At 45.5% G+C, this 287,539-nt stretch overlaps 4 protein-coding genes, 1 long non-coding RNA gene and 1 other non-coding gene across 11 annotated transcripts; 4 read left to right on the top strand and 2 right to left on the bottom strand.

Moving 5' to 3' along the window:
• The first annotated feature begins 49,228 nt into the window (after positions 1-49,228).
• ATP8B1 (ATPase phospholipid transporting 8B1) lies at positions 49,229-202,310 on the top strand. Of its 4 annotated transcripts, XM_060405297.1 has the most exons (29): positions 91,592-125,948; positions 126,823-126,921; positions 147,612-147,814; positions 156,762-156,859; positions 158,866-158,979; positions 160,382-160,480; positions 160,595-160,656; positions 161,900-161,972; positions 162,087-162,157; positions 163,985-164,067; positions 164,410-164,568; positions 164,732-164,820; positions 167,221-167,411; positions 170,617-170,825; positions 172,003-172,046; positions 173,091-173,247; positions 180,252-180,440; positions 182,713-182,825; positions 185,064-185,228; positions 185,973-186,084; positions 187,099-187,174; positions 189,293-189,425; positions 189,919-190,207; positions 194,612-194,835; positions 195,993-196,076; positions 196,497-196,742; positions 197,062-197,200; positions 199,291-199,421; positions 200,585-202,310. In XM_060405297.1, the coding sequence occupies exons 3-29, from the start codon at positions 147,634-147,636 to the stop codon at positions 200,807-200,809; spliced, it is 3,756 nt and encodes a 1,251-aa protein (XP_060261280.1). In that variant the 5' UTR covers positions 91,592-125,948; positions 126,823-126,921; positions 147,612-147,633; the 3' UTR covers positions 200,810-202,310. The 4 variants fall into 4 exon arrangements, with proteins under 4 accessions (XP_042095271.1, XP_027816778.2, XP_060261280.1 ...); XM_042239337.2 differs by lacking the exons at positions 91,592-125,948; positions 126,823-126,921 and adding an exon at positions 49,229-49,342; XM_027960977.3 differs by lacking the exons at positions 91,592-125,948; positions 126,823-126,921 and adding an exon at positions 91,048-91,388.
• Positions 90,704-92,360, bottom strand: LOC121817746 (collagen alpha-1(I) chain-like). Its single transcript, XM_042239363.1, has 3 exons — positions 92,226-92,360; positions 91,710-91,860; positions 90,704-91,530 (listed from the first exon to the last, which is right to left on the bottom strand). Exons 1-3 carry the CDS (start codon positions 92,358-92,360, stop codon positions 90,704-90,706), a joined length of 1,113 nt encoding a protein of 370 aa, XP_042095297.1.
• Positions 198,819-219,462, bottom strand: LOC105604550 (uncharacterized). 2 transcript variants are annotated; one of them, XR_006057781.2, is made up of 5 exons: positions 218,915-219,462; positions 214,213-217,392; positions 209,829-209,906; positions 207,599-207,952; positions 198,819-200,829 (listed from the first exon to the last, which is right to left on the bottom strand). It is a non-coding gene; the product is annotated as an uncharacterized LOC105604550 (long non-coding RNA). The 2 variants fall into 2 exon arrangements; XR_009598173.1 differs by lacking the exon at positions 218,915-219,462 and adding an exon at positions 218,486-218,784.
• LOC114110513 (U6 spliceosomal RNA) lies at positions 217,365-217,467 on the top strand. The gene has a single exon (XR_003586765.1). It is a non-coding gene; the product is annotated as a U6 spliceosomal RNA (small nuclear RNA).
• NARS1 (asparaginyl-tRNA synthetase 1) lies at positions 218,935-234,631 on the top strand. Of its 2 annotated transcripts, none has more exons than XM_027960715.3 (15): positions 218,935-219,055; positions 220,152-220,231; positions 221,833-221,898; positions 221,999-222,091; positions 222,175-222,264; positions 223,165-223,243; positions 224,251-224,321; positions 225,773-225,859; positions 227,354-227,575; positions 227,683-227,882; positions 228,274-228,409; positions 230,069-230,182; positions 232,172-232,303; positions 232,590-232,721; positions 233,483-234,631. In XM_027960715.3, the coding sequence occupies exons 1-15, from the start codon at positions 219,013-219,015 to the stop codon at positions 233,612-233,614; spliced, it is 1,677 nt and encodes a 558-aa protein (XP_027816516.1). In that variant the 5' UTR covers positions 218,935-219,012; the 3' UTR covers positions 233,615-234,631. The 2 variants fall into 2 exon arrangements, with proteins under 2 accessions (XP_027816516.1, XP_011959173.2); XM_012103783.5 differs by having other exon boundaries at positions 220,149-220,231.
• Positions 234,632-249,605: 14,974 nt separating this feature from the next.
• Positions 249,606-286,009, top strand: FECH (ferrochelatase). Its single transcript, XM_015103787.3, has 11 exons — positions 249,606-249,732; positions 255,673-255,799; positions 261,880-261,999; positions 263,645-263,793; positions 270,677-270,811; positions 273,479-273,585; positions 276,860-276,958; positions 281,240-281,347; positions 281,794-281,958; positions 284,006-284,065; positions 284,538-286,009. Exons 1-11 carry the CDS (start codon positions 249,687-249,689, stop codon positions 284,670-284,672), a joined length of 1,251 nt encoding a protein of 416 aa, XP_014959273.2. The 5' UTR covers positions 249,606-249,686; the 3' UTR covers positions 284,673-286,009.
• The last annotated feature ends 1,530 nt before the right edge of the window (positions 286,010-287,539 follow it).

The raw sequence follows: 287,539 nt of genomic DNA, 5'->3' as shown, positions 1-287,539 counted from the left end.
ATTGAGATTAGATTTCAGGTGAAAACAGAGTTTGCTTTCTCAACACATTTTAAGGACTGTGGCAAAGTGGAGGAGAAAGTACTAAGTGTGCTAAGAAGGAGGGAAGCTCTTGAGAATGGCGTTGACTCAAGGGTGTGGGACTTAACAGGGGCACAGTGACATCTGATCACGCATGGCTCACGTGTGAGGGCCCCACATAAATTCAGCAGACAAAACGGATTCTCATCTATTTCAAAACGCAAGTGAATAAAATATAGCAGTATATTTTCTGTAACTCAAAAGACCCCAAATATCATTCCAGTATAGAAACTGAAAGTGAAGTCACTCAGTCGTGTCCGACTCTTTGCGACCCCATGGACTGTAGCCTACCAGGCTCCTCCGTCTGTGGGATTTTCCAGGCAAGAATACTGGAGTGGGTTGCCATTTCCTTCTCCAGGGGATCTTCCCAACCCAAGGATCGAACCCGGGTCTCCCACATTGCAGGCAGACGCTTTACCATCTGAGCCACTATAACCAGTATGAAATTTACTACTGAGGCATTTTATGTCCTTTTTTTTTTTTTTGAATACTGATCTTTTGCAATCAGATGTGTATTTTACACATAGGGCACTTCTCCGTTTGGACTGCATCTCAAATGCCCAAGAGCCACCCACAGCTCATGTGTGTAGGAGCTCATGGCCGCTGCCGTCCTGGACGGAACGGATGTTGGGTCTCACTGCTCAAGCTTGGTCTGGCACTGCTTTTGCACACGCGTATTTTCTTCTCAAGAATGCAGCTCCTCAGGGACTAGCCTAGTGGTCCAGTGGCGAAGACTCCACACTCTCAATGCAGGGGGTCCAGGTTCCATCCCTGGTCAGGGAACTAGATCCCACAGGCTGCAACTAAGAGTCTGCATGCTGCAACTTAAGATCACGCACGCGGCAACTAAGACCTGGCACAGTCGAATTAATAAACAGGTACTTTTTCAGGAAAGACTGCAGTTCCTCAGAGGCAAGATGGACATCTGCTTAACCTTGTAACTTCCACAGTGCCCTGCCTAAAAGGGCTGTTTGTCAAATACTGGTGAGCTAAACTTAATTGAATAAAAACATCAGTTGTCTAATTTAGCCTCCTGAATTTTTACTCAAAATGTTACTATTCTTTAAATTGTCATTTTGTGACTTAGAAATGTATGTTGCTCTCTGCTTAATTATCTTGGGTACATGCCGATCTGGTTTCCTGCAGTGTATCTATCTGCTTTCTTTAGAGGCATCTTCTGTCTTTCCTGTAAATCAGGAATGAGGGTGCCACTCTACTCCACCTCCCTGTTCCTCCACGCTCTGCCTCCCAGGAATGATGCCAGAGTGGGAGGGGACAGTGGGACACAACCATGACAGATACCACTTGCGTTTCCCACACCTGTTGGACGGAACCCCTGAAGTGCTTGTTAGGGACAGATTATCTGTAAAGGCAAAACAAAAAAACCCACCACCTACAAAAAAACCTTAATAATACTTTATCATTTTACTTGGAAAAATTTCAGAGGTGAAATAATACATACCATTTACAAAATATCTTTGAGCTTGACTTATTTTTGATCCTTAACACAACTTAAGAAATCCAGAGGGTAAATGTTAGGTATGCCTCTTGATGTGTAAAGAAACCTGACTCGCTGGCTTGGGTGGATTGCCTCAAGTTACACAGCTAGTAAGTGGTGGATATATTTTTGAACACAGGCGTTCTGACTCCAAACGTCTTTCAAAAGTTTAAGCCCAACAGCGTTACATCGTGCACGTGTGCTAAGTCAATTCAGTAGTGTCTGACTGTGTTTGATCCTATGGACTATAGCCTGGCAGTCTCCTCTGTCTGTGGGATTCTCCAGGCAAGAACACTGGAGTGGATTGCCATGCCCTCCTTCAGGGGATCTTTCTGACCCAAGGATCAAACCCACGTCTCTTATTTCTTCTGCATTGGCAGATGGGTTCTTTACCACTAGTGCCACCTGGGAAACCCAATTAGACGTCATTTCCACCAAATAAATTATACTGGCTCCACTCCTGTCTTGCTAATTATTAGGAGTGAGCCCCCTTCAATGTGCCCTCCAGAGAGTTCTCTGAGCATCCCAATGCTACTTCTCATTTGCCTGGGAGCATGTCCCCCCAGCTTCTGCTTTGCCTGCCTTGGAATGTGACTCCACCCTGCGCTTCTAACCACCGTGGAGAGCTCAACGCTCCCTCAGGCGCCTCTGCCCTCTGCTGGTGGTCGTTGCTCAGAGCACCTCTCTGGCCACCTTTAGGGCATTTTTCCAATGTGGAATCTGCCCTCCCTATTTTACCCAAAGCATCGCAGGGGCCAAATGGCCACTCTCAACCAAACTCTACGAAGTGCTGCTCCTGGGACAGAAGAAAAGGATTAAACAAAGAACAACTGAGAACTTCAAAAGTATATGTGGTTATGTGCTGAGCTTCCAGCCTGGACCCATCCTCAGTTTTAAACACATTTGGTAGGTTCTCAACCTACCTCCAAACGTACGTGTCAGCTCCCCGACTGCTATATATGGAGGCCTAGAAAAAAATAACATGAACGTGCAGAGAAAAAAGGGGCTTCCCCCTTCCCTTTGTCTTGGACTTCACCTTTCAGGTTCTCATTTCCTGACCTAATGTGGACTAACGGAATTGACGAGGGGAATGACGACTCATCTCAGAAATTCCTCCTCTTAGGTGTGGAGAAAAGGGAGCCCTCCTCCACTGCTGGTGGGAATGCAAATTGGTGCAGCCACTATGGAGAGAGAACTGTATGGAGGTTCCTTTAAAATCTAAAAACAGAGCTACCATATGATCCAGCTGGAGAAGGAAATGGCAACCCTCTCCAGTATTCTTGCCTGGATAAGTCCATGGACAGAGGAGCCTGGCAGGCTACGGTCCATGGGGCGCAAAGGGTCGGTCACGACTGATCATATCAGCATTAGCACGTGACCTGGCAATCCCACTCCTGAACATATATCCAGAAAAGTCATGCCTCAAAAGGACACCCGCAGCCCAGTGTTCACTGCAGCATGTCAGTAACGGCCAAGACGTGGAGGCAGCCTAACAGTCCACCGGCAGATGGATGAGAGTGTGATACACAGATACAGGGGAATGCTACTCAGCCACTGGAAGACAATGAAATAATGCCATTCACGGCAACATGGATGGACCTAGGGATGATCACACTGAGTAAGTCAGACAAAGACAAATATCATACGATATCGCCGTATATGGGGAATCTCGAAAAAACGACACAAATGAGCTTATTTACAAACAGAGTCACAGAATTATGGTTACCAAAGGGTAAAGGTGGAGGGGAGGGATAAGTTGGGAGCTTGGGATTGACATACACACACTGCTGTATTTAAAATAGACAACCAAAGAGACCTACTGTATCGCACAGAGAACTCTGCTCAGTATCTGTAATAACCTAAAGGGGAAAAGAATTTGAAAAAGGATAGATACACGCATATGTATAACTGAGTCACTTTAATGTACACCAAACACGGGCACGGCATTGCTAATAAACTATACTCCAATATAAAATTAACATTTAAAAAGAGTAAGGACCTTCTCCTTCATGAGGACGTGCAAGGCCTTGGGCAGGACAAATACTACACTGGAGAGTGGTAACCCAACATCCCTTCATTCTGGGGTCACATCACATCATCTAGTCACTCCGTTGTGTCTGACTCTTTGCGACCCCATGGACTGTAGCCCACCAGGCTCCTCTGGCCATGGGATTCTCCAGGCAAGAACACTGGAGTGGGCTGCCAGTTCCATTCTGGGGTACCCAGATTCAAATGAGTCTACTCCCCCCACCCGCTTCCTGCAGGGTCAAGCTTAAGTCTTCGAAGCCCTCCTGTTGCCACAGATGCTCAGACCTAGATCCCCTCCTTGTTCCAGAATATACACAACTCTCAAGAACAGGCAAGATCTTACACAGAGCTTATCTAACTCCCTGCTGAGAAAAAGGAAATCTTCCCTAAGCAAATAACAAATCTCTGCTTAAAAAAGACACTTGGTTTGTAAAATCAAGAAAAAGCTGACCTTTCTCAGTCTGAGAAATCTGTATCTGGACCACTAATCCAAGTCCAGATTTTCTCTCCAAAGAAGTCTCTGCACTACTGGCCTGACCTTTGGTTTACCCGCAGCAAAGGGGCTTTCTCTGACCAAGGGACAGCCTGCCCCACTGAGACACTTAATATCCACCTCTTAGGAAGCAGCACCTCCTTCTAGCTTTAAAGTGATGCTTTTCCCAGTTACTAAACTCATCAAGATTTCCAAAAACAGATTATGCTTCTGCTCAGGGGATGACATAAGCCCAGCACTTTGCCTTGTATCCCTCTGGCCCCTGAAATTGTGTAGACGGAACAGAACTTCACCTTTGCAGAATGACTCAGCCAGCATTGTGAACATCAGTTACTGCGCTGTTCTAATACCACCATGTCTTCAGGGAAACTCCACTGAGCGGGTCAGTTTGCCCTGGTACTAAATGGCCCCAGAGAGCTCTCCTTGGAGTTCTGTCTCCTATACTTTGCTTTCAAGCTGTCATATTTCTTATTCTTGCTGCTGTCGTTGAATCTGTTTCTGAGGCATGATCTTCCCTTCTCAGCCTCATTGTGTGCTGACAATCCTGACATCTGAGCTCAGTGGGAACTGTTTCTAAATCAAGAGTGTTTATCTTCTAAGTGAGGATCTCAGGTCCTTCCATCTAAGTTAAAAGCATGTTTAGCTCCTTAATGTGTTTCTTCTTTTTTTCATTCCAGTTCTGCTGCTGATACTTATTCACCCACCTATTCATTCAATACACATTTATGAAGTGGTTATGTGCTCGGCACTGGTGCAGTGGCACTCAACCTTGGCAGCACATTGGATTCACTGGAGAGATTAAAAACTCTCACAGTTGGGCTTCCATCTCCAGAAGATTCTGATCTACTGATCCTGGGGTTGGCTTGGACACTAGAACTTTGAGAAACTTCCCAGGTGACTGCAATATTCAGACTGACATAAGAGCCCCAAAGAAAAACTCTGAAAACCAAGTGACCTCTCCAGAGGTCTGATGCGCCAGGCCCTGGGCAAAACCATCAGCTTCCTCTCCTCCAGCACCTGACAGCCATTTATTTCCACCTCCAGGAGGAGTTTCCAAAGCTTTACTTTAACCTATGTTTTTGGCTACTTGGAATGTTGGAGCCTTTAAGTATACTCTCTGGATATCTCTCTTTTGAATAATGTATCAAATATATGTTTAGAAAGAGTAAACCCTTGGACCCGAGTCTGTTGTTATTGCAGAAAAAAAAATTTTCAGTGATCACAGACTTGCAATCAGATGTTGGTATCGAAGAAATTTGAGCCTCTTCCTGGAGCAGAATTTCATCTTGAGCTGGAGGACACAACCTGTTCCACACACCGCTTCTAGACTTGGAACTTGAGGTTCCTCTTCAGCATGGGCATCTGATCTAGAAGCCTTCAAAGACTTGCAGTTCTAGTGCTTACTATTCCTTACTGCATGGCCTTGGGTGAGTCAGTTAACCACGCTGAGCTCATTTTAAGTTTTCAGCAATATGTGTCATGAACTTAATTTTATACTCAAAGGGATTTTGTGCTCATTAGCTGAGGATTGTTAGTGCATGTTTTTATAGAATTATCAAAGGTAGCATACCTATTGTAAATTGGTGTTGGACTTTTGCTTCTTCTCTTTTGCACAAGTTGAACTTACTTTAAAACCAGATACATAGATTGATAAAACTTATTCTGAGTCTCTTAGAAGGAATAAACAGTATAATATTTAATATTGGTATAGAATTTCTTTTGTATTAAATATTTGGCGTAGGACAGGGAAAGTGTGAAAAGGCACAGTGTTTTAGGGAAGTAAGTCCAGCCTTCTGAAGGGGAGATAAAGATTTTCGGGAGCTGTGAGGGTCTAGACAGTCCTCTTTCTCTACCTGCTACACACAAGAGAAGAATCCCCGGCAGAAGGTATGGTACTTCCCAAAGTTAAATGGCCAGAACAGAGTTTGTAATGCAACTCAGGTTGGTGATGCTACAGCCTATTAGGAAATATGTGGTCCCAAAGTTCTATCTGTAAGAAAGACATAGCTCTTACAGGCCTGGGGAGGGCAAGGGGCAGAGACTAACCCTTGCGGTGCCAGAGGAGCCATTCATTTCTGTGTACCCAGGGCTGACAAAGGAAAATAAGGAAGAGAAAAGTGAACTGCCACTTGGAGGCAGGACCATGCCGTTGGCCGTCCTCTCCTTCTGAACTCTCAGCCTCAAGGCAACCCTCTCTCCCTCCGCACAGCATCTGTGCCTCCCGGACACCTGGGTGGGGCCCGAAGATTCCCAGGCACAAGTGGGGGATGGGGCAGTGGGAGAGGGGGATGGCCTGGGAGAGGGCCCCTGGGACCTGCAGGAGAAGAGAGTCTAAGGGACCCACACAGCGTGAGGAGGGGGAGATGGAAGTGGTGGGACCTAAGACATGTACCTGGGAGGAGACACTGGCAGCTGCACGTGCGCCTTGCTCTGAGCTCCCTTCACGGGCATCTTCTGATACCCCGCGCCCTCACACTGGGCCCCCTCCCTCCCACCCACCCAGCCAACGACCACACCTGGGGGGAGCGCCTGGCCATTCGGTGCCTGGCATCGGGCTCCCTGCGTGCCTGGCCGCACCCCCTCAGCCCAGGAGCCCTCCCTCTTTCCTCTCACACAGGTCGGACCAGATCCTCACCCACTCCTGGTCCCACCCCCTTGCTCTGTCATAGATGTGTCCCCAGTAAATCTCTTGCCTGGTTCATTCCATTCTGGGGTCTGCTTCTCAAAGGACCCAGACTGACACAGCGCCTCTGGGAGGTCAAGGTTCCCAGGTGCCAAGACAAAAGGATCATTTGAAATATCAGCATTTGATTCATTTAATCAAGACACTCCTTTCGGCGGGGGGAGGCGGGGGAGAAAAGGGTCTCTCGTGGGTCTGATATTTAAATGGACCATGACAGATTAACAGGAAAAAAGCATAAGAAATTTAATATATGCTTTATGTGAGATGGGAACCTTCCTAAGGGAAAGAGGGCCCAAAGAAATGGTTAAACCTGAGTGTCTTTATGGTGTATTTGATGAAGAGCAGACAGCTGTGGAAGGACAGGCTAGGATGGAGAATGAGATAAGGGGCAGAAACTGCAGGAAACTTAGCAAGACCTGTCCAGATTCTTCTCAGCAACCCTCTGTCTTAGAGAGAAGGATGCTTCTTCAGCCACACTAACGAGGGTGCCTCACACAGAGGGCCTTAAGACCTACTTCAGAGGAGACAAGAATAATCAGAGTCCTGTCTGTACCTGTTTTCCTCAAATTCCTTCTGTTTAAAACATTCAATATGCCAAGGTGTCATATGCTGGGGTGGTGCATCCTGAACCCCATCGCTGCAAACCGGCTCATCCTTTCTCTTTGTGTTTCGCCACATGGTGCAGCTTGAGGGATCTCAGTTCTCTGACCAGGGAGCAAACCCTTGCCCTCTTGCAGTGGAAACGCAGGGACCTAATCCCCGGACCAACAGAGAAGTCCCTGGTCCATTCTTCAGTATATTTCTGTTAAGGCTCAGAAATTTCTAATGCCATTTCTCATGGCATTAGAAATGGAGTGTTCTGGCTCGGGTCCTCATGCTCCTGTTTCACATCTATTGAAGATGGGGACAGCAGAGGTGCTGACAATTTCCATTTTAGTATTTCAGGGGGTGGTCACGTGAATGCCCCTCCCAGACCTCCAAGGACGGGGAGCTCATCTGACTGATGCCTCGCTTACTGCTCTCAAGCCCATCGCCACACTCCCACCACTGTCCTCAGCCAACCACCGACGAGGCCAAGGTATCACGTCAGGCCTGAGAAACTTGGGGCTCCCCTGGTGGCCAGCGCTCTCTGATGGCCTTGCTCTGATGGCCTACGAGGACTACTTGCACGGTCCTTCCTCAGTGCCCCTGGCAGCCTTGGACACTTTCACCCTCCCACTCCACACGGTCTCAGACTCGTGTTGCGGCCCAAGAAGTCTCCCTGCGCTCCGCCAGCCTCTATTTCCTCCCACCCTTGTTTCCTCTAATAAAGTCTTAGCATTTTAAGCCCATCTTGACATCTGTTTCTTAGAGAACCCAGACGGGCACAGCTCACTACTTCCACCATAACTCATCCCTAACTGGATGGTCAAAGGCTCTCCTCCTGGATGGAGCCCTGTGATGACCTTGCTCACCCTCTGAGCCTTGTTCACTCAGGCTCCACATTCATGGCGGGCTCTGTGCCTTAGGTCTCCATCCTTCCTACACTGAAGAGTTAGAAATACCATGGAGGGCACACGTTAACAGGATGATCTGAATTAAAAAATAAAGTTGGCCTTTTTCTAACGTAAAGTAAGTCGATTTGGCTGGTAGACTTGATGCTGAGCACATTTAGATTCCATGGCAGACATTTTCTGTATACCGAATGAGCTAAATTCACAGGTCCAAGATCTTGAAGAAAACTCGCGTGTTTAAGCGTGCAGTTTAAAAATTCCGTACTTGTAATCACATTGATAAGCAAGAATCGAGATTAATGATATTTCAGTTTTCCCAACCGTTCCTGAGTGTATCAGGAATAAAAATAAGCTTCCAAAGAGCAACTGGTAGCAGCATTATTTGAAATAACCAGCATACAAAAGCCTCCTAAGCTCCATCAGCAGATGAATGCATAAAGATGCGTGCATACACAGTGGAACACTGCTCAGCCACAAGAAAAGTATGAAATCTTTAACTTCATGACTATGCGAGTCAAATCATTAAGCTTTATGTTTACACAGTGCTATAAGTCAACTGTATCTCAAATGAATAAAAAACAACAGAACCGAGGAACAGTAACTCGTCTAAATAAGAGTCACTGGGTAAGTGACTTTTGGTGTACTCTTTGGTGTACTTCCTAGAGAGTAAGAAAGTGAGCAGCTCTAAAAAAAAAAAGAAAGAAAAGAAAAGAAAGTGAGCAGCTCTGATATTGGATAACAAACCCTCTTGCATGTCAAATAGTCTCCAAGTCTTTGTCTTGAGCAACACTGAAGGAGTTCTTAATTGAGCCGTCCTCTGATAGGTGAAAAATATGGTTTTTGGCACATGCCTTAGAAGGAGCTCAAAGAACTGAGTGCTGCTCTAAGAGAATGCCTCTCTTTCTACCTACTTTCAATATAAGCCAAGGTTTGCCAGCACTTGAATCTATAAAACAAAGAATGAGAATACAATTGTCGCCAAACTTGTCTCATGCATCCCCAGATATGTGAGTTCATTGGAAAAAACACAAAAGCACACACCTTCATCTACCTCACTGACATATTCATTTCAAATGTAGTTTTACTTTGCCTTTTCATTCCATCTCCGGTTTCCATCTTGATATTGCCTTCTCCTTGGTGGGTGTGTCAAATCTCCTTCTCTCTCCCTCCTTAAGGATAAAAGTGATTGCCTTTAGGGCACAGATAATGCAGGATAATATCCCTATCTCAAGATCCTTAGCATAATCACGCCTGCAAAGACCCTTTTTCCAAACTATGTGATACTGAAGGTTTCCGGGGTTAGGACCCGATATCCTCCGGAGCCATTATTTGGCTAAATCCGATGACGTGATGTAGCCTGGTTGTAGCAAGCAGCTCCTCAGCAACTGGGATGTATCCACCGTGTGGGCGCTGGTCAGAACATTGTTTAGGGTTCCTTCCTAGTTGTGTGGGGTTACCTCCAGCTGCCAACAACCCTCACCGCCCAGCAAACTCCAGGTGTCTGCCTGAGATAGAAGGCTGGAGGAAAATACTTCAGAGCCTTGTTATGGGTGGGCGTATGGATGGAAATAGGTCAATGGGCTCCAGAACCTCGTTTGAGAGGGAATGGTGTGAGTCCACAGAGGGAGAAAGGGAAGCCTGCTCATCAAATACTGCTCTAAGCCAGGAATGTCACTTATAATGGCCAGGGATAATTATAATTATATATAATTATAATGGCCAGGGATTCCTGGACACCTAGGTGGCCTCAGGGAGCTTCTGGCTGGAGGAAGGACAATTTTCTAGGCCAGTTGAAGTGGTCAGTCTGTAACCCTGTCTCCTAAACACACCCCCTGAATGGTGGTGAGAAAAGAGAGGAGAGGGGAACCCACCAGCAGAAGAGCAGAAGGGTCATGCCTGGCCTTGGATGCTGTTGCAGAAGAAAGCTGGACACTGAGAGGGACAGGAGGCGAAATCTCAGTGGACACCCTCCATCTCTGTGGCACTTCCAGTGGACAAATGAACTGGAGGTGCTACTATCCGATGTCTTCCAGGACAGCCACACAAATGGGCTCTATTTTTGGAAACCTCTGTGAGGACCCAGCATGCAGTAAGTCCCCATTAAACATTTGTTGATGCCTTGGTGCTTCCATTCTGGAAAGAAGGGCCTCAGCCATGCAAAGCACTTTTTTTTCACTTTGGGTAGATGATGAATCCTTTTTATTCTGTCCTGACATTTACCACGCTAAGAGCTCTGGGATTCTAATTCAGGCAGCCTCGCATTGTGTTTGGATCAGCGCAGAACTCTTCCTTTGAGCCAACACAGATGGTGGATAAAGGGTTTTCTTGGGGGTTTAAAAGCATCATCTCTATCCATTTGTGGTGTTTAGTCCATTCTGAGTCGATGGGTTCAAATAAGTGACTCAACACTTTCCTCCTTTACTAATCTTTTTAGTTATTTATCTTCTCAATGCTTCTAAACTATTTTGCTTTTCTAAATTATCAGCTCTTTCACACACACACACACACACACACACAGCATGTGGTGTCCCTCATAACTTGGTCCCAGCTGCAATGTGACTAGTAGGCAATTACAGTTTCCTCTTGAGAATCAAGGGAATATTAAATATTAACAGTCTTCTGATTAGGTGTGAGTGTTGGGTAATGATTTTTTTTGTTGGCCAAGTCATAGGGCATGTGGTATCCTAGTCCCCTTTCCCCCACCAGGGACCAGATCCACACTCCCTGAAATGGAAGCACAGTCTTAACTACTGGACCACCAGGGAATTCCCTGGGTAATGGTTTTAATCACTTTGAGGCTGAAAAGACAGCAACCTACTATAATCCTTCCAGAACAGAACCAAACCTGGGGCTCTCATGACTATCCCAGGAGGCGCAGAGTCGAATTCCAGGTCTGGCTCTGTTGTTAATTTGCTACCTGGCTCCTCTGCCCTTGGGAGTTCTCTGCCTGAAGCTTCGTGCCCTGCCTTCCACCTGACTCTTCACCCCAGAGCCTGAGATTCCTGCCTCCAAGCCCTCCTTCAGGGCTGTCTTTCCTGCCCCAGAGTCCAGTGTAGATTCCCCTGCTCCCCCCGCCCCGCAGACCCTTAGCACCTAGCACCCATTCACTTATCCACTCATTTGAATGCCTAACACGTCCCACTCAACTGTGCCAGATGTCGGGCTCGAAGCATGACAAGGAGAAAGTGGCCCCTATGGAGTGAGGGGCCCTGGAGAAGGAAAGGGCAGCCCACTCCAGGATCCTTGCCTGGAGGATCCCATGGACAGAGGAGTCTGGCTGCTATAGTCCATGGGGTCCCAAAGAGTCAGATGCAACTTAGCGACTGAACAACAGCATATAATTAAGATTAGGTTTTCATCATTGGGGAAATGATGTTTTAACAGTCAGTTATCCACTGTCCCAGAGAAGGCGATGGCACCCCACTCCAGTACACGTTCCTGGAAAATCCCACGGATAGAGGAGCCTGGTGGGCTGCCCTCTATGGGGTCGCACAGAGTCGGACACAACTGAAGTGACTTAGCAGTAGCAGCAGCATCCTCTGTCCAAAGAAAAAGCATACCTAAACCTTACAAAGAAATATGAGACAATTGTACTTAGAAGCTCTATGGAATAAATGGCAACCCACGCCAGTATTCTTGCCTGGAGAATCCCATGGACACAGGAGCCTGGAAGGCTACAGTCCATGGGGTCGCAAGGGTCTGACACAACTTAGCAACTAAACCACCACCACCATGGGCACTGAATGGGGGAGAGGGGGCGGGCATCAGACACACAACTCTGCCCTTAATGGAGCCCAACCCCGGCAGGAGCACCAAAGGCAAAGAGCAGGGTAGGTGGAAGAAATTCACTGAGGACGTAGAGGCGCGGCCCTCAGACCCCGGGTCCACTGGAAGCGGTGGCAGCCCTGTGGCCCTTCCTCCCAGGGGCCTGCCTCACCCACGGCTCTCGCTCTGACCCTCCATGAAACGCAAGGCACAAGGCCTACTGAGCATTAGCACCTGACGTGACTTTGCTCCCAGCCCCGAGCATCGCCAATCCCAGGTGCCGTCCAGCCTGCAGTGGGTGCAGGCTGCCCACCGTATTAAGGTCGGGGGCTTCTAGGCGCTTTGATTACTTGACGGGGATCAACAGAAGGCTCAATGGCGTTCATCACTGAGGAGGCAGTGGTGGGGAATCCGGGAATCCACCATGAAGCAGGAAGTCGCAGGGAGAGTGGACCAGGTCTGTCTGCGGAGGTCAACTCAGGCGGGTCGCTGGTTGCTCTTTGAATGAATGCTAGACAGACAGTGGCCAGTGGCGGTGGCTGTGCCATGCCACGCGGTCCACAGATGATGGAACTCCAGCGGAAGGGGACAAACACCCGATGGAGCTGGGCTACAGTCTCGGTCTTGCAGCCGCAGCTGATAAGGCCAGAAGCGCGCCCATCCCACGGCGGAGCGATTGGAAGGTTTCTCTCCAAAGTGGAGCCAGGGGGAGAGGCCAACAGTCAGGTGCCCGGAAGGGAGCTCCTCCAGAGGCAGTCAGTCTGCAGGAGCAGAAAGTAGGAGAAAAGGGAGGTTGTGAAGAACAAGAAACGCAGGAAAGGGAGAGAGAGAAAGGATGGGAGTTCGCGGGGGTGGGAACGGAAGGAGAGAGGCAGGGAGAGAGACAGAGAGGCCCTCGGGGGACCCTGAAACACAGAGGCCAGGTGGTCTGCCCACGGTCAGTACAGTGTGAGTGACAGAGACAAGTCTGGCTCCAGAGCCTACGGTTTAAGCCCCCCACCCCACCATACTGTTGCTGAACGTGGAGCAAACCACCATGGTGCAGGTCCTGTACAGTCAGGGAGGACGACGATCCTGGGTGCCCTGTTATGCCTCCATTCCTCCCCCAATTTTCTCCCCAGGAACTGCCGAGAAACAATCGTTTCTCCATCAAAGCTTTAAGTCATTTGACCTCCACTGGCCTAGCATACACAAGGGAAGACTCTACACATGGACGTCACCAGATGGTCAACACTGAAATCAGACTGATTATATTCTTTGCAGCCAAAGATGGAGAAGCTCTATACAGTCAACAAAAACAAGACCAGGAGCTGACTGTGGCTCAGATCATGAACTCCTTATTACCAAATTCAGACTCAAATTGAAGAAAGAAGGGAAAACCACTAGACCATTTAGGTATGACCTAAATCAAATCCCTTATGATTATACAGTGGAAGTGAGAAATAGATTTAAGGGCCTAGATCTGATAGAGTGCCTGATGAACTATGGAATGGGGTTCATGACATTGTACAGGAGACAGGGATCAAGACCATCCCCATGGAAAAGAAATGCAAAAAAGCAAAATGGCTGTCTGGGGAGGCCTTACAAATAGCTGTGAAAAGAAGAGAAGTGAAAAGCAAAGGAGAAAAGGAAAGATATAAGCATCTGAATGCAGAGTTCCAAAGAATAGCAAGAAGAGATAAGAAAGCCTTCTTTAGCGATCAATGTAAAGAAATAGAGGAAAAGAACAGAATGGGAAAGACTAGAGATCTCTTCAAGAAAATTAGAGATACCAAGGGAACATTTCATGCAAAGATGGGCTCGATAAAGGACAGAAATGGTCTGGACCTAACAGAAGCAGAAGATATTAAGAAGAGGTGGCAAGAATACACAGAAGAACTGTACAAAAAGATCTTCATGACCCAGATAATCACGATGGTGTGATCACTCACCTAGAGCCAGACATCCTGGAATGTGAAGTCAAGTGGGCCTTAGAAAGCATCACTATGAGCAAAGCTAGTGGAGGTGAGGGAATTCCAGTAGAGCTATTTCAAATCCTGAAAGATGATGCTTGAAAGTGCTGTGCTCAATATGCCAGCAAGTTTGGAAAACTCAGCAGTGGCCACAGGACTGGAAAAGGTCAGTGTTCATTCCAATCCCAAAGAAAGGCAATGCCAAAGAATGCTCAAACTACTGCACAATTGCACTCCTCTCACACGCTAGCAAAGTCATGCTCAAAATTCTCCAGGCCAGGCTTCAGCAGTACATGAACCGTGAACTTCCAAATGTTCAAGCTGGTTTTAGAAAAGGCAGAGGAATCAGAGATCAAATTGCCAACATCCGCTGGATCATGGAAAAAGCAACAGAGTTCCAGAAAAACATCTATTTCTGCTTTCTTGACTATGCCAAAGCCTTTGACAGTGTGGATCACAATCAACTGTGGAAAATTCTGACAGAGATTGGAATACCAGACCACCTGACCTGCCTCTTGAGAAATCTGTATGCAGGTCAGGAAGCAACAGTTGCAACAGTTAGAACTGGACATGGAACAACAGGCTGGTTCCAAATAGGAAAAGGAGTACGTCAAGGCTGTATATTATCACCCTGCTTATTTAACTTCTATGCAGAGTACATCATGAGAAACCCTGGGCTGGAAGAAACACAAGCTGGAATCAAGACTGCCGGGAGAAATATCAATCACCTCAGATATGCAGATGACACCACCCTTATGGCAGAAAGTGAAGAGGAACTAAAAAGCTCTTGATAAAAGTGGAAGAGGAGAGTGAAAAGTTGGCTTAAAGCTCCGCATTCAGAAAACAAAGATCATGGCATCCGGTCCCATCACTTCATGGGAAATAGATGGGGAAACAGTGGAAACAGTGTCAGACTTTATTTTTTTGGGCTCCAAAATCACTGCAGATGGTGACTGCAGCCATGAAATTAAAAGACGCTTACTCCTTGGAAGAAAAGTTATGACCAACCTAGATAGCATATTCAAAAGCAGAGACATTACTTTGCCAACTAGGTAAGGTCCGTCTAGTCAAGGCTATGGTTTTTCCTGTGGTCATGTATGGATGTGAGAGTTGGACTGTGAAGAAGGCTGAGCCCCGGAGAATTGATGCTTTTGAACTGTGGTGTTGGACTCTTGAGAGTCTTCTTGGACTGCAAGGAGATCCAACCAATCCATTCTGAAGGCGATCAGCCCTGGGATTTCTTTGGAAGGAATGATGCTAAAGCTGAAGCTCCAGTACTTTGGCCACCTCATGCGAAGAGTTGACTCATTGGAAAAGACTCTGATGCTGGGAGGGATTGGGAGCAGGAGGAGAAGGGGACGACAGAGGATGAGATGGCTGGATGGCATCACGGACTTGATGGACATGAGTCTGAGTGAACTCCGGGAGTTGGTGATGGACAGGGAGGCCTGGAGTGCTGTGATTCATGGGGTCTCATGACTGAGAGACTGAACTGAACTGGCCTAGCATAGATGAAAAATGCAGTTGCACACGCTGGCACCAAAATTACATAAATCAGGGATCAACAAACCATGACTCATGGGCCGAAGCCCTCCTGCTGCCCGACTTTGTAACCAAAGTGGGATTGTGCGCACAGCCCTGCTGGTCCTTGTGTCATCAGTGTGTCTGCGTCTGCTTTTGCACTCCAGTGCCGAGTTGGGCAGCAGCAATAGAAACCACACGGCCCCCAAAGCCTCAGATGTTTACTGTCTGGCCCTTTATGCAAAGCGTTAGATGACGCTCTATCTAGAAGAAATACATCGTATTCATATTATCTTTATAGACTGTCATCAAAATGAGAAGATATAATTTCTCAGAAGACTCAGGGGATGTGGATGTCAGCTAGAGAAACAGTTTAGAAGTTAGTTGCGGGAAATTGCAGGCTCTGAGTATTTTAGAGACATCAAAAGGAGAGGAAAGCAAAGCATTCCTCCTTTCTTTCTTTTTTGAGGAATTTGTAAACTGAATGTGTTCATTACCCGCTCTGAGGGTCGTCAGTTCAGTCAGTTCAGTCGCTCAGTCATATCTGACTCTTTGCGACCCCATGGACCGCAACATGCCAGGCTTCCCTGTCCGTCACCAACTCCTGGAGCTTATGTAAATTCATGTCCATTGAGTCAGTGATGCCATCCAGCGGTCTCATCCTCTATCATCCCCTTCTCCTCCCGCCTTCAATCTTTCCCAGCATCAGGGTCTCTTCAAATGAGTCACTTCTTCGAATCAGGTGGTCAAAGTATTGGAGTTTCAGCTTCAGCATCAGTCCTTCCAAAGAACACCCAGGACTGATCTCCTTTAGGATGAACTGGTTGGATCTCCTTGCAGTCCAAGGGACTCTCAAGAGTCTTCTCCAACACCACAGCTCAAAAGCATCAATTCTTTGGCGCTCAGCTTTCTTCACAGTCCAACTCTCACATCCATACATGACTACTGGAAAAACCATAGCTTTGACTAGCCGGACCTTTGTTGGCAAAGGTCCCTGCTGGTCCTGCTTTTGAATATGCTGTCTAGGTTGGTCATAGCTTTTCTTCCAAGGAGCAAGTGTCATTTAATTTCATGACTGCAGTCACCATCTGCAGTGATTTTGGAGCCCAAAATACGGAGGGTCCTCAGTAGGGCTCTTATGGGAGGCACACTTCTGCCTTTGAACTAGAACCTGTAATGCCACATCCCCAGCACACCCGGGCCTGTACTTCTTAGCTCCCTTTGTTGGTTGCATGGGGCCACGCGAGTCTTCCAGTCAAGGAGTCCTGAGCAGAAGTGATGTGTGCCTTTTTGAGCAGGTACGTTTAACGATCAGTGCCAGACCCTCCTGAACTCTTGCTTTCCAACCCAACAATTGGAGACATTCAAGATTTTGGCTGCCCTATGAGCCAGGGTTCCTAAGTGACCGTCCTTAGCACAGCCTTCTTACCCCTGGGCACTTAACGTAGCAGGCTATGAACCTTTGGGTGAGTTTGCTAGGGCTGACATAACAAAGCAGCAGTTGGCTGGCTTCAACCACAGGTGCTTGCTCATGGCGCTGCAGGTTAGGAGCGCCAGCACACAGCACCGGCGCGTTGGTTCCTTCTGAGGCCGTGAGGGAGGAAGCTGTCCCGAGCCACCCTCCTTGGCTTCTAGACGATCATCTTCCCTTTTTACCTTCGTATCCTCTTCTCCCTGTGTGTTTCTGTGTCCAAATGTTCTCTTCTTATAAGAAGCCCCATCCTGCTGGATTAGAACCCCCTCGAATGACCTCACTTTAATTTAATTACTCTTGAAGACCGTCTCTCTGAGAGACTGAGACCTGGGACTTCAACATAGAAATTTCGGTGGGGGAGGGGAGGGATACGACTCACCCCATTACATCCTTTATTGTTTTACGTTACTGAGATTTGGGGGCTGTCAGCCACCACAGCACAACCCAGACTGTCCTGACTAACTAAGGAACAACCACCCAGAGACTCAGAATGACAGCTGCTTTGAGCTGTCTGTGCATATTGAAGGCCCTGACTTCCCGGCGGCTCAGTGGTAAAGAACGCACCTGCCAATGCAGGAGACTCGGGTTCGATCCCTGGGTTGGGAAGATTCCTGGAGAAAGAACGGCTACCCACTCCAGTCTCCCTGCCTGGGAAATCCCACGCACAGGGGACCCTGGTGAGCTACGGTCCATGGGGTCGCAAAGAGTCGCACACGACTGAACGGCCAACAACAACAATTTATGGCCCTATTCAAAACGGGCCTTTACTTGGGGGAGTTCACTTTTTTAAAAAAACTCACAGGTGCCACAGGCAGGAACATAGCCTTCAGCAGTAACTGAGCTGCAGCTTTCTTTTTTTCCCATTTCAGGAATGGAAGCGAACTCTCTGGCAGACAGGGAAGTCCCTGCCCCAGGATGACTCCCAGTCACGTGCAGGGGCCTGCAGCGCGGCCTCCTTCCCGCCTGCCAGGAGCCTGATGACCCCGCCAGTCACCGGGCAGCATTCCCTCCCCTCAGGCCAGACCTGTCAGCGACTGCTCAGAGCCTGTCAGGCCTCCGTGGTGGTTCTGAACTCAGGATGCCGCTTGCTCACCGAGATGTTATCATCTGACTTCTGACAGAGTAATTCCTTAATCGCCTGTTTGAGTTTTTCCAATTAACATTAAGCCTCACGTGCTACTTCCTCGTGGTTTTGAGATGTTGAGAGCTTAGACGTGGTTCACTCCTTCCCCAGGAAGTGAGGTGGTCCTCCAGGCTCTGAGAGGGACTCCTCAGGGAAGGAAAATACCCTCTGTGTTGGTTCCCCGTAGCTGCTGTAGCAGTTACCACAAGCTTGGTGACTAGAAGCAAAGCAAACAGAAATGCGTTCTCTCACAGTTCTGGAGGCCGCAAGTCCGAACGCAGGGTGTCCTCTGCAAGCTCAGGAGGGTGTCCCTCCGGGCCTCTTCCAGCTGTGCTGGCTCTGGCGCGCCTCGGCCGTGTCGCTCCCAGCTTCGCTGTGTCTCCACGTGACCTTCTCCTCCCATGTCTCAAATCTCTCTCTGCTCGTCTCTTCTAAGGATGCGTGTCACTGGATTCAGGGCCCACCTGGATAATCCAGGAGGAGCTCCTCTCAGGACCCTTGACTTATGTACATCTGCGAAGAACTTTTTTCCCAAATAAGGTCACAACTACAACTTAATCAGGAAACGACAATATCCTTTGCAGGGGCCACTGTTTGACCCACCATACTCTGTGTGTAAGATTTATGGAAAGGTCTTTCCAGGACAAATGTGGGATGTGAACGAAGTCTGTGGTCTACTTAGCTGTCCCTTTCTTCACTGGTTTGTCTCCTCTTGGCCCCCTGCTTCTGCCTTTTCTGCACAGGCCAGGATACTCCTGTTCCCTGGGTTTTAAGGGATTCATATGTGGTTCCTCCACAGATATTTGCAGTTTAAATTTATATAATAGACAGGGTAATGCTAATGCCAGTGGGAAAATGTTCTTTAAAATTTTGGACGTTGAAGAGAAATATTTTTCTGGAATAGAAGAGGAAAGTTAGTGAGCGAACACTCTGTGTACCAGGGTCTATCAGATTCTGTCACTATGTTAATTTCTGGGATAGACTCAGAAAGCACACTGGTTAAAAATGTGTCTAGGACTTCCCTTGTGGTTAAGTCTTTGCACTTTCAATGCAGGGGACATGGATTCTATCGTTGGTCAGGGAAAATCCCACATGCTACCCGTGTCCAGCTTGAGGCTGGAAAGCTCTGTGTGTGTGTAGCAGATGTGATAGTTCAACCTCGACAGGCTAAATTGCTGAAATCTGGAAAATTAAACCTAACAAGGCTAATACGATATTATTGGTAATATTTATTAACAATATTAATTAGTAATATTGTCTTATACTAATATTACTAAAAAATAGTATCGTTTATTTAATGCTTACAACTGGCTAGGCACTATTCTAGTTTCTTACAAATTTCCCCATTTGATCTTCAAAATCAGTAATTCATGCTCAGGACAAGGAAAACTTGCTTAAAAGTGGTTCTTTTGAAAAAAATTTAAGTTGTCAGTTGGCCACAAGCTTACTCACTGAGTAGAGTAGCATCCTCAGCATGTATGGATGCAAAAGGGGGGCACAAATTTAAACCATTTTCATGACCCTGTGGTGCCCAAATTGAGGGTGATAAATAGAATATAGCAAGAGGATCCTTCTTGCACCTTATTTTTGGTCTTTTTTTAAAAAATATAGTTGATTTACAATATTGTGTTAGTTTCAGGGGTACAGCAAAGTGATTCAGTTAAATCCATTTTTTTCCAGATTATTTTCCATTACAGGCTGTTATAAGCCACCAAACATAGTTCCCTGTGCTATGCAGTAATCCTTGTGGGTGTCTATGTTAGGTATAGTCGTTCGTATGTGTTAATCCCATCCTCCCAGTTTATCTGCCCCCACTTTTGGTAACCATCAGTTGGCTTTCTGTGTCTGTTTTGTATATAGATTTATTTGTATTACTGTTCAGATTCCGCAGATAAGTGATCTTGATATCTGTCTCTGTCTGACTTACTTCACTCAGTATGATAATCGCCAGGTCCGCCCATGTTGCTGCAAATGGTGGTATTTCATTCTTTTTTATGGCTGAGTAATCAGAATATCTCCACTGAATCCCAGCTGGCTTCCTTTTCCTTGGAGAAGGCTTGAAAGCTCTGGGAGAAAAGCTTGAATCTCCCCCTTTAGCTCTGTCTCCCTCCATATACTACAGGCCTGGAGTAGCCACCTCTGAGCTCCAGGTCTTGACCCTGAGTTTCTCCAGGGTCCTTCCACCCCAAAGACCTCCTCCCACCAAGAATGGCCCAGCTCCCCCAAGTTATAAATAACCCTTGGAGGAGTCCAGGAGCGCACTGCAGCTCTTCTTCCTTGAGTCTCTCTGCATTGCAGGTCTCTCCAGGATGAAGACCAATGCGGGAAGGAGACATGAATCCTGATGGTAAGCCTTGAAAGAGAGGCAAACAGAATGGCATGGGAGCTGACCCCCAGGTCAGGTGGGAGCTGACCCCCAGGTCAGGTGGGAGCTGCTGGAGGAAATGGAGATTATTCAACTTAGAGAAGACGTTGGGGTCCCAAGAGCTGAACCCACATAATGATCATTCTAATTGCCATCTCTTGGATGAATACTTGGGTCCAGGCTCTATCTTCCATATTTTATGGACATCATGCTTAGTTCCTTTACCTTGCGCAAGAACCTTCTGAAAATTCAAGGCCCCTCTTTAAAGATAAATAAGTCAAGACAACGAGAGCTTAATCAACTGATCTGAGATCCAACAGCTAAGTTAATGTCAAAGCCAGCATTCTTCCCCGGAAAGGTCTAATTCCACTCCATCACCATCAAGAGGGAGAGAGCAAAGACGTGTATTATGTTTCAGCAGAAGACGAATGCCGAAACAATGGACCAGCATTCCGGGAAGCAGATTGCTGGCTTTGCTCAGGGGAGAATTCTGTAACAGTTAAAACTGCCTGGTAACCAGTGGGCGGCCCGTGGCTCCCTGAGGCCCCCATCACAGAGCGTCCAAGCAGAAGTCGGCAACCATCTGCTGCGGATATATTAAGGAATTCCTCCCTGGCATGAAGGTTGGGCCAGGAAAACTTGATGAGAGGCTGTGTGTGCTTTGTTCAATGAAACACTCACTGATTCGAGGCAATTCTGTAAACACCTGGCATTCTATGATTTCCAGAGCCCGATAAACTCCTTTGCAACGTACAACCCATAACAGTCAATGTCTCCTGAATTTAACCGTTCAAACTAGAGAAAAGCAGCGTTTGCCCATGTTCACTTCCTGGCTGCTTCTCTTTCTCCTTTAGGATTAACTCTACATTTGCTCTATTTTCTTTTCTTTCACGCACCAGGGAACACTAATGTACTTACACTCTCATTAGAGCATTCCTGAGACGTGAGTAAGGCCTGAATGCTCCATCCCTCCTGAATGACTCCACGTGTATGCACCAAGCATCAGTTCATACACTTGATTCTACAATGAGGTTTTGGTTTCTCGGGCTGTGTGTTCTGAGCATCTGGTCTAAGAACTTCCTGGCATCCTCTGCTTCTTTATGATTCCCCATTTTCCATGGTGTCGAATGTCTTCATCCTGAAGGCTGAAGAATGCCGACACAGGAAAAGGGCTCTACATCAGTATACTGAAATCTGCTTCAGTAGATAAACTCATTTCATCTTTGTAACAACCCCATTGTAGGTACTGTTCTAATTATTCCCATTGTAAAGATGAGGAAACAGAAGCATAAGAACCTTGAGTAATTTGCATGGATTCAAACCCAGGTTGTTGTTGTTTAGTTGCTAAGTGGTGTCCAAATCCTTACGACCCCAAGGACTATAGCCCACCAGGCTCCTCTGTCCATGGGATTTCCCAAGCAAGAATACTGGAGTGGGTTGCCATTTCCTTCCCCGGGGGATCTTCTTGACCCAGAGGATCTTCTTGATCAAACCTATGTCTCCTGTATTGGCAGGCAGATTCTTTACCACCTAGCTGTCTGGGAGGCCCTGAATCCAGGTAACTGGTTCTCTTATTCCCACTCTGAATCCACACTTTCCTGCCTTGAGCTGTGGGTCTGCTGATGACGAAGGGGTCCTGGGTGAGTTACCCACTTCCCTGGGCTGCGGCTTCCTCATCTGTGGAGACCTGTCTAGGTTCTCAGCCACCTCCAGCTCTGAGGTTCCTGGAAGCAGCAAGTTCCAGACTGTGACGCCGTGTCTGTACAAGGCTCTGCAGTATACCTGAGAGCCAGCCCAGAAGCCTCCAGTCACCCTATTAGGAAGGGCTCCTTAGTCTGTTTTTGATGCTCTCCAGGCATGAAGCTGATCTCATTTGACTCAGAAATCCACTCCATGGTACGGCTCCCTTTTCCTGGGTCAACTACAATTCATTTCCTGCTTGTACTTCCTCGTGCAGCTGGAGATCCAGGGCTCAACAGGTGTGTTAGAACACCTCTGCCTGCTGTGTGCTTAGTCGCTCAGTCATGTCTGACTCTTCGCGACCACATGGACTGTAGCCCACCAGGCTCCTCTGTCCATGGGGATTCTCCAGGCAAGAATACTGGAGTGGGTTGCCGTGCCCTTCTCCAAAAGATCTTCCCAACCTAGGGATCGAACCCAGGTCTCCCGCATTGCAGGCAAATTCTTTATCATCTGAGCCACCAGGAAAGTCCATGAATACTGGAGTGGGTAGTCTGAGGCGATCTTCCCGAGGCAGGAATTGAACCAGGGTCTCCTGAATAGCAGGTAGATTCTTTACCAGCTGAGTTACCAGGGAATTAAAACACCTTTAACATCCAGAGCTATTTGTGAGCATTTCCTAACCTCCTTTTGACAAAGTACATCATGAAATTTCATATTTTATATTCATTTCTGCCTTCGCCCAGTGCACATTTCTTGAGAGCCTCTCCTGTGCCAGGTACTGCGATAAATTCTGTGTTTATATATTTACATTTCAGTGCAATCCAATTTGGGCAGCTCAATGAGGGTTTGCTAGTTGTAATAACCAAAAAAGAAAAAATCTCCACATTTTAATGACTTAACAGAAAAAAGTTTATTTCTCATTCAGGTAAGCGTAAAACTGGTTCTGCCCAGGTTCTTTCCCTCTTGTGACTCCACCCTCCCCTGGGACGTGGGAATAATTTACAATCAGCTGCCTGATGGGAAGTAAGCCAGAGCAGAGAAGCCACAGCTTTTCCATAATCACCTTTTCCCACATCCCCTCCACTCATGTTGGTGATGATCTGGGGTCTGGGGTGAGTGGATGGAGGTGGGGTGCTGAGGAGTGTCACCCCAGCTTGGCAGCCTCTTCTCAGAGGGCAGCTTCCCTCTTGGGTGGCAGCTAGTGTGGCTGACTTGTGGCCCATGTACCAGAAGGCACCTATCAAGGACTGCTGGACTCTCCTGTGGAGTTTCCCCAGGCAGGTATGCCCTAACTCATTGATGCTGACATTGCTCAGCAGAGCTTTGGCAACCCTTGTTTGGAAATTTTAAAGCAATTGGGGAACAAAAGATCTTTCCAAATCCTGCAAAGGTGGCAATATGCATTCTTTGTGCGCTGATTTAATTCTTGCAAATTAAGTGTGAGTCATTCAGAGTTGAGTCTGGAGTATCAAGCAGAGACTCAGTCGTGCAGTTTTGAATCAAAGTCAAAACTATCAATAAAGTGAAAAGACTGATTCACTTGTGTGCCCTCTGAATCAGCTCTCAAAGCGGTTCTGTGAAACGTGCGGAGCTCCCAGTGTTTCGAGCCAGGGCAGGACCGTTTGATGAAGGCAGAGGGAAGGAAAAAGCTGTTCTTCTTGCTGTCAGGGCATCCGAATATAAATATATAAGCAAGACACACCCGGGACCCTCCCTGGGTCTCAGTTTCCTTATCTGTAAATTGAGTAGGGAGGGGGTGGATTACATCACTGCTTGCCTTCCTGGAAGTTCTGACATTTGTGATGCTAAGGACAGTTTCAAATACCACCTCTCGCCTGCACAGGTCAGTGCCAGAGTGTTTATTTTCAATATAGTGAGTGAAGTCGCTCAGTCGTGTCCAACTCTTTGTGACCCCATGGACTGTAGCCTACCAGGCTCCTCTGTCCATGGGATTTTCCAGGCAATAGTCCTAGAGTGGATTGCCATTTCCTTCTCCAGGGGATCTTCCCAACCCAGGGATCAAACCCAAGTCTCCCGCATTGTAGACAGACGCTTTACCGTCTGAGCCAATGGCCTCATAATAGCTAAACTCAGCCTTGTATTCCAGGCTACTTACACACTGGATGTTCTAGTTGAGAAGCTCAGGTTGGAAGATCATCCATCAGGGTGCTTGTGGGTCATATGCAACACTGGCCCAGACTTGGAGCCTCCACTTTTCAAATATAAACTGGACAAGTAATATTTCCTCCCTTTGGGCATAGTGTAATAAGGGAAGGCAGTGTCTTAGCCCAGCGAGTGGAACCAGAAAGCACCAACAGATCCTCAGTGCAGAGGCTGGGTTCTTTGGACTCTTGCCATCACCCAACTTCCGCCAGATCTCCCCTGTAACATCCCTGCTAGCGGTCTGCAGCTGGGACCCCACGGCATGTCCCTTGAAAGAGAACTCACTGCTTCACTCTTTGGATAGTGCTGTTTTTAAGACGTATTTTATAAATGATGATGAAAGTATGAAAGTGAAAGTGCTAGTCACTCAGGCATGTCCGACTCTTTGCAACTGCGTGAACTATAGCTGCCAGACTCCTCTGTCCATAGAATTCTCCAGGCAAGAATACTGGAGTGGGCTCCATCTCCTTCTCCAGGGGATCTTCCTGACCCAGGAATCGAACCCAGGTCTCCCACATTGCAGGCAAATTCTTTACTGTCTGAGCCACCAAGGAAGCCCTTATCATAAAAGATGCTGCTGCTGCTGCTGCTGCTGCTGCTGCTGCTAAGTTGCTTCAGTCATGTCTGACTCTGTGTGAACCCACAGATGGCAGCCCACCAGGCTCCCCCATCCCTGGGATTCTCCAGGCAAGGACACTGGAGTGGGTTGCCATTTCCTTCTCCAATGCATGAAAGTGAAAAGTGAAAAGTGAAAGTGAAGTCGCTCAGTGGTGTCCAACTCTTAGCAACCCCATGGACTGCAGCCCACCAGGCTCCTCCATCCATGGGATTTTCCAGGCAAGAGTACTGGAGTGGGGTGCCATTGCCTTCTCCGATAAAAGATGAAAATGATAGCTAATAACTGCTGTTCCCTGTTTCAAGCACCTCTTCTTGGGACCTACCATAAATAGAAGTCTCTCCCAAAAGACGACCTTACACCCTGATCTCCAGGTACAGACTCCATACTGTTTCTCCAAAGTCTTCACATTTGTACTTTCTCAATTATTTCTCTTAATAAAAATAAGTTCTTGTTTTTTCACAATTCTGACTCCTCTGTGAACAGTAACCAGCTCATCTTTACTTCCCTTAAACTGGACACATGGAATGAAGCCATAGGTGTCATTGGGCCAGAAAGTGAAAGTGAAACTCGCTCAGTTGTGTCCAACTCTTTGCGACCCCATGGACTAATTCTCCAGACCAGAACTGGAGTGGGTAGCCTTTCCCTTCTCCAGGGGATCTTCCCAACCAAGGGATCAAACCCAGGTCTCCCACATTGCAGGCAGATTCTTTACCAGCTGAGCCACAAGGGAAGCCCAAGAATACTGGAGTGGATAGCCTATCCCTTCTCCTGGGGACCTTCCCAACCCAGGAATCAAACCGGGGTCTCCTGGATTGCAGGTGGATTCTTTACCAACTGATCTATCAGGGAAGTCTCACTGGGCCTGAACCCAACAGAATAGCAACAGCTCAGGGTCTCAAATTGGGCTGCATTGGAATCACTTGAGATTTTAAAAATCCTGATGCTCAAGCTGCATCCCAGACCATTTTCACTGACTTTCTCGAGGACTTGACATCCGTGTTTTTATATCTTTCAGGTGGTTCTGGCATGCTCCAAGACAAGGAAGCGCTGTGTTAGGTGCCTGCTCCCTGTTAACATGGTCTGACATGAAATCAACATTTGCTGCTTCATTCATCAGAAGGTCGTATTTAGAAAGATCACTACTTTTTAAATTTTTTTTACTAAGCTGTGGATCTCTAGTTCTTTACGGTGTACTTGATTTTCTGCACATTTAAATCATGGATAAAACTGTGAACAAAATCAGTCTAAATCAGAGCCTGTCAAGACCACAGTGAGAGACCACCTCACACCCATTAGGATGGCTGTCATCAAAAAACAGAAAGCAAGTGTTGGCAAGCGTGTGGAGGAAGCCGGCATCCTTACGCACTGTTGGGGGGAATGTAAAATGATGCACCAGCTGTGGAAAACATTATGGCAGGTCCTCAAAAATTTAAACACAGAATGACTATGTGATCCAGCAACTTCGCTCCTCAAAGAAATCTAAAGCAAGCACTCAAACAGGTATTTGTACACCCATGTTCACAGCAGCATTCTTCACAATTGCTATATGGAAACAACTCGTGTCCATCAGTGGATGAATGGCTGAGCAAAACGCGGTACATGCATACAATGGTATTATTCAGCCTCAAAAAGGAATGAAATTCTGACATACGCTACATGGACAAACCTTGAGGATGTTATGGTAAGTTACATAAGCCAGACATAAGAGTGGAAATGATTCCACTTATACGGGGAAACTAGAGTAGGCAAATTCAAACACACAAACATTCAGTTCAGTTCAGTCACTCAGTCGTGTCTGACTCTTTGCGACCCCATGAATCGCAGCATGCCAGGCCTCCCTGTCCATCACCAACTCCCAGAGTTCACTCAAACTCATGTCCATCCAGTCGGTGATGCCATCCAGCCATCGTCCTCCCCTTCTCCTCCTGCCCCTAATCCTTCCCAGCATCAGGGTCTTTTCCAATGAGTCAACTCTTTGCATGAGGTGGCCAGATTACAGGAGTTTCAGCTTTAGCATCAGTCCTTCCAAAGAATATTCAGAGTTGATTTCCTTTAGGATGAATTGGTTGGATCTCCTTGCAGTCCAAGGGACTCTCAAGAATCTTCTCCAACACCACAGTTCAAAAGCATCAATTCTTCGGCGCTCAGCTTTCCTCACATTCCAACTCTCACATCCATACATGACCACAGGAAAAACCATAGCCTTGACTAGACAGACCTTTGTGGGCAAAGTAATGTCTCTGCTTTTGAATATGCTATCTAGGTTGGTCATAACTTTTCTTCCAAGGAGTAAGCGTCTTTTAATTTCATGGCTGCAGTCACCATCTGCAGTGATTTTGGAGCCCAAAAAAATAAAGTCTGACACTGTTTCCACTGTTTCCCATCTATTTCCCATGAAGTGATGGGACCAGATGCCATGATCTTCGTTTTCTGAATGTGAAGCTTTAAGCCAACTTTTTCACTCTCCACTTTCACTTTCATCAAGAGGCTCTTTAGTTCCTCTTCACTTTCTGCCATAAGGGTGGTGTCATCTGCATATCTGAGGTTATTGATATTTCTCCCAGCAATCTTGATTCCAGCTTGTGCTTCTTCCAGTCCAGCGTTTCTCATGATGTACTCTGCACAGAAGTTAAATAAGCAGGGTGACAATATACAGCCTTGATGTACTCCTTTTCCTATTTGGAACCAGTCTGTTGTTCCATTTCTAGTTCTAACTGTTGCTTCCTCACCTGCATACAGGTTTCTCAAGAGGCAAGTCAGGTGGTCTGGTATTCCCATCTCTTTCAGAATTTTCCACAGTTTATTGTGATCCACACAGTCAAAGGCTTTGGCATAGTCAATAAGCAGAAATAGATGTTTTTCTGGAACTCTGTTGCTTTTTCCATGATCCAGCAGATGTTGGCAATTTAATCTCTGGTTCCTCTGCCTTTTCTAAAACCAGCTTGAACATCTGGAAGTTCACAGTTCATGTATTGCTGAAGCCTGGCCTGGAGAATTTTGAGCATGACTTTACTAGCGTGTGAGATGAGTGCAATTGTGCAGTAGTTTGAGCATTCTTTGGCATTGCGTTTCTTAGGGATTGGAATGAAAACTGACCTTTTCCAGTCCTGTGGCCACTGCTGAGTTTTCCAAATTTGCTGTCATATTGAGCACAGCACTTTCACAGCATCATCCTTCAGGATTTGAAACAGCTCAACCGGAATGCCATCACCTCCACTAGCTTTGTTCATAGTGATGTTTTCTAAGGCCCACTTGACTTCACATTTCAGGATGTCTGGCTCTAGATGAGTGATCACACCATCGTAATTATCTTGGTCATGAATATCTATTTTGTACAGTTCTTCTGTGTATTTTTGCCACCTCTTCTTAACATCTTCTGCTTCTGTTAGGTCCAGACCATTTCTGTCCTTTATTGAGCCCATCTTTGCATGAAATGTTCCCTTGGTATCTCTAATTTTCTTGAAGAGATCTCTAGTCTTTCCCATTCTGTTCTTTTCCTCTACTTCTTTGCACTGATCGCTAAAGAAGGCTTTCTTATCTCTTCTTGCTATTCTTTGGAACTCTGCATTCAGATGCTTATATCTTTCCTTTTCTCCTTTGCTTTTCACTTCTCTTCTTTTCACAGCTATTTGTAAGGCCTCCCCAGACAGCCATTTTGCTTTTTTGCATTTCTTTTCCATGGGGATGGTCTTGATCCCTGTCTCCTGTACAATGTCACAAACCTCCTTCCATAGCTCATCAGGCACTCTATCTATCAGATCTAGGCCCTTAAATCTATTTCTCACTTCCACTGTATAATCATAAGGGATTTGATTTAGGTCATACCTGAATGGTCTAGTAGTTTTCCCTACTTTCTTCAATTTAAGTCTGAATTTGGCAATAAGGAGTTCATGATCTGAGCCACAGTCAGCTCCTGGTCTTGTTTTTGCTGACTGTATAGAGCTTCTCCATCTTTGGCTGCAAAGAATATAATCAATCTGATTTCGGTGTTGACCACCTGGTGATGTCCATATGTAGAGTCTTCTCTTGTGTTGTTGGAAGAGGGTGTTTGCTATGACCAGTGTGTTCTCTTGGCAACGATTAGCCTTTGCCCTGCTTCATTCCATATTCCAAGGCCAAATGTGCCTGTTACTCCAGGTGTTTCTTGACTTCCTACTTTTGCATTCCATTCCCCTATAATGAAAAGGACATCTTTTTTGGGTGTTAGTTCTAAAAGGTCTTGTAGGTCTTCATAGAACCGTTCAACTTCAACTTCCTCAGCATTACTATTTGGGGCATAGACTTGGATCACTGTGATATTGAATGGTTTGCCTTGGAAATGGACAAAGGTCATTCTGTCATTTTTGAGATTGCATCCAAGTACTGCATTTCAGACTCTTTTGTTGACCATGATGGCTACTCCATTTCTTCTGAGGGATTCCGGCCTGCAGTAGTAGATATAATGGTCATCTGAGTTAAATTCACCCATTCCAGCCCATTTTAGTTCGCTGATTACTAGAATGTCGATGTTCACTCTTGCCATCTCCTGTTTGACCACCTCTAGTTTGCCTTGATTCATGGACCTGACATTCCAGGTTCCTACGCAATATTGCTCTTTACAGCTTCTGGCCTTGCTTCTATCTCCAGTCACATCCACAGCTGGGTATTGTTTTTGCTTTGGCTCCATCCCTTCATTCTTTCTGGAGTTATTTCTCCACTGATCTCCAGTAGCATACATTAGAGGTTATCAAAGCCTGAGGGGAAAGGAAGAATGCAGATATGGAATTTCAGTTTGGGAAAATGCAACAGCTCTAGAGGTGGATGGAGGCAACAGTTGCGCAACAACAAACACGTGCTTACAGCCCCGGGAGTGCCGGAAGCATCTTCTGCCAAAGCAGGAGAAGCGGGAGACGAGGGTTCAACCCCTGGGTGGGGAAGAGCTGCTGGAGGAGGAAATGGGAGACGAGGGTTCAACCCCTGGGTGGGGAAGAGCTGCTGGAGGAGGAAATGGCAACCCACTCCAATACTGGCTGAAAAATCCTGTGGACAGAGGAGGGTCCTGGGGTCAACAGTCCATGGGGTCACAAAGACTTGGACATGGCTGAACATCTGAGCAGATACATTAAAAATGGTTAAAATGCAGGGAATTCTCTGGTTGCCTAGTGGTTAGAGTTCTGAGCTTTGGCCTTGGCCCACGTTCAGTCCCTGGATGGGGAACTGAGATCCTGTAACCTGGACGGTGCGGCCAAAAATAAGGTTTAACTGGCAAATTTTAAGTTGTTTATCGTTTGCTGCAATTAACAAAACAACAACAAAAATGGTCTGACGGCCACCTCTAAAGACCTCCCTTCCAGGTATCAATGCCTGAGTCCGTACACTTGGAATGTAACCGTTGTAGCACAGAGCGATAGATAACTGTGAATAAAAGTAAGTAAATGAACCTGATGTCAATTTCCCGTCTACATCACCGTTTTCTTCTCACCGTAAACATGTCAGCGTGTTCACTAACCTATGTCTATTAATTTACCAGCTTAGTCACCTGGCAAGGACAGGAAGTGAGGTTGGCTTTTCATTCTGAAAAAGAACAGTTGGTGGAGGACTTCGACATCAGGAACTGCTCAGACCTGAGACGCTCCCTCTGGGGTCCGCGACCGCCTCCCAACCGGAACAGACACCTGGAGCGGTCTGCCAGGCCCCTCCTGACAAGTATACAAACAGGAGGAGGTACTCCTTCTCCGTTTTTTTGCCGATCTCTTGTATATAACTCAACGCATCCACAGTTGAGCCGCTGCTGCCAACAGCGGATTCCATGAAGTGCCGAGAACCGCAGCGTCCCTGTGGTGTGCTGCGCCCTCTAGTGTTTGTTGGCAAGAACAGACCAGAAAAACAGGCTTTGCAGACTTTCCTCCTGAATTTGGCCTTCTTTGTCACACAATTAGGCTTGTCCTGCGATTTCCAACAGCTGTCTGTTGTACCTATAACGTTCTGATGAAAAATTTCACGTATTATTATGAAAGCACCTAAGACTATTTAAGTGTCCACAAAGAAAGAAAGAAAGGAAAGAGAAACTATGATGCTTTTTTAATTTTTCGTTTTCAATTTCCCAGGACAGTGTTCCAGAGGTAAAAGTCCTCTTATGACACAGGATTTTTTAAGGAGCAAAATTAATTCCTATTTATTGCACAAATCATCCCCCTTTCATTATTTTCCCGCAAAGTTCCAGCATATCTCTTGTACCCACAAAGCTAAAGTGACTTTTAACCTAAAGCTGGAGAACTATCAGTACTACAACAAATCTGCTTTAAGGGCAGAGCTTTCACACCCTTACCTTCTAAGGTCTTGTCTCAAAAAGAAGTGGCTTACTGCTAATGTTTCTAAGGTCACGAACTCTTGAGAAATAATGAAAGCTGTGGACCCAACCCCTTTCTATGCTCCTCCAATGCATAAACACACACACACAAGACAAATGCACACACGACTCCAGGAGATTCAGTCTCTGAAATCCAGTTCTGGGTTAAAAATCCAAAGGGGGAAAGAGAGGTGGGACTAACTGAGAGAGCAGCGTTGAAACGTATACATCACCATATGGGAATTTGCTGTATGATGCAGGGATCCCAAAGCTGGTGCTCTGTGACAACCTAGAGGGGTGGGGAGGGGAAGGGAGGCTCAAGAGGCAGGAGACACATGTGCGCCTACGGCCGATTCATGTTGATGTATGGCAGAAACCATCACAATATTGTAAAGCAATTATCCTTCAATTAAAAATAAATAATTTTTTTAAAAATCCAAAGGGGATGATGGCCTTTCAGCATGGAGGTTGAAGCCTGCTTAGAGTGGAGCTCCGTCCTTTCCTTGGGTGTGAGGCCAAAGTGGGTCCAGCTGTAACAGCACATGCGGGATAGAGAAGCTCACTGATTTCAGGGTGGCTCATGGCGTTGTCTCAAGACCCCATGACCACCTAGTGGGATGAGCAGGTGCAATGCAGGTGGCACCCACTGAGGGAACTATCTGAGAAATGCAGACAGAAAGCAGGGGTTGTCATTATAACCAGCTTGTTAGAAAACATTTGCCTCTCTTCTCCATTTCCGTGAAGCCACAGGAATGGGAATTGCCTTATGATGCCTTGGGGAGGTGACGTCCGAGGAGGCTGTGCTCATTCAAAGGAGCAACTGAGATATCCTTAGCCAGGTGTTTGTGGGGATGCCCAAGAGACTAACAACTGAACACCAAGCCTGGCACTAAACTAATGTGTTTTTCTTGGCAGCACTTTTTCTTGCAGGGTCTGAGCTCCCCCTCCAGGGATTGAAGTCGTGCCCTCTGCCATGGAAGTGCCGAATCCTAATCACTGGACTCCCAGGGAATTTCCTAATGGGTCTGTTTTCAGCAGGTGGGATATCCACCTCCCCAAAGTTTCACCATCTTCCTTACCCCCTGTGGATGCCCACATAACACCCAGGGCTGCTGGGCAGTCCCTATTACAGCTCTTCCTATGCCATCCTGCAATCAGAGGTTACTTTTCTCTTTTACTGGTTCTCCTGCAGGGTAGGGACCACGTTACTTATTTCTTAGGCTCCACACACAACACAGTGCCTGACCCATAATCTCGGTTTCTCACTCTATTCAAGAACCATCACCTTCCGTGTTAGTCTAGGTCCTCCGAGAAGCAGCTGCCAAGATGGACTTACCCGTGGCAAGGATTTTAACAGGGACAGTGCCATGGTGAGAAATGATAAGGAGAGAGTTGGGTGAGGCTGAATGCAGAAGGATGGGCGAGAAGGCTGGGGAGATGCTTGGGTTGTCCTGCCGTCTAAGGAAGATTCATCAAAATCATGAGCTAAAGTCACGACCACCAGCTAAAACCAGCCATGTCAGGACCATGTGCCCCTGAGCCTGCAGGCCTTAGTAACTTTGCGGCCCCTGCCTGCTGGCTGGAAGCAGCCTGTGGTCAGCGCGATCTTGCCATCATTCCTTTGAATCTTCATTTCCCTTCCCTGCTTAGGCTTCAGAGCCCATCCCTGGACCCGCTCCCTGGTAAGCACCCTTAACTCTGCCGACTGCCTCTCACTCTGAGATGCTCACCTGGCCTGTTACCCACACTCTCCTTCCTAACAGAATCCTCATGTCATCCGTGGTGTTTGCCACGCTATCCTAAGCCAGGGGTTCTCAAACTTTGCTGTGAGTCAGTATCAACCTGAAGGGCTTCTAAAGCTTGCTGGACCCCATACCCAGAATTTCCGATTTAATAGGTCTCCATGGAGACCCAGGAATTTACTTTTTCGACAAATGATCAGGAGATGCTAATACTGCTGATCCCAAAATCCCACCTTGAGAACCACTGTTCTCAATCCATCCTGGTGACCCCATGGTCCTCCTGAAGGAGGCCTGACTGAAGCCAGCAAGCCCGTGGCATTCACACGGTCATTGCTGGCGTCTGGAGGAAAAGCCCAGTGTTCCCTGGCTAAAGAAGCTTTTCTTGGGGTTTCCCTGGTGGCTCAGAGGTAAAGAAATCTGCCTGCCAATGCAGGAGACGCGGGTTCGATCCCTGGTCCAGGGAGATCCCAAAACAAAGGAGCAACTCAGCCCACGTGCCGCAGCTATTGGGACTGCTCTACAACAAGAGAAGCCACCGCGACGAGAAGCCTGCTCACTGCAGCTCCGGAGCAGCCCCCGCTCACCGCAGCTAGAGCAAAGCCCCCGCTGCCACGAAGACCCAGCGTGGCCAAAAGTAAATAAATAAGCTTTTCTTTCTCTCCTGCTTTACATGAATGAGGAAGCAAGCAGGCCTAATTGCCACCCTTAGATGTGTCATGAGCAAGACATAAGTATAAGAAACCCATCTGTGGGCAACAAAGAGGATAAGAAAGCTGACGGAAAAAAAAGAACCTGGGTCCTTGATGAAATCCTTGTGCAATAGAATCAACCAACCTTGGAGCCTGACCCACCTCTGAACTTTCCTTTAAGTTAAATAATTCATTTTCTTATTGTTTAAGCTAGCTCCAGAGAGGGTTTCTGTTACTTGCAATCAAAAGGCACCTTAGCTGAGGTACCTAGGAAAAACCAAACTCTGGCTACAGCTACCGCTCCTCAACTGTGCACCTACGCCGAAACAGCTGAATGCTTCTTTATTTAATTGCACAAACCCAGTTGACTTCATTTACTTCAAAATCATGACCACCATTAGGATCTCATCCACACCAAGGAATGCCTGTCAGGCCTCCTCCGATTCCCTTTGCTATCCCCTTCCTTGCTGTCTGCGAAGGTGGCGGTTTGTTGCTCATTCCCCAGAGGCTAAAACTTGATGCTCCGTCAGCTAGAAGAGTCCAGGTGGGCAAGTGGAGGTTTGTGTCTGTGACAACGGTGGTCAGACCTCAGCGAGGGCGCGTCCCTCTGGACTCCCATCCAGCCCGCAGTGGTCCTGTGAGCACCCTGTGGAAGCCCCAGGAGAAGAACTGGGAGTGAGGGCTGGGCTTCCTTGTGTCTGGGTTTCCTCCCGGGCACTGTACTGTCGTACCTGCCAATACTTAGCCTCTAGCCAGCGGTTACAATTTTAGCTGATTTTTTTTACTTGTTTTGAGCTGATTTCTTCTTACCTGCTTGTATGCTGGCTGGTGTCTCCTCCTCCTGTGTTGGGCCACAGGTAGAGCTGTCCACATAGCCCACTTCAGGGTGGGTCCTTTCCCTCCTTGGAATTCCAACCGCTTAGTTGTCTTGCCACATCTGTGTGAAATGCCCAAGGAAAGGTATGATTTTACCCAGTTTTCCCTTATTTTAAAAGTGAAAGTCGCTAAGTCATGTCCAACCCTGCGACCCCATGGACTGTAGCCTGTCAGGCTCCTCTGTCCGTGGGATTCTCCAGGCCAGAATACTGGAGTGGGAAGCCATTCCCTTCTCCAGGGGATCTTTGCAACCCAGGTAATGAACCCAGGTCTCCTGCATTGCAGGCAAATTCTTTACTGTCTGAGCCACCAGGGAAGCCCTCCCTTATTTTAGGGTAGGAGCAAATTCTTTCCAGCTTTCAGTAGAAGAATCATCACAGAGGTATTCTGAAATCCAAATGAAGAAATATAAGTGCAGTCATTGGAAAGATTCTATAGTCTTCATAGAAATGAAAGTGATTCCATTTACATGAAGGCAGCAGGTAAGATCTGTAGGAACACATTCTAATTTGTTGGGGCTTTATTTATTTATTTATTTTTGCCATTCTGCAAGGCTTGCAGGATTCTAGTTCCCCGACCAGGGATTGAACCCAGGCTCCAGTAGTAAAAGCATCCTGACCACTGGACCACCAGAGAGTTCCCTAGAATGCACCATGATTTGCAAAAGCAATCAGACAAACAAACAACAGAGACAATCAAAATAAATAGTGACATAGGCATGGAATGGAATAGACACCTCACTGCACTCAACCATGCTAATGAATCTGAGAACAATGTCAAGCTAAAGAAGCCAGGCATGGAAGAGCACATGCTGTATGATTCCACTTATGGAAAGTTTGAAAACATGCAGGAAACTAAACGATCTGTTTTAGGGGGTAGCATATAAAATCAAGCTATAGGAAAAGCAAGAGAATGATTAGCACAAAATCCAGAATAGTGGTCACTATTTTTTAAAGTAATAATTTGATAAAAAGCCAGTGAAATTTAGGATTTCTATTTCCCTGGGACAGCTGTCCTCATTGTTTTATAGCACTTCGGGGAAGATCAGGTGTCATAACCGATGATGCGTTGGTCTCATTAGACATTAATTTTCCAGCCCCAGGGGTGGAGCTTGGATCAGATGCTTTCTTCCATGGATACGAAGACTTCACTCAGGGACACTGACTCAGAAACTATGTGGGCTTCATCGCCACCTCTTGTTATCCTGGGACCCCAGGGCTCTCTGGTAAAGCAGGGTGTGAAGGAGTCAGGTTCTCACAAGTCTAGCAGGGTTTGCTACATACTCGCTGCAGAAAAGAATGAGTTCGATCTAATAATGTAACAGCCTGCATGCGTGCTCAGTCCCATCCGACCCTTTGCAACTCTACGGACCTTAGCCCGCCAGGCTCCTGTGTCCATGGGATTCTCCAGGCAAGAATACTGCAGTGGGTGGCCACTTTCTTCTCCAGGGGATCTTTCCATCCCAGGGATCAAACCCACATGTCTTGCATCTTCTGCACTGGCAAATGTATTCTTTACCACTAGTGCCTCCTGGAAAGTTCAGTGCAACAACCTGCTGCTGCTGCTAAGTCACTTCAGTCAGTCGTGTCCGACTGTGTGACCCCATAGACGGCAGCCCACCAGGCTCCCCCGCCCCTGGGATTCTCCAGGCAAGAACATTGGAGTGGGTTGCCATTCCCTTCTGCAATGCACGAAAGTGAAAAGTGAAAGTGAAGTCGCTCAGTCTTGTCCAACTCTGCGACCCCATGGACTGCAGCCCACCAGGCTCCTCTGTCCATGGGATTTTCCAGGCAAGAGTACTGGAGTGGGGTGCCATTGCCTTCTCCAATACAACAGCCTACATGTCTTCAAAGAAAATTGGATTCCAGCTGGTCTCACTGGAGGAAGACCAACCGTTTGGTCAGGAGGTCTCAGTAGATGGGAGAGCAGTAGAGAGTCCAGTAACCCAGTGAAGAAAGTTACATTTCAAAGCACATATATATACATAGGCTGCGTCATGCCACTTGCAGGATCTCAGTTCCCCAAACAGGGACTGAGTGCAGACCTTTGGCAGTGAAAGCTCACAGTCCTAACCACTGGACACCAGAGAATTCCCTGCAGCAAGTATTTTGGCATGGTCGAATCCCCCATCCCTTGAAGAGGCACCAGAGACCTCTGATCCAGACAGATGGAAAGTGCTTTGAGAAACATTTAACAGAGCACCGAGCAGCATTTACCTAGGACTTACGAAATGCCAGCCCCAGTTCTGGGCTCATTATAAATATTAGCCCACTTAATCCTCATAATAACCCTAAAAGGCAGGTAATATTATTATCCCCGGTTTATGGCAGAGGGAACTAGCCCACGGTGCAGAGACAGTAAGTGCGGGCTGGAACGTGGGCCGCGCCACCTGGCCCCGGAGCCCAGGGCTGCTTCCGTGTTGACAGCAGCTCTCCCATGCGCCTGATCCATGGCGCCAGAGTGTTAAGGTCACCTGTTTGAATAGGCAGAGGGAGGGGCCTTGACCAGCTTCCTCTGCCAAGGTGTAGATGTGAGCTCGTTTTCATAGAATTTACCTACTGGCCTGGAGCCAGTCGCTGGATTTGCATAGCCCAGAGTCCAGCCCTGCAGAATACCACCCAAGCCTGTCCCTGGTCCAGACTCTCAACAGCCCTGGGGCCCAAATCACAAGAATGTACAACAGACAGGGTGAAAATGGGCACTGAAATGAGAAATTGCCTGAGTGATCTAGTGAGGGTAGAAGACCAGAATCAACAGGAAAGCACCTTGACCGTCTGCGGACAACTCCTTCCCGGTCTCCACCTGTGACATAAGAAGCTGGATCAGGAGTTTCCAGACATCCTCTAAATCCCCTGGAAAGCTATGGAAAAAATAGAGGCTTCTCCTCCTGACCCCCAAGTTCTGACTCAACATAGAAAGCTAGGCACCATTGTGTACCAACTCATTCATCCATGAGTCAAGACGATCAAGTTTTTAGCATATAAGAGGCTTAATAAGGGGCTTCCCCAGTGGCTCAGTGGTAGAGAATCCTCCTCTTGCCCAGGAGATGCAGGTTTGATCCCTGGGTTGGGAAGATCCCCTGGAGGAGGGCATGGTAACCCACTCCAGTATTCTTGCCTGGAGAATCCCTTGGACAGAGGAGCCTGGGGGGCTACAGTCCATGGGGCTGCAAAGAGTCGGACACGACTGAAGTGACTCAGCACACACAGAGGCTAGCAAGGGAGAGTTCTGCTTTACTGTGAGTTTGCACTGATCACAGAATTAAAAGGAATTCCTAGCAAAATGTCAGCAACTCTGATGTTTTTAGAAGTTGATAATCCCTCCTCTCTCATAAAAATAGTTTTAAATGTTGAATGGGAAGGAGAGAGCTCTCTTTTAGCCTTTAGAGTCAGAGCTCACATGTCACAGTCTATCAGGCCTGTTAGTCTTTTTTTTTTTTTTTTTTAATGTGCACCATTTTAAAACTCTTTCTTGGATTTGTTACAATGCTTCTTCTGTTGTTTACGTTCTGATTTGGGGGCCATGAGGCATGTGAGATCTTAGCTCCCCAACCAGGGATCGAACCCTCACCCTCTACCTTGGAAAGCAAAGTCTTAACCACTGGACTGCCGGCAGAGTCCCAGGCACTGCATGGTCTTATTGAACAACCATCTGCGTTGTGTTCTATCATCTCCATTTTACAAATGAAAAGTGGGATTACGGAAAAATGAGTATTTTTGCCACAAAACTCATTAAGGTCTGTCAGACACTGGATAAACACATTCCATAAACACTTGCCATGTATTTCCATAGATTCCTTCATGTCTATTCACAGACACATTCCATATATCCATTCATTCATTCAACAAATATTTCCTGAGACATTTGCTCTCCTTAATACCAAGAACACAAAAATGCACCAATTCCTGCTTGATTACAAGTCCATTTCAAAACACCTCCAGTGTTTTCAAAACTAGGATGTCCTGAAGAGAACAGAAAAGATCTAAACCCTTTCTAAACGAACCAGGATAAATCCTTGACTCTCAAACACAAAAATCTTAATTTTGTGTTTTAAGAGCATCTGTCTTCATCCTACAGTCCATACAAAATTGACAGGTTTTTAAGAGTATTAATAGGAATGTTAATGTCAAAAGAAATCTTGGAAAAGGAACTCCAATAAAAGAAAAATTCAGGTCTAAAAAAAATGAGAGAAAATTATAAAAGACATTCATGTCTCAGAAAACCATTTTTCTCAAACCACACTGACAATAGTGGGCTCCAGTCATAGTTAATGAGTACCAGAGATGTACACAGCTCCTTCTCTGCCCTCAAACACGGCACATCCGGGAAAGGACCCCTGGCTCAGTGTGGGCCATTTTAACTAACTTGTTTAAATATTTATCATTAAGACCACTTTCAGAACAAGTTGAGTGATTTATTCTTACCCTCACTCTTTAACACTTTCTTTCTTTATTTTGCCTGGGCTGGGTCTTTGTTGCTGCATGCAGGCTCTCTCCAGCTGCGGAGAGTGGGGTCTCCCCTCTAGGTGCGGAGTACAGACTCTAGGCTTCAGTAGTTAAAGCTCTTGGGCTCAGCAGTTGCGGCTCATGGGCCCTAGGGTACAAGTGTTTTGGTTTTGATAACAGCATGATGCTACCAGACACCATCATTAAAAGCTAAAGTGAAAACCTGACCCATGCAGTTAGGCTCTAGAAGTTTTCTTAGAGAGCCTTTGGGCCAAATGTCCTCTTACATGCTCAAGGAGGCTGAAGATCAGAGCTTGCTCACTCCTGACCTGGGGCTCCTTCTCTTAGGCCTTTGAAGCTCCTTGAGAGAACAGCACTACTCTGACATCCTTAACTGGAGACTGAAACCAGGGAAAGAGAGGTGGGGCTTGGATAATGAGCTCTGAGCAGGCTGGGGCCATACATGGTGAGCCACTGTGCGATGGTGGGCATCTCGTAGACGGGGGGGGCGGGGGGAAGAAGCCACCAGCACACACATAAATAGGCATTCGCACATGCTCACTGCTGCAAGATCCCAGTTTATTTAGTCAAGAGAATAAGGGATTGGGAGAGGTGAGATGTTTACACAACGGCAGACTCCACAACAGCGGCAGCATATAATTTTCCTGAGTTCCTTCAGGGCATGTAGCATTTCTTGCTGTTTACTCATCGCTGTCGTGCCTGACTCTTTGTGACCCCATGGACGCCAGCACACCAGGCTTCCCCGTCTTTCACTATCTCCTGGAGTTTGCCCAAGCTCATGTCCATTGGGTCGGTGATGCCATCCAACCATCTCATCCTCTGTCGTCCCCTTCTCTTCCTGCCTTCAATCTTCCCCAGCATCAGGGTCTTTTCCAGTGAGTCAGCTCTTCTTGGATGAGAGGAAAAGTCATGAACTTTATTCTCTAATACCGTCACCTACATCTGATAGACCCGTCATGTCATGGAATGACAGTTGGGAGCAAGCAATGTTAGAATCATGGTTGGAAGGGCATATAGCTCCATGGTTTGCAAGAGTTATATGCAGGATCTGTGTAGTCAGAGTTTAGAGTCTGAACTTTTTAAAATTTATTTTTTCATTTTTTGGTCTTGCTGTGCAGCATATAGCATCTTAGTCCTGAAGCAGGGATCAAACCCTCGCCTCCTGCATTCGAAGGGTGGAGTCTTAACCGTCGGGCCACCAGGGAAGTCCCCTAGAGTCTAAATTTTAAAAGCCCTTTAGATGGTTCTGGTGGACAAGTTGGTTTGGGAAACACTGCTGTGGATCAAATTCTACCTAGGATCAGAGCCATTTCTCATGCAATCAGGAGCAGTCAAAGAAGGCTTGAATATTTCCAATGATGGGGAGCTTGAGAGCATCTGAAAATGATCCCCCATTGAAAACAATATTTCTCTTTCATTCTGGTTTAGCCTTTGCCAATGATTGTTTGGAATCCTTCTACACCTTTTCAAATAAGTCACTGACAGTCATCTTATAAATACTGAAATTCAGTCCTTCTCCTTCAACTAAATAGTTAGGCCGGGGGGGGTGGGGGGTGAAAAAAAGAAAACAAAATAAAATAAAATAAAATAAATAGTTAGGCCAAATGCCTTAGAAACGTCTGTTCACATTGACACATTAATTCCATTTGTGGGATCCTGTCCTAAGGAAGTAATCTGAAATATTTTAGACACAGCCCAGAAGCTTATCACATCCTGGTTGGCCTTGCACGTAAAGCATCTATACTCTTTTGTGTAGCACAGTGATGGGAATAGCAATGGCTACAATTTCCTTTTCCTGATTAAGGAGTCTCATGATGACAATCAAGCCTCTACCGGCTCATCAGCAGTTTTCTCAGAATTGCTTCCTATGTGTCAGCTCTACTGGGCATCTTAAAGGAAGTAGAATAAACTACTGAAAAGAATATTATGCAACTTTTTTGAATGTCAGATATTGGTTAAAATGTTGAGGGAACTCTATCCTCTTACCCTCCTATACACATTCATTCACTCAACTAATATGCATTAAAACCTCCCATGGGGCAGAATTTGTGTTAGAAATGAGAATCTGATGAACAGACAAGGCGTCTGCCCTTTCTGATTCTTAGACTATGTGGCAAGTTCTATGACAAAGAAGAGACTGGAAGTGGGGATAGGTTTGGGGGCAGCAGGAGAGGAGAGAGTATAAATTCTCCTTGAAAGTCCTATTTCCAAATACCGTCCCATTGGGGGTTAGAGAGTCAACATATGAATTTGACAGGTGGGGGACACAATTCAATCCATAACAGGAGGGAAAACTGAAGTCCTGATGGGAAGAAAATTAAACCCAAAACAAGCATGTGGAAGGGGATTGAGTGCAGAAATAATGTTCCAGGCAGAGGGAACAGTAAGCGCAAAGTCTCCCAAGCAAATGACACGCCTGTGAAGCGGAGCTCAGGACAAAGCCAAGGTGGAAGAGCGGGAAGAAGGGGCAGGTGGTGAGCTGGTCAGTGCACAGCTCGAGTTTGGCAAGGGCCAGAACTTGCAGAGCCTTAGAGACCATAACAGAGCATTCTAGACTTTATTTTATATGTGATAAAAAATGAATCGGAAGGGTTTCCCCCCCCCCCCACGGGAAATAAACATGACCCAATTTACAATTTCAGATCACCATGGCTGTTATCAGAGGAAGAAAAGATTGAGGGAAATATAAGCAGGGAGATAGATAGGAGGCTCTTACAGAAGCTGAGGAGAATCATCACGACTGTCAACTTCAAGAAGAAGGCAGTGATCAGCTGGTAGAAACACTCCTAATTTGTTATTCAGGCGGGATAATCATTGCCTCATGGGTCTGATGAGAGGAACTGGAGGGAGTACTGGGATCAAATACCAGGTTGGCGTGAATGCAAGGAAGCATGGACATAGGTAGTCAAGCCAGAAGCCAGGACAAGTCTTTGGAGAGATTTTGATGTCAAGGAGAACAGAAAAGTGAAACATAACTGGGGTGGAATGTGGGTAAAAGGGAAATGTTTGAAGATAGGATCCAAAGAATCCAGCAAAAAGGAGGACTCCGGGCGGAGAAAAGTGGGAAATTGCAGAGCAAAGCCTGGGTCAGGAATATCCCCTGGAGGAAGAAATGGCAGCTCATTCCAGCGTTCTTGCCCAGAGAATACCTTGGACAGAAGAGCCTGGAGAGCCACAATCCATGGGCTCACACAGAGTCAGACCCGACTGAGCTCCTGAGCACCCACACACGCCTAGGTTTCGGCCCCTTTGTCCAGAGAGGATCTCATAGTTGTTTCTAGCTCAATAATATTCCCATGATACTTTGATTTCCCCTTTCCAGTCATCCCTTTTTTAAGAATTCCTTTTGATAGAGGGTTTAATCAATTCATGTCATTACATTAGTTTTGGCTATTTACTATCATGAGTCAGAAGTACCCATAAGACCCAAGTGCAAAAAGGGTGATTTTTAATGTATCTTCCCTGGAATATCCGTGGATTTTGTTAAACTTACCCAAGATTTTTGGCTGTGGTTGGTATATCTGATTCTGCTCTCAATATGCCATTTAAGCAACAAGCAACCAGAAAGCTCCTTCCCAGGCTAATGCAGAGACAGCTAGACAATTTTCTGATCCTATTTTCACAGCTCCCATCTTGCCTCCGATCCAAGGATTTAATTTTCCCAGCTTCCAGCCAGCTCTTTGTGAAAGCCATCATACTTTGTCACCTTCCCCGGTCTCTCAGTAGGAAAATCCCCACTTGTCCAATATGCTGGCCATTAGCAATGTGAAATCTTACCTCTGAGAGTGCTGCTTATGGAGAAAGGAGCAATTTGCAGTCCATTTACTGCACCCTTTGTTGTTTTAAAAATTTTAGGTCATTTGCTTTGATCCTTATTGCCGAAAGCGAATTGACCATTAGCAGGAGAATATGAGCTGCTAAGTGGAATCTATTGTAGATGAATCTAGAAGACCATCAGCTTTTCATTGAGGGGAACAATTAGTGTTTACTGTTTATTGTATAGTGCAATCACATGCATTTTCCCCCTAGAGGTTGTAAACCTTTAAAAGCACTGAGAATAGGTTTTTAAAACCACTTGAAAATGTACAAGCAAGATGGAGATAGAGTTAGCGAGCAGGAGGAAGAGTTGATAGCCAGGGCTTTATTTTACTCATAACCAGGCTGATTTACCCGCCTTCTAACTCAGTATATTATCCCCCTTCCCCTTGAGCTTCTGAGTTAATCATAAATAATGTCCATCAATTCATTTCACCCTAAATGCAAATATCAGTCCTGGAACAAATATTTAAATAGTGCCAATCAGAGCCTTTTATGTTCTTTTATCAACCCCCAGTGTAAACAGCAGCTTCTGAAAAGGCTTTCTTTTCGATGAATGCTATTCTGAAACCTGGCTTACAGGCTACAGGATTTGAATTTACGCTTTGGCTTCACCAGGGAGGAGAATGAGGGAAAGTGATACAGCTGAGACCTGCTCTAGGACCCGAGCGCTAGGGAGTAAAACCCAGGTTTGGGATGGACTTGTACACACGGCTGTAATTCAAATGGATAACCAACAAGGTCCTCCTGTAGAGCACAGGGAACTCTGCCCAACGTCATGTGGCAGCCTGGATGGGAGGGGAGTTTGGGGGAGAGTGGATGGATACATGTGTATGTATGGCTGAGCCTCTTTACTGTCCACCTAAAAGTATCATAACATTGTTAATTGGCTATACTCCAATACAAAATAAATTTAAAAAAAAAAAACAAAAACCTGGGTCTTTCAGCTGCCAGCCTGGGGCACCCCCATCCCTCCTTCCCACAGGCACTCATCTCTTTCAGGAGTAGGGGAAGCCTCTTCTGGCTTGATGGTCTTCCTGGGAAAGGGGGTGTTACAGGAGAAAAGGAGTCTTCTCTCGTTGCCAGAACAAGGGAGATAGGCGTCTGTCTGTCCCTGGCTCAGGAGGAAGGCACAAAGCCTTGCTTCTCAGGAGTAGGGCAGAGTGGGAGCCTCTTTTCACTTAAATGGATGAGGGAGGAGGAGGAAGAATCCCTTCTTAGACCAGAGTGGGATGGGGGGTTCTAGAGCCTGAGCATCTGCCCTGTCCCTCCCCCTCCCCGCAGCACGTCCACCAGTCTAGTCCCGACCACCACCCCTTCTCACTGGCTTGGGGCAAGTCTTCCAACTGGACTCAGCCCCTCTACTCCTCCAATCCAGCACCCACGCAGCCCAGGTGGACTTTCTGAAATGGAGATCTGACTACTCCGTGCAGGGGACCTGCCGTTTGGCAGGATAAAACCAATGCCATGATATGACTTACCAGGTGCTTGGTAATCTGGATCCTACTGCTTCTTCAGCCCCATCTCTCCGCATCCAAAGAGTCTTCAGAACAAACAGACAAAAGAGCCTTCCAGAAAGGGAACCCACCTACACTGTTGCTGCGAATGTAAGTTGGTGCAGCCACTATGGAGAACAATCTGAGTTTCCTTAAAAAACTAAAAATAGAGTTACCATGTGATCCAGCAAGGGTTTCCCAAGTGGCACTAGAGGTGAAGAACCCGGCTGCCAATGCCGGAGACATAAGAGACATGGTTCAATCCCTGGGTTGCGAAGAACCCCTAAAGGAGGGAGGGCATGGCAACCCACTCCAGTGTTCTTGCCTGGAGAATTCCATGGACAGAGGAGCCTGGTGGGCTACAGCCCATGGGGTCGCAAAGAGTCAGACACGACTGAAGTGACTTTGCATGCACGCTCATGATCCAGCAATCCCATTCCTGGCCACGTACCTGGAGAAAGCTGTAATCCAAAAAGACTCACGCACCCCTGTGTTCAAGCAGCACTATTTACAACAGACAAAACACTAAATGTCCGTCGACAGATGAGTGGGTAAAGAAGACGCGGTGTGTGCATGTGTATCTGTGTATGTGATTATATACACATACGATGAAATGCTACTCAGCCATAAAAAAAGAAGGACAGAATGCCATTTGCAGCAACATGGACGGACCTAGAGGTCATCCTCAGCGAAGAAGTCCAGTTCAGTCACTCAGTCGTGTCCAACTCCTTGTGACCCCATGGTCTGCAGCACGCCAGGCCTCCCTGTCCATCACCACCTCCTGGAGTTCACTCAAACTCATGCCCATCGAGTCAGTGATGCCATCCAACCACCTCATCCTCTGTCGTGCCCTTCTCCTCCCCCCTTCAACCTTTCCCAGCATCAGGGTCTTTTCAAATGAGTCAGCTCTTCACATCAGGTGCCAAAGTATTGGAGTTTCAGCTTCAACATCAGTCCTTCCAATGAACACCCAGGACTGATCTTCTTTAGGATAGACTGGTTGGATCTCCTTGCAGTCCCAGGGACTCTCAAGAGTCTTCTCCAACACCAACATTCAAAAGCATGAATTCTTTGGCACTCAGCTTTCTTTATAGCCCAACTCTCACATCCATACATGACTACTGGAAAAACCATAGCTTTGACCAGATGGACCTTTGTTGGCAAAGTAATCTCTGCTTTTTAATATGCTGTCTGCTGCTGCTGCTGCTAAGTCGCGTCAGTCATGTCCGACTCTGTGCGACCCCACAGACAGAAGTCCACCAGATTCCCCCGTCCCTGGGATTCTCCAGGCAAGAACACTGGAGTGGGCTGCCACTTCCTTCTCCAATGCATGAAAGTGAAAAGTGAAAGGGAAGTCCCTCAGTCGTGTCCGACTCTTTGCAACCCCATGGACTGCAGCCTACCAGGCTCTTCCGTCCATGGAATTTTCCAGGCAAGAGTACTGGAGTGGGGTGCCATTGCCTTCTCCGAATATGCTGTCTCGGTTTGTCACAGCTTTTCTTCCAAGGAGCAAGCATCTTTTCATTTCATGGCTGCAGTCCCCATCTGCAGTGATTTGGGAGCCCCTAAAAATGTCTGTCATTGTTTCCATTGTTTCCCCATCTATTTGCGGAACTGAAGTAAGCCAAAGACAAATATCATATGATGTCACTTATATGTGGAATCTAAAAAAGTAATACAAATGAACTTATTAACAAAATAGAAACAGATTCACAGACACAGCAAACAAACTTAGGATGACCCAGGGGAAAAGGTGTGGGAGAGGGATCAGTTAGGAGCTTGGGGTTAGTAGATATAAACCAGTTTATATAAAACAGATAGTCAACAAGGTCCTACTGTATAGCACTGGGAACTATATTCAATATCTTATGCTATAATGGAAGAGAATATGAAAAATAATATATATGTGTATAGCATTCACAGTGGCTTTGTTTTGGTTTGTTACATATGTATAACTGGGTCTTTCCAGGGGGCACAGTGTAAAGAATCTGTCTGCAATGCAGGAGATGCTAGAGCCCTGTGTTTGATCCCTGGGTTAGGAAGATCCCCCTGGAGAAGGGAACAGCAGCCCACTCCAGTATCCTTACCTGGAGAATTCCATGGCCAGAGGAGCCTGGTGGGCTACAGTCCACGGGGTCATGAAGAGTTGGACACGACTGAACACTCACACAGATTATATGTAACTGAATCACTTTGCTGTACACCAGATGTGAACCTGGCCCTGTAAATCAACTATACTTACATTAAAACAACAAAAAGAAAGAGCCCTCCTGCAGATTGTGTCCCTCAGCCTGGGCCTGGCTGTGCTGCTGACTGGAGTGTCTGCCTCTCCCACCCACTCTTGCTGTAGTTATTCATTTAATGTTTGCCTCCTCTAATACATCGCATGTGAAGTCAAGTGGGCCTTAGAAAGCATCACTAGGAACAAAGCTAGTGGAGGTGATGGAATTCCAGTTGAGCTGTTTCAAATCCTGAAAGATGATGCTGTGAAAGTGCTGCACTCAACATGCCAGCAAATTTGGAAAACTCAGCAGTGGCCACAGGACTGGAAAAGGTCAGTTTTCATTCCAATTCTGAAGAAAGGCAATGCCAAAGAATGTTTAAACTACCGCACAATTGCACTCATCTCACATGCTAGTAAAGTCATGCTCAAAATTCTCCAAGCCAGGCTTCAGCAATACATGAACTGTGAACTCCCTGATGTTCAAGCTGGTTTTAGAAAAGGCAGAGGAACCAGAGATCAAATTGCCAACATCTGCTGAATCATGGAAAAAGCAACAGAGTTCCAGAAAAACATCTATTTCTGCTTATTGACTATGCCAAAGCCTTTGACTATGTGGATCACAAGAAACTGTGGAAAATTCTGAAAGAGATGGGACTACCAGACCACCTGACCTGCCTCTTGAGAAATCTGTATGCAGGTCAGGAAGCAACAGTTAGAACTGGACATGGAACAACAGACTGGTTCCAAACAGGAAAAGGAGTACGTCAAGGCTGTATATTATCACCCTGCTTATTTAACTTCTATGCAGAGTATATCATGAGAAACACTGGACTGGAAGAAACACAAGCTGGAATCAAGATTGCTGGGAGAAATATCAATCACCTCAGATATGCAGATGACACCACCCTTATGGCAGAAAGTGAAGAGGAGCTAAAAAGCCTCTTGATGAAAGTGAAAAGGAGAGTGAAAAAGTTGGCCTAAAGCTCAACATTCAGAAAACAAAGATCATGGCATCCGGTCCCATCACTTCATGGGAAATAGATGGGGAAATAGTGTCAGACTTTATATTTTTTGGGCTCCAAAATCACTGCAGATGGTGACTGCAGCCATGAAATTAACAGACGCTTACTCCTTGGAAGAAAAGTTATGACCAATCTAGATAGCATATTCAAAAGCAGAGACATTACTTTGCCGACTAAGGTCCGTCTAGTCAAGGCTATGGTTTTTCCTGTGGTCATGTATGGATGTGAGAGTTGGACTGTGAAGAAGGCTGAGCGCCGAAGAATTGATGCTTTTGAACTGTGGTGTTGGAGAAGACTCTTGAGAGTCCCTTGGACTGCAAGGAGATCCAACCAGTCCATTCTGAAGGAGATCAGCCCTGGGATTTCTTTGGAAGGAATGAATCTAAAGCTGAAGCTCCAGTACTTTGGCCACCTCATGCGAAGAGTTGACTCATTGGAAAAAACTCTGACGCTGGGAGGGATTGGGGGCAGGAGGAGAGGGGGATGACCGAGGATGAGATGGCTGGATGGCATCATGGACTCGATGGACGTGAGTCTGAGTAAACTCCGGGAGTTGGTGATGAACAGGGAGGCCTGGTGTGTTGCAGTTCATGGGGTAGCAAAGAGTCGGACACAACTGAGCGACTGAACTGAACTGAACTGAACTGAGTACATCGCAAGTCCTGTGGGGACAGAGTTATGTCTTTCTCGGTTGTTGTTGTATTCCTGTGCATGCTGAGTCGTGTCCGACTCTGAGACTCCATAGACTATAGCCCACCAGGCTCCTCAGTCCATGGGATTTCTCAGGCCAGAATACTGCAATGGCTTGCCATTTCCTTTCTCCAGGGGATCTTCCCAACCCAGGGAGCAAACCTGTGTCTCCTACCCTGCACTGCAGGCAGGTTCTTTATCACTGAGCCACGGAGAAAGTCCCAATGTCTATCTAGCTATTGCTTTCTTTTCTCTGTTTGCCTGAATTCTTGCCTTTCCTGGTTTGTGAATCTTTCTCTTTCTCCAGTGTGTGGAACTTCTCCATCAATTAACCAGTCTCTCTCTCTCTTCCGCTCATATTTTTCTCTGCTTCTTTTTGTAAAGTTGACATTCGAGTTGGATGACTTTGGGTAAATTATTCAACTTCTCTGTGTTTCCCTTACATAACTATAAATAGGAGATACTAATAATATTTCGTAGGGCTTAGTGTTAAAATCAAAGAAAACCATACATATAAAAAACGGAACGGTTCTTACCACGTATGAACTTATGCAGCCGCTGCTGCTGTTGAGATGTAAACCTCCAACCTTGCCTGCCCCAACCCAGGTCTGCAGCCCTCCCAGAGAAGCAATCAGCAGAGTGAGCGAACACCTCTGCGCAATTCCAAAGCTCTCTGGAGACCCGTGTGGGTCAGAGGTTTAATCAGCTCTAGTGGGGGCCCGAGGCGTAGAGGTAAAGTGCAGGACTGTATTACCTGCTATAGGCTGGATTGTGTCTCCACCCAAATTCTCACGTGGAAGCCCTAACCCCCAGATTCTGCTGCATTTGGAGGTGGGATCTTTGAGGTAATTAAGGTTAAACGAGGTCCCGGGACGTTCTGGGTGAAGTTCAACTCCAGCAGCATTGCTGCTTTTATAGGAAGAGGCGGGCGCCGGTGGGGGAAAGGCCAGGTGAGGACACCTGAAGTGGGTGCTGCCTGCAAGCCCCAAAGCTAGAGGCCTCAGGGGAGACAAACCTGTGGACCCCTCCTTGTCAGATGTGCACCCTTCAGAACGGTGAGAGAGAAATCTGTGTTGTTTAAGCCCTCTAGTAGATGGTATCTTATATGGTGTGTGGGTGCTAGTCACTCGGTCGCATCTAACTCTCTGCGACCCCATGGACCATACAGTCCCTGGAATTCTCCAGGCCAGAATACTGGAGTGGGTAGCCTTTCCCTTCTCCAGAGGATCTTCCCGACCCAGGGATCGAACCCCAGTCTTCCGCACTGCAGGTGGATTCTTTATAGTCTGAGCAACCAGGGAAGCCCATTTTGTGTGGTAACCGTAGCAAAGTAACTCATTACCCAGAGACAGTTGGTGGCCTTTGTTTTTGCTTTGAGAGAGTGATTCTTATGACTTAGGCAGAAAAAGAAGCACTTTTTCTTTTAAATTTAGTGCCTGGAACAGAGTAAGTGAGCTCTAAGTGGTCATAATTGTTTCTTTTTTTTTTAATGTGGATCATTTTTAAAGTTTTTATTGAATTTGTTACAATACTGCCCCTGTTGTTTATGCTCTGGTTTTTTGGTTGGTGAGATCTTGGCTCAGCAGTAACGAATCCGCCTGCCAATGCGGGAGATGCAGGTTTAATCCTTGGGTCGGGAAGATCCCCTGGAGGTATGGCCACCACTCCAGTATTCTTGTCTGGAGAGTCCCATGGACAGAGGAGCCTGGAGGGCTACAGTCCATGGGGTCACGGAGAGTCCGAGCGGACTGAACAGCTGAGCACAAGCATGTGTGGGATCTTCGGGCCATGGTCGGGGGTTGAGCCCACACGCTTGGCCCTGGAAGGTGAAGCCTCACCCACCAGGCCGCCTGGGAGGGCCGCACAGCTGCTTCTCATACCGTTGGCACTGTTCCTGCTGTTTTTGTTGCTGGTGTTCATGTTTCCGAAACACTCATTGTTGAGAAGGGGAACTCAGACCACATTACAGCCCCCCAGAGGGTACAGATACTGACCCCCACCCACAAGGGGCAAAAATAACTTTTGTGTTTTCTATACACAAGATTTTTTTAGGCACGGTTGAGAAACGACATTATTAGTTCTGCGTGTAAAACCATGACTTGACATTCGTATATTTTGTGAAATGATGACCACAATCAGTGCAGCACTCAGGTCGCTTCAGCGCCTGACTCTCTGCGACCCCGTGGACTGCAGCCCGCCAGGCTCCTCTGTCCATGGGATTTCCCAGGCAAGAATATGGAGTAGGGTGCCATGCCCGCTTCCAGGGGATCTTCCTGACTCAGGGATCAAACCCATGTCTCCTGTGTCTCCTACATTGCAGGGGGATTCTTTACTGCTGAGCCACTGAGGCTCAGACCACGATAAGTCTTAGTACCACTCATCACACAGAGCTAGAATTGTTTTCCTGGGATGCGAATTGTCAAATATGCAATATAGTCTTATTAACTGTAGTCACCAGGCTATACATTATATTCTCATGACTTATCAGTATCTGAAAGTTTGTGCCTTTTGACCTCTTGACAAGTTTCGCCCATTTCCCCAGGTCCCTGACTCTGGCATCCACCAATCTGTTCTCTGCCTCTATGAGCTTTTTGTTGCTATTGTTGCCATTTTTCTAAAGATTTCACACATAAGTGAGCTCATACGGTATTTATCTTTTCTTTGCCTTATTTCAGTTGGCATAATGCTCTTGAGGTCCATCCATGACGCTACAAACGGCACTCAGTCCAGTTCAGTCGCTCAGTCATGTCCGACTCTCTGTGACCCCATGAATCGCAGCACGCCAGGCCTCCCTGTCCATCACCAACTCCCAGAGTTCACTCAGACTCACGTCCATTGGGTTGGTGATGCCATCCAGCCACCTCATCCTTTTGTTCTTTTTCATGGCTGGAAAATTTCCATTGTAGATATATTCACATTTTCTTTATCTAGTCACCTGTTGGTGGACACTTAGCTTCCATATCTTGGCTATTGTAAGTAATGCTGCAGTAATATGAAGGTGCCTATATCTTCTCATATTAATCTTTTTGCTTTCTTTGGGAAAATATCCAGATGTGGAATTGCCAGATCATATGGTAGTTTAGTCTTTAGTATCACATCTTATGTGAAAAAATTATCTTATCCCAACAGAATTGAAATTCATTCCCTGCCTTGTAAATGTGTTCCTGTTATAAAAGGTTAACTTCAGCCCTGTAAAATTCTGACTTAGTGAACTTTCCTCTTTAATGTTTATGAATTTCCTAAGTTTCTACAACAATGCATTTCATTGTCTTTTTGCCATTAGAAAAAGAGTAAAACAAAAGGTTTTTTAAAGGAAAAAGACTGCAATTTTCTTTCCTGTGATTTTTGAAAAATCCGAGTTGAAAAAATTCCATTTGGCACTGAGAAGAGTTCATACGATGCTGCTTCTCTTGAACAAAGCCACAGACTTCGTTTTCAATGTATTATGATTACCTTTGGACAGAAGATTGCCAAAGAACAGTGGGGAAGGCAGATGTACTTTACATGCAGTTAGCCTCATAAAAGTCAACTTATTCTTTGCCATCTGTTACCGACAACACCTGCTTGATGGATGTAAGAAAAGAAGTAGTCAGGGGCAGAGAACTACGGTTACACAGTTGAAAGTCAAGGTTGTTTCTTGGAGCTCATCAGATAGCAGTGGATTTTTTTCTTCTCAATAATAAATATACATGGTTCATGAATTTGAAATACTTTACAGCAAAAACTTTTTCAGAAAAAAAATTTAGAAATAAAATTAAAGCCATTTGAGAAAAGGAACCAACCTTTGTGGAGTCCAGTTTTCATCTCCAAGCCCTTGGAGGTCACTGATTTGTTTGATCAGTTCCAAGTGTATTCTCGCAGAATTTCTTCAGGCAAATATAAGTGCATACGACCTCATGCATATTTTAAGCTGTGGATCCCCTAAAGAACATGATATCTAGTGGGAATGATTTTCTTTCAGAGTTTTTTTCCTTTTGGGAATAGGGGAAAAAAACCATTGTGGTTAATGTTTATGACTCTAACCTAGATAGCATATTCAAAAGCAAAGACATTACTTTGCCGACTAAGGTCCTTCTAGTCAAGGCTATGGTTTTTCCAGTGGTCATGTATGGATGTGAGAGTTGGACTGTGAAGAAGGCTTCCTGCAAATGATAAAGAAGTTTGGGTTGATGAATTCATTGTCAAGATTATATCTGGGGCTTCCCTGGTGGCTCAGTGGCAAAGAATCCTCCTGCCAATGCAGGAGACGCAGGTTTGAATTGATGCTTTTGAACTGTGGTATTGGAGAAGACTCTTGAGAGTCCCTTGGACTGCAAGGAGATCCAACCAGTCCATTCTGAAGGAGATCAGCCCTGGGATTTCTTTTGGAAGGAATGATGCTAAAGCTGAAACTCCAGTACTTTGGCCACCTCATGCGAAGAGTTGACTCACTGGAAAAAACTCTGATGCTGGGAGGGGTTGGGGGCAGGAGGAGAAGGGGACGACAGAGGATGAGATGGCTGGATGGCATCACAGACTCGATGAACGTGAGTCTGAGTGAACTCTGGGAGTTGGTGATGGACAGGGAGGCCTGGCGTGCTGCGATTCATGGGGTCACAAAGAGTCGGACACGACTGAGCGACTGAACTGAACTGACTGTTCTAACAATAGAAGAAATTGCCCAGCCTAGTAAAGAGAGCTGGGCTAGGCATCAGGAAATGCGTTACCAGTTTAAACTATAACTCTGACTACAGTTCTCTCCTTCAGCTGAGAAGGAGACTGAATCTGCATGCAGGGGAAAATGAAAACATGGGTAACATGGATGTATCATTGCCTTGAAATGTACAAGCTCCTGGGCAAAAAGAAGGTATTAATGATTGCCTTCATAAGGACCATGACATCTTCTAACTTTCCTTTGATGGATGAAGAGCCTTACATTGTACCTCAAAACTATAAACTAGATTTGCAAAGCAGAACACTGCTAGCAAGACACTGCTATCAAATATAATCTTTTTTAAAATTATTTTTGGCTGTGCTAGGTCTTTACAGCCATGAGGGCTTTTCTCTAGCTGCGGTGAGTAGGGGCTACTCCTCCACCGCATGTAGGATCCCCCTGGATCAAGGATCAAACCTGTGTCTCCTGCATTGGCAGGAGGATTCTTTGCCACTGAGCCACCAGGGAAGCCCCAGATATAATCTTGACAATGAATTCATCAACCCAAACTTCTTTATCATTTGCAAATATCACTACCATTCAGTTCAGTTCAGTCACTCAGTCGTGTCCGACTCTTTTCGACACCTGGACTGCAGCATGCCAGGCTTCCCTGTCCATCAACATCTCCCGGAGCTTACTCAAAATCATGTCCATCGAGTTGGTGATGCTATCCAACCATCTCATCCTCTGTCATCCCCTTCTCCTCCCACCTTCAATCTTGCCCAGCATCAGGGTCTTTTCAAATGAGTCAGTTCTTTGCATCAGGTGGCCAAAATATTGGAGCTACAGTATCAGTCCTTCCAATGAACATTCAGGACTGATTTCCTTTAGGATGGAAAGGCTAATCACTATCATTAGCCAAAGTGGATTGAACTTCAGTGCTTTCTACCACACACAGCTGGACATCTTACTGGGAGAACTCTCTGGACATCTAGAATGTCTGAAAAGGCAGCCAGTAGCCAGCCATAGAAGAGCTCTGTGGGCAACTGCTAAGGAAATGATGAAGATGTCTTCTTTCTTTCAATACAGCTAAGGAGTACGTCAAGGCTGTATACTGTCACCCTGCTTCTTTAACTTCTATGCAGAGTACATCATGAGAAACGCTGGACTGGAAGAAGCACAAGCTGGAATCAAGATTGCCGGGAGAAATATCAATAACCTCAGATATGCAGATGACACCACCCTTATGGCAGAAAGTGAAGAGGAACTAAAGAGCCTCTTGATGAAAGTGAAAGAGGAGAGTGAAAAAGTTGGCTTAAAGCTCCACATTCAGAAAACTAAGATCATGGCATCTGGTCCCATCACTTCATGGGAAATAGATGGGAAACGGTGGAAACAGTGTCAGACTTTATTTTTTTGGGCTCCAAAATCACTGCAGATGGTGACTGCAGCCATGAAATTAAAAGACGCTTACTCCTTGGAAGGAAAGTTATGACCAACCTAGATAGCATATTCAAAAGCAGAGACATTACTTTTCCAACAAAGGTCTGTCTAGTCAAGGCTATGGTTTTTCAAGTAGTCATGTATGAATGTGAGATTTGAACTGTGAAGAAAGCTGAGTGCCGAAGAATTGATGCTTTTAAACTGTGGTATTGGAGAAGACTCTTGAGAGTCCCTTGGACTGCAAGGAGATCCAACCAGTCCATTCTGAAGGAGATCAGCCCTGGGATTTCTTTGGAAGGAATGATGCTAAAGCTGAAACTCCAGTACTTTGGCCACCTCATGCGAAGAGTTGACTCATTGGAAAAAACTCTGATGCTGGGAGGGATTGGGGGCAGGAGGAGAAGGGGACGACAGAGAATGAGATTGCTGGATGGCATCACCGACTCAATGGACATAAGTTTGAGTGAACTCTGGGAGTTGGTGATGGACAGGGAGGCCTGGAGTGCTGCAATTCATGGGGTCGCAAAGAGTCGGACAGGACTGAGTGACTGAACTGAACTGAAGGATGCTAGTTTAACTGAGCAGGATTTCACAGCATGGTTCTACATAAATCAGTATTTTATAGGCTGCATTTTAAAAACCTTGTCCAGTATCTTTAGTCAGACTAATCTATGGAAGGAGATCCAACCAGTCCATCCTGAGGGAGATCAACTCTGAGATTTCTTTGGAAGGAATGATGCTAAAGCTGAAGCTCCAGCACTTTGGCCACCTCATGCAAAGAGCTGACTGATTGGAAAAGACTCTGATGCTGGGAGGGATTGGGGGCAGGAGGAGAGGGGGACGACTGAGGATGAGATGCCTGGATGGCATCACGGACTCGATGGACGTGACTCTGAGTGAGCTCCGGCAGATGGTGATGGACAGGGAGGCCTGGCGTGCTGCGATTCATGGGGTCGCAAAGAGTCGGACACAACCGAGTGACTGAACTGAACAGGATCTATGGAAAGCATTTGCGTTGTTTGTTTTATTTATATTATACATAACATATATGCTACATGTTATACATATTTTTTCTGAACACTTAAAACAAAGCTGTAGACATCACAGCCCTTAATCCTGAAAGATTAAATATGTTTACTTCCTAAGAATATACATTATCATAGTACAATTACCAAAATCAGAATTTTAACATTGGCACAATACAGTTGTCGTTTGTGAATCTCATCCTAATCGTACCAATTGTATTGGAAATGTGCTCGACAGCAGTTTTAGCCTCTTTTTTTAGCATGGAGTCCAGTGCAGGGTCATTAATGCATTTGGTTTCCTTCAGAATGCAATAGTTCCTCTGCTTTCGTCTTTCCCAGTACTGGCATCTTTGAAGAATACAGTCGTTTTGTATGAAAAGGGCAGGATGACTAAGAAGGATGAAATCACTGGTAGCAAGGGGGTGGAGGAAGAGAAAGAAAGGCAAACAATACCAAAGGCGTAGAAGAAAAGCCTTTGAATGAGATTGATTTGCAAATGAGCATGTGATAATATGCATATCTAAATAATTGTTTATATCAAAATAGTAGTCCTGGAAGGCCTGCATTTATGATACACGTGCTCAAAATCTGATTGTATTGAACTCTTACTGCAGGATGTGTGCTGGGCCCTTTACACATGCAAAATAGAAGTCAGCTAAAATACCTTCACTTTGAGATGCAAATAAATTAGCTGGAACTCTATAACACTTGCTGCAGGGAAGGGGTGGCGCTACTTCCCCAACCACCTCTAGCTACACCTCGGCAGCAGGGCTCAGTTTCTTCCTGTGATCACCCCACCGTGAGTCCCTTGGTGAGAAGATGCCTTAACACTGTAGGGAGTTCACTGGTGGCCTCGAGGTTAGGCTTCTCTGCCCTTACCTCCGGGCTTCCCTGGTGGCTTGAAGTAAAGAATCTGCATGTCAGTGCAGGAGATGGGGGTTCATTCCCTGGTTGGGAAAATCCCCTAAAGGAGAAAATGGCAAACCACTCTCTAGGTTTTCTTGCTTGGGAAATCCCGTGCACAGAGGAGCTTGGCAAGCTGCAGTCGAGACACCTGAGCACGAAGCATGCTCTCACCCTCTAGGGCTCAGGTTTGACCTTTGGTTGGGGAGCTGGGATTCTGCAAGCCATGCAGTGTGGTCCAAAAAAAAAGAGCACCATTCTAGTAAATTGGGGGTTGGAACATGTTCTGTCGGCAATGGACTGGGTTTTTACTTCCCTCTATTCCATATTAACTGCAGTGAACATCACTTTGGATAAACTGTAAAATATATCATGTGCATGCGTGCTAAGTTGTTCAGTCCTGTCTGACTCTTTGTGACCTTGTGAACTGTACCCTTCCAGGCTCCTCTGTCCATGGGATTCTCCAGACAAGAATACTGGAGTGAGTCGCTATGTCCTCCTCCAGGGGATCTTCCCGACCCAGGGATGGAATCTGTGTCTCTTACGTCTCCTGTATTGTCTAACCTGTTTTTATCACTACCTCCACCTGGGAAGCATACATGCCCGGAAGTGAAATCCCTCATGAAAAGGAGTGAACCTTTTTGAAAGCTTTGGACATATATACTGCCAAACTGATTTCCAAAATATTGTATCAAAACACACCCCAGCAAGCAGAGATTTCCTTTTCCTCAGCTTCCTTACTGGTACCAGAGATAAATTTTTCTAACCTGGTAAATGAAAAAATAACATCTCAATGTTTTGCTTTGTGTTGAATTGCTTTTGATGAAAGATAAATATGGATGGATAGGTAGGTAGATGACTAAATTTTAAACTAAAAAGATGAACAATCTCCACAATTGAGATCAATTAAAAAAAGAATATGCCACAGAGTCAACATATAAATAAAAATAAAGCCCCAAAGGAGAGTTTCAACAGTGCTGTGAGCTGTAACAGCATTACTGGAATGCTATTCAAGAACGATTTAAGATAAACAGCTTCTCATGTCCACATCTTAAGGAAAAATAGAAAACATGTGTTTTCTCTGGATTAGTGTGAGTTGTAAATAATACATGCAATACAGCTGGCACCTAACAGGAGATCAGCATGGGATTACGTACTTTTAAAAAGTCACATTATTTTAAAAAGACACACTTCAAGGGTATCAGATGTATTAGCAAACATGGAGAGTACAATAAAGGAATTCAGGAAGCGAGAATCTTGAAAAATACTCATAACCCTCTGACACCCACAAGGCTGAGCAAGCTTGCTCCTCCTATGTGGAATCACAGAATCTATTTATGCTGCAACAAGATTTCCCATGAGATGTTTGCAAAAGTAACCACAGTGTTCAACCCAGTTGATGCAGTTGACTGCCCACATATCACATCTAGATCCATCTAGCAAAAATCTAGAAAATCATACAACAGTCCACTAGGATCATACCAACTGTCTGAGGCTACATTTGGCAGAACAGACCACAGGGAAAGAAAAGGCAGGACAGATTTACAAGGAGACACACTTAGCGAAAATGCTTCCCAGGTGGCTCAGAGATAGAGAACACACCTGCCAGTACAGGAGACGGGGGTTCGATCCCTGGATTGGGAAGACCCCCTGGAGAAGGAGATGGCAATCCACTCCAGTATTCTTGCCTGGAGAATCCCTTGGACAGAGGAGCCTGGTGGACTGCACTCCATGAGGCCCACAGAAGAATCAGACACCTCTTAGTGGCTAAATAACAACAACAATACTTACTGAAGCAAATTAGTACGTATGTAAAATGTTAGTTCTGTAAATGTGTCTGTCCTGAGGCAATTTTTAATTTAAAAAATTGTTTGACACCCAATTGCAGTTTTGACTGTTCATTTTGAAATAATGATAGGATCATAAGAAGTGGCAAGTGGAAAAAAATGCAGGGAAAGCCAGCTGTACCCCATGCCCAGCCTTCTCTGGTGGTGAAATCTATGGTACGGCATCCAGTCTTCCCTGATGGCCCAGTGATTCAGACTCTGAGCTTCCACTGTGGGTGACATGGATTTGATCCTGGTGGGAAACTAAGATTACCGATGGCTCACAGAGCAGCTTAGCAAAAAAAAAAAAAAAAAGGAGGAGGAGGAATGTTGTAGGATAGTATCAAAGCCAGGAAACTGATGCTGAGAGGATCCAGGGAGCTTATTCAGATTTCACTAATTTTACAAGCACTCATGTGTCTGGGTTAGTGGTGCAGAACCCGCCTGCCAATGCAGGAGACATAAGAGACGCGGGTTCGATCCCTGGGTCAGGAATATCCCTGGAGAAGGAAATGGCAACCTACTCCAGTTTTCTTGCCTGGAGAATCCCTATGGACAGAGGAGCCTGGCGGGCTACAGTCCATGGGTTCGCAAACAGTGGGGCACGACTGAAGTGACTGAGCGTGCACGCTCACATGTGTATGTTGTATATGTGTTTGTGTATGTGTGCGAGGCATCCAATGCAATTGTATCACGTGTGCCATCACGGAACCAGCAGCATAATTAAGATACTGAGCTGTTCCATCACCCCCGGTGGCCTTGTGTTATCTTTTCCTGTCTCCCCAACTCCCACCCTCGGCCCTGGCAATCACTAATCGGTTTTCCCTACCTGTAAGTCTGTTATTTCAGGAATGTTACATAACTGAAATCATACAATATAGAAGCTTTGTGATTGGCTTTTTTCTGCTTGAGATCCATCCAGGTTGTGGTGAGTCAGGAGTCCGTTCCCTGGTATTGCTGAGTAGTGTTCCATGACACGGATGTACTACAGGTTGTTTAACCAGTCACCTATTGAACATCTGAGTTGTTTCCAGTTTGAGGTTATCCTGAATAAAGCTGCTGTGAACGTTTGTGTGCAGGTTTTGCATGAACATAAAGTTTTGTTTCTCGGAGTAAATACCAAAGAGTGCAGTTGCTGAATCATATGGTAAACGCTTGTTTTGTTTTTTAAGAAACTGAAAAACTATTTTCTAGACAGGCTGCACCATTTTATATTCCCACTAGCAATGTATGAGAGACCCAATAATTCCACATCTTGCCAGCATTTTGTGTTATCACAAATTTTTTACTCATTCTGTGCCGGGGTCCAGCCCCGGTGGGTACAGGGTGATCCGAAGGTGGGGGGACGGAGTCGGCGTCTTTGGAAAAATACATATTTAATTACAGATATAGAGAGAGATTAGAAACGGATAGTGTAGTAGGAAGATTAGTGGAGAAAAAGAGGCTGAATAACTTGGATTACGTGGAATAGCATCCATGCTCCAGATGGGAATTCAGTCAGAAAAACGGGAGCAAGAAAGAAGCGACATGGGGGAATTAGTCTTTCTGGAAACTGATCCGATTTCTTTATTTTGGGGTTTGCTTATATACCTTTTGTTACACATAGGGATGAATACAGAGTCACGCGGGGGTCAGCAGTCCTGACCTTTATCAAAATCAGGTGCTTCACATAAATGTATAAAAAAGGTCTTAGGAATATTACATCATCTCCTGGCCATGAGTGAGACTTGCTGACATTTTATGATCCTTTCTTTCTGATAACCAAAAAACGTATTTCTTCCAAGGGTGTTTTTTCTTAAACCAGGCACCACCCTCCAAATAAAGTTACATTCCTACAGGGTGAGGGTGTAGTGAGTTACAATCTAGAAAGGAATCTATTTAACCCAAGGTTAACATGATTAATCTTAAAAGTTAATACTTATTTCTCCTATATGCTTAAAGGTTAATACTTATTTCTCCTATATGTTAGTTATATTCATTATAAGGGTAGGGAACATGGAGATTTAGCAGCAAACATCAGCCCAACAAATGAAAATCCTTTCACCAACGCTCCCCTTAAGATCTATTTAGTCTTAAGATATGATAAAGTTACATTCTTACACAGCAAGGACACAGTGATATATAAGTACAGTGATCTATTACAAAAGAGAAAATCCATTAACTCAAAAAGTCTAGTATTGCTAACATCAAAAACTACTATATTTCCTTTTCTATATTCCAAATACATTGATTAATATATTCCCAGGTGCCTAAGGATATGGAGGCCTGGCGGCAATCATTGACTCAACAAGAAGAAAAAGCCCTATGCTAATTAAGACTCTCAAAATACTCCAAAACTCTCTGTGCTGTTTATGGTTAAGAGGTAGTAAACAATCATGTGCATAGTGGTAGGAGTATGGATAATCCTGTCACACAAGCTAGTCTGTCAGCAGAGAGGTTTGACCTGAGACATCCTTGTCCCACCCAGGGGAGGGAATTAGCAGCAATTATTGACACATCAAATGAAAAACCCTTCACCAATATAATTCCTAACCAACCCACTATACTAATAATTTCTAACTCCCCAAAAGAATTTGCCTTTAGTAAGTCTAAAACATCTCATGCCTCTCAGGTTGGGAGGCTGTAAACAATCACATGTGGCCGGACAAATCTATACAGGTGGGCTAGATAACCTTCAGAGGAGTCCCTAAACTGAAACACTCTTGTCACGCCCAGGAATTTTTATTGCCTTGGAGCTGCACGTTTACTCCTTCTCCGAGAGAAACGGTTATGGGGGAGAGCCCCCCGTAAAGTCAGAGGTGTAGGTGAGAGCATAAAACAGACTCTGGTTTTGGGGTAGATGCTCGGGAACAGGGGGTTTCCTGAGGCTTGATCACGCCTTTGCATATGCCAAGCCTCCTTCCTCCTGACCCTTGCCATGGGCGGAGCTCCTCATGCTGGCCCCCGGCAATTCTGATAGGTGTGTCCCGGTATCTCGTGATGGTTTCATTTGCATTTCCATCATGGCTAATGATGCTGAACATTTCTTTGCATGCTTTGTCATTTGTATGTGCTTGGCAGTGAAATGTCTGTTAATCTTTATTTTTCTAAATTGAAGTATAGTTGATTTACAGTATCGGTTTCAGGTAGGCAACAGTGATTCAGTATTTTTATAGTGTGTACTCCCTTTAAAGTTGTTAGAAAATATTGGCGATGTCCCCTGCTCTGTACACTATATCCTCGTACCTTATTTTATAGAGAGTAATTTATACCTCTCTGTCTCTCTTTTTTAATCTGCAGACTAGCCAGTTGCTTGGTTTGATTTTATATACACTTATGTATTTGGCCATGCGGTGTGCTGAAGTCTTCGTTCCTCACCGGGAACTAAGACGCCCTTCGGCGGAAGCAGGGACTGCTAGCCCTGGACTGCCGGGGGGACCCCGGAGTGAGCCTGCTGATCTCCTGTGCCTGCTCTGCCCCTCTTCTCTCCCCTCCGCCCACTAGATTGTTCTTTATACCTGTGAGTCTCTTTCTGTTTTGTTTGTTGGCTCTGTTTTTCAGTTCCGCTTACATCATAACTTACAGTATTTATCTTTCTCTGTCTGACGTTTCTCCAAGCATAATATCCTGAAGGTCCATTGCTGTTGTTACCAACGGCAAGATTTCATTCTTTTTATGGCTGGAATATTCCACTGGCTCTGTGTACTACATCTTCCTTATCTATGTATTTGCTGATGGACACCTATGTTGATTACATATAGTGGCTATTAGTAGTAATGGATTAAAGAAAAGCAGCAACAAGGCTGCTGCGAACATTGCGGGGCATGCATTTTTTGAATTAGTGTCTTTGGCTTCTTTGGCTACACGCCCGGGAGTGGGACTGCGGGATCCCATGGTCGTTGTAGTTTTATTTTTTTGAGGACCCTTCATTTTGTATTCCATAGTGGCTGCACCAACTTACATTCCCACCAACAGCGTGCTGGGGTCCCCTTTTTCCAACATTTGTTATTTCTAGACTTTTTAATGACAGCCGTTCTGACAGGTGTGAGGCGGTATCTCATGGTGGTTTGGGTTTGTGTTTCTCTGATTAACAATGATGGCCGTCTTTGCATGCGCTCTCAGCCATCTGCACACCTCCTTTAGAAAAATGTCGAATTCAGGTCTCCTGTCCATTTTTTTTACTCAAGTTGTTTGCCTTTATTAAAACCGAGTTGTATAAGCTGCTTGTGTAGTTTGGATATCGACCCTTTATCAGTCGTATGATTTGCAGGTATTTTCTCCCATTCAACAGGCTTCCCTTTTGTTTTGTCAAAGAAGATCCTGAGCTTATTTCACGCAAAATGGAATTTTTGTGGCATCTCAGTGACTATAGGTGGCTTCCTAGATCATAGTGTTTGACTAGGATTCAGAGGTTAGCTCTGGGCTCAGAACGGAGTGCTGTTTGCCCCCGCTCAGGAGGGGGACTGGTGACATTAGACAAGCAACTGCCTGTCCCTCAGCTGGGGTGATCCTCTCATTACACCAACAAGGAACCGAGGGCCCCTGGAGTGTGGCAGAGTGAACGGCTGGGTTTGGTGGGGGGCGATGCACACTGCTGGCTTGCAGGATCTCGGGTCCCCAACCAGGGACTGAACCCAGGCCCCAGGCAATAAAAGTGCCGAGTCCTAAGCAGTGGACTGCCAGGGAGTTGCCTGAATTTTTTAAATGATCGTCAACATGAAACATTTTATGCCTTCACTATTTTCATGATTGAGTTCACCGATGTAAAAGAAATGGAGTAATACGCTGTCAGTCGCCCTAAGAAGTGTCCCAGCCTTTGAACTTGTGATTTTTTTTTCTCAGGGAGACCTTTTTTCCCTAGATTTGGGCCAGACCTCCGATACTGTGGTTCCCTCTTCTTCCTTGTGGTCAGGGAGGAGAGAAAGGTTTATCTGCTTCCTTTCCTACCTCACACCCACAAAGATGCTCCTTGGACTTAGATAAAAGAACACAAGTCAACCTTTTTCTTAATCACTTACCCTGGTAGAAGAAGTTGGCCACACCACTCACCCTGGGCCAAACAGGGACAGAGCCTCCACCCCAATCCAATGCAGTCAGAGGCCCCTGAAGAAATCAAAGCAACTTCTAAAGTAGTGCAATTGTGTTTAAAATGCCCAAGGAACATGCACTCTTTAAACAGTGCAGAGAGTCATATATAACTTTTTTTTTAAATTTCTTCATTTGTTTGGTAACTTTTGGTTTTTCATCTGCTGGGTTTCTCTGAAGAACACAACAGTGTTTAGGCACAAGCCACTTTCAGGGTTATCTTGAAATACATTACTCTCCATGTTTCCACCATGGCTCAGGAATCCCCCTGAAACACTGGATCGGGGCGATGCACTGGAATTATGCAAGGGCAGCAGAAAGAACTGATCTTCTTGCCAATAGTTGAGCCAAGTAAAGAATATGAATTGAGGGTAGGTGACAGGAAGATTATTATTTTTGACTGAAATGTTGTCAAGAACAAAAATGAGGATGTCAGACTCCAGGGGATGGATGGTCCTCTCTGGTTTACACACACACACACACACACACACACACACACACACACACACACACACACACACTCACTCACAGCTGGGCTCAGTGACACCATGTAGCAGTAATAGACTTGAGCACAAACGCAGCTGCACTAGGCTGCATGGCTGGCGGGCCTTCCCCAGGAACAACAGTCAACCCCCACTCACCTGAGTGTGAGGAAGGTCCTGTGTCCACCTGTGGTCAACCTAGGCGTTGACGGACAAAATGAGGTTCAGGTGTGATTCCTAACAATTCCATTTGCAAACTTCTTGAGGGTGAAGCGTTGACCTAAGTGGAACTATGGGAGCAATTGTCTCCATTTAATTGTCTTCAGTAATCGTCTCCTGTGGTCATTCACCAATTCATTCACCTATTCAGTAGCTGTATCCCCTGCACGTCTCTGTACCATTGCTGTTGTGAGCACTGGCTTTATAAGGATGAATGGGACAAACTGGGCCCCAGGCCACCGAAAGCTTACAGTCTAGACAGTGGCTGACCGATAGAAATACCATGAAATCCACATGCAAGGCAAATAGGTAATTTTGAATTTTCTAGTAAGCACAATTTTAAAAAGCAAAAAGAAACATGAAAAATGGATAATAATATTAAGAGATTAATGAGGAGATACTTTCTTTTCCTTCTCTTACACTATGTCTTAGGTGTCTGCGGCATATATTCCAGCTATGGCATGTCTCAGTTTGGACCTGGCAGGTTTCTAGTTTTCAGTAGCTACACACAGCTCATGGCTACTATCTGAGATGGTACGGCTCTAGGAAACACAGTTCTAGGTGCCGCAGTTTACACAGTGTTCAGAGACTCATTTATTTTTTAAAAGATGTTTTATATACACATCTGCAGGAGAATGGATAAACAAATTATATCTGTCATATATGTTACATAGATATGTACAATGTAGACAATATTCATATATTATATGGTGGTTTAGTTGCTAAGTCGTGTCCAGCTCTTAGTGACCCCATGGACTATATCCTGTCAATCTTCTCTGTTCATGGGATTTTCCAGGCAAGAATATTGGAGTGGGTTGCCTTTTCCTTCTCAAGGCAGTGAAAATGAATGAAACAGAGCTACACATATCAAGCCAATGGATGACTCAGTGTTGAATAGGAAGTCGCAGTAGAATGCAAGTAGTATCACTCTATTTATAAAATGCTTCAAATGTACAATATTAAGTAACATATTGTTTAGAAGTATATGTATATGTATTAAAATATAATATAAAGAAATGCCTGGGAATGGTTAGTTCCAAATTAAGGATAAGCCAAATTCAAAAAGAAAGAAAGGAATATATAGAAGGCTCCTATAGTGGTTCAGTCACTCAGTCAAGTCCAGCTCTTTGCGACCCCATGGACTGCAGCACACCAGGCCTCCCTGTCCATCGCCAGCTCCCAGAGTTTACTCAAACTCATGTCCATTGAGTCGGTGATGCCATCCAACCATCTCATCCTCTGTCGTCCCCTTCTCCTCCTGCCCTCAATCTTTCCCAGCATGAGGGTCTTTTCCAATGAGTCAACTCTTCACAACAGGTGGCCAAAGTATTGAAGTTTCAGCTTCAGCATCAGTCCTTCCAATAAACATTCAGGACTGATTTCCTTTAGGATGGACTGGTTGGATCTCCTTACAGTCCAAGGGACTCTCAAGAGTCTTCTCCAGCATCACAGTTCAAAAGCATCAATTCTCCGGCACTCAGCTTTCTTTATAGTCCAACTCTCACATCCATACATGACTACTGGAAAAATCATAGCCTAATTAGATGGACCTTTGTTAGTAACATTTTACTCCTTCCATGGGGTAGTGAATGGAAGGATATTTGTTACGGTGCCTCTCATCCTTCGCAATTGTCCTAACTATTTCATAGCTAAAATGTCCAAGGAATTAAAAATGACAACACCATGGGAATTCCTTGGTGGTCCAGCGGTTAAGACTTTGCCTTCCAACACAGGGAGTGTGGGTTCGATCCCCAGTTGGAAAGCGAAGATCCCACGTACGTTGCAGCCAAATAACCAAAACATAAAACAGGAGCAATACTGTAACAAATTTAATAAAGACTATAAATATCAGTTCAGTCCAGTCACTCAGTCGTGTCTGACTCTGCGACCCCATGAATCGCAGCACGCCAGGCCTCCCTGTCCATCACCAACTCCCGGAGTTCACTCAGACTCACATCCATCGAGTCAGTGATGCCATCCAGCCATCTCATCCTCTGTCGTAGTCTACATCAAAAAACCTTAAAAAAAAAAAAAAAAAAAGCCAGACTTGAGCCTGCAGCTCTTTCTACCCATCAGCTAAGAAAGGAATGACGCTTTCAAGAATCCTTCACTTGAGAGAGCTGGAGTAGACAGTGTTGGCGATGGATAGCTGGCATCTTCTCCAACCCTGGCCACAGGCAGCAAAGAGAGGGAGGCTACATGGTGCTCTGAGATACAAGACAGGTCATCAAACCACCTTGTGAAGAGCCAGGTCTGATTACTCAGCCTCTGTTGCTCCCTTTTTGCCACATGGAACATAAACTCCAACCTGATGAGGTCTTGGGCATGACACTGACCTTCAACTTAGCCCTGATGCGAACATTGAGGGATCCCTTATGGAAAAGTCTACTGTAACTGCAAGGCTCACCTGCTTTAGAAGATGGTCAAACGACACAGACTTAGACCATTCATTCTGAGATGAGAATTCAGCACCTGTGGCCATCAGCTGTGAAGCATCCTGGCCGAGTCTATCCTCAGATAGAGACGATAGGATTGGATCGCAATGGTCCACCCTGATGGTTAAGGTCACTGACATGAGCTGGGTATGTTTTGTAGATCTGCATTTTCTTCTATCAATTCACATGAGAGGAAATGAAGGCAAAAGCAGTCGTCACTTAAGAAATTTTTTTATTTCTTTATTACAGTTATTTATTTCATTTTTCCAAAACATTCGCCATTACTTTCAAGCTGAACTATGAAGTGAGTAAAGTTTGACTTGTTTCTCCGTTCATGGTTCCCTCCCCTTGCTTTATTACCTTCTTTTGATGGTGAAATTAGTTAGGATACCAGGCCATCTGCCATAAAAGAGAGGATCCAAAATAATCCTGCCCTAGGTAAGACACTCTTAGGTAAGAGGTTTATTTCTCTGACACAGAAAAGTCTAAGCTAGTAGGGCCTCAAATGCTTACCTAGTTCCTTTGCAGTCTTCAACATGTGTGTTTTTTGTATTTGGCTACACCCCCTGGACCAAACCCACACACCCTGCACTGGAAGGCAGAGTCTTAACCACTGGACCACCAGGGAAATCCCCAACTTGCAGTTTTTTTAATCTCATGATCCAACCTAGATACTCCTGGTCCTGCTAACTCACTCAGTCAAAAGCATGACTTGAAAATTACACACATCACTTCTGCTCAAGCCCCATTGGCCAGAATTTAGTCCTATGCACACACTAAGAGGCGAAGGGTAAGAGGAGGGTTAGTTTAAAGCACAGGACAGTCATTTGGGTTCAAAATGAAGACCCAAGTCACTTAGAAAAGGTTACGTTTGTTCACTGTGTGATAAGTTGGTGATTAATTTGAGACTGTGCTATGGAGGAGAGCTGGGAGACCTGAGTGCGCTAAGAAGATTCTGACAGATTCAGTGGTGACAGGAGCGATCCTCTGGCTGGGAAGGAGAAGCCATAAGTAAAGGGGGGAAATTGGGGAGCTTTCAAAAAGGGGGCTTGTGGCATTCCCTTCCTCCTTTCAACCCAGATCTTCCTGACCACTGGTAAGATTGACTACCATGTGCAGGGGGATCCTGGGAGTCTCTGCGAAACTTACATCAGGAGTGAATTCATTATGTTGTTTAGTCAAAATGTGATACTCCTCAGCTCAAATTCTACACTCTAAGCAAAGTTGAAAGTTCTTACCTTGGCCGCAAAGCCCATTATTCATCTGGCCCCGCCTGGATCCTCCACCTCATTTCCCGTCACCTCATCCCATCTCTACTGTGGCTCTCTTGGGTGTTTCTACAGGCATGTCTCTGCCTCAGGGACTTTGCACTTGCTGTTCTGCAGTCTAGATGGCTCTTCCCCCAATTATGTACTAGGCTGGCTCTCCCCGACTCCTTTCAAGTCTCTGCTCAAAGGTCACCTCTTTCAAAAGGCAATCTCTGACCACTCTCTTTAAAATGATGCTACTCAAAGTGGGGCTGTTTGGAGCTGTTTCGTTTTGTTTTTACTGGTTTGTTATGAGTTAAGCACAGAAGTTTTCGGGGTCTTCCTCCAGAATGTTGACACTCTTACAACATCCAAGACTGCGATCAGAGGATTTGTCTCACTATTCAGGGTTTAGAGGAGGAGTTCAGGTGTGGCTGAATTCAGGTGCTGAGCCACTTACGATTGTACCAAATGCTAGCAGAACTTCGTGATATTTTAAGGTTAGCTTGTCAAGTGTAGGACTTCCCTGCTGGCTCAGATGGTGAAGAATACACCCGCAATGAGGGAGACCTGGGTTCGATCTCTAGGTCGGGAAGATCCCCTGGAGGAGGACATGGAAACCCGCTGCAGTATTCTTGCCTGGAGAATCCCATGGATGGAGGAGCCTGGTGGGCTACAGTCCACGAGGTCACACAGAGTCGGACACCACTGACTGACTAACAATTTCATTTTCACTGTCAACTGTAACTCAAAATATTTTAAAAAAAATTGTAGAAAATGTAAGCATGCACTTATCTTTTGTATTACATAATCACTTTAAATTCTTCATCAAGCCTCTTTTAGAGTTTAATATTATTGGTTATACTAGGGAAGAAATCTTTGTATTAATTAATTTTTTCATGCTTGGACATTTTCACTTCATTCTAAAAATAATCTCAGTGATTTGTTACTAAATGACAAATTAAAAGGAACCTTGACAGGATACTCTGTAAATAGTTCTCTTCTAACTGGAGGTGTGATTAATTCTTGTTCTAAATAGATGAAAAATCAAGTTTGGTATATTTTTACATTTTTAATAGCACTCTAAAAATTATTAAAACATCTTGATATACTACATTCTATTTTCTTAATTATTTTTAATTGACCTTGGCATGTGACATGTGGGATCCCACTTCACCAGGGACTGACCCCAAGACCCCTAATGTGAGCATGGAGTCTTAACCACTGGATCACCAGGGAAGTTTTGATGTACTGCAGAAAAGAAAGTTTTCATAAGCTATAAGCAAATCTGGTAAAGATCATTTTGAGTTAGATTTGCAAATCTTGCATCTTTTCCTGACTTGGGAACATGTTACGTATCAACATCAACATGTGATAAAGAAGCATTTGGAAGAAAAATCCTCATTGTTGGAGGTCTCTGGTACCCTAAACTCAGTCATTCTAACTGCTTCAACTCTAGGTCAGAAGTGAGGGGAAATTTTGTTGATGTGTGTTGATGGTTGTATGTAGAAATGATAATGTGGAGACTGGCTAGCAATCATAGTTGTCCTGTAGTAGAGAGAATCATCGTCTCCCAGAGATGTCCATGTGCCCTAACCCTAGAGCCTGTGAAATGGACTTTGCAAACATGATGAAGTCAAGGATATTGGTGTGGGTGTTACTCCAGTCTATTTCCATATTGGTAGAATATGGCTACCAATTTCTACCAGTCTATTTCTGGTAGTCTACTGGCCAGTCTACTGGCTACCAGTCTATTTCCATCTTGGCTGCAAGTTAGAATTACCTGCTGAGTGGTTGCAACTCCTGATGTATGGCCACACCCAACAATTAAATCAGTATTTTTAAAGCTTGTCAGGTGATTCCAATGTGCAGTCAGGCTTGCATGACACTGGTCTGGAGCACGGCTTCTCAAACATTAGCTTTCACACCATCACCTGGGGGTCTTATTAGATGCAAATTCCAATTCAGTAGGTCTGGGGCAAGCCTGAGATTCTCTAGTTCTAACAAGTTCCCGGGTAAAGCTGATGCTGCTGGCCCAGGGACCACATTTTGAGTAGCAAGGTTCAAGATAATAAGTGTAAAGGTGCAACTCAGTTCAGTTCAGTCACTCAGTCGTGTCCGACTCTTCATGACCCTGTGAATTGCAGCACGCCAGGCCTCCCTGTCCATCTAGTGAACAATTATAAGGAAAATAGGCAAGACTCTAGAGAAAGCTCTTCAGACACGTTGTTATTACATTGTGATAAAATATATAGAAATTAAAATGTATCATTTTAACCATAGTTAATGTTCAGTGCAGGGCTTTCCTGGTGGCTGAATGGTAAAGAATCCACCTATCAATGCAGGAGATGTGGGTTCAATCCCTGGGTTGGGAAGCGCCCCTGGAGAAGGAAGTGGCAACCCACTCCAGTGTTCTTGGCCGGGAAATTCCAAAGATGGAGGAACCTGACGGGCTTCAGCCCCTGGGTTTGCAAAAGAGTGGATACAACTGAGCAACTAGGCAACGAAACAACCAGTGCCAGCAAGCACGTTTTGCAACTATCACTACCACCCATCTCCACATCATTTCATCTTCCGCAGCTGAAACTCTGTACCCATTCAACGCTAGTTTTCCATTCCTTCCCTCCCCTCAGCCCCTGGCAACCACCATGATGCTCTCTGTCTCTGTGGATTTGACTCTGGGAAACTCTGTAAGTGGAATCTTTCAATATTTGTCTCCTTGCCACTGGCTTATCTTACTTGATATATTGTCCTCTAGGCTAATCCATGTTGTGGGATGTGTCAGAATTTCAGTCCTGAAATTCCATTGTCTGCGTCAGTTTCAGTTCAGTCACTCAGTCGTGTCCGACTCTGCGACCGCAGCACGCCAGGCCTCCCTGTCCATCACCAACTCCCAGAGTTCACTCAAACTCATGTCCATCGAGTTGGTGATGCCATCCAAGCATCTCATCCTCTGTTGCCCCCTTCTCCTCCTGCCTTCAATCTTTCCCAGCATCAGGGTCTTTTCTAAGGAGTCAGTTCGCATCAGGTGGCCAAAGTATTGGAGTTTCAGCTTCAGCACACATCTTTTTTTTTTTTTTTTAGTAAATCTATTTCTGTAGGAATGAACGGGATCACCAGTTCTGACTACAGAAGAGCACACCCAGAGTGCTTCAGTAAAAACGAATCCATTAGATCAGGCAAAGGTCACTGTCCTAAATGGGCTTCCCTTTAAATATGAAAACCACCCATTGCCGGGGACCCTGACTGACCATTCTTTTCCCAGTTAATATTAATTGGGAAATTCCTAGTCTGAGAAGGAATTATTAATGACCTAGCTATGGTAGCGGGCTTGCATGGTGGCTCAGTGGTAAAGAATCTGCCTACCAGTGCAGTTCACTCCCTGATCTGGGAAGATCCCCTGGAGAAGGAAATGGCGAAGCACTCCAGTATTCCTGCTTGGGAAATACCTGGAGGAGGCTGGTGGGCTACAGTCCATGGATCTGAAAGAGTCGGACACGACCTAGTGACTAAACTAAAACAACAGCCAGCATGGCAGAAAGAAGGCAACCATCCGCCCATGATGACGAGACTTCCGGATCAGGAGCGGCTTCTGGACCAGATCCAGAAGGCTGATGTCACGCCCGAGCATCGGCTCCCGGGCTGAGGCTGTCTCAAAGTGACAGAGACGCTTTAGGGGAAAACGCCCAGTGACAACTGCACAGCAGCAGCTGACCTCTAGGGCTCTGGTTACCATTTTTTCCTGGTAGAAGCACTGCCTTTCTAAAAAAAGGATTAAAAAAAAAAAAAACCAAAGGAAATGAACAGTGACTACTTCTCTGGATTGAAATGGAAAGGATGACACCCAAGAAGAAAACAATGTAAAAAATATTCCAAAGGAAACACTCTGTCTCCGTGAGATTTTACTTCAAGAAAACCAATAAGAACTAAACTGAAGTGGGGAGGTTCTTTTCATGAGTCTCAAATATCAGGAAGCTTTCCGTGAAGGCCTGATCCTCACATAAATCTGACTGTGATCTCTGTTATCCTTGTTTTATGCCTTCCTTGGAGCATAAACTTTTGACCTGTTGCTCATTTTCTCTGTTTAATTCTCATTTGTAAACATGGACTTCTCTAATGTCTGGGGTGGAAGGGATTTGTGCTTTTGATTCCAGAAACAGCCTGGTATTAGTGGAAAGATCTTAGTGGCCTTAGAATTCAAGAATCCTCCCCTGCCACTTACCAGTTTGGGGCAAGTTATGTATTTATACTGTCTCAGCTTCACTGATCTCATTGGTAAAATGAAGCTATGTCTACCTGCCACATCAGATTATTATGAAGATTACATGAGATGGTGTTTGTAAAAGTGTCTGATTATAGGAGGTACTCAATGACTATTGGTACCCACATCCTCTCTGTATTTATATTCCAGCCACAGTTAAATAGGAGGGTCCAGGACTTCCCTGGGGGTCCAGTGGTTGAGAATCCACCTGCCAAAGCAGGGGGCATGGGTTCGATCCCTGGTCCAGGAAGATCCCACATGCTGCAAGGCAGCTAAGCTCCTGGACCACGCTCCTGAGCTTGCGCGCCTAGAGCCTGTGCTCCATGATAAGAGAAGTCCCTGCAATGAGAAGCCGCACACCCCAACCAGGGAGTAGCCACTGCTCTCCGCAGCTAGAGAAAGCCCACGAAGCAACGAAGAGCCAGCGCAGCCAGTATTAAATAAGCAATAAATTAAAAAAAAAAAAGGATCCAGCAGTGGCAAAACTAGATAACCACCTCCCCTTAAAGAGCTTGCAGTCTAGAGGGGCGGCAGATCTTAATCAAACCGTCACGAAGGTCCAGTTGATCCTGGGTCCAGCTCTGTGACCAGAAAAGGTACAGAATGCTATGAGGGTCATGAGAGGTGTGGATGGGACTCTCAGGAAGGACTTCTCTTGGAAGGGACGACTGGCCCGGAATCTGAAGAACAAACAGACGTTGGCCAGAGGAAGAGATGGAACAGGGTTCCAGGCAGAGGCTTCCGGATGGGGGAGAAGGGTGGACTGCAGCGAGTGAGAGGGCTTGAGAGAACCCTAGGACAGCCAGCCGCCAGGGACACCCTGGGGCAGGCGTGGGGGAGGCCCCGGGCCAGGGGGAGGGCTGTGGGCCACACCCAGGGTTTTGTCTTTATTCTGAGGCCAAAGGAAGTCGTGAGTGTGGGCAGGTCACTGTTGAAGGCTACCATTTCATTTTTAGAAAGCTCCCTCCCTGGTCCAGGAGGCAGATGACGGCAGACTGGGGTGGTGGTGGTGGAGACGCAAACACAGAGATGAGATGGAAAGTTGGGGGGGGGCGGTGTAAAGCCCCAGGCATCACGTTTTCTATGTGTTTATAGAATAAATCAGTGACTCGGAGGCCTTTTTAATGTGCAGGACTGATGGCTAGCCCAGATAACAATCTGAAACACGTGCAAAGTGATAGGTGTGTACAACTTGGCAGTAAAAAAGAACAGAGCTCACGCTCTAACACTGATGTACCTTGGAAACATTACGCTAAGTGGAGGGGCCAGTCACAAAGACCACACAGTATATGATCCCACTCTCATGAAACGTTAAGAATAGACAGAAGTCATAGAGAAAAAGTAAATTAGTCACTGCAGGGGCTGAAGGAAATGGGAAAATTAGGGGATGCAGCTAAAAGGTGTGGGGCTTACTGATTTTTAATATTGATTTGTCTGGCTGGCTGTGTCAGGTCTTAGCTGCGGCAGGCACGTGGGATCTTTAGCTGCGGCGTTTGAACTCCTGGTTTCGGCATGTGGGATCTAGTTCCCCGGCCAGAGACTGATGGGGGCCCCTGCATCGGGGGGGCTTCCCTGGTGGCTAAGCTGGTAAAGAATCCGTTCGATCTCTGGGTTGGGAAGATCCCCTGGAGAAGAGAAAGGCTACCCACTTCAGTGTTCTGGCCCAGAGAATTCCATGGACAGTGTAGTCCGTGGGGTCGCAAAGAGTCGGACAGGACTGAACGAGTTTCACTCACTTCACCTGCATTGGGAGCACAGAGTCTTAGCCACTGGACTGCCAGGGAAGCCCCAGGGGCTTATATTTGAAGCGATGAAAATGCTCCAGAACCAAATGTGGAGATGATTGAACAGCTCTATGAATGTGCTCAGAGGTTAAAGCGTCTGCCTGGAAAGCGGGAGACCCGGGTTCGATCCCTGGGTCGGGAAGATCCCCTGGAGAAGGAAATGGCAACCCACTCCAGTACTCTTGCCTGGAGAATCCCATGAAGGGAGAGGCCTGGTCGGCTGCAGTCCATGGGGTCTCAAAGAGTCGGACACGACTGAGTGACTTTACTCACTCACATGAATGCGCTAGAAACCATTAAGCTGCTCACTGTTTTATTGTTTATTTATGTGGCTGCGTTGGGTCTTAGCTGGGGCGTGTGGGATCTCTGCTGAGGCACGCGGACTCTCTAGCTGTGTCTCAAGGGCTCAGTAGTGGTGGCACGCGGGCTTAGACGCTCCATGCCAAGTGGGGGCCTCAGTTTCCTGACCAGGGCTGGAACCCATTGTTCCCACACTGCAAGGTGGATTCTTAACCACTGGAGCACCAGGAGAGTCCCAAGTTGTACACTTCAAATGAGTGAATTATATAAAATTACAGTTAATGATCTTTAAATTATATCTCAATAAATATGTTACGAAAACATACTTATATATACACGTGTATTTAACTTTTTATTTATGTACGTGTTTTGGCTGTGCTGGGTCTTTGCTGCTGCCCCCGTCTTTCTCTGTTGCAGCGAGCAGGGGCTACTCCAGCTGCGGTGTGGTGGGTCTCGCCTCCGTGGCTCCTCCTGTTGCAAAGCATGGACTCTAGGGCGCTCTGGCTTCAACAGATGCAGCGTGAGGGCTCAGGAGTTGTGGTTCCCGGGCTCCAGAGCACGGGCCCAGTAGCTGTGGGAGTAGTTGCTCTGTGGCACGTGGGATCTTCCCGGATCAGGGATCAAACCCTCGTCTCCTTCGTTGGCAGGTGGATTCTTCACCACTGAGCCCCCAGGGGAAGCCCCAAACACACTTATGTTTATGTTTATATATTTTATATCGATGGCTCCCCACGTGACACAGTGGTGAAGAACCTGCTTGCAATGCAGGAGACCCAGGTTCCAACCCTGGGTTGGGAAGATCCTCTGGAGAAGGAAATGGCAACTCACTCCAGGATGCTTGCTTGAAAAATCCCATGGACAGAGGAAACTGCTGGGCTACAGTCCATGGGGTCACCAACAGTCAGACATGACTGAGCACGTGTGCACGCATGCACACACACACGTTTTTATATTTACAGGCGTGAGAAGCGCACAGTCGTAAACACTGCCACCCATGGCCAGAAGAATCCAATGGGCATGACCTCCCGGGTGTCCACACTGGCATTTTTGGACCCTGCATCCTTGGCCCCACTCTTGACCCTGACTTCTGACTCCTTTCAGAGCAAATGAGATAGCACTGTCTGCAGACTTCAAGGGAAGAAAGAGAGAGGGCGTTTGTTTTTTTAGCTACGTCATTGCTATATATTTCACTCTGTGGATCTGGAGTGAAGAACCATCACATGACATCAGCTGCCACTGAACAGCAAGTGACTCAGGGAGGACAGAAACTCCTACTCATCCTCCAGGTCTCTATTTAGATGTCACCTCCTCTAAGAAGCCTTCTGTGATTTCTCAGTGTGAGTCAGAGGCCCTCCAGCCTTCCTATCTGCCTTTTTTTCTTACAGCCACTAAAACTCCTAGGCCAGGGTTGCTTGTTTCCTTACCTAAGTCCCCACTTCGTCACATCCTTCAGGGCAAGCATGGGGGCTGGGTCACTAGCTGCACTCCCCAGTTCTGCAGGCTTCTGCATACGACGAGTCTCTACTGAGTGAAGGAAACAAACACAGCCCTGGATCTGTTCACAAGGGAGACAAAATCCCTCCTTTCCAAAAACGGCTCGTGAAATCTTAGATCAGAAAAGATTTTGCAGCTGCCGTGGCCAAAACAGAGATTGGTCTCAGGGAGGTGCTGGGGAGCCAGACCCTTCACAGAGCAGAGAGAATAGGAATCAGCGCGTGCAGATGACATCATGCTTCCCCAAAGCAACAATCGCTTTTGAATTGCTCATGCTTTGGGAATCTCCCTTCCCAAACAACTCCAGGTGGTAACAGCCATGACACTTGACCTAGCTCCTTCAACCTGTGAGGGAGAAGCGATAACCCACCAATGCTGATACCAAGCTGGTTCCCTTTTTTTTTTCTTTCATACTTTTCCTACCTATACCTCCGGATTTCCGGGACTTTGGGTTTAAATGAATGTCTCCTCCTGTGTGTGTGTGTGTGCGCGCGTGAGTGTGTGTGCACTCATTGGCTCAGTTGTGTCTGACTCTTGGCAATCCCATGGACTGTAGCCCGCCAGGCTCCTCTGTCTATGAAATTTTCCTGGCAAGAATACTGGAGTGGGTTGCCGTTTCCTTCTCCAGGGGAGCTTCCTGACCCAGGGATTGAACACACATCACCTGCATTGCAGTCAGATTCTTTACCAATGAGCCACCAGGGAAGCTGTCTTCTTGTGTGGGTCCCCATAAAACCTTGCCTAGGAAAATGAACACATAAGAAACTATTTTGGTTTCTTTAAAGCTGCAAGAGTTCCAGGCTCCCACCATCTGCAACAGAGTGTCATTTGACATTATTTTTGTTTTGTTTTCTCCCTGCTTACAAGAATACATTTTATTTTAATTGAAGCATAATTGATGTCATCATTTGGCATTATTAATAGCTAAAAATGTATTTGCAAGTAATTGAAGCACCTTTTACTCACCTCCTCTTTAAAAGGGCAAAGTGACTGCACTGGGGCCTTTGAAACGGTTGTCTGGTTGTCTGGCTTGGCTCTGTTATACCCTCTCCTGGGGCTACTCTTTTCCTCTGTGTACAGTTGAGGGGGTGTTGTTTGAATGTTTTGAGGTGGCTTCTGTTTCTCCAAGGCTGCATTCTATTTTCGGAGAAGGCAATGGCACCCCACTCCAGTACTCTTGCCTGGAAAATCCCATGGACGGAGGAGCCTGGAAGGCTGCAGTCCATGGGGTCGCTGAGGGTCGGGCACGACTGAGTGACTTCACTTTAACTTTTCACTTTCATGCATTGGAGAAGGAAATGGCAGCCCACTCCAGTGTTCTTGCCTGGAGAATCCCAGGGACGGGGGAGCCTGGCGGGCTGCCCTCTGGGGTCGCACAGAGTCGGACACGACTGAAGTGACTTAGAGCAGAGCCTTCTATTTTTGCTTGCTGACTCCTTTCTTAAAAAGGTGAACATCTTAGTTGCACTGTTTAGTCTCCCTTTCCAGGGTGAGGACGGAATTGTACCCGAAGTGTCCACCACCCTAGTGTTTAACCCAAACAGCTGTTAGTGTGAGCGGCTTTCCAGGTGAGCTAGAGCTCCTCTTGTGCCCAGGTTGACAAGCCCTTCCGTCCAGGCTGGTCTCTCGCTTCTGGAACAAAGGGCAGTGGCACCAGGTGACGTGAGGGCCTCTGAGGAATGCTTGTTCCTAGAAGTTCTCCTCGGCTTGACTGTAGCTGCTCCCTGAAATTCCCATTCCACTGAGACAAAACATTGACTTCTATTCAGAATGAATTACCATTGAAAGGGCTACCACATGGGACTGCAACGGTCATTTCTCTCTTTCTGCTGACATCTAGGGGGAGAGGGTGCAGTGAATTGTGGGGCAGAGAGACCTATCGCGTCACTGTCACTGAGGTCCTTTCTTAAAGCTGGCAGGTCGTCAGAACAGGGCCTGAGGTTTCCCAGCACCTCAGGGAGGAAGAACAAGCCTCGGAGTGGGAGCTGCTGGGAGGGAGTAAAGAAGTAGCCCCTGTGGATTTCGGATCAAAGATTTTGAGGGTTTTTTTTTTAAGCTGCTTTTGCTTTTTGTTGTTATTGTTTGCTTTTTTTGGCTACAGTGTGTGACCTGTAGGATCTTAGTTCCCTGACCAGGCTTTGGGCCCGTGCCCCCTGCAGTGGAGACGTGAAGTCCTTACCACTGGACCGCCAGGGAAGTCCCAAGACTCTGAGTTTTGAAAGGGACCTCGGGGATCGTCTTGTCACACATACCCAGCTGACAGATGAGGAAACCGTCGAGGCGTCTGAGCGCGGGTTGGAAGATAATTTCCAGACACAGCCTTTCAGAAGGGAGTGAGTTTATAGGAGCAAAGAGCAGAGATAATGTGGGCCCTGCAAGCGCAGCTGGCTGGCCTCCTTACAGACCAGGGCAAGCTGATGCTTTTTGTGAGTTAGTAGCCAGTTTTGGGGAGAAGGAAATGGCAACCCACTCCAATATTCTTGCCTGGAGAATTCCATGGACAGAGGAGCCTGGTGGGCTGCTGTCTATGGGGTCGCACATGACTGGAGGGACTTAGCAGCAGCAGCAGCAGCCAATTTTTATAGCCTCAAGACAAAATTCCTGCTGGAAGGCTGGCATTAGGTGATTGGTTAGGGCGCTATAGGGTGACTACTGGGGTGGAGATTTTTGCCTAATTTGGATCAGGAAGCCTGCTGGCAATGATCAGAGGGGCTTTTGGCAATGGTTACAAAGGGGCTCATTCAACTTTGGAGGTGACCTTGGTTCTGGGCTCCGCTCGTGTGGTCTCAGTGCAAGGCCTCACACCTGCGGCCTTGGGGGTAGGACTCAACGGAAACCAAGTCCAAAAGAGGACCCGTGACCTGATGGAGGCTAGCAGCAGGCACAGGCCTCTTCAGCCCCTGTCTCCTGATTCCTAGTCTGAGGATGGTGCCACCTTACATACTGTTCACCTTGTTCCACAGTGGATTAGGATTTGCTGGAGAAGGACAAGGGAAGAGGGGAAGGGGTGAGGCTCTGAGGGTCTCTACCAGGGATAGAACCAGGTTTTATGGAGCCTGAAGTTTATACAACTGGGGTTAGCTCCTTAAAAAAAAAAAAAAAATTAAAAATACAAAATCAGGCAGAAGGCCTTGGAAGGACCCTGAAGTTTCACTACCATTAGCTTCTTGGTGAACCTGCCACTGGGGGTCCCACCATGGATTCAAACAGGTCAGTTCCTCCCACCTCTGTTTTACATGACACGGTGTGACAGTTAACAGCAGCAACAAAAACACCCATGTGAAAAAGTTTGACAGTCACTGTGCTGTCTCAGCATTGCTCAGGATGAGCCACAGTAGCAGGAACAGTCACCTGCCAGCATTTCATTGTCAACATTTTTGAGAAATTAAATTGAGTGAGTCGTGGGCATATGTTTGCATTGGATATGCATGCTGGGACTCACGGAAGCACAGCAACCTTTGACTCACAAGATGGAATTTGAGTAACTCTTGATCAGGGGCCCCATAATCAGAGGCCTTGCTTGTTTAGATTTTAAAACTTGTGGATTTAAAAATTACTTTCAAATGAAGTGTACCTTCAAAAACCACTGGTTTGTTTTTTGTTTTTTTTGTTTTTTTTTTTTTTTGGTGTGTTTTATGTATTTATTTAGCTGCGTTGGGTCATAGCTGCAGGAAGCATGACCTCCATTGTGTCGTGTGAGGTCTTTTGTTACGGCACACAGACTCTCTAGTTGTGGCACACGGGCCTCAGAGTACACGGGTAGTTGTGGCACTCAGGCTGAGTTGCTCAGCAGCAGGTGGGATCTTGGTTCCCTGACCAGGGACCGAACCCAAGTCCCCTGAATTGCAAGGCGGATTCCTAACCACTGGATCACCAGGGACGTCCCATGGTGGGTGTTTCAAATACTGGCATTTATTTCCACTAGTGGGTGAGTGAAGGTGTGTCAGCTAGAATTCTCAGTGCATTCTCCGCCAAGGTGAGGAGCATCTTGGGACTGTCCTCATCCTAACGAAAAGGAAGATTAGAGCAACGAGCTTTATGCACCTTCACATCCTTGATAATCTAGAGGAAAGAGCTGTCCCAAGAACAGTGTGGATCTTCTGGCTTAGTTCCATCCCTAGTCTGCAGACTGCTCTTGGATTCTAAAAGTGCTGTAGGATATCAGGGTCCACTCTGGACTTTACTGAGAGCTTACTGGATGCTAAGAGGGCGATAAGAAAAAGGCGGAAAAGGCATTGCCTCTGTGATGAGGGTTCTCCCCTCTCTCCCGCAGACCCAGGGACAGGTCTTCTTTGCTTGGAAGCTCCCGGGGACTGCAGATAGCAGTGGCTGTTGGAAGACGCTGGGTCTCGGTGAAAGTGAAAGAGAAGTGAAAGTGTCAGACGTCCAGTCATGTCCGACTCTGTGACCCCATGAACTGTAGCCCGCCAGGCTCCTCTGTCCATGGGATTCTCCAGGGAAGAATACGGCAGTGGGTTGCCATTCCCTTCTCCAGGGGATCTTCCCAACCCATGGATCAAACCCAGGTCTCCTGCAATGCAGGCAGTTCCTTACTGTCTGAGCCTCCAGGGAAGCCTTTATAGAGGCAGGAGCCACAGGAAGAGGGACTTGTTCCCAGGGCATAACCAGCTGTGTCAGTGTGTCCTTACAAGCTGATCTCCAGGGACTGCATAACTCATTTGAGGAATGTATGGAACTCTGTACTGGCAGGCGAGGGTCAGCCCTGGAAACATAGGAGAGGGGATTTTTCTGTCATTTCAGATTCAAATTCTACAGTCCTGGTCAAATTTTGCTCCAAAGGGAAATAGGTAACATAGCAAAGCAAACAAACAAACACATAAAACCAAGAATGCAAAGGGACAAAACTCCCAAAACACACTCTCCACGATTTGCCTTATTCTAATTGCACTCCCTGGGTGGCTCAGGTGTAAAGAATCTGCCTGCAGTGTAGGAGATGCCGGTTCGATCCCTGGCTCAGGAAGATCCCCTGGAGGAAGAAATGGCAACCCACTCCAGAATTCTTGCCTGGAAAATCCCATGGACAGAGGAGCCTGGCTGACTATAATCCATGAAGTTGCAAAAGAGTCAGACACGACTTAGTGACTGAAAAACAAGACAAATCCACCTTCCTGGGTGCAATAAAGCCAATCTACTGACACCCGATTACTGTGAAGGCAAGTGCAGCATTTACCGCGGGGCTCCAGGCAAGGAGTCCAGGGCAGCTGGTCCCGAAGGCACCTCAACTCCATGATGAATTTCAGGAAAGCATTTTTAAAGGCCCGGTGAAAAGGGTTGCAGCGTGTGTGACCAGCTCACGCACACTTCTCTGACTGGCTGATGGTGGGGTAACAGCGGAGTCACAGGGTTTACCATCATCAGTCCTTAGGCTTCGGTAGGCCTGGGGGCTACCAGTTCATGGTCATTAAGTAGTTAACAGCCTTCCATCTGGTGGAGGTTTTAGCCTCTATATAACATCTCAGGAAATGTACATCCAATAGTGTTATCTAGGTGCTTCAGGGAGACACTAAAACAGAGAGTGTGGGGGAGGACTCTGTCCTGGCAAGGACCCGTAGGGTCCTACTTGCTTACAGAATGAATTGGAGGTATCACTGAACAAAGACATGTTGAACATACAGCAAAACACCCTGCCAACTCTCTGTACAGTAGGAAAAAAAAAGATGTGTTTTGTATTGCTCCCATTTGTGGTGTCTTTGAATAAAGGTATGTAATATGTTTCAACGCTTTGTATACCTACCTTTTAAGAAGAGGGGAAGGATGGATTAACTAACTTTATTGTGGTAAACATTTCACAATATATATGTGCATCAAATCATAAAATTGTACACCCAAAGCTTATACAACATTATGTGTGTAATGAGCTTATGTTTTTGTTTTTGTTTCCACATATAAGAGAAATTATTTGGGGAATTCCCTGGTGGTCCAGGAGCTGGGACTGGGCACATTCACTGCTGGAGCCTGGGTTTGGTCAGAGGACTGAGACTACGCAAGCTGTGCGGCATGGCCAAAAAAAAAAAAAAGAGAGAGCAATTTTGTATTTGTCTTTTTCTGTCTAGCTTATTTCACGTAGCACAATGGTCCATCCATGTAGTCTTGCAAATAGCAAGATTTCGTTTTTTTATGGTGGAAATATACATTGCTATGTATGTAAATATCTACCTCAGAATTTCTTTATCCACTCATCCATCAGTGGGCCCAGATTGTTTCCACGTCTCAGCTATTGTAAATAATGCTGCAATGAACGCAGAGGTGCACATATCCTTTCAAATTAGTATTTCTGCTTTCTTTGGCTGAATACTCAGAAGCTGGATCATAGGATAGCTCTACTTTCAATTTTTGAGGAACCGCCGCAGTGATTGCCATAGTGGTTGCACCAAGATACGTTCCCACTAAAAATGTGCAAGTTTTCCCCGTTCTCCACATTCTACCCAGAATTTGTTATTTCTTGTCTTTTTGATCACGGTCATTCTGACGGATGTGAAGTGATATCTCATTGTGGTTTTGATTGGAATTTTCCTGATGATTAATAATATTGAACATCTTTTTCTATACCTGTTGACCACCTGTATGTCTTCTTTAGAAAAATGTCTATTCAGATCTTCTGCCAATTAAAAAAATCAGATAGTTTTGCTACTGAATTGTGTAAGTTCTTTATGTATTTTGGATATTGGTCCCTTATCAGCTATATGATTTGCAATTATCTTCTCCTATCCAGGGAGTTAGCTTTTCATTTTGCTGATGTTTTCCTTTGCTGTGAAGATTCTTTTTAGTTTGACGTTGTCCCCCCTACTTATTTTTGCTTTTGTTTCTTTCGTTTTTGTTGTCAGATTTGAAAAGCCATCACCAAGGCCTGTGTTAAGCAGTCTACTGCCTATGTTTTTGTCTAGAAGTTTTATGGTTTCAGGTCTTACATTCGAGTCTTTAATCCATTTTGAGTTAATTTTTGTGTATGGTGTAAGATACTGTTCCAGTTTCATTCTCTTGCATGTGGCTGTCCAATTTTTCCCGTACCATTTACGGAAGAGACTGTCCTTTCTCTTACTGTATACTCTTGGCTCCCTTGTGGTAAGTTAATTGACCAAATATGCGTGGGCTTACTTCTGGGCTCTCTATTCTGTTTTGCTGTCCTCCGTGTCTGTGTTTATGTCAGTATTACACTGTTTTCATTACTATAGCTTTGGTAATGCAGTTGGAAGTCAAGGAGCACACATAGATGGTATTTAGAGGGACACACTCTTTCTCCCTTTGCCTTTTCATGTGACTGCACCTTGGAGATGTTCCTAACAGCCCAGCAAGATCTCCTTGATTATTACACATTGTATGGATGTAACCTCTGTTAATGGAGATTGAGGTTACCCCCTGTCTTTTGCAGTGAAAAGCTTCTGCAGTGAATATCTATGCATATTTACCTTTGTGTAAATGCTCAAATAAAACTCTAAGATAAATTCCTAGATATGAGTTCTTATGGTACAAGGTATGTTTAAAATGTTGATATGTGTTTCTGAAGTCCCTTGCAAAGAAATTGTATAATCTGCACCCCACCAACTATGTATGAAAGCCCATTTCCTTATAAAACTGCCAATGCAGTGCAATACTAGACTATTTTTTTATCTTTGCCAGTGTGATAAGTGAACATTTTTTTCTCACTATCTGAGGTTGTTTTGTTTTTTTTTTTTTTTTTACATTTAATCTGCTTTTCTTTAATTTGGAGGAAGAATAATCACTCATGTTGGCTGCCAGTTTAGGAAAATAAAAAGGCACTACTCATACAAAGCATAGGCTGCTATGACTTAATGGAAAACGTGAATACCATTCTTCTTATTGTTCCAATAACAGCATCAAAGACTTACTCATGTTCTATTACTAACAGAACAAATCTTCTCTTGTACAGGAGGCACACTGTTTCTGGAATGAAGTAAAGGGCAAATCACAACCCACTGAATGATAGGAGCCAGAGAAACATAAGATGTTTAGAAGTCCTTAAAATAGTTGGTGTGTTGTGACCGATCAGATACTTCTGCAAGTTGATCTGATAAATGCATAACTATTCGAAGATAGCAAATGCTTAGACGAGAAGCCGCAGAAGAAAATGCTATACAGCTGTTTGAGAATAGAACTCTGCAGACCATTCATTCAGTCTACAAGAAGGAAGAGACACTTGGGAAACCAGTGGAATATTCTGGATCAAGAGACACCAAAAGAATAAGATCCAGTATGGGGGTCTTGACGGGCTCACAGTGCAGTAGGGGATGAGGAAGACGACCAAATAAAATATAATGGGTGGAGCTTTCTCTAGACTCTAGGTGTAAAGTGCTTTGGCTACTCTGGGGGAGACTAGGGCATGGCTTTCCCAGAGGAAGTTGCTTTGGAATTGGAGACCCAGCAGATGAGGGCATTTCAAGCAGAGGAAACATGTGCTATTCAGAATTCAGTGAATCAGAAGCAGCTTGCAACGGGTGGAGCTTAGGTCTCTGAGGACGGGGCACGAAGGTGGGAAGGGAACTGTGTTTTCATGTCACAATGGCCAATGATGAGAAATACATTCAAACTTCTTACAATTACACAGAAACATGGCTTATGTATACTAACAATGACGCTAAGGTAGTTTCAAAAATTATCAATTAAATGTCTATATTAACTATATTAAGTTTAATTAGTGTTCTATCATTAATATACCATATTAAATATTGATATATCATCTAATGACTCTATTTCCACAGAGATAATAGGTTAGTGGTGAGCGTGGATCAGAACCCAGGTCTGCTGACTTCATAGCCCAGGCTTTTCTGACCATTATAAAGGAGTAAATCTGCATCTGGGTTTATAGATCAGTCCCTTGAGAATGTATTAAACATGGATTGCCGTTTGGGTACATTGACCAAATCAAGTTTCTGGTCCCATAACATTCAGGACCTGATACTGAGCTGAGAAAGCTCTTCAAAGGTCCTTGACCCTATGAGGTCTCACCAGGGCTGCTGGCTGGCCACTGATCTCTACTCCTTTTTTCCTTTTTTTTCTTTAAGGTAAAGAGTCATTTATTTTATTACTTACTTGACACATAGTTGATTTACAATATACTATTAGTTTCAGGTGTGCGGCATAGAGATTCAGTATTTTTGCAGATTATATTCCATTATAAGCTATTATAAAATAATGCATACAATTCCTTGTGCTATACAGTAAATCCTTGTTGCTTATCTATTTTACATATAGTATTTTTTAATCTGTTAATACTGTACTCTTAATTTTCCCCTGACATCCCTATTTCTGAACTTTAACTTCAACATTTGCAACCTGATAACATCACAAAATAATCTGTCAGAGGGAACAGGTAACATATTTCCATTTTTTCCCTGGAGGCTCAATGGAAAGAATCTGCCTGCCAGTGCAGGAGATGCAGGTTCAATCCCTGGGTTGGAAAGATCCCTGGGAGAAGGCAACTCACTCCATTATTCTTGCTGAGAAAAATCTCATAGACAGAGGAGGCTGGCGGGCAACAGTCCCTGTGGTTACAAAGTCTGATACTAAACAACAGCAATAAGAGATTACTAAATCTCCTCCCTGAAGAAAGCATGTAGCCTAGTCCCATACATTTACAAACTCATGAATATGAAAAAAAAAGACCAGTGAATTTTTATAATAGACCCAGGAATAATACCTGCCCTACAACCTCTTGCATGTTAAGCACGAGTAGTAACAAATTAACTGAGATATATTGTTAACTGACGCTTAACATTGCTTTTGCAAACCCAATAAAAAATGTTGGTCAGAAAAAAAAAGTCACTTAGTAGTAACAGAAGTGGAAAGCATACAAGTCCCAAGGCATCTGGAAAATTAGTTGTGTAGGAACAGCAGAATATATCATCTGTAGCTGTTGTTTAAAGCAGACTATTTGAAGCTTCTAATTTCACTTATTGCAAAGACAGGCTCCCCATAAAAGGTACCTTCTTTTCATGTTTAAAATTCTGGAGCCAGTCTAGACTGACTGTGAACAATGCTCCTTCCAAGGAATTCATCTTAACCGCCAAGCACGGGTTACAATAGCACCTAGTGCGGCCTGAAATGCCACTTTTCCATTGGCATTAAATGCTTTAGCTTAAATGACCACAGAGCTTAGCAAAGAACTGAATGCAGGCAGTATCACCTCTCTTTAAGCATATCTTTTATCCTTTAGCTCTTATAGAAAAAAATTCTAGGAAATGAACTTTTAGTAAAATTGAGTATGTTCTTTTGGCAACCTCCCCAGCCTTCCTACCTGCATCGTGAAAATGCACAGGAATGTTGCCAAGAAAAGGAAAAAAGAAAGTGTGTGAGAAACAAGAGGGAATTGTGAACTACAAAAGATGAAAAGCGTTGTCATCCTCTTTCAGAAATGATTGTTTAATAACTTCCCCCAGCAGCTCACAGGTAAAGGTGTTGATTACTGATTGGGAGCTGCTTCTAAACAAAACTGGAACACCTATTCAGTCCCATCTTGGGATGCCGAGCAAGTGTGGGCTGAAGCCAGTGGGATCAGGGCCCCCATCCTGGACAAAGAAGCCATCACTCAAAGGACTCACGGAAGGCACATTTCAACATCAACTTCTGCTGGATCCATGAGACACTTTTGATCATTGCCCTGACAAGGCACCCTGAAATTTGACACAGTTCTTTCAGAGAGGTCAAGAGAAGGAGCTTAGAGGTGAATGACCGCCTTTATCAGGAACATCAACAGACACGCGCTGAGTCTCATTCCTCACAACCAGGAAGACGCAGAAGACTTATATGGGGGAAATGCGATAGGACAAGCTTTGGCCGGGTCCCTTCTGGGGGGTTCCAGGTGAGATGAGAGTTTTCCAAGAATTTCTCTCAATTAGGATGAAACTCCTTTACCTCCCGGCAAGCCAAATGTAGGTTTTCATGAAGTCTACCCCGACCACATTATTTAAAATTGCATCTCATTCTCCTACTTCTAAATCTTAACCTTGTTCTTTTTTTCCCCTAAGTGATGCTTTTTTTTTTTAGTTGAAGTATAGTTGATTTACAGTACTATATTAGTTTCAGGTATACAACATAGTGATTCAAAATTTTTAGAGATTAAACTTCACTTAAAGTTATTACAAAATGTTTGACTACATCCCTTGTGCTGTGCAATATATCCTTGTAGTTTATTTTATACGGACTAGCTTGTACCTCTTAATCACCTTCTCTTCGCTTGCCCATCCCTCTTCCTTCTCCACTAGTTTGTTTTTTATATCTGTGAATCTGTTTCTGTTTGTTGTATTCATTCCTTTTTCTGTTTTTGGATTCTACATGTAAGTGATAATGTACGTTATTTGTCTTTGTCTGACATTTCCTTTAAGCATAAGACCCTCTAGGTCTATCCATGTTGTTGCAAATAGTAGGATTTCATGCTTTTTCAATTGCTGAGTTGTATTCCATTGTGTATAGATATACATACATATATATATATATATATATATGTACCGCTTTTTCTTTATCTAGTAGTCTGTTGATGGACACTTAGGGTGCTTCCATGTCTTGGCTATTATAAATAATGCTGCTTTGAACATTGGGGTGCATGTATTTTTTAAAAAAATTAGTGTTGTTTTTCAGATAAATACCCAGGACTGTAATTGCTGGATCATATGGTGACTCAGATGATAAGGACTCTACCTGCAAGGCAGGAGATCCAGGTTCAATCTCTGGTTTGGGAAAATCCCCAGGAGAAGGGAATGGCAACCCACTCCAGTACTCTTGCCTGGAGAATCCATGGACAGAGGAGCCTGGCGGGCTGCAGTCCACGGGGTCGCAAAGAGTCGGACACGACTGAGCAGTACTAACATGGTAATTCTATTTTTAGTTTTTTTTCAGGACTCTCCATACTGTTTTCCATAGGAGCCGTCCCAATTTATATTTGCACCAGTATATACAGGGGTTCCCTTTTCTCCACATCCTTGCCAACATTTCTTATCTGCGGTCTTGTGTTGATAGCCATTCCGACAGGTGTGAGGTGACGCTTCATTGTGGTTTTAATTTTCATCTCCCTGATGATTAGCAATGTTGCAGATCTTTTCATGTGCCTGTTGGCCATCTGTATGTCTTCTTTGGAAAAATGTCTCTTCTGCATTGCAGGCAGATTCTTTACCAGCTGAGCCACAAGGAAGCCATTCCCTGGTGGCTCAGAGATTAAAGTGTCTGCTTGGAATGAGGGAGACCAGTACTCTTGCCTGGATCCCATGGATTGCTAGTCCATGAACACGACTGTTTACTCAAGACCAAATAATATGTTGCATATTCTGTTAATGTTTTTCCCAAGGAGTTTTAAGAGTCTGATTTTTGTTTTTTTATTATTTAATTTTTTAGTATACAAATCTTAAGTGCACAGGTCAATAAACGCTACCACCTGGTCAAGATATAGAACTTTCACAGCACCTTTTATCTGATTGGTTCATTGATGTACCCAAGCCACTAGCACCACTCCAGTACTCTTGCCTGGAAAATCCCATGGATGGAGGAGCCTGGTAGGCTGCAGTCCATGGGGTCACTAGGAGTTGGACACGACTTCACTTTCACTTTCACTTTCCACTTTCATGCATTGGAGAAGGAAATGGCAACCCACTCCAGTGTTCTTGCCTGGAAAATGCCACGGATGGGGGAACCTGGTGGGCTGCCGTCTATGGGGTCACACAGAGTCAGACATGACTGAAGCGACTTAGCAGCAGCAGCGTTCAACTCTTTTTTCGACCCTGTGGACCCCTCAGGGAACTGGGCAGAGATACTGTGAGGACACTTGCCGTCCATAGGTCACCTGCCGCGTGAGTGCATGCGTGTTCAGTCGTGTCCGACTCTGTGACCCAAGGGAGTGGAACCCACCAGGCTCCTCTGTCCGTGGGATTCTCCAGGCAAGAATACTGGTGTGGGTTGCCATTTCCTTCTCTAGGGGCTATTTCTGACCCAGGGATCACACTTGCATCATCTGCACTGCGGGTGGACTCTTTACTGCTGAACCACCTGGGAAGCCCCGACACAGGGAAGTTAAATGCAACTATGGGGATGGTGTTTATCAGATCTGGGTGTGGGACTGGAGCGATGTGTCTTAGTATAGTTCCTCTCTTACACAATGTTCTCCTGGACAGATTGAGCTCTTGCTGGGATATCTGCAAGGAGGAAGGGATCCCTCTGTTAGCCTGGAGTCATCTCTTGATTCCTGCGTTTACTGGTGTTTGCCTTTCTCAGCAGCCTCTCTCTCCTCCAACTCTCTTGTTCTTACTATCACCCGCTCTGGAGAACTTGGCTCATCTTCCGTTCTGCAGGTTCTGGCCCCTCTGCACCCTGGCTGTTTCTCCTCCCTCCTGTCCTGGGAGGCTCCTCCTCCTTTCCACCCCCACTGGCAGCTCCTTCAGGCCCACTTTATGATATGAGGTACCAAGTGGCACCCTAATTCTCAGTCTTATTTTTCCAAACTATCCCTGTTACTTCCCATAAAACACACTCTGATCGTGTCATTGCGGTGGCCATAAACTTTCAATCACTTGCAGGTGCTGCCAAAAGCAAGCCCCCAACTCTTTGTTGCCGTTCAGCCCCTAAGTTGTGTCCAACTCTTTGTGACTCCACGAACTAGGCTTTCCTGTCCTTCACCATCTCCCGGAGTTTGCTAAAACTCATGTGCATTGAGTCAATGAGGCCAGCCAACCATTCCATCCTCTGCAGTCCCCTTCTCCTGTCTTCAATCTTTCCCAGAATCAGACTCTTTTCCAGTCAGTCAGTTCTTTGCATTAGGTGGCCAAAGTATTGGAGCTTCAGCTTCAGCATCAGTCCTTCCAATGAATATTCAGGGTTGATTTCCTTTAGGATGGACTGGTTTGATCTCCTTGCTGTTTGCAAGGAACTCTCAAGAGTCTTCTCCAGCACCATAGTTCGAAGGCATCAGTTCTTCAGTGTTCAGCCTTTTTTGACAGCCCAACTCTCACATCTGTACGTGACCACTGGAAAAACCATAGCTTTGACTATATGGACATTTGTCAGAAAAGTGACGTCTCTGCTTTTTAATATGCTGTCTAGGATTGTCATAGCTTCTCTTCCAAGGAGCAGACGTCTTTTAATTTCATGGCTGCAGTCACCATCTGCAGTGATTTTGGAGCCCAAGAAAATAAAGTTTGTCACTGTTTCCATTGTTTCCCCATCTAATTGCCATGAAGTGATGGGACCGGATGCCATGATCTTAGTTTTTTGAATGTTGAGTTTTAAGCCAGCTTTTTTCCCCATTGTCCTCTTTTACCTTCATCAAGCAGCTCTTTAGTTCCTCTTTGCTTTCTGCCATTAGAGTGGTATTATCTGCATAATTGAGGTTATGGATATTTGTCCTGGCAATCTTGATTCCAGCTTGTGATTCATCCAGCCCAGTATTTCGTACGATGTACCCAATTCTTTAGCCTGTATTCAATCGTGGCCTGCGTCCAGGCTCCAACCTCCTCCCTAGTGTTGTTTTACCACTGCACTGCCAGTCTGGTCTATCCCATTGTCACTAACAGTCACTGTGTTTCCTGGCTTCTGGACCTTTGCTCTATTGCTGGGGTCAGAAAATCAGCACTGAAAAGAGATAATTTGAGGTCATCTGTTGCAGACTCATTCTAGGGATGAGAGATTAGATGACTGACCAGCACCACTGAGTCAAAGATCAAATGTAGTTAATGAAAAAGAAGCAAAAGGCAGTCTAGCATTTAACAAGATCAGTAGAGTCTTTCATCTGCTGAAGATCAAGTTGGTGGCCCACTTTTGGAACACCCTCCCCATGCAGCCCTGATTCCTGAATGTGTGGATCTTTGAGTCCCCACTCAAGCCTGCCACTTCAAAGACATCGTCCTTAAGCTCCCGGTTGGGAATCAACTCCTGGCCTCTCTGATCTGCAGATAGCTAGTCACTGGTGCCTGAGTCCTATCTCCTCTACTATACTTTCAGCAGACTCTTTGATTCAGCTTTGGATTTCCTCCCTGCTTATCCCAGAGACTTGCCATAGCAGGTGAGCGGTAACATCCTGCCAAACCGAGTTTCTGATGTAAGGGAGGGGTGATTCAAGCTCCCAGACACCAGCCAGCAATCATGCACGTGAGTCCAAAAGTTCCAGTTGACACCAAACCGTTTGCACGCTGCACTCCAGTCCTTCTGACTCCAAACCAGTCAAGTCTTTTGGCGCCGTCTCTTCCCCCACCCTCCGCGCGGCGAGCCGCAACGCGCATTCGGTCACCAGTCCTGGAACGTGACTTGGCATCGAGAGGGTACAGCTCCCCTTACCGAGGGAGCTCAGGTCCGAGTCGAGCTGCGGCCTCGCCAGCTTTCCGGGCTGGCGCGGTCACCGACCCCAGGCGGCGGCCGGGCTAGCCGAGGGCAGCGGGAAAGTGACGCGGGACGGACGGGGCGGGGTGGCAAGCGCGTCCCCAGGGAGGCGGGGGCGTCCGAGGAGGCGAGAGAGGCCAGGGCGAGGCGGGGGACGCGCTCGGACCGCGGCCAGGGTGCCCACCTGCCGCCGGAGCGCACAGGGCTGGGGACTGGACCCGGGCCGCGTCGGCCCGTCTCGGGGCTCGGCATCCGGCTCCTCTCCGCCCCCGGGAGGGACCGAGGGAGGGCCGACGGTCGGGCCCGCCCCCGACCCAGCTGAGGCTGCTGAAAGGAGACCAGAGGCACCACCCCGGAGCGGAGAAACCAGTTTGGCCGGTCCTGCCGAGCGGAGGGAAAAGGGCGGCCGCAGAGGAAGGGGGCGCGGACGCGGGGCGGGGGAAGGCGGGGAGCCATTGGAGAGCTGCGAGAGCCCGAGGAGCCGCCGCCAACTGGACACGCTTCCCGGGGCCCCGGCCAGCCCCGTGCGCCATGAAGCGCTAGCGCGGCGGCCAGCGCTGGGGCCGGCGGGCGGCGGCGGGCAGGTGCGCACCGAGCGCGCGGGGAGGCGCGCACCCGGCGGATGCCCCAGCCGGGGCCCAGCGAGCGCCAGGTGAGGAGGGGCGCGGCGGCCCGACCCCCGATGTGCCCCGCAGGTCCCCTGCCGTCCCGCTGGGCGACGAGCCCCGGGGAACCGGGAGGCGGGGGCAGCAGCTGTCGGCGCCCGCGGGCTCCGGAGCCCACACGGGTGGGATCTGGGTGGAGGTGCCGGGAGCCTTCACGGCCTCAGGGATGGGAAGACACAGCTGGCGGGGCAGGCGGCACCGCGGGGGCGGCCCTGGGCTTTTCAGCGGTGCGCCAGGCGTTCGGGTTCTGCGCTCGTTTGCTGCGCTCAGGTCGCGGCTTAAGTGCCGAAGATCCTACCTGGCCGGGCTTGTGGCTCCTTGAGGGGCGCCGCTGGCTTCCCTGCGACGTCTGTCGTCCCTCGGGTAGCCTCCGTTGACAGGGTTCTGCTGGGGGCCCCTTTGGGAGCCGATGCCCACGCGTCCTGAAAAGACCTCCAGGGCTGAACGTACCGGCCGCGCCTTCGAGGAGGGACCGGGAGTGAGCTCGCCGCCACCGCGCCTACTGCGGGACCGGCGCCCTGCAGACGGCTTCCGAGAGCCTTAATGCTGTTTGGCAGGTGATGGGGAGGAGGGATCCTGTTTTCTGCCGGGGACTGTAGGGGCTAATCCTTCAGCTTCCATGGCACCGCCAAAAGCCCAGCTCCTTCCCTCTCCAGCTTGGTGCCCGACGCTGTCACCTCGCTGTCTGACAGCGGAGTGGCACTTGCGGGGAAGGGGTGTTGCAGAGAAGGGCGAGAGTTTTACCCGCCCCTCTTGCCCACCCCTCCCCACGTTGGGGAAGAGTTGTCATTGTCCCCTCACCATCTCCAAGGGAGTGCGCGCACCTGGGCCCCGCCGGAGAGGGGTGGGGAGGCTTGGGACGCTGATCGGTGACAGCTGTGGGGAGCACGAGGTGCCTGGGGGATGCCGAACGCAGGAGGCGGGTTGACAGGTTCGGGGAAGGGGAACCTGAGCTCCATTTCCGCTGAGCGAGTCCGGCTCAACCCCACCCTGCTCCCTCGGCCTGCCGCCGCGGCCCCCGGCGCTCTCCAAGTCCTTCTTGGGTAGCTCCGGACGCCGCCAGTTTCCCCTCCCGGAAACTGCCCGCCCTGTGGGCCTAGTAACAGATTTCCCCCATCTTCCTGATCGCATTGCCTGGAAGCCTCTTGCTTCCATTCCTCGAGAATGAAATGAGACAACGCAGGCGACGCACTGAAAGACTACCCGGCACCGCAGGTTACAGAGGACGGTTAACCGCTGTTAGAAACGAGCTTAAAAGGGTGTGTGATCGAGTCTCCAGCGATGGTAAACACGAGGCAGATAAAAAGGGAAAACAGCGCAAAGTATGAAGGAGAAGTTCTAATTTTCATGTCTGGGGAGTGCTTTTATGTTAGACCTTAAAATGCCATTCATTAATTCCGGGCCTCTTGTTGAAGGTTTTATTAAAACCTGTTATAAATGCATGTACTGTGCAAAAGTTGATGGTTATTAGCTGATGCTGATTACTTTCTGGGGGAGACGTCTGCCTGCCTGCAATTACTCCTCTAAATCCTCTTAATATATTCATTAGGTAGTGGAGGCTTCCTTGTTCTAATTTTAGGTAAGAAATCTTAACCTTTGTTCACTTGCCATTTTCTAGTGACCGTGCTTGGATAATTTTTAGGGATTCTTTGGTCTGACATAGGGCGCCAGACAAGACTCGGTTGTCTTAATACTAGTGAACAGCAACACCCTGTGTGAAAGCAGCTTTGGCCACTGTAGTTTTCTTTCTGTTTTTTCTTTTTTTTTTTAAGGAAAATGCATATCAGTGTGCACTTCCTGTGGCTCAGTGGTGAAGAATCCCCCTACGATGAGGGAGATTTGATTCCTGGTGGGTGGGAAGGTCCCCTGGAAAAGGAAATGGCAACCCATTCCAGTATTCTTGCCTGGGAAATCCCAGGGATGGAGGAGCTCGGTGGGCTGTAGCCCATGGGGTCACAAAAGAGTCAGACAGGACATGAGCCATTAAACAACAATGCTCTTGTTAGTGATACTCCTTAGTGACGGAGCTCGGAGGGGTTCTTTTTATTTTTGTGATAATTGAGGCTTTAAAACAGTTTGGTAAAAAGTTGCAGGTGTAAGTAGTCTGCAGGTGTAAAGCAAGTTCAGGACTGGTTCTGTTTTGCCGGGATGGGGTGTCTCTCCGGTCTTGGCCCTAACAGCTCCGACCACATCCAGCTGTGGAAAGTTTCTTTCCCCATCTGCGGCTCGTCCCTCACTGCTTCCTTCCTGTTTTCCCTTCTGACCTCCCTCCTCTTCCCCTTTTTCCTGGAGCAAGGAGTTGTAGACAACATATGGATTTAGATTCCCACAGATTTCAATTCCTTTACTTTAAATTGTATTTAATGTTTACGGTTTATTCTTATCTTTATTTTTGAAATTGTGTCACTTTAGATGAATTCCTGAATTTTCTGAAAAAAATGTTTTTCAACCTCCTTGGGTTGCGGAAGATTAAATAAGAAACCAAGTAAGCCTCGCTTATACATATTAGGTGTTTGTTGTTTTCTTAGTTTTCTTCATTAAATGGATTTTAAAAAATAGTTATGATGCCCAGGTGTTTAGTGTGTTTTTTGTATTTTATTGCCTTACTGAAGCTTGAATCCAGTGTTGGTGTTCAGTAGATTCATGGACTCCAGGTGATTCTTACAGCTCACCTGAGATTGTAATCTCCTGGTTACCTCTGCTCTTTAGTTTCAATCATTGTGTTAAAAAAAAAAAAAAAAAAAAGGAGCCTGTTTGCTTATGAATGCAGAGGAACTTGCTTTTTAGATACCAGAACAAGTGTTATGGGGTCTGTTCATGTTTTGTGTCTCTAAAGAGGTGCCTTTAAAGTTTCTCAGGCAGTTCATTTTAGACTTTACTTCTAACCCTCCCTCTAGGTGAGTCTCCTGGGGAGTTTTTTTGTGTGTATAGGTAGTGTCTTTAGGTGTCTTGTGAGTTTTCAGGCTTGTTTGTTGGCATTGTTCAATTAGATTAATTGTATTCATGCCTGTAGGTGTTGTTTTGTTACCTACTAAGATAAGTAAAAATTAATTTGCTACCAGAGGAGTTTTAAGAGTTTTAAGCCCCTGGTGGCTCAGTAGTAAAGAATCTACCTGCCAAGGTTCGATCCCGGGGTCAGGAAGATCCCCTGGAGAAGATGTCCCACTCCAGCCTGGTGTGCTGCAGCCCATGGGGTCACAAAGAATCGAACACAGCTGAGCGACTGAACAACAGTTCTTGCCTGGGAAATCCTGTGGACAGAGGAGCCTGGCAGGCTACAGTCCACGGGGTCACAAAAGAGTCGGACGCCACTTAGCAACTGAACAGCAACAGTGAAAATTAATTTGCTACCAGAAGAGTTTTTATAACGTGAAGAGAAGATAGGTCCTCCCAAATCCCCATCCTTGTGCCCAGCTAAAAATCATATCCACTATGAGATCTTCAGAGATCCCATGTTGTTGAAGAGCTGGCATTACAGAAGAAGAGTCTAGAAAGCACACATACACACACACACACAATTAATGGTATATATATAAAACAGTTTTGTATCTCATCTTTATTAAAAAATGAATTTTTTCTCATCTGATCATTAAGGAACACATTAATACTTTTCCTAATTGTTAAAAATTTGTTTAGGCGTGTGTGACTCTTTTGCCACCCCATGGATAATTGCACTTTAAATTGTCACCAAAATCATGCACAGTGGGAACTATGTTTGTTAAATGGTCCCATGGACGTTGAGCCCAGAGGCAGCAGTTAGGGGCTGGTGCAAGTGCACTGGGATACTGTGATCTGGCTTGGAATCCTGGCCTCGTGGCTCCCTACTTGTATAACCCGCGGCCGGTTGTTACCTTGATTGCTCTAGCTTCAGTGTGCTCATCTGTAAGATGGAAGGGGAATAGTACTACCTCAGAGTGTCACGTGATGGGTTCCAGCTGAGAGAATTTAAAAGAGCTTAGCACAGACCTCAATCAAACATAGTCAGTGTTACTACCGTGGTGCTGCTGATGGCTGCTTAGTCACTCAGTCACGTCCGACTCTTTGCGACCCCATGGCCTGTAGCCCCACCAGGCTCCTCTGTCCATGGGATTCTCCAGCCAAGAATACTGGAGTAGGTTGCCATGCCCTCCTCCAGGGGATCTTCCCAGCCTAGGTCTCCCGCATTGCAGGTGGATTCTTTACCGTCTGAGCCACCAGGGAAGCCTGTGTGCTGTTGATACCGGTCAGATCAGTAAATACTCATGGCTCAAGCCACCTTTGCCTTTCTCCTAGACAGTTCGGGAAATGAGCATCACTCCATATTCACTTAGCAAACATAGGTGTGTATTTGCACCAGGCAGTGGCAAGAAAAAGTCCTCTAGAGCAAGGGCGAGGTTCTGAACTTCTAGACCCAGGGCTTGGGTTCTGGAGTCCAGGTGTCTAAGGACCAGGGGGCACGGTGACCTAGGGGTATGCGTACCCAGTCACTGTCTGGAGGGGTGGCCGCCCCCACCTGGGCGTGCTCTCCTCCTGCAGAGTTGGGGGCAGCCCTTGGGACACAGCTGGTCTCCTTCACCCCCACTTCCTGACTGCTTTCATCTCCCTCACCTCTGTACTCTTGTTCTTTATTTAAAATTTTTGGTTGCACCCCATGACATGTGGGACTTTAGTTCCCTATCTGGGGATCGAACCTGCACCCCCTGCATTGGAAGGTCGAGTCCTAAGTGCTGAATTATGGAGAAAGCCCTGTATTCTTGCTTAAACAAAAAAAATGAAACTTCTCTGTTCCAAACTTGGGTTCTTTTCAAAGGATCAGTGCTTTCTGTTGGCTTCTGAGTTGTGGCCCCTGGTGAGCATCACTAGTGACAGAGACCACTGGTACAATCCCATTTACCTATCTATCCACCACCCACCCGTCCATCCTATCCATTCATTTAAAAAATGGCTTGAGCGTACTCTCCCAGCACTGGACTGGCGATGTGGAAGCCTGTGAGGTTCCTGGAGGCCTGAGTTGTGTTTTTGTCTTTTCCTCTTTGATAAGGCAATGGCAACCCGCTCCAGTGCTCTTGCCTGGAAAATCCCATGGTCACTAAGAGTCGGACTGAGCGACTTCCCTTTCACTTTTCAGTTTCAGGCATTGGAGAAGGAAATGGCAACCCACTCCAGTGTTCTTGCCTGGAGAAACCCAGGGACGGGGGAGCCTGATGGGCTGCCGTCTATGGGGTCGCACAGAATCAGACACAACTGAAGTGAGTTAGCAACAGCAGCAGCAGCAAGACAGTAGAGCAGATGTTTTCTCTCTTCCTGCTCTGGACTTTGCCCCTCTGTGCTTGGGGAGGTGGTTGCCTTAGACCATGGAGGGTGGCCTGGGCCTCTCCCAGCTCTGAAGCTCTGTGTTCATTATCAGTCTTCAAGTCCAGTGAATTTACACTTTATAAGGGAGAGCTGGGCCTGGAGGCTCTGGCGGATCAGCAGTAGGAAGCTGGCTGTCAGTCTGGGGAGAGGACTCCTGGGGCTGGGGGCCCCAGGTATCAGAGGTCACCCTTGCTCCAGGGCCACCCTTCAGTAGTGACGACCACCTTCCCTCGTGTGCCTGAGAAGCCTGGTGCATCTATCGAGTACCTGTGCAGCCTGACCTTTGGCCAGCAGCTACGGTCCTTATTTATAGGGCTGTCACTTATGGCTCTGTCTCTCTGCTGAGTGCTTTTGTTCACCAGAGTTGGAGTTTGTTTTTAGAGCAAGGAAGCATTGGAAGCCAGTTTTCTAACCTTTACTCAGACGGGGCCCAGTTGGAATATCCTCATCGGAACGACTCGGGCACTGAGAGGCTCACAGCCCCTGACCTCCTGTTCCTGCCGTTTGGGGAGGCTCCTGTGGTGGGTGCATTGCTTATTTTATGGTGTGATATGAAACTGTCAGTCGCTCAGCCATGTCCGACTCTTTGCGACCCCGTGGACTGTAGCCCACCAGGCTCCTCTGTCCGTGGAATTCTCCAGGCCAGAATACTGGAGTGGGTTGCCATGCCCTCTCCCAGGGGATCTTCCTGACCCAGGGATCAAACCCCAGTCTCCTGCATTGCAGGCAGACTCTTTACCATCTGAGGCACCAGGGCAGCCCATGGTGTGCTGTGATTCATGTACAAACCTTTACCATGTCTTCTTGTGATGCAATGAACTACTCAGACCACTCTCTGAGACTGGTATATGATCTGTGGATCCAGAAGAAACATTTACTGTTCTCTCTAAGAAAACAGATAACCAGTGAATGTGGGTGGTTGAAACAGGCACTCATGGGGGGAGGTGGGTCGGGGTGTGTATATCTCACCCTGGAACAGAGCAGCCTAGCCACCATGGTGGAAATCACACGTGTGGGCCCCTAAGCCAGGCACCGGCAGATGCTCTATAAGCCTTCAGAACTCTTGATAAAACAGTGAAATTAAGTGTGTGTGGGGTCATCAGCTGCTGAGACGGTGAGAATGAAATGAAAATCTACCCTCCGTTGTTGGTACCAGAGCAACACCGGGAGGAGAGGGGGTTCCTCATGATGTCACCCTAGTGCAGTAGTTTATTTCATGGGAGCTTTGTTTTAATCACTGTGAATTATTTATAACATTTTCCATTTTAGCCATTTTAAAGTGTGAATTCCGTGGCATTAAGCGTATTCACAATATCTTGCGGCTCTCACCACTGTCCACATCCAGAAGTTTTTCACCGTCCCATTTGGAAACTCTGTACCTATTAAACAGTCACTCCCGTCTCGCCCTCACTGTATCTTCTAATAACCTCTGTCCTGCACGGTCTCCGTGATGTTGGCTGTTCTGAGGTCCCTCGGCCACGTCACACAGCACGAGACCCTTTATGATGCTGACTCCGCTCAGCACAATGTCCTCAAGGTTCGTCCACGTCACAGCATGAGTCAGAGCTGCCTTTCACTTTCCAAGGCTGAGTGATATTCCCCGGTGTGTGTATACCACGTTTGGTTTATCCAGTTGTCTGATGAGGGGCCTTTGGGTTGTGTCCACCGTGGGCTGTTGTGAACATGGGCATATCTGTTTCCTCCTGGGAGCTGTTGAGATGTGATTCAGTTTTGTGAGATTTGTCATTCATAGAACATAGAACCTGGCTAAGAGGACCAGAGACGTGGAGAATTCAGTGTCACATTTTCCTCCAAAGCATCTTGGAGATGAGGCTGCGGGAACTGCGAGGAGGTGGGTGGCGTGGAAGACTCGTGGCGGCAGCCATGTTTCTCCTTTGCACCTGCGGCTGCTCTCACACAGCTGGTGGCCCTTTAGAATTTCATCACCCTCTGACTTGCAGTGTGGGTGACACTGTGCTGTATACCATGGTGGGGCTTAAAAGCTCAGAAGGCCTGGCTCCACCATCTGAAGATTTCTGCAGGCCACAGCTGCCCTCCAGGGAGGCTATTTCCTAGTAGAGGTAAAAATCCTTAACTTTCCTCCAGAACTGACTTGACTTAAAGAAAAAAATTTTTCTGGTGGATGGAGGGAGGGTTAGAATGACAGAAAAACTTAAATGTAATGTTTGAAAATGGGATGCTTAAAAATCAGATTGTTTTCTACCTTAGGATAGAACCCATGGATTTCAAAATAGGTTTCAAGGCAAGAGATCACTCACAGGGTGGCAGAGTCATCAAATGTTGCATCTGTGTACTAATGTGCTTATTCATGGAGCAGGATCAAAGCCAGAACCCTTTCAATCATGATTAGATGTCTATTAGGCTAAAAACATCTTAATTGCAACAATATACTCTTACGTGACCTTTTGCTCATAGGGTGTCTTGAAAATTAGCTGAGACAAGGATTTGCATATTTTAAAAGCAAGACTTTTTTTTTTTTTTTTTAAGTAAAACTTACACACATTTCACACTGACTCCAATGTCACTATCCCTGGATATCATTCCATCTTCCTATCCTGTGCCAGTCCCAACCACAGAAAGGATTTTAATCTATTGGAGCTTTGCTACTTTATCTAGTTCAACTCAGTTGAGATTTAGAATATTTTTAAAAAATCAGTCTTAGCCTTCCCCTCTTGCATAGTAAAATATGGTGAAAATTCTCAAAGGTCACATAAATAGCATCCAGTGTGACCTGGATCCTTGAGATCATTCAGAGCAACACTTGGAAAAAAAAAAATAGCTGAAGAAAGTTTGCTCAGGCCCTGTACTCTTAGTTGCTACTGGTCTCATTTCTTGAGTTCTAGCAGGTGGCTCAGTGGTAAAGAACCCGCCTGCCAGTGCAGGAGACAAGGGTTTGGATCCCTGGGTTGGAAAGATCCCTTGGGAAAGGAAATGACAACCCACTCCAGTATGCTTGCCTGAGAAATCCCATGGACAGAGGAGCCTGGTGGGCTACAGTCCATGGGCTTGCCAGAGGCAGACATGACTGAGCAAGCTTCTTGAATGGCTTCTCTTAGGGAATTTCCTGTCTCCTCGGTCATTCCACAGCATGGACACTCCTCCTTAGCCTTACAAAGTCTAAGACAGCTGGCCAACAGCTACTTACAAACCACATCCTTCGTGCCGGGCACTCAGCGTCAGTCAATTAATCAAGGAGGTGAAGAGCCTGCCCTTGAGGAGCTCACATTCTATCGAGATGAGGACAGTGAATAATAAAGATAGTGAATAGGTAAATTACAGGCTTCCCTGGTGGCTCAGATGGTAAAGAATCTGCCTGCAATGCAGGAGACCTGGGTTCCATCCCTGGGTTGGGAAGATCCCCTGGAGGAGGAAATGGCGACCCATTCCAATATTCTTGCCTGGAGAATTTTATGGACAGAAGAGCCTGGCAGGCTACAGTCCAAGGGGTTGCAAAGAGTCGGACACGACAGCGACTAGTGACAGCGCACGGGTAGATTACGAGGTGTGTGTGAAGATCAGTTCTGCTGCTGCTGCTTCTAAGTCGCTTCAGTTGTGTCCAACTCTGTGCGACCCCATAGATGGCAGCCCACCAGGCTCCCCTGTCCCTGGGATTCTCCAGGCAAAAATACTGGAGTGGGCTGCCATTTAGATCAGTGCTCCAGGGGAGGAAAAGAGGAAGCTGAGCAGGGTGAAAGAATCTGGGCAGGGGGTGGGGGGAGGCAAGGGAGCAGGATGCAGTTGGACAGTGGACAGGGTGGCATCCAGGTGAAGACTCAGCAGGGAGAGAGTGAATTAGGAAGATCTTGGCAGGGATGGGGAGAGTGTCCTAGGCACAGATGACTTGGTGCTTGGCTGGTGTGATGAAGGCCAACAGGTCATTGGCTGTTCCTCAGACCTGGAGTGCGGAGGGGCAGGGCCGGGAAGACAGAGCAAGGGGGTGTGGCACCCCTGGTGCAGGGCTTCCTGCGAGCGTGAGGATTTTGGCTCTGACTTTGTGCAAGCTGGATGAGGGCGTCGGTGGAGGACGTTGCCCACTGAGGGTCGTGATCTAGCCTCTGACTCGTGTTTTAGTCATTCCAGTTGCTGTGTGGAGACCACACCAGGGGAAGGCTCTTAGACTGGGAGGGTAGTTAGGAAGTGGAATCAGGTGAACTATGTTGGAGTCTGGGACCAAGGTGAGAGGTCTGAGAGAGAGAAGGCTGTGGATGTTTCTTAAAGGTAGAGCCAACAGGATTTCTGGACAGATTGAACTTGGGATGTAAGAGAAAGAGGAGCCAAAGATAACTTTCTTGGCAGAGTCTGGGTCGCAGATGGAAATCTGAATTTTCAAAATGCGGTAAATTCAACGGGCTGTGTTCAGATCACTCCTAATGGGTTATAAAAAGGCTCTTCAGAAGACACATTTGTATAAGATTTTCATTCACAGAACTTCAGCAGAGAACTTTATCATCAGAGCATGTCTTTCTTCTTTGCTGGGGAGAAGTGAGGTGCTGGAAAAGACAATTTCCAGGAAGCAGAGGACTTTGCTTGTACTGGAAGGAAAGAGACTGTGTTAGATGATCAGTTGTGTCTGACTCTGCGACCCTGTGGACTGTAGCCCACCAGGCTCCTCTGTCCATGGGATTTTCCAGGCAAGAATACTGGAGTGGGCTGCCATGCCCTCCTCCAGGGGATCTTCCTGACCCAGGGATTGAGCAGAGTTTTTACCCCTTGGTCCACCTGGGAAGGAAGATGGTCTATATTCCATGGGGGGCGCAGGGCATGGAGACCTCTCCTGCAGGAGAAAACAGGTTTTTGCTGGCAAGGCCCTGCTCCCACCGCTCCCAGCCTTACCACGCACTGTCTGCTGGGGAAGGCAAGCTTCTTCTCGCCCACAGACACAGGCTGGCCATCCCTATCTCCACACACGTGGGTCATCTTTTTTCAGTTTTATTGAGATATAATTCCTGTACTGTACAATTCACCCTTTTACAGTGTACAATTCTATAGTTTTTAGTCTTATTTACAGAGTTGTACCACCATCACTACAGTCTTTTTTCTTTTTTTAATATCTGAATACTTTTTTGGCCTCACCGGTCTTAGGTGTGGCTTTCAGGATCTTTGATCTTCATCGCAGCTTGCAGACTGTTAGTCATGGTGTTGGGGCTCTAGTTCCTTGACCAGGGATCAAACCCGGGCCCCCTGCACTGGGAGCACAGAATGTCAGCCGCTCGACCACCAGGGAAGTCCCATCAGAGTCTGTTCTGGAAGCTTTTTATAACCTCAAAAAAGGAGTCTGGTCGCCTTTCGCTATTACTCCCCTTAGCTCCTGGCAACCTCTGCCTTCTGAATCTATGTGTTTGCCAATCTGGACCTTTTCTCTAAATGGAAGCAGACAACATATGTTCTTTTGTGAGCTGACTTATTTCACTTACCATCATGTTTCTGTGGTGGTTTGTTTAGCGTAATCATCCACATTGTAGCATTTAGCCGTGTTTAAGTCCTTAATTGCTGAGTACACAAGTTACTTTTGCACGTGATGCGTTCTTGAAAGGGTCACAGGGAATGGAAATGTATGTTAGTCACAAATAGATCGATTAACATTGTTAGAAAAGGAATTGTTTGTGCCCAGAGAGCTAAATATTTCTCTGTGAAGGTGTGTGTGTGCGCGCATTAATTTATTCTTTCATGTACATGGAATTTGTGACTGACTCTAAAAACTGGTGGCTTTTGAGTGGCCTTATCATTTTCTTTCACTTAAAAAAGTCAACATTTACTTATTAAACGCCCACTACACTCCTGACCACATGGCAGGTGCTGGTGGCTGATGCCAGGATGAACAAAACAGGGACCTTCCCCTGCGGTGCTCACAGGGTTGCTGGAGGAGGGGTGGTAGGAGCCAGTACTGAACCGAAGAGATATGAGATGCCCTGATATTAGGATCTGTGATAAGCACTTACAGAAAAATAAGACAAGACTAAGAATAATGAGGGCTGACTTTAAGATGGGCCCAGAGGAACCCAAATGGTCATGGAAGGATGGATGGATAAATACACAGTGGTGCATCCATATGATGGAATACTATTCAGTCGCACACCACAACATGAATGAACCTTGAAGAATTATGCTGAATGAAATAAGTCAGACACAAAAGGACACCTATTGTATGATTCCCCTTCTGTGAGGTACACAGAAGAGTCAAATCCATAGAGGCAGAAAGGAGAACAGTGGTCACCAGAGGTGGAGGGAAGGGGAATGGGAATTACTGTTCCAGAGGACAGAGTTTCGGTTGGGGAGGATGAGAAAGTTCCCAAGGTGGGTGGCGGTGATGGTTGTACAATGGGAATGTACTGAACGTCACCGAAGCGTACTCTTACAAATGGCTAAAATGGTCAATTTTAGGTTGTATATATTTTACCACAACAAAAGATTTAGCCCAGGAAGATGTCTTGAAGGGGATTATTCTTAAGTTGAGACCTGAAGGATGAGAAGGCATCAGGTAAAGGTTTCCTGGTCCAGCTCATGGCAAGAGCATGTGCAAAGACCCTGCGGTGAGAGCTTCCTGCCGTGTCCTGGGACCTGTGAGAAGGCCAGGATAGCTGGGGTGGGGGGTGGGATGGTTGGGACCAGGAAGCGTGGGGTGAGGTGGGCAGGGACCAAGCTGGTTGGAAGACATCGGTGTATTTGTAAGCTGTGGAGTGACATGATTTGATTTTGAGTTTCAGTTGAAAACTCAGACTGTGCTGTGGAGAATGGGCCGGGGGGAGCCAAGAGCAGAAGCAAGGAGACCGGTTGGGAGGCTGCTGCCAGGGGCTGAGAGAGAGAGATGAGAGGTGGGGGGGCGTGGGCCCGGATGACGGTGGAGAGGTGAATCAGGGGGCGGAAGCTGCCGTTTGATTGTGGAGTCTCCGCCTGGGTGACGGATCAGATTCCAGGATCTCGTGGACGGGAAGGAGCAGTTGATTCTCAGGTTTCTGACATAAGGGATGGAAGATGAGGATGTCAGAGACGGAGGAGCAGGACGGAAGATAACGAATTTGGCGTAGGTCGTTGGTCGTGTTCACTTCCACCCAGGAGTGGCCAGAGGTCAAGCTCTGATAAATTCAGGAATTTTGCCTGGAGACATGCAGCCCTGGGAACCTGCAGTGTGGAGATTGGTTTAACGAATTCCATAGGGACATGGTGGCTCAGAGGTTAAAGCATCTGCCTCCAATGCAGGAGACCCAGGTTCGATCCCTGGGTCAGGAAGATCCCCTGGAGAAGGAAATGGTAACCCACTCCAGTATTCTTGCCTGGAGAATCCCACGGACGGAGAAGCCTGGTAAGCTACAGTCCATGGGGTCGCAAAGAGTTGGACATGACTGAGCAACTTCACTCATTCACTCATAGGGACATTGGAAACCTTACAACACTGAGCACGTCCCTGATGGTTCAGTGGTAAAGAATCCACCTGCGGTGCTGGAGACATAGGAGATGCGGGTTCAGTTCCTGGGCTGGGATGTTGATTCCTGGAAGATCCCCTGGAGGAGGAAATGGCATCCCACACCAATATTCTTGCCTGGAAAAATCCCACGGACAGGGGGAGCCTGGTGGGCTGCAGCCCTAAGGGTCGCAAAGATTCAGACATGGCTGAGCACAAGCATGGACGGGGAGGGATGCTGGAAACCTTATGAAACCAATGCTTTCCAACCTTAGGGCCATCCTTTTAATTTTTATTGTTTTTTTTTTTGTGTGTGAAATAGTACATTCAACTATTTTTTTAAGCAATAAAGCATTTAAATTTGAGCAAAGAAAGCACTTGTGGAAATGCTCTAGTGTTGCCTTATGGACGAGAATGACAGTGGAACACTGGTACAGTGTTATCTAGTTGGCAGGACCACCACACACAGGTCAAATGTTTGTATTAGACATGGGAAAGGGGCAGTTGGTATATTTAACGGGAACTCGCTAAAGCTTGGGAATTTCTCATGGACAGTGCGGTATTTATTTTTTTAATTACAGAAATTTATTGCAGTTTAGTTGATGTATGATATTGTGTTCATTTCAACAGTAGGGTAGTTAAATTGGCTTATGTGGCCTTGTCTAAAAACCAAATTGTGCTTTTAAATATGTGTATGGGGTGTGTGGGGCTTCCCTGGTAGCTTAGCTGGTAAAGAACCCACCTGTAGGAGACCCCTGTTCAATTCCTGGGTCAGGAAGATCCCCTGGAGAAGGCATAGGCTACCCACTCCAGTATTCTTGGGCTTCCCTGGTGGCTCAGACAGTAAAGAATCAGCTTGTAGTGCGGAGACCTGGGTTCAGTCCCCGGGTTGGGAAGAACCCCTGCAGGAGGGAACAGCAACCCACTCCAGTATTCTTGCCTGGAGAATCCCCACGGACAGAGGAGCCTGGTGGGCTACAGTCCATGAGATCACAAAAAGTCGGACACAACCGAGGGACTAAGCCCAGCCCAGCACATAGGGTGTATGACAGCGTGGTGCTGCCTTTCTTGACAGAGCTCTCTGCACAAGTAGCATTCACCCACTCAGTCCTGTGCTGTCTCTATTTGTTGTTGTTTAGTTGCTAAGTCGTGTCCTACCCTTGTGACCCCATGGACTGTAGCCCACAAGGCTCCTCTGTCCCTGGGATTTCCCAGTGCAAGAATACTGGAGTGGATTGCCATTTCCTTCTCCAGGGGAGGTTCCCAATCCAGGGCTCAAACCTGCATCTCCTGCCTTGGCAGGCAGATTTTCTACCGCTGAGCCACCTGGGAAGCCCTGACTGTATTTACTGGCCTCTTTTTTTCCAAGTGAAGGAATTGTAGGTGGCTTGAAGTCTCAGAACTAGTAATTGACAAAAGCAGAAATTGAGCTGATTAAGGATTTCAAGACACCCAAGGTGAGGGTTCCCTTCAGGACCTTGCAGTTAATGGTTGGAAAAGCAGTACAAACAATTTTGAAATATAGAAGCAACTAAAAACACACAGGGCACCCAATTAACTTTGAATCTTAACTAGACAACAAATACATTTTTTAACATAAGTATGTCCCTCCCATGCAATATTTGAGACATACTTAGACTAAAAAATGATTTATCTAGAATTCATATTTGACTGTACATCCTGTTGTGTTTTATTTGGCAACGCTACTCAGAATAAAAATTTAGGAACACAGAGATGTTTGGAATTTAAGGACTATGTATATATTCAAGCTCCCTTTGACAACTCCTGGATCTTCCATGCATTTTTAAAAAATCTAGAGTTGGTCATGAGAAGAGACTTGTTTTTTCCCCTTAGTCTCTTGAAATGTCTGTGTTGTGTTACTTTCCTGAATTTTAGTGAATATTCCTTATTTGTAGTTAGCAGCAGCCTGGTATTGGGGAACAAGCTCTGAGTTCAGGAGCTGGCAGATCTGACTGAGTCCCTGACCAGTTAGTTCTTTGACCTTGACTGGAAATAACAGTGTTTTAGATCACTTCATAGTTTTAAAACGTTCTCAGTTGGGAGTTACTAGGACAGGTATTGCTTCCATAGCACAGAAGAGAAACTCAAGGGAAAGTAAGGTTTGGATGGGTGGCCAAAACTGGGCTAAGACACTCTTCTCAGCTTTTAGTTCAGTGATCCCCATTGTTTTTTTAAGATCCCATTTCTTTGTGATTCAAATCATGGCTCTGATGTTTTATGGGCTTCCCAGTGGCACTAGGGGTAAAGAAACCCCTGCCAATGCTGGAGACTTAAGAGATGTGGGTTCAGTCCCTGGGTTGGCAAGATCCCCTGGAGGAGGGCATGGCAACCCACGCCATTATTCTTGCCTTCAGAATCCCATGGACAGAGGAGTCTGACAGGCTGTGGTCCATAGGGTCACAAAGAGTCGGACAAGGATGTCTTCTTGATGTGATTCCATGATTCTGTGTGATCTCATCTGTCGTAAGATTCCAGTTTTGAAAATTTACGTGGTGGAAACAGTGTCAAGCATGGTAGGTTAAGAACACGATGAAACATACGCTTCATTGGCAGCCATGGAATCTGGCAGCCAGATTTCCAGGAATTATGAAATTGTGGGTGGAACTGGGGAAGAATTAGGGTCCAATATTCTGAAAGGGCAAGCTTGCTTTCTTCCAGGATGAAGCATTGTCTTAATAATGATACTCATTCAGATTTTTGAAATTCTTGTACTTAAAGTGTAGCAGTCCCAGTGGATACCGCTAATACCTAGATCTGGATGGAGCATATTCTATTTTGAAGGGAGTTTGTCCTTTGTTTTTCTTGGAATTTTCTGTGTGCAGTCTGTGCTAACCACAGTTCCTTCCACATGGAAGGAGCTCAGCAAATGTGTGGTGACTAAATGAATAGAACACCCTATCCTTGATGACCAGCTTGGGTGGCCATTCATCTCACTCTCCATACTGACTTTAGGGAACCATGACTGTTAGCAATAGTCCTTGCCCTTCAGATACTTAATATTTAATAGAGGAATCAGACAAAACCACATCTAACTAAATAAAGTACAAGGCAGTATGGTCTTCACACAAAGAAGAAAAGAAACGTGCTTTTCTTTTCATCTCTTTTTAAGAAACATGTTTTTCTGGTGGCAGAGATGCCTGGTGGGTTCTGTTTTGTTCATTACATATTCGCCTTTATCAGCTTTTTTTTTTTTTTTGTCTACACAGTGAATACTACATGTCCCTTTAGAAAGCTTATAAAATTCCAGATGAGGTCTTTTTATCTTAAATGTTTTTTCCTTCTATTTTGAGACATTTTAAATCTTCAGAAAGATTAAATAATACCAACATTTGTATACTTCACCACTGAGGCTAGACCATTTTTAAATGAAGAGACGCCTTTTTAAAAGTTGGAAATCAGTAGAGTTGTGAAATCAACAAGTCACTAAAAACCAGTTTGGGAAAAGAAGCTCATGGCAAAGACTGAGCTGGAATAAGAAGACAACGTGCCACCCAGCCTCAGTTTTAGCCGGGACTTCATGCCCCCTCTTATCCGATGAAGTTACGTCTTATATATGGGCTCCTTTGCGTGTGTCATAAGGAAATAAGTAAGCATAATGTGGCTTTTATTGCACTTGGCACAGAACTCAGGGACTGTAAAGGCTGGCGACTATTGCAAGAACTACAGTACATTTTATTTGCTAGTAAAATTTAGTTTGCCACGTTGTCGTAGGCGTTGTGCAAGGATTTCCAGTCCAGAGCACTCCTAGAATTTAATGTTAATGTCTTAATTTATTGTCTTCAAACTTGTATCCTTGAATACTTCAGATCTTTTAAATATTCTAACATCCTGTTGGGCAGTCCTTGTATACTTTAGAATTTGTCTGACAAGCTCTGAGTTGTTGGAGAACATTTTTCTGCCCGAGCATTTTCAAAAGTCAATGTTCCCTATCTGGCTTTATTTTAACCCCGCTTACTAGACAAAGATGATAGTATCTTTCCTTTGCATTCAAGCAAATCTTGATTTTTAAAAAAGTTTAACATTTTTGGGGAGTTCCTAGTTTTCTTGAACTTTAGACACATTTCTGAAATGTAGGAGCTTAGGTTAGAAGATATCCAGGGCTTCATTGGGGGTCCAATGGTTAAGAATCTGCCTGCCAGTGCAGGGGTCATGGGTTCGATCCCTGGTCCCAGAAGATCCCACACACCTCCGGGCTGCTAAGCACCTGCTTCACAGCTACTGAAGCCCGTGTGCCCTAGAGCCCTGCTCTGCCATGTGAGGAGCCCCTCCCATGAGCAGCCCACACATCGCAGCTAGAGTAACCCTTGCTCACCGCAACTAGAGAGAGCCCGTGTGCAGCAACAGAGACCCAGCACAGCCAAAAGTAAATAGATAAATAAGTACTATGAATAAAAGTATCCCGCAGAATTACCAGCTCTAACATTCCTATATTAAATTTACTAGATCCTTCCCTCTGCCTCTGCCCAAGCGCTGCTTAAAAGGTGCTCCTGAGATGCTTCTGTCTTCGTTTCCTGGTCCGTTGCAGGCGCCATCTTTAGACTAACTCAGGGCATGCTGTATTTGCACATGTCCTTAGTGATGTTAAAATGGCAGGGTTATTTGTATTTAATCCTGGTATTGTGATACACTTTTTTAAAGCATGGCCTGTTATTTAAGGAGGAAAGCATTCGTTGCAAAAGGAAAAAGGATGATAGTGAAATATTTGATCGTTAAAACACGTCCCATAGAAAGGGAACGTTTTCATTCCTGGTGTTGCTCATGTAGTTGCTTCTCCTGACCACCTGATAACAAACGGCGCCCCCCTTTTACCTGTAATTCTGTAGGTGCAGCGCCCTCCCTGTGTCTCAGGGTCTTTGCCGTACTGTGTCCCTCACCTGTGACGTTCTTCCCCGCCCCGCCACCTCCTGCTGACCAGGGGTTACCTCCTCCTGGATGACTTCCTGCTTCTCCATGCCCCTCTGTCAAAGTGAGCGGCCCCGCCTTTGCTCCGGTCCCTCTCTGTATATTCCGGTGCCAGCTTGGATCACGCCATCTCAGAGAGAGGCCATGTTTATTTCACGTGCCGACGCGGCTTGATGTGTAGTCGTTGTCTGGATACTGGTTTTCAGAGTATGGTCCCGGAGGCGGCAGCATCAATGCAAGTGAGGGCCCCATCCAGGTTTACTGAGTCAGAAACTCAGGAACTGGGACCCAGCGTTCTGTGGCTGAACAAAACTTCCAGATGGTTCTGATACCTTCCACAGTTACTTCTTCAGTGTATTAAGTTGGATGTTTTTGCAGTGATCCAGGAGGTAGTGGAGGACAGGGAAGCCTGGCGTGCTGCAGTCCATGGGGTCACAGAGAGTCTGAACCACGACAACATCGGGGTGGAGAGACCCCACTGCGGACAGACAGAATGAACTGCATAGCTTTCATTCTTTCAGAAAGATGCCGGACGAGACGACCCAAGTTCTTAGGCCTTATTACTTAGCAAAACAGTCACAAACAAAAAGAGATATTTTAAGATTTTGGTACCAGCTTTTGTTACGTATTACCATCCTTTTCACATGCTGCATAATACTAGGGATTATTTTTAATTAACTCCTGTTCGGGGAAAATGGACTTTTGTGATATCTTGGTCTGGGTTAGAGATCTTTTTTACTAATGGTACTTGGAAACTTCTAGATCATTCTGTAACTCTGAGCTAGAAGATATTTGCATCCAAGGGAAGACAGCTAATGCCTATATTCACTCACTATTCTGGTTTGGGTTTATGTTATTGTCAAAAGATGATAATGAGTTTCCAGGATCTTGAAAGTATCTTGGGGTTAGTAAAATGACATTTGTTTCCTGGTAGGTGGAGCAAAGTCAAGTTTAATACTTGGCCTGGTTGTATTCAGTTTTATGTGCTTGTCCACAAAGTCAGAACGTGAGGAAGTTGATCATTTGTAGAGCCCTTATTCTGAGTTGGCTGTGAACTTGTTGAGACAGAAATGAGCACCAGGTTTCTTAAAACATTTTGCAGAAATTTCCCCAGCCTGATCAGCCGCAGGTGATTTGGGTCACAGGAGGACATTTCCGGTAGTCACAACTTAGGGGTTGCTACTGACATGTAGTGATTGAGGCCGGGAGTGTTGCTAATGCTCTGGCAGCCCCCACCATGAAGACCTCTCCTACCCCAAACGTCAGTAATACTAAGGCTGAGAAATCCTGCTCTGAACCGTGCACAGGACGGTCCTAAAACCCTGGGGTTCCTCAGGAGTCAGTCCCAGCCCCGTTTCCCTCCGTGGGGTGATCGCCTCTGGTTCTGTGGCTTTGTTTATTAGTGTTAGTCACTCAGTCGTGTCTGAATATTCGTGTAGCCCACCAGGCTCCTCTGTCCATGGAATTCACCAGGCAAAAATCCTGGAATGGGTTGCCGTTCCCTTCTCCAATAACTAACTAAATACTATTAATTTAATGTGCCGATTTCTGCTGACCTTCCATTGCAGCCACCTTTTTCTCTCTGCCAGCCTGCTCTCTCCACTTGAGCATCTTCAGAGCCCACCCCCCTCACTCCTCACACACAGCACATCCAGTCCTGAACCCCAATCAGTTTAGACGACGCTGCTCTCCCTGGACTTGGACTTGATCTGTGGCGCTTTCTCTCCCGCGCTCCGCCATCTTGACCTCCACTCCTGTCCATCTCCTGATCTGTTCCTTCTACTGCCAGAAGGCCTTGAATCTGCCCGCTTCTCTCCATTGCCGTCCCCTCAGTTCCAGCCCCCACCCTCCTTTTCCTGGACCACCTCAGGGGTCTCCCGACTGGTGTCTCCATCTCCACTTTGCCCCTTCTGACCCAGGGCAGCCATTTATCCCGAAGCATGTCCACACCCAGCTGCAAAACCTGTCTGCAGCTCAGCATTGCAGTTTCAAGAACATTTCCCTTCTTAAAGGGCTCACCAGGCCCGGCTCCCCGCACCACCAGGTCTATTCTTGTCCTCTTTCAGTTCCTGGAGCACACCGAAGCCCTTCTGTCTCCACACCTACACATTTGTTGCTTTCTCACCGGGAAAGCTCTTGCAAATGACTCCTCCTTATGTTACTGAAAGTGAGGTCTGGCTGCCTGCCACTCAGAGCCATTAACGAGGCCAGGTTGGTGGAAAGGAAAGTTTGCTTTATTTTGAATGCTGGCAACTAGGGTTGGGGGTGGGGGTCTTCCCTGGTGGGTCAGAGGGTAAAGAATCTGCCTGCAATACAAGAGACCCAGACTCGATCCTTGGATCAGGAAGATCCCTTGGAGAGGGAAATGGCAACCCACTCTAGTATTCTTGCATGGAGAATTCAGAGCTGGACATGACTGAGCAACTAACACACAACCAGCAAGGGAGGGTGGTTGTCCATCCAAAGGCCTACTCTACCCCATCTCCCCCCTGCCCAAAAATCAGTGGGCAAGAGCTTTTATGGACAGAGAGAGGGGTCTACATGCAGAAACAGCACAGTCAGTTCTGACCGTCATCTTGAGATTGGTCATCGATGGTCTGACCAGCGTCATCTTGATTGCTCTAGGTACAGTTAACCTTACGTTCCAGCATCGGTTTGTTTCCATTTTTTTGAGGCCAATTCTCAGAATGATGGTAGTTTATGTACGGCTACAGTCTAGTCATCATAGTTAACTTCTCCACCTGGCATTTCAGTATCTAATAGACAGCTCACAGGATATGGCTCGGAATATTATCTAGCCCTTGAGGAGGAATGAAAGGTCCCTGACTGTGTTTAATGGGCACATCATTATTATTTGGCCTGCTTTGACCATTTTCCTTTGTTTATGCATTTTTTCACGTCTCTGATGAAGCTTGTTCTTGGGCTAGCGTTTTTCCACAGACAAAAAGACAAGCTGAAAATGTCGGGGGTGGGCAACGGCCGTGGGGTCCTGCTCCGTTTCACTTATCTCTTGCTTTTTGGCTGAGTGTCGTTTCTTCAGAGTGTCCTCTGACCACTCGGATGAAATAGGCTCCCCCGAGGGATGCCCTCTGCTCTTTCTCTTGAGAGGGAAACCCTTTGTTCGGGTGTGCGGTGACTGGTGTACTGCCCTGTGAGCCTGGAATCTTCTGTCCCTCTCGCTACAGCTCAGCGGCGGGCAGAATGGCTGAAGCTTGTGGTTTGATGACTCTCAGTGGAAGGTGAGTGGGAGCAGGTGTTGCCTGAGTGGGGAATGAATGGAGACCAGTCTGCAAGGGTGAAGGGAGGGGGCCTGAACCTCAAGGCTGTGGGGGCACAGAGGAGGGAGTTATCAAACAATAACTCAGTTTAGAAGGGTTCAGGAAGGTTCCCAAGAAGAGGTTGCGTTGGAGGGCCTCTTGAAGAATGATTGGGGTTCCTCAGAAGAATGACTTGGGAAATATTAATAATGAAATTCTGATTGGCTTGGGGGTGATGCTGGGAATTAAATGGATTTTAAAGACAATCTGCTGCCTGATTGCACCCACCCATGGCTGAGAAGGACCTTCCAGAAGGTGGCTGCTTCTGCAATGTAGACCAATGGCTTCTCAAACACAGATGTGCTTGTGAATCTCCAGGGGCTTCCTGTTCATAAGTGGCTTCTGGGTTTGATTGGTGGCAAAGTTCCATAATTCTCATGAGCCCTTGATCGTGAGGATGGGGGGGGGGTGGTAGAAAAGATGACTTTCGTGTTTTCTCCAATACTTAATTTTCTTTTAGGTTTTCCTGTGAATTGTGTCAAGAAGTATTTTAAGATTCATTTTCAGCAGCATCTGCCGGGTGTATTTGATATTTTTAAAGTTCTTATTTTACATGGGCCTGCCTATATGATTAAAAGAAGTGGAAACAAGGTTGTTTTGAGACAGGTGCAGCCATCCTGTTTTATGACTGTCATCCTTTTCAAAGGACCCCAATAAATACAGTAGTAATTCTGTTAGATAGGACTTCACTTTGATATTGTTATCTCCATGAGTGCATTCCTCCAGGAGCGTTTTTTCCCCCTACTCTCCACTCGAATCTGACCATTATCTATTTTATCACTTCTCTGTAGAGCGTTTTTAGCTCAGACAGTCTGTTCTCTGCCACTTGTCATACTTCTGGGCGATTCCCCCCTCCTCCCCTATAGACCTGTGTATCTTCAGAAAAGACAAACTACTATTAATCTAAGCCAGTCATCCTTCAGGGGGAAAACTGCTTTCCTTAAAGAACCACGTTGTAGTCCAGACTCAAATGGATTTCATGTTCTCTGTAGCCTTCGTTACAATGCATAAACCAGAGGTGACTGTGGAGTGTCTGTGGGAGGGAGGGTACAGCCCATTCTTGGTTTTGCAATGCCTGAGACCGTCAAACCTGGCTACAAACTAGAATCACTTGAGGAGCATCAAATATATTGATGCTGGAGATTCTGATCACCCAACTGAGGTTCCCCTGGGGTCATTCTAATGCAAAGTCAAGGCAGAGAACTGTTCAGAAGGTAGATGCTGTAAGAGTCTGCTGGATGTTTTTTAGCATTTCAAAGATTTGCTCAGGCTTACAGAAATGTCTAGACATAAACACAGAGGGAAGTGGTTGAAATAAACAAGGGGAGTAACTCAAGGACGTCAGACTGGATTCTGTAAAGCATCAGCTATGAATGGCCTTGATTGAATCCCTTAACCTCATAGCTCACATCTGTGTAGTGATTTGCTGATTACCAAGCCCCTTCACATGCTGGACACTAGACTCAGTAATTCTAAAGGGAGGGCAGAGCCCCTTTGCCCTCGTTGCCCTTTCTTTGAGGGAGCACGATGCTTTATTGTTTCCAGGGTCAGTGTTCTTCTGGCCTGGAGCCCCTCCCAGGTAGGTACCGGGCTGCTTCAGGTACGACTTCTTCAAGACTGCAGTCCACCCTCTGGGGCATGCCACCTTCTCCTGCACTTTGCATTTTGAACCATGATAATCTCTGTGATAGTTTCTGTCCTCTTGAGATGGTCATCATATCTTATTCATCCACGTTGTCCATAGTCCAGTAGACATACAGTAACTATTGGAAATTTAGTTCATCCATTAATCGCTACTTTACTGATGGGGACACTGGAGTTGAGCGAGACTCAATACAGGTCCGGCACTGTCCCTTCCCCTAACCTTTCTGAGCTTCAGATTCTTCTTGCAAAGATGAAGAGTTTGGACATTTTCTTTAACAAATCCTCGTGACTCTAAAACAGGTGTTTCTATTTTAAGATCTTAACTGCTTGATAGTGGTGTAAAAACTCAACAAAGCTCTCTAGATGCATAGGCAAGTCTGAAGGATGAAGAGTAAAGAATATGATCAAGGTACCTCATCTGTTGGCAAGAACGGAAATTCGTATTAACATTTCAGCCTAGGCCAGGAATGTAGTCCTAATTCCTGTTCATCAACACAATCTGCTTTCTCTGGAGGCTGAGAAAGTCGACTCTCCCGGGTCTTAGCCCTTTTCTTTTTCTGAAGTTCCCCACGTGATTTTGAAATCGGTTGAAATCAAGGCCTGCCTCTTGCTGTTTGGGAGATGGCTCACATCTGGCCAGCAGTGGTTATGTGAATAGTCTGTAAGTCTGTCTTCTGAATTTTAGCCACCTGGCTGGCCCCAGAGCAGCCTGTTTGCACAGCCAGCATTGGCCAGGCCACATAAATCGTGCTCTCAATCCTGAGACAAGGACGTTGTCTGTCCAAATCATGATGGAATCAGGACGCGCCTGCAGAAACTGGACTCTTGGCCACTGAGAGATCATCATTTCCTAATCAGTTAGGGTGAAGGAGGAGGGGCGGGTGTGCTGGAAAAGGAAAGGTGAAACCCCATCTTTCTCTTAGGATAAAAGCGTTCCCAGGAAAACCAAGTTGTTTACATCTTGTGTGCAATATCACTGCTGTCAAGCAACCCCTTTGGCTAAAACCAGTGAACAGATGTGGAGGGTTACAAACTGTGAAGCCTGGGCAAGCATTTCTGAAAGTTTAAATGAAATAATTTCTCACGCCAATGTAGAGGTGAATGGCCAATATAACTGTGACGCCTGCTCCCACCCATACACAGCTTCTGAGTTTTGCTTCACCCAGTGCTGCCCTGAATTGGAAGCCAGCCGATCATATTCTTGCAGGATGATAAGATCTGACTCTCTTAATTGTTATATTCCCAAAGCTGTTAATATATGTCAACATACAACAGGATGTTCGCTGCAGCTGCACATGATGACCTGGGAGCTGGGCCAGGGGGAGCCATTTACAGAGTGAATCTTGTAAAACTCTCAGCTTTGTTTTGAGTTAAGGCAAATTTAGGCATTTTCATTTTAAAAGGACTTTTGAAAGAAACTGAAAAGTTGAATATTTAGTAACCCTTTCAAGGGTTTACTCAACTGAGTAAAAGAAAAAAATCTCGTTTGCTTTTTGTTTTAACCTGTTTTACATAGACTGATAAACTTATGATTTTGAGATTCATTGTAATCAAACATGGCGATCAGAAATGTGGACTTCAAGATCACTTGATTTTTTTTCAGCTTTTGAACTCTAGCCTTTAAGTTCCACAGTGATTTACAATGGGCTTCCCAGAAAGATAATGTTTGGCATTATTTCTAAGAATTTTCTTCTCTTTCATTGCACAACGTAAGTTAAGAATTGGTAGTTAATCATCCCCAAAAGAATAAGATATAAACATCTTGTCTGGTGCTGTGAACATAAACTGAACATTGGACCATAGTTGATATCAACTTTGATGTTAAAAATTAATTGTAAGTTTTATTTTTGTCTCTTCTGGGATAACCCCCAGCTCCATCCACTAGTCATCTATGTCTCTCATCTCCCAAAGCCGGTCTGAGTGAAGTTGTGTCTCTCTGGTCTGATCTCACTTTAATTCGAGACCTCACACTTATTCCATGAGAGCTCTCTTGACCAAGTTTTGACTAAATTTGGGACCCAGCTAACACGTCTCAGGATTCTCGTTGTGTAATTTGTGGCTTACGTTTCTGGGCATCCTCTCTCCTCGTGTGTGGGCTGGACCTGGTGATATGCTTCTAATGCATAGAATGTGGTAAAAGGGGTGGGATGTCATGTCCAAGGTCAGGGTGTAAAAAGACCCCCCCTTGGATTTGCCCTGAGCAAAGCCAGCTGCCGGGTTGTGAGCAGCCCTCGGGAGAGACACATGGCAGAGAACTTCGGGTAGCCTCTGTTCAGTAGCCCCTGAGGAACCAAATCCCACCAACAGCCCTTTGAGTGAGCTCAGAGCCCTCCTGGGTGAGCCCAGAGGACCGCATCCCGGCTGACACCTGGACAGTAGCCTGTGAGAGGCCATGAGCCGTTACGGAGTTCTGGGCTACGGACACTGAGCTAATACTTGTGCTTTTAACTGCTTGATCTAGGGGATTGTTATGGCGACTGAACTGAATGTAGCAACTGATAATTAATACAAGGAAAAAGATTTCAGGTGCAATTTAAGCATCCCCTACCTGCAGGAGTTCACCATTTATCTAGTAAGCTCTTCAGTTGTCAAACTGCAGGTAAACCAAGATGCCAAGTCGCCATCTTTGTTGTTTTCTGATGAAGGGCTCCAATGAGAATGGTTTCCAGGCTTCAGTTTTTGTCCCACGAATTTGTTGGCTTTCCAATTTAATTAACCTTCAAAAGGTATGAGAGAATGTGAAGTGTAAAAATAATTATCCTGCCCCCTTCCACCCCAGTCCCCCGTTCCCCTCCTCCAAGGTAACAGCTGTTATGAATTGATTGGCGAAACTTCGAGAGCCGGTCTTGGTCTTTGCATTTACAGATGTGAACACCCATATTTCTTTTTTCCTCCAACACGAATGGCACTGGGATTTGACTTTCAACTTCTTGAGACAGGAGTATGGTTGATACACAGCAGATTGAAAACTTACATAATTTCTGCCAATGGTTTCTGCTCTTAATAGATAAGAAGTTAACTTGAGGAAACAGTTGAGGACCTTTGAGAGAAAGCAAGATAACATATTGCATAATGATGGGAGAGAGTGATAGGGGGACCTAGAGAAGCCATCTGGTTTGTCTTCTTTTCTGTGGGTAGCATGCTTAGTCGCTCAGTCATGTCCGACTCTTTGTGACCCACCCTGGACGGTAGCTTGCCAGGCTCCTCTGTCCAGGGGATTCTCCAGGCAAGAATACTAGAGTGGGTTACCATTTCCTCCTCCAGGGCATCTTCCCGACCCAGAGATCAAACCCACATCTCTTGTGTCTCCTGCATTGCAGGCGGATGGATTCTTTTGCTGCTGAGCTCCTGGGGAAGCCCTGTGGTTAGCATAGTAAATATTTAACACAGCCAGGTAAGCTGCTTTTGAGTGACTTCCATAGGGAGGCATCTTGTTGATCTGTGGGAAAAGGAGCAGTGAAAATAACTCTCCATATCAGAAAATAAATTAAAAAATAAATACAAACAAAAAATAAATATCAGGAAAAAATCAGTTGTTCCAGCCTTTCCTCCCCTTATCTTCTAGCCATTTTCTTCCCAAGAGCCCTTTATGTTATGAAAAGTTAGATAGTGTAAGTGTGTGTATGTGATTGGCTTCTGGTCATCTTTAGGGAACTAAGATGACCCTGGGTTAGATGTGTAGTGAGTCTTTTTATTTATTTATTTATTTATTTTAATTGGAGACTAATTACTTTACAATACTGTGGGGGTTTTTGCCATACATTGACATGAATCAGCCATGGGTGTACATGTGTTCCCCATCATGAACCCCCCTCCCACCTCCCTCCCCATCCCATCCCTCAGAGTCATCCCAGTGCACCAGCCCTGAGCACCCTGTCTCATGCATCAAACCTGGACTGGCGATCTGTTTCACATATGATAATATACATGTAATGAGTCTTGAGAACAGTTAATGAAGAAGAAGGTGGCGGGGTTGCTCCTGCTGTTTTATGCCTCCTTCTTGCTGTCACCCCGTGGTGGTGGTCGTGGTCCTGATGGTCGTGGTGGCTGGTGGAGGAGGAGGAGCCTTGGTAACTGTGTTGGTGGTGCTCCAGGCTGCCAGGACAGAGGTAACGCCTTCCTGGCTGGCCCTGAGCCAGTGACCACACACCTTAACCCGATCACATCTCCATTTCCGTTCTGCAAGGTGAAGGTGATTATACTGTAACTTTCAAGAATGGCAGAAGCCTAGTTAACTTGGGATTGGGCGACTAACCGATGCCTTAGAAGAAAGGTGCCTTATGAATTGTAGGTAGTGTCGTCATTCCAGTCTTTCCCTTTAAAATTCTAGACAGCCTGCCAAACAAGTTGCGATGGAGGCAAAAGAATAGTTGAGCAGGAGTTCAGTTGAACACAGATGTGCTCCCCTAATGTGTAGCACTGACTTTGAATGGAATTGAATCAAGTGTGCTCACCTGGTTTGTTATGCTGATTCATAAGATTGGCCAATTCTTTGCATTAATGGTTCAGAGCACCATAGAAGAACGTGGCCTTAAAGGATTTGGTGATGCATGATTCCTTTGATTGGGATCCAACATGTTGTCTATTTTTGTCTTGACATTGTTACTAGATACTCATCTTCAATGAATGCTTAATTATCTCACTGCTCCCTGACAGAAGCTGTTTTTCTAGGTAGAAGAACCAGTTAAGGTTTGTTCTAGGCCCTACTCCTGGACCCTGATGATAGATATGGAGTGAGAATTCCTCCCTCCCTCCTCCTCTCCATCCATCTCCACCTCTTTTTTCTCCCTTTCTTCCTTCTCTTCTTTTTCCCTCTCTTTCTTTCTTTTTCTCTTCCCTTATTTCATTCAATCTCACCAAATGCTATATGTACAAGCCACTAGCTAGAAGTTCTGGATACCACGGGGAGAACAAGAGATAGTCCCTAGCCACATGGAGCTTCCTTTCTCATGTGGAGAGACAAAGAATAAGGATCTTAAGTGGAATGTCAGCTATCGGTGATAAATGCAAAGGAAAAAATAAATTGGCATGAGAGCAATAAAGAGTTAGGATGGAAGAGGCGAGGGCTTCCTGTTTCATACAGGTGACTGGGTGCCTCGTTCACCAGGTGACCTTGCATCCACTCAGCAAATATCCAAACCATTCTGACCGGCAAGGCCTTCACAGGATGACCTGGGTCATCCTCTCCAGCCCCTTCCAACCATCTTCTTCCTACACCTGACTTTGCTTCCGTAACTAAACTAATTCTGAGTCCTCTGGGCTGTAGAACCTTCTTGCCCGCAGTTTCCTCTCCTGAAACTTCTGGCTTCTCCTAGCCTGATCACAGACCAACTTGACCTTCAAGGTCCAGCTCAGTCCTCTGCTGTCCTCCCCAGAAGCCCCTGCTCTCCAGGTGGAACTGTAACTGACCGCTCTTTCCCATGGATTCCCCTCCTCGCATCTGTCACAGTGAATTGCCTTCCGGTAAAGTGTGTTTTTGCCCCTCTTACTGCATGGGCTGTAAGCTTGTGAGGGCAAGGCCTGTATTTTACATCTCTGTATACTCGTCATACTTAGATATGCTTCACACGCTAAGTGTACTTTACATCTTTATATGGCTGTATCTTTATATACTTTGTATATAACTAATAACTTGTTTATTGCATTAATTTGGGGGCTAATAGAGGAAATGATCATCCCATAGACTCAGGAACTTGGCAGGCTAACGTCCATGGGGTTGCAGAGAGTCAGACCCCACTGAGCACACATTCACACACACACAGAGGAAATGGTGCAGTTTTGTATTTCAGGAGGCATGTTGCTTACGGTTAATCTTTACTCTTTTCGTAAAGCACTGACATAAGGAACAGCATTTTAAGTGTGACATCAGAGAGCCCACGAAGGTTCTTTCTGATCTTGGGGCTCTAGGATCTGGCTTATTTATCTCAAAGCCAGAGGTCTCCCCTCCCAGCTATTTATCATGAATTTCTGGGCCCCAGGCTGTGTTCCCTTTCGAATGTGGTTTTTCTGGTTGTTCCAAGCGAAATACTCTGTGTGCCTCTTAACATTACCGGAAAACTAATTTATCTTGTTTGATGACACTCAGATCTTCGGAAACTGGGTATGTTCTGATCAGCTCATTGGTTTCCACCATCAGAGACTGCAGTAAAATTTAGTCTTGAGGCCAGTCCTCCAGGGCACACTGCTCTGCGTGTGGCCTGAGTGACTCACGAGGCCCTGACAGCTCACCACTTATTAAGAAGGAAACTGCACAATGGACTTTTAAAGTGCACATGCCTGAAAAGGACTCCTCAGCCTGATCTTGGAAGTTTAAGTAATGGAAAACTGGTTATCTCAGATCTCTTGGGAACTGTAAGAGGCAAACTGGAGAGTCAGAATATGCCACAGAAGGAATTATCTCACGATATGAGATGATCAAATTCCACTGCCGAGAGTGAGCTGTGTCATGCTCGGCGAAACCACCTTCTGAGTGGTTGAGGGATGACTGACTTATCCTTTAAAGGAGGGAGTTGACTGCAATAGAAATAGTTCTATTTTGATTCGATGAGGTAGTTGTGAAAAGAGATTTACCGTCTTAATACTCCCATCCGTTGTATCAGCACTGAATCTGCATTTCCTGCTGGTAAAAATGAAAATTCATCTTCTTAGTGGAGGGGAGACACTGAATAACCCACATCTGCAGTCCCTTCTCTCTCTCTCTCTCACGTGTCCAGATGTTGTCACCTGTAGGTATGCTGCAGGGAGGGGGACCCCTTCCAGGGCCTGAGAGTGGGCTCTTGCCGAACACTCAGAAGTGAACTGTCCGAGGAGACACGCATGCTGACCAAGCAAGAGGCTGTGTAGGGAAGGGGTGTGCGGGCAGAGAGCAGCAGGGTAAGGGAGCCTGGGCAGACTGCTGTGCCACGTGGCTCACAGTCCTGGGCTTTGTGGTGAGGGGTTAGTTTCCGGGTTGTCTCTGGCCAATCGCTGTGACTCAGGGGCCGTCCTGATGGTGCGTGCACCACTCAGCCAAGATGGATTCCAGCGAGAAGGATTCTGGGAGGTTGGCAGGACGTGGACCGAAGTCTTTCCCCAGTTTTTCTGGTTGGTGGTAGCTTGTTAGTTCTGCGTTCCTTCCCGGGACCTCCTGTTGTAAGAGAATTCGTGCGAGTGGTTACTCTGGTGCCTGGCCAGGGCGGGGGTTTCAGTCAGCGGTTCCCCCAGTAGGTATATTGCCCCACACTTGAAGTGTGCTACAGGAGGCAGGCTGTCCCTCACACCTGGCATCCCCCGCTGGTGGTGGTTTAGTCACTGAGTCGTGTCCAACTCTTGTGACCATAGAGGAGCCCAGCAGGCTCCTCTGTCCGTGGGATTCTCCAGGCAAGGATACTGGAGTGGGTTGGCATTTCCTTCTCCAGGGAATCTTCCTGTCCCCAGGGACTGAGCCTGCATCTCTGGTGTCTCCTGCATTGCAGGCGGCTTCTTTACCACTGAGTCGTTGGGGAACCCCATCCTGTCTTATTTCCAGACAACAGTTTTATAAGGTAATTCCTGTAGGCAGTGTGAGTGGATAGTGTACTGCGGAGGACCACTGGGCTACAGTGCTTCTGCCTGAGAGCAAAGACAGCAAGTTCCAGACGTGCTGATTTCCAGCATTCTGGAACCAGACTAACTCGATGCGCATCTAGGTTCTACCACACAAGGGCTGTGAGATCCTGGCTGAGTTCTTGACCTCAGTGTCTTCATCTATAAAATTGGAATGACAGGACCAACCTCACTGGGTCTTTGTGAGCTCTGTATGCATTTATACATGTGAGTGTTTGGACCAGTACCTGGCACCAAGAGTTAGTTCAATAAATGCTGGCTAGTGTTATCATTAATACATTACTAAATCAGAATTACAAATAATCTATTTTGGGAGAGTACTTGCCACTTGTGCATCTGGAATGCTGTAGGCGTCAGACTATGAGTCAGTTTCCTTCTTTGACTCCCATCTTGACTGTCTCTTCCAAGATCCTGTCTGACTTTTCCCACTTGAGATAATCCATATAATAACTGCCTCTTGCTTTACCCCCGCACCTCCAAGGAGCCTTACACCATTTCTTGCTGATTGTTTTTGGTTTTAACTAAGCCAGGAATTGGTAAATAAATGGCCTTCCACTCATGTGGCTTGTTGTAGGAGGTCTCATGGGCATCTCTGGAAAGGCTTTAGAGCTGGGGTCCCCAACCTCCTGGATCTCATGACTGATGATCTGAGGTGGAGCTGATGTAATAATGAGAGGGGTAAAGTGCACAGTAAATGTAATGTGCTTAAATTATCCTGAAATCATCCCGCGCTCCTCGTCTGGTCCATGGAAAAACCATCTTCCATGAACCTGGACCCTGGTGCCCACAAGGTTGGGGACCTCTGCCCTAGATAACTGGTCTTAACGTGATGAAGGATTCTAGTCACAGAGTGTGAAGGAGGAGACTGATTCGATCTCAGTCTCCGTATCCCCGCAGGACAGATCCCGACAAGAGACACAGCGCTGAGGAGGAGGGGGTTGCCTGTCGCTGTCTAGTTGCTCAGTTGTGTCCGACTCTTTTGCAATCCTATGGACTGTAGCCCCCAGGCTCCTCTGTCTGTGGGATTTCCCAGATAAGACTGGAGTGGGTTGCCATTTCCTCCTCCAGGGGATCTTTCAAACCCACGTCTCCTGCATTGGCAGGCGGATTCTTTACTGCTCAGCCACCAGGGAAGCCTGGAATTGCACAGAGGCTGGAGAAAGCAGGGCTGGGGATGTGGGTTTGGCCGCCATCTCCTGGGCTGGTCAGCGCTTTTGAGCAATGAATTAATCGATACCAGCTCCTGTTTCTTTGTGACATGCCTGGGCCTGGAGAATGGGAAGCAAAGAGGCCACATGTGGGCTGCTTGGTATGCTTTCCAAAGCCTCCCTCCCTTGGCATCAGGACCAGAACGCTTGGTGACCTGGGAGGACCCAGTTCTTCACTGGGAATTCACCCACCAGATTCTCCAGCAGGTTTACAGGGTGGGCTCCTGGCCATTGCCTCTCTACTCAGGCTGGTCAGTTACATCCTGGTCAGTTTCCCAGCTGAGAAGATGACAACGTCTCTGCATTTTTGTTTGCAGAAATTATCACCGACTTCTGGCTTCTTGGGCTTTTTAAGTGGCAAACAATGATGACTGTTATGATTAATGCAAGGGTTAAAACTTTCTGCTGGGCGTGTGTTTCATTTTACAACCTAACTCATTCTCTCCATGCATCAATTTCCAGTTCTGTCCTTGGCTTGGGGTTTGTTACCAACTTGGCAGGCAATGCCTCTTGCCTTTTATTTTTAGAACTTAGAGTAAGGATTAGCAGTGTAATATTAAGAATCTGGTGAATTGAATTAGATAAAATATGCAACAGAGAAAAAGCTGTAAAAGCTTGACTTTTTTGACACATAAGCAGTAAAAACGGCCTTGTAGAATTTTAATCTAGGGTGTGTTATCGGACCCCAATTCCCTTGGCCAGTGACTCTTGAGGATTTCAAAATGGCTTTGGGGAATACGTGTGATTCTAGGATTCTTCTTAGTGACTCAGGAAAAAAAGTTTCCTTGTCTCTTCTTATGGAAGTGATATGGGTATTTATAGCTTGAATATATATTACTAAGAACTGCCGATTGTCTAAGTTTTTACTCTGTGATTAAAAAAAAAATCAATGTAGAGCTGTATGCCTGTGTGTTTTCATGAATGAAGGCTCAAACCAGTTGTGTGCTGGTTTCCTACAATAAATCCAAGTTTCTGGCAAGCTCTGGATCCTGTCCTGCCTAATCTCCCAGACTAGTGTGTTTCATCAAGCTTCCTGTCATGATGAAAATGTCCTTTATCTAGTCACTAGACACACATAGCTACTGGGCACTTGAAATGTGGCTTGTGCAACTGACTGAGGAACTGGCTTTTAAATAATTCGGTTTGAGTTAATAGCACATAAATACCCTCACATGTCTGTGTGGCTCCTCGCCATGGGCTTGGACAGTTCCTATCAGAAATGGCCTGTAACTCAGGCAGCAGCTGGCTTTCTGAGGAACTCGAGCTTCCTTAGGGGTGGGATGAACCAAAAATCAGAGGGGGCATGTGCCACTGTCCCCTCCGCAACCCCTCGAGCAGAGTGTCTTTGCTGGACGCTCCCCTCCATGGAAAGTGCTTTTCTACCCTGAGCTTTAATACTGAAATCCCTCCGAAGGCTCCACACTGCTCTGAGGATAAGCTCTAGGCTTCTAATGACTTTTATTATCTGCTCACCTCTCACTTTCTTTCCCATCACTTTCCCCATCATCCGGTGATTTCTCATCACATGGATAGACTTCCGTTCCAACACCGGGCTATGTGCATTCTTACCTCGAGAGCTTTGCAGACACTGTGCCATCTGCCTGGAATGCCCTTTCCCTCTCCTTCACCTGGCTCACTCCGCCCTGTCCTGTGGGTTTCAGATTGGGTGTCAGTTCCCATAGCATCTCCTCTGGGAAAAGCTTTCTGGAGCCCTCCTCGGACAGGTAGGTGTCCCTCCTGGTAGGCATCCTAAGTGGATCCCCGTCATACCACCTGCCACACTTGATTGAAGTCACATATTTTCCTGGAAGTCTCTCCCTTTATACTGTGTATGCATGCTGAGTCACTTCAGTCATGTCCGACTCTTTGCGACCCCATGGACTGTAGCCCACCAGACTCCTGTGTCCATGGGGATTCTCCAGGAAACAATGCTGGAGTGGGTTGCCATGCCCTCCTCCAGGGAATCTTCCTGACCCAGGGATTGAACACAAGTCTCTTACGTTTCCTGCACTGGCAGGCAGGTTCTTTACCACTACCACCTCCTGGGAAGCCCTCGCTTACACTAAAGCTTTGCAAAGTGTGGTCCCTGGACCAACCATATGAGCATCACCCAGGCATTGGCTAGAAGTGCAGGTTCTCAGCTCCCAGCCTAGGTCTCCTGAACCAAACACTCCAAAGACTGGGCCTAGTAAGCCCTCCAGGGGAGCCTGATGCCACTTCAAGTTACCGAACCACTGAGCTAAACCATAAGCTTCATGAAGGTTGGAATCTGTGACTTCCTCTTCGACACTGTGTCCCTTAGCACACCACATGGCTTGGAGGAGTGGATGTTCAAGAAACACCTTCAAAGATGGTACTTTGGTTATGCTTTAGGCTGCTTATCCTGTAAGGAAATTTTTACCTGAAACCAGTTTAAATCTCTTCTCCTTTTGCCAGAGGAGATAAAGAACTGAGTACTTTTTCTGGGGAAAAAAAAAAAGTACGTTCTATGTATGCATTATAATATATTCAATGTATATTGAATATACATTCTAATATATTCAATGTATATGTATATTATTTTCATACTCTTTTCCATTATGACTTCTCGCAGGATATTGGATATAGTTCCCTGTGCTCTATGGTGGGAGCCTGTTGTTCATCCATTCTATACATAATAGTTTACATCCGCTGACCCCAAACTTTCGATCCATCTCTCCCTCATACCGATACTTGTTATTTTTTGTTTTCGATACTTGAGCTCTTGAAAGAGAAAGTTAACTAGGATAGCGTCAGAGAAAGGGCCTTTAAATTCTTTAAATGTATTTCTTTGATCAACTAAAACTTACACATTGAGTACCTATTGTATAATAAATTGCTAAATTGAAAGAAATAAAATCAATAGAGTTTATTCCAGTTGGTCCTTGAAAATGTTAGAATTTGACTTTTTTTTTTTAAAAAAGGCATGTGTGTCTATGCTCAGTCACTGTTTGCAACCCTATGGACTACAGCCCACCAGGTTCCTCTCTCCATGGGATTTTTCAGCAAGAATACTGGAGTGGGTGCCGTTTCCTTTTCCAGGGAATCTTCCTGACCCAAGGATTGAACCTGTATCTCCTGCGTCTCCTGCACTGGCAGGTGGGTTCTTTACCATTCTGCCACCTGGAAAGCCCCCATACCACACTTACTCTTAGCCAAAAGGTTGAGAAATGAAAAAAGTATATGAAAATTTAAATGCTGACATGTTACTACTAGTTCCTGATACAGCCGGTGGCAACAGAGCTCCATCTTTAGAGATTTTCTGGACAACTATCCCAGCCTTAGAATTTATCCTAAGGAAATAACTGGATAAGTGTGCTGTGACTCTGTAGAGGATGGAAGGCCTGAAAATGATTAGGGTATGTATGATGATGACCACTTCTGCCCACTCTTCAAAAAGTTAAAAGTTAGACAGTCACCCTGGGAGCTTGCCTGTGTAAACAGGTGAGTCCATGCAGCTGACCAGGGAGGGAGCCCAGCCTGGATCCATAGTGAAGAAATCAGTCATTAAACATGCAAATAATCAAGGATTAACTTGACGAAGCAGTTGAGTGAAATTGCCAAAACCATAGGAAATTTTACCAAGGATTTTTATCTTGGTAGGAAAAATAAACATGAGAGGAGTCAGCCTGTGTTCTAATCTTTCTCTTCCCCAAAGAAGGTATGATTGTATAATGCATGAGTTTTACTACTGAAGTAGGAGGCTATCATAGGAATAGTCTAATAAAGCAGTTCTGGTGGGAGTATAATAAGTGAATATAAGAATACATTCAGCTTGGGGAATCTCCAACGTATATTTACACATTGTTGATAAACAACCCGAGACTATTTTGGGCTGGTAGGTACAGCCTGTCTCGGGCTGGCAAGATACACACCGTATATGGTGGCAGAGGTGTCAGATGTCAAGACAGCTTCTATTTCTGAAAATAACACTTTCTCATTCTGAAAAATCCCCCTTTTATCCATTATGCAGAGATCCAGGCCGGAGGAAGTATTGCCGAGATTATTTTGAGTTCCAGAGTCTGGTTTCTGTGACATCTTTTTTCTTTCCTTGGGAGAGTTGAAAAAGCAGGTAATGGATACACCCTAGGCTGCTTTGTTGTGAGCGGCTGGGAGAGTAAAATATTTAATGTCTCCCTCACTACTAGGGTGACATTTTCCTGCGGCCCAAGCACAGCAGGTTACGAGCTAGGCATTCCCCTCCCCATTAATGATTCAACAAATGAAGGTGAATTTGAGCCTCAGCCTGGGCTGTAGTAACTGCTCAGCTGTTCCTGAACTGACGCTTTCGTCACACGTTTCTTCTAGTGTTTACTCCTCTTGCGTAAAAATTAGGACGGCTAGTGTTTATTGCACCCTCCCTGTGGGTCTATTCCTGTAATTCGTATTCCAGGAATTTCTAAATATTCGCTCATTTCGGCCTCACGGCAACCCCCAGAGGCAGACACTATTATATGGCCCGTTTGACAGATGAGGAAACAGAACAGCATTACTTGACGAGCTCTTCTGAGGTCTGGTGGCTGCAGGAGGTGTGTCTCCGGAGCCCACGCCCTTTGCCATGCATGCGGTGGGCACGCTGGGTCATGGCCCCTGGATGTGACCTTGGCAACTGAAGAAATGGGACTTGGTTCCAGTGTCAGCCCTGCGGCAACCAGCTGTGGACCTTCAGTGCTCCCTGTCACCTTTCTCAGCCTCTTTGTGTGTCCTGGAAGTGGGGGTGTGCTGATATTCTACTCAGTTATGGGGGAGAAAAAAAATTAATAAAGGATGGGACAGTGGTCAAGAGTCTTCCAGATGGTGCAGGAGACCCAGGAGGTGTGGGTTCCATCCTTGGGTGGGGAAGATCCCCTGGAGAAGGAAACAGCAACCCGTTCCAGTACTCTTGCCTGGAAAATTCCATGAACAGTGGAGCCTGGTGGGCTACAGTCCACGGGGTCTCAGGGAGTCAGACATAACTGAGCAACTGAGTACACGGTATTTGAGCTAAAAGTGATTCTGAAAAAAAGTTGTGCGGGAGGGAAGGGGTAAATTGGGAGACTGTGACCGATAAATACTCACTACTAAATATAAAACAGATAAGTAATAAGGATCTATTGTATCACACAGGGAACTCTCTTCATTACTCTATAATGACCTATATGGAAAAAAAATCCAAAAAAGAGTGGATATATGTACATGTATAACTGATACACTTTGCTGTAGAGCAGAAACACAACATTGTAAATCAACCATGCTCTAATAAAATTTTTTTAAAGTTATAATGCACTACTGCTGCTGCTGCTGCCAAGTCGCTTCAATCGTGTCCGACTCTGTGCGACCCCATAGACGGCAGCCCACCAGGCTCCCCCGTCCCTGGGATTCTCCAGGCAAGAACACGGGAGTGGGTTGCCATTTCCTTCTCCAATGCATGAAAGTGAAAGTGAAGTTGCTCAGTCGTATCCGACTGTTTGTGACCCCATGGACTGCAGCCTACCAGGCTCCTCCGCCCATGGGATTTTCCAGGCAAGAGTACTGGAGTGGGGTGCCATTGCCTTCTCCGTATAATGCACTAAAGCAAAATAAATGCTAAATGTTCTTAGCGATCCAAAGAGCACATGTGCCTCCTCAGGTCCCATACAAATAGGGCATCCCCAACCTAGAAAGAGTTCTTCATGACATTTCACTCTATGCAATATTTAGTGAAATTCACTTTTCACTTTAGGAAATGTGAAATATTCAGGTTGGCTTAAAAATACTCTCCTTTTGGCCATGAAAAGGCTCATTTCGTCAGTTATTTGATATCTGAGTTCTCACGACTGCACTAAGGATGTCGTCCCTTCAGAGCCTATGTTATGAATTGGGACACGGTGCTCTGCATATGATGGTGACTTAATGGTAATACATTAATTTTAAGGCTTTGTTTTGTTTTGTTTCTTTACTTTTAATTGAAGATGGTAGACATGTAGAAAAATAGAGTCGTATACTCAACCCTCTTCGTTCAGGGCCATGGTCTGTGGTCTTTCATCTATACCTCTGTTTCCTCCCTCCCCCATATTATTTCAGAATAAACTAGTCAATGTATCTTTCCATCAAACCTGTTTTGAAATTTGTTTGTTTCACTTTTTCCTATCATAGTTGTTTGCTGCTCAGACTTTGAGAAAAGCAAACATCTGCATTAAATGTAAGTAGTTAGATTACTAGCTGCAACTCTTCCCTAGATGTGCCAGAGTGATAGTTTTGTTTGTTTCAATGCAGTCCGCTTTTAGGGGGTCTTGGAGTTACTATCCTCTAGAAAATACATAATGCCTAAATGATCATAGTTTTCTGAAACCTTACCCCAGTGTCCAGGGACAAGGTGATGAGGGGAAAGGATACAGGATTTGGATTCAGATAAGACCTGGTTCTGGTCCCCTGCTTGCTACAAGCTCTGCGTGTATGGATATAACTGTGAACTGTAAGCTTGATTCTTTATGTATAAAGTTCATTCATTTGGTAGTTCTTCTAGTCAAAGGTCCACTGTATGTCAGACCCTGTTCTGGATCATGGCAATATCACAGAGAATAAAACAAAAATAATTTATTTTTCAGTGACGTTGTATAGCTCAAGGGCATTAATGGTACGTGAAAATTTGTTGCACACTCTCAAGTAAAATATGGTTGTTATTACCTTTATTTTCTTGCACTGCTTTTCACTTGAAAACTTCAGTTCACAAGTATTCTAGGTTTATAGTAGTTTTTAATAAACTTACGTTTTATTGAGGAGAAAAATAGTATTCATCTCTCATAGCTGGAATGTCTTGCTTAGTTTGCTACGAATGGTTACTTGAATATGAGCTACTGTGTACTCCTCTAAGGAGCTTCACAGGGACGTGTAAGGTAGGCCTTGCCTTGACTGTACAAATGAGGAGACTGAGTGAGGCCATTTTCCCCAAGGTCCCAGGAGGAAAAGAGGTGGAGCCGGGATACTAGCCGTGTTGGTCTCTTGGTCTTCAGACTGAAGCCCGTAACCATCCCTTGATCCTGCCTCACTTGGGAAATAAGAGAAAGAGGGCTTGGTCCTGAGCCTTTGGAATTTACTTCTCCACGTGAGACGAAAGCAACCGCAGTACAGGGCGGAATACAAAGGAAGGGTTGGGCAGACAGCAAGTTGTTGCTAAATGAAAAAGCCGCTGCCACAGGTTTGAGGATCTGCAAAGGCGATGCAAGTGCTCTGTTGCTTTTGTGAGTGTGTGTGCCTGTGTGCTGGGAGGAGGAAGCCGCTGTGGGGTTGAGGGTGGGTGGGCCCGATGGGTGAGGCCAGAGCAGAGAGCCGCACAGCCTTTCTCATTGCTAGTCCGATGTGAAACTGATCATTTCCAGAACGGAGCACGACAAAAACCATCGGTCCACAGCTTTTGAAGACAACCTGAGCGATGGCCCAGATTCCCCCATTGGACCTAGGACAACTGTTTCTTGAGAGTCACCGATGCAAATTTCAGGATGTATTGGATGGTCATTGCATTTTTGTATTTGATCTCAATGGCAATATTTTAAACCCTAGAAATGATTCCTTTTACTGATAACCTAAGTGTTTAAACTGTGGCAAGCATTCATAAAGGTAGATCCTCACGTGGTATGTGCAGATATACGCAGAATTATCCGTATCAGGGCCGGGCAACATTGTTTTCTGTGGGTGGTGTGTAGACTTTGGAAATCTAACTCGCAAAGTCACCATCGCCAGATATCTGAGGTTGGAAAGAGCAGAGGAGGAGAGGGCGTGGCCTCTGAGTCTGACTGTAGCCAGCCCAGAGCCCATGGGCTGACCTGCTAGGCAGGTCCGGCTGAGGAGTGTTTGGAGGTGGCCTGTTTTGTGGCCAACAACCAACTCTGGGTCTTGAGCGTAGCTTGGTTTCTTGATGACAGAGCATGTGTGTCACAACTCAAATATTAAGGACTGGCTGATTGTAAACCCAGAGCATGGGCTTTTAGAGTGCTTTAAAAACATGCTTTGAAAAGATCTTAATTTGTTCCAAATATCTAAAGTTCAAATCTACGTCGTATTGAAAGGCTTTTGTGTTGTTTTTTCTTGGATTGTGTACCACATGCACGTATTCACTCCTGACTTGGCTATGGAGGTTGATGGATTATTTAAGCCTCTCATTTACTGATTGACTGATTGGTGCTCGTCTCTTCATTCTTACACTGTTTTTCCCTTTTCTCTGCGAGTATATGTTCCTCGATTCTTTGTCTCATCACAACAAAGATTTGGAGTGACGGACATTAAAGCCCCCTCGGTGTGTCACAGCTCTCAGGTCTTGGATAGACCCTGTTATAGTTCTGAGGTCTCAAATGGACCGTGTTACAGCTCAGTGTTACAGCTCTATTTTAGAAGATAGCAGGAAAATCCATCTTTGAGGCGTGAGGGCACGTCGATCTAAAGACATGAGGAGAGCGAGCGAGCTGGCTCTGGCTCCTCTATTTATATGTGTATCTCTCCCTGGGCCTGTCCTGTGTAAACTGGGCCAGCCAGGAGTGTTGTTTGTTTTCCCTGAGGTCCTCACTCCGGTCCTCGGACCTTCTTTTGCTTCATTTCGCGGGCTTTTCCCTTCCTCGTCTGTACCCACCACCTTTTTGGACTCCTCTTCCCTTTTCTGCCTACCTGGCACTTTTAAAGAGCTCTGGGCAGTCAGGAGGATCACTGGGTTGAAATGTGAAGTTCAGGACAGTGAGATTTGCTAGTTGTTGGGTGTTTATCCTCGGCCTTGGTTGATGATGGACAGTTGAGGATCTACCCTGGAGAGTGGAGGTGGGGGTGGGAGGTGATGGGGAGAGTCCTCTGGACTTCTCAGTCAGAGCCTGCTTGCTCCCTAGACCTAGAGGGGATGCTGGCCATGAGCCTTGTTTCCTAAATAGAGGAACGGTCCTCCCGCCTCAACTCAGAGTTCCAGAGCAGGCCTGCCCCTAAACCAGGGGAAGTCACACATTAACTATTACGAAACTTTATAGCATTTGTAGCAGTTATGATAAAAGTTGTGAATAGTATGTCGATAACAAAAGGGCTGAGGAAGTCAATTTTCTGTTCGTGAGGGCAAGTCCTGGCAGGAAGTGGGGGTTGAACTCTAGGCCCTCAGAGCAGGGGGTATGGGAAAGAGCAAAAAGTCCTCAAATGTATTTCCTTTTTATTTCACTTAAGCATTTTAAAAAGGAAATGTTCTCTCTGTATTACAATGCCTTTCTGTTGGGGGTGAGGCTGGAGTGGGGTCAGTCAGTTCAGTCTCTCGGTAGTGTCAACTCTTTGCGACCCCTTGAACTGCAGCACGCCAGGCCTCCCTGTCCATCACCAACTCCCGGGGTTCACTCAGACTCACGTCCATCTAGTTGGTGATGCCATCCAGCCACCTCATCCTCTGTCGCCCCTTCTCCTCCCGCCTTCAGTCTTTCCCAGCATCAAGGTCTTTTCCAGTGAGTCGGTTCTCCGCATCAGGTGGCCAAAGCGTGAAAAGGCAGAAAGGGAAGGGCAGGTATTGCTAAATCCAGTGCCAGCCTGGCCACTGTGTGCTCATGCTCCCAGAAGGCACACAGAGACTTTAAAGAGAAATGAGTATTGATCGAGAGGGGAAAGGAAAGCTCCAGAATGAATTGGCATTTTTGCTGGGGCCATGTTTTTTAGGAGATGGAGTGGAAAGCTTATTTAATTGGTACTTTTTAAAACCTTGGAGCATTTTGAGGCTGTTTTAATAAATGTTGGACGTCTCTATGGGTTGGTGTTTTCTCTAATAATGCAAATCAGAATAGCTGTTTGTGCAAGGCCTGAGTTAGTCATTTCTGTTTGAGCAGGCTGCCCTTATTTACATTAAATACCAGTTGTGGCGCATGCACCCAGTTGCTCTGCGGCGTGAAGAATCTTCCCAGATCAGGGATGGAAGCCATGTCCCCTGCTCTGGCATGCAGATTCTTTACCACTGAGCCACGAGGGAAGCTCCCAGAATCCCACGTTTACTGAAGAAAAACTTTTTTTTTTTTTAAGTTTACTTCTCTATTATTGGGGGCTTCCCTGCTAGCTCAGCTGGCAAAGAATCCTCCTGCAATTCAGGAGACCCAGGCTCAATTCCTGGGTCAGGAAGATCCGCTGGAGAAGGGAACAGCTTCTTTACCACCAAGCCACCAGGGAAGCCCCCAGAATCCCACAGTTATTGTAGAAAAAGTATTCTTTAAAGGTTTACTTCTATATTATTAAAATTGAGCAGGAACTACAATAGAGAGATCTTTGAGGAGTATTTGATCACTGACATCCATTCATGGCAATAATAAAAAATTATGACTTTTTAGTTGGTTTTGCTGCTGTTTTTGATCTTCTACAGGGAAAACACTTCCTTATTACCTGAAAGCTGGGCCAACTAACCCATCCCCTTTGCAGGTCTCTGCGGTTGCAGCCTGCCCCTGACTAGCTGTGGGAACTTGGATGAGTCATATTGAACGATTCTACACCCAATTCTAATGTGTGTGTGCTTTCCCACACCACCAGCAATTCTCTGACCCCAGCTGGCTGTCCTGAAGTTTGGCATAATTCTGACACTATCTGCCCGGAGAGAGCCTCAGATCCCGTGGGTTACGGGCTCAGCCCTGCAAGGTGGCTCTCCCTCCAATTCAGACACCAGAGGCAACTCCAGGTTGCCACCTGTGTTTCTGACCTTCCAGCTGTAGACGGGAGGTTCCAGCGACCTCCTTGTGGGGTTCAGTTAATTTACTAACGCAGCTCAGAGGACTGGAATGATTTACTTATTCTAGATTACCGGTTTATTACAAAAGGCTGTAACTCAGGAACAGCCAGATGGAAGAGATGCACAGGGCAAGACAGGAGGCACGCCATCCTCCCCATGTGTCCACCTGTTCCCCAACCCAGAAGCTCTTCAGACCATCTCCTTTAGGACTTTAACGGGACTTCATCTTACGGCGTGATTGGTTAAATCGCTGCTGGACCGGGAGGCCTGGCATGCTGTGATTCACCGGGTCGCAAAGAGTCAGACACGACTGAGCGACTTCACTTTCGCTTTTCACTTTCATGCATTAGAGAAGGAAATGGCAACCCACTCCAGTATTCTTGCCTGGAGAATCCCAGTAATGGCAGAGCCTGGTGGGCTGCCGTCTATGGGGCTGCACAGAGTCGGACATGACTGAAGCGACTTAGCAGCAGCAGCAGCATACCAGGAGTAGGACAAGGACCAAAGAGCTACTTCTTATTATTCAAGTCACGATATCACACAGGATGCTGCCAGTGGGCACTCTGGGAAACCAGCGTGGGAGGCTGGGCAGGAGAGAGGGCGGGAACCAGGCAGCTCCAAGATCTGCTCCCCTCCAGGTGAATGGGGGTGCAAAAGGCAGCTCATGTAAAGGCAGAGACCTGGGTTCTAGGTGACCCTGAGAAATTCCCTGGCAAGGGTGGACCCTGCTTGCTTGTAATGACCTCCGTTTTATGCGCTTCCTGGTGCTCAGTGTCCACAGAAGTTGAACCCTGAGTGGAGATTATCGGAGGATGTCGAGGGCATCCTGACTGGACACACTCCCATCCTAGCTCCAGCACAAAGTTAACTGTGTGTCACAGAGTTATGTGTCTCCTCAACTGTAAATTGGATTAATTATCTCTTCTCCAGCTTAACCCCATGGTAATGTTATTAGGTACAATTAAGGCATTGAGTGTTGTGACTAAGAGCATAGGCTTTCAACAACGATTCTGATCCCACGTACTGCCTGTATGCCCTTGGGCAGGGAACTTAACATCTCTGTCAGTTTTCTCATCTGTAAAACGGGGCTAACAATTGGATCCTGAGCAAATGAAATAAAATAGTACTTGCCAAGCATTCAGCTCACTGCCTGATACATAGGATGTGTTTGGTTTCGGTCACTCAGTCATGTCTGACTCTTTTGCGACCCTGTGGACTGAAGCCCACCAGGCTTCTCTGTCCGTGGGATTTTCCAGGCAAGATTACTGGAGTGGGTTGCCATTTCCTCCTCCAGGGGATCTTCCTAACCCAGGCATCAGACCCACATTTCCTGCATTGCAGGTGGATTTTTTTTTTTTTTAACCACTGCCCCACTGGGGAAGCCCTTACAGAATGTGTAGTGAGCTCTTTTTAAACACTCAGCACCATCATCTCAGGAAAACAGAAGCTCTATATTAGAAGACCCTGATGCTGGGAATGATTGAGGGCAGGAGGAGAAGGGGGCGACAGAGGATGAGATGATTGGATGGCATCACCGACTCAACGGACACGAGTTTGAGGAAATTCTGGGAGATGGTAAACGACAGGGAAGCCTGTCCATGCTGCAGTTAATGGGGTCGCAAAGAGTCAGACATGACTTAGTGACTGAACAACAACAATATTATAAATATTCTCATAAATCCTCAAACCTATTGCATATGTAGAAACTTAGATACTTCTGTTAGTTGACCTGTCCAAAACTCTGAAAACCAGATAGTATAGCTGACTGTCTGTAGGAAACTCTGGAGATTGTTCAGACCAAATGAGTGTCCGGGGGGCATATGAAATATGAACCACATGTTTGCAGGACAATCCTCATCCCAAGCTTTGGGTGTGAATTCAGCTGTCTGGGTAGAGTTTGTAATCTAAGCTGAGCCTTCTAAGCTGACTTTAAAAATAGTAGAGGAGACATTGATTCAATATCAGGTGTGGCCTTCATCCCTTAGACTTCTGGGACCCAGAATTTGTGAAGATGTTGACATTCAAATGGACCAAGAAGTAAGACTCTATGACCAAGAGCAGGCATTCATGAAACCATGTCATTGTCTAGAAAAGCTGCCAAATATGTGCACTGATCATCCTTGCTGTGTCAGTCATACGTACTGTCTACTTAAACCTTGAAACATCTTTACACATGAATATTTGGAAATTTTATAACATCTTAATATTAGAAAAAAGTACCTGGAGGGAGTTTGTATTTTCAGTCGAAGCTTCTTGGAAGAAAAGCTATGACAAACCTAAACAGTATATTAAAAAAGCAGAGACATCTCTTAGCCAACAAAAGTCTGTATAATCAAAGCTATGGTTTTTCCAGTAGTCATGTATGGATGTGAGAGTTGGAACATAAAGAAGGCTGAGCACTGAAGAATTGATGCTTTTGAACTGTGGTGTTGGAGAAGACTCTTGAGAGTCCCTTGGACTGCAAGGGGATCCAGCCAGCCCATCCTAAAGGAGATCAGTCCTGGGTGTTCATTGGAAGGACCGATGCTGAAGCTCCACTACTTTGGCCACCTGATGCAAAGAGCCGACTCATTGGAAAAGACCCTGATACTGGGAAAGATTGAGGGCAGGAGGAGAAGGGGACCACAGAGGACGAGATGGTTGGATGGCATCACCGACTCAATGGACGTGTGTTTGGGCAAACTCTGGGAGACAGTGAAGGCCAGGGAAGCCTGGCATGCTGCAGTCCATGGGGTCGCAAAGAGTCAGGCACTACTGAGCGAGTGAACAACAACAGACTTTTCAGATTCAGGTTATAGTGGGATGAGGAACAGCTAACATTGTGAATCATCTTGTCACTGGACCTCTGCCCAGGGCTCTTGAGGTCTATTGTGTTTGTTGCAGGCAGCCTGGAAGTTAAGTGAAGGCTGGTGGTTTGGGGTCTCCATCCGCACAGAGCACAGGTCAGCCAGGGCTCTAAGGAAAAGAAGGACCTAGACTAGATGTCATGGCATCCCGTAATCCTTCAGTCCATGGGGTCGCAGAGAGTCAGACAGGACTGAGTGACTAACACATGCACCCACACGATCCTTAGGAGGGAATTGGGATTTCACGTTGACTAATGCACTGCGAAGGTGATTACGATTATGATATGAAAGATAAAAAGGTAGGTTTCATCTCTCCTGCCCTGACATGCCAAGCATCCCTTTTTTGGTCTCAGACCGCCTCTGGATGAAAGCAACCTCCTCTCACGCTGCCACTTTTGGCTTTGCAATCATTTGCAAAGAAGCAGGATTGATAGTAAGAAAAAAAGGTATGGGTGGGCACTCTGACACATCTTTTCTCTGCCTGACCAGCTCTGAGACAGATCTTAAGAGATTTGAGGGCAAAAACATCTGATTGAAATCTCATTTATGAACCTGGAGCAATTACCTAACCTCTATAAAGCCTGCAAAATGAGGATAACACCTGCTTTTTAGTTATGTCGTGAGGTTTTCAGGAATTGAGCCCAGCACCTAAGTGACTGCTGAATGGTCTTCAGTTATAAGGGTGAGGGGTGGTATCATCAATTGTTGAGTTATTATTTACTTGGCTGTGCTGGGTCTTTACTGCTGCTCGGGTTTTTCTCCAGTTGCGGCGAGCGGGGGCCACTCTGTCTGCGGGTGCGTGGGCTTCTCACTGCGGCGGCCTCTCTCATTGCAGAGCATGGGCTCCAGGGCGCATGCGCTTCAGCAGGTGTGACTCCTGGGCTCTAGACGCAGGCTCGGTAGTTGCGGCACACGGGTTTGGTTGTCCCACGGCATGTGGGATCTTCCTGGACCAGGGATGGAACCTGTGTATCCTGCACTGGCAGGCAGATTTTTAGCCGCTAAGCCACCAGGGAAGTCCTTGATTGTTGATTATTCTAGAAAAATAAACACGCACATTGGGTTTCTGTTTCCAGAGCAAAAATTCTTTTCCAAAATATACATGTATGTATTATTTATAGAGATTCTGTAATAGGACACAATTCTGATTTCCGTCTTTCCTCCAATTTAATATTGTATTTAAGGCATTTCCTGTGTTTCTAGGGCTGTCATTTTTATTGCTGCTCTAAAATCATAACTGACACAACTATTATACTGGTGGACATTCAGGTGGTTTCTGTTCGGCTTTATATGGCTGACAACAACAATCTAAAATTTTCTGTGAATAGTTATTTTACTTGTTGAATTGTTTTTGTTTGAAATTTCTATGAATGAAGTTATTGGGTCATATCTTATATTTTGTGTATTGGTACAGGAAAGTGAAAGTGTTATTCGCTCAGTAGTGTCCGACTCTGCGACCCTGTGGACTGCAGCATGCCAGGCCTCCCTGTCTATTGGTGACTCCCGGAGTTTACTCAAACTCATGTCTATTGAGTTGGTGATGCCATCCAGCCGTCTCATCCTCTGTCATCCCCTTCTCCTGTTTTCCATTGGAATGTATCAGTTTCATTGCCAGCAGCAGTGGTTGTGCGTGTGTGCGTGTGTATATAGGTGTGTGAGAGAGAGAGCTTTACAACTGCCCAGCATTAGATATAGTCATTGAATATTGTTAACTTAATAGGCATAAAAAAATGGTGTCTTACCATTTCATCAGTATGCCCTTTGATTACTTGCAAGAGTAATCTTTTCCTGTGTGCTTGTTCCCATTTACTTATCACATCTGACCTTTTCCTACCCTTTTATTCAAACAAGCAGTTCCTCTTGAATCTGAATGGGGAATACAAATCATCTCTTTTCAAATTTTTTATGATTTATGTTCAGTTTTGCAAAATGATGTGGATTCTTATATCGTTCTGTTGTGGATCTTTTGTTAATTGCATCCATCCATCAATAGGCTAGTGATTCTTCAAATATTAAAATGAATTCAACTCAACAGATTAACTTTTTACTTTACCTTGGAGGTTTGGCTTCCAGGCAACGGTCAGTTGTAAAGCCCCAATGATTTTATATCATTCAAACATGAACATAATTGAAAAACCTAATATAGAAGCAATAGTAATGAAGTAAAATGGGACCATTGTCTCTAATAAGTAAAGACGAAGCTTGAATGTAAAAATAACCATGCTTTTCTCCTGGTAACTTTCAGTATGTGTTATAAAAACACGTTGTGGATTGAAGCTGAATCTCCAAAGTAAACATGTGGGGAATTCTGGCATTGTTTTCCTATGAGAATCCATTCTAGTCTTTATTTTAGTTTTTTCTTCTTAGTTTTCCAGACAAAAGAATGGCAGCCCCACCCGATCTTAATTTGAAACACATTTTTCTAGCTGCCACCACCCTAAGTTAGGCGTGTGTTCCTTCTTTCTGCAGCTGCATCCACCCACCAAGTGTTACTGCTAAATATGTCTGCAGAGGTCATCGGACCGAACTGCTTGGGTTTACAGATGACAGAACTGTGCCTGGGAGATGCTCAGTGTCCGGTGTGACCTCAGGATGGTCTCCCTGCCCAGCTGTCACCTTTCCAGCCACCCACACCCTCTCCCCTATCAGATTCATCCTCTTGAAGCACTGGGCAGATCGGCTGTCTCTCCTTGTAGATACGCTCAGTGCTTGCTTCCAGTCGCTGGAATGAAGTCCATGTCAGGCCCTCTTAGGCTGGGTGAGTGGACTCCAATCAGCCGCTCACGAGCTCGGCGCCCTAAATCTTTCAGCCGGGTGGGTATCTTATACTTCCCTGTGACTGGGTCTTCACTCCAGCTGTTCCTCATTTCTGAAAATCTCTCTTCCATCCTGAGTACCTGATCCGCTCTGTGACTCCCACACACCCTGCCCAGCTCAAGACAGCTAGGAAATGATTATTGATTCTAGTACACTTGAACATGATATAAAGGGAGAAGCTTTTAAATTTTTGCAACTCTTTGGTGTAGGAGAAACCTGTCTGTAGGCGCCAAAGTTGGCTTTGTTTTCTCAAGTTCTCCGCATCCTTTGCTTACGCTTTTCCTGTGACTTAGGAGGCGCTAAGTTGGTTTGTAGACAAGGAGAGCAGTTGCCGCTTGCAGTTGGGAAGTGGGCTCTGATGCTTCCTGGTGTGAGTGCGTGCTCAGTCATGTCTGATTCTTTGCGACCCCATGGACCATAGCCCGCCAGGTTCCTAGGTCCACGGGATTCTCCAGGCAAGAATACTGCAGTGGGTTGCCGTGCCCTCCTCCAAGGGATCTCCTCAACCCAGGGATTGAACCCCAAGTCTCCTGAATTGCAGGTGGGTTCTTTACCACTAAGCCAACAGGGAAGCCTGATACTTCCTGGATGGATCTTCGATTCCAGCCTGAAGCCTCGATGTGTGTTCTGCACCACGCCTAGCACAGAGCTGGGTATGCGCTGAGAGGGTGAATCAGGTTGGAGCTAAATAATCTCAGGAAGATTCCTTAAGCACCTTAGTTTTCTCTTTGGTAAAACAGCAATGGTAGCGCCCGACCATCCGTCTCAGAATAATTCCATGTCAACTGTGTGCGACGATGTGTACGAAAATACTTGGGAGTGAAGGGCAAGGGGCAGCCTCATATTAACAGGAAGTAGCTGCCAGTACTAGGATATGTTAGGGAGCCCGTGACAGCTGGGGTGGCAGTGTCACCAATAAATCCTTTAAAGTTTTATCAGGGAACTGACAAAACTGCCCTTCTCTGAGAGGGCAAAATTTCGAGATTTCCCCTGTACCCTTTTAAATGTAGTCATCCCAGCTGCATGATATGAAGGGGGAGTCAGTCTTCCTTTGTGACAGAGGGCTCTGGGGTGGTCTTTCCGAGGAACAGAGGATGAAGCTGTGGATCTGGTGAAGACTTCTGTATCATGAGTAAAGACCTGACTGAGCTGTCCCCACAACGGCGATATTAATGGGCCCTTAGTTGTCGGCGCTTTTCAGGTGGCACTAGCGGTGAAGAACCCGCCTGCCAGTGCAGGAGACACAACAGACGCGGGTTCAGCCCCTGAGTTGGGAAGATGCCCTGGAGTAGGAGATGGTAACCCTCCCCAGTATTCTTGCCTGGAAAATTCCATAGGAAGAGGAGCCTGGCCGGCTATGGCGTGGTCCGCAAAGGATGTGCGGACTGAGCACAGTTTTATGTTAGTTGTCCCAGACATCTAGGTTTTCTAGGTTTCAGTTTGGAAGAAAATTAAAAAAAATGTAACCTTGTTTATCCTAAGAACGAAAATTGTGTTATTTCTAGAACGGTGTAAAGTTTGGATTTAATCTAGATCTTAGATAGGTTTTATTACTCTTGGTTCGTGAGATTATTCTTGTCTAATTACAACGGTCATCAAGCTTGTCCGATTTTGCTCTCAAGAGAACTGAACAAATTCCAGATAAGGTGTGTGGCCTGTGTCTGGACTGACTCAGGTGATAAAGATTGCTGCTGCCTCTTTAATGGGGCTCCTCTTGGAATAAATGGCAACAATAGAAGCCATATTAGGTATCTTACCATGGAGTTCTAATTATTTGTGATTAATGGGATGTGTATTAGTTTTCTATTACTATGTAACAAATGACTCCAAAACAGCAGCTGAAACTTATCTCACGATTTTTGTGGATCAGGAATCTGAGCGCTTGCTCAGCTGTGTCCTCTGCTTCAGGGTCTCTCTGTTGTTTAGTCACTGAGTCGTGTCTGATCTTTGCATCCTCATGGACTGTGGCCTGACAGGCTCCTCTGTCCGTGGGATTTTCCAAGAGTACTGGAGTAGGTGCCCTTTTTCAGGGGACCTTCCTGACCCAGGAATCAAACCCTCAGCTCCTGCGCTGTAGGTGGATTCTTTACTGCTGAACCACCGGGGAATCCCCATACCATGATACTATCTCATGTTAAATATTTTGTAATATTTTCTGCAATAAAAAATATCTGTATCTAATAATAATCTGCTTTATCTGTAAGAATAATAATAATAAATAGGCAAATGAAATAAAAAATCCATGTCAGAAGTACCCTTTCTTGCTGAGGACTTTCAGTTGAGTTCAGTCGCTCAGTCGTGTCCGACTCTTTGTGACCCCATGAATCGCAGCACGCCAGGCCTCCCTGTCCATCACCAACTCCTGGAGTTCACTCAGACTCACGTCCATCAAGTCAGTGATGCCATCCAGCCATCTCATCCTCTGTCGTCCCCTTCTCCTCCTGCCCCCAATCCCTCCCAGCATCAGGGTATTTTCCAATGAGTCAACTCTTCACATGAGGTGGCCAAAGTACTGGAGTTTCAGCTTTAGCATCATTCCTTCCAAAGAAATCCCAGGGCTGATCTCCTTCAGAATGGACTGGTTGGATCTCCTTGCAGTCCAAGGGACTCTCAAGAGTCTTCTCCAACACCACAGTTCAAAAGCATCAATTCTTCGACACTCAGCCTTCTTCACAGTCCAACTCTCACGTCCATACATGACCACAGGAAAAACCACAGCCTTGACTAGAAGGACCTTAGTCGGCAAAGTAATGTCTCTGCTTTTGAATATACTATCTAGGTTTGTCATAACTTTTCTTCCAAGGAGTAAGCGTCTTTTAATTTCATGGCTGCAGTCACCATCTGCAGTGATTTTGGAGCCCCCCAAAAATAAAGTCTGACACTGTTTCTACTGTTTCCCCATCTATTTCCCATGAAGTGATGGGACCAGATGCCATGATCTTCGTTTTCTGAATGTTGAGCTTTAAGCCAACTTTTTCACTCTCCTCTTTCACTTTCGTCAAGACGCTGAGGACTTTATGGAGCCATAAAAAGGATGGAGAAGAACAAACATGAGTGCTGTGAGTCTCCCTTCCTGGTTTAGGCTGGGTCACTGCAGACACTAATCTGTTTATACCACAAAGATATCATTGACCAGGGACTCTTGGCCTCCCCAGCCTCTGAGTGTGTCTGTACAGGTCAGACCCTGGCCGTGTCAGGACACTCCTTATTCCTCCTTTCCCTTCATTTGAATCTAGGAACCTTATGATCGCAGCAAAAGTTTGTGCTTTCATTATTTCTGACCTCAGAGTTTTATTGCAAGGGCAGAAAGATATTTCTTTGCACCTGAGTCCCCTTTTTCCTCTCTCCTTTAGCACCCCGTCCACTACAAAAGGAGCAGAGAATTTCAGGCATTCAGTCACTTGACAAGTATTTCATAGCCGAGTATTCCAAGATGACAAATGATAGATTTTAGGGATCCAAGTCTGGAAATCCTGCCATTTACTCCTCCTATCTTCTGGGGTTTATGACCAAGAGGACTGAATACTACAGAAGGCAGGATGGAGAATGAAACATCTTCCCCCCTTCCTGGAGAATAAAACATCTCCCCTTCCTTTCCAAAATGTTAACCCATCCAGGTGGTAAACTGGTGAACAGCAGAGCCACGATTTGAACCCAGACCTATGTTCTCAATGAAATTGTGCTGCTTCTCAGCCTGAGCAGGAACTAAAGATCCTGTTTTCCTAAGATCATGTGACCAGAAAAATCCATGAATGCTGTATTACGTTGACAAGTTTTCAACACTCCTGATAAAACTTTTGCTGCCTTGCTCCAACATTTATTCACCTTTCCATCTGATGCCATGATTATAAGCACATGGCCTAATGATGAAATGCGGTATTGGACTGGGTATGAGAAGGCACATAACCACAGCCTCTTCACAGGAGCCAGAGATGACGGTGTGTTGTTCCCTCAGTATTTGGAACTGTGTGTCCTGTCTAGTAACACAACTGTGCTGCAGTTGAAAGAGTACCGTTAACAATCAATAGGGCAACTGTATGGTTTAGGGATGTTCTCCCACCACTGCCCCTGGTAGTTTATTTCACACCTTCAAAAATCATGCATGAGGTGTCCAGGTCAGTTATAATTATATCTGGCTGTGGGCATTTGTTGTTGACCGCTTGTTTTGTTGTTCTCTTATTATCTTTTGTTTTAGTTCAGGGGTCAGCAGACTTTTTGTGTGTAAAGGGCCAGATAGTAAATATTTTTACCATTACCATTCATTGTTTATCACAGCTATTCAACTCTGTTATTGTGTAAAATTGGCCATAAACAGTACATGAAGGAATGAGCAAGGATGTGTTCTAATAAAACTTTTATTTACAAAAACAGACGATTGGCCAAGTCTGGCCCTGAGGCTATCATGTGCTGACTCCTGTCTAGACTGTAAGCTCTCAACGGCAGAGACAGAAGTGCCTCCTGCGCGGTTTTTGGAGAGGATGCTCTCCTTGACCGCCATCTTGCACCAACTTGACCGCCCCACGGGGCCTTTCCTCTGTGCATACACAGAAAGACAGAGCTCTTGGGTGGTTTTTCCTCTTCTGTCTGATTGGGGCCCCACCCATATAATGGTATTTAATCTCAGTCACTTCTTTAAAGGGCTTCCCGGGTAGCTCAGTGGGTTAAGAATCCACCTGCAATTCAGGAGTTAAAGAAGACATGGGTTTGATCCCTGGGCAGGAAGATCCCCTGGAGGAGGGCATGGCAACCCACTCCAGTATTCTTGCCTGGAGAATCCCATTGACAGAGGAGCCTGGCAGGCTACCATCCACGGGGTTGCAATGAGTGGGAAACGACTGAAGCGCCTAAGCAGAACACCTCTTTAAAGGCCCTGTCTTCAAGTGCAGTTACATTAAGAGTTAGGGCTAATCTTTCAGTTTGGCTGAGGCAGTTCAGTCCATAATCCACGAGAAGGGTCTAAGCAGGAGAAAGGCATGACTCTGATGGATATGTGGAAGCTGATGGTGGCAAGTCCTATTAGATTCCACCTGCGGCATTTAAGGAGCAAGATGGTGGTGTTCTGCATTATGGTGGTGGCTGCGGGGATGAAGAGGAGGGAGTGGGTTGGAGGTGTGTGTTTGGGGAGAAATGTCTCAGGGCTGCCACACATAACTTACTTATCTGTATCCCTCGGTAGGAGACATAAGAGATGTGGGTTTCTGAACCCTGGGTCGGGAAGATCCCCTGGAGGAGGGCACGGCAACCCACTCCAGTGTTCTTGCCTGGAGAATCCCGTGGACAAGAGCCTGGTGGGCTACAGTCCTTAGGGTTGCAAAGGTCAAACATGACTGAGTGCCTAACACTTTCACTTTCATCCCTCAGTAACCTGGGTGGTGGTTCAGTTCCCAGCGCCTAAGGTCGCAGTGTGTGCCTAGCAGATGCTCAGTGAAGGCTGAATAAATTCAGAGGTGTCTGTGATGGGCTGGAGTGGTGGGGAGAGACATAAAGTTTCCAAATCTGTATTTTACGTAGTGCCTGCCTGACAAGGATTATGATTTAGACCTGGAAAGCTGCTTATGTCACCAACGGCTTCAAGGAAATGATTTCTAACTTATTTTTCTTCAGTAGTCTTAACTGTTCTTTGAGTGTCTGAATATCACACATTCTTACACACACACACACACACACACACACACACACACAGAGCAGAGAGCTTCCTGCTCAGTTTAGAGCTCGCCGCCCAGCCTTCCAAGGCAGCCACACAGATCTGGCCTGGAGTGGATGTTGGGTGGTGAGTGGGTGGGTTGTGCAATGGCTTATTTTCTTTGGATCACATGGCTTGCGGTTATCAAGTCTATTCCTTTTTGTCTGTCTCCTTCAAACTCAAAGGACTGGACCCAATCTTAACACGGGAAATAAACACACAGGCACTTGGCAGTAACGATGACAAAATGGTCACTTACGAAGTGATTCTATAGAAGGCGCTTATGCCACTAATCTGGATACTTAAACATGCTTAGAATGGCAAATGTATGTTGTGTGTGTTTACTGTTAATAATATGGGCTTCCCATATTACTGGTTCAGTGGTTCAGACGGTAAAGAATCCACCTGCAATGCAGGAGACCTGGCTTTGATCCCCGGGTCGGGAAGATCCTCTGGAGAAGGGAATAGCTGCCCACTCCAGTATTCTTGCCTGGAGAATTCCATGGACAGAGGAGCCTGGTGGGCCACAGTCCATGAGTCACAAAGAGTCTGACACCAGTGAACAACTAGCACACTTTCACGCTCTTAACTATTAATACAATGAGGAGGCTTTCTCTGTGGTGCTTTCCCACCTTTGCAGAGTGTGTGCCCTTGCAGTGGAGAGATGAGACCCTGATTCTGCCACTTACCAGCTGAGCCCCAGCCTCCTTATCTGAAAAATGGGTAGATAATATCTACCTCACGGGGTTGTCCTGCTTGATATAAACTAGACATCCAGTACATGGTCACCACTTTTATTTTTTTGTTCTGAAAGATTTCTGATGAAAGTCTGCCCTTAAGAGTCTGAGAATTTTTTAAGGTGTGTGTGTGTGTGTGTGTGTGTGTGTGTTAGGCCCGCAGTTGTGTCCAACTCTTTGTGACCCGATGACCTGTAGCCCACCAGGTTCCTCTGTCCATGGAATTCTCCAGGCAAGAATACTGGAGTGGGTAGCTATTCCCTTCTCAAGAGAGATTCCTGACCCAGGGATCCAACCCAGGTCTCCTGCGTTGTAGGCGGATTCTTTACCGTCTGAGCCACTAGGGAAGCCCTAAGGAGTGTATTAAATCTAAATACTAGCTAAACCATAAACCTGCAAGTAAGGCCAATTAAGCAAGTGTAACATCCCAAGAAACAGCCATTTACTAACACATAGAAAATTAGGAAGAGGGAAAGTGTTTCACGTGGCAGGTGACGGGTTAACCCTGAATCTGCCTGCCCTTTAGTCTCTTCATGTTTTGCAGTAGTCTAGTATTTTCCTTGGCGTCCCTGCTGGCTCAGTGGTAAAGAACCTGCCGGAAAATGAAGGAGTTGTGGGTTCAGTCCCTACATCGGGAAGATCCCCTGGAGAAGGGAGTGGTAACCCACTCCAGTATTCTTGCCTGGAGAATACTGGAGGAGCCAGATGGGCTATCGAAGAAGAGTCAGACACAATGTAACAATAGCAATAATTATTGGATATCCATGTTGCTTCTGGGTTTTATTTTAAATAATGTTGGACAAAATCCCCACTTAAATATTTGAACATTTCTTAGTTGTACACTTATTATAAAAATCTAGATATTTAAGATGCTAGATTTGGTAGAAAGCCTGCAGCCAGCTAAATAGTTCCACTCAAGGCAACCAACCCTGATAAAAATATCTAACAAACTATAACACGAAAGTAGAATACAAAAGATGTCTCCTTGGAAAGCAATTGTTCTTGCTTCCAAATTTCAGTAGCTATTTTACAAGTTGTCTAGTGTTGTAAAGGTTTGGTTTTCTCCTCTGTAGACTACAAATAACAATAATACCTTCACTATGCTGATGTGGGAAGTTTCAAGGACCCGGTGTTTATAAAGCATTTCATTCAGAGTCCCTCATGCAGTTAACACTAAATAAATGTGAGCTGCCACTATCAATGATATCGAGTACATGTAGGTATGATGCTTATGTATCAGTAAATAATGCCAGAAAGTCTTAGTGTAAATATTTTCCTAATATAAATAGAACTGAGGTCGCACTTGGCACTTGTGTGGTGTCACTTTATGCGATGGTGTATACACAAACACAAATTCTAAATATAAGGAGTGGGTGGTGACAGTTAGGAAAATAGGCTAGAATGTGTTTTCAAGAAGCCATTAGGAAAATTTGAGGACTAAGCTGGTATTTAAAATACATCACACAGTAAAAGCTCAGAATATTAATGTTAATGGCAACCAGATATTGTAGGACCGTGGTTTTCAAACTTTGAAAGCAGGGCACACTTCCCAAGAGAAATTCAATTCCATTAAGACCCACAATGCAAATGAACATGTAAATGTCAGCTTTGCAAAAGTGTTTAACCAAACAGTACTCCTTCTATGCCTGCTGTACTCTGATATTTTAAAATCTGTTTCATTTTATTTTAATGTTGGTTGTGAACCGATTAATCTTGCTGGGTAGAGACACACAATTTGAAATCTTAAAGCTTGTATACCCTTAAAAAAGTTGGCAGCTACATTATTGTGGTTGTAAATTCTTACCCAAGCATTTAATCAATAATGAATGGTTTTGTTCTTATTTGCATGATACGTTGAACTTTGGGGGTCCTTCATCAGTCATATTTCCATGTGGATAAATAACGTTCTGTCAAAAGTGTCATAAGCAAATGCAGGAAGAATTCAACCGAAAACTAGGCACGGGTCCTGTTTCACTCTGGTTTCCCTTGCTTTTAAACCAGGTAGTTCCAGTTTGCCAGCAGAATGAGTACAGAAAGAGACTCAGAAACGACGTTTGACGAGGATTCTCAGCCTAATGATGAAGTGGTCCCCTACAGTGATGATGAAACAGAAGATGAGCTTGACGACCACGAACCGGCGGTGGAACCACAGCAGAATCGGGTTAACAAAGAAGCAGAGGAAACCCGGGAGCCGTTCAAAAAAGGTAACATGCTGGAATCAGGAGACCAGGCAGCTGTCTGTCTTCATGTGGGCAGAAGCAACAGGGGCAAAGGACGGATGCTCTGAGAGGCATCTTCTTTCTTTTAGCTTCAGATGAAACTTGATGGGCTGGGACAGGTACACACTGTCCTCAGTGTGGTAGGGCTGGTGGACCATAGCTGTCAAGTTCTGCAGAGAAAACAGAAGGTTCTTGCTACATGTCTCTATTTTTAGAAAGGAGCTGAGTGGGGAAGAATTTGCTGGTTACCACACCCAGGAACCTTGGAGTCACCGTAACGTTTGTTCAGTCCTTTGTGAATATAAAATGGTTTGACTTTTTAGTAACGGGGAGAATGTGTAGGTCTCTGTCACGAGGGGCTGTGATGCAGCAAAGAGTGCTCCCTGCCCCGAATCAGGGCTGCTTCAAGGCCGGCTCTGGACCACGGATTGGCAGACATTTTCCGCCAGGAGACAGGTAGTAGCTATTTCAGGCTTTGTGACTCATAGGGTTTCTGTCGCAACTTACTCAGCACCGCTGATGTTTCTTGAAGATGGCCATAGACAGCCTGTCATTTGGGGTTATAGAACGTAGCTGACTTTTATGGTTGCGCTTTTTTTCTCCCGTGACTTTTCTATTTCATTTCCTACAAATACATGCAGTCTTCTAGCTCTTCCACTCCAGGAGGAAGCCGATCCTTTGGTCTTTATAGCCCAGATTTGCTCCATAGTCCAAGCTGAAAATGTTTTTCCTCCCTGGTCCTTTCAATTCCAGCGACATAACTGGTTTCCCATTCACAGAAACCGCCAGGAAGTTGTTCCGTTTCTGCCTCTCCTGCTGCACCTCGTTCCAGCCTCAGTCAGAGTAGCCTCTGGTTTTGTCTGGTTTCCGCGTCATTGCTGAGCCCCCTTCCAGGCCTGCCAGAAGCCTGCCTCCCTTATCTTTCCCTGCCCCCAGTCTCCCCTCCAGGATTCTGCTGCCTGTTAAGCTGATTTGTTTGTTTTCCAAAGAGATTTCACCTGTAGAAAACCAGATAAAGCAGGAAATCCCCCTGATGTAATGATTCCTCCTGCTCTGCTCAGATGGTGCCCGCCTTCTGCTCTTCTGTGCGGGGAGGTCCTGATGGGGAGGTGATGTCTGCGTGTGCCCACGGGGGCCACCTCCCACCACAGGCTCTGAGACCTAGGGAGGCTGTCTGCTGAACTACGTCGTTTCCCCTCCTCAGCTTCCTGTATCAAACCCTGAGCAGGATCAGGTCTTCCTGTGGGTATCTGGCTGTAATTTTAAGCCATTGAGTATCAGCGCCTCCTGAGCAGGCACTGAAATCACTATAATTGGGCTTCGTTGAAATGGAATCACTGCCAGTCTGATGAGGAATGTGGCCTCTGTCATAACAGGTCCAGACTGGATAGTGTTCGAAGGGGGATAAGGCTGGAGTCGCCAGACGAGTTAGCAAGGGGAGTTCTAGTTGATTGCCCCAATAGTAAATAACATGTTTCTTCCTCATTCCTTCTTCCGCTGTACTTTTCAAGTTTTATATAACCATCATGGATTCAACCCTATGTAGGTATCTGATGAGCTGGCTGAGAATGGGCTTGGTGTGTGTAGGGGTGAACTTTGCTGTTGGGCTTGCTGCCATGTTATCAGATGTGTGGTCCAGGACAAGGAAACGGACAGGGTTGGGTGCCTGTGGAATTGTCCGAGGGGCACGTAGTGGGTGGAAACGCTCACCTCTGTTTTTTTCCAGCTCTGCCTTCACATTCTACTGCCCAGGGTTCTTTGCTGGTCATGCGGCTCCTAGGTCCTATTTCTCATAGATTGCTACCTTCAGAACACAGGCTTTGCAGGGGGCTCAGACTTGATCTTGGCTCTTCAGAGTCTTTTCCAAGGATAGGGAAATTTGGTGATTCTCAAAACCCCTTTCAAATGACTTTCAAAATACCATTATTATTATTATGACCTAGTGACCGAGAGACCACTAGTTCTCGACCAGGGATGGGACCCAGGCCCCAGTGATGCCAAGTCCTAGCCACTGGATGGCCAGTGGAATTCCCCCAAGTATTATTATTCTGACCCCTCTGTATGCCCTTCCCAGACACACAGAGGACACTCAGCAAGTGCATGACCCCTTTCCTTTCATTCTTGCTTCTACCCTGCACCCCAGCAACCAGTCTCTGCATCCTCTCCTGCATCCCCCTTCTCTCCCTTCTTCCTCTGCGTCCTTCTTTCTCCCTCTTAATTCCCCCCACCCCATATCCCTACTTGGGCATTTTCCCAGTCATTCTGACTTCCTTTTTAACTGCCATCTGTCTTGACATTTTGCATGAAGGGCAGTTTTCTTCAACGAGCTCTCACCCTGTGATGTACCCTCCAGCTGAGTGCCACCAGGGACCCGAGCCTCTTCCAGCAGAGCAGTGTCTAAGAGTGTGCCGGAACCACGTTCATTTTTCTTAACCATATTTTAGTGCAGAAATTTGGTTCTCTTTTTTTTAAAGATGTTTAGCCCCACTTTGGTAAGCAAGTGTGTTGAGAGACCCGTTGCAAGTACTGTTCAGTGGAAGGACATTTCTTATCTGCTGCTAGAATCAAGATCAGATGTAAGCCTGCTGTCAGAATGTGCCTTGAGGGAAGAAAAACCCGCAGATTTTACTAATGTTCATGTACCCTTGGCTTCCTTTGTGCAGCTGTTGACAAAACTAAGGGGGAATGTTTCCATGTGATGGGATGGACATTCTTTTGTGAACACACAAGAATGGTATGTCCCAAGTATGTTCTGGGAGGCACTGTTTCTACCAGATATTTCTGGACACAGAGATTCTTTGGTCCCTGAGACTGGAAACCCAGAATTCTTTATCCTCTTGAAATTTAAGGTTATCCATTAGCATATAAAAATCCCGGAAAGCTTTGACTCTAAAGAAACCAGTTTAATTTTATTCAGTCACAGGTTCCTGAAATTCCTTGACTCCAGGCGGTTTGTTGGTTTGTTTGTGAATGTAGCTTACCTCCACCCTCCTGGTAGCCCCAGGCCAACTCCTCGGGTAGTTCTGTGTCAGTCAGGAACCAGCGTAGAGGTGAAAGTCTTTGGGAATAAACACTCTTTGGGAATAAACTCGTGCTCTGCCTTAGCACACTGCCTTGCTTTTCTGAGCCTGGGGATGGGCCGAGAAAGCCGTCTCCTGCCTCCTCGGCCGCTTTGCTTGGTGAGTTAACCCTCCCCTCTTCTCGCACTGGCTGGCTTACAAACGCACGTAACCGTGTCCCTTTCCTGCGGCAAACTCTTACCTGGATCCTGCTTTCTGCCTCGGGCAGCTGTCCTGTCTCCTGATCTCCTGACCGAGCTTCTGGAAACCCATTTCCCTACCATCCCAGCCCCCTGTTGCCCTGGTCCTTCCCCTCTGGGGGCCGCCCCAGCTCCCTAAGGATGACGCTTTCAGCAAGATCACCAAGAACCCCAGTGCCCGGTCCAGTGGGCTTTTTGTCACCCATCCTCTTCCCACGTCCGTTTGCCCTGAAGCACTTGACCTTCTGGACAGCCTCTCCTTCAGGAAACGGCCTCCCTGACAGGACGGCGCTTTTTGATCCTGACACGCCTGTTCCTCCTCTCTCATGGCTACTCTACATCCCACTTTAAGGTGTTCCCCACCCCAGGAGCGCTTTCTTCTCTGTCTACAGACCTGCCTGTGGCAAGCTCATTCACTTCCCTTATGCATCTCTGTTTGTGACTCGGAGAGGCGGTGAGCGTGCTGGTACACAGGGAGGATGCTGGGTGCGGGCTGTGAGGATTTCAGCCTTGGCTTCATCACTTTCTAGCTCTGTGACCTTGAGGGAAGGACTTCTTTGTCTGTGCCTCAATGTCTCCATCCGTAAAATGGACTTAACATGAGTACCAGCCTCATCAGGTGGTTGGTTGTGAGGATTAAATCAGAAACTAAGTGTGAAGGAATGAGGACATCGTCAGGCATGCCGTAAATGCTTAGTCCATACTGACGGTTTTCACCCCCACCCGTCATCTCCTCTCATCTTTCCACCATTAGATCACCTCCTTGACCCTTCTGCTTCCCTTTGGGGTATTCAGATTTTCCTGGACCACCCCCAGGCTGAAGCCGCTGGGTCATTCTTTTTAACAGATCCTTCCATCTCCAAATCTAAGCACACTGAGTGGATGGAGAGATGTTTGGGCCAAAGAACAGTTAATTTTTCAGCAATGAGTTTGCCCACATATGTCAAGAAAATTTTGGTGATTTAGTGTGTTCCCTACCTCTGCCACCTTAGAAACCCCTCCTGCTGGTACAACCTTCTCCAGCCTTCTCTGTTTTTGCAGACCTGTGGCCATTCTGCTGACCCTACCCCCAGGCTTTCCTGTGTACCTCACTGGCTTCTCAGATAACACTTTAGACTGAGTCTTGGGTAGTTCAGCTCACCTGCAGGAGGGCAAGACAGAGAGCTGTATTGATGGAAAAGTCCCTCCGTCCACATCTAAAATGACAGGGACGAAGCTAAATGTTGCAAAAAGAGTCTCGATCATGTAGTGACTTCATCTTTTAATGGATCCACGTGTGGTTCCTCTCCAGGAGCTGTGACGAAAGAGCCTGCTTTGGACGGGAGTCAGGGAGCGCTTCCTAGTGGAAAGGCATGCCCGAGCTGCCAAGAGAGAGATGAGGAGGAGTTAACTAGGGGTGGGGAGAGGAAGGAGGCTGCCCAGTGGGGGCCACATCCAGACACCGTGGCAGGAGGTAGCGTGGCACGCCTGTGGCACGTGGAGGAGCTGGAATTCAGCCTGGGGCAGCAAGGACCTTATGGGGAGAGGACTGTTGCATCTCACGCCCCCTCCTTTTCAGCATGCATCGCAGTGTGACTTGGAAACCACTGGTGTTATTTTACTCTCTGCTTGTGCAGTGCCCTCCTTCCAGCAAATCTGCAAGTGCTCCAGGGACCCAAGGTCCAGCCTGTCTTGTTTGTTCTGAGCTGGTGTCGGGGCAGCAGGCTTGGGGGGCATTTGTGACTGACAGCAGGAGAGGCTTCAGAGAGGTATGAATAGGGAACCAGGTGAGGCCTCCCTTGGTCAAGGAAGGCTTCCTGGAGGTGAGGACACCTGTGCTGTGTCCTGAGTAAAGGCGAGTGGCAAGTTGACCCCCAGGGTCTCAGGAAGGGTGTGCCAGGGCGAGGCAGTGGGAAGGAGGGCTCCCAGGGGCTGAGAGTTCAGGAAGCCTCCAGCCATTTTGGAGCTTGATGATGGGTGGGACGGTGGCCGTGCTGAAGAGTTTGGATGCTTTGCTGAGGGCGTTGGGAGCTGTGCCAGCAATTTAGGCTGAAAACGGCGGGCTCCTCCTGCTACTGCTGCTCTGCTGCTGTTTCCTCCTCTCAGTCCCGTCTCCATCCCTGCGGAAGACTGCCCGGCCCTGGGATCCGATTCCACCTGCTTCCCCTGTTGGCTCAGGCCCGGGTGACCAGGCCCTGTCTTCCTCTCCAACCGAGACGGCTGCATGCAGCTTACAGCCTTAGTCACATGTTTGATTTGGAATGGAATGCAACGTGTATTTGTGCGTGTATGTGGACTTATCCAAAGATACTTTTAAGATTTACTCATTGTTGAATGTAGGTGTGTTTCTTCCCCATGACTGCATAGATTTCCATCTTTCCTGTCTTCTTTCTTGATTTATTCCCATTCACCATCCCATTGCCTTTAGGGATACTTTTTTTTTATTGACTTTTTTTTTTTTTTGGCAGCACCGCATGGCTTGTGGGATCTAATTTCCCCAACCAGGGATTGAACCTGGGTCCTTGGTGGCAAAAACTTTGAGTCCTAACCACTGAACTGCCAGGGAATGCCCTTGAATAATATTTTCAAAAAATTAAACATAATGGCATCCTGACCATAAGAAAATCGAGCGACTTACATGTATTGATTTAAATCTATTTATTATTTAATTAACCTATTATAAACATATTTACTGTCATCCTATAAAGGAAAAGAATTGAATTACAAATGATTTTTCCCCAAAGAGAATAGGCTTGATGAAAGGGTTGCACTGTTGCACACAGGATTGATAAAAGGGTACAGAAGAGAATGAACTCCCCACCCTGCCTGTTCTGTCTCTGCTCTTGCCCGTTTCTCCTGTGTCCTCTGGAGACATAACAGACACCACTTTCTGCAAAGAATACTTACAAAACGTGAGACCTTACATACCCATAGATACATACACACATAGGCACACGTGTGCAAGTGTGTGTATCCCTAGTGTCCACTCATTCTGTGTGTTACACGCCTGCACGGTCAGGGTAATTTGACGATCTCCCCTGTCATGAGGTGCATATAAAGCTACTTCATTCTTGTTTGTGGACCACACAGACTTTCGTTGTGTGGATATTTAACCAGCTGCTCATGGTGGTATTTAGGCTGTTTCTAATCTCCCTGATAAACAGGGCTGCATTGAATAGCCCTGAGATATGTTATTTCTTTATCCAAGAGTGTACACACACTCAGGGAGCATGTCTGTGTTGAAGTTTGATAGATGTGGCCAACTTGTTCTCTGCAGAGACCACCTAAGAGGGCCTGTTTATTTTGCCTTTGTGGGATAAAAATGGGTACCTCACTGAAGAATTGTCCTTGTTTTTTGATGAACTTGGGTATCTTTTCATATTTTTAAGAGCCATTGAATTTCTCTTTGTATGAATGATCTATTTGTCCTTCACCCATTTCCCTCTTGGGTTGCTTTTTGTTTGTTTTCTGATGCTAAACTTGTGATCATTTAACTCTGCTGGTTTGCTATAGTCCGTACCAACCAACACAGCTTTTTGGTTGCAGAGTTGTCCATAATCAAGAGTTCAGAATGAGGGGTCAGGTAAAACTGACTTTCTCTGCCAGATGGTGATGGTCAAAGGACTTGGTGACCACAACACCCAACACATGTAGCCATACTTATCTGTTACATACATGTTTTCCAGGTGATCTTGAGCCGGTGGCTGGTGGTAAATGCATTGATGGTTTTATTAGGCACAACCCTTCTGAGTTAATTTCCTTCTTGCTTTTAACCAAAGGGTCATCAGGTGAAGGTGAATTATTTTTGTTAGTTAATATATTACTTCTCTTTTCTTGGTCAATATTTCCATTCTAGAAAATGGTACAAGATTTCTACTTTTTCTATAAATTAGCCTTGGGGTCCAAGTGTCCAGTAAGGTTCTCTGTTTTAACTGGGTACTTAGTAAATGTTTGATCCAAAACGTAAATATTTCCAAGTGCTATTTTGCCACCTTTCTTAAAGGCATGTGCTTAACACAACACTTCTCAAACCATATTAATAGATGTTCTGTGATATTTTTTAAAAATGTGCCCCTGGTCACATTAATTTTGAAAAGATTGAATTAAATAAAATTAAGTTCTTTACTATAGGACTTCTCAGAGACTGTAATACAGCAGTGGGTCCATTGAATGTCCAAGAGGAGGCTGTTGGATACTGTGTTTCACAAATGTATTTGACCACAGAAACGGTTTTCACTTTCTTTATGGTCTCTCACTGAACTACTCCTCAAGCAATTAGCATGAAACTCAGAAAAGTATCAGGAGAAGGAATCAGTTACTTTGCCGACTGAAATTAGGCCAAATTTGTATGAACTGGGCCAAATGAGGAACCCTGTTAGAAATAGTTATTTTGATTACTTGACAGCAATCCGATTTCTGAAATTAACTACAGATGCTGCTGTAGTTAAGCTCAGGGTGCAGCAGACGAAGACACCAGTTGCTTTCTCCAAGCTCTCCAAGGTCTTATTCAGAGTGTAAAATGAAGAGAACAAGGTCATTTCTGATAGACATCCACTGCCCTACTTGAGGTCAGATACCACCTTCAGTCTGAAGCAGCCCAATCAAACCAGGCTGGAGGTGAGGGGGTCGTGTGGAGACAGAGGAACCGTTGGCTGGAGGACTTAATTATGAAGCAAATTTTAAGGAGCCACAAGGAGGGCGAAGAATCCAGCGCATGAACAGGGCGGCTTATTCTTTCCTCTTGAGCATTTCTGACTTTGGTTTTTATCCCTTCTCATTAGTCATTTCTCCCTTTTTAAGGAATCTTAATTACTTTTCTTTTCAACCTTCCTGAATTCTCAAACAGCAGTTCTCAGAGGTGTTCTAGACACTGGTGACCAGGGCTATGTCATGAGTCATCTGAGAGCCACATGAAACCGTTAACCACTTGCAGATTTTACCATAAAATAGAATGAGAAGGGCATGGCACCCGACTCCAGTCTTCTTGCCTGGAGAATCCCATGGACAGAGGAGCGTGGCGGGCTACAGTCCATGGGGTCACAAAGAGTCGGACATGACTGAAGCGACAGTGCACACACACACACTTTTTGTAAACCAAGTAAATGAGTTTGAAGAAATAATTTAACTTAATTTAGCTGTGACCTTGTGGGGCTCTGGGGTTTTTGTTCAGGCCATGTTTAAATGAGGATTTCTCTTTTGGAATCAAATGTTCTATGAATAGTGGTCAATTTATAACATGGTCATTGGCTTGCTGAGGGTGCCCTAACAAATGACCACGAACTGGGCGACTTGAATGCAGAAGCGTGTTATGTCACAGTCCTGGAGGCTAGAAGTCTGAGATCGGTGTGTGGTGGTGCGTTGATTCCTCCTGAGGGCTGTGAGGGAGGGTCTGTTCCAGGCCTCGCTCCTTGGCTGGACTGTCTCCCCTCCGTGGGCATCTCTGAGTCTTGGCTTGACTGTCTCCCCTCCGTGGGCATCTCTGAGTCCTGGCTTCCTTCTATTCTAAGGATAGCGGTCATGTTGGGTTAGGGTCCTCTCCAATGACCCCACTTTAACTTGCATCTGAGTGAATCTTATTTCCAAATAAGGTCATACTCTGAGGTACAGGATGGGGTTAGAGCTTTAATGTGTGAGTCTAGGAAAGACATAATTCAGCCCATAGCAACAGGCTAATTTTCTCTTTCTTTTTTGAAGACTGTACATGGCAAGTCAAAGCCAATGACCGACGCTTCCATGAACAACCTCAGTTTATGAACACAGTATTCTTTTGCATTAAGGAGAGCAAGTATGCGGTAAGTTGATTTTAATTCGTTAGCTTTATTAAAAGCCAGTTTTTGTTTTTGTTTTTTCCCAATAGCCATGATGCCTACTTGCTTTGTGTGACACCTGCCTTCCAGGTAACCCCTGGCCTGGGGCCATTGACAGTCATTGTTAGCTCTCTAGAATGTCATTTTTTTTAAATTGAAGTGCAGTTGATTTACAATGTTGTATCAATGTCTGCTGTACAGCAAAGTGATTCAGTTTATATATAGATATGTATGTATATTTCTTTAAAAAATTCTTTTCCATTCTGGTTTATCCCAGGACATTGAATAAGACTTCACTGTTGATCCATCCTGTATATACTAGCTTTCATCTGCTAGCTCCACACTCCCAGTCCACTCTCCCTGGCAGTCACAGATCTGTTCTCTATGTCTGTGAATCTGTTTCTGTTTCCCAGATAAGTCCACGTGTGTCTTATTTTAGATTTCCTAAAGTGTCCTTTTTTCTCATTGCATTAAGATGAACTACCTTAAGGGGTATGGGGCAGTGTGAAACAAAACAAAGTTGATTGAAATTTTCCCTCTGAATATACAAAGCTCTTTTTAAAAAATTTTATCAAAGAGCATACAGTAATATCACAGATGCCTCGCTTTTTGACAGTAATAAGAATTTGAAAGGAATCTTGGTAACTTATCTCTCCATCCTTGGCCTGTGATGGATTCAGAGACTTTGAAGATATTTTTGCCCCCAAAATGCTTATTACCATTGAAATATAAAGAACATGAGCTGAGTCTGGGCTGACATGTTGTCTGTTAGATTCCTGGGACTGCTCACAGAATACCAGCAACTGGGTGGTGTAAAACAGCAGAAATTTATTCTCTTACAATTTGAAAAGGCCCGGAGTCTAAAATCAAGGTGTCACTGGGCTGATTGCTTCTGGGGGATCTGCGGGAGAGGCTGCTGCAGACATCTCCTTGGTCTCTGGCTAACAGATCTTGGTGATCCTTAGCGACACACCACTCCAGTCTCTGTCTCCCTGTATGTTTCTCTGCCTGTGCCCAGTTTTCCTCTACAAAGGCCAGCAGGCCTAATCATTGCATTAGGCCTTAATCACCTTAATCCAAGGTGACCTCACTGTAACTCGATCACCTCAGCAAAAAACGTATTTCTAACATTTGGTTGGCCAAAAAGTTTGTTCGGATTTTTCTGTCCCATCTGATGGGAAAACCCAAACAAACTTTTTGGCTAACCCAGTAAGATGACCATCGCAGGTCACAGGGTCAGAACTTGAGTGTATCTTTGGGGGGCACACAATTCAACCCACACCTGTGTCTTTGACCCTTATACACCCTCCATTGCTCTTATAAGAATGTTCCTTTTCCACCCATGTTGACACATCTCATTTTCTCATCTTTGCCCTATTTTCTAAGAGGCTCTAAGGATCAAGAAGCCCAACAGCAGAATCTGTTTGGTCACAGTGAGAGTTGCCAAAGAGACCTTTGAGGTGAAATCTCTGTGTCTTGTGACTCTCTTGACGTAAGCCTCCAAGGTGTCATTTCGAGGCCCAGTTAGAAGTAAAAACTTAAAGAAAATCTCAGTATCTTTCAAACAAATTATAGCCTTGCGTGCCTGTAGGCCACAGGGCTGATTTTTGTGCCTGGGCTTCCCTGGTGGCTCAGCTGGTAAAGAATCTGCCTGCAGTGCAGAAGACCCCAGTTCAATTCCTGGGTCAGGGAAGATCCCCTGGAGAAGGGATAGGCTACCCACTCCAGTATTCATGGGCTTCCCTGGTGGCTCAGCTGGTAAGGAATCTGCCTGCAATGCGGGAGACCTGGGTTCGATCCCTGGGTTGGGAAGATCCCCTGGAGGAGAGTGTGGCAACCCACTCCAGTATTCTGGCCTGGAGAATTCCATGGACTATACAGTCCATGGGGTCACAAAGAGTCAGATACAACTGAGCGACTTTCACTTCATACATTGTGTATTGTGGCAAGCATGGGACCGTTTAGAATGATTTTCTCATTTTTCCCGACAGAATAATGCAATTAAAACATACAAATACAATGCGTTGACCTTTCTACCAATGAATTTGTTTGAGCAGTTTAAGAGAGCGGCCAATTTCTATTTCCTGGTCCTTCTCATCTTACAGGTAATAATACCCTTTCATATCTTAAATCTGTTTTGAGTTATGATGACTCAGTAACATTCAGGTTGTTAGTGTTTAAATTGTACATAAAATACAAACAATCTTGAAAGTTTTCTATATGGTCATCTGGGTTCTGGATGTAAAAGAGTGTGACTAATACCCAGAATCAGTTCACAAACAGTGTTACATGAACACTGAACCTGAGCAGATGCAGATGTTATTTTAATTCTGTTTTTTAAAAAGTTCAGTTTCATACTTACGTCAGTGAAAACATACTGATGTCATTGTTAAAATGATTTTCCTGAAGTGAGTCAAATTCAAATGTTCAGTCTGTGAAACAGTTGTACCTTAAAATTAAATCTACATGCTTGGCTTTTATTTTTTATTTAGTTGCCGAAAGGTTATTGATTTTTATTAGGATTTTTGTCACAATTTTCATAATTATTTTTCTGACCTGGTTTTACACTGAAAAGGCCTATTTTTTTATTTTTTTCTCCTACTTGGGGCAAGAAGTCCAGTTAATCTGGAGAGCATTACTTTTATCTACCTAGGAACTGCTTTACGATCAAAGAAACTATATACTCTCTAGTTGCTAGAGTTTCCACCTTTAGCACTTGATGCGCCAGTTACAAAGGATGGCATCTCCACTTGGTTTCATCATATTCTTTATGTCAAGCATTTGATTTGGAGAATAGTCTCGCCTGCTGGGACTCGCCCAGTGTAGTTCTGTGAAACTGTAACCTGTGTGTCTGAGTGGAGATGGCGGACGCACGGGTGGAGGGAAGACTCAGGAGGGAGACCTAGACCCTGAGCAGATTTAGTGGAATCTGAGACCTGCTGACTTGATCATAAGGCGCGGTCTTATCGAGCGGGGCCTTAGAGACAGGCTCGTGTAGAGAGAAACACGCCAAGTTTACAGTGCTGCTCCATGACGAGTGGGCCGCTTTCCCTTCCTTCCTTCCAGAAGGAAAAGGGGCGTTCTGCCTTACTGTAGTCACAGTAACGTGGGAAATGAGCTGCCTCCCCCCATCTCCGCACACCTTGATTATCTTTCCTGAAGGCACAGCGATCCAGGTGCGGGTACTGGTAGCAGCCTTAGGCCTTTCCTTGCACTGTTCCTTCGCGTAATTCTTGTAGTCTGCAAGATTAGTACTGGGTTGGCCGAAAAGATCGTGTGGGTTTTTCTGTAACGCATCTCTGTCGCTAGGCTTTTTCCAGGAAGCCAGAAGCTAGAGAGAGAGGCAGGAAAAGGGTTAGCTGGGTGCTTCGGCACCTTTCCATGGCTGCTGTGCAGGATGCCAGCTGGATGATGGTGGGGATTAGACTTAACATTAGCGGTTGCCTGCCTGTAGCTCTGCTGTGTCTTCCCAAGCACACATGTCTGCCATTTTTCAATCTCTTTCAGGCAATCCCTCAAATCTCGACCCTGGCGTGGTACACCACGCTGGTGCCCTTGCTTGTGGTGCTGGGCGTCACGGCCATCAAAGACCTTGTGGATGATGTGGTAAGGATTTCTCATGCAATCTCCTCCTCACCGCTGCAAGCGTATTTTCTAGTGGCATTCATACTGGCCGTTTTAAGATGATTAAAATAACCTTTCCTCATCCCTCCTTTCAAGGCTCGCCATAAAATGGACAAGGAAATCAACAATAGGACGTGTGAAGTCATTAAGGATGGCAGGTACCGTGCCTTTCTGAACTTGTCTTTTCATCCAAGGATGTAATATACAAATACATCCAGAAGCAACCTTAGAGATAACTAGGAACTTGGAAGTCAAAAGGCGCATGAACCTCTTCCTCGTAAAGGCCTCTCTCCACTTCCTGAGACGAGCCTGTCCCCAGGTTGGAGTCCAGGCAGTTGCCTGCTGGAGGTCTGAGTCCTCAGTCCTCCTGAGTTTCCTTCAGCCTGGAGTGTGCGACTCCGTCTCCGCTCTCCCCCAGCGATTTGCCCAAACGTCCTGAAACCCTTCAGGAATCCCCAGCTATAGTGGTCCCTCCCTTCGCTGGGCTTTCAGAGCATTTTGTTTTTGTCTTTCTTGTTATGAGCTGAGTTTTATTAGAATTAGTTGTGTTGAAATCTCATCATCTGCAGTATCTCTGAGGTCTACCATACTATATTTTAAATTTTTTTAAATGTTCATTTGTTAGACTGTCAAATGGGTGTTTCCAGGAGAATTTAATTACCAAAGGAAGCAATCTTTTTATTTTATCAATATTCTTATGAGGTTTATTAGAAAAGTGATACACTCGTTGAAAAGATAAGTTTAAACACTAGAGAGGAGACAAGTTAAGAACTAGAGTTGGGGACTTCCCTGGTGGTCCCGTGGCTAAGACTCTGGGCTCCTAATGCAGGGGACCCAGGTTCGATCCTTGGTTGGGGAAACAGATCCCAGATGCTGCAGCTGAGTCTGCATGCCCCAACTAAAGACCCTGCATGCTGCAATGAAGATCAAAGATCCCGAGTGCTGCTACTGAGACCCAATGCAGCCAAATGTGTATGGAAACCAAAATATCGTGAATATTCCAGATGGCTATGTGGGGTCCAGAATGCTTCCCTCTCCTGGGATCAGCAGGCGATGGGTGACTGAGTGGAAGGAAGCAGAGGGGCTGGGAGCACAGGACATGAGCAAAAACAGAGGGGTGGCACATGTCTCCTTCCTGCACATTTAATGCGCACCCGCTAAGCCCCGATCACGCAACGCAGGATGGAAAGGAACGCAGCAAAATTAGAGCCGCCTTTGTTTCTTCCTCCAGAGGAGAAGACGATCCTCATGACCCCTTAATCATCAGCTGGCTGACCTTCTGGCTGACCTTCCCCTGGGATATACCTTCCCCAGAATTTTTGGCTCCCAGACAACATAATCCAAATCCCCTGCCAATAACTTGAAGAGTGCCACTGAACTATCATTCTTTTCTACATTCAGGTTCAAAGTTGCCAAGTGGAAAGACATTCAAGTCGGAGATGTCATTCGCCTGAAAAAAAATGACTTCATCCCAGTAAGTGGGCTCAAGCTCTGCTGTCTCATTCCTTACCCTTCCATCTGACCTGGCGTTCGATTCTGCCTCGGGTGTGGGGGTCTCTGTGTTACTGGTATGTTTTGTTTCAAACAGGCTGACATCCTGCTGCTGTCGAGCTCCGAACCTAACAGCCTCTGCTACGTGGAAACCGCCGAACTGGATGGGTGAGTGGGTCTTAGGCGGGCAGGTTAGGAAGCTCATCTTTGGAAGGCTGACCATTGTTACGTGAAACTTGTGCACTTGGACAGGAAGCCCTGAGGTCTGGCCTTACCTCTACCCGCTGGATGCCCAGCAACCTCTCCTTGTAGGAGACCACCCTCTCGTTGTCTTTGCCTTTTTCCCTAGTGAGTACGCTTAGGACAAGCAAGAAGACGGCAGTGGTCCGACTCCTTAGTAGGCCAACTTCTCTTGGCCTTATTCTGTGTTTGCGAGCCTATCTTCAAGGAGAGTAAAGCTCTGATTACAGAATGTGTGCCTGAGCCCTCTACCCACTGCTGAGCAGTGTCAGACTGACAAACGGCTGCTAGTAACTATTTCGGGGGAAAAAAATAGATTTTTAAAGTCTTTGCTGGTGGACAGTTCTCTCCCTTTGATGGTTTTTGTTACTATGCCACCACTTGAAAGGATTTTTTGGACGATTTTGGCCAGTTTTCAGTACATTTATGGAAGACCTACTAGGTTGCATTAGTTTTACATGGTAGGTCATTTAATCTTTTTTTTTTTTCTTTTAATTAAAAAAATCAGTATTCTTTCTTATTATTGAGCTGTACTGGGTCCTAGCTGCAGCATGTAAGATCCAATTCCCCAACCAGGGACCGAACCCAGGCCCCCTGCATTAAAGATGCGGAGTCCCAGCCCCTGGACCACCAGGGAAGTTCCTCATTTTATCTTTCCAGCAACCGTATGAGATGTGTGTTATCACCTTGACATACCCCGTGAGGAAACTGAGGCCCTGGAGGTGAGGTAGCCCGCCCAAGGTCACACAGGGGTGGCAGCGTTGGGGCGCTGCCCCCTCTGCTCACTCCCCAGGCTGCTGCCTGTGTTCCTCTCTTGGCATCAGCCCCTTTCTCACACCCACGATGAGCATAAGCTTCTATGGAGACTGAGATCATCTGAGTCAAAGCGAGGTCTGTAAGTCAGTCAGTTGATCGTTCAACCTAAACTGTAAAACAGCTCTTATTCCCACAAGTGAAGGATCCTGAAGTTTTGCAAAGATAGAAACTCCTAGCATGCCCTTTCAGAGCAAACAGAATGGAAAGTTGAGAACTGCTGGTCCACTTCTTAGTAGATGGGAATCCCCAGTCCATCTTCGTGGGGCTTGAAATAAATGACTCACCGCAGGAAGCTTGGCTTGCTCCCCAGGGTGCATGTGCCCAGCCTGGCCCTGGGGGTCCTCTTGCCTCTGTTTTGCCTTCCACTGTGTGTGTGTGTGGATGGGTGAACATGCTTAGTACTGGGGGTAAGGTGATCACCTCCTTCCTTAGATAGAATTCATTTTTCTTTCTTTTTTTTTTTTTTTTTGAAGAATTCATCTTTCAAAGGATCCGGTTATTCACTCTGGGCAATATTAAGCTAATAGAGTCTTGACCCTTTCTGTAACAAATATGTATCCTAGAGTTATCTTAGTGTGATTAAATGTTAGAAAGAAAGTTTTAAATAGCAGTTTGGTAGTCTTGGCTGGTGGTAAGAATTAAAGTTAGTAAGGAGAGAGACAGGAAGCTTCTGGGTACCTGGGGCCTACCCAGGTTGCCTCATAGTAACAAACAGTAAAAGGGGGCCAACATTTCCTGGGTCAGGAGTTTTCCTCTAGTTCAGGGGATAACTACATCCAAAGCTGAAGTTCCAAGGAGAATAGAGAGTTTGAAAACAGAAAAGGCTGATTATTTAGCTTTCGCTTCCTGTATACCTAATGTTACTTCGTACAGTGTTCTTTATACTCCTTTTCCAACTCTGAAATTTGCTCATGTAATTCTTGTTTCCTTTCCCTTTAGAGAAACCAACTTAAAGTTCAAAATGGCACTTGAAATCACACACCAGTGTCTCCAAGAAGAAAGCTCACTGGCAACATTTGATGGTTTGTGCAAATATGTCTTTTTGTTGTTTAGTCACTAAGCTGTGTCCGACCCTTTGCAACCCCGTGGACTGTAGCCTACCAGGCTCCCCTGTCCACGCGATTCTCCAGGCAACAATAAAGGCGTGGGTTGCCATTTCCTTCTCCAGGGGATTTTCCCGACCCAGGGTCAAGCCTGCGTCTCCTACATTGGCAGGGGGGTTCTTTACCACTAACCCCCCAGGAAAGCCCTAACATGTCTTACTTTGTATTAAATTTCCATTGCTTGGTTCAGTCTGTATATTAATTAAAACCAGAAAATCTTTCATATGTGAGTACTTATGTGAATCATATCTCTTTTAAAAGGTTTTATTGAATGTGAGGAACCGAATAACCGACTAGATAAGTTTACAGGAACACTATTTTGGAAAAACACAAGTTTTCCTTTGGATGCTGATAAAATTTTATTACGTGGTTGTGTCATCAGGAACACCGATTTCTGCCATGGATTGGTCATTTTTGCAGGTACTTTTGAAGTCTCTTGGGAAATTGATCTGTAGGCTCATTAAAGATGTAAATGAGGAAACTGATTGTCCTTTCTCTATTGAAACCCAAGAGAGTTATTTTATTGACATGCTAGTGGATTGATTTTCCCAATTGTTGATCAGATTGAAATTTCCATTTCTAGGTGCTGACTCTAAAATAATGAAGAATAGTGGGAAAACCAGATTTAAAAGAACTAAAATTGATTACTTGATGAACTACATGGTTTATACGGTATTTATTTTCTGTTTTGGTAGATTGCTATCTTTTGCTCTAGTTTTCTTGTATGTTTTTCTAATGCAAAGAAATTTTACCTCTGTGGGCCAAGTAGAAAAATTCACAAGGCGGGGGAGAACAGATTCCCTTACCTTTTCTCAGAAATGCCACATCTCCAATAGGAGACTCTCTGGGAATGTGAATCCCAGTTGTAGGGTACCCTGAGTTGATACCTGAGTGATCACCCTATAGAGTCATCAGTTGGGAAACTAGGGAGTCTTAGATCTAAGTTCGTAGGACTACGCCCCTGAAGTCAATGTAAGATTGATTTTACTGCTGTTAATTTCCCACAGGGATAGCTCTCTTAAAAGCAAACCTTTATCCCCCAAAATATACTGTGTAAGTCCAAATATAAGGCAAGTTCATGTGTAAGGTGAGTCAAAGATCTATCTCCAAGACCACTCCCAGTATTGATGATTCATGAGGAAGACTTGAATTCAGCCTATAATTGTTCTCATAGTTAGGACTTACTATGATAAGTATTGCTTATTACAAAGCAAGATAGCAAAGGAAGGTTCATGGGGCAAAGTGCAGAGAAAACCAGGGATGAGCTTCCAAGAGTCCTCTCCCAGTGGGGTCACTCACAACAGACTCACTGAATCCTCCCAGCGACAGTCTGTGTCAGCCCGTGTGAAATGTTGGCTCTCCAGGAAAGTTCATGAGAGACGCGTTGCCTGGGTTTTATTGGGGCCTGGCCATGTAGGCACTGTCTGCCTGGTGTGTGCCAAATTCTGGACTCCCTAAAGGACTCTGGGTAGTCAGTATAAACCATATTGTTTTACACAAACAGCTGGGCACAATGAGTCATTCTTATCAGAGAATAAGAAATAAGGAACCAGGAAGCCCTTCCAAAATCTGTTTCCTGTTGCCAGCCAACGGCCCACTGTGTCAACAGGCCTCTAAGGATGGCAGTCTTAAACCTGCTGTGTCCACTCTTCTGCACATAGAGTGGCCCTAAACATTAGGCACTCCTGCAACTTGCCAGTAAGGGATTTCTTTCAAGTATTTAGTTTTGATGTGTTCACGAGATAGGTGACGTCCTTGTCCCTGTACTCCAGCATCTTATCTGATCCCGTTTAATTTGAGCACAAAACATTTTAGGGACTTATAATACTTCCAATACTTTATATGGTCAAAAGCACATAATAGTAATGTGTTAATATAAGAAAAAATTCTTTTTTCCCTGCTCTCACATTTCATGAAATTTTCATTTGAGCTCTTCTGGCGCATCCTCCATGTCACTGTCTTGCTTATGGCTGGAGCCCTCTCAAGGAGTTTGTCTTCTCTCCTCTGTGCCAAGTTCTTTTGAAATACAGCACTTTTGGAATCTGTGTCCAGAAATTTAAATTTGCCTTGGAAATTTTCTTCCTCCTCACAAGTACCCAGTGTTTACAGTTATCTTAAATACCCAGTTGACTATTGACCTTTTTATTCATTCCTTATATATATATATATATATATACACTCAGTTTTCACAATAGAATACTTACTGTATTGCTTCTTAAAGGATCTTAAATGTTAAGTGATCATTAAACTTTCAGGAATAATTACCCAAATTTGCATAAAGTTTCCTTGCCTTCTTTTTTTTTTAATCATTTCCATTGAACATTTTCTGTAAGAATCCCAATTTTGCCTTCTTTGAAATTGTTCATGCTCAAGTAAGGTTATCTTCCCCAAACATGATGTTATTGCTCAAAGGAAAAGTTGTTGAGATAATGTTCCATATTATGAGAATGTTTAAGGATTTGAATATAAAACACCACCTTCTCTTCTGAAAGATAATTTTAGGAATATAACCTTACCTTGTATATGGTAGGTAGGATAAATTAATCAACCACAGAAATGAATAGGCTTTCAAAGCATTCTTTCTGTTTATTTATTTACCTTTTGTCCTTGCCACATGGGGCATATGGGAGCTTAGTTCCCTGAGCAGGGGTCGAGCTTGTGCCCCCTGCAGCGGAAGCACAGAGTCTTAACCACTGGACCACCAGAAAAGTCCCCTGAAGGAGTTGTTATGGCATTGTCTCTATTTTAAGTGAGTTTGTTGTTGCTGTTCAAGTCACTGAGTTGTGTCCAACTCTTTGCAACCCCATGGACTCTGTCCTCCCCCGTCTCCCAGAGTTTGCTCATATTCATGTCCGTTGAGTCAGTGATAATATCTAACCATTTCATCCTCTGCCGTCCCCTTCTCCTCTTGCTTTCAATCTTTGCAGCATCAGCATCTTTTGAGTTGCCTTTACAGTGTACTGAATTATCATACACATGTAAAGTATTGAGTAAGGTAAATTAGAGTCTGCACAATGCATGGGATTGGGAATGTGTCCTTAGCGTTAAGCCTGACTACCGTGTGTCTTTCAGATCTTTGTTGTTCTCATCTTGCTTTCTGCGGGTCTTGCCATCGGCCATGCTTACTGGGAAGCTCAAGTTGGCAATTTTTCCTGGTACCTCTATGATGGAGAAGATGCTACACCCTCCTACCGTGGATTTCTAAATTTCTGGGGCTACATCATTGTTCTCAACACCCTGGTGCCCATCTCTCTCTATGTCAGGTAAGGCTGACTTCTCTTTGGCCTTCTGCTTTAAGAGAAGAATTTGGTACACCTTGCCAATTCAGCACCTTCAATTTTGGCAATACTTGTTTTAAAGGTCATAAGGAACAAATAAGAAAAGAGCTCTCACTTCAGAATTGAGGGTGATCTGGGCAGAGGAAATTCACACTGCATGTCTGCTCCATGCTAGGCACAGCATCTTGTATCTTGACCTCTTGACAGATAAAGCTGCTGGAGTTCAGAGGTCAAGCGCCACTCCTGCAGTCCCTTTCTTGGCAGGATTCCTTCTGACTGGGCTCCAAAGCTCAAGCTCACGCATCAGAAAGAGCTGGATGAAGATTTAGATGTCATGGAATAACTTAGTTGTTCTCCGTTTCAGGACCTATCCTAACCTCTTTTCTGTATCTTCTGTATCACTACCTGGTATATCTCCAGCTTGTAAAACTCACTGGGCTTCCTGAACGCTGCCTCCCACATTTCGCGTCTCAAAATGTTCTCTTTCTCATCTCAACCCCAACTGTGATAAAAGAGTAATAAAAGAGGGTCATATGTCTGATAGATGGCCATCACCTTGTTTTCTGATACTTTTTCCTGTTTTGCTTTTTTAATATCAAGTTTCACTGTCTCTGGTTAGTTGAACTTTAAACCACTGGGAAAAAATTGTGCCTTGAAATATCCCCAGCAGCCAGAGTCTGCTCTTGGTTCCCATAAGTAATAGCCCAGAGGCATATAAGACTGCACGCACACCTGTAATTAGAAGTGTTTGTTTTATTTTGATTTTATTACACGTACATTTGTTTTAGTTTTAATTTTATTAGCTGTAGTTACTATCGCTCTTTTCATGTGAAGTAAAGCCCTGGGGAGCCATGTGTTTGCAGTTACTTTGAAAAAAAACTGAGATGATTTTACCTTTGTTAGGGGGACTACTATACAGACTGTTTTGTCTGAATTTGTACATATGTATTAGGGCCTCCCTGGTGGCTCAGACGGTGAAGAATCTGCCTGCAGCGCAGGAGACCTGGTTTCAATCCCTGGGTCGAGAAGATCCCCTGGAGAAGGGAAAGGCAACCCACTCCAGTGTTCTTAAATGTAAAAGTGTTAGTTGCTCAGTCCTGTCTGACTCTGTGACCCCATGGACTGTACCCCACCAGGCTCCTCTGTCCATGGAATTCTCTAGACAAGAATACTGGAGTGAGTTGCCATTCCCTTCTCCAGGAGATCTTCCCAACCCAGGGATCGAACCTGGGTCTCCCACATTGCAGGCATATTCTTTACCATCTGAGCCACCAGGGAAGCCCCCAGTATTGTTGCCTGGAGAATTCCATGATCAGAGGAGCCTGGCAGGCCATGGGGCCACAAAAAGTTGAACATGACTGAGCGACTGACACTTTCACGCATGTATATTATACGTAAACCGTATATGGAGTTTTAGGTTTTAAAAAGTCATGTCATGTGATTAATATGATTTTTTTGTTGGTTTGTTTCTCTTGGAAGCGAAGGTCCTTTTGAAGCATACGTCAGTCAGGTCATTTCAGATAGTATCTCTGTTCTGCTTTTAGCCCCACAGTAGCTTTCTGTCTCATTCAGAATAGACTGACAGCAGTCACACTGCGCCCACAGGCCCATGGGACCCACTACACTGCCCTGCATACCCGGTCATGACCTGCACCTCCACCCACTCCCCAGGCTCCCTCACCTTGAGCCTCCTTGAATGTCTCAGTGGTATCAGCACCTGCCCCAGGGCCTTTGCACTTGCTCTGACCACTCCCTGGAATATCCTTTCTCTTCGATATCTACATGGTTGCTCTTTCATTTCCTTGAGAGCTCTGCTCAAAGCTCACCTTATACCCCTGGCTATTCCTGACCCTCTCTGTCTTCAACATCACTTCCTCTGCCTGTCGGTCTCTGCCTCTCTTTACGGTGCTTTGATTTTCTACAGATGATTCTCACCATCTAATATAGTATATGTTTACTTGAGGGCAGGGATTTTTGTCTCTCTTGTTTATTGACGTATCCCCTGTACCTAGGATGATGTCTGGTAATACTAGGCACTCATGAAGCATATAAGGGAGCAGAAAAGAAGGGAGTTATTGTTCCATCTGTTTAGTTCCATCCTTTACAGACATCCTTTGCCCACTGAACAGTGGCTGGATGTGTAAGCACCTTCCTTAAAACTGAGGTGGATTTAATCAGTTATAGTTTTCAAGTAGGAATGATCCTTTTAGAGTACTGTATTTTGGACATTCTATAATCTTATAAGAATTTAGGAATATATAAAAAATGAGCTGCTCTGGTGGCTCAGATGGTAAAGAATCTGCCTGCAATTCAGGAGACCGAGGTTTGATCCCTGGGTTGGGAATATCCCCTGAAGATGGACATGGCAACCCACTCCAGTATTCTTGCCTGGAGAATTAGAGGAGCCTGGTGGGCTTCAGTCAATGGGGTCCCAAAGAGTCGGACACAACGGAGTGACTAACAGTTTCACTCACAAAGTGGGTAAACGACAAGGACCTACTGTTTAGCACAGGAAACTATATTCCATATCTTGTAATAACCTCTAATGGAAAAGAATCTGAAAAAGAATATTTATGTGCATGTTCCTCAAAAAATGTCTATTGCTGAGTCACTTTGCTATGTACCAGAAACTAACACAGCACTGCAAGTTAACTGCACTTCAATTAAAAAAATGTTAAAAAAAATAATTTTTACCAGTGTGCAGTTGCAGCCTGTGGGTTATCTGCCAAAAGTCCTTTGTGCTGCTCGAGAGCACACAGGGATGTATAACCTAGTGGCTCTCACTCCTTTTGCCTCCAATTGAGGGCAGAGTTGAACATACCTTTCCATCGTCCCTGGGTGCGATGGGGACTGAGAGAAGAGAGCAGATATTGTCTCATGGGTGGGGGGGTGTACCCCCTGCAGTGTTAGTTACCGCGTCACCCACATGGGCTGTGTGTTCTGAACAGAGGGTTCCGTGGCTGGATGTGCTCAGGAGTTTGTAGGAAACCACCTCGAGAGGACACTTTGACCTTGAAGCTGGAGAAAGATGTGTTTGGTCAGGAGAACCCAGAGGCTGGGCACAGGGGTCAATGCAGGGCTGGTCTCCCTGTAGATGAGTAGCTTGCTGCTATCGCAAAGCAAGGACAAAATCCACTGCCTGCCGCTCATATCTGAGAGCTCGATTGAAAGTAATCTTTTATCTTGCTAGTGTGGAGGTGATTCGTCTTGGCCAGAGTTACTTCATCAACTGGGACCTGCAGATGTACTATCCTGAGAAGGACACGCCCGCAAAGGCGAGAACCACCACGCTGAATGAGCAGCTCGGGCAGATCCATTACATCTTCTCAGACAAGACGGGGACCCTCACGCAGAACATCATGACCTTTAAGAAGTGCTGCATCAACGGGCAAATTTACGGTGAGCAGAAGCTATTACTCCGTCTCTGGACGTGTGCGACCAGAGGCTGCCTCCCTGGAGTGGTCCCCTCCCAGTGCAAAGCTCTGGTGGTTATTCTGGTGATGTTTCTCAAGCAGCATCACTGGAGCATTGAGACCACACATGTGGGGAGGTGAGGAGTCAGAATTAGGTATATATTCCTCAAAAAGTTAGCTTGCCATGTGATCCAGCAAGTTTGCTCCTGGTTACACACCTGAAAGAACCAAAAGCAGGGACTTGAACAGGTATTTGTACATCCATGTCCCTAGTAGCGTTATTCATAATAGGGAAGGTAGTAGTAACTTGAAGTGTCCATCAGTGGATGAATGGATAGGAAAATGTGATGGATACACACAGTGGAATATTACACAGTCTTGAAAAGGAAGGAGACCGTGACACACGGATGAACTCTGAGGTTATTATGCTACGTGGAATAAGCCAGACACAAAAGGAAACATACTGTATGATTCCATTTCTTCGAGGCACTTGGAGAAGTCAAATTCGGAAAGCTAGAGAGTAGAATGGTGATTGCCAGGGTTTAAGGGAAGAAGGGAATGAGGAATTAGTGTTTAATGAAAACGGCATTTCCTTTCGATGAAGGAGCCATCGAGATGGATGGTGCTGAAGGCTGTACGGCAGTGTGATTGTACTTACTGCCACCGAACTGTTCATTTAAAAATAGTTGAGATGAAATTCCCTGGTGGTCCAGTGCTTAGGACTCCGTACTTCCACTGCTGGGGGCCTGGATTCGATCTCTTATCAGGCAACTAAGATCCCACAAGCCTCGAGGCATGGCCAGAAAACAAACAACAAAATAGTTGAGATGGTAGACTTTGTTTTTCATCACAATTATATTTTAAAAATTGATTTCCATTGTAATATTCTGAAATGTGCTATATACTTATAACAAGGCTAGTGCTGCATTCAAAGTGGATGCCCGTAACATTTAAAGATTTAAAAACAATTTAATTATTTTAAAAGCTATGAGAACATCATAAATTTCCTCTTGGAGGAAACATTTTGGTGTGAGCTGCAGACTCACAGAATGTCAGTGAGGAAGGCAGGATGCTGAGGGCTTGAGGAAGGGGCCCTGCTGACAGGCTCCCAGACGGGCTATGAGACCCGTTGATTCAATTTGTTTTGTCCTGTTTGTTCCCAGGAGACCATCGAGATGCTTCTCAGAATAGTCATAGCAAAATCGAGGTGAGTCCTTTCACAGACGAAGTCGTTTGGGGTGTGTATGACTTTCCTGGGCTGTAACAAGCTCCCATAGAATAGGTGTCTTACAGCAATAGGAATGGATTCTAGCGCAGCGCTGGAGGCCAGAAGTTCGAATGGAGCAGTCGGCAGGCACACACTCCCTCTGGGATCTCTGGGGCGGAATCCGTCGTGGCCTCTTCCTGGGCTCTGGCAGTTGCCTGCAGTCCTGGGCCCTTGGCCGGCAGGCACATCACTCAGAAGTCTGCCTCTGTCGTCATCCGGCCTTCCTTCTCCCTGTGTGTCTGTCCAGATTTCTTTCCGTTTATAAAGACACCAGTCGTTGGGTTGTGTGCGTCTGTGCTCAGTCGCTCAGTCATGTCTGACTCTTTGCAACCCTATGGACTGTAGCTCACCAGTCTCCTCTGTCCATGGGATTCTCCAAGCGAGAAGACTGTAGTGGGTTGCCATGCCGTCCTCCAGGAGATCTTCCTGACCCAGAGATCAAGCCCGCATTTCTTGCATTTCCTGCATTGCAGGTGGACTCGTTACCATTGAGCCACCAGGCCAGTCCCTAGATTAGGGTCTCTCTAATCCATTTAACCTCATCTTTGTTTTTCTTTTTTTACATTGGGGTATAGTTGATTAATAATGTGTTAGTTTCAGGTGTACAGCAAAGTCATTCAGTTATTTAATATACACATGTATCTATTCTTTTTCAAAATCTTTTCCCAGAGTATTGAGTATAGTTCCTTGTGCTCAGTATAAACTTCCTCTTGATTACATCTACCAAGACCTTATTTCCAAAGAAGGTCCTATTCCCAGGTCCCAGGGGTTAGGACTACAACATATCTCTTTTTTGGGGGGGACGCAATTTGATTCACACCAGGCTATGTTAAAACAGATATGAGCCTCTGGATACTTCAGAACATATTAAAATCCTAAGGGGATGTTTGCATGAAGACACAGCTTCCAAGAAAAGTTCCTATCATTTGTGAAGCCCGAGTCGTCTGTTGTACACGCCCATTTTCCCTTCTCCGTTTCTTTCAGCCAGTGGATTTTAGCTGGAATACGTTCGCCGATGGGAAGCTCGCATTTTACGACCATTATCTCATCGAGCAGATCCAGTCGGGGAAGGAGCCAGAGGTGCGGCAGTTCTTCTTCCTGCTGGCGGTGTGTCACACCGTCATGGTGGACAGGCTCGACGGTGAGTGTGGCTGTCGCATCTTGGACACCGGAGACCAGGTTTTTTTTGTTTTTAGTTGCCAGTGAACTCGTGCTTGGGACTCGAATGCATATGAAGAGTTGCGTGAACTAGAGGCGTTTCAGTTAGGTTTCATCACTGACACGTCTTCATCTTATACCCCAGAGACGTACCCGGCTTACGTGGCATCCTCCAGGGAGACTTGCCCTCTAGATCCTGGGTTCTGTTTCCTATGGGCAGGTCTTTGCCATAGATATCCTGCAGAAGGCTTTTCGGATGTAAGGCTTCTTCTTCCTAGCAAGTGTCATTTTGGTCTGTTTACCCAGAAGCCAGCGGATGAAACAACTAGACCAGATCACCGACTCCTTTCTCCCTGCACCTGGAGAAAAGGATGAATGGATAGCAGTCCAGCTGTCGTCAAGTCCTTCCCAGAACCCAGACACCTCCAAATTAAATGACTTCTGAAAATTAAGTGAATTCTGAAAAGCAGAATTCTTTTTTGTGTTTGTTAATTTTTAAAGAAAATTATAGTTGGTTTATACTGTTGTGTTAATTTCTGCTGTATAGCAAAGTGATTCAGTTACACAGGTATATACATTTTTATGTTTCGTAGTGTTTTCCATTATGGTTTATCATAGGATATTGAATATAGTTCCTGGTGCTATGCAATCAGCCCTTGTTGTGTATCCATCCTGTAGAATAGTTTGTACCCGCTGACCCCAAACCCCAATCCATCCTCCCCCACACTCCCTCTCCCTTGGCAACCGCAAGTCTGTTCTCTCTCTGAGATTGCTCCTGCTTCCTGGATAAGTCCGTGTTGTACTTTCGATCCCGCATGTGAGGGATACCACATGGTATTTGTCTTTCTCTTTCCAACTTACTTCACTTAGTATGATAACCTCCAGGTTCATCCGAGTTGCTGTAAATGGCATTGTTTTGTTCTTTTTTGTGGCTGCAGTATTCCAGTGCGTGTGTACACACACACCACATCTTCTTTATCCATTCGTCTGTCAGCGGACGTTTATGTTGTTGCCATGTCTGCAGAATTCTCAAATGCAGCTTGTGCCAGCTTTGTTACCGCAGGATGGTCCAGTATCAATGAAAGCTAGGTATCTTACCACCTATTCACACAATGATACATTACATAAATACATATGTGCATTCTGGAAAGAGCCAAAAGTGCCCCTTTGCTACGTGCATTCTCCACTTTTGGGCTTCCCTGGTGGCTCAGGTGGTAAAAAAGCTGCCTGCAATGCGGGAGATCAGGATTTGACCCTTGAGTCAGGAAGTTCTCCCGGTGGAGAGAATGGCAACCCACTCTAGTATTCTTCCCTGGAGAATTCCACAGACAGAGGAGCCTGGTAGACTACAGTCTGCTGCTGCTGCTCCTAAGTCGCTTCAGTCATGTCCGACTCTGTGTGACCACATAGATGGCAGCCCGTCAGGCTCCACCATCCCTGGGATTCTCCAGGCAAGAACACTGGAGTGGGTTGCCATTTCCTTCTCCAATGCAGGAAAGTGGAAAGTGAAAGTGAAATCACTCAGTTGTGTCTGACTCTTCGAGACCCCATGGACTGCAGCCTACCAAACTCCTCGTCCATGGGGTTCTCCAGGCAAGAGTACTGGAGTGGGGTGCCATTGCCTTCTCCAAGGCTACAGTCTATGGGGTCATAAAGAGTCAAATCCAACTGAGTGACTATCACTTACTTATTCTCCACTTTAATCCACTCAGCATAGGAACGGATGTCCTTTCTTGTTTTCTGATTCTGAGGTTTCATATGTAGATGATGAAATCTTCGGAGGAGACATAAAAAACTAAATGTATAGAAGCTATGTGTATCTTGCAGCAAGTTTCAAAGACACTCATTCTCCAAGGATGAATCTAATTGTGCAATAAAGCTGAGATAACAGCAGAATTCAGGTTGGGTAGATACACGGAAGGGGCTATTAACAGGCCAAATCAGAGAGATAGGAAAAGGTAAGATCAGGTCACGAATAACTGAAGCAGAGGTCAAAATCTGTTTGACTATCTAAGCACATTTTACTCGTATGATAAGAATCAAGTATGATGTTTTTAAGCAACTGGGTTCTCTTAGTTTTTGGCTCATTTGTAAGTTTATTCTACTTTTTTTTTTTTTTTGGAGTGTGTGGTGGTATTATTTTGAAAGTTAACCTGCCAACTTAAGCAAGTGTGTATACATCTGCGGTCTCCATTTCCTTCTTTCTCCACTGGGATTTCACGGGAAGAGTCCTGGGCTCTGTGCTGGAGGTGGGCGGTCCCCGTCTGGGTTCTTGGCATAACACACAAGGCAGCCTAGCGTTTTCTGCTGGGCAGTGGTTTCCTGCATGTCACGGGAGGAGGGCTGGAGTTCAAAGTCCTTTCCAGCCTGATAATGTGCAGCTCTTTGTCCCACTGTCCACCGAGGCAGAATTGTACACCCTGAGGCACCTTGCCCCATGCAGCGCATCACAGGCAAATTGCTCTGGACGCTGAAAGTGGAGGCGAGTTGGATTTCTAAGCACAGGAAGTAAAGGAGAGTCTGATTTTGTCTTCGACCAATAAAAGCACCTTGAAAGGGTCCATGGGAAGGGACCTGGGGATAACAACTCCCAATGTTACAGCTGAGAAATTCAGCCCCAGAAAGCACCCAGTACCTCCTTGAGCTTGGACGACAGGTTAAAGCTCATTTTAGCCGAGTCCTCTCGCTCTGCCGTGCTGGTGTGCCTTTGCTCTTTCGCTCTCAGTTTCCCGCTTTTGCAATAGTGGAGATTGGCTCTTCGGTCATTATGCATAATATGAGCAACGAGGGGACGCTCAGCAGACATGGGTCGTGGCCCACGTGTTGAGTGTGTGTAGGAGGGCACGCGGCGGCTGAGTGTGGAGCAGCTGTGTTGGTTTTCTGCGGCTCTACACTAGATGCCCACAGCGCAGTGGCTTGGATCATCCATTCCTTCGCCCACAGCTCTTTAGATGAGATGTCTGCGCAGGGCATGATGGGGTTCTGTGCCAAGGACCTCCCTAAAATCCAGGTCCAGCCACTCAGCATCCTCTTCCAAGTTGAGAGCAGGATCCCCAGCAGCTCTGGGGTTGCAGGACTGAGGTCTCCATTTCCTCGCTGGCTCTCAGCTGGGGCTGCTGTCTGCTCCCACAGGCCTCTCTCTCTTTCCTTGCCTCGTGGTTTCCCCCATCTTCAAAACCAGCCACCGAGAATCTCCCTCCCATCCACACCTTTCATGCTTCAGTCTCTCTCTCCCTGGGAAGAAGCCAGTCCCTTTGGAGGACTAGGGCTTCCCTTGTGGCTCAGCTGATAAGGAATCCGCTGGCAATGTGGGAGACCCCTGGGTTGGGAAGATGCCCTGGAGAAGGGAAGAGCTACCCACTCCAGTATTCCGGCCTGGAGAATGGGGGCTCTGTGGACTATAGTCCATGGGGTCTCAAAGAGTCGGGCATGACTGAGCGACTTGCACTTCACTTTGAAATTAAGACACTTGCTCCTTGGAAGAAAAGCTATGACCAACCTAGACAGCATATTAAAAACCAGAGCTATTACTTTGCCAACAAAGGTCCCTCTAGTCAAAGCTATGATTTTTCCAGTAATCATGTATGGATGTGAGAGTTGGACTGTGAAGAAAGCTGAGCGCTGAAAAATTGATGCTTTTGAACTGTGGTGTTGGAGAAGACTCTTGAGAGTCCCTTGGACTGCAAGGAGATCCAACCAGTCCATCCTAAAGGAGATCAGTCCTGGGTGTTCATTGGAAGGACTGATGTTAATGCTGAAACTCCAATACTTTGGCCACCTGATGTGAAGAGTTGACTCACTGGAAAAGACCCTGATGCTGGGAAAGATTGAAGAGGGGAGGAGAAGGAGACGACAGGATGAGATGGCTGGATGGCATCACCAACTGAGTGGACATGAGTTTGAGCAAGCTCTGGGAGTTGGTGATGGACAGGGAGGCCTAGCGTGCTGCAGTCCATGGGGTCACAAAGAGTCGGACAGGACTGAGCACTGAAAGGAACTGAACTGACTGGATTTGAGACTAACCCAATTAGTTTAGGGACACTCAGATAATCTCCTTATCTTATAGTCAACAGATTTGGACCTTAATTATATCTGTAAAATCCCTTCCCAGCAGTACTGTGATTAGAGTTTGCTTGAATAACTGGGAGAAAGTGTGTGTACATAGGGGTGGGGTGGGGGTCTCATAGACTCCTGCCCTTGCAGAGGCTGAGAACAGAGTTTGAAAAGAAAGAAGAAAGAAAATGATGTCGCTCAGTCATGTCTGACTCTTTGCAACCCCATCGACTGTAGCCTGCCAGGCTCCTCCGTCCATGGGATTTTCCAGGCAAGAATACTGGAGTGGGTTGCCATCTCCAGAGTTCGAAAGGCTTGGAGATATTGTCTTCACCTGAAGGCCTGAAGTATGGATGCACCATGAGATTGTGATTAGAGAGATGAATTTTAGAAGTTTGGAGCCAGAACGCATCAGATCAGTAAGGAAACTTAGGACCTGGATTAGTGAGAGTCTTTAGGAAGGACAAGCAAGTTACAAACGAGGAGGATATTCAGTCTGAGAAGTAACTTGTTTTAAGACTCGTGACTAGAATTATCAGCCACAGAAAGCTATGGAATCAGGATAATAAGAGGTGAGGTTTGTTGTTTGAGCATCTTTTTAATTTGAATCAGTTCTGTGATCCACAAATTAGCTTGTACAAGAAAAGAAAGTCTCTCTGGTTGTGCCTCGGTGTGGGGTAAATAAAGAACTTTCTTACAGGAAAAGTTTCAGGGGGTTAATTTTTAGTCCGGATTTCCTCCTGCAAACATCAAGTTGGAGTTTGGACCAGATCTCTGAAGTTTCTCCCATCTCTGTTAGTTGGCAATCCTGTGATTCCATTACTAGAACAAAATGGAAGGGTTTTCTTTTAATGATAAAAATATCAGTGTTTGCTCCAGATAGGATTGTCTTTGCTCATGGGAAATTTACCACCTTTTATCATTTTGTTCCTTTTTTTCTGTTGGAATAAGTTTGCCTTCAGTATGATGTAATATATCCCTGCCAGTGAAACCTGCTGATGGGAGGGGACTGATCTCACTGCTGCTTGTTTAGCTCTGGTTAAATATTTTACCGTCTGGCATGTGTGTGTGTTTGTAGAATGACTGGATTTAGCAAGCACATTTGTAACTTCTGGTGTGTGTCTTTCTGGGTGAGCAAACAGATACCAGCCTCATCTTTAATTAGTATTTGGGAGTGATGAGTATTGGCTTAGAGTGAACCATCTGAGTTTGTCTGTCAAGGGAGGAGAATGTGAGGATGGGGCATTTAGCTCTACCAATAGCCTGCTTCCCTGGTGGCTCAGACAGTAAAGAATCCGCCTGCAATGAAGGGGAGACCTGGGTTCAGTCCCTGGGTTGGGAAGATCCTCTGGAGAAGGAAATGGCAGCCCACTCCAGTGGAGAATGCCTGGAGAATCTGCATGGACAGAGGAGCCTGGTGGGCTACAGTCCACAGGGTTGCCAAGAGTCAGACACGACTGAGCGATTAAGCACACAGCCTTTCACCCTGGGGCGTCCGCCCTCCCCTATGGACAAACGGTGTAAAGAGATGCCCGTCTGTGGGCTGCAGCCTGGTCAAACCGTGGTGGACAATGAAATGCCTTTTCCTGTGAAAATTTGTCTGACCATAGACATACTTTTCATTCTACTTGGAGGTGGAAAAATGAAGAGTTGAAAAACACAAACTCTTGGATAGGGAGAGCTTTTTAAAAAAAAATTTTTTTTTTTTACTGACATACAAAGATAAGCATATAGCTCAGTGAATTTTCACCAGCTGAATGCTCCCTTGTCATGCACGCCCAGATTTTTACAAACACAACATCATACATCCCTTAGATGCCCTTCCCTGTTCCCTCTCTGTCATTGCCCCTCCAGAGGTGACTACTGTCCTGACTTTGAATAGTGCGGGTTAGCTTTGTCTGCGGGGGGTTCGTGTAGATGGAGTTACGTGGTTACGTGCTTGTGCTGTCTGGCTTCTTCACTCGGCATTGAGAGGTTTGCTTCTGTTGTGAAGCAAGTTTGCAAGTTGTGAAATAAATGTGGTTTCCCATTATTTAACTTTCAAAATCAAGATATTGAACAGATTGATACATTTTGAGATTTTTTTTTAAATTAGGAGACTATTGCTAAGGTGAAGAAGGTTCTAGAGAGAAGATAACCTGGTACCTCAATCCTTTTAGAGAGCAAGTGAGTAATGTATGTGACAATAGGCTTAAATATTATCAGTGTTGTTTACCTCAGTGTTTTCATTACTAGGAAGCTATCCTTAGAAAACAGGAAACCTTTACACACGTATAGAATTCTTATTACAGTGTTATTTTTGGGAGTAAAAATATTATGGAAAGGCGGTCACACATTACATTCCCAGATTACATTTCTGGGAATAGAATTTTTAAAGCTGTGATAACATGCTCGAAATACAGTGTTAAAATCATCAGGATGTAAATGTATACTTAGCGTGCCAGAAACTATTAGAGAAACAAGCATTTCCGGAAGGACAGAAAGAAATTATAAAAAGCTATCAATAGCATTGTTCTTCCTCTGGATGGTAGGGTTATGAGATTTTCTTTTTTCCCCTATTCTTGGCCAGATTTTTTTTTCACTTCTAGTTTATATTACTGTTTATAATCAGAAATAAAAGTTTAAAAACTGTGACCGTTGGCACACTCCTTAAGAATCAGCGATGTGTTTTCTTGGGGATGTTTTGGGCTTTGCAACAGAGTTGGCCCTCTGTGTCCATGATGCAGGGTGCCAACTGTATCTACTGTAAGTCTGCCACTTTCTAGAGGGGACCAGAGCATCCGTGGCATTCATTATCTGCAGACGCTCCTGGAACCAATCCCCCATAGGTCTCAAGGGATCACTGGACATCCTCACCCCCCGTGTGAACCACACTGGTGAACACTCGCTGGCCAACTCAGCTTTTCTGGTTTTCTCTCTTGCCTCTTCTGTTAGGTCAACTCAATTACCAGGCAGCCTCTCCTGATGAGGGTGCTCTCGTAAGCGCCGCCAGGAACTTCGGCTTTGTCTTCCTCGCCAGGACCCAGAACACGATCACCATCAGTGAGCTGGGCACGGAGAGGACCTACCATGTTCTTGCCCTTTTAGACTTCAACAGTGACCGGAAGCGGATGTCTATAATTGGTAGGTCTCCCTCGGAGTATGTCTGTCAATCATTCACTGAGATGGTGCCTATTGCACATTTTACTTAGCAACACCAGGATAAAACCAGCAATGAATGAGCCCCTTGACTCCTGGAGGACTTCTGCAGACTTGTTGAAACTAGTGTTTCCTCGCTTCATTCTACACGATGTCCATCACTCAAAGGGACAAACCGCAGTAGATCTGAACCTTGCGTCACGTCTTCAGCGACGTGGGCTGTCAGCTGTGAAACCTGGGTGGCAGCTCCGTGGCTGGGAGACCCCCAGCACGGGCTTTTCTATCATGAGTGGCTCCACACATTTCTGCTGGGGCCATGCGGGATGTCAGGGACAGGAAAATTGTAGCAGGAGAACAGCGAGGCTGTGCTTATGAATGAAGATTCTCCCTCCAGCTCAGGCACAATGTAACAGGAACCCAGGAAAAAGCAGTGATCACTTCCTGATACTGAAATGTTTTCAGTTCATAGTGTGAAATCATTGCAAACTTACAGAAAACTTGCAAGAACGCTTTAAAGAATCCTGCAGTCTCTTCTGTGTCCAGTCGTCAGCATTGCTCACAAGTTCTTTGTCATTGTTATTTATAGGTTCTTGTTTTCTGAACCATTTGAGAGTCGATTAGGGACATTGAGGTCTAATGTCCCTTTCCCCCAAATACTTAAGTAGGTATTTCTTAAGATCAAGAAACTTCACTTATTGTTATGTCCAATATGGTGATCAGAATCAGAAAACTCAGCATTGCAGTGTTATTATGTAATCTACAGAGTGCTTTCAAATTTTACCAGGGGTTTTCTTTCTGATTCAGGACTCCACCCAAGATGCCACACTGCATTCAGTGATCATTACTCTGGTCTCCTTTATTCTATGAGAGTTCCACAACCTAATTTTGATCTTCTGCACATTGACATTTTTGAAAAGCACAGGGCTGTTACCTTGCGGAAAGTCCCTCAGTTTGGGCTTGTCTCGTGTTCCTTCATGATTCGATGTAGATGGTGCCCTGTCGGCAGGAAGGGTACCTAGACTGGTGCCGTGTCCTTCCCAGCACAGCATATCAGAAGGCACATGGTTGCAGGTCACATCAGCTTGGATCACTTGGTTAAGGGACGTCTGTAAGATTTTCCACCATGAGGCTGACTTTTTAAATTGTATTTTTTAATTGGAGTATAAGCAGTTCACCATGTTGTGCTAGTTTCTGCTGTACAACAGTGTGACTCAGCCGTAATCATACACGTTTCCCTCCTCTGGGCCTGCTGTCCCGCCCGTAGAGGGCTGCGCAGAGCTGAGCCCCCTGTGCTGTGCAGCAGGTTCCCACGAGCTGCTCATTGCACACGCGGCCATGTGTGTGCGCCCATGGTGCCCCTGCTTCCCCCTCCCCTCCCCCTCCCTCCCCTCCCCTCCTCCCCTCCCCTCCTCCCCTCCCCTCCCCTCCTCCCCTCCCTCCCCTCCCCTCCCCTCCCCTCCTCCTCCCCTCCCCTCCCTCCCCTCCTCCCCTCCCCTCCCCTCCTCCTCCCTCCCTCCCCTCCTCCCCTCCTCCCCCCCCCCCCTCCCCTCCCTCCCCTCCCCTCCCCTCCCCTCCCCTCCTACCATACCCACAAGCCCCTTCTGTTTTCAGGGCAGGAATAGAGATTGACTTTTTAACCAATATAAAGGTTTAGCTGCTTCCTGGTTTAGTCTCATCTTACTGATACTATTACTGAGTTAAATGATTATCTCATTTTTACTGAGTGCTTCCTGTGGGCCTAACACTGATCTGGGCTGTGATGATCATGCCTGGCGTCCACCTGAAGAGAACTTAAAATCTAGTTAGTGGTGAGACACGTAATGGAATTAATGTACTTCAGAGATCAAAAAAGCCAAGAAAATGGTCATAAGGAGTCATGTTAATGGTCTGAGAATTAAAGGCAGTGAGTGTTGTGGATTTATAGATAAGAAAGATTTCTACTGGCTGGCAAGGACAAAGAAGTCTATATGGAGAAAACCAACACACAGTAGGGAGCCAATAAATATTTGCTGAAAGAATAAGCATAAGTTTTCCATAGAAAACTGAGCTGACTAGAGGAATCTTTTCATATTTATTTCACTCTTCCCTTCTATGTAGGCTTACCAATTGTTGAGAGCAACATTTTCTAGGTCCATTGCTTATTTTAAACTAATTAGGAATGATTAGCACTGTAACCGTTCAGAAGATTAACTGTAGAGTTTTCTTTTAAGAAATAAACATTAACTTGATTTTTGGCTTTTCCTTCTCTTGCTGCTAGTAAGAACCCCAGAAGGCAATATCAGGCTTTACTGTAAGGGTGCCGACACTGTGATTTATGAACGGTTACATCAAACGAATCCTACAAAACAAGAAACGCAGGATGCCCTGGATGTAAGTCTCACTTCCGCTCTTTATGCCATGGATTCCAAACTTCCTTTCTGGTACTATCTCTGAAGCTGGAGTGAAAGCTTTGTGCTACCTGTTGACCCTTCTGTTGCTTTGGGGTAGTTGAGTGGAAAGAGCGCCCAAGCAGGAATATGGCAGGCTGCTTCTGATTCTGCCATAGAGGCTGACTTCCTAGGAAAGAGCTCAGTGCATCTAGGTTAGCAGGACCTGGAGGACTGACCCAGGAGAAAGGCTGGTCTTTTCTTCCAGGCGCCTTAAGCGAGTTACATAACCATCCTGTGCTCTCGTCTCAGTATTTGTGTGGCCTCCAAGAATTCCAGTGTCGTATGTACAGTGAAGTCAAGAGAACATTCCTATAGGATGGGACATGAGAAAGCAGTCCACTGGATAATCGATGTCTTTGTTAGAGAATCAGTTTGGTCTTCATTACTTCAAACTCGCTATTTTAGGGGATGATGTGGTCGCAAGAAAGTCAGACACAGGTGAGCAAATAAGCATGCACACATGCTTGGTTCAGGGATACCACCGTTTTTCAGAATGCTTCTGGAAATCTGAGAATTGTATACCCACCCTCATATTGTTTTGCCTTTATATAATGATGGCAGTGAAGCCTGGAGGGTGAATCATTAATTGCCTGTATGAACTATCCCCGGTCCCATCACTTTATGGCAAATAGATGGGGAAATAGGGAAAACAGTGGCTGACTTTATTTTTCTGGGCTCCAAAATCACTGCAGATGGTGATTGCAGACATGAAATTAAAAGACGCTTACTCCTTGGATGGAAAGTTATGACCAACCTAGACAGCATATTAAAAAGCAGAGACATTACTTTGTCAGCAAAGGTCCATCTAGTCAAGGCTTTGGTTTTCCAGTGGTCATGTATGGGTGTGAGAGTTGGACTATAAAGAAAGCTGAGCACTGAAGAATTGATGCTTTTGAACTGTGGTGTTGGAGAAGACTCTTGAGAGGCCCTTGGACTGCAAGGAGATTCAACCAGACCATCCTAAAGGAGATCAGTCCTGGATGTTCATTGGAAGGACTGATGCTGAAGCTGAAACTCCAATACTTTGGCCACCTGATGCAGAGAGCTGACTCATTTGAAAAGACCCTGATGCTGAGAAAGATTGAGGGCAGGAGGAGAAGGGGATGACAGAGGATGAGATGGCTGGATGGCACCACCGACACAATGGACATGGGTTTGGGTGGACTCTGGGAGTTGGTGATGGACAGGGAGGCCTGGCTTTCTGCAGTTCATGGGGTCGCAAAGAGTCGGACACGACTGAGTGACTGAACTGAACTGAACTATCCCTGCATGGGGATAGTTCATACATGGAGGGTTGGTGCAGGGGAAAGCAATTTGCAGTCCCCAGCACTTAGTCGGTGCTCAATAAAGGGGTCTTTTTTCCCTCCACTTGAAGGGTCTGAGTTTGGGGGCCAAAGATCCTTCAGAAAAAGTCCAACGAATATGTTGTTTACTAGGTGGGGTCACATTTTAAGGTTATATGTGTGTTGTTGAAGCAGTTACAGTGGGTAATTCCTCATGAGAATTTGAACGAGGGCGGTCTAATCAAATACATGCAGAACTTGCCAAAGAGTCTGAAAGCAAGCGCTCACTTGGGTGAACCCGTTCTGCTATTTTGACTAGACAAGATGTGATTGTGAAGTAATGGAACATTTTTACTGGTTCACATTTAAGCTATTTTAAAATGGTTTAAATCTGTTTGCCATGATTAAACTTTAGACTCTTTTTCATGAAAATGTTTTATCTCAGCTTTAACCATGGCTAGTGTCTTTCAGAATTGGTTTGAGGGACTAATGCTTGGTTGAGAGTTCATAGTCTCTGAACTTGTAACTGTTTGTGCGAACAAATTGTAAAGTTGTCAGGTCTGGTTCATAAAACCTTTATACCACAAGGCACCATCCTTGGTCTCTTATTTTCTTAGTTGTTAAGGGTTTTTTGTTCATTCTCATGACTTGATTTACAAGAGTTATACTATTCCCTTTAATTAGGGAACTACAAATAAACAGTCCTAAGATTTTGAGAATTCTTAGGAAAACAAAGTATTAATATTTGTTTACTCTCCTCTATGGAATGTATGTGTACAGAATCATTTCACAGTCTCTTTTTAAATTATCTTATTGTATTACTGCAAAATGAGATTTCAAATTTACATAAAAATAACTGTTCTTTGGGTGGTTGGATTGTCTTTTAAATTAAACAGATCTTTGCCAGTGAGACTCTTAGAACACTGTGCCTTTGCTATAAGGAAATTGAAGAAAAAGAATTTGAAGAATGGAATAAAAAGTTTATGGCTGCCAGTATAGCCTCAACCAACCGGGATGAAGCTCTGGATAAAGTATATGAGGAGATTGAAAAAGATTTAATTGTGAGTTTAACCTTTGTAACTTTCCCCTTGATATTCTGAACAGAATTGGAGATCTTATTAAGTTTTATTTCATTTTTACTCTTACTGTTAAAATACAATTCAAACTACAGTATTTGAAACTGGTACAGTGGAACTCCGTCATTTGAATTTTTTTCAGCAAGCAAAATAGCAGTTGCCATTATGAGAAAACAAAAGACAGAAAACACTATGAGATTCTGATTCTATTATTTTTATATAACTTATTAAAATTCATTTTATATAATAATAAGCCAGTATATACTTATTACACTATGAGAATTACTGAGATGATTTATGTTGTGCAAAATCTTGAAGTAAGAAAAATACACCATTTGTAGAGACTTTCTAAAGTTTAATACTTATTGCTTGTAGAGTTTTGATGAAAAGTAAATGTTCAACAGATAGTAAGCATTGACCTTTAACAAAAGAAATTGGTTTGTATCCATGTAAAGTAGTATACAGATGACAAAATTAAATATTTTTAATGCCCTTGATTGGTACTTACATTTTTGTCTTGGTGAATTACTGTAAGGAAAAAGACTTTGGCTGCTTGGTTTTTGGTGAATGTGGAACACAGCAGCCTTGCCAGTTAATGCTGGCTGCTGGCCCCTGTAGCACAGCAGCTGGGGTGTATTTAGCTCATCTGCTTTTTACAGGTTGGCCGACTGCAAATACAGAACATTTTTGGCTTATTTGCTAATTCCTTTCTGTGAATGTTCATTCCAGCTATTAGGAGCAACAGCTATTGAAGACAAGCTACAAGATGGAGTCCCAGAAACCATTTCAAAGCTTTCAAAAGCTGACATTAAGATCTGGGTGCTCACTGGAGACAAAAAGGGTAAGTCAGTTTGCAGGGAAGCCTGTTAATTCACAAATATCCATAGCTCCTATCTCCCCTGCTCAAGGTCCTTCTCAGGCTTCGCATCCTGCCCAAGCACCGTCTGTTTCTCTGGGGCAGAGATGCTTTCCCTAAGAAATCCTTCTGTGTTGCCCCAGCCCGCCCTGGCCGCCTCCTTCCCGAAACTCCCTCGGCGGCAGAGTCTCTTCCTCGTAACCAAGCTCCTGAACAGCAGCTTTGGTTTTCTTCCCTTTTATTGCTTGAAAATTGTAATTTTATCCCCACGGGAAGATTCTAATTTTTAAATTCAAAGCTCAACAAGGAGTTGATTGTTGTGTTATCGTTTCTGTTGATTTTTTTACTCCAGAAGCTTTCCATGGGAAACTAGATCATTTGTCTTACCCTGACATTGTTGATGGATTACACACTCTGATAAGCTAAGGAATTAAGTCCTGACCTCAAACAAGTGGTGGTGGGGGTGGAAAAGGGGAGAAAATGTCCAGTAGGAGCCACATGTCAGGGTTTGTGGAAATGGTTACCCTTCCCACCTTGTGTGTGTTAGTCACTCGGTCCTGTCTGACTCTGTGACCCCCTGGACTGTAGCCCACCAGACTCCTCTCTCCATGGAATTCTCCAGGCAAGAATACTGGAATGGGTTGCCATTCCTTTTTCCAGGGGATCTTTCCGACCCAGATTAAACCACATGAACTAGATGTGTTCAGTATTTCAATGAACATTGATTTTATTACATAACCAGTTTACACATTTGATATTATAGCATATTTCATTATTAAAAACATCTTGACCAGACTTTGGCTTATTAGACTTATTACAGAGAAAAGGAGTTTTTTCCTTTAGTGATGTCTAGACATTGCTACAAAAAAAAAAAAAAATCAAAAAGTGTATTTGATTGAATCTGGTTGTTTTATTAATTGAAAAAATTGTTACTAGATGAAGCCCATTATTAAATTCATCAGTGGGAATGACATTTGGCTTCATTTTTTTCTGTTGTAGAAACTGCTGAAAATATAGGATTTGCCTGTGAACTTCTCACTGAAGATACCACTATCTGCTACGGGGAAGATATCAGGTGAGTAAAGGGGCTGCAGTGAGAATATGTAACATCTCATTTGTATAAAAACAAGACTGGGCAGTGGACACAGATTCAGAGAGATGGAGCTAGAGCGCGTCACTGGCGACAGTTTCCTCAAGTTTAAGTGAAACAGGAGACAACAGGCAGCTCCAAGTCACCACTCTTCAACCTTCTGTTGTAGTGAAATTTGAGGCCTTATTTGCCCCTTCAGGGCTGTTTTTCTGTATTCCTTGCAAGCCCTCAGCACTCCCCTGCTGAAAAAGGGAGTGGGCTTGAGATATCACTAATTATGAATTAGATTTCGTATTTTTTCTCTTCCAGCCTCTAGTGATCGATCACTCCTTATTTTCAGCTTGCAAGTGAGAAGTTAATGTGGAAAAAGAACAATAGCTACCGCATTTCCTATGCAGTGGTTCTCAAGTGGGGCGGGGGAGGCGGGGACTCTGCCCTCTGGGGACCACCTGGCAATGTCTGAAGACATCTTTGGTTGCGCAGTGGGGAAGGAGGGGTGCTCCTGGCTTCTAGTGGGGTGGTGGCCAGGGGTACTGCGAAACATCCTACAGTACCTGTAACAGCCACATGCAACAAAGAATCAGTACTGCCAAGGCTGAGAAACCCCGTTCTTGAAGGTGAAGACTGAAGGCTCTATGTATGTAAGACGGAAAATCCTGGCTGAGACTTAGGAGACATGAGTCCTCATTGCATTCTTCCCATCAACTTGTTGCAGGCAAATCACAATATCTCTCAGACTTAATTTCCTTGTTTGTTAACATGAAGAGATTGGGTACTTACAGTCCCTTTTACTCCAGGATTCCATGCCTCACTTACATATCATGAGTGAGCTGTATGTGGTCTTCTCAATAACTTGTTGATAGAAAGCATGGAGAATAACTCGAAGGCAGACGTAACTTTATGTGGAAATAAGGTTTTTTTCCTGCCCAACAGTGGTCACTGTTGATAGCACACTAGGGTTCACCTCAGTACATTATAATTCTGATCAAGGTTGCCTTCCTTCTGTTGCTTATGAACACGTTTTCAACTGTGTCTTCTTTTAGACACCTTTGGCAAATAATTAAGTACCCAGAACATGGTGCCTCCGTGGTAGAGGAATCAAGACTCAGTAACATTATATGTCACTTGATTTAAAAAATGGGCAAAAGACTTGAATAACTATTTCTCCAAAGAGACATATAAATGGCCAATAAGCATATGAAATAATGCTCAACATCGCTAATCACTAAAGAAGTGCAAATTGAAACCACAGTTTCACCTAACATTGATTTAGGATGACTACTATTTTAAAAACACAGAAAATAGTGTTTGTACAACTATGTGGAAAATTGGAACCTTTGTGCATTGCTGGTGAATATAAAATGGTGCAGTCACTGTGGAAAACAGCATGATGATTCCTCAAAGCATTTTAAAATAGAATTATCATGACCCAGCAGTCCCACTTCTATATACATATCCCAGCGAATTAAGAGCAGGGACTTGAAGAGAGATCTGCACACCCGTGTTCACAGTGGCATTGATCACAACAGCCAAGAGGTGGGAGCAACTCAAGGGTTCGCTGTTGGATTAATGGACAAACAAAATGTGGTATATCCATACTGTGGAATAGTGGGGCTTCCCTAGTGGTTCAGACGGTAAAGGGTCTGCCTGCAATGCAGGATATCATTCAGCTTTAAAAAGGAAGACTGTTTTGACATATGCTACAACATGAATGAACCCTGAGAACAGTGAAATGAGCCACTATTGACTGAAATAAACCAATTACAAAACAGCATGTACTGTATGATTCCATTATGTGAGTTATCTGGGGTGGTCGTATTCATAGGAACAGAAAGTCAAGTGGTAGTTACCAGGAGCTGGGGGAAGGGGAAGTAGGGAGTTGTTATTTATGAGTATGGAGTTTCATTTTGAAAGATGAAAAAGTTCTGGAGATTAGCAATGTGAATATACATAATACTGCTGAACTGTATACTCGTATAGTTAAAGATGATAACTTTTATGCTAATATGGTTTTTATTGTTAATTTTAAAAGTTTATATGTCAAAATTATCTCCCAGTCAAGGGCGTGTTCATGGTCTTATACACACTTAAATTTTCCCCCAGTGCTCTTCTTCATACAAGGATGGAAAACCAGAGGAATAGAGGGGGAGTCTATGCAAAATTCGTACCCCAAGTGTATGAACCTTTTTTTCCATCTGGTGGAAACCGTGCCTTAATAATCACTGGTTCTTGGTTGGTATGTATCATTAGCATCTCTCCCTTTGGCTCAAACTAAAGCAGGTCATCCTGAACCAATTTTAGACGGTTTCGTAGTAATTACCAATGTTAAAATCTGTTAGCCTATAAATGAAAGGGCAATTTCCTAAGCCTGAGAGTTAATATTATATGATACATAAAATAAGTGATACATACAATAATATATGATATATATATTATGATATGTATATGCTACATATTATATGATCATGCTGTTATATGTAATATTATTATTACATGATATAAACTGGTAGCAGTGGTTACTACTAGTTTGTCAACAGAAAATTTTAATTTTCTCCATCGTACATTTTAAATTTTTCTATAATTTTATAGTAAATATTTTATAATCAGAACAATATCACCAATGACGTAGGCCCAGAAATATCCCTCAGATGATTAAAATCTTGGGAATGGCACTCTTTGATCTAAAACCCCAGACAGACTGTAATCCTTTCCCCTCCTTAATTTCACAGAATGAAATCCTTCTCGAGAAAAAGTCCAAGAGAAGTAAGATTCTGAAGCTGAAGCTCCCCAGGACAGAAGAAGAGCGGCGGCTGCGGACGCAGAGCATGCGGAAGCTGGAGGTGAGGAAGGAGCAGCAGCAGCAGAGCTTCGTGGACCTGGCCTGCGAGTGCAGCGCGGTCATCTGCTGCCGCGTCACCCCCAAGCAGAAGGCTATGGTGGTGGACCTGGTGAAGCGGTACAAGAAGGCCATCACGCTGGCCATCGGCGACGGCGCCAACGACGTCAACATGATCAAAAGTGAGTCTCGCCCACAGGCCAGGGCCACCCGAACCGCCAGAAAGGAAGTGGCAGGACCCCTCGTTTGGGCCCTTTGACAAAGGCACTCAGCTGTGGCGACGACACCTGTGACCCTGCCCTCAGGAGACTTAGTCCCTCTAGGAGGAGAGTGCAGCAGGCATGACTGTGCTATACACAGCGCCAAGTTTCAGGTTGGCCAAACGGGCCAAAAAGCTTGATCAGATTTTTCCCTAACGTCTAATGGAAAAACCCACACAAACTTTTTAGCTAATCCAGTAGATGAGTTTCATGTGGGTGACCTTAGCCTTGTTTCTTTCTATGGCATATGTTTGGATTTGGTTTTTTGTTTTCTCTTGCTACTTCCCCTCCTGTATTTCTTTAGGGTTTATTGGAAACCCTACTGTATAATAAGTTTTACAAAAATCTCTGCTGAGCTTGGCATAAATTGTTGAATTCTGTTGTTTGGGGAATATTACTCTCCCACACCTAAGCATTGTTTTCTGGGGCTTTCCTCTTGCTGTTAGTAAACTGTTGAACTTCACCATTGGGTGACCTCGTGTGAGCTCAGAGGAACACACTTGGCATTGAAGCAAAGTTCCAATGTGGCCACAACATTCTCCTGACCTCCCAAGGTCTTTTTACCTGTTGGAGGGCCCTAGGTATCCACAAATGAAAGGACTGACTCCTATCTTGTGGAAACAGTTTTGCTGGTATTAAAGCATTCGGAACCAAATCCACATCAGTATGTCTGAATCCTGGTCCTTTTGTTTCCGGGTAGAACTTGTAAAGGGGTATCTTGTAATGAAAATGCCTGAATGAGATCTGAATACTTGCCTTCGTCCTAATACCAACATGCTGTGTCACCCTGGGTTCACGCTCAGGCGTCAGCTTTCTCATCTGAGAACAAGAAAATTGTCTCTGATGTCACCTCTAGGTTTGTGATATTATTAAGGTAAACAATCCGTGGCATGTATGTGCACGTCCTGTAGTGCTGGGTAGCTTAAATGGATTATGTATATGACTAGGCTTTGAAGTCAGCCTATTTTGTAACTCATGCCTCTCTTTCTTTCCTTAGAGTCTCTTCCTCCTCCTCCTTGATATATGCTAAGAATATTCCAACTTTATCTTCCTCAACAGAAGTCGGCTCTACGATGTACGTCTTCTTGTTTCTTTACCTTGTGCGTGTCTGTGGCCTCTCTCATCCTGCCGTGTGAATGGCATTTCTTGCTCTGAATCGATGCTTCTTTCCTCTGCAGCTAGTTCTAGTTTATTTTCCATTACGTACCTTAACATAAATGCCTCTGCCAAAACAGTTAAATAACTCAGTTACTTACTTCAGTTCTTCAGTTATAACGAAGACTTATAGATACTGGGGAAAGGGGATCCCCTTACAGACTTCCCATCTGATTATATGAGAGACTTGAAAACTCTTTTGTTCCTCTGGGTTCACGAGTTGATAACAAAAGGGATCGCAGAGAATCAGCATAGATGAATCTCCTAGAGACTGTTTTTTCTTAAGTGGTTTTAAGCATTTTATTAAGCTGTGTTATATGGTAGATGCTTTTATATATAATGTAGAAGGCATCCTTTGGGGATGAAAGTCAGAAAATCTCAGGTCTCCTTGGAAGTCCGTAGCTTAATCCAAGTATTGTTAAGTGCCTCTTTGAACTTTGTGAAAACTCTTTATCTCTTTTACCTGCATCAGGAACAAGGTACAGAAAGAAATCATTGTTTATAAAGAAGTACAGTGGAATTTAAGTGCCTACAAAAATCTGACCATTTCCTAATATGTTTCATGGTTAGTGATGTAGTCCAGTAGAAGTGGAGGGAACTGCAGTCTACCAGTGCTGAAGCTGAAGCTCCAGTACTGTGGCCACCTCCTGCGAAGAGTTGACTCACTGGAAGAGACTCTGATGCTGGGAGGGATTGGGGGTGGGAGAAGGGGATGACAGAGGATGAGATGGCTGGATGGCATCCCGGACTCGATGGACGTGAGTCTGAGTGAACTCCGGGAGTTGGTGATGGACAGGGAGGCCTGGCGTGCTGCGATTCATGGGGTCGCAAAGAGTTGGACACGACTGAGCGACTGAACTGAACTGAACTGAGCAAGGACCCAGGGACCCTCAGAGGCTGCCCGCTCCCTCCTTTGTGCCTGAAGATGGCTGGTAGGTGGTGTTTTACTTGGCCGAAACCCTGAGAATGAATAAGAGGCATTAAAGAGGCAGGAAGAAACTATCAGTTTGTTAGGGAATTATGAAGCAATCTACTCGGAAGGTATTTAAAACCACATCTGAAACTTCCGGAAAATCTAGATTTCATTTTCAGGAAAACACAAGCAGTGTGGCCTTATAAAGTCTATCTGCTTAGGTGCCCTGAGTCACCCTGTGAACTGTGGCAGTGTTCACTTCATATACTGTCCTTGGTCTGCACTGCAGAGGCTGGCCAGGATGTCACAGCCTAGCACAGAGGCTCCTTGTCCTTGGCTCTGAAAGAATCGCAACATTTCCCTGTTACTTGTTCAGGAAAGAAGGCCATGGTTTGGTAGGAAAGAGCAGTCTGGCAACCATGACTGGTCATTAAGAACTATTTCTGTGTTTAGAAAGAGATCATAAATATTGATTGAAATGCAGTTTATTATTATTATTATTTTTTTTTAGAGTTGCAGAGTGTTATTTAAAAACGGAGGTTTTGGACAAGTCACTGTGTTAATGTCTCGAATTTGTCAGACCTTGTATTCTGCAACTGGGGCAGGGGTTTTGGAGCTTCTTTTAGTTGGAAACTGCTGAACTGGCAGACACTTCTCAGGGTCTGAGCAACAGCAGACTGTGTTCTCCAACACATGTTCTCAAAATGATCTCACTATTTGTCTTCCATGACTTTTAAGACCTAGATCAAACTCATAATTCTCTAAGTGGAACATATAATTTAATGACTATTGGAAAGATGGATAAAACTGGAACTATTATTTTTATCCATTCTGGAAACCTTCCTCCCCTTAAAACGACTGTCTGTCCTAAGGTCTCAGTGGGCCATGAATAAGCCTTTGAAAGTTTAATAGTATCTAAGTTAAAACACTTTTGATTGCAAGTCTTGGAGAACAATTAAAGTTAGCATAAGAGAAAAAGAAACCTAATTTAAAAGCTACAAATATGTGCTGCTCAAGGAGCAAGGCCTCTGGATAATGCTAGAGCCAAAAAGCAGTACCAAGAACCCAGAGTCTGTCTCCCTCATCCCTTCTCTCAGTTCAGTTCAGTTGCTCAGTCGTGTCCGACTCTTTGCGACCCCATGAACCACAGCACACCAGGCCTCCCTGTCCATCACCAACTCCTGGAGTCCATCCAAATCCATGTCCATCGAGTTGATGATGCCATCCAACCATCTCATCCTCTGTCGTCCCCTTCTCCTCCTGCCCTCAATCTTTCCCAGCAGCACCATCCTTTTTCTACATTACTTTATTTCTCAGTGCCTCAGAAAGAAGTATATCCATCCTACAACTCAAGAATTTACATGCTAACATTCCAGACAAACACACCCAAATCCTAATTCCAAAACACCAAGAGAGACTGAGGGAAACAAATCCCTATAGGTACTCAAAGTAGGAAGTGATTCATACAGGGGACTGGGTGCTCATAGAAATTCTGGATGGACTGAGGAAGGTTGGTTCCAGGTGGTGTCTCCAAGTCTGGGTCACTTGCCAGAGGAGTTTTTAAGAGTTGAGGCTCCACTGAAGAGCTGTCCTATTGAGAAGCCCTCGCAGTTGTTTATCAGCATCCAGGAAGCTGGGGAATGGCTATATGGAGTCTGTTGCAGGAATGCCAAATAGGGAAGGGATGCTGGGCTCCCATCTACTTCTGCTTCCAAGTCACAAGTGGGGCCAAACAGGCGGAACCTAATTCACCAAAGAGGACCTAGCTGCAAGGGAGTCTGAGCAATGTAGGGGTTTTATTTGCTTTCCCACCTCTCTAATTAAAGTAAAATTTTAGAATAAAGAATGAGAGCCAAATCACAGTAACTACCACAGATTATATATCTGCCCAAGGCTGACTCAGCTGTGGCCAGGGAGGCAGGGAGACACAGTGTATACATGGGTGCCTGGGGCTCGCCCTGTGGTTGGGAAGGATGGCTTATGAGCTGGGCAGATAATCCAAATGGAATTCCTCACCCATTGAGATCCTTACACAAATATTTATGGAGGCCCAACCATGTACTCTGTGTAGCAAACTGTACCTGTGACTTTTGAGTTCAGAAGCTGGGTGTAGAGGATTGTGAGCGATAGCTTTCACATTTATTGTTTCATAAATGTCAGATTTTTTTTTTGTATTGCCATAGACACAGTTTTATCATCTCAATGTTTTGCTTTAAAATAAGCTTACGATTCACAGTATCTGCTTCCTCACTCCATAGCTGCCCACATCGGTGTTGGAATAAGTGGACAAGAAGGCATGCAAGCGGTCATGTCCAGTGACTATTCCTTTGCACAGTTCAGATACCTGCAGAGGCTGCTCTTGGTGCACGGCCGGTGGTCTTACATCAGGATGTGCAAGTTCCTACGATACTTCTTCTATAAAAACTTTGCATTTACTTTGGTTCATTTCTGGTACTCCTTCTTCAATGGGTACTCTGCACAGGTAATATACCACCATCATCATTACTATTAAATGAGTAATGCTTTTCTCTTACAAGAATAAAACTTCTGAAAAAAAATTTTATATTTTTTCCTTCCATGTTCACAGTTTTGATGCTCTTTCTCAATAATTGAGATATAAATCAATCACATTTCTGAATTTTCTAAAATGTTTCTGGTGCTTTGAACTTAACTTTGCCTTAAAAAAGGCAGGATTTGTTCCTGGCCTGTTGACTTTTGTGTGTCTTTGCCTTCACCTTAGTTTTTTTTTCCAAGTCATCTTACCTTTAGTGGTAACAAATTGTTCAGCTTTGAACAAACTCTTCAGATTTAAGTATAAAATTATATTGTAACTAAAGGGATTATATAAATTTCAGGTGATCATAGACCCATTATGTCTCCATTGCTGTTGGTTTTAAAATTTTTTTCTTTTGCTGAAATAGGAGTGGGAACATATCTAACATGTTAAATTGGTGATATGGCAGAAAAACACCATTAGTAAAATATGAACCTAAGCCAGTGCCTGTTGTCCAAACCTCTTTGATGCTATGCCACAGACAACTGGCATAAGAGGAGGGCCGATGTAGAAACTGGGCCAGAAGGTCTTGAGCAAGACTGGGCCTTCTTCCTGCTTCTGTGCAGGACTGTGCATCAATGTTGGTGCTGAGCCAGCCTGTTTCCTCTACCCATCCTCATCCTCCCCCCACACCCCGAGGGCTGGTGTGTGCACAGTCTTGCTTATCCCTTTCGGAAGCCTCTTCCTTATATTCAAAATGTTTTAGATAATGTTTAACTGGAAATGCTGAACCAGCAAGATAAAAGCAAAGTTCAATGGTACATATGTACTTTTGAACCAGTTGGGTATAATCTAGTTCATTAATAAAAGAGGATGAACACGGATTTATTTTCCAGCATTTTTCAAACAGACCAGATCCTTTTCCCCACTTATTTGAGGAGGGAGATGATTGTGAGAAGCCCTTTGATTCTGCCCACTCCATCCAAACAATCTCATGCCTACTGCGGGCATAGCTGGCTGGGGTAGGGGGGCAGGCGTCCTCTCCTTGGGGATGTCCCTGCTTTGAGAGGGCAGGTGCATGTGTGTTGACTAGCCTGGCAACGTTTCTTGGTCGGTGACACACAGACCCTGTCATCCCCTCACAGACCGCGTACGAAGACTGGTTCATCACCCTCTACAACGTGCTCTACTCCAGCCTGCCCGTGCTCCTCATGGGGCTGCTCGACCAGGTAGGATCCCGGTGCAGACAGGTATGCTCTGCACAGACTGAGCGCCTGTATCAAAGCACACATTTCAGTGTCTTCTCTTGGTTTTCACTTCTTTCTGAGTGAGCCCTATTATGTTTCTGCTGTCAGGCAACAACCATTGTGCTTCTGGTTTATAGAAAGAAAAGATTTCTGTGCCTGGATTGAATCCATTAACAAGTTTGTTATCCTCATTTTGGACGCTGAGGTTTTCTTGTTAGATACCTAACAATATAGTATGTCTCTATGATAATGACTTACACATTATTCAGGATTTATCTTTAGTTTCTGCCTTCCTAAAACTTAACAAGTCGCAATTCTTTGTGAGGTACAAGTTGTAACGCATGTATCTGAGTTCTTCAATCCTGACAGGTGGTACACTCAACTCCGTGTTTTCCCCTTAAGGACGTGAGTGACAAACTGAGCCTCCGCTTCCCCGGCTTATACGTGGTGGGACAGAGAGACTTGCTGTTCAACTACAGGAGATTCTTCATCAGCTTGCTGCATGGGGCTTTAACCTCGCTGGTCCTCTTCTTCATACCGTACGGCGCCTATACGCAGACCATGGGGCAGGATGGAGAGGCGCCCTCGGACTACCAGTCTTTCGCCGTCACGATTGCCTCTGCTCTCATAATAACAGTCAACTTCCAGGTATGTGGCTTTAGCTGACCATGTCCCAGACCTACTGGTACTGCATCCACTTCTCTGTGTAGACCAGCAGGCACATCCGCCTGGCTCCCACTCTCCCTCCAACTGAGCCTCTGCCGCTCTGCAAGTATGAATGGATGCTATTTTCATCCCTTATAACAAACGTATTTCCTATTTCTTGCCTGAACCAAGAGCAGCTTTTGATTGTTCAGAAGCCAAATCATGCCTAAATTGCTGAATTCTATTTTCAGAATCCTTAGATCCTTTATTTCTTGCTAACTCCCCAAAATGAATGCTCTGTTTTTCTCTGGTTTCCCAACAGATTGGCTTGGATACTTCTTATTGGACTTTTGTGAATGCTTTTTCAATTTTTGGAAGCATCGCACTTTATTTTGGCATCATGTTTGACTTTCATAGTGCTGGGATACATGTTCTCTTTCCATCTGCATTTCAATTTACAGGTTGGTATTTTCTAAATTCCAAAAATAAATAAATAGAAAAATGTCATTAATTTAGATTCTGACATGACTTCAGGGTAAGGAAAAATACGAAGTGTGAATTACTGCAAATAAAAATTAATGTCCTTAAAAAAAAAATTAAAAAAAAAAAATGTCCTGAGTAGAGACTGAACGGTGGTTAGTGGCTTGGAAGCAGGGTAACATGATGGGAGGAAAGCAAATTAAAATAACTTTAAGCTATAACTGTGCTTTTTATTTCTTCCATAAAATCTAATATTGGAAGGTTACTGGGAAACTAGGGATACATGTTTCCCAATATAGTACATGCTGATAGTATGATAGTTTAATTTTTCTAAAACACTACCTAGAAACACATAATAAATTTTGGGGTACATTTTGATTTAGTATTTCCACATGAGGAATATACCCTAAGATGAAACACACCAAATTTTGGAAAGGTAATCTATACAAAGATTGTATCACTACAACACTTCTGTCTTTTAAAAACTGGAAATAACCCAAAGACCTAAGAATATCAAATTAGCAAAAGAAAATTATGATGGAATTCTAGAACTTAAAAGTGGATTGTATCATCAGAAATATGCAGAGAGAGCAGTAAGTAAACTTATGAAAAACAATAGTTTACAGCTGTAGAAAATAAGACAAATGGACAAATGTTAGAATGAACTAATATCATAAAATTTATAAATAGCATAAATTAGAATTTATGAACTTGCTATGGATAGTGTAGCTTGGATTCAAAATGGAAAAAAAAGTGCCCATAAACTTGTTTCCCTGTAAAAGAATTTTTTTTTAATGACCAGTTGTTTGGTTATAAAAGGCAGTAGCTGTGGTTAAGAATCCACCCGAAATGCTGGAGATACAGGAAATGTGGGTTCAGTCCTTGGGTCCGCAAGTTCCCCTGGAGGAGGGCATGGCAATTCACTCTAGTGTTTTTTGCCTGGAATATTCCAGGGACAGAGCAGCCTGGCAGGCTACAGTACATGGGGTCACAAAAAGTTGGACATGACTGAGCACATACGTGGTAATAACCCTTTTCTTATTGGAATTAAGCTCATGTTTTTGTCTGTGTTCTTACTGTGACTGTATTTTAAAATTTTAGTACCCAATTACTTAGGGTATTCCCATAGGGAGTGTTTTTTAAACCCATACACATTTATCAGTGTTAAAACCACATTTAAACAATAAACACTATTATTTTTATAAACTCACAGTATTAAGTACAGAAAATATCGTAACAAATTTGGCTCAGTTTTTAAATTAAGTACTGTGTATATATATATACCTGCTTGTATTAACAGAATTTAATTGTTACTTCCTCTGACATAAAAAACTAGAAGCCGAATTCAGTGGAAAAAGCCAAGCTCTAGCTGGATGGATATGGATTTTAATTCAGGAGTTGCGTAGCTAGTTCTGTTACTTTGGACCAATTTTTTTTATTAATACTTCTCCCCTATTTGGTTTCTTCATGTAGTGAAGACAGCAATACTCACCTCTCAGAAGTGAGTAAATGGTATGATCTATATAAAACACCTAGCATAAGGCTTGCCCACAAAGAGTAGCGCCCACTGTTAATATGTGGAGATTCAAACCAAAGGTATAAATTGGAAAGTTCTTTTTTAAAAAATTTATTTTTAATTGAAGGATAATTGCTTTACAGTATTGTGTTGGTTTCTGCCATACATCAACGTGAATCAGCCACAGGTATATATAGGAAAGTGCTTTTTTAGGTTCTTGGAAAAAAAAAAAATCCAAAGGTATAAATTGCCTACCTTTGCATTTCTAATTAATTCAGTGCCAACAAATGTACCTTTTTCCCTTATTTATTCACTTATATACATCTGCCTTGTTCCAAAGAATTTATGATCCTACCTCTGCTTTGCTTAGTCTGGTTTTAAAATGTTCATTTTAAACGAACATCACCACAATGAGTGGTGATGGAATGTTCTGGGGAGGGCAATCTGTAAAAGTTTACCAGAGAGAATCCATTTGTGGACTGTGGAATATTAGCCATGCCCTCCCCTCCCTGGGATGAAAGGACCATTGTGAGTCATTCTCTGTCCTTTTTCCAGGCACGGCTTCAAATGCTCTGAGACAGCCATATATTTGGTTGACCATCATCCTGACCGTTGCTGTGTGCCTGCTGCCCGTTGTTGCCATTCGCTTCTTGTCAATGACCATCTGGCCATCAGAAAGCGATAAGGTATAGGAAAAAAAACAGACTTCTCCTAACTCGGGAGTGCCTCTCACAGAAATCAGAGCCTTTCTCCAAAGCAACTTTTCTGCAAAATTCTCAGCTCTTAGGAAGTTTGGTCTGCTTTTAGGACTACTTCTCTTTAACTCCACCATGCAAACAAGTCCCTTGGGAATGGTATTTTTATTTGCTTATTTTTATTATTAAAAAGGAAGAACAGTATATACATCTACCCTCTCAATTTAGCAATTATACTATTAGTATTTTGCCCTGCATACAGGTTGGGATTTTTTTTTCCCCCATTTAAAGACAAATGTCACCTCTTATAGCAGGATCCTTTGAGCTGCAAGGATCAGGAAGACGGCTCAAAAGGACTCTGTGATAACGTACCACCTCCACTCACAGAACAGGCTTCAGGGTCAGGCAGTGAGCAGCGGGCTGGGTTTCTTTCTTGCTCTCTCCTCTGCTGTGTCCACTGTTTGCTTCATCTTTCTGAAAGATGCCTACAGCAGTTCCTGGCACTGCATCCTGCCATGTCAGTATCCAGGGGAAGATTACAGACAGATTTTCCTGGAGCTTTCCCTTAGGATCCTGGCGACTTTGGGAAGGGCTCACCATACTCCCTTCATGTCTCTTGAGCCAAAATTAGGGCACATGCCCATTCCTGGACTAGTCAAGAACAAAGGTATCAATCAGTCCCACCCTGCGGGTGGAGTCCACATCCCAGGAGGAGTGTAGCTGTGAGGACGAGGAGGAGGGCACCTGGATAAGCTCCATCTCATCAGAAAGGAGGGGAGAGAAGCTGCCAGGCAGCAAGGAACCTTCATGTCCTCTGTATCTCCCGCCCCCACTGAACAGAGTGGGCATTAAACACCCAGAGACACTAAGGGTCTTTTCTAAAACTGGGCCAGTCCCCCCTGTGCACTGGAAAGAGCACCAGTTGAGGAGTGGGAGTCCTGGCTGCCCTGTTTCTAGCTCTGAGAGCTCGCAAGCCTCATGGAACCTCTGCCTCCGCTTCCTCCTCTCTAAAGCCAAGCTGGAGATGCCCACCCCTCAGAGAGGCGGGTGTGGGGTCCCAGTCAGTCAGGGGCTCCCTCTGCGGGCAGAGACCCGCGTTTCCATTCGGCCTCCGGGCTCTCCCTCACCCGGTCCTGCCTCTCCCGCTTCTGCAGATTCAGAAGCACCGGAAGCAGCTAAAAGCCGAAGAGCAGTGGCAGCGGCGCCAGCACGTGTTCCGCCGGGACGTGTCCACGCGGCGCTCGGCCTACGCCTTCTCGCACCAGCGCGGCTACGCCGACCTCATCTCCTCCGGCCGCAGCATCCGCAAGAAGCGCTCGCCCCTGGACGGGGTCATCGCCGACGGGTCGGCGGAGTACAGGCGCACCGTGGAGAGCTGAGGCACCGGCTCCCAGGTGACCTGTAGAAAAACAATCACACTAAGGAAACGTCGTTGTCTTTTTTTTTTATGAGAGACTGGGAACTTTTTGTAAGAAACTGAACTTGTCACGAGGATGCTGAAGACAAGAACCTATTCAGCAAACGACTTGGTTTTGCTGTGGCAATCGTCCAACACACGAAGACCTTTTGAAAAGTCAAGATTATTCAGATGCTGATGTTTTGTTGTGATTCAAAGTGAACATTTTTAACTCCGTCTCAATCTAGGACAAGAGAATTTGAAAACGTCTTCTGTTTCAGTTCAGATGGTATCGTTTTATAAAATTAGTAAGCTCTTCCTGTCTGGGATCTTTGTCAGGAATCTCCCAGAGGCTCCTTTTTTTTCCCAGGAGCCTACCTTACTATAACAAAGACCTTATGATAGTAATGACGGAAGACTCGTGAATGCTCATCTCCTAAAAGCTAAGTGGTCTTTTTCAGAGTTGATAATGGGACTGCATGATTTCATGTTCTCATGTGGATTTAATTCAGCTCAATCAACAAAAATGACTTCACATTTCATAAACACAAGGTCTGAGTCTGTTTCGATTTACTACCCGGTTAAAAAAGTACCTTACGTACGTTTACTCTTACTATTGTATATTATTTCAGCCAGTTCCTATAGAACCAAGTGAGTTTACTGTCTATTGTCGATTTTTAAAAAGATGCATTTAAATATTTATGGTTTTTTTTAAAAAAAAAAAAGCTTTTAAAAACTGAGGGTATCAGTGATAAATTGCAGAATATTCTGCAAAGCTTTCTTTTGAAAAGCAAACTTTTGTGCCTGCCTATGTGTAAAGTGTTTTATAAGGGACATAAAACAGAGACCTCATTCTTTTCTACTTAAGAGAAACGGCTGTTGGGTAGCCATATTCCTAAGGCTAATAGTGTATCCTTCTAAAATTGAAGATAACTTTGGCAATTATGGAAACTGGCCTCAAAGAGGTAAGAGTCATTCATCCAGGGGCTTTTCTCATCCTTTGTGCTTTACACTTTCATTTCCGTGTCCCCGTGAGGACACAGAAGTGTCTTCAATAATTCTGTTCCTTACCATTAGGTTGTGAATGCTCACAATATTCATTCCCGTTCCTTGTGAGGAAAGCGCAGTGTGTAAATAGTTCACTGTCCAGGTATAAGCAAAGAATGTGTAGCTCTTTATTCTATGGAAGTGAATTTCTGGAAGTTTACAACTTTTATCTTGTAAATAAAAAATTGTAAGGTTATTATTTTTTTTTTGTAAAGAAAAGTTAGCTTGTATAATTCTGTCCGTTTCAGATTTCTCTCCCATTTTGCGAATTGTGGGAAAGGTCGACAATGCAAATGTGTCAAAGACTTCCATGGTTGGGTGCAATATTAATTTTAAAATGCAAATTGTTTTGGATAAATTATTTCTATATTCTGTAAATCTGAGATTAATGTATATTTTTGTTTAAAAAATAAACACTTTGGTAAAATTGGGGGGAAGTACAATCTGTTAAAGTATTTCTTTATTTAGGCCTGCCTGGTTTCTAAAGGAACCACAGGGGTCCTTTGTGGTGAGAAGTAAGCTGCAGACAGGGTACTAAGTGTAGGGGCGAACTGGCTGAGACAAGAGGCTCTGACTACAGAGTCAGAGTATGGATTAACAGTTGGTAAGAACAATTGTATCCAGGGAGAGTGCGTCTTAGGATATGAGAAGGGGGACAATTCATCCAAGTGACCTCAGCTCTCTGGAGGTAAAATAAAAGCAACAGTAACCCCTGACCAAAAGCAGGGGCTGGGAAGTGGGGAGACAAAGTTCAGAAGTACAGGGTGAAGGGCTGGCAGAAAAATAAGCAAAGGGAAACTATCAGGATGCCGAAGGGCAGGAGAGCAGGTAGGGACTGGGAGGGCCAAGTCTGACACACGGAACAGGTGGTCAGCTCCTGGGCAGGAAGGCAGGCTGGGCCCCATTAGGGAGATGGCCCGTCTCCCTTGCAGAGGAGGAGGTTCTTTGAAGGACAGAAATGGAGGACTTTGGTGGGGGGGTATCAGTAGTAGCAGCAGGTGATGAGAGAGTTCTAGTTCTTGGGGTGTTTTGTAAGGTAGGACATCAGGACCCCGCTCTCTGCTCTTCTATACCAGGTAGCCTGCTTCCGGAGCAGAATTTCATGTTGGCATCAGGGCAACCCACTGGAAGTGGGGCGATGGGGAGGAGACAGACCAGATTATTAGCCTCTGTAATAGAAATGGTATGAGAAAACCTGAGCAGACCTGGGGGATGGTCCCTTAAAAAAAAAAAAAAAAAAAAAAAGGCCACTCTTCCTTAGGATATGCTACTGTATTTAAACTGGTGAGAAACAAATGTTTCTAACAAGAGAGCACCACCTAAAGGTTCCTGCTGACACTCAGGACCAGAAACTGTTGAGTAAAGACAACTGCTGGAGAGAAAATGGTTCTTAAGAGCGTCCGGCGTGATAGCAAAATGTACCCTGATGGAATCTAAATGTTTTAACAGTTGCTGCCCTCATATGATGTGAACGAAGCTTAGGAAAATTTTAAGACAGCTTCTAGAAGTCTTGTCAGAATCTGCTAGTAAGTTAGAGCTGCAATAAAACTTGTGGTGCCTTTATAAATACACAAAGGCCTCACGAAACACTGAGAGGAAAACGAAGCATTGCAGGAAAAAGCAGAGATTGGGTGAGGCCCTTAAAATAAACACTGTAAAAATAATTTTCTTGACCGGAATACTCATTCTCTCAAAGATTATAAATGTCTTATAAGCATATGAAAACATCCTCAATATCATTAGTCGAAAGAGAAGTACAAATCGAAACCATAATGAGATTCTACTTCACACCCACTAGAATGACTATTAAAATAACGTGACAACAAAAATATGGAGAAATTGTAACCCCCCCCCCCCCATCTACTGCAGATGGAAATGTAAGACACTGAACCCACTCTGGAACACAGTTCGGCAGTTCCTCACAAGTTAAACAGAATTACCAGATGACCCAGCAATTCTCCTAGGTGTGTGCAGTGTGTAGACACATACATTCCCAAACACTGAAAACAGGTACTCAAATACTTAAACACCTGAATGTCCACAGAAGCACTATTTACAACAGCCAAAAAGGTAGAAACAGGGTCTTCCCTGGTGGTCCAGTGGTTAAGAAGCTGCCTGCTAATGCAGAAGACACAGGTTCAAACCCTGGTCCGGGATGATTCCATGTGCCACGGGGCAGCGAAGCCCGTGTGTCACGGCTGAGCCCACATGCCCTAGAGTCCATGCTCTGCAACAAGACGAGCCACCGCAGCGAGAAGCTTGATCAGCCCGACCGGAGAAAGCCAGCACACGGCAGCGAAGACCCAGCGCGACCAAAAGTAAGTAAGATCTTTACCTTTTTTTAAAGGTAGAAACAATCTGGGGCTTCCCTGATGGCTCAGCGGTAAAGAATCCACCTGCCAACGCAGGAGGCCCTGGTTCCATCCCTGGGTCGGAAAGATCCCCTGGAGGAGGAAATGGCAACCCACTCCCGGATTCTTGTCTGGGAAATCCCACGGACAGAGGAACCTGGTGGGCTACAGTCTGTGGGGTTGCAAAAGCATCTGACATGACTTAGTGACTAACCAACAGCAAGAACAACCTAAATATCCACCAACAGGTAAACAAATGGGGTAGAGCCATATAATGGAATACTACTTTGCCATAGAATGAGGCCAGTTTAAGATAGTGACATAGGAAGACCCTGAATTCACTTCCATCTGCAAACACACCAAATCTGTAGTTACACATGGAACAATTTCCTCTGAAAAGAAATCAAAAACAACAATGTGCTAAGGGACTCAAGGAAAAAGACAGCAGGTGGGAAAAGCTGAGACACAATTTTACTGAAAAAGACCACCCCTGGTACCCTAAACTCAGAGCTGCTCCACGAGGAACACAGGCTCTAACTCACATCAGGCAACCCAACATTTAAGGTCTGCACCTGAGACAAGGCCCGGACACATCCAGCTTTGAAAGCCAAAGGGACTCACATCTATAAGACCCAAAGGTCACAGCAAAGAGAAATCGCTATTAAAGAGCTCATCCCTTCAGACTCACCTGCACCAGGGTCCAGCAGAGACGGGGCCAACCGAGATGCACCGGACTTCATGTAAGAGGCTTACTGCTTATGTTCGAGCGTTGGCCCGAGGGGCAGGCCGTCTGGTTTAACACCTGTCTGGGGGCCTGCAGGGGCACCCTCCCAGGACAGAGGCTGGCAGACACCATCTTTGTTGGCTCCCTTTGTCTCACTCCTGCTGGCAGGACACCATCCTTTTTATTCTTTTTACTCTAGGTTTCCTTTTCTCCCCGCAGTTGGCACCATCTTTATGCCCTTCCTATGCTGCAGTCTAGAGCACCAGTGTGTCTCAGGAGGGCGCTTTCACATGTATCTGGTATCATGCTTTACATCACGTACCCTGGTTTTTGTGACTACAGCTTAGGGGACACCCTTGATTATCTGGCTATGGTGCCAAGTGGGGCTTATGCTCAGTAGGTCCCACAGGACTGTGACCAACAGAGAAAGCTTTTTACCAGCTCCCATCTCCAGGGCACAGCAAGAGGCAACAGTCTGTGAAGTCGTACTATGAGAGTCCCACTACCCTATCTCACTCTCTCTTAGTAGTTGACTTCAATACCGCAGTTTCATGAATGGATAGATCACCAGACAAGACACCAATAAGGAGACATCTGTTTTAAACAATGTTAAAGGAAACGGATCTAACAGATACACACAGACCATTTCATCCAAAAGTAACAGAATAGATGTTTTTCCTAAGTGCACACGAAACTTTCTAAAGGGTAGATCATATGTTAAGCCACAAAACAAGTCTTCTTAATTTAAGATGACAAATCATACCAAGCATCTTTCCGTCCATGGTGGTATGAAACTAGAAATCAATCACAAGAAGAAAACTGGAAAAAATCACAAATATGTGAACTTTAAATAAAATACTACTGAACAACCAATGAGTCAATGCCAATGATGTGATATATACACAGAAAACTTCAAAGACTCCACCCACGAAACTGTAAAAACTGTAGAAATAGTTAAGTTGCAGGATACAGTGTCAATACAGCCAACTCTTGAACAGCAAAGGTTTGCACTGAATGAATCCACTTATATGTTACTTTTTTTCAAAAAATACACCATAGTACCATTCGGTCTTGACAGCTGAATCTGTAGATGCAGAGGGCCAGCTGTAAAGTTATACAGATTTTTGACAGTGTGTGTGTGTGTGTCGGAGCGGGGGCGGTACTGGGGGATGTCGGTGCCCAACCCCCGTGGTATTCAAGAGTCTGCTGCTACTGCTCGGCCACGCCTGACTCTTTCTGACCCCATGCACTGCAGCCTGCCAGTGTTCACTTTCTCCACATCCTTGCCAACGTCTGTTATTTGTTGTCTTTTCGACAACGGCCATTCCAACAAGTGGGAGGTGGTATCTCACTGTGGCTGTGATTTACACTTTCCTGATAATTAGTGATGTGAAGTATCTTTTCATGTACCTGTTGGCTATGTGTGTCTCTTTTGGAAAAATGCCTATTTTTTAATTGTTTTTTGGGTTTTTTTTCCTGTTGAATTGTAGGCATTCTTTATATACCTTGTATATTAACCCCATATAGAAAATGACTGGCAAGTATTTTCTCCCAGTGATGTCTTTTGCTGTTCAGGAGCTTTTTAATTTGACATAGTCCCACTTGTTTGCTTTTGCTTTTATTGCCTTTGTTTTTCATGTCAAATCAAAAAAAAAAAAATGATCACCAAGTCTGATATCAAATAACTTACCACTTACATGTTCTTCTAGGAGTTTTATGGTTTCAGGTCTTATATTCAAATAGTTTGGTTCACTTTGAGTTAATTTCTCTGTATGATGTTAGATAGTGGCCGCAGCAGCCTACCCTAACTGACGTAAAATTAACCATCACACTGGAATGAGCAGTGAGCTAGCCCATCAGCAGTGTCCATCAGAGGCATCATCACTTTTTCATATTTATATGCAGAGAAGACATTTAAGCTGATCCCCAAATGAGCAGGTATAACCCTGAAATCTATGGTAGTTTTACCATTGTTTTTGTTTTGTATAAAAAGAAAATCCGTTTTTCTGGTATTTTTTCGGTTGATGTGAAATTCATGTCACTTAAAAGTAACCATTTTAAAGTGTGCAACTCAGGCATTTAGGACATTAGCTCACAGTGCTGTGTAACCACGACATAGATCAAGTTCCACAACATTTTCATTACAACAGACGAAAACCTCATACCCATTGTGCTGGTTAATTTTATGCGTCAACTTGGGTTGACAGATGGCAGAAGGAAGATTAGATTACTGACATGGCTGAACTGCTGACTGACTACCGACCTCCAGACTGCTTCCGTATGAGAACAATAAAGCCTTCCTTGTTTAAGCTGTGTTAGGGTTTCTGCTACTTGTGGCTGAAAGCAATTCTAAACAACACAATGCAAAAAATAACAGCAAATACACAAAAAGAAAGAAGTTTAAAGGAGGGAAAACGGTCTGAACACAATTAGATTAAAAAAATAAATTAGATGCATAATAATTGCGGGAAAGGAAATAAATCTACAATTGTTGAAGGTGATAATGGTTGTATTTTTGGAAAACACAGGAAGGTCAACTAAAGAACGTAAATTCAACAAGACAGTGGGAACAAAACAAACATAAGGATAACTTTCATTCATCAGCAACAACAAACAGAAGATATAATGGGGAAAAGATAGTACTGCTGACCTTTGAACAAGGCAGGGGTTGGAGAGGCTGGCCCCTGCACAGCTGAAAATCCGCATAAAACTTGACAGTTGGGTCTCCGTATCTGTAGTTCCACATCCATGGGTTTAACCAACCATGGACCGTGCAGTACTGACTGCAATATTAACTTAAAAAACCAATCTTTTCTAAAAAGCGGGCCTCCGCGGCTCCAGTCTGTGCTGTCCAAGGCCGGTGTTTGCTGCTACTGTTGTTCAGTTGTGTCCAGCTCTTTGCAACCCCATGACTGTGGCCTACCAGGCTTCTCCGTCCACGGGACTTCCAAGGCAATAATACGAGAGTGGGTGGCCATTGCCTTCTCCACAACTATGTTTACAACTTAAAAAAAAAAAGGATAAAATACTGAGGAATAAAGTTGACAATTAAGATCTATATGAACAAAGCTTTAAAACAGTAGTGAATTCAGAAGAATAGTTAAGCAACCAAAAGCCATGCTGTGTTCTTAGATAAGTTATAACACCGTAAAGAGTGGAGTCTTCCTAGTATATAAAAGGCATACGATCTCTATAAAAATGCCAGTAATTTTCTTTAATAGACAGACTCAAGTTCACATGAAAATTATTACAATAAAAGCCAGGAAACGAAAAGAGAAAGCAATGTGGAGAGACTCCCCCACCATATATTAGATCACAGTATAATTTTAAAAGCAATGTAAACAATGTGATTCTGATGCATGATTATACGTTCTATGGAACAGTTTAGAAGGTCCAGAAACAGCTCCAAACATACGTGGAAATTTACTACACATAAAGGTGAGATCAAAGGTCACTGGGAGGCAGACAGGCTTTTTAATTAACAGTACTGGCACAACAGGAAAACAAACTGAATACCTTACACTACAGTAGAATAAATTTCAAGGAAATAAAAGATTTAAATGCAAAAACAGTCATAAAACCACTAGAAGAAAAACATGAGAAAATTCAAATGTAGACTGAGTAGAGAAAGGCTTTCTACTTAAGACTAGGGAATTACCCGGTGGCCCAGCGGGTGGGACTCTGCGTATTCACTGAGGACCCAATTTCAATCCCAGGTCGGGGAACTAAGATCCCACAAGGCCCCTGGCACATCCAGAACAAAAAAGACTCAAAGTCCAAAGCCTCAAAAGAAAGACTCAGACTAGTAAGTTCAATATAAAAACATAAAAGCCTTCCTTATTTAAAAAAAGTACAAGAAGATAAATGGTAAAGTGGATAAAAATATATTTGCAACTCACGTCAAAAAGCTAATTATCCTAAAAAACAAAGACTTCCTTGGATCTGAAAGACTCCAACAATCCAACAGGAAAAAAAGAAAATATGGGCAAAGCACACAAAGAAATCACAGCAAAAGAAATACAAATGGCTTTTACACGCACACACAAAGATGTTTAAGCTTATCTGTAATAAGAAAAATCCAAATCAAAATGATTTTAGTAGACCACCTTCACCTATCAACTTGGCAAAAAGAAAAAGGTTGGCAATGCAATATTGATACTATGGCAAACAAACCCCCTATTTTATTACTGGTAGGAATATAAATTGATAAAACTCTTAGCAACTTAATCATGTCTATTAAAATTTCAAATGTATATACATTGTGACCTAGCAATCACATTTCTCAAATTTATCCTGCAGCTAAATTTTTCCCACAGGGGAAATGACACGTACAATTACTGTACTGCAGCACTGTTTGTAAAAAACACTGGCAGTGAACTAGAAATCCATCACAGGGGACTGGTTAAATGAAGCAAAGTACGTGCTGACGGTAGAACACCATGAAACTACAGCCGAGACTGCCAGACAAAAAGATCGCCACGATTCACTGTTTTGTGAGAAGAGCAGGTACAGAACTGTGTGGTGGCTGCCTTTTATACACAAAACAACAGAGGAGAAGGAACTGAAATGGATCTGCAGATTCACACACTCCCAATCAAAATTTCATAGGTTTCTTTATGGTAAGAACTGACAAACTGATTCTAAAATTCAAGTGGAAATGCCAAGGACCTAAGATAGCCAAAACGAGAAAGAAAAATAAAGTCAGAGAAGCTAGTATCACTTGATTTCAAGAATTATTATAAAGCTATATTCATGCGAAGATGGGCACGGTAAAGGACATAAATGGCAAGGACCTAATAGAAGCAGAAGAGACAAGAATACACAGAACCACACTAAACAAGTCTCAATGCCCCAGATAACCGCAAGCTGTGCTCACCCACCGAGGGCCAGACATCCTGCAGTGTGAGGTGGGCCTCAGGCAGCATCACAACGAACAAAGCCGGAGTGTGTGGAAAATCCTAAAAGATGATGCTGTTAAAGTGCTGCACTCATAGTCAAAGTCTTAGTTCTTAGTCGTGTCTGACTCCTTGTGACCCCATGGACCGTAGCCCACCAGGCTTCTCTGTCCACGAGGTTCTCCAGGCCAGAATACTGCAGTGGGTTGCATTTCCTTCTACAGGGGATCTTCCCAACAGAGGGATCAGAACCAGGTTTCCTGCACTGCAGGTGGATTCTTTACCATCTGAGCCACCAGGGAAGCCCCAGCAAATCTGTAAACCTCAGCAGTGACCACAGGACTTTGCTGACAAAGGTCTGTCTAGTTAAAGCTATGGCTTTTCCAGTAGTCATGTATGGATGTGAGAGCTGGACTATAAAGAAGGCTCAGCACCAAAGAATTGATGCTTTCAAATTGAGATGCTGAAGAAGACTCTTGAGAGTCTCTTGAACAGCATAGAGATCAAGCCAGTCCATCCTAAAGGAAATCAACCCTGAGTATTCATTGGAAGGACTAATGCTGAAGCTCCAATACTTCGGCCACCTGACTCGAAGAGCCAACTCATTGGAAAAGACCCTGATGCTGGGAAAGATTGAGGGCAGGAGGAGATGGGGGTGACAGAGAACTAGATGGTTGGGTGGCATCATCAACTCTATGAACAAAGTTTGAGCAAGCTCCAGGAGATGGTGAAGGGCAGGGAAGCCTAGTGTGCTGCAGTCCATGGGGTTGCAAAGAATCAGACATGACTGAGTTAAGTGAACAACAACTCCAAAAAATTAAATAACAATGACAACAAAAGAAATTATATTTAAACCAAAAAAGGATAGTTTGAGTTGGTATTTTTTCCTACTTAAGTCACATATCCTCTCAAAAGATTTCCCTAGCCCACATGTTCCTCCCTAGACCACAGCCCTCCAAGGTTTACTGTGCCCACTTGGGTGCCTGGGAATCCCAAGCCAGGCGGTTTCCTGTTCATGGTTACTGACTGAGAGCAGTGTTCTATCAGGCCATTTACACACACCTGTTTTCTCTGACCTCAGAAGAGTCTAACATCCTAAGAAAAAGGAAGTGAAAGTGAAGTTGCTCACTTGCATCTGACTCTCTGCAACCCCATGGACCGTAGCCCACCAAGCTGCTCCATCCATAGAATTTTCCAGGCGAGAGTACTGGGGTGGGTTGCCCTTTCCTTCAACAGGGGATCTTCCCAACCCAGGGATCTAACACAGGTCTCCTGCATTGCAGGCAGACGCTTTACCATCTGAGCCCCCAAGGAAGCCCCCAAGGTCATGTCGAATAAATGGCAGCATCAATAAAAGTTGAGAGGATGTCCCGTATTCAAAGACCAGTACAGATTCACCATCCAATCAATTATCGGCTAAGATAAGCTAATTAGTAGGATGCATAGGAAGAAATAACTCTCCAAGTTCTTAAATTATCAGAAATTTGGCTTTGGGAATTCCCTGGCAGTCCAGTGGTTAGGACTCTTCGCTCTCTCTGCTGAAGGTCTGGGTTCGATCCCTGGTTGGGGAATTAACTTTCTATAAGCTGAATAGTGGGTCATAAAAAAGAGAAAGAAGAGAAAGAAAAAAAAATGGTCTCAAAACTTTTTCAGGAGCCATATGGCTTGTGGGATCTTAACTCCCCAACCAGAGATCAAACTTACGTCCCTCGAAATCGAAGTAAGGAGTTCTAATCACTGGACTGCCAAGGAATTCCCCAGCCTCAAAAGTTGAATCAAATTATAATGAAAGTGTTTACAATAAATATAAGAGGAAGGGAAATTCTAACAGAAATCTAAACTTCCCAACCAAGTATGGTGGTGAAAAGGCCAGGGTGCTCTTGCCAAATTCAGGATCTGTGTCACTCACTCCAGAATAACCTATGATCTCAATGTTCTGCATTCTCAAGGCGTTGTCACAAGCCCTGGAATGCTTCCGTTTCTTCCCACCCACTGGGGATTAATGATACTAGATCTGGACTGTAAAGCCAAGGAGGGAGGGCCCCACTAGCAGTTGGATCAGGAATCAATTCTTCCAAGTGATAAGAATCAAACTTTAGGCTAGAGGTCAATTTGCCAAATGGGACTCTTCTTGCAGGTTCATTACAAAACCGGTATGGAGCCAAGTTGCTTACGGAGTAAGCTAGTCTATGGAAATCCTATAGGAGGCTTCTAGCAATCATTCACTTTCAAATTCTCACCTACCCTCCACTTATCTTGCGAAACTAACATAAAGTATAGGCTTCTTGAAGAGTTTAATAGAGGTAACACTAAAGACTATTTCTAAAAATAGAGCTATGGTTCAAGTTTTTTAAAACTTGCATCAGGATTTCATCATTGTAAACATCTTGAGTAAATATTGGGGGCTTCCTCCAAGGTTCAGCAGGTAAAGAATCAGCCTGCAACACAGGAGACTCGGGTTCAATTCCTGAATCGGGAAGATCCCCTGGAGGAGGGCATGGCAACTCCCTCCAGCACTCTTGCCAGGAAAATCCCATGGACAGAGGAGCCTGATGGGCTACAGTCCATGGGGGCGCAAAGAGCTGGACATGACTGAATGACTGAGGTAAATATGGACCCAGAAGAGCTCTTTTCAATTTACTGGGTTTGTCCAAGACTGGGATATTTAAGATTTTCTGACTTGGGGTGAAAATACCTTCAGCTGGATCTGCTCCAACAGCAAACAATCCTCATCAACCAAGAAATTACCAGCTGGGCCTCTGGGACTCCCAGAGACCCGCCCCCCCCCCCCCACCCCCAAGAGCCTCAGCTCCTGCTAAACTGGCACCATGACTGCTCTTCAAAATTACCTGAGGTCCACCTCACTGCTTTCAGAGACATGATTCACTGCCTTGAAAGCTTCTCTGGCTCTTCTTCCATCTGATTCTGTCTTCACCTTTCTTCAAGGCTACCCCAAATCCCATGTTATACACAGGACAACTCAAAGAAACGGGGGTTGAGGGGTCACAGCACTAATCCTCACTTGGCAGAAAATCCAAATATAACTTTATAATCAACCATATGCAAATTCAACCACCCCCAGAGTGTAGTACTGTAGTATGCTATTGCTATTATTGGCTAGTCCATAAGTCATGTCTGACTCTTTCGCAATCCCATGAACTGCAGCCCATCAGGCTCCCCTGTCTATGGGATTTCCCAGGCAAGAATACATGAGTGGGTTGTCATTTCCTTCTCCACGGGATCTTTCTGACACAGGGATCGAACCTGCTCTCCTACATTGGCAGGCGGGTTCTTTACCACTGAGCCACCAGGGAAGCCAGCATTTTTTGGGGAGGACGACTCTTACTGGTTCAAACTCATGTTGTTCAAGAGTCAAGCGTTGTACTTCTTACACTGAACTATAAGGTAAGGAAAGGTGGACGACTCAATTGGTTCAAACTCGTGTTGTTCAAGAGTCAACTGTTGTACTTCTTACATTGAACTATAAGGTAAAGAAAGGTGTTGAAGCTGAAAAGTTGGAGTTTTGAGACTCAGAAAGCTCCTATTTAATGGCCTGAAGCAAGAGAGAGGGCATTTGGGGCAGTGGAAAGGACCTGCAAAGCCTGAGATACTTGGAATACTGGCCAGAATTCACTGGGGGTGAAGGAGGGTGGGACAGGGGATTGGGAGGGCCCACCAGCAGCCCTCAGCAGTTTGAAGGCTTGAAGGTTTGGTTTTGCAGGATCGTGAAACAAAAGAACAATGATTAACTATCAATACCATTTATGTTCTAATTCAGAAGGCTCTCCAGATGCCGAGCACATATTAGGCATTTCTGTGTAATTTGACCTCATATTAACCTCACAAAGGGAACCTTTCCAGGGGGTTGTAAGCATTTTACAGACGAAAACCCTGAGGCTCGGAGAGGTTAAAGAATGGAACCAGGGTCACCGAAGCACGGAGCAAGAGCCCCGCTTCTTGGGCTATCTGGCTTTAGAGCCCCATTATTCACCCTCCTTGAAGGACAGCAGGATTTCGAAATAATTTCATTCACTTTTAGGGAGACATGGTAAGATAAAGGTAGCAGCTGACAACCATGAAGGAGTTCTGGGAATCACGGAAATAAACTAACGAACAAATTGAAGTGCTTAAATTTAACTTTACAAGGAAAAGGAAAGTTGTTTTCAGTTCCTTAAATCAATAGCTTCACCGTAATCATAACCCTACTTTTTTGTCTGCAATTTCAAACCAGTTTTAAATATTAAGCTTTTTTTTTTTTTTGGACTGCTTGACCGATTCGTTAACTAGCAAACAATTAACCTCCCCTCCCCGCTTCCCCCGACCCCGTTTCCGGCCCAGGGACGGGGAAACGTGCCCGAGAGATGCTCACAGGGATTTTCGCCTCTTCCCTCTCCGAAACTGTTTCGAGGAGCAAATAAACCGAGCGCAAGAGGCAGGGCTAATGAGCCCTGTGAGTAAGTTCGGAAACAGCGCGCCGAGAGCGTCGCCCCGAGGACACCATGAGGCCCCGCCTTCCCGCCGCACCTGGGCGGTGCGCGCGCACCCGGGAAAGCGCGCCCAGGGGTGGGAACGCGGATGTGCCCGGAGACAGCATGGCGGCTCCGGCGTCAGGATCCCGGAGCGCAAGCCGGCGGCCGGCTACGGTGGCCCGCGGGGGCCCTGTTAGTGTTAGAACGCTGACCCCCCGCTTTGGCTCCTAGTGGAGCGAAGGGGATTTCCACCCAGGGATCAGAAGAACCCTGAGCGGGAGCGGGGACGGAACAGCCAGGACCACCAGAAGAGGGCACCCCCAGCTGGCCAGAGTCGGAGGACGAGAGAAGAGCAAGGCCATTCATTGAATTCCTTCATTCCCTCGTGAGCACCGACAAACTTCGGTTAGGACTCTTTTCCGCGATGCTGTAGGGAAGTTCTGTTTCCGGAGAGATAGGCTGGGCGAAACCAGTCTGTCCAACAGCTAGTTATCAAGCACTTACTGAGTGTAAGGCTCTGTGCTAAGTGCCCCCAGAACGTATGAGCCCCTTGTCACTCTTCATTGAGTGTGTTCCCTGGTTAGAGAAGATGCTATGTACTGTGGAGATGGACAGGGCATATCCTAAGTCCACAGATGCTGGCCCTGTAGGCAGGGAGGGTACATCCTGTCTGGACGGTGACTCGCTCTATAGTTGATGGGCATGTTGCTTCCTCTTTTGGGGGTTAAAGGGCTTCCCTGGTGGCTCAGATGGTAAAGTGTCTGCCTGCAGTACTGGAGACCTGGGTTTGATCCCTGGGTCGGGAAGATCCTCTGGAGATGAAAATGGCAACCCACTCCAGTATTCTTGCCTAGAAAATTCCATGGACAGAGGAGCCTGGTAGGCTACAGTCCATGCGGTCACAACGAGTCGGACATGACTGAGCGACTTCACTCACCCTAGGGGTTAAATGCAATTCATCAGCCACCAGTGGGACACAGGGTCACCTCAAAGGTTAGTGTCCCATCAAGTCCGCAAATGATGCTTTTGAACTGTGGTGTTGGAGAAGACTCTTGAAAGTCCCTTGGACTGCAAGATCAAACCAGTCCATCGCAAAGAAAACCAGTCCTGAATATTCATTGGAAGGACTGATGGTAAAGCTGAACCTCCAATACTTTGGCCACCTGATGTGACGAACTGACTCATTTGAAGAGATCCTGATGCTGGGAAAGATTGAAGATGGGAGGAGAAGGGGCTGACAGAGGATGAGATGGTTGGATGGCATCACTGACTCGATGGACATGAGTTTGAGTAAGCTCCAGGAGTTGGTGATGGACAGGGAAGCCTGGCATGCTGCAGTCCATGGGGTCCCAGAGTTGTACACGACTGAGTGACTGAAGTCTTCAAAGTCAGTTTCCATTGTTGTCAGCTGGGTCCTCTGTAGTGGTAATCAGCCAGCCAGTTCAGCCCTGATGAAAGCCCATGTAGTTGAACCCATTCATAGCCTCCAGCCTGTTACTGTAGCTACTTTGTGTATGGTTTCTTTGAACAAGCACTGGGGGACTTGGAGGGTGGGGAAGGGAAAGCCAACATCCACAGTTTACAAAGACTCCTCTCCACCAAATGCCTTCTAAGGGGTGTTTATATGGAACAAGATATCTTCACATTACGAGCCCATTCAGAAAAATTCATCCACATACCTCCCCACCGGACCACCATACGTAACCTCTAATCTTGTTCCTTCTAAGCCCGATTAACTGGTCAACCCTTTAGCCAGTGTCCATCAGTCCCTCATGCTACCTAAGTAGTCCCCTATGCACCTAAGTAGTAAGCCAGTCATCCACTAAGAGTTCTAGCATCTGAGACAACTCCCATTTGAAACTTTTTAAAAACTATATCTTTATTTTTGATTTTATCTATTTATTGGCTGCACTGCACAGCATGTGGCATGTCCCTGACCAGGGATCAAATCTGTGCCCCGTGTGTTGGAAGCACAGAGTCTTAACCACTGGACGGCCAGGGACATCCCACCTCTGTCTTTTCAGAGCCGCACCTGAACAAGGCTGTAATACTGGCTTGTGCCAGCCTATTAGGCACGTGTCAGAGACTGGATGTGCGGAAATCCCAAGTCTGTGGGTGTGGCTTGGGGAAGAGACAACAGTGCCATCAAAGCAGGTGCTCTGGGAATCTTCAGGCCCAGTCTTATAGACACACTGTCTTTCCTCTTTACGGTGGAATATCTCTGTGTGCACCAATTTTATGGATCAGATGACGCTCACTCATGAAGGACAGTTCAGATGACAGTCTGTGGCCTTCAGGTGAAGGTGCAGCCAGCCTGCCATGAGGGAGCTGGAGCAGGAAGTACCCGAGCTCACCCCATCCCTGCCAGTGCTCCCCACTGGCTACATCTGCCCAAAAGACAAGAGAGCCCATTGATGTGTCTACATGAGCCAGCCTCTGGGGTCTCCGTGCAGGATGAAGAGGACAAATTCACTGGTTGGGCTGTGATGGCAGCCTCTAAGATGGCCCCCACTTAACTCTGCCCCCCTGGAATTCACCCCCTGTGTAGTCTTCTCCCATATTGTAGTAGGGCTGGTCTGTGCGACCAGTTAAAATACCGCAGAAATGATGAAATGTCACTCATTGGTTGGGTTATGCAAAGGCACTACAGTCTGGGTTTTAGTTGCTGTGGCATGTAGCTTCCTAAGATGGTCCTGGGATCCCTGCCACCTCCTGGGATTCATGCCCTGGTGTATAACTCCTTTCCTGGAGTGTAGGCTGGACCAAGTGACTCAAATCTAAGGAACAGGATATGCAAAAGGGATGGGAAACCAAGGACCGTGGCTTCCATCTGGCCTGCACATCCACTTGCCTTCTTGCTCAATTGCTATGATGAAGAACACTGCCCACCAGAAAAGCCTTCGTGGCAAGGAGCTGAGGGAGACCTCCGGCCAAGAGCCTGCGAAGAACTAAGGCCCTGAGTCCAACAGCCTGAGGAACTGAGTCCTCCTGACAGCAACAGGGGCGTGTGGGAAGAGCATCACCCAGGCGAGACTTCAGGATCTCAGACTCCGCTCACTTCGGCAGTGCGTCTCCTAAAACTGGAATTGTAGCAGAGATTAGCATGGCCCCCGTATGAAGATGGCACACACATCTGTGAAGTGTACTGTATTTTTGTGTTATCTCACAACAACTTTCATCACAAACTGCTAAAAAACAATCTTAAATGAGCTCCAGATGACACCTCGATGGCAGCCTTTTTAGAGACCCAGCGTCTGAAGCCTCAGCTAAGCCTTGCCCAGATTCCCGGTCCACAGGCAGTGTGAGAAAATGACTGTCGCTTGCAGTTTGGGGGTAATTTATTCTACAATATAGAATATAGGCAACCAATACAGTCTCACTGCCTCTATCCCTCCCTCCACTTACTTCTGGGGAAAGTCAGCTGTCCTGTCATTGAGGAGCCCACCTGACATGAAACCACAGCCACCTGCCAAGAGCCAGATCCTCACCTACCCAAGCCACCAGGTGACTGCAGCCCCTGGTTTAGAAGAGACCCTGGGTCTGAATACCACCCACCCCCCATCCACTCCCCAGTGCTTCAGCCTCAGAAGCTACCTGAGATAATACATTTATCTTTCAGCTGTAGGCAACTAATGCATGGGCAAAAGCATTCAACAAAGAGGGAAAGGGGAAAGTCCATGAAACTGGGTGAAATATTCTTAAAGTCATCTGGTTTATAATTTTGATAGACTCTGAGCCTACCTATGGATTTATTTGCATAACCAAAGTATGTTTTCCTTTGACTCAGAGACAAACTCTGGTATACCAGTAAGTTGAGAATGATGACCCTAGCCACCCTTTATTTACTACCTGTGACTGCTGGGCCCTGAACTTATTCATCCATCATAAACAGGGAGATTGAAGTTTAGGTTAGCACATTCAGCTCTAGTCACATAGCAACAGGCAGAACCAGAATTCCAGATCTGAAGGTCCAGTTCTTCTTCATGTAGGGCAGAATCCAACACAACGTTGTAAAGGAATTACCCTCCAATTTAAGATAATTAAATACACACTATAATCCAAGTGACACTGAACTACATTCCTAAATTCATTGAAGCTAGAAAGTTAAAGGGTCTTCATGTTCAAGGTAGGCAATGAATGGGAGACAGGACTACCTCTAGCTCTGCCCCTCACCTCTACCTCCGCCCCAGCTCGCGGCTGATGACGACATGGGTCGTCATTAATTTGATGACATAAATTCCACTCCAGGATCTGAGGATCTGGGATGAACCCCTGGGTCTGGTTTCCAGGAGAGCCTGACCGCGCCCACAGCAGGGGTGGGGGTGGGGCGGAACTAGGAGACTCATCAGGGAAGTTGGGGAGATGGAGGCCGGAGGGACTGGGACTACAGCGCTGCCCGAGGTGTCTCGGGGCCAAGGAAACCCCGGGCGAGACTGCGGCCCCTCGAGTCCCCAGCGCAGCCGGAAGAGAAGGGGTAGCCTGGAGGCGGCGCCGGAACCGGAAGTTGCCTCTGCCTGAACCGAAGATGGCGGCTGCAGCGCCGCGCGCCCTAGCTCCGTAACCTCCCGTAACCAATGGAGCCGCGACGCCAGGGTGACTTACGGCGACGGCTTCTGCGCGACGTTCGATGATGCAACCTCCGAGTTGAGGAGCTGCCGGCGCACTCCGCGGGGAGACCAGGTGGCTGCGTGTTGGCGGCGATGTCCTTGGAGGTGGTGAGGGCGGCCGCAGGGATGGTGCTCGGTGAGTGAGGCCGGGGGTCCGGGGGTGTGTGAGTGGCGCCCCTGCCGCGGGCCGCCCCCGCGTTCCGGCCGAGTATAGCTGTCAGCGCTGCGCGCGCGGATGGAGGCAGGCGGGGAGGGCGGGCCGGGCCGGGCTTCTTCGGGGCGCCGCAGGCTCCCCGCGCGGCCCCGCTGAAGGAAAGCCCGTGATTCCGCCGAGAGGGGCCCGGGCAGATCTCAGGACCGCCCCCGAGTGTGTGCGTCTTCCGAGTGACCCTCAGGAGACGACTCGAGAATGCCTCTCTCGCTCACCCTCGTTTACGTGGGGAGGGCTTGGGAGGCCATCTGGTGCAGTAGGCAAAGGAGAGGTAGGATCCGAAGTGATGTCTCTGCCCGCTCACAGTTGCGAGGCCTTTGTGCGATTCGTTTACTTTCGGAGCTTTTGGTTTCCTTTAAAGGCCAGAGGAAACTGATGTTTATTTTGATTTTCTGTGGTCTGGCACCAGGATATCCGATTTATATATTTCATCCTCAGTACTTCAAGATATGGGTATCGTTTCCCTCATTTTACCGGCTCAGAAACAGGCCCAGAAGGGTTAAGTGAACTCTCCCAGGGTCCCTGGCTGTTAAAGTGCAACATCCCAATTGGACAGTCTGGCCAATTACAAAGCCCTTGCTGTGTTGTTGGGATTCAAGTAGATATTAATGGAAGCAGTATGACAAAGGAAAATGATCAAAGTTCATTTTGAAAAGCCAAATTTGACCAGTCTCTTCTTACGGAATGGATGTCCTTGGAGAGGGGAGTGGGAACATAAACTGATACAATTTCTTTTGAACTTTGATACTTTTTTTAATTAAAGAAAATCTAAGTATCTTTTGGCTGCGGGCTTGGCATGTGGGATCTCAGGGATCCCGGAATGGAACCCGCACCCCCTGCACTGGCAGCGTGCAGTCCTAACCACTGGACCAGCAGGGAAGTCCCTGGAATTTGATAATTTTCACTGATCAGATACATGTTCTGTTTACAGAGATAAAGAATGGATAACGTAGCTGCAGTATGAGGTGACTGATAATTATTGACCAAACGAGTAACTTACTCTCTTTTTGTAAAACAGCAGAACTGTATGTCTCCGACCGAGAGGGGAATGATGCTACTGGTGATGGAACCAAGGAGAAACCCTTTAAAACAGGCCTTAAGGTAGTGCCTCTTCCTCATTAGGAAATGACTTTGTATTTATTAATGACTTCTGCCAGTTATTATATGACTTGTCAGGAGTTTTATCTCAAGTACTAGATTTGAAGAGAACTTTCTGAAAAGGGCAAGTGAGGGGTGTATACAGGTATGTAGCTTTAAGGGTATTAGATGCTGTATGCCTAAAGTTATTTGAACTTCCTTTTTCGGAGGGGTGGGGGGACGTACGCCTTGAGGCTTGTGGGATCTTTAGTTCTCAGGCCCTTGGCAGTGAAAGCACCAAGTCCCTAACCACTGGATTATCAGGGAATTCCCTTTGAACATTTTTAATAGGTGTCTTCTTTTCTTCCTTACCATCAGCATTGCATCTTGGAATTTTTCTCTCCATTGAGTCAAATGATCAGTTTTTTAATTCTTATAGAAATAAAAATTATCTTCCCGTATTCATACTGAGTTTATTCCAAACATTTCTTCCAAACTGACTCCTCAGAGTTCTCTTGGTGAGTTTACCACTTGAATCCAGGTGTGACCTTGAACCGAATCAGTACAGACTGTCAGGTGGTAAATCAATCCTTAGTGATTTACAAACATCTTACAAAGTCTGATTGTTAAAAGGAGAAGCTGAACTCTCTTGGATGTTTCCAAAAGATCCAGGTTCCCTCCTCCTCGCTAGCAGTAATTGAGTTGAGACTGGTGTTCAATCAAGAAGAAAAGTATTTTTCAGGTTTGGAAACTAGATCTTTAGAAAAGGTTGGTTTTCATAAGCTTCAGATGTTACACTAGAGACAACAACTCATTACGTTTCTTGATTGATGATAATTTAGGAGCAGATTTGAAGGAATGTTTGAAGCAATTAATAAAATACTTATTTTTTACATACTTCCAACCGTCAGTTTTTTTTTTTTCCTCTTTATTTTGTTTATTTTTTTTTAGCTTTTTATTTTTTAAATTTTAATATCTTTAATTCTTACATGCGTTCCCAAACATGAACCCACCTCCCTCCCCGTAACATCTCTCTGGGTCAACCATCAGTTTTTTAAGAAAAGAATATAAACTATAAGATATCAAATGATACAGTGATATCAGATATGTTCCAGTATATTTGCAAAGGTTGAAAAGGGGTACGTATTCTACACATAGGGATTTCTCCAGTTAAATAAAACCTAGCCTTCTGCATCCCCGACCATCATGTTGTTGAGAGTTTCTGAGATGACTCACCTGGATCCTTCGTGAGGATTAACCATCTGGAGCTGCTCTGCAGCTGGCCTCTGCTGTCAGCTGTTCCTTCAGTTGTCAGCATACTTCCTGCAGGTCCCTGTGGCCTCTTAAAATCCGTTGCTTCTTGTTCACTAGTATGGGGAACTATATACTGTGTAAAATGACATTGCTAGAATCATTCAGGAAAGGATGTCTACTTTAAGGACAGTCTTAGTACGTTCAGCCGTGCCTTCTATCGGCATTGACCTTTGGCTGGTGGGGTCTTCATGTTTTCTTCTGGACTCTTGATAATGTTCTAGGTGATGGAAGTTACCTCGTGAGTCAGGTGTTATCTTAATTTTAAACACTGCATGATGGTAAAGGAATGTCCTTTTTCTCCCTTCCCCAAGGCTTTGATGACAGTTGGAAAAGAACCTTTTCCTACCATTTACGTAGATTCACAAAAAGAAAATGAGGTAAGGTAAACCCAAAGCTTTATAGAATTTGATTTTGTGAAGAAGTTTTCTTTAGAATACAGAGGTCTGGAAAACACTACCCGTCTGTTTACTTCTCCAGAGGTGGGATGTTATTTCTAAGTCCCAGATGAAGAACATTAGGAAGCTGTGGCACAGAGAGCAGATGAAGAGTGAGTCCCGGGAGAAGAAAGAGGTGAGCAGTGAGTGCTCTGTGAACGCTTTCCAGTTCAGGACACCAGATGCCATGGTAACAGATTGCCCATTTACTAAAACTAGGCCGAAGACAATTTGCGAAGAGAGAAGAACCTGGAAGAAGCAAAGAAGATTACCATTGAAAACGACCCAAGTCTTCCAGAGCCGAAATGTGTGAGTGTGATGCAGGTTGTTTCACCTGGCGGGCCCACAGGCCAGGCTGTCACTTTCTGTGTCTGAGGAGCGTGCTGCCTGCTCTGGTCTTTGCACTCCTCGTCTTTTCTTCCAGAAGGGGGAGCGCGGGTCACGCTGGGGAGCTGTGAGTCTGGTCCCTTCGGGGCTCACTTTCCTGAGCGATCGCCGTGGTGAGCACATTCTGTCCCCACTGAAAGCTGGCAGCCCTGGCATCTGGGCCTGGTGGGCTGTGGATCTCAGTCACGTGATGTTTCCCTCCCTGGGGGCAGTTCCCTCACCGCAAAAGGAAGAGGTTGAAATCCATGATTCTCATGACCTCTTAAGAGAAAAAGGTGTTTGTGATTTTTTTTAAAAAATTGGATTATATCTGTGTTCTTTCTAGAAGAGAATAGTTATTGCTGCTGAATTGTCGTGTTTTTCTTGCTTCCTTAGTGAGGGAGCTGTGTGCTTGGCTACACCGGCAGACCCTTCCTCCCCTCCCCTCTCCCCTCCATCCCCGGATGAAAAACCAGCCTTGGTAGCTTCCACCTCCCAGGGTGGCAGGAGGGTCTGGGAGGTCAGGGAAGGGGCTCTGCATGGACTAGGGTTGTTGCTGCCATGAATTTTATTGATCTGTTGACTTTATATAGCAATATCTGAAGTTCTGGGTGTTTCTCACAGCCAGTTTTGCACTAAGAGAAAGAAGACTTGGATTTTTGTTTTTAACCCCTCTGGTATGGTGAGATTTTCTGGCTCTGACCTGCGGTAGAGTGGCTATCTGCAGTTTTACTTCAGTTGTGGTTTTTTAACACCTTACTGCTACCCATCCGATATTCGTGACAGAGTTGGTATGTGATGAATGACATGCTGGGTCAAACGTTATTTACTTTAACTTGGCAGGTGAAGATTCGGGAACTAGAAGGATATAGAGGCCAAAGGGTAAAGGTGTTTGGCTGGGTCCACAGGCTGCGTAGACAAGGTAACTGGCAAAGTTGTACTTTTCTCTCTCTCTTTAATTTTCAATATCCCTAGTACAATATTGTCAAGTAATTAGCTTCCAATTAAAATAAATAAATTTATATTTTTAAAAAAGGCACACAAAATAGTTTAAGATTCATTCTTTTCAATATAAATATTTAGACAAGAAATGAAATGGTGTGTACTATAAAAAAATTGTTTTTCAATATCCCTAGTCTTAAATGAAGAACATAAGAAAAAGCATTTACTTGAGGGTATTTTTGTTTGGGAATGCTAGCTCTTTTAAGGAAACAATGATTTAAATCCTAAGGTCATTCTTCAGTACAGCTATTGAAAGTTTAAAAATTTAAATGTTGCTTAACTGTGTTGGATACAATCAGTTGTATCCTTTCATCCTGGATACAGTGATCAGGAGGTATCCAGGAAATGTTTGCTGAACTGCACTGAATTATGTAATGGAAAGCAGGGGGTGTGCTACCGAAAGTGCAGAGCCAGACTTCACTGGTGTCTGCTGCTGAGCTTAGGATTAGCATATTTGTACTTGGTCCTGATGTTTTGCTTTCTCTTTTTATTATTATTATGTTTTTGCAGCTCGTTAATTGTAAGTGGTTATCAAATCCTTCATAAAAGAAAAAACGGGGCATAAAAAGCCACAAGCGATTCTGTGTGGCAGTGTGTATCACCCTCCAGGAACACACTGTGCTGGGCGCTGCAGGGGACCCGGGGGTGAAGGAGACGCAGTCCCTCAACTCACATGTTTACGGCCTTGCTTTCCCGTGATGCTGTGGGTCAGGAGGCTTGCGTAGGGTTTGAAAAATACAGAAAAGAATGTGAAATACTTTCCAGATTCTGAGTAGTGACACTACTTCAAAGGAACAGGGCCCCGTAGGAGGTTTGAATTTTCCATGTTTAAACTTGGCAGTTCCTTCATATATGATTAAATTATGAGAAAGTGCTTTCAGGTGCCTCAAGAACAATCCGGCTAAACGTCCTCTTTCTCATTTTTAGGAAAGAATTTAATGTTTCTGGTGTTGCGGGACGGTACGGGTTTTCTCCAGTGTGTCTTGTCAGATGATTTGGTAAACATTTTTTCATATTTACGATGGCTGAATATTAGATTTTTTTCAATAGGTTCCTTTATTGTTAGTTTAGGGAATTTGGGCATCTGGAACTGTTATTGTGGGGAATTTCAAACATCTCAAAAATGGAATAGTGGGACGAAACCTCCCAGTCTTCTCTCTCAGCCCAGTAATGTCTCAGTTGGGCTGCTGTGACTGAGTGCCGTAAACTGGGGGGCGTGGTGACAACAGAAGGTTATTTCTCACGGTTCTCGTGGTTGGAAGTCCAGATCAAGGTGCTGGCGTGGTCAGGTTCTGGTGAGGGCCCTCTTCCAGGTTGCAGACTGCCCACTTCCTGTTGTATCCACATCCTCAACTTGCAGAGAAGGGAAAGCATTAATCCCACTCCTGAGGGCCCCACCCTCGTGCCCTGATGTAATCCTAACTCCTCGCAAAGGCCCCACCTCCTAACAGCATCACCTGGCAGGAAAGGGTTTCAACATAGGGATTTGGGAGGGATACACATTAAATCTTTAATTTAAATCTTTTCACTAATATATTACCAATTCTGGTGTACTCTTCCCCCCCACCCTTTTATCTCCCAGACATTAAATTTCATGTAAACATACTTGCATATGCTTCCCCAGGAAGAAATATTTTTAATATAATCACACTACCATTATCACACCCCCTCCCCCCAAAAAATATCCAGTTAGATTCATAATGTCCTATTACAGTTGGTTACTTTGAATGAGGGTCAGAAGAGCTGCATGTGGCCTTTAGTTGACAATGTCTCTGAACTCTCTCTCAATCCATGGCAGCTCTCCCCTTTCATTCTCTCTTCTCCACTGCACTCCCCCGTCCAGTTTTTGGGAAAAATTGGGTCATTTGTCCTGTAGGACTTGTCACATTCTGGATTTGGTCGATTGCATCATAAGGTGTAAATGTTCCTCTATCCTTTGTGTTTCTTACGAGCTGGAGGTTAGGTCTGATCATATTCAGGTCTTCTTGATATAACTACTTCATGGACACAGCTGTCTTCTTTAAATTACATCACATCACGAATCACATAATTTTAGTCCTTATGATTAGTGGATTCAGGTGCTGATGGCCTGATCCCTCCCTCATAAAGTTCTTCACTTTTTTAAAGAGACGTGGACTAGTGTATGTGTGCACACACACATATGCACGTACATGTAGGATGTGTGCACATGTATGCACGTACATGTAGGGTGTGTGCACACACGTATACACGTACATGTAGGGTGTGTGCACGCGTATACACGTACATGTAGGGTGTGTGCACGCGTATGTGTGTGTCTGTATATAGATAAACGTTTGGTTGAATGGCCGTCTTATTTTACTAGTTTTGGACTAGATAACCTGTTTATAAATAACCCCTTTGCCTTCTGTATGGCAGAATATTCTACTGTGAATGTGAGCAGCTGAATTTGAACTTGATCTTTCCGTAGTGTCAGTGTTACAATGGCGTTGTCTTGTCCACTGAGAGCAGTGTCGCAGTGTATGGAATGCTGAATCTTACCCCGAAGGGCAAGCAGGTGAGTGTGTGGAGTTTCTGAGAGGAAAGTGGTAATCTTGTTGCTTTCCAATGTCTTTTTTTTTTTTTTTGGAATTTAGCATTATAAATATAAAGATGTGATGCACTTGCTAACTTTAGAGTGCCTTTTCCTTTTCCAGTGAAATATGTGTGCTATACAGCTTGTATGATGTGACAATCTCAGTGATTTTCAGCCTAAAGAATGACTGAATAATCTTCAAGGGCGAGAATAACTTGCTGTTTATATGTGAATAATTTTTCAGCTAGGTGAAAATAAAAATTTCATCTACAGGAAGTGTTTCAGGAAAGAATAGTAATCTAAATTTGAAACTTTTAAAATAGAATTTGAAAGACTCTTAAAAAAAACAAATATAACTCTGACAGAGAGTTGTTTGTTCCCCAGCCAACACACATGTCACCTAGTACCAGCTAAGAGCTGCTGCTGCTGCTAAGTCGCTTCAGTCGTGTCCGACTCTGTGTGACCCCATAGATGGTAGCCCACCAGGCTCCCCCGTCCCTGGGATTCTCTAGGCAAGAACACTGGAGTGGGTTGCCATTTCCTTCTCCAATGCATGAAAGTGAGAAGCGAAAGTGAAGTCGCTCAGTCGTGTCTGACTCTTAGCGACCCCATGGACTGCAGCCTACCAGGTTCCTCTGTCCATGGGATTTTCCAGGCAGGAGTACTGGAGTGGGGTGCCATTGCCTTCTCCGAGTTAAGAGCTACTTGTTGGTAATTATTGTTCAAGTAACAACTGTGGTTGGATTTGTCCTTGGGAAAGAAAACAAAGATGACATATTAAGCAGCAGAGGGAGCCCATGGGGTCCTCCCTCGAGACTAGAAACACTGATAAAAGAGACTCCCAGAGTCCATGTAAAGAACCTGTGTTAGGAGTGAGTATCTGGCTCAGGTTCACTGGATTTTCCTTGTAAGTAATGCGATTGCACAGCGGAGTGGCTGTCTTGGTGTTTCTTGCTGCCAGTGTTGGGCACCAAGATGGCTATATATTCCACACTGTGTGGCTTCTACATACAAGGCTTTCGATGGGAGTATTAGGGAGGATTGGAATTTTTACTATCTATATGTTCCAGGGAGAAGCATCTCTTAGTAAAACCTTGGTATTTAAGGAATTTTTCAATGTGGATGTTATGTTACTTTTGAATTATTGGGCAAAGGCTGGAAAGATATACTAAAATGTTGACAGTAGTTAGTGGTTACTCCAGGTCATGGGATTAGTTTATTTTCTAGTTTGTGCTTTTCTGTTTTGTAAAAAAAAGTGTGTGTGTGTAAGTGATTTATTCTGAAAGAAATATTAAATCTGTCAATATGAAATTTAATTATTGGGTCTTTGGGTTTAGAAGGGTAGGCTGGTAGAGATAGGTTCTTAGAAATACGAGCTTACTGAAGATGTTGCCACGAGTGAGATTCCCCCACCCTGTACACTTTCTGTCTCCTTCTCCCTCCCTCTCTTCCTCCCTGCCCCATTTAAAACTGTAGGCTCCGGGGGGCCACGAGCTGAGCTGCGACTTCTGGGAGCTGATCGGGCTGGCCCCCGCAGGAGGCGCTGACAACTTGATCAATGAGGAGTCCGACGTGGACGTCCAGCTCAACAACAGGCACATGATGATCCGGGGCGAGAACATGTCCAAAATCCTGAAGGCGCGCTCCGTGGTCACCAGGTGCTTCAGAGACCACTTCTTCGACAGGGGGTACCACGAAGTAAGTGTGCGCGGGTCGTCCCCTGCAGACGACACCCTTTCGCGTGTTTGACCTTGAGCCCCGGTGCTCACAAAAGGCCTCTGTTTACCCCTTTCCTGTTGGCATAGATCACTCCTCCAACGTTAGTGCAGACACAGGTGGAAGGCGGTGCCACACTCTTCAAGCTTGACTATTTCGGGGAAGAGGCGTATCTGACACAGTCCTCTCAGCTCTACCTGGAGACCTGCATTCCAGCTCTGGGGGATGTCTTTTGCATCGCACAGTCATACAGGGCAGAACAGTCCAGAACACGAAGGCACCTGGCTGAGTATGTGGTTGTCTTTTTGCTTTCGTTTAAAATTTTGTTTTCTGAGAAAACCTGTTCAGAGAAGCAATCTTGGTGGAGGTAAAGTATTAAGAGGTTTTATAAAGGGTACTTGAATGAGTTAATGGAAACTGTCCAAGAAGTTCTACCTCTTAGCTCACAAAGATCTGTTGATTTGCTCTCTCTTGATCCTTTATGTGTTGTGGAATAAACAAGAAGTCACTAAGAAGGGGAAAAGGAAGTTGGGTGGGCTAAAACTAGTTTGCAGAGTTGGGAGTTGGTTAGCACGGTGGGAGTTTTATTTTTCTGGACAGTTTCCCAGCGTTAAGATCCTTGCCTGAGAGAAAACTTAGTGGAAAGAAGGGCAGCTCTGAGTTAGTGTCGTGTTCCTCAGATACACTCACGTGGAAGCCGAGTGTCCTTTCCTGACCTTCGAGGAACTCCTGAACCGCCTGGAGGACTTGGTGTGTGACGTGGTCGATAGAGTCCTGAAATCACCCGCAGGAAGCATAGTGCGCGACCTCAACCCGGTAGGTCTGCTGCTGTTTGGAGACATGAAATGAGGGCTCTGTTTCAGCAAGGTCCACATTCTTGATTTTTATAGATTTAGTAGCTTGGTGAGCTTTGAAATAAATGACTGGTTTTTTGAATTATAATTGATATATAACATATTACTTTTAGGTCACACCATAGTGCCGTGATATATATATGTATGTATTAGAAAATGGGGCTTCCTGGTGGTCCAGTGGTTGAGGGCCCACCTGCCAGTGCCGGGGACACAGGTTCGATCCCCGGCCTGGGAGGGTTCCATATGCCTCAGGGCTACTGGGCCTGCGCACCACAGCTACTGAAGCCCATGTGTGCTAGGCCTGTGCCCCCCAACGAGAGAGGCCACCACAGTGAGAAGCCTGCACACCGCAACGCAGACCCAGTGCGGCCACAAATGAATAAGATTTTAAAAAATAGAAGATGACCCGCACGCCACACCTAGTTACAGCTTTTTTCTTGTGATGCAACCTTTCAAGAGCCTTTCCTATCAATTTTCAAATTTATAATACAGTGTTATTGATTATAGTCACCATGTCATACATTACATCCTATTGGGACTTAACCTCTTTTATACCTGGAAGTTTGTACTGTTTGATTCCCTTCACCCATTTCAAGACTGATATTTTAAAGACTAAAATTGGATACTAGTCATCGCCAATAATTTCATAGTGTTTTAACTTACATAGAAAGTTGGTATGTGTTTTCCATTTTTAGGGATGTCCAGTTTTGGGGGGGTTTTTGACTGCACTGCGTGGCTTGTGGGATCTTAGTTCCAGCTGGATGCTTGGCAGTGGAAATGCAGAGTCCTAACCACTGTACTGCCAGAGAATTCCCCGAGTTTCTTTTAAGTCTGAAAGAATTTTTTTTAATGTTTAAAAATAGCTTTTATTTCTTAAAAGTTAACATGGCATAATAGGAAACCAAAAAAACTCAGGATGCAGAAAACAAAGTCATTCATCGTCACCAGCAATTTACGTTTGACAAGCCCTTCTAGCTCTTACGTGTGTGTTTTCACAACCAAGCATCCATTTTTCTATGATTAAGATCATACTGTTACGTGTCATACTGTTTCACACGTCGTGAATACTTACCATTTCAAAGTCCCAAAGCTGTGAGTATTTTGATAAACAAGAATGCACTGCACCAGCTCGATCTGGAAGGAAAAAGAACGTAATCCAGCCTTTCTCGGCAACGAGAATTTCAGAAACGACAAAAATGGCAATGGGCCTCTAGATAAAGATTCGGCAGAGTTAGGATTAAAATTCCCTTAATGTTCAATTAAAAATGAGACCTAAATCAACAGAGTACACAAAGTATAACGCTTCTAAGAGGATTCATTATCTGATCCAAACTATTAAAAGTATTAGCAAGGAGGTATGTTTCCATTGAATTAATGACTAAATAGTGTGTTGCTGTAGTACCAAGAAATGCACACACATCAGTGGTTACGCTCAAAATATAAACATGAACACATCTTCATACACCCCTCCCTCTATGCTTCTGCTCCCCTGCTGCCAGCATCAATGAACAAGTCCTGACGTTCATGAAGTAATATCTGTTAGTAACGGTAAGTAGCATCTCTTGAAGTGTTCGTGTGAATGGTTTCCTTATATACACCGTGTTTTTCCTTTCTACTGTAGAATTTTAAGCCCCCTAAGCGGCCTTTCAAACGGATGAACTATTCAGATGCTATTGTGTGGCTGAAAGAACACAACGTAAAGAAAGAAGACGGAACTTTCTATGAATTTGGAGAGGTATGGATTCCTCTGTAGTCACTATGTCAAAGGGAGCTTTATACTTAAGTGGATTGCTCTTCCGGTCACCAGCAATGTCGGAGGCATCTGCTTGTTGTTAAATACATGACAACCACAGACCCCCCTTCTGGGGCTTGTCTGAGGACCCACGGCTCAGTGGGCATAGAGTGGTCCTTGGGGCAGTGCCTTTTCTGTGGTCGTCAGTGCATATTGGCCAGTCTGTAGCCTTCACAGCCCATCCTTTGTCTCATTCCTCTTCCACGAGTCCTTGTTCTTACTAGCTCTAGCTGTAATTCTCTCGTCTGGCAGGACACTTCAGAGCGTTGTGAACTTTGAAGTCACGTGCAGAGTGTTGGCATGTGTGTGTGCTCGTTTGGGTTTTCTGGAGAAAGTAACTGACTCTTTCAAAAAGGATAAAAAGAGAAAGTATTAGTCACTCAGTCATGTCTGACTCTGTGCTTCCCCATGGACTGTAGCCCACCAGGCTCCTCTGTCCATGGGATCGCCCAGGCAAGAATACTTCCTCCAAAACAGTGAGTTAAAACTCCTTTTTATGGAGGAGGTCCAAAGAAGAAAATAGCCACTGGTTAAAGTGTAAAACCAGGAGAGAAGGCATTGATGGGGAAGATGGCCCAGCACCCCAGATACAGTGAGTGTGTCTGTCTTGCCTGGGAGCACCCTCCCAGCGCTGGTTGTGGGATTAGGTTATTAACACTATTCCAAACCCGCTTCCTTGTGCATTTAACCACTCCTTACATAGTATTTGCAAATCTGTTTTACAAATGAAACGTGTGATTTTTGTTTCATTTTTAGAAAGAAATTAGGACAGGGTACTAGGCTTATATAAATTAATTGTTTCATGAATTCGGTTGACCTTGTGTAAAACCAGATTCTGTGCTGAAAACCCAAGCGCTGTCACCACCTAGTACAGCAAGCTGGTGGGATCGAGTGGAAAGAACACGAGCCCCACCTCTGTCCTCGCTGCTGAGTAACAGAGGCCAGCGACCCCGCTGTCTGATTCCCCGTCTCTGCCTTGGAGACAACGTCCGCTTGTAAAGTCAGAGGACTGAAAATAAAATAAAATAAAATAAAGTCAGAGGACTTAGTGAGCTCAGTGCCCGGCAGGCAGTCCTCCGAGCCTGTCAGCATTTTCTCTCGTCATCTCACACACAGGAAGGGGCTAGGGTAGAGCAGAGCTCTCTAGGTCCTGGGACAAGCAGTGAGATCCTTTTCCTGCAGTTATGTTGCACTCTCGACTCTAGTGTGTGAAGAGCTCTCCCGCTCACCTCTCGTTTCCTCTCTGGACTGTAGAGGGCGCAGGGCTCCAGGGCGAGAGCTTGCAAACCACTGTGCCCGGCGATGGGGAGCTCCCGCAGTTCTTAACCTTAAATCAGTCTTGCCCCATTCTTTCCAATCAGTTTTTACCAATGATGAGTTTTTTCAGTTTGAGCTTGAATTTATGTGTGGTCTACTGAAGGATGCGTGAGCAGAAAGCAGATTAACTTGATTCATCATCTTACCTCTCTTGGCTAACTGCTGCAGGTGTGGTTACATTATAAATTCGACACTGGTTATTTGTCTTACAGTCGTGTCTTAGGACTGTTGAAGGCATGCAGATTTATTGTAACAGGAAAGGAGCGGAGATAACGGGAGTTTAGATTGGTGTTATTAATAACTTAGTGTGTGTGTAGATCAATGACGTTGTGAAGCATTTGCTGATTATCTTACACCTTATGGGACCGGGTGGACTGCGTTTGCTTCAGATCCAGATAAAACTGGCCACTGAAAAGGGACAGTGGAGTAGTCTATCACCCGCGTGTGCGTGTGCGTGTGCGTGTGTGCGTGTGCGTGCTGGACTCTGTTGGGTGCATGTGTGTTCTGGGCTCTGTTGGGTGAGTAAGATGGCAGACTGCCGCTGGATCAGAGAGCTGCTTCTGCCAGGGCGCCTTTCGAGGTCTGGATGTTCATGAAGCCCCTGTCTAACCTCAGGACATCCCGGAAGCTCCAGAGAGACTGATGACGGACACCATCAACGAGCCCATCTTGCTGTGTCGCTTTCCCGTGGAGATCAAGTCTTTCTACATGCAGCGCTGTCCCGAGGACCCCCGCCTCACCGAATCTGTCAGTCTAGGATTCAGACAGTGATTTTGCTTTTGAAGGGTGGGGGGGCGGGGGCGTTGGAATAAGACACAGCTCATAGCAAATATTCTACTATGAATCTTCAGCGTTTCAGGAAGTGTTTTCTGCCCTCTGATGGTGTTTAACCTGTCTTGTTGAATTATGACATTTGAGTCATATTTGTGTTTGGCACGATCATCAGATGCTTTTAGTGATTTCCATTCAAACTCTAGAGCAGTGCTGTGACTGAAAGCCTGGTCGTAACTGTTTTATTTACTCATTCTGAAAGGTCGACGTGTTGATGCCCAATGTTGGTGAGATCGTGGGCGGCTCCATGCGTATCTGGGATAATGAAGAGATCCTGGCAGGTTACAAAAGAGAAGGGATTGACCCCACTCCCTATTACTGGTACACGGATCAGGTAAAGACTTTTACTAAATAAACCCTTTAACATTTTTTCAATATAATAGTTCTGTTTAAATTGAAATCGTCAAAAGGGAAGAATTCAGGGAAGAACCTTAGCATGTGAAGGAGCTGTATTCGGTCTCGTGGTTTTAATAATGTGGCATGTGTATATTGCGGGTTTTGTCTTTGGCCACTAATATGTTAACTTAATTTGAAAACTTAATTTGAATATGTTAACTGCTGGCCTCGCTCGTTGCTACTGAGGTTTTAAAAATGTGTCATCAGATCTTACTAATATCTAGTTGTTCCTTTTTTTCTGATAAACAGACATTAGCTTAATTTGAAGTGTGAAATCTTTTCTTTCTAGGGTGTTAAATGCCTGGTTTATTTTTCATATCCAAGTATTTTTTCCCATGTGGTCCATGAGGGAGTGTAGCTTAAGGGTTGAATTCCTTGGTTATTTTTGGCTGCGCTGGCCATTGTTGCGGGGCACAGGCTTCTCACTGCAGGGGAGCACGGGCTTTAGGGTGTGCATGCCTCAGTAGCTGTGGTGCCCAGGCTTAGCTGCTTCTGAGCACGTGGGATCTTCCCGGACCAGGGATTGAACCCGTGTCCCCAGCATTGGCAGGCAAATTCTCAGCCACTGGATCCCCCGGGAAGTCCAAGGGTTGATCCCTTAACCAGAAGAAGCGGAACTCATTTTACAGCAGAAAACTTTCACTATTTTAGACAAAATTGTAAACTAAGCCTTTATTCCTCTGTCTCTCTCTCTAACAGAGAAAATATGGCACGTGTCCACACGGCGGCTATGGCCTGGGCTTGGAACGATTCTTAACCTGGATTCTGGACAGATACCACATCCGCGACGTGTGCTTGTACCCTCGGTTTGTGCAGCGCTGCAAGCCATGACCGGTCCCCCCGACCCCCAGAGCTTCAAGGAAAGAACACGGTTCATGGAAGGAACAGACTGCCTCTTAAAAAAGGAGCCAGAATCTTCCCCCCGCTTTTCTTCCCCCCGCTTTTTTTTGTTAATTCCACTGGGGTACGTCCATTTCTGTTTTCTCTTTTTTATTCCTGCTACCACAGAAAGCAGTTCAAAACATTTTTAATATCAAGTAACATTGATGTTATCATTTTAATGAAAAAATACCCATTGAAAAGTTTGGGAGAAACTGTGTCATGTAGCTGTGCAGTTGGGAGTATGTCTCAGCGCTTTATCCCCCTTTAGGTTACAATCTTTATGTCGCATGTACCACATATATCATTAAATAATTTTAAATTATGATCTGAGACATTCCAGTGATTTAATCTCTCTGTTCTTTTAAGTGTAACTGGAATTGTTTTTATTTATATCACTTTATCGTATTAATGAGTTCAACACCTTGGGGAAAAATTGACAATATGCTGTAAAAATCTACTAGTATTAGAACAGAGCATAAATCAGCAGATAAAGGAATGATATGACTACAGTCTTTTGCATCCATTGTGAATCTTTCCTAAATCTCATAGCTGCTTATAACTCTAAAGCATACAAATTGGTGTGGAGGAATTTGTAAAAATGGAATTGCCTTAAACAGTTCGAAGTGACAGCAAGTTTTTTGGCACATCAGTGAACAGCTTGCTTTCTCGCATTAGTTTAAACTAAAGAGGCAGGGTGCTCTCTCTCTCCTGGTAGTTCCACAGTAATTCAGAACAGAGAAGTTCCCAAAGCGTTTGCAGCTGGCATCTTAAGGACAGCCCTCCGTGGTTGTTGGCGTCACCTCACATACTCTGTCTTTAGATCTAATCTCTCCTACCTTATTAACTCTCAGGCTTACTGAATGGCTCCCTTTCAGGTTTGGTTAATTTCTCCCCTCAAATGCATGTCAGTGTATTCTCAATAAGCTCTATTCCCAGCAGTCAATAAATGGACACACGTAAAAACTCTTTGCCGACTTAATTCTTTAAAGCTGAATGTCTCTGTTTCACATTAATTCATGCCTTTTGTATTTTTAAAATACTTTCCATGATTTGTATACGTGAAATTAGATATTACTGAATTTAGTAGGTATTACTAAATACATGGTAAGGAAAAGGAAGGTGTTTTTAAAATTAGATGTGGGTGCTAGTTACCTCACTTTCATAATCTTTTTTTGTTTTTCTGGACACATTAAAGTGTATCTTATTTTGCAGTTAAGTGAAATGACAGATGTAAATGGGGGCGTTTGTAGTATATTTGGCCTCTATCTTTAAATAAGAAATACTGGTTAGAATGTGAATGAGCTTTAATTGGATTCAACTAGGCAATTCACTTGATCAGAATTTAGGTGAGGAGATTAGACTCATGCATTTTAATTGTGTAAATTGGTCAAGCGTCTTACATGCTGACAGGAAACAGTGGGGCTAGGTGGGGGTAAGGGAGTCGGGGTGACGTCAGACCAGGAGTCCAGCAGCAAACCGTAGGCACCTGGGCTTGCGTTCCCTTCGCTCCGGTTGTCACTGAGACCCCAGCGTCACCCCCCAGCACGTCCCCGCCAAGCGTCCCCCTCTCAGGCCCCCGGGCTCTGAGTTCTGCTCTGGCAGAACTCATCTCGTGGCTCTTTCCCGCCCATAACCTCGTCCTTCTGTGTGATTCTCACACCAGCAACCCCTGCATCTTGGGAACTTGTGTAGCTGACCTGTTGAAAGTCTTGGAGACAGGTGGGAGGTTAATCTTAACAGCAATTCAAATGATTTCAGTATTGGGTTGGCCAAAAAGTTTGTTCAGGTTTTTCTGCAGCATCTCGTGGAAAAACCTGAACAAACTTTTCGGCCAACCCGGTACTCACAGCTCTCTGTTTTGGTCATGTCCTGCAGCCGTTTCTGGCTACCTGACTCCTCCCATCCGGCTGCCTCTGGCATTTTCTAAAAGTTTGCTGTTTTATTTATGTGGCTGTGGCAGGTGTTAGTGGCACGTGGAATCGTCGACCTTTGTTGTGGCACTCGAACTCCGTTGTGGCATGTGGGATCTGGTTCCCTGACCAGGGGTCGAGCCTGGCCCCCCTGCATTGGGAGCTGGGAGTCAGCCGGTGGACCACCAGGGGCGTCCCCAGAATTTCTCGTTGAGTGTAGAGTAACATGACTCAGAAGCAACGTTCCTACACATGGAGGTCACTTGGGACTGTAACGGTACTGGTGCTCAGGCCTCGTCCCAAACCAGTAGAATCTGAATTTCAGGGATGGACCCGGGATTTTTTTTTTTTTTTTTTAATTTATTTGGCTGTGCTGAGTCTTAGATGTGGTATATGGGATGTAGTTCCCCAACCAGGAATTGAACTCAGGCCCCCTGCCTTAGGAGCATGGAGTCTTAGCCACTGGACTACCAAGAAAGTCCCAGCCTATTTTTAAAAGCCCGAGCAGGTGAGGCTGTGGCAGAGTTAGGTTGACTCACCAAGTAGCTACCGCCCACTTCTAAAGCCAACCTTAAGCCTCTCATCATCACTGTAGGTCCTCATTATTTCACATTCATCTCTTGAGAGTGTTCCCAGCCTCAGGGTTGAAATGAGAACACTGGGGTAAGGCTGAGACTCTTTGATATTGACCAATAGCCACAAAAACACTATACCTGTGTACTCGTTAGCTTTCAAGTCATACTGGGAAATTCACAAAATAATGGAGTACTGCTTTGTGTCAGCCATGTACTAACACGTGCCGTGATCCCCACAATAGCCTGTGATAAGTTATATAAATTATTAATTTATACAGTATATAAACTTTATATTTATAGTCCTCTAATAAGCAATAGCACTTATTATTCCTGAGATAATGGCTGAGAAAGCTTAAAATTCATTCCTGAAGATGCATCATTAAAAGTGACTGAAGTTTAAACTTCAAAGCTTGAATGATTTTAAACTTAGGATCATATTATTTCATTCAGTCCTTCTAAGGAAAAAAAATGTTACTAGGCACAAGTGCTGTGATTCACAGTATTTGGTATGCTCTGCTCCAAGCGCTCAGTCTTGTGCAATTCTTTGCGACCCCATGGACTAGCCTGCCAGGCTCTCCTGCCCATGGGCTTCTCCAGGGCAGAACGCTGGAGTGGGTTACTGTTTCACTCTCCGGTAGCAGTTGGTAATTGCCGGTCAATGAAATGATTCAGTTGCTTACGCTGAAAAGTTTCCTTCTACCTCCTGGATTGTTACTAATGATTAGGTGAAAAATCCTGGTATACTCTGCAGTTCAGAGATTCTGGTTTCTGGCATCAAAACCGAGTTTGTATTTAATCCAGTTTAGTACTCTGGCTCACAGAAATGGAGATGTTCAAAAGTTTTAGCTTCTTCAGGCGTTTACCTCCATGTTACTAAAAGAACAGGTCTATATTTTTCGGTTTTACACATTCTTGCTCCTCCATGAAGATTTTGCTGCTTCCTTTCCCTGTCCACCGTTCATGTGCCCCCTTATCTCTCTGTCCTTCCAGCTTAGCGAAATCCTTACTTTGGTTGACCATGTTGTATATTACTAATGCTTTCCTGGCCAACTTTTCCCCCGTAATGAACAGACGGGCTTTCCTGGTGGCTCAGATGGTAGAGTCTGCCTGCAATGTGCGAGACCCGGGTTCAATCCCTGGGTTGGGAAGTTCCCCCGGAGAAGGAAATGGCAACCCACTCCAGCATTCTTACCTGAAAAATCCCATGGATGGAGGAGCCTGGCGGGCTATACAGTCCATGGGGTCACAAAGAGTTGGACATGACTTGAGTGACTAACATATAATGAACGGTCATCTTACTTTTCATCATGAATTCAGTCCCCAAAGGTACCCAAGACAGGTCAGGTGCTCATTAGAAGCTTCTCTTAGAGCTTGTCTGCTGTAGTCTGAACCAGCCACCCTGGAATCTTGAAACGTATTTGTCATCCTGGGGTCTTCTTTCTCCACCCAGAGAACCCCCATCATCTGTCTTCTCCATTGGACAGCCTATTTCCTGTGTTTCCCTGTTTCTTGGTTTTCTTCCTTATTTTGATGGAGCATATCCTCCAGTAATTTCCTGAGAAAGGGTGCATGAAAGGTCAGTTCACTGAGAATTTGTCTATCTAAAAAAAAAGTTTTTAACTTATCTTCACACCTAAACCATGCATGCATGCTATGGGCTTCCCAGGTGGCGCTAGTGGTAAAGAATCTGCCTGCCAATGCAGGAGACAGAGACTCCATGAGTCTGGAATAGCCTCCGTATAAAATCGTGGATCAGAAAGCATTTTTCCCTCAGGATTTTGCAGCCCTGGCTTTCAGTTTTACCATTCTAGTTTCCAGTGTTGCTGTGTAGAATTCCCAGTCATTCTCATCTGTGGTCTTCTACATAAGACCTGTCTGTTCTAAAAGTTTGTCCCCATGTCCTGAAATATGATATTTCTTGGACTGTTCTCCCATTCTGTTGGGAAGTTGATAGGCTTTTTAAATTCAGAAAGTCATGGCTTTCCTTTGTGAAAAAGTTTCAATTGTTTTTTAGAAAGTGTTCTCTCTCTTTTTTTTCCGTAACTGCTATTATTCAGGTAGTAGACCTCCTTTTAAATCCTTTTATCTTGTTTTTTTTTTTTCTTTTTGCTTGCTATTTTCTGAACATTTTCTTTAACTTTTTCTCTTCTATTGAGTTTTTCATCTCTGTTAGCATAGTAAAATATTTAAAAAAAAATTTTTTTTTACCCTGATCTCAGCAAGTTCTATGTTTGGTCTTTTATCCAAGTTTTCTTCTTCCTGTATCATGCCCGTTTCCTCCATGTTTTCTTCCGTGTGTTTGGGTCTCTGTCTCTCCTCTTAGAGCAGGGGTCCCCAACCCCTGGGCTGGTACTGGTACTGGTCCGTGGCCTGATAGGAACCAGGCCACACAGCAGGAGGTGAGTGGCAGGGGATTGAGTGACGCTTCATCTGTATTTACAGCCGCTCCCCATCGCTGCTCTTGAATCATCTCCAAGCCGTCCCCCACGCCCCACCCCAGGTCCGTGGAAAAATTGTTTTCCTCAAAACTAGTTCCTGCTGCCAAAAATGTTGTTTTCCTGGAGACTTTTCTCAGATGTCAAATGATACTTGTTTTTCTACTGCAAATTCCAAATAGGAAGTAAAATGCTTTTAAAGTGTGTTGGAAAAGATTTGAGCCCACCCGTAGGGTGAGCCCCCTCAGCTGTTGGGTGTGAGTCCTTGATGTCAACATCCTTGGATCTCTCCTCTTGTGCTGGTTGGATTGCAGACTCTTCTCATCTCCTGTGGAGGGAAAGGGGTGGAGGGTGAAGAGTCTAGTTCCCTGAATCTATCTCAGTCTAGCATCTCTCTCTTTCATCCCCATGTCCAGGGGCACCTGCTGCTGCCAACCTGGAACCTCCTAGGGATTCTGTCAGGTAAATCTGGATGGCTCTTGTCGTAGGTTGGCCATCTTTAGATTCAGTTTTTTTGAGTCTGCTAAATCATTAACCATTTATCCATCAGCCTTCCAGCTCCCCAAATTTATTGCTGTGGTTCCTTTTTCTTTTCTCCCCAGCCTTTTAGGTTTATGCTTGGAAGCAAACAAAACACACCATCACTACTACCACCAACAGCAAAACCTCCCAACATCTTAGTGGGGTTTTAGGGAAGGAGTGAAATTACATCCATTTGTTCCAGCCCCCATCTTTATACCCAGAGGGTTTCAATCTGAAGTTGAAGACAAATCAAAAGGGCATAGGCGAAAGTGAAGAAACTCAATTAATAGCTATTAGGAGATCAGCAAGGAGAGTGATGAACTCACTGTAAATTGTTCGGTAAGAACAATGAATGAATGGTCAGTTTCAATCCTTTTCTCCATGTGGATGCCCACTGCGACTTTCTGCTGGATGGCTGTACCTGTTTGTCCTTCCTGCAATGCAGAACATACTCAGGCACAAACAGACAATATGAAGAAAACAACAGAAAGTGTGCTCATCTTTGCCTCACACCAGCTCCAAAGTGTTTCTCTTTTTCGGCCTCACTGCTGCTGATGCCCTTGAACTACCTGACTCTGCCCTCCCTCTGGTCTCCAGTGCACCATCGATGGCTGTCCTTCTCTGTCCCCGGCCACGCCACTCAGGACGGCTCTTGGAAACCACAGCCGCTGGCTCCTGTTGGCTCTCCCTGCCTCTCTTCTCTTCTCTCCTGGACCCTGCTTGCTCCGTCCTCTTCCTCACAGCACCACACTAAATAGGCTCCTCTTCTCTGTGACTGTCCTGTCCACCCATGAGCCCGTTCACCTACCAACAAAGATCCAAGTTCTCACATTCAGACTCAGTCCTCAGCCATCTCTCCCACCCTTATCTGAGTCCTTCCCAGACCCTGTGCAGTGGCCAAGTGAATGCCTTGCCCTTACTTATCATGTGCCCCTCTGCCTCCAGGGTGTTTCCCCACATTCAGTGTATAATCAGCATAGTCTTCTTGTAAGCTCTATATCACCTTGATGAAAAAGCACTCTTGTATCCTCATCACTCACTATTTTTCCCTATATAATTATGTATTTATTTTTGGCTGTGCTGGGTCTTTGTTGCCGTGCGTGGGCTTTAGTTGCGGAGAGCATGGGCTGCTCTCTGTAGAGCAGGATGAGGGCGAGGGCTTCTTTTGTTGCGGAGCACGGACTCGAGGGTGCTCGGGCTTCAGTGGTTGCAGCTCACAGGCTCAGTAGTTGTGGCGCGTGGGTTTAGTTGTCCCATGGCATACAGGATCTTCCTGGACCCGGGATCAAACCAGTGTCCCCTGCATTGCAAGATGGATTCTTAACCACTGGACTACCAGGGAAACCCTCATTATTCACTTTCATCAGGGAAATTTCTACTCGCTTCTTCCTCCCCACTGTAAACAGGTGACTTTACTGGATAAATATATTAATTCCACACACACTGTCCTCTTAGCTGAGTGAAAGGAACACCTCTAGGCATCAAACTGGGGAGGAAGGAATAGAGAGGGTCTCTAAGCCAGAGCTGTTGGGTTAGGTATGGGAGTTAGAGGGAGAATTGAACCCAGATAAAGGCACTTGGGGTCTTTTTTAAAGTTGTAGTAAAATATACCAAAAAAGGGCTTTCCTGGTAGCTCAGCAGGTAAAGAACCCGCTCCTGGATTAGGAAGATCCGTTGGAGAAGGGATAGACTACCCACTCCAGTATTCTTGGGCTTCCCTTGTGGCTCACCTGGTAAAGAATCCATCTGCAATGCGGGAGACCTGGGTGCAATCCCTGGGTTGGGACGATCCCCCAGAGAAGGGAAAGGCTCCCCACTCCAGTATTCTGGCCTGGAGAATTCCATGGACTGTCTAGTCCTTGAGGTTGCAAAGAGACACAACTGAGCGACTTTCACTTCACTAAATTATACCAAAAAAGAGCACACATATAAGTGTGCAATACCATGAATTTTCACAAAGTGAACACATCATATACGCATCTCTGGAATGCCCAGGCCACACCTAGACAGGACGGTGGAGGAAGGGCTAGACCCACCCCTGCATGAAGGGGGCCCTTGGAAGGCTGGCCTTTCTGTGAAATCTAGAAAACTGGCTCCATACAGCACAGAAAGACAAGGAAGACCGCCCAGGGCTCTGACAGGGAATGAGAGCTTGCCGGAAAAAGTCAGCTTCCTTGGTTTGAATGTACCTACAAGGAGAAGGACTGCCAAGCCAAGAAATAAACACAAACCGCATCTAAGACCGGTGGGACCCTGAGATCCTGGCAGAGGCAGGCCAGAAGGGGTGCAGGGACCCTCCCACCACCCCAGGGGCAATGATCTCTCTGGAGAAACACACTCTTGCCCAATATGATCTCAAATAAATAAATAAACAAAAATTAGAACCCCACGGAGGAAATGAACTTATTTAGTCATCTGATGCATGCCTTAAACCTGACATAAGAGTCCTGCGTCTCTCTCTGGTCTGCAGACAAAGTGAATGTTTTGGACTCAAAGCATGGATCACTCTGTTAGAGGGAGATCTGTTCAAAAGACGAAGTCTTTCATCTCCTCAGTCCAGTTCAGTCGCTCAGTCGTGTCCAACTCTTTGCGACCCGTGGAATCGAAGCACACCAGGCCTCCCTGTCCATCACCAACTCCCGGAGTCTGCCCACCCATGTCCATTGAGTCGGTGATGCCATCCAGCGATCTCATCCTCTGCTGTCCCCTTCTTCTCCCACCTTCTATCTTTCCCAGCATCAGGGTCTTTTCAAATGAGTCAGCTCTTCACATCAGGTGGCCAAAGTATTGGAGTTTCAGCTTCACCATCAGTCTAATCAGCCAAAATTCCTTGCCCTCTACCCCACAAACTCTGCTCAAGACATGCAGTTTCCTTTACCGTCCCTCAAGGCCTTCTTATGGGGTGAGCTGTGTCCCCTGCCTCCCAAAAATTACCCCCTTCCCCTGTATATTAAAATCCTCCCCTCTGGTACTTGGAAATGTGACCTTACTTAACAAGAGGTTCTTTGCAAGTGTAGCCAAATTCAGATGAGGTCAATCGGGTGGGCTCTTTATCCAATATGGTGGTGGTGTTTAGTCACTCAGTCGTGACTTTTTGCAACACTGTGGACTGTAGCCCGCCAGGTTCCTCTGTGCATGGGATTTTCCAGCAAGAATACTGGACTGGGTTGTACGAGTGGTGTCCTAGAGGGAAGATGGTTATGGGAAAAGAGATACACTGAGAAAAGACCTTGTGAGATCAGAGCGAGGCAGCCGCAAGGCCAGGAGCGCCAAGGGCTGCCAGCAGCTAGGAAGAGACAGGAAAGGGTTCTCCCCTACAGACTGCAGAGGAAGCATGGCCCTGTTGACCTGGACTTGAACTTCTAGCCCCAGACTAGAATGCAGTACATTTCTGTGGTCTTGAGCCCCCTGCTCTGTGGTATTCTGTTCCAGCAGCCCCATGGAACTAACACAAGCCTCAACGTATCCCAGTGCTTTCTGATTCTCTGCTCGCAAAGCCCTTCCACAAACAGCGTCCCTCACTCCCCACAGGCCCCCCTCAACCGCCACCTTTGCAGAGAAGCCATGTCCCACAGCAGCCCCGGAAATAACAGTTCCTGCCACCCTCCGTTCCTTCGCCCCCTTTATTATTTTTCCTCACGGTTCCTAGTCATTGCTGACATTGTGGCATGAATCTTTTCTTTATTGTCTGCCTTGCCTTCTAGAATGGAAATTGCGTGAAAGTAGAGATAGTCCAGTTCATTGCTGTGCCCACTGTGTGCCTGACATAGGCAGTGGGCCCTCTATACATATTTCTTTCATAAATGAATAAGCTACTTGGGAGTACAGTTTACTTTTTTAAATTTATTTTTTAAATCGGAGTATAATTGCTTTACAATGGTGTGTTACCTTCTGTTATACAACGTGAATCAGCTATATGTAATATACATATCTGGGTTTCCCAGGTGGTGCTAGTGATAAAGAACCCCCATCTGCCAGTTCAGGAGACATAAAAGACCTGGGCTCCATCCCTGGGTCGGGAAGATCCCCTGGAGGAGGGCATGGCAACCCACTCCAGTGTTCTTGCCTGAAGAATCCCATGAACAGAGAAGCCTGGCAGGCTACAGTCCATGGGGTCGCAAAGAGTCGGACACGACTGAAGCGACTTAGCGCTGCCACACATATGTATAAGCACATGCATCCTCTTGCTTGAGCCTCCCTCCCACCCTGCCGCCAGCTACAGCCCTCCAGGTCATCACAGAGCACCGAGCTGAGCGCCCTGTGCTACACAGCAGCCCCCCACCAGCTGTCCACCCCACCCATGCTAGTGTAGATGTCAACACTGAGGGTACAGTTTACTTTCTGTCCTTCACAGCATCTGATACAATGCTTGGCTCATAGTAGACGCTCCATCAAAACGTGCAGATGAACTAATAAACCCATCATCACTAGTGGGCTTAATACTGAGGCTCTGTGTGGTTAAGGGGCAGTTAGAATGCACATTCCATTGGCCTAGACTTTGGTGGCCTCTTTGGTGGAAAAGAGTCGTGGGGACCATTGATCAGATTTCCCTGAGTAATTATTAGAGCTCACCATTTGTCTGCCTCACAAAGCCACTCTCTCCCTACACTCAACAGCATCCCTCCCTCACCGTGTTGTTTTTCTGATTAAGGAGACAGAATTGAGTAGTCTAAATTTAGTCTGTGCAGCCTGGAGGTGCCAATCATGGCAAATAATGAATTAGGGGATCTCCTCCTGCCTCCTTCTGCGCTGAAGCATTGAGCTGAAACCAACAAATTCATTTTATTTAGGACCACAGGCTGAACTCTGAGTGTTGGCTGTGACAAGAGAATGCTTTCTTCGCTAATTAAGTCACCCGAGCTCAGACAAGCCCTCTCTCCTTGTGATGGGGGTGCTGCTTATCTGAGCTGGCCCAGAGACTGCACCTTCTGTTTGTTAAGGAAAGTGGTTATTATTTTGCTACCGATATTTAAACCAGAAAAATCCATTTATATATACATACATACATGTATATATACATAGAAATATATACATAATATATAAAAATCTCATATAGTTTTATAAGTTCATTTAGCCTTTCACAGATTTTCTGGATTTCTTAGTAAACCCATATTTAGAATTCAGTTTCTGATGCAAAGGTTGTATTTTCCAATCAGTTTTGAAAAGGACACATAAAAAGCATATTTATCTGCTTTCATTTCAAAAGAACATAAAAATTTACTCACTGAAAAGCTGTTATATTTGATGTTTGTAAGAAATAAGCCATAGATTAGAAATAACAAATGTTATGAAGCTCTCTTTGGGGAAAAATAATAAAGTTCTGTTTCCATTTGTAACCTATGAGTCTTAATATGTGTATTGGGGGGTTTTATACATGAACATAATTTTGAATGAGTTTTTTTTAAAGTCAGTAAAAATGAAAATACAAGATGTGAGAAAAATGTATGAAATAGTGCTAATTCATTTTTTAAAAATGTTATGTTGATTCACTTAATAAAGTGTGTTTTGCTAGCTCCTTCCTTGCTTCTTGGAGAAGGAAACGGCACCCACTCCAGCACCCTTGCCTGGAAAATCCGATGGACGGAGAAGCCTGGTAGGCTACAGTCCATGGGGTCGCAGAGTTGGACATGACTGAGAGACTTCACTTCATTTCACTTCACTTCTTGTTTCTGCCAGATACAAATTTAACTCTCCCCAGTGTCGATTATGTGAGATTTGGCACCTTTATGCCTTGTCACTAATCATGGGCATTTCCCTGGGAGGGGCCAGAAGACCCTCCTTATCTTCACTGAGCAGGTGGGGCCCAGCACCAGAGATGGAGAGGTGACTTATCCAGAGCCTCCCAGAAGTAGCCGAGAAGAGCCCACATCGCTCAGCTGTTAAAAACCCTTGAACTTTTCTAGCTCTCTGGCCTTGTCCACACTTTCTCCAGCACAGCATTTCAAAATGTAGAGACTTTTTGTGTAGTTGATTTAAAAGCAATAGGTTTAGACTTTAGGTAGAAGAGTATATTATCTACAAACACCACCTTTCAATGTTTAAAAATATCTTTAAAAATATTTACTTATTTATTAATACTTGGCTGTGCTGGGTCTTAGTTGTAGAATGTAATCAGTCTTCATTGGAGCATGCGGGATCTTTAGTTGAAGCATGTGGGATCTTTAGTTGAAGCATGTGGGATCTAATTCCTTGACCAGGGGTCAAACTCAGGCCCCCTGCATTGGGAAAGTGGAGTCTTAGCCACAGGACCACCAAGGAAGTCCAAGATCACCTCTTTAAAGGGCAAACCAAAGTGTGTTAGTCATTCAGTAATGTCTGACTCTTTGCGATCCCACGGACTGTAGCCCTCCAGACTCCTCTGTCCGTGAAATTCTCCAGGCAAGAATACTGCAGTGAGTTGTCATTTCCTTCTCCAAAAGGGCAGACTAAACTCATGTAATTTTTGTCCTAAGAATGGAAAGTTAGCAAAGCATATAGGAAAGCAGTGTCCACTTCTCAGTGAACATCTCCTGCTTGATTCAAAGATTATATACATAGTATGAAAGGCAATCCACTTAATTTGACATTTTACATTGAGCTTGAAACCATAAAGAGGACTATCTTTAATTCAGTTCAGTTCAGTCGCTCAGTCGTGTCCGATTCTTTGCGACCCCATGAATTGCAGCACGCCAGGCCTCCCTGTCCATCACCAACTCCCGGAGTTCACTCAGACTCACGTCCATCGAGTCCATGATGCCATCCAGCCATCTCATCCTCGGTCGTCCCCTTCTCCTCCTGCCCCCAATCCCTCTCAGCATCAGAGTCTTTTCCAATGAGTCAACTCTTCGCATGAGGTGGCCAAAGTACTGGAGCTTCAGCTTTAGCATCATTCCTTCCAAAGAAATCCCAGGGCTGACCTCCTTCAGAATGGACTGGTTGGATCTCCTTGCAGTCCAAGGGAGTCTCAACAGTCTTCTCCAACACCACAGTTCAAAAGCATCAATTCTTCAGTGCTCAGCTTTCCTCACTGTCCAACTCTCACATCCATACATGACCACAGGAAAAACCATAGCCTTGACTACACGGACCTTATTCAGCAAAGTAATGTCTGTGCTTTTGAATACACTATCTAGGATGGTCATAACTTTCCTTCCAAGGAGTAAGCGTCTGTTAATTTCATGGCTGCAGTCACCATCTGCAGTGATTTTGGAGCCCAAAAAAATAAAGTCTGACACTGTTTCCACTGTTTCCCATCTATTTCCCATGAAGTGATGGGACCAGATGCCATGATCTTTGTTTTCTGAATGTTGAGCTTTAAGCCAACTTTTTCGCTTTCCTCTTTCACTTTCATCAAGAGGCTTTTTAGTTCCTCTTCACTTTCTGCCATAAGGGTGGTGTCATCTGCATATTTGAGGTGATTGATATTTCTCCCAGCAATCTTGATTCCAGCTTGTGTTTCTTCCAGTCCAGTGTTTCTCATGATGTACTCTGCATAGAAGTTAAATAAGCAGGGTGACAATATACAGCCTTGACGTACTCCTTTTCCTATTTGGAACCAGTCTGTTGTTCCATGTCCAGTTCTAACTGTTGCTTCCTGACCTGCATACAGATTTCTCAAGAGGTAGGTCAGGTGGTCTGGTATTCCCATCTCTTTCAGAATTTTCTGCAGTTTATTGTGATCCACACAGTCAAAGGCTTTGGCATAGTCAATAAAGCAGAAATAGATGTTTTTCTGGAACTCTCTTACTTTTTCCATCATCCAGCGGATGTTGGCAATTTGATCTCTGGTTCCTCTGCCTTTTCTAACACCAGCTTGAACATCAGGGAGTTCACAGTTCACGTATTGCTGAAGTCTGGCTTGGAGAATTTTGAGCATTACTTTACTAGCATGTGAGATGAGAGCAATTGTGTGGTAGTTCATTCTTTGGCATTGCCTTTCTTTGGAATTGGAATGAAAACTGACCTTTTCCAGTCCTGTGGCCACTGCTGAGTTTTCCCAATTTGCTGGCATATTGAGTGCAGCACTTTCACAGTATCATCTTTCAGGATTTGAAATAGCTCAACTGGAATTCCATCACCTCCACTAGCTTTGTTTGTAGTGATGCTTTCTAAGGCCCACTTGACTTCACATTCCAAGATGTCTGGCTCTAGATTAGTGATCACATCATCAAGATTATCTGGGTCTTGAAGATCTTTTTTGTACAGTTCTGTGTATTCTTGCCACCTCTTCTTAACATCTTCTGCTTCTGTTAGGTCCAGACCATTTCTGTCCTTTATCGAGCCCATCTTTGCATGAAATGTTCCCTTGGTATCTCTGATTTTCTTGAAGAGATCTCTAGTCTTTCCCATTCTGTTCTTTTCCTCTATTTCTTTACACTGATCGCTGAGGAAGGCTTTCTTATCTCTTCTTGCTATTCTTTGGAACTCTGCATTCAGATGCTTATATCTTTCCTTTTCTCCTTTGCTTTTTGCCTCTCTTCTTTTCACAGCTATTTGTAAGGCCTCCCCAGACAGCCATTTTGCTTTTTTGCATTTCTTTTCCATGGGGATGGTCTTGATCCCTGTCTCCTGTACAATGTCATGAACCTCATTCCATAGTTTATCAGGCACTCTATCTATCAGATCTAGGCCCTTAAATCTGTTTCTCACTTCCACTGTATAATCATAAGGGATTTGATTTAGGTCATACCTGAATGGTCTAGCAGTTTTCCCTATTTTCTTCAATTTGAGTCTGAATTTGGTAATAAGGAGTTCATGATCTGAGCCACAGTCAGCTCCTGGTCTTGTTTTTGTTGACTATATAGAGCTTCTCCATCTTTGGCTGTAAAGAATATAATCAATCTGATTTCGGTGTTGACCATCTGGTGATGTCCATGTGTAGAGCCTTCTCTTGTGTTGTTGGAAGAGGGTGTTTGCTATGACCAGTGCATTTTCTTGGCAAAACTCTATTAGTCTTTGCCCTGCTTCATTTCACATTCCAAGGCCAAATTTGCCTGTTACTCCAGGTGTTTCTTGACTTCCTACTTTTGCATTCCAGTCCCCTATAATAAAAAGGACATCTTTTTTGGGTGTTAGTTCTAAAAGGTCTTGTAGGTCTTCATAAAACCGTTCAACTTCAGCTTTAATAATAAACTAATTCAATCAAAAGCATACATTTTAGCTACAGAAAACTGGGTTTCCACTCAATCTAGACTCCATCTTCCTGGAATGTTCCACATGGCTTGCCCCCTTACTTCTTCAGGTCTCTGCCTAAGTGTCCGTGAGGACTTCTCTGACCTGTCTGTTTCAATCACACTAGACCCCCCTCCCCCATCTCCCGTCACTCTTTCTAACCCTCATAATTACCCCAAATACTACATATTGTGATTGTTTTCTGTCTCTCCCCAAATCCCCATGTAAGACCCTTGTCTGTTCTCTTCACGGCTGTTTCCCTGTTGCACACAGTAGGTGCTCAATATTTGTTCAGTGAATGAAAAAATGGTATGTGACACCTTTCTGTTCCAAAGGTTGATCTTGTACTTGGAGATGTACTGAAGGTAAGAACTGGAAGGGTGGGCAAAGGTGTGAGAATGAGGAAGGGCTAGAAATGAGCGGGGCACCTGTTTCGTGGGCAGGTTTGGGGCCTGGCAGTCACCTTACAAAGGTGAGCTGACATGATACTGACGAACCTCCCCGTCCCAGCCCTCCAAAAAAAATGCAGTTGCCGGACTGGACTTCACTTTTCCTAATGCTCTTACATTAGCAGCGTAAGGTTTAACGCTTTCTGGTTCCCAGCTGTCAAACTCTGCTGCAAAGAGATACTGCAGAGGAACTTAATAATTACGTCATAAGTGTCTGACATAAAATAATATCTTTTCTCAAAGCAAAATAAAACAGGGTCTGCACAGTTGTGCTGCAACTAGGCAATAAAACTGGAGCATTGAGGCAAAAGCATTGTCCTATGTAACTAATGGAAATGTCAAGAAAGTTCTTTCCTGCAGTTCCTGCCTTGGTTAGGTAGGTGCTTACAACCAGGGCCATTCTTTCAGGGTGACTGGAACAGCATTTTGGTGGTTGGGGTGGAAGATGCCAATAGCATAGTCCTGGGCCCTTTCACACCACCCCCCCCCCCCCAAAAAAAAAAAAAAACCAAAAACCCGTTCGCAATGCAGGGGAGGTAAGAGAAACGGGTTCGATCCCTGGGTCAGGAAGATCCCCTGGAGGAGGACATAGCAACCCACTCCAGTATTCTTGCCTGGAGAATCCTATGGACAGAGGAGCCTGGTAGGCTACGGTCCATGGGGTCAGAAAAGGTCGGACACCACTAAAGCTCAGAACGCACCATTTAGAATTCAGCAGGCAGGGGCCTTTGCTTTGGAAACCGCCGGACAGAGGGGCGTATCTCCGCCTGAGCCCGCCCTCCGGTCACGCCCACCCTCCAGCCAATGAGAGGACGCGCAGCCGGGAGCGGGGCGTCGCCGCACGGTGGGATGGCGTGGCTGGTTGGTGCTGGGCTCCGCTGCTAGGCGGTTGGCGGGGCGGGTTCTTGGTTGTGCTGCCGCCGGAGGAACCCAGGTCCCCGGCCGAGCCCGCCCCGGGAGCGCTTTCAGTCGGCACAAACATGGCTGCGGCCCTGCGATCTGCGGGCGTCCTGCTCCGCGATCGGCGTAAGTGGGGCCGTGGCAGCCGCCGCCGCCGCCGAGGCGGGGACAGCGGGCAGCGGACGCCGAGGCCCCGGAGCCTGGGGAGCGTCCTGGACCGGCGGCGGGGGGCGCAGAGGGGCGGAGAAGGGATTCGGAAAGGGGGCCTCCCCTGGGAGGAGCGAGAGGGGGGCTAACGTGGGTCACCCGGGGATCCTGAGCGGCCGCGGGGAGGGGTTCCGGAGCCCCGTGGGTCAGGTGGGTGGCCGTGAGCAGAGGCTGAAATTTCTCAGCCTTGGATCTCATCTGTAAAATACGACTAATGAGAGCCGCAGGATGGTTGTGATCACGGGAGGCAGAGTGCGTTAAGGGCCCGCCGCAGAGACAGTAACATTGGCATCGTTGTCAGGAGCATCAGCAGAGGTCTCCTCCCTGGGCTTCCCTCCCTGGTGGCGGAGATTACACTTTACCCACTGCTGCCCTGCCCTGGCCGCTGGCATCACCCCGGTGCTCACTCGTCCTTAGCAGCAGGACCCACTCCAGGGCTAGAAAATACTAGCCCAGGATTAGATATTTGGAGAATAGTTTTCTAGCCCAAATTAGATATTTGAAGAATAAATAATCCAGGGCAGCCTGGGCTAGTATTTCCTAGAGATATTTGGAAAATAAATAAGACCCACTGAGAACACCACAGGTTTCTGATACAGAGGTGAACGTAGGATGAGCGGATTGGACCCTGGTTCAGACACACCTAGGTGGGACACTAGCGAGCTCTGCAGCGTCCCTGCGATTTCTACCCACCCCCGCACCCCACCTCCCGCGTCCTGCCTTCCTCCATTCCGGAGTGAGGCATTCACCCCCGCGTAAAATTTGCCAGACACAGAGAAGGTAATACCTCATAGGCTTACCATGAAGATTAGCTGGTTACAGGTAAAGGCTGTAGCCCAGGGCCTGGCACACAGTAGATACATAGATACCCTCAAAATGTTACTGTTACATAAAAGGCTGCCCTCTGCTAAGATGCTTGCTTAGTGCATTTGAATGGTAATTGGACCCAGACCTGATTTATTAATTTTTTTTAAAAGAAGTTCCCTAATTTGTCAATCTGGCACCTACTGAGAAAGAGTGGAGAGAGTCCATTCTGAGCTCCAAATGTTATTACAGGCGCCTTTGTTAGGACCCAGTGGCCAATGACAGTCAGGTCAGTAAGGGCAGTGGGAGATGAAAGACATTATCTTTTAAGAAAAGGGAGCCCAGTGCCAGTAACAGGGCTGAAAGAAGTGTCAAACTAGTCTTTTCTTTAACTGACCTTTTCCAGTGGCAAAGAAAGTCTGACTGGCTCTAGAGTTGAGGTCATAGAACAATTTGAGGATCTTTAAATGCTTTGCTGTCCAGGTGATAAGTAGCTAACTGGAAGGATTCAGAAGCCACAGCAGAAATAGATTTGAAGTTTAGTTGAATTACAGACTGATTTTCCCTGGTGGCTCAGATGGTAAGGAATCTGCTGCAATACAGGATACCTGGGTTCAATCCCTAGGTCGGGAAGATGCCCTGGAGAAGGGAATGCCAAGCCACTCCAGTATTCTTGCCTGGAGAGTCCCATGGACAGAGGAGCCTGGTGGGCTATATAGTCCATGGGGTCTCAAAAGAGTCTACTGAGTAACATTTTCACTTTCACTTTCATACTACTGTATCTTGTTTTATATGAAAGGATTAACATATGGGATAGGAAAAATTGAATAGTATTTCTCAAAATGAATTCTCAAAGTAGCAAAGCAAAATGTTATATTCTGTTTTTAGCATATTACAGAATTAATTAGAAGCTCCCTGGTATATATGTATATTTTAGAAAGTTGATAGAATAATTATTGTTTCTCTGTGCCTTTTCCTTTCCAGATTTTCTATGTTAGGCATATATGTCTTTTGTAATTAGAAAAAAAACAAATCTAAATAATAAAAAAATATACATATCAATGTTTAAAGTAATACATTAGAACCTTTTGGCTCCATATCAGATAGATAACAATTCTTTTCTTAAAGCCTCCTCTCCCCAAGTGCTTATTAATAGTTATAGCATAGAACCTTATTTCTGTTAATTTTTAAAATGGTACACGTATTTATAAGGACCTTTTAAAATAATCCTCATCTCCTCTGTGGTAGAAAAGAGCAGTGTTAGGTCCTTGTGTACCTTGCTTTCTACCCTCCTGTATACCAGCCCCAGGCAGCCAAAATATTAAATAATTTGGTTTGGGGGGACCAGTTAATACTCATGAACATCTTAAGTCACAGGTATACTTTTGAACGATTCATGTATTTGGTGTGTCCAGGAATTGATGAAGTTTTGTTTTCTTACACCATCTTCTTACACCATCTTCTCTTCTACGTGCCCCTTGGTTTTATAGCTTTTATTGTCTGTAGGCCTTCCAAAGGTAGACCAGTTGTCCATGCCAAGAGTAGGGTTAGACTTACCTGGTCTTAGTTTATGGGTGGGCCAATCTTTACTATTGAGTGTTCTTTCTTGCTTAATTACCAGCATTGTGCCAGGCACTGTTCTTGGGGCTGGATATAGATTTCTAAAAGCTTTCCTAATTGTTACAAGAGCGCTGAAAGTTTGGCCTCATCACTGTTTTAGAGATGAGGAAAAGTGAGGCTTGGAGTAGCTCAGCGAGTTGCCCAAGTACTGCCACATAACTTCGTTTGATCCTGTCTGGAATTTTCAGTTGGATCTCTCTAGCTCAGAACACTCTCTACACTGGATGATGCTGCCTGTGCCTCTGAGTTTCTCTCAAGCAGTTAGCTGAGTATTTTCAGAAGTCCCATTGTGTTCTTTGAATAATTAGACTCCTTTAGATGGATTAATACTAATCATTAGGCAGGAGACACACTTGGAGAAGGCGATGGCACCCTACTCCTGTACTCTTGCCTGGAAAGTCCCAGGGACGGCGGAGCTTGGTGGGCTGCCGTCTGTGGGGTCGCACAGAGTCGGACACGACTGAAGCAACCTAGCAGCAGCAGCAGCAGCAGCAGCAGGAGACCCACTGCTTCTCTAGAGTCTTCAGATCACTGGGGAGAGGAGTGTTGTATTTATTTGTTTTTAAATTATTGATGGTTGATACTTGGCTCTGCTGTATGCTCACTGCTGTGTGTAGGCTTTCTCTAGTTGTGAGTGGGGGCTACTCTCTAGCCGTGGTGCACAGGCTTAGTTGCCCAGAGGCGTGTGGGATCTTCCGGAACCAGGGATGGAACCTGTGTCCCCTGGGTTGCCAGGGGAATTCTTTACCACTGGACCACTAGGAAGGAGTGTTTTAGAGAAGTCCTTGAGAAGTGGGTGTGTGTTAACCCTATATCCTGAGCAGAAAGGATCCGGTTTTTTTTGTTTTTTTGTTTTGTTTTTTTTTTTCTTTTTAGCAGCATCACCCTTCTTTGAGAATGTGTTTCACCTCAGAGAAGAGAATTTTGTAAGTTAAGGGCATGGCAATAGGATAGCAGCTCAAAAAGCTCCCAGCTCCCTAATTGTTCTAAGAAATACTAATGTACTGGTTGGAGACTCTCATCCCTTTTTGCCCACCCCTACCCCATCCCCTTTTAAAGTTTGCAGGAAGAAATCTTATTATAGTACCAAAAGTCAAATTGTGTAATGCCAAATTTCCATTCTGATACCCCATAGAATCTGATATAACCCCATTCGTATAAGGAACTGGGGACATGGTGGCTTAATTGAGAGCATGCTTAGGTCTCATCATGCAGATCAGAATTGGGCTTGTCTAAAACAAGGAGATGGGAGTTGGTTTGAGACTTCATTTGAGTGGGGTTGCACTTCTGCATTTCCGTCTTTGCATTTCTGCTTTGAGTTAAGGATTGTTTGGCTCAAGCTCATGTTATTAGCTCTGCTGAGCGTGTGCACAATCTGGATAGCTGGAAATCTAACTGGCCGGGAAATACCATTCTCCTATGTTTTATAGACATGGCAGGTGATTAAAATTTAAAAAAAAAAAAAAGGAGCAGGTGTAGCCCCGATGTTCTAGACACAAGAGAAAATGATACGGGCATATGTATGTATGCATGCTCAGTCGTGTCTGACTCTTTTGACCCCCTGGACTGTAGCCTACTAGGCTCCTCTGCCCGTGGGGTTTTTCAGGCAAGAATCCTGGAGTGGGGTGACATTCCCTTCTCCCGGGGATCTTCCCAACCCAGGGATCGAACCCAGGTGTCTTTGAGGCTCCTGCATTGGCAGGCAGATTCTTTGCCGCTAGCGCCACCTGCAGGCGTTGTGCAAAATACTCCACTGGTCTTACCTGCCGTAATGTTTACCAGGAGGCTTTGGATAGCAGGGTGTCATCATTTTTCCGTGGGAAAGTAAGGGTCAGAAAGGTTACAAGCCAGTCCCAGTTCTGTTACTAGTCAGTGGCAGAACTGTCGAGAGTTCCACCTGGTGGTCCACAGCCCGAGACCCTCACCAGAACGCCTTTGACTCGTAAGTGGAAGGAGGGTAGAAGATTGCTCTCACGTTGGTTTGAGACCTGCTGGTTTGAGAACGGGGTGGGGAAGTCATGTGTATGCTGTGGGGCACAGGAGTAACCACTGTCCCGCACTGCCAGCGTCAGTACCTACTGTGTGGCTTCCGTTTCACTTCACTCCGTGTTGTTTAAGGATGAATGCTCTCCATGCTGTAATGGGGTACGGCCCGTGCCCTCCTCCACTCCTCCACTCTCCAGGCCCACGACTAAGTCTTAAGGTGCCTGGGACAAGACCCGTCTATAGCCAGCTAGCAGACTGTTTTATGTTCTGTTCTGCTATGCTGACAATAGACCTTGCTAATGGTTGGAAGGGTGAACTCTTGAACTCTTCACAGTTGCCGTGTAAATGCCAGGGCCTTGAGCAAGTTGCCTCTGGTGGGCAGACCTGCCTGCTTCTCTCTTCATGCCCGGCCTGCCGGCGTGATGAAGAGTCTTGTGCCTACTCCAGTGTTCAAGTTCCACTCTTGACCCCATGAGCAGCCACCCACTGGCCACCCTTCAGGTCAAGAATGACTGATACTGATGGTACAGCCCACCCTCAGGAGGATGGATGCCTCAAAGAGGCCCGCAGACCCTGGAAGTGAGGCTTTGGAGTCAGGGAATTTGGGGTCCTGGGCACTGGGAGCCTGGTCAGAAATGGTGAGGGGGGCTCTGGAAGTCCACGAGTCCTTGGCGGTACAGATGGCATACCCCGTGGAGTGGAGTGGAGAAGGAGGAGGGCCAGCACTGGCCCTTGGAAACAGGGATTCTCCCAGCTTGTCGGAGTCCAGGCTCGATCCTGGGGTTCTCAGGTCCAGTGTCGCATTGGAGAAGGCTCGTGGGTAGATATGAGATCTATGCCAGTGTGGAAAACTGGCCCAGCTTCCCAGGTGGTGCTAATTGCAAAGAACCCGCCTGCTAGTGCAGGAGATATAAGAGACGCGAGTTCGACTCCTGGGTCGGGAAGATCCCCCAGAGGAGGGCACAGCAACCCACTCTAGTGTTCTTGCCTGGAGATTCCCATGGACAGAGGAGCCTGGCAGGCTACAGTCCATGGGGTCGCAAAGAACTGGACGCGACTGAAGCGGCTTAGCACGCATGCACGCCACTCCTTCAATCAGTGGTCTGAACCTTTTCCACCGGCTCCTCACCTTCATGAGTAGCATGCTTCCATCATAACATGCAGTGATTGTCTTGAAGGGTCATATGAAAACCGGCAGCCAAAGCAGGGAGAGGAGGCTTCCAAGAAAGTTCCGTGCAGGCGGCTGCGAGACGCCATCCCAGGGGACACCACCCTATCCCCTCAGACGAGGCTTGAGGGCCTGCACCCACCTGCAGAGAAACGCTGGGGAAATCGCCTCTGCTGTAGCATCCCTTTAAATTTTAAATCCAGGAATTATGCTCTGAGGGCCTCTTCAAAAGAAATTACTTTCCAGCTAGATTTCATGCTGCCCCTTTAATTTTGTCACAGTGCTGTGTGGTGGCTCAAAGGCCTGTCAGCCGTGGAGGTGCCAGTCGGGTGTGGCCACAGCAGCAGCCGCCACGGAAACCGCCCAGCGTGCCAGAAGCCCCAAGCCTCAGGCTCAGCCGGGGAACAGGTATGAGTCCGACTTTACATACTAATAAGGATTTCCTTGTTTTCTGACGTAAACACCAGTGGATACCAGCTACCTAGGAGGAGAGGTGGTGGGACAACCCAGTATGTAAGAAGCAGTATGTTATTTTCTTGGCCTCCTTTCAAAAGCTGTTAAACTGTAGATTTCACCTCCAATTAAGGCTTTACACATTGTTTTGAATTTTGATAGATTTTTCCTTTTTTTTTTAATTAAAATTTTTTTGCCCAGCTTCATTGAGATCTGCTTGACAAATAAAAATCCCACAGGGCTTTTGTTAAACGACACAGAGTTGTGTGCAGTCGGCAAATCAGGTGGGAACTTAGTTCTGGAACATGTCATGTAACAGAAATTATGTATATACTGGAAATGTGTTTATGAACCTAACATAATTATACTTATGAAATACATGTCCTGTGCAGGAAAAAGAATAATCTACCATGAATTTCTGCAGTAAACTGTTAAACCCATTGAACAAAATTATAAACAACATAATAGGACTTACCGTTTATCAAAGAACAAAGCACGTCCCTCCCTCACCTCTGCTGTCTGCAGGTTGGACGTCAGCGGGCCTGGCGTTGCTGCTGAGTGTCCTTTTCAATATCCGAAGCCTCAGCTGTTTTCAAGTCTCCCTCCGGCACAGGCATTAGAAGACTGTGACGGGCACTTTTAGACGAGTACACAGATGCGAGGGGTGCACTTGAACACTGGGCGAGAGAGAAAGAAAGTAGCTGTGAGCCATTAACTCCCTGACCTTTCTGCTAGACCAGTTGTTCTGCCAGAGGTCTACAGCTTTGAAAATAAAATGGTCTTATTTTGTGTTTGTTACTTTTTGTCACGTGTGACCCTGGGCATGATGATTGAGCATCTGAAGGGAACTGAGGTTTGTTGGGGATTGGGCACCAGGGTGGGGCCCCAAGTCAACTCTTTTTGACTCTTGGGCTCCTAAAAGAGCACTCTTGGGGAGGAAGACCAGAAGCACAGACGCTGTCTGTGTCCTGGGGGCAGGCCCAGCAGGAAGCCATTCCTCTGCCCACCCTGCCCCTCTCTGCTCACCCCAGCCATAGTACAGAATGCTCTAAATATTTAGGGTTTGGTGTAACCTGAAGAACTGATTGGATGTGGAACCCTGGGAGAAAAATTATTTTTTTACTATGTTATCCTAGTGGCCAAAGTCAACAACATAAATAGCCTTAAGATTAAATGATTAAAATTGAATTAAAAAAATCTAAAAAAACTCCCAACTCTAGTAACTTTATATCATATTTATAGAAAAGAAATCAGTTCATTTTAGAAAGTACAGACAAGAGAAAAAAAAAATCTGATAATCTCACCATCCAATATTTTGTCTCTATACTTGTATCTACTAATAGTTACTCATATACCTATTAATATTTACTCAGTATATATCAAAATGTGATAATGCTGCATAAATTATTTTTATAGCTTCCTGTTTTTGTTTAGTAATATGACTGTTACGTAACTATAAAAAGTTTATGTTATTTTAATAGCCTAAGAGTATTTCCTGGTGGCTCCGCTGGTAAAGAAACTGGCTGCAATGCAGGACACCTTGGTTTGATTCGTGGGTTTGGACAATCCTCTGGAGAAGGGAACGGCTACCCACTCCAGCATTCTTGGGCTTCCCTGGTGGCTCAGCTGGTAAAGAATCCGCCTGCAATGTGGGAGACCTGGGTTCAATCCCTGAGTCGGGAAGATCCCCTGGAAAAGGGAATGGCTACCCACTCCAGTATTCTGGCCTGGAGAATTCCATGGACAGTGGAGCCTGGCAGGCTACAATCCATGGGGTTGCCAAGAGTCGGACATGACCGAGTGACTTTCACTCACTCAATAGTATTCTCTTAAATGATGATTTGTTTATCCATGTTATAGAGCACAGTGGTTATCTCTGGCCTTTGAATACAGGAGATGATGGAACTCCCCTGGTGCTCCAGTAGTTAAGAATCCACCTGATAACGCAGGGGACACGGGTTCAGTCCCTGGTCCGGGAAGATTTCACATGCTGAGGAGCAACTAAGCCCATGTGCCACAGCCGCAGAGCCCGTGCACAGCAGCTAATGAGGCCCGTGTGCCTTGAGCCCGTCCTCTGCAACAAGAGAGGTCACCGTGGTGAGAAACCTGTGCAGCCCAACTGGAGAGCAGCCGCCACCCTCAGCAACTAGAGAAAGACTGTGCTCAGCAACAAAGACCTAGTACAGCCAAAAATAAATTAGTTTTTTAAAGTCACCGTTTAAAAAAAGAGAAATAATGAAGTGAGTGCTGCCATGAAATTAAGAGACACTTGCTCCTTAGAAGGAAAACTGTGACCAACCTAGATGGCATATTAAGAAGCAGAGACATCACTTTGCTGACAAAGGTCCATATAGTCAAAGCTATGGGTTTTCAAGTAGTCCTGTACCGATATGAGAGTTGGACCATAAAGAAGGCTGAGTACTGAAGAATTGATGCTTTCTAATTGTGTTGGAGAAGACTCTTGAGAGTCCCTTGGACTTCAAGGAGATCAAACCAGTCAATCCTAAAGGAAATCAACCCTGAATATTCATTGGAAGAATTGATGCTGAAGCTGAAGCTCCAATACTTTGGCCACTTGATGTAAACAGACGACTCACTGGAAAAGACCCTGATGCTGGGAAAGATTGAAAGCAGGAGGAAGGGGTGGCAAAGGATGAGATGGTTGGGTGGCATCACTGATTCAATGGACATGAATTTGAGCAAACGCCAGGAGCTAGTGAAGGACAAGGAAGCCTGGAATGCTGTAGTCCGTGGTGTCTCAAAGAGTCAGACATGACTTAGCAACTGAACAACGACAATGAAGTGGTGTCTTTGTGAGTCATTCTGATGCCAGATACGATGAAGGCCTTGTGTTGCTTACTGCCCAGACTGCACTGGACGATACTACAGGACGAATTTGTCTGCAAAGCCCTGAGCGATTTTTCAGGCTTCATGGGCCACTTGGTCTTGTTTACTGCTATTCACCTTTCCCATTGCAATGCGAGAGCAGCCACTTGTGATATGTAAACAAATGAATGGAACTCTATTCCAATAAAACTTTATTTACAAAAGCAGTCAGGGAGCATAGGGTCAAATTTGGCCGATGGACTGGAGTTTGCCAAACCCTGTTCTAGAGGCCACATAGATCCTCTGGCCCCATTAAATCTAGGGGATTTAATGAAGAGCTGGGATTTGGTGTTTTTTTTTTTTATCTTGATGCCGATTATATACAACAGAGTATAATTATTTTGTTCCTTTATTAATTGATGAGCTTCAGTTTTGGTTTTATCCAATTAACAGTTCAAAGGAAAAACCTTCTATTTTGAAAAGTCAAGAATATAAATGGCAGAATGTAGTAAACTTTTCAAATGAGGAAGCTTTGCATATGTTTGCCGGGATCACTCTTCCATTCAAACAAAGGGAACTTGGCCAATCAGACCTTGGTCTCAGATGTGCTGTGTCTGGAGGGGAGAGGAGATGTTGACCCTTGACTAAAGCTTTGCTCTTCACGTTCGGGAATAAAGGGTGTCAGACTAGGGCTTCCTAATGCTCCATTCATCATGCACAGCACAGTTTTGAATTAAGTGCAAGTGTATTTAGGTATTTTCACATCGTGTGTCTCTTTCATGTATAAGATCAACATGGTTTGCAAAAACATGGGTTTGCAGGACAGAGTAACATCCCATTTAAAACCACTCTTGTTCTGAGCTCAGGTGTTATAGATGAAAAACAGTTCTAAATCCCGTTTGCACATTGATACCCTCTGTGGCTTAGGTAAGTCTCTTAACCAGTAATCTGTTAACTGGCAGCAATCCATGGAAAAACGCGCTTAATTTATTGTGAGTCACAGCTTTTTGAGGGTGAAAGATGGAATCCCAGGAGAACACCAGTGGCCTAAGTGGAAAGATTAAGGGAATATTACAGTTTCACAATATAATGAATCTGGAATTTTCAGATATCAAGAAAAGAAAACTAAACACAGGTTTGTTAATTCATTGATAATGACTTCTGGTCAGAGGGTGTGGAAAAGTTATGGAACAGTAACTTCAAAGTAGTTGTTTGGTTTGGTAAAAGGAGATTAAACCCATTTCTCTAACATAGTGGTTCTGAACAGAGGGTGGGGAGTGAATATTTTTGTCCCCTGGGACATATTTGGCAATAGCTGGAGATGTTTTTGGTTGTCACAGCTGGGGTGCGGCGTGTGCTGTTACCATCTAGTAACTGGAGGCCAAGGTAGCCACTCGGCCTCCTACAACGCACAAGTCAGCCCCATAACAAAGGATTACCCACCTACCAGCGTTAGCAGGGCCAAGGTCAAGAAACCCTGGCCTAAGAAAATGGTGGGAAAAGTGACCTTGGTTAGTCTATACAGTGGGGTCTAAATGAGAAAATCCTTGACTTTGTTGTAATGCAGCTCTTCCCTTTCCCCAGGAATTGGTTCTTATTTTGAAAATTTAGGCCAAGAATTCAGATATCTACTTCATCCATCTAAAGTGTGTTCAATCAAGAAAACAGTTTCCACTTGTATAAATTTGACCCACTCTATTGCCTAAAATGATTGCCAACCATGACTGACACTTTTTTAAAAATTGCAATTAAACTGTCATCATATCATTAGCTTTAGAACCCTTTACGAGCAATCTTCCAAACGAGAGCCATCTCAACAGGATTGCTCCAGTCACTGCTATAACTGGAGGTGGTTTTGGCCTAGGAGACAGAGAAAGTAGACCCCTCAGCATTTGTAATAATGGCGTTTTAAATAAATGTGAGGCTGCTTATTTCTCATTTTATCAAGAGTGAGTGGAGAGGATATCCATATGATGGAATATTATTCAGCCACAAAAAGGAAAGAAGTACTGATTCGTGCTATAACATGAATGAACCTTGCACATTTTATGCTGGGTGAAAAAGCAGACACAGAAAACCACATATGATATTATTTAGGCCAATAGGCCAGAAATGATTCTGTTCTATGAATAGGCAAATCTGTAAGAAGATTAGAGGTTGCCAGGGGTAAGGGCCGGGGGGATGGGGAATATTGGTGACGGGTATGAGAGTTTTTTGAGGGCGACGAAAATGTTTAGGAATTAGAACGCTGTAACGGTTGCCTAGCGTTGTGCGTATATTGCATTTTTGCACAGTTCTTTTTTAAAAAAGGTCCCAGAAGCTGCTTGACTTTCTTTTTTGTTTCTCTTTGCTCATTCAGTAATGGTTGATTCTTTAGTTCAGAACCAACTTGAGTAACTTAGACTGGTGTTTCGTAGGAGTTGCTCAGGTAGTTGGGTTTTAGGTGAAGGGTGGAAAGGTAAGGGGAAAGTGAGAAATGTAATTCATCACAGCAGGAGACCCTGAAAAGGCGTTCAGGCAGGCTCTGGAGGAGGAAGTGGAGTAGCAGGGAATAACTTAAGTCAGTAATAATATAATAATTAACCAAAGAGAAGGGAATAAATAAGGACGTATTTATTTAGAGAGAGAGCTGGGCTAGTAGTTCACTGTGGAGGTTTAAAGTTATAGGGCTGCCCACAGCTCCACTGTGTAGAATGGAACCTACCAAACGTGCCGGATCGTGCTAAATGACAAGCATGTTATCCACTTAATCCTCCAAGTAACCTCCTGAGGTAATTGGTGAACCCTCTGTTTTACAGACAAGGAGACTTAAGCCTGGAGAGATCAGGTAACCTGTGTAGTCATGAGGCAATCTTGTGAACAGGAGTTTCCGCCTCAGGACAATTTTACGTTTATACTTTGACACTCTGTCCCCAAAGAACAGGGTCTTTGTTCAGAGCTGGCAATATAATAGAGAAACACTGGGCGCCCAGGGCCGTCCAGCGGCTGGGGTGGAGCTAGGAGGTGGGGGTCAGCATCTGAGCCGGGTCTGGGACTGAGCGGACCTGGCCTCTTGCGTTCACTGCGACGGCCGTGTCGAGACCTGCCAGCCGCCGTTTCCGTCTTTGCATTGGACAGACGAGGTGAGACTCTGCCGGCTGAACCAAGAGTCTACCTTAGAGCAAAACGAGGAGTACTTCAAACCCACTGTTACCTTTTGTTTTACGCAGGAAGCCGAAGACTGGAATACTGATGCTGAACATGGGAGGCCCCGAAACCGTCGAAGAAGTTCAGGACTTCCTTCAGAGGCTCTTCTTGGATCAAGACCTCATGACACTGCCTGTCCAAAAGTAAGATACGTGTGGGCGCCTGTCCTCCATCCATTCCCTGTGTGGTACATTCATTCTGCCCTCCCTGGATCTCATTTCTGTAGCTTCCAAAAGAAAAAAAATGGTTTTAGTGCATATTGGTTAGGACTGGAGCAGCATTCTTATTTTTCTGTTGGCTATGAAAAAGCTATGATATCAGAAGAACTGCAGGGGAGAGAGAAAGCCAGTCAGTAAGGAGTCCCCCTGAGCCCTTTCCTCCCCAGAGCTCTGGGAATCGCGGTGGGCTGGGCACACTGCGGAAGGACCTTTAAAGATCTTTGGAGATATATTTGTGCCTGGTGCTTGACGACTGGCTGACACTCAGAGAAGCAATGAGTACGATTCGTTTGCGATGTGAAGGTGGATTCGTGGTGTCCTTCTTCCCTCCCTTTCATTCTTTCTTCCCGTCTTCCTTCTCTCCTTTGTCTTTATCTTTTAAGAATAATTTTATTTCTGGCTGTGCTGGGTCTCTGTTGCTGCACAGGCCTTTCTGTAGTTGCAGCGAGGGCTTCCAGTTGTGGCAGGCAAGCTCCTCATTGCGGTGGCTTTTCTTGTTGCAGAACACGGGCTCCAGGGTCCTTGGGCTTCAGGAGTTGCGGAATGTGGGCTCAGGAGTTGCGGCTCCCGGGCTCTAGGGCACAGGCTCAATAGTTGTGGCGCACAGGCTTAGTTGCTCTGTGGCAAGTGGGATCTTCCTGGCCTGGGGATTAAACCCATGTCTCTTGCACTGGCAGTGGGATTTACCACTAAACCACCAGGGCAGCCCTTTCCTTTTTCTTTAAAATAGAGTTTTTAAATAAAAAAAAATTATGCATGCCTATGATAAAAATGCAAACAGTTAAAAAGTATTTACAGTAAAAGGTGGGTATCTCTTTCCCCTTGGACTCTAGCCTTCCACTAACCCACCCCAGAGATAAATGCTATTAGGTCCAGAAGTAGTCCATGGACATCCAAGTAGATACACACACCTACACAATCCCCCCCTTTTACACAAATGTGAATGGGTTCACGTATGTTATTCGCCACTTTGCTACTTTTTTTTTGAAACTTAATAACGTTTCTTGGGGATTATTCCATAACAGATGGTATAGATCTGGCTCATTCTGTTTCGTGACTGCGTAGAACTGCATGGTATGGTCATACCTTCATTTATTTAACCAGTGCCTCACCGATGGACACTTGGGTTGTGTTCAGTGTTCAATGAACATGCTTGCCCGTACATCTTTGCTCAGGTGGGCAAGTATATTAATATGCATTTTCTTGAATTAAGAGGGCTGTGCACTGCCAAATGTCTTGTTTGTCCCAGTTCTTGTAGGTGCAGGATCAAGAGGGGTTAAGTTAGTGGCTGGCACACAGCCACAGGCTCTGCACGGGTGGTGGGGCTCCTGCTGCTGGAGCCGCTTGTGGGGCAGAGGAAGGTGCTCCTCGGGGACTGTCAGGTTCTCTCCCTAATCTGGGTCGAAAGAGCTGGCTGGTGTCAGTGACCTTGAGCTTCTGCTTCTAAAGGCTTGATTTTATTAGGCTCTTCTTAAATTTTGCTTTTTTTTGTTTTGTTTTAAATCAAATAGAAAATGTTTCTGAGGTTGCTTAAGCTGGAATAAAATGATTTTTATGTTCAATGATTTAGTAAGCTGGGACCATTCATCGCCAAACGCCGAACCCCCAAAATTCAGGAGCAGTACCGCAGGATCGGAGGCGGATCGCCCATCAAGATGTGGACCTCCAAGCAGGGGGAAGGCATGGTGAAGCTACTGGATGAGCTGTCCCCACACACAGGTAGGGCATTTCTCAACTCATGTCCCACTAGTGTTGTTCTTTCAAGGGGTGGTTATGAAATTCACAACATTATTGGATGCCAAATGCAGTTCTGGGTACCAGCAGCTCTCGATTTGCGGGGGCCCGGCCACCAACCTCAGTTCTCTGGCGTTATCATTATCCTCTGTCTTCAGCTGTATAGCCTTTTCTACTACTTCCTTATGTTACAAATGGAAAACTAAGGTTTTGGAACATTAGCCTCAAAAGGAAGTTGGAGGTGTGTGCTGAGCTGGATTATAAGGAAGAGGCTACCAACTGTGAAAAAAAAAGCAGCACAGATCATTGTCCCGGGAAGAAAGAAATCTTTGGGAAATCAGTTGAGGCTGCTGCTTCCCAGATGGCGCTAGTGGTAAAGAACCTGCCTGCCAATGCAGGAGATGTAAGAGATGGGGGTTCGATCCCTGGGTTGGGAAGTTTCCCTGGAGGGGGGCATGGCAACCCACTCCAATCTTCTTGCCTGGAGAATCCCATGGACAGAGGAGCCTGGTGGCCTATAGTCCCAGAGGGTCACAAAGAGTCATACACAACTGAGTGACTTAGTGAATTAGTTCTGTGTGGATGGCTAATTAGATCAGCCTTTAGAGCAGAATCAGCAGCTGTCACTGCAGCCATGAGTCTCTATGCAACTTTCAGCAACCGCTTTCAGCTCTTGGCAACACCCTTGTTGTGAGTCATTTAAGGCCTCGTCGGGCATGGCACTGAAGAGGGTTGCATCCATCTGGTGGCTGTTCTCTGAGAACCTCTAACACAAATTATAATGTACACAATGAAATGTTAACTGCATGAAGGAACTCGAAGTGCCGTATTTAACTGCGTTCAAGACACCATTGATTGCAGGACGCACCACTGTTTTTGCATAATGTGCATGCGTGCTAAGTCGCTTCAGTCACATCCAACTCTTTTCGACGCTATGGACTATAGCCCGCCAGGCTCCTCTGTCCATGGGATTCACGAAGACTAGACCTCTGCCAGTTAATTTTAAGACAGCGTCTGCTGTAGACCAATGCAAGGTGTTAAAAAATGTGCATCTTAGGACACATGAAATGTGTTCATTGCTGGCAGTTTAGGATTCAGGGTCAGGACAGGAATGAGACATAGTGGGGACTGTCAAGGAGAGAGTCCTGCTAGGCAGAACCGAAAGCATCTCATCGAGTATTGACTCGAGTTGCTCTTGGAACCCGCGGGTTTGCATCACACGTGGGACAATGGGCTCTGGCCCTTGGCGGGGATTCTCACTTGGAAAATTGTTCAGTTGCGCCTTTGACTATCCGCTTTGCTCTCTCCCTTCGCTTGTGGCTGCAGGGCGCTGCTGACACGGTTCAGCCACAAGTGACACAGTGTGTCTTTTAAATTGTCCGGTGAGGGAAACATGACTGACCTCGCCTCACCCCTACCTGATAGAGAACACTCTCTCTAGTCATTAACAGTTTATCACAATAAAAGGCTCAGCGTGAACCAGATCTGCAAGTGCTGTGCTGCCCTCAGTGGACAAAGATGCTGGGAAGACACCATTTTTCCTGCACCCGTCACCATAAAGGCCCTAGTGGAGTTGCCGGCCTTGGAAAAGGAATACACACACATCTTTCCTTGTCCCCTCTCTCTGGTGAGGCTGCTGGCTTGTCCAGGCCAGGCAGGCCAGCCGTGGCCTCCACCTCCCCGGGAGGCCGGGAAAGAGCCCCATAGAATGACCTGAATTTACCCCAGGTTCCCATTCCCTGATCATCAGTGTCCCAGACCCTGTTGCAGGGAAAGATTGAAGGCAAAGAGAGAAGGTGGCAGAGGATGACATGGTTAGATAGCATCACCGACGCAATGGACATGATTTGAGCAAACTCTGGGAGATGGTGGAGGACAGAGGAGCCTGGCAAACTGCCGTCTATTGGTTCGCAAGGAGTCAGACACGGCTTAGCAACTGAACAGCAATAGTCCGCTCACTGTCAGACACCTGGTGTTGACCCTAGGGCATGCCACCAGCCTCTGCGGCCCATACATGGGACTCTCTGAGGCAGACGAGTTCAATTCTGCCTTTTTCCTGTGTGGTAGATGACCATTTCGTCATTCAAGCTGGCCTGCTCTGGGGGCGGTGGGGGTGTTGAAGGAGGCACACGACCACCCACACATGCATTCATCAGTGGCCCAGCCAGTGCCCTTCCCTAGTTGATGCTGCTACTCAAAGTTGAAACACATGGCTTCAGCTCACCAGAAGCTTCTAGTCTTGTGGGGCCTTGCTGCTACAGGCCAGTCTGCTCCAGGGGCCGAGAGGAAAATCTGTTGAAGGCTTACTGGAGCGATTCTCTACAAAACCAGTATGGTGGCTGATGAGGATGTTGCAAATAGCCTCAAGGTTTGGTAGCTTCTTTGGGGGAACTTTGCATGAAAGACTAATAAGGTGATTACCAGGCGTGGCTCTGTGGCTCCCTCACGGGCTCGCCCAGGTTACCTGGAAGTTTTTCATCCAGCTGGTCATGCTTCGCCGGGGGTTGGGGGGTGGTGCGGGGACCCAAGGCCCGCAGCGGGCCCCCAGCCGCCTCGGGGACTAGCACGGGTTCCCTCCTGGCTGCTTTTCCTTTCCGCTTCCTGCTTCCCTGTCTCGGCATCTCTTTCTCATTCCTCCTCCCTTCTTATAGTTTTTAGCCTGTAAAATTATAAAGTTTATTTCTGAACTGTGTCTATTTGTTTATGTATATTTGGAAAAGTTCTCTTTAGGCAAACAAGCAAACAAAAAATGTGATGATTACAACTAGATAAGGATATTTCATATTCCCATTTGGGGAGCAAACAGTTGTTGCCCGGTAGCCAGGATAGACAGTTTGAGACTTGCACAGGCTCTGCACAGAACTGAGTATTGACTAAATACAGTGCGCTCCACGAGGGATTATAACTTGGGATCAGTTTCACAGAGTTAGACTCACCATAGTCATTTAAGGAAGACAGAAGGAATACAGATGAGAGGTCTAGTCTTTACAGTTCATGAAAAGCCTAAATCTACGATACATTTTTAGGGCTTCCCTGGGTGTCTAGTGGTTAGAGATCCGCCTGCCAGTGCAGAGGACACGGGTTCTGTTCCTGATCCGGGAAGGTTCCACCTGCCTCGGAGCCCACAACTTCTGAAGCCTGTGCACCTAGAGCCTGGGCTCCGCAACAAGAGAAGCAGCCGCAGTGAGAAGCTCGCACAGGGCAGCTGGAGAGCAGCCTCCGCTCACTACAGGCAGAGGAAGCCCCTGTGCCGCAGCAAAGACCCAGCCTGGCCAAAACTGAGTGATCATACAGGACCCCTTTTTCTAAAAACGAATACAGTAAAATATATCTTACAAACGACATCTAGTTACATGCGCTGTGTCCGCTTTCAGTGAAGCTCTTAAGTGCTACTCAGTAAAAGACTTTTATTCTTTATTGGATGCAAAATGGGGTCATTTCAGGTGCAGCTGGCTTCCCCATTCCTGGTTGTGTGAGATCAGGCAGATGACTCAACTCACTGAACCCCATCTGGAAAATGGGGATGATAACCCACTCCCACTCCTAGGATCACTGTGAACATTAAAATCAGATAATCCTGAGAGGCGTTAGCATGGTTACAGGATAGAAATTCAGAAGATTTGAGCTTTTCTTATTCACCATGATCGGCTACACATTAAAAAGCATCATAATAACTTCATGCGCTTCTCTCAAAGAGTCATGTACGAATCAGGTGTTTGAACTATCGCCCATGATAGTTGAACTGTCGCCCATCGCTTAATGAATGGAGAGGAGGTTAATGAAGTTTCACTGTTTAAAAAAATGGTTTTTCTGTTTGTTCCTTTTTCTTTTTTTTGTACTTCTCTATAGTTCTCACCAAAGGGTGCTCACTGGGCGTCTCATCTGAGGCTGGACGAGGCGGTGTCCGCAAGTCGTGTGTTGCGGGCTCGCTCTGGCTGGATGTGGTGCCCCAGACAGGGGTCTGCTGGTTGACACCCTGGAGCCTCCTTCCTCTCTCCTCGGGAGCTGGGAGCCTCCGTGAAGGCTTGTTAGTTCCTCAGGAGAGGCCCAGCACCTTGTCGCTTTTGCTGAAACATGTTTTTGCAGGCCGTCTTGAACTGGACTGTTTAGAAAGCATTATCTGTTCTTTCCAGAGCATTTTTCTCTGTCTCGCCTCCAGATATGGTCACTGCCCCACCCTTATCTGTGAGGGAGGCCTCTAACAGCTGAGAAACTCCCAGGCCCCGGGCGTCTAGGCTGTGGCTTTTAACTCCCGGCAGTGGAAAAGAAAACGCCAGAAGCCGGTTGACCCACAGCGTTTGGGGGATCTTGGTCTGTCAGTCTGATCGTTGTATTGTCTCAGAATAGATCAGAAAGCAAATTCCACTTCAGCCCAGCTCAGAGCACCAAGAGCTCCTGAAAAACGGGCCTGATGACACTGTGATCGTGGACAGCTTTAGCGCGAACCATGTAATCTTTGAACAATCCGTCCAGCAGTTTGCTTACCAGGTTCTGTCCTCTGGGGGGTTTTAACGGCAGGCCACCATGCTTTATGCAAGAGACCAGAAAATCAGAGGCCTCGAAGGGACAGGCAGTCGAGAAAGGTTTCATTTGTGCTCCCTCCTTCCTCTTTTTGTAGTCGCCACTGGAGATCATTGAATCAGAGCATCCTTGCCACGCACGGACGTGGCTCTCCCTCCTGTCGACATTCTGCCTCTGTTCTTGGCAGCACGGTCCACTGATTCAGTCCCCTGGACAAGTTACTGAGGGATGCTTTATATATCTATATTCACCACACACATATGCACATATACACAATACACACACATAATATATAATGCACATATGCACATATATAATACACATCTATGCATATACATAGGACCCTGGTGGCTCAGAGGTTAAAGCGTCTGCCTGCAATGGGGGAGACCCAGGTTCGATCCCTGGATCAGGAAGATCCCCTGGAGAAGGAAATGGCAACCCACTCCAGTATTCTTGCCCGGAGAATCCCATGGACAGAGGAGCCTGGTAGGCTACAGTCCATGGGGTCACAGAGAGTCGGCCACGACTGAGCGACTTCACTTTCACACATATACGTAATACACACATATACATATATAATACACATATAATACACATATATGCATATATAATATACATATATGCACACACATACATATATACATATATATATAATACACATTATAGTATGTACACAGAGAGACACACAATTGATGTATTAACTTTTTCTTCTCTTTAACTTAAATGTTTCTTGTGGCAATTTAGCATCATATTCTTAGCTGCAGCCCTGGCTGAGGCCTGGACAGTAAGATGACCTTGGTTTCACTAGACTTAATGTTCATGTCATGTATTTTCGATTTTATCCCTGAGTATAAACTGGGTATAATCCTGTGAAAAAACAAGTAGACAAGATGCGTGGGTGCTCAGTTCTGTCTGGCTCTTTGCAACCCCATGGACTGCAGCCCACCAGGCTCCTCTGTCCATGAGGTTTCCCAGGCAAGAGTACTGGAGGGAGTTGCGGTTTCCTTCTTCAGGGGATCTTCCCGATTCAGGGATAGAACTGGAGTCTTCTGCTTGGTGGGTGGATTCTTTACCACTGAGCCACCTGGGAAGCCCTGGGTAACTTTAGAAAGCTTCCAGTTTTATGATTTTATAAATGCCTAAAAAAATTGGTTGAGGAGCTTTTAAAATAATAAAGGAGGAGATAGAATTGGTGAAGTGATGGAAGAGGGAACACAAAGACAGCCCCTGACTTGGGACATTTAGGAGCTAGAAGAATGATTTTATTCTTAAGCTTTGTCCACTGCACTCAGCATGTGCGGTCTTAGTTCCCTGACCAGGGATCGAACCCACGCTCCCCACATTGGAAGCAGAGTCTTAATCACTGGATCGCCACAGCAGTCCCAGAAGAATGATTTTAAATCCCACTTAGTGCCTCCAACTTAAGCATTGTTGTTGGGTTTGGCCTTGTTTTTCATGTAAATGAGAAGAATCACTTCAATCATTTGTTATCAATGAACTTTTATCGAGTATCCCAGAGCTTTCATGTAGGTTAGGTCGCCTGGGGTCTCGGGCGATGAGAAGGCTGGGGTGAAGTGGTGGGCGTGGACGGAGCATAGGCTCTGGGGTGAAGAGGCCACAGTGAATCTCATCTGGACCGTCTGCTAGGTGTGCCTTTGGGTGGGTTCATTAACCTTTGAGAGTCTGTTTCCTTATCTGAAAAACGGGGTTTAGATAAGAAGAAAAAGTGTCCCTGCTGCTGCTGCTGCTGCTGCTAAGTCGCCTCAGTCGTGTCCGACTCTGCGACCCCTTAGACGGCAGCTCGCCAGGCTCCGCCGTCCCTGGGATTCTCCAGGCAAGAACACTGGAGTGGGTTGCCATTTCCTTCTCCAATGCATGAAAGTGAAAGTGAAGTTGCTCAGTCGTGTCCGACTCTTTGTGACCCCATGGACTGCAGCCTACCAGGCTCCTCCGTCCATGGGATTTTCCAGGCAAGAGGGCTGGAGTGGGATGCCATTGTCCATAGAGGAGGTTATATTTAAGAATGTATGCTAGTTCTTGACTCCTTGCTCTCGAGTCTCTCTTGTCTTGGCCAAGAGCAGAGAACAAGACACAGAAGCTTGAGTTTTAAAAACCACGCACTCCATGAAAGTATGTGTGTGTTGGGGGAGGTTGATCACAGAAAAGAGTGGTGAAAAATGCACCTACCAGTGAAAGGCTGGAGAAGATCCAAGGAATATTCTAACCTTGCCCACATTATCAGCCTCATAGGAAATCAGGTTAACTGTCCTTTGTTCTGGGCACTGCATTATGTTCGGAATCTATATCAAGATGAATACTTTCTCTTTCCACACATGCTGCCTAACAGCCCCACACAAATACTATATTGGATTCCGGTACGTCCACCCGTTAACAGAGGAAGCAATTGAAGAGATGGAGAGGGACGGCCTGGAGAGGGCAGTTGCTTTCACACAGTACCCCCAGTACAGCTGCTCCACCACAGGTAAGCCTGCCCGCTGCTGGCAGAGGGTGGCTCTGGCCCGGTGAGAAGAACCAGGAGGCCAGAGGGCAGGAGAGGATGGATCTCTTTCGATTTGAATGGCAAATCCAGCCTGTCTGTGTTAAACGCGAGAGTTCAGGTCAGTCTATTTGAAATCTCATGGTTCATCTGTCCCTTGAGTTATTAGCCAGTGGACTGAGAATTACAAATGGTGGGTGAAAGGCAGAGGCTTCCAGTGTCCAGTGCTTTAATGCATGTAGAATGGATTACACAAACACAGCCACTTTCTGTGTTTGTGTAATAAACCTTTATTTTTATGGCTACGCCGGTATTCTTATTAATGTAGCAAAGGTGATAGATGTTTCCATTTTGCAAGCAGAGGTGTCCGTATAACATTGGAAATATGAATATGTATTTTGGTTACGGGTTGGTTCCTGGTCAAACCAAAGCCCAATTTAGGGTTTCCTTTGCTAACTTCTCTCAGTGTTCCAGATTTGGGGAAGTATTACTAGGTGTTGTTTCCTAGATATTTAATTGGAGCTGGAGGGTAATGGTTTGCCAGTCTCTGTATCATTTAGGTGTAGGTAAATCGTCTAATGTCACTCACAATTACGTTTGTTTGCATTCTTTTTCAAGGCTCTGGGGTCAGCACATTTTTGCTTCTAAATTGCTTTTGGACATTAGTGCATATTATTTCTATAACAGGAAGGAGAAAACAAAAGGCTACTGAAAGAAATCTTGGAAGCCTGCTGTGTGCCTTAAATATTTATTCAGAGCCCCTGTGAAAGTGCCCAAGTTCTCAGACACCCTCAAGAGTTTGAATTGTGGTTTCTTTTGGATATGTGTCTTTAAAATGTCTGGTAACATGTCTAACATGTTATTGGAGAAAAATTTTATGACCTTTCTAAGCTATACTTTTTGCCTGGCTTTAAAAAACATACCTCACCATGTAAATGTCTGCTCTCAAAATTAAGCAGGAAGATGGTTATTTATGTGACAAAGGATTACTACTGTTGCATCTCACAGCTGGCTCTGCCTGTGTTTAAAACGTCAAGGTCTTCCCTGGGAAGACCAGGGAAGACGTGCAGGTTTTCCCTGGGATATAAGGGAAGGCGCAGCTTCACTGCAGAGATGTGAAGGCATGTCCATTCTTGGAGGTCACTAGAGTGCCGTTGGTCTATTGCTTTATTTAGACACATGTGGCAGTGCCAGTATATTCAGTGTATCAATCACTTTTTTTAATCAGGCAATATTTTTTTTTTTTTTAGTTATGCTCTCCCCTTATTTACTACTTTAGGCAGTTCATCGAATGTTTCTGAGTGATCTGGAAGACCTCCTATGGCTTCCGGAAGTCCTTTTGTATTGGCTTGACCACAAAGTTCCTTCAGGCACGCTGTTACAGAAAAATCCGAATGAACTTTCCGGCCAACCCAATCCATCCGACAATGAAGATTCCCCTGCGAAATGTGGCTTGCAACATGCAGATGGCGGTGACCACTTCATGATTTCTGGAGAGACGGGTTTTGAACCTGGGATGGACTCCATTTGAATTTATCTGACTCGTATTCTGCTCAGAAAAACGGAACTCGATGTATTTATTTTTTTTAAAAACTGAGTCTTAGCCTGAGAGTACATGGGATGTCAGTAGGGCTTTGTGCTGGCAAGTGTTTTTTATCTGGAGACCTGACTGATGAATAGTTCTAGGAGAGAAACTACTGGTGTCAGGAAGCATGGCCATGTTTTGGAGCATTTTCCCCACGTGAAGATTGACGAGGAGGCCCCATGTTAGGGTTGGTTTCATAGGATTAGGGGTTGGCCCCAGTGCCAAATCCTCTAGGCCAGGAAGAAAATTGCCCTGGGTTGGCACCATCTGCTTTCCTTTCTGTAGTCTTTGAATTTTCATGTTCACCGTCTCTTGCTTAGAAATACGAGTTTTGATAGATTACCTACAAGGATTTGGCACCCATTTAACTTATTCTAGGGAGTGAGGATAATTTAATAAAGTAGATAAAAATAGAGGATGAGCTTAGAAGCCTTAATAAGCTGTTTTTCTTGTCAATGGGCCATTAAAAAGGATGGTTATAAAGCTTTTATTATAATGTGGAAAATATTCATCTCACGATGCTAAGTAAAAATGCCCTAAATATTCAGGATACAAAAGTGCCCATATACTGAAATTAATTTGTGAAACATCACAGCTATCAAGAAAAATCACTGGAAAGCTCCAGTTAGAATGAAACAATGATTGTGGTAGCGTGGTGGGGTCATGCCTCATTTCTTTTTCCTTTCTTTCCCACCCGCTATGTTTCCTGTAAATGGGGTTGATTCCCTTCATAACGGGGGAAAACATGTAACATGCTTTCCATTGTAAGACTTGGTCCTCGCAAATAACGACCGCTTGTATTCCATAAATCCACCGACGCTGTGCTTCTCTAGAAAAGTGGCCCCACTAATCTTTGAAAGGTCATTGAAATTGATTGCTTTTTAGTGATCTTCATTTGCAGGGTAGTTAGATCTATATGCATTTTAGAGTATTGAAATGATTGTAATTAGACTGACTCAGTGCAGAAATTACCTGCTTTGAACTTATAATTACTGCCTTTACTAGTCTGTTTTTTTATTTTCACCATAATCCACACGCATGTACTAAGTGGCCCCTGTATATTTCAGGCAGCAGCTTAAATGCCATTTACAGATACTATAATGAAGTGGGCAAGAAGCCCACGATGAAGTGGAGCACGATTGACAGGTGGCCGACACACCCCCTCCTCATTCAGGTAAGCCTACCACTACCAGCTGCCCCGCGCCCCAGCTTCTGGTGTGGGCCAGGCTGTTGTGCAAGCCTGGCTTGTGGGTGTCCTTCCGAGCCTACTGTCCTCTTCCTTAAAGTATTTGAGTCTTGATTTATTATGCCAGGAGAAAAAAAATGTAAAGGTTAAAGGTTTAACTCTTCCCTTTCTTCAGATTAATAGTATTAGTTACAAACTACAGCAGAATTATGTCTTGAATTTTGTATTTCACAGTGACCAAAAGAACGTGAAGGAATATGCAAGGGAAAAGAATTATGCAGGGTGTTTATCTAATCTCCATTCGTAGATTGAATAACCAACTAGTAGATTCTCTATTTTCTAAATCTGTTAAAATATCAAGACCTAAAGATTTTAAAGGGAATATATCTACATGCTCTGAGACATAGAATAAATTTAACACTTCAGTTGAGAACGTGTCTATATTAGAAGTTTCCTATTTCCCCTATGCAGTTTATATACGTAATGTTTATAGTAACAGATGCTTGGTTTTAGGAGAATCAGTTAAAACTGCAGTTCCAAAGCTCTGAGATGGCGTTGTTATATTCTTCACCCTTTGACTATGGGAGTGCCACTGGGTATGGCCCTTCATCATACACACACTGCTTGGTCCCGCTGGTGGAAGTTTTCTACCTTTGAGTCAGTTTAGGTAGAAGAAATACTAAGTGACGCGGAGCTCATGTAGTTTACGTTTCACTCCTCGGACATTCTCGGGCAAAATACCTGCTTAAACCCTTTTTCTGAAGCCTGGCGTCACTTACATCTGTGCCCGCTAGATGGTGGTAGACCTCGCGGAACTGGCCGGCTCGCCCCTGAGCAGTCCGTGTCTTCCTCAGGCACGTAGGCGCCGTCAGGGGTTAACGCAGAGGCTCAAATTCAGTTTTAAGCGAGAAGTGGGAAGAAGGCGCCTTTTCTCAGGGGCGGGTGTCGCTTTGGCCCGGGTGTGGTGTCCCCACCGAGTTCGCTCTTCCCGGGGAGGCGGTTCCCGTCCAGCCTGCCTGCAGCCCCAGCCTGGCCTGCCTGTTCCGCCCCGGAGGCGCGGGGTTGGAAACGAGGGGTGCCTCGGGTCAGCACTGCCATGTGGCAGCGGAGAAGGGGGATCTGTGCAGCATCTGCCTGCCCTGATCAGGCAGTAATTAGATTTGCATTAAAATTCAGTCCTTTGAAAAGGGGGGAAGCAGAAAGATGGAAAGGTCTCTTAACTGAGGAAGTCTCCCTTCATAAAATGAAAGGGAATTTTAGAGGCATTTATCCGCCCTCCTCGACGGTGTGATTGAAGGCTCTGAGAGCCGCCTGCCGCTTTCATTCTGCAGAGGGGCTGCGCCTGGAAAATACCGCAGATGGGTTTTAGATGATTTCAGCTTGCCCACGGCTCCTCAGTGCTGATGACGGCTTAGAGTCTGCAGTAAGCCGTAACAAATTGTGTCTCTACTTGCATGCAAGATGATAAAAGGAGAAATTCTACTAAAATCTTGAGGAAACAAAAATTTAGAGTTTATCAGTATTATGTGGATTACACAAGAAGGAGATTTGATATCTAGTGGAAAAGGGAAAAAAAAAAAACAAAAGCTGGAACTAAAAATCTTGTGTTTAATCTATATTTCTACTTATGATAAGTAGTAATTACTAAAAGTAGTCATTTTGCTTCTGTTATCTAACTGCTGAAATATTTAGAGTAAATGTATGTTGCAGCCTCTCTTTAAACTTTGCACTGGGCCTCCTTGTCTGGGCTTGTACAAATGTAATCTTTTCTGAGCACCCTTAGTCTACTAACACTGCAAAGACCACCAGAAAATATTGTTTATGTTGGTGTTTAATCCTATCACATTGACTCTGTAGGTAAATTATAAATTTTGAAAAGGGAGCAAACTCTCTAGGCACCATTTTGTGCCTTTGAGCATTAATTTATCAAAATTTGAGGGTTCTGAGAAGACTAATAATATTCCAATATTTGTTATGGAGTAATTGCTCATCCTGTCATATTAACCACTGATGTATCAAAAATGCCAACAAGTGCAAATTTACATGGTTTTGGTAAACTGTCCTTTATAATTTTTTTTAATATTACGTTTAAAAACATTTTAATTTGGAAATAATTTCAAGCATACATAAAAGTTGCAGAATAGTATATAAGGAACCCTCATCTCTTTATTTAGATTCCTGTGTTAACATTTATCCCACTTTATCATTTGCATACCCCTTTATGTGTGTATGCATATGTGTGTCTATGTATACATAATTCTTTTCCTGAACCTTTTGAGAATAAGATGTATATACATACACAGATGTATAAAACCGCTCTTTATACCTAAACAGTATATTCTTTTCCACAGCAGTGATACAATATTCAGCTTCAGCAAGCTTCATATTGTCACTGAAATCTATCCAACCTATGTTCATACTCCAGTTTTGTCGGTTGACCCACTCATGTCTTTGGTAGCCATTTGCTTTATAAATTGAATGACAGCATGATTAAAGAGTGAGATGAAAGGAGGCCTCCTCAGATCTGGTATTTCAGCACCTACTGATGTGACTCTGGGCGTGCTGGCCACGGGAGGGGCTGGGCTGGTCTGGTGGACAGAGACGTGGAGGAGCGGGAGCTGCCCTCTGGCCCAGGCTCCGCAGATGGGACCCGACGGGCCCCCCCGTCGGCCGCGTCTCCCCTCTCTGTGAATTGAACGAGAGTTGTGCAGCCTTCTCGTCTGCTATTAGGAAGGTCGTTATGAAGACTGACTCAGGGAGGCCAAGGTTGTGAAAAAGGAACCATATTTTCTTATCCCTCGGTTATTTCTGTCTAATGTATTTTAATGTGATATGCCTGAAAGCCAAACTAAGGGAGATTCAGAAAGACCCTGTAAGCGGTTTTCCTGCTAACGGAGCGAGTGAGAGGCCTTAGAACAACTCCTCCTTTCCATCTGCGTTTCCTTTCCATCTGGAAGTGTGCCCTGTGCCTCCCACGGGGAGGCAGGTTCAGAGCGCTCATCTTCAGCGAGCCATTAGCAAGCTTTAGAAGTTTCCCATCAAATTCCCCAGGCCCCTGGAACTGTTATGAGCCATTCTGATGATGAACCAAAGCCAGAGAGACTGTACAGTTTGCAGGGTTTTTTTTCTTAACAGAGGCAGTTCCCGTGTTTGAGGTTTTCGCTGAGATTTGTGGTGTTGCCCTTATTTACAGAATGTTCTCTTCTCCCATGTCTTTCTTCCCGCCCGCTCCGTATCCCCCCCTGTCTTGGTGTTCCCACAGTGCTTTGCTGACCATATTCTGAAAGAGCTGGATCACTTTCCTCCTGAGAAGAGACGCGAGGTGGTCATTCTTTTTTCTGCTCACTCCCTGCCAATGTCTGTAAGTAAGAACATTTTGTTGGATGACTCAGCGGTAGAGGGTTCAAAAGGTATAACGTGGGTCCAGTTTCCATTCAGCCTAAGCCCTGGGCAAGGAGGGACTCTAAAATCTCAAACTGAGCTTGGTGCTAATTTCAGTTCAGTTCAGTCGCTCAGTCATGTCTGACTCTTTGCGACCCCATGAATTGCAGCACGCCAGGCCTCCCCGTCCATCACCAACTCCCGGAGTTCACCCAAACCTACGACCATTGAGTCAGTGATGCCATCCAGCCATCTCATCCTCTGTCGACCCCTTCTCCTCCTGCCCCCAATCCCTCCCAGCATCAGTCTTTTCCAATGAGTCAACCCTCTAGACTCATTTCTTGAGACCTCAAAGTGAAAGTCGCTCAGTTGTGTCCAGCTCTCTGCAACCCCATGGACGTGTAGTCCATGGAATTCTCCAGCCCAGAAGGCTGGAGTGGGTGACCCTTTCCTTCTCCAGGGCATCTTCCCAACCCAGAGGTCGAACCCAGGTCTCCTGCATCACAGGTGAATTCTTTACCAGCTGAGCCGCCAGGGAGGCTCTTGAAACCTAATAACAATTCATTCAGACTATGATATTGTGAGTAGATATTATCTTCCTAAGTTCCTTTAAAATAACTTGAAGATCCATTCCTATGTGAGAATTTTATTAAATGGGACAGTTAAAGAAGGCTGTTTTCGCCTGCCCTGTTCAAGGAACTTGGATGGTTCCTTGAATATGGGCTTCCATATTCAGATGGAGCGCTCTCAACTCCATTCTTTTTGTCCTCAAGACTTGGCAGAAGTTGTTTGAATTCCAGGAAGTGATTCGTTTTTCATTCGCCAAGGGGAGCACATTTTGGCGAGTCCACGTAAAGTGCATCCAGTTATGATCTGGTTGCTCCTTAGTTTCTCATATTACTCCGGGTGTTTGCTAAAATAGCGCCTCTGTGCCGTGGCTATTGCGTTTTTGGAGACAAGAGTGATGGAGCTGGTATATGTATGATGCACAGAAACGCTTGGGGTGAGCAGCCCATTTCATCAGCTCGCAGCTAGCACTGTGTCCTGAAAACATCGCTGTCAAAGCTGGAGGGGCGGAGAATTACTGCCGTAGGCATCATTAAGGTTTCAGCTGCAGGGTTAATGAGTTAACCCAGGGTACTCTCTGAGGGCCCCCTTCTGACTGGCCTGTGGCGCCACCTGGCAGTCGCCAGGAGCAGCCCTTCGCAGCCTGTGTCTTGCTCTCGCCCGGGGGCACGATCCGGCAGTAGGCAGCTCCAGAGAGAAGCTGCTCTTCGGGAAGCCTGCCTGTCCTCCTTTCTGGTACAGCGAGCAGCCTCTTCACACGTCCGTCCTCCTGCTCAGCCCTCATCCTTTTTTTCTACCCGCCCGTGTGTAATGAGGCAGCGGCTAAAGGGCCAGAGGGAAGCAGGAGAGGGGGAAACACGTGTTCATGCGTGAACGGTTCCAGGTGCTGACTTCTCTCCGCTTTTCTCTCCCTCACTTCCCTTTCTCCCCCTCAGGGACTGAGCACGCGGCTTCCAGGTTTATTGTGTGTGTGTGTGTGTTTTCTGCCCAGGGTCTTGGGTAGAACTGAAGCACACCATGAAGTCAGGAGGGTCAGGATGGGGTTTGGAAGGCAGAGGGATTGTTGAGCAAGAGAACTGTTCTTGCAAGCCCTGTTCTTCTGCGTTTGCTCCTAATGACTTCTCCCCTTGCGTGCTAAGCGCTTCGGTTGTGTTCAACCCTGCGACCCCAGGGACTGTAGCCCACCAGGCTCCTCTGTCCATGGGGTTCTGCAGGTAAGAGTACTGGAATGGATTGCAATTTCCTCCTCCAGGGAATCTTCCCAACCCAGGGATCGAACCCCTGTCACTTATGTCTCCTTCACTGACAGGTGGGTTCTTTACCAGTAGCACCACCTGGGAAGCCCCTTTCCCCCTTAAGAACTTAAAATATATATATATATATATATATATATATATATATATATAAATAAAATGTATGTTGAAGTCAGTTTAGACTTACAGAAAAGTTACAGAATAGTACAGAGTTCCTTAGCTTCTCCTAACGTTGACATCTCACATAACTGGAAGTCCAGCGATGGAAACAGAACTGAGCCGAGGTGCAGAGCTGTTACCTGAGGACTTCACTCACTCTTCACCAGCTCTACCTCAGGCGTTGCTTTCCCCTCCCAGGATTTCCCAGGGCAGTTACTTGTCCCGGCTCCTTAGGCTCCTCCAATCTGGGACAGTTCCTCCTACTGTCTTTGTCTTGGCGGAACTTGATGTTTTTGAAGCATGATTTTGTAGCAACCCTGGTGGCCCAGATGGTGAAGGATCTGCCTGCAATGCGGGAGACCCGGGTTCGCTCCCTGGGTCGGGAAGATCCCCTGGAGAAGGACATGGCAACCCACTCTGGTATTCTTTCCTGGAGAATCCCATGGACAAAGGAGCCTGGCGGGCTACATGAACAAAACAGACCCCAGTCCATGGGGTCGAAAAGAGTTGGACACGAGTGAGCAACTACCGTGCGCACGCACACACACACACACACACACACACACACACACAGAGTTATTCTGCATCATGCTCCTCCCTTTGGATGTGTTGGCATGCGTAGACTGAGGTTGCTTATTATCAGGAAGAATAACCCCTTTTCCCCCTGCCGGTGGCCTGTGCTTCTGAGTGCATCATGTTGGGAGTGCACGCTGTCAATTAATCTCACTACTCCTGACGCGATCGTGGTCATTTGCTTAAGGTGGAATCTTCTGGATTTGCCCATTATAAAGTCACTATTGTCTCTTTGTGATTAAAAATATCTTTAAGTGAGCTACTTGGAGCTTGTGCAAATATCTTACTGTTTTTCAGACTTTCGCTCACTGCATCTTAGCTTCAAGTGGGTATTTCTGTGTTGGTCTAACGGTGACTTCGTATTTCTCTCATTCATTCTGCCTTCATGTTTCGAATGGCAAACTCACTTTTAGCCATATCATAGAATAGCTCATCATTTCATCTCAACAGTGTTCACTGAACACCTGTGCTATTCCAGGCACTGTTCTATCCTCTATCGCAAAATAGGGGAATGAACAAAACAGACCCCAAAAAACTTTGCATTCAGGGAATGAAGGGGAGGAGGAAGATAATAAGCATAATAGATAAGAAAGTAGTTTGAAACATTAGAAGGTAATAAGTGTTGTGGGAAGAAATAAAGCAGGATCGGGGCGGGGGGGGATGGGGTTAGAAAGTTGGTACACAACTAAATGGGCTTCCCAGGTAGCTGAATGATAAAGAATCCACCTGCTAATGCAGGAGACGTGGGTTCGATCCCTGGGTCTGGAAGATCCCCTGGAGGAGGAAATGGCAATCCGCTCAAGTATTCTTGCCTGGGAAATCTCATGGACAGAGGCGCCTGGTGGGCTATGTTCCATGGAGTCTCAAAAGAACTGGACACGACTTAGCCACTAAAGAGCAACGATACAGCTAAATATTAAAGCAGTAAAAAGAAAATGTTTGCTGCACACTTTCAAAGGTGTTCACTTTCAACGGTGAGGAGCGCTTGCAGACACTGTGCTCAAAGCGTGGCCATGGTCCGCTGCTATGGGAGGAGGGGGGAGAAGGAACTGGAAGGAGCTCAGAGGCACAGGCCGTGTTCTCAAGGAGCCTGGAATCCGAACCACGTGCTGCTTCTTTCTCTTACTCCACTAGTGTTCACCCCTTTTGTCCCCATGAACTCAGTAGTTCTATACACTGTCCGTACAGCACTCTTTCAGTTCCATTTCTAGAATCAGGGAGTTCCCTGGGCATTCCAGTGGTTAAGATCCCAGGCTTTCACTGCCGTGGCCCAGGTTCAGTCCCTGTTTGGGGAACTGAGTCCCTGCAAGCTGCAGAGCACAGTCAAAAATTAAAATAAAATCAGCCCTTCAGGTAAGTACCAAAAGTGAAGGCCCACCCCTTGCCAGTGTCTCTGTGTGGCCGTTCCTGCTCCAGCCGGGGGATTGGAGAAATCCATCCCCCACAGGTGTTGCCAGCCTCCCCTGGGCGACGTGGATGTAGAATCTGATGCGCTCCTAGGGACCCGAGAACTGATTTGGTGCCCTGTGCGCCTTTGGCCGATGAAATCCATCCCAGTGAGTTGGGCCCTGGGCTCAGCTGGCGTGGGCATTAGTGCCGAGGATGAGGGGCCGCCTCCAGCCCAGGGCCCAGGCTGCCTCCCTGCCCAGCCCTAGGCTCTCAGAACCCTGCGCCGTGTTGGAGACTGAACTCCTGTGTCTCTGCTGCAGGTGGTCAACAGAGGGGACCCCTATCCTCAGGAGGTGGGCGCCACTGTCCAGAGAGTTATGGACAAGCTGGGTTACTCCAACCCCTACCGGCTGGTTTGGCAGTCCAAGGTAGGTGGCTTCCACGTGTTTGCAGGTGGTCAGTTCTTTGGAGGATGTCTATTTTAGGACTTAGTTATAAAATGATCAGATTTGGCCTTTTCACGCAGAGAGAATGTTCTGCAATAACCTGACTGCTCATATGAGCAGGAGGAATTCTGCAAGCAAATATGATGGAGAGGAAAACAGGTGATGAGCAGAATTCCATTGATTCCATTCAAGCAATAGACTATTTTCAGTTGAAATCACAGAAATTCTTCTTTATATTTTGCCAGCTTCTAGAAGGATTCAAGCCTAATAAAGAAATACCAAAATCCATTAGCGAGGTGTAAAGCATGGCCCTCACTCTTACAGGGAGGCTGTGTGTATGTGTGTGTGCAGGTGTGTGCATGTGAGTGTGTCCGGGGCAGTGGCTGTGGTGAGACACGGTCCCTGTGTGCGCTCCTGCTTTCTCATAGGTTGGCCCAATGCCCTGGCTGGGTCCTCAGACAGACGAGGCCATCAAAGGGCTTTGTAAGAGGGGAAGGAAGAACATCCTTTTGGTTCCAATAGCGTTTACCAGCGATCACATCGAAACGCTCTATGAGCTGGACATCGAGTACTCTCAAGTTCTAGCCAATGAGGTAAGTGTGTTTTATTAATCCCATTTTGATTTTATTTATTTATTTATTTTTTGAAATGTGATTTGTTTTAAAAGGTAACTCGCTCTGCAGTAATCTAATTGAATCATTCAGAAATATTGCTTGGTATGTATGTTTGCATGTCCTATGACCTCATTGTTCCGGATAATACTTCATCCGAGTTCTGATCTGAGCAAATCAACGTCATTTCCACGTTTGCAGGGGGAAAGCACTTTCGTGCCTTTGCAAAACGGGTGACCCGGGCATCACTGCAGGCAACATCATTGTGTTTAGTTTGAGTTACTGTACCCATTGAAGGTAGTAAGAACCACACTTCCTTGAGAAAAAAGTTAGTGTACTTCTCACCAGTTTGGAAGAAAAGAATTTTATTGTTCTCTATATAATTCCTTTCTTCACCTAATAGCGCCCTTTGCTCAGGCTGTGACGCTGCTTCTGGTGGGTTTTGAGGCACTAGAATCCTCCTCATTTAAGAAAGACCATGGGATGAACTCTGTAGCAGTTATGTGTTGTCATTTCCCTGACCTCTTTTATGCACTCACTTAATTAGCCGTTTGCTACTATGCTGTGATCAATCTGATTATTGAAATAACAAATACCAACCATCCTGAGTGTCTTGTAATGGAAGATGGATGTGATTGTCATCCACATGGAGGAAAACCACTGTTGACCCATCTCAGGGCTTCTGAGGGCTGGCCTGAACCTGCGTCCCCTTTCCTAGCATTGTTTCTGTGGGGACCGTGGAACCCTGGGAACCCAAAAAGACCTCCCCGCTCATCCTGCATCCCAGCTCCCGGCGCTGGTCATCCCACGTGTGCTGGGTGGGAGCCTGGCCGCGAAGAATACGTCTCCCTCTCTGGGACCTGGTGGCAGGATGGAGAGTGGGTTGGGGGGAGCTTCAGCAGCAACTCCTGCCCCCCCCCGCCCCTGCCCCATTTTTGTGTGTGCCTGCTGGTCGTGAAGGTAGAGGGCGCCTAAGGTGCTTGTCAGCAGTTCTGATAAAGAATTTATGGGAAAGTTGTAATTGGCTAAAATGAGATTGTAGGGTTGTCTATAGACTTCATTTAGTGAAGCTTTCTAGGGACCTCCCTTGTGGTCCAGTGATTAAAACTGCATGCTTCCACTGCATGGGATGAGGGTTCCATCCCTGGTCAGGGAACTAAACCTGCTTGCTGTGTGGTGTGGCCAAAGCAAAAACAGTGGTTGAGGACAGTGACCAACAGCAGGATAGCCAGCCTAACTCTCTATGAAGTTTTAGAATATGATCAATCTGTTGAGAACTGTGTCTGCTGAATCTCACCATTTTCCTGTTTCCAGTCTTCTAACTTAAAAGATAAAGCAACCGAAAAGCCATCAGCATTTCAGAAAGGGAAAGAGAAGATCCTAGTTTCCTGAGTGAATAATAGTTAGATATTTCTCAATTATTTGTGGGATAATTAGCTGGAATTAACAGGATATTTCTGGAGAGGGGAGTAAGGATGGTTGTGAAATAATCCTTAGTTTTTTAACTTAAATTTTTCTAGGTAAGAATATAGTTAAAATCCCAACTCTGCATATTAGATCCAATCTAGTTTTAATACACATTAATTTACCTCTTTTGGCACTTGGAATCAAAGCATGCATAAAAATTTAAGTCTCTAAAGCAACATTCTGCTTAGGTAGAGTCTATAAGTAGGCATTAGAAAGGTGAACTAAAAAAGAATGGTAAGCAGATTTAAATTATTTGAGTATTCTATCCGATAGAACCTTAAAAATGGTTTGGAAACAAAGCACCCATTGGAAGGTCATGGGCTTGGGGGTGGGAATAGAAATTGATGAGCAGTTTGATAATAGAGGGGTGAAAATCAATGTCTGTGCCTGGTCTCAGGACTGTTTTTCATTTCTGGGTGGTCTGCAAATACTTGGGTACCAAGACTTTGAGTTGTGTGTGTATCTGTATGTGTACTTATTTTTTTGTAGCAGTTTCTTTAAAAAAAAAAAAAGGAAAATAAAATGTGTATGTATTTTTCCTCCCTTTTCTCATTTGATTCAGTGTGGACTTGAAAACATCAGAAGAGCAGAGTCTCTTAATGGAAACCCACTGTTCTCAAAGGTATCTCTAATGTTACAACCATTTTAGCAGAACATGTTGGAGAGCGGTCCTCTGAGAAACTCTTACAGAATATTGGTTTTCTCACATATTAGAACATTTTGAGTTCCAATTAATTAGAAAAATAAAATCGAATCCCTTATACTCCGGCTCTCTCCTCCTTCAGAGTCCCTGTTTTCTTATTTCTACCCACCCATCACGACGTCTAATTTAAAATCTGCCTTCCAGAAACAAGGTGTGGCAGGTGGGGTGTGGGGATTTCTTTTTCTAAAACCTGAATTTTCGCCTTTTCTCTAAGCTGAGAATTCTTAGCAAAGGAAGACGTTATAGAATTGGGTTCAAAGGATGCAAATCAATAATTCAGGTGAAGAGGAGCCCCACGCCCCAACGCTCCTCTGGGCAGAGGGGGGCGGGGAGGCGGCGTGGGGAGCAGCGGTGTCTGCGCTTCTGACTGTCCTTCCCGTCTGTCCTGCAGGCCCTGGCCGACCTGGTCCACTCACACCTCCAGTCCAAGGAGCGCTGCTCCACGCAGCTGACCCTGAGCTGTCCGCTCTGCGTGAACCCCACCTGCAGGGAAACCAAATCCTTCTTCACCAGCCAGCAGCTGTGACCCCGGCGGCTCGCCGCTGGGAGGTGCAGGTGCCCGGCCTCCTGACACCTCCGAGGCGGAGGAGAGCGCATCCGGCCATTAGGGAGGATGTTACATCCGTGCGGGCATAGCCTCTGGCCACAAACTGTGTGCTTTCTCCAGGAAAGGACTCTGAAGTCCTTCTTGAGGGCTTTCTATTTTTATAGACCAACACAGTAAGCATTTATGGTCCTTTCTCCCTGGGTTAAGTTACTAGTTTGGAATGTCCACTAGACCATTTTTTAAAATGAGTTTTAAAAATTTATCTTCTGAGATGCACACACATTCTTAGTACCGATTTTGGTTTTGTAGCAACCCCCACCCCTAAAAAAAAAAAACCCAACCCTGCAAGGGTGTGAAGAGTTTGCTTTGTGGGCTGTCAGTGCATGGTGGGGGTGGGGGTTTAGTTGCTCAGTCATGTCCGGCTCTTTGCGACCCACGGACTGTAGCCCCCAGGCTCCTCCATCCATGGGATTCTCCAGGCAAGGATGCTGGAGTGGGCTGCCATTTCCTTCTCCAGGCAGTGTGCGTGAGGTCTGTTTAAAGTCTTACACTTGTGTTTTGAAGTGAACATAGTTGAGTAAAGGAGATATAATTTTAGAAAAGAAAGGTGCCTGCTCTTTCCCTCAGCCCGTGGGTTACGGAATGCCTGTCTGATGGTGTGGTTCCCACAGTGACTGCTCCTGGGACGTCGCTGTTAATCGGTCATTTTGGTCTTCGTGTGTGATCCTCACGATCCTTACCATCAAACCTAATCACGTGTAGGTTCCACAAGTGCCTTGAGACCCCCAGGCACACAGGGCTGATAAGCGTGTAGCAGCTGCAATTTGTCCTCCCCACCTTGGTGGGAATCCTGGTGGCGGGAGAGGGGGCTCCTGATTGCTGTCTCCAGGGGCAATGCAGCTGGAAATGAAGGGCTGCCTGCCCACAGCTCCTCCCGGACCTCTCCACCCAGCATCTTCTTCATCTTGGTTGAATGTCCCTTTTCCTGCCTTATTTGTTTGAAGATTTTTGAAAAGCCAACTATGTTTTATAACCTCAAATTCTTTCTTAATTTATAGTTTTTATTATAAAAATTATGTAACCATGCTATAGGAAATTTGGAGAAAAGGAAAAGAACCACTCTAATGTGACAAATATTACTATATTTCATGTTAAGTCATTTTCAGTGGATATTTAAGATGCCATTGTACAACTTTGTTCTGCAAAAAAGCATTTATTTGATTTTTTTTTAAGCCAGTGAAAGTGTTCATGGAGCCATAGATCTTCTATATTCAGGGTTTACTATATTAATAAATATGATATTATTCACATTTTAACCAGTGTGATTCATTGTCTCTGTTAAATCAAAAGTAATTCAGGGACTTTGGGAGTCCAGTGGCTAAGACTCCATGCTCCCAACGCAGGGGGTCGGGGTTTGATCCCCGATCAGGAACCAGACCCCATGTGCCACAACTAAAAATCCTGCGTGAGCCACACTAAGTCCCCAGCACACCAAATAAATAAAAATACATTGTTTTTAAAGCAATCCAAATTTGTTACTAATCAAAATTATTAAGAGGAACTTACTTTGTAATGCAAGAAACATGCCATTCACTTTCGTTAATAATTTCCCCCACTGATAACAGCTCTGATATTTGAGTAGCATCTACATTTTTTATTTTTTTCCAAACTGTCTTTCTTATCAGTGGATTGTGTTTCCAGAAGAGGGTATATGGCATAGACAGCTGTTTAGAGTTGTCCCCATCTGTTTCTGCCCACTTTGGGGGAACTGGGTTCAAGGTGGACTTTGAAGGACTGTCCTGCAGTGAAGTGAGCTCTGTGGGTTGGCGCTGGAAGGCTGGTCCTGCATGCAGCCCTTCTCCCTCCTCCAGGAAATTTGCTGCGGGCCTGCTCACCTTCACTGCTGTAGAGCTGAATGTATGTTATTTTAGAGATGCTGCGGGGAAACTCCAACCAACAGCTCTGGCTACAGTGTCTGAAGACCCTTATTGCTAAGGAAACTTCCAAAGCAACAGTGCCTCGGCTGTCACGAAAAGCATCCTTGACTCTAAGGTGGGTCAGCCTGGCCTTTGTAGTGAGAGGCAAAGTGAAAGTGTTAGTGGCTCAGTTGTGTCCGACTCTGTGGCACCATGGGCTATATTATATAGCCCGCCAGGCTCCTCTGCCCATGGAATTCTCCAGGAAAGGATCCTGGAGTGGGTAGCCATTCCCTTCTCTGGGGGATCTTCCTGACCCAGGGATCGAACCTGGGTCTCCTGCATTGCAGGCAGATTCTTTACCATCTGGGCCACCAGGGAAGCCCAATGAGAGGCAAAGGGGGATTTAATTATGAGGATCACTGCCCAGGCATTTGTTGATCTAAGAAGTGTTGCTTTCAACTGTTACTAACTAAAGATGGGTAGGGGCCCATGCCTGAAGGCAGAGCATTTGGTGGGATGGAATCAACAGTCGCTCTTTTTAGAACTCATGGTCTGTGGGAATTATTATCCTATTTGTCAACTTTGAAATACAAATGTTTGCCCTGGTAATTAGCAGTGTACTGCTGGCACTTTCTTTAAGCTGAACTTGTGTCCAGACCTGGCTTTAAGTGATGAATCACCTTATACAGCAAACTTGCAGAAGCTGTGATGATGAGGCAGTTTAGCTTGCCAAGGTTATTATAAGGCTCAGAACCCTGTCTATTTAGCACAGGAGGAAGGAACTCTTCTATGGAATATGCATTCTGGAACAACTGACCTTTTTAAGGTTAAAGGAAATTGTTGCACCCAAAGAAAATTTGTTTTGTATCAGGAGAAATGGAGCTCATTATTAAAAGCCCTTTAAATGCACATCCGTGGCTAGTTGAT

The sequence above is a fragment of the Ovis aries genome, chromosome 23 (genome assembly GCF_016772045.2).
Source record: "Ovis aries strain OAR_USU_Benz2616 breed Rambouillet chromosome 23, ARS-UI_Ramb_v3.0, whole genome shotgun sequence".
Classification (NCBI taxonomy): domain Eukaryota; kingdom Metazoa; phylum Chordata; class Mammalia; order Artiodactyla; family Bovidae; genus Ovis; species Ovis aries.
Note: the sequence above shows the minus strand (reverse complement) of the source record. Positions and strands in the feature narration are given on the sequence as shown.

What these genes read in the sequence shown, in the direction of transcription:
- LOC121817746 (XM_042239363.1), bottom strand. Translation starts at nt 92,360, where the DNA reads ATGGAGCTCAGGTTCCCCTTCCCCGAACCTGTCAACCCGCCTCCTGCG. An exon ending in CCCTCTCCGGCGGGGCCCAG is followed by an intron (nt 91,861 to 92,225) that starts GTGCGCGCACTC and finishes CCCTCCTCGAAG; the next exon opens with GCGCGGCCGGTACGTTCAGC. An exon ending in CGCCCCTCAAGGAGCCACAA is followed by an intron (nt 91,531 to 91,709) that starts GCCCGGCCAGGT and finishes ACCTCCACCCAG; the next exon opens with ATCCCACCCGTGTGGGCTCC.
- ATP8B1 (XM_042239337.2), top strand. Translation starts at nt 147,634, where the DNA reads ATGAGTACAGAAAGAGACTCAGAAACGACGTTTGACGAGGATTCTCAG. An exon ending in TGGTCCTTCTCATCTTACAG is followed by an intron (nt 158,980 to 160,381) that starts GTAATAATACCC and finishes AATCTCTTTCAG; the next exon opens with GCAATCCCTCAAATCTCGAC. An exon ending in TGAACTACATGGTTTATACG is followed by an intron (nt 164,821 to 167,220) that starts GTATTTATTTTC and finishes TGTGTCTTTCAG; the next exon opens with ATCTTTGTTGTTCTCATCTT.
- NARS1 (XM_012103783.5), top strand. Translation starts at nt 219,013, where the DNA reads ATGTCCTTGGAGGTGGTGAGGGCGGCCGCAGGGATGGTGCTCG. An exon ending in TTACCCCGAAGGGCAAGCAG is followed by an intron (nt 225,860 to 227,353) that starts GTGAGTGTGTGG and finishes TTAAAACTGTAG; the next exon opens with GCTCCGGGGGGCCACGAGCT. An exon ending in TCGACAGGGGGTACCACGAA is followed by an intron (nt 227,576 to 227,682) that starts GTAAGTGTGCGC and finishes CTGTTGGCATAG; the next exon opens with ATCACTCCTCCAACGTTAGT.
- FECH (XM_015103787.3), top strand. Translation starts at nt 249,687, where the DNA reads ATGGCTGCGGCCCTGCGATCTGCGGGCGTCCTGCTCCGCGATCGGC. An exon ending in CAGGCTCAGCCGGGGAACAG is followed by an intron (nt 255,800 to 261,879) that starts GTATGAGTCCGA and finishes TGTTTTACGCAG; the next exon opens with GAAGCCGAAGACTGGAATAC. An exon ending in CACACCCCCTCCTCATTCAG is followed by an intron (nt 273,586 to 276,859) that starts GTAAGCCTACCA and finishes GTGTTCCCACAG; the next exon opens with TGCTTTGCTGACCATATTCT.